The 235,656-nt window shown below is 39.8% G+C and overlaps 9 protein-coding genes across 10 annotated transcripts in view; 4 read left to right on the top strand and 5 right to left on the bottom strand.

Annotated features, from left to right (window-relative positions):
- Nucleotides 1-6,360: 6,360 nt before the first annotated feature.
- LOC134050429 (parvalbumin, thymic CPV3) lies at nt 6,361-9,029 on the bottom strand. Its single transcript, XM_062503493.1, has 4 exons — nt 8,969-9,029; nt 8,469-8,601; nt 7,930-8,039; nt 6,361-6,386 (listed from the first exon to the last, which is right to left on the bottom strand). Exons 1-4 carry the CDS (start codon nt 9,027-9,029, stop codon nt 6,361-6,363), a joined length of 330 nt encoding a protein of 109 aa, XP_062359477.1.
- Nucleotides 9,030-16,854: 7,825 nt separating this feature from the next.
- LOC134050434 (parvalbumin beta-like) lies at nt 16,855-19,029 on the bottom strand. The gene is made up of 4 exons (XM_062503497.1): nt 18,933-19,029; nt 18,192-18,324; nt 17,348-17,457; nt 16,855-16,880 (listed from the first exon to the last, which is right to left on the bottom strand). Exons 1-4 carry the CDS (start codon nt 18,991-18,993, stop codon nt 16,855-16,857), a joined length of 330 nt encoding a protein of 109 aa, XP_062359481.1. The 5' UTR covers nt 18,994-19,029.
- A 6,251-nt stretch (nt 19,030-25,280) lies between these two features.
- LOC134050424 (parvalbumin, thymic-like) lies at nt 25,281-29,724 on the bottom strand. The gene is given in 7 exon segments (XM_062503483.1): nt 25,281-25,306; nt 26,603-26,712; nt 26,931-27,063; nt 27,845-27,912; nt 29,613-29,647; nt 29,649-29,682; nt 29,684-29,724. Coding segments are annotated over 7 exon segments (447 nt in total).
- A 33,295-nt stretch (nt 29,725-63,019) lies between these two features.
- LMTK2 (lemur tyrosine kinase 2) lies at nt 63,020-104,860 on the top strand. The gene is made up of 14 exons (XM_062503884.1): nt 63,020-63,173; nt 77,518-77,642; nt 78,479-78,623; nt 80,353-80,426; nt 80,995-81,113; nt 81,832-81,919; nt 88,634-88,767; nt 91,893-91,977; nt 92,625-92,746; nt 94,198-94,347; nt 94,595-97,499; nt 99,014-99,149; nt 99,554-99,802; nt 100,908-104,860. The coding sequence occupies exons 1-14, from the start codon at nt 63,020-63,022 to the stop codon at nt 100,934-100,936; spliced, it is 4,515 nt and encodes a 1,504-aa protein (XP_062359868.1). The 3' UTR covers nt 100,937-104,860.
- Nucleotides 104,861-108,455: 3,595 nt separating this feature from the next.
- Nucleotides 108,456-109,528, top strand: BHLHA15 (basic helix-loop-helix family member a15). The gene has a single exon (XM_062503780.1). It carries the CDS (start codon nt 108,456-108,458, stop codon nt 108,954-108,956), a length of 501 nt encoding a protein of 166 aa, XP_062359764.1. The 3' UTR covers nt 108,957-109,528.
- Nucleotides 109,529-111,334: 1,806 nt separating this feature from the next.
- Nucleotides 111,335-133,159, bottom strand: TECPR1 (tectonin beta-propeller repeat containing 1). Of its 2 annotated transcripts, XM_062503695.1 has the most exons (24): nt 132,920-133,159; nt 131,072-131,254; nt 130,454-130,576; nt 129,684-129,809; nt 128,016-128,190; nt 127,819-127,919; nt 126,319-126,420; nt 125,768-125,913; nt 124,431-124,948; nt 123,473-123,618; nt 122,383-122,538; nt 121,727-121,876; nt 120,938-121,095; nt 120,156-120,283; nt 119,946-120,048; nt 119,178-119,274; nt 118,726-118,805; nt 118,367-118,423; nt 116,745-116,919; nt 115,744-115,879; nt 115,364-115,456; nt 114,615-114,721; nt 114,017-114,136; nt 111,335-113,324 (listed from the first exon to the last, which is right to left on the bottom strand). In XM_062503695.1, exons 1-24 carry the CDS (start codon nt 133,148-133,150, stop codon nt 113,127-113,129), a joined length of 3,609 nt encoding a protein of 1,202 aa, XP_062359679.1. In that variant the 5' UTR covers nt 133,151-133,159; the 3' UTR covers nt 111,335-113,126. The 2 variants fall into 2 exon arrangements, with proteins under 2 accessions (XP_062359679.1, XP_062359680.1); XM_062503696.1 differs by lacking the exons at nt 111,335-113,324; nt 114,017-114,136; nt 116,745-116,919 and having other exon boundaries at nt 114,625-114,721; nt 132,920-133,144.
- Nucleotides 133,160-139,470: 6,311 nt separating this feature from the next.
- Nucleotides 139,471-150,481, top strand: BRI3 (brain protein I3). Its single transcript, XM_062503514.1, has 3 exons — nt 139,471-139,758; nt 141,273-141,387; nt 150,093-150,481. Exons 1-3 carry the CDS (start codon nt 139,590-139,592, stop codon nt 150,223-150,225), a joined length of 417 nt encoding a protein of 138 aa, XP_062359498.1. The 5' UTR covers nt 139,471-139,589; the 3' UTR covers nt 150,226-150,481.
- A 1,637-nt stretch (nt 150,482-152,118) lies between these two features.
- On the bottom strand, nt 152,119-187,517 carry BAIAP2L1 (BAR/IMD domain containing adaptor protein 2 like 1). Its single transcript, XM_062503709.1, has 14 exons — nt 187,467-187,517; nt 179,441-179,516; nt 176,588-176,674; nt 161,735-161,796; nt 161,568-161,639; nt 161,081-161,218; nt 159,858-160,010; nt 159,237-159,404; nt 158,357-158,507; nt 157,047-157,254; nt 156,690-156,767; nt 156,176-156,341; nt 152,732-152,772; nt 152,119-152,194 (listed from the first exon to the last, which is right to left on the bottom strand). Exons 1-14 carry the CDS (start codon nt 187,515-187,517, stop codon nt 152,119-152,121), a joined length of 1,527 nt encoding a protein of 508 aa, XP_062359693.1.
- A 47,710-nt stretch (nt 187,518-235,227) lies between these two features.
- Nucleotides 235,228-235,656, top strand: part of NPTX2 (neuronal pentraxin 2) — an 8,824-nt gene continuing 8,395 nt past the window's right edge. Inside the window, exon 1 of the mRNA XM_062503660.1 lies at nt 235,228-235,656. This exon is cut by the window's right edge and continues 24 nt beyond it. Within this exon, the coding sequence (XP_062359644.1) occupies nt 235,228-235,656 (429 nt within the window).

Here is a 235,656-nt window from a genome sequence, read left to right as displayed (position 1 = left end):
CTCATCCAGGAGCCGTGCCCGGCGTTCCCTCAACCAGAGCCGTGCCCGGCGTTCCCTCAGCCAGAGCCGTGCCCGGCGTTCCCTCATCCAGGAGCCGTGCCCGGCGTTCCCTCATCCAGGAGCCGTGCCCGGCGTTCCCTCAGCCAGGGGCAAAAAGTAGAAACGCTTTATTTTTAGAGGTCGAATCCGAGGTTTGAAAGACGAAATCAAGATGGAGTAAATTGAAGGAATTGGCATGCAGTGTCACTTAGTGCAGGTAATCCTGTCGCCATAAATAGTTACATTATGTCTATTCCGATTATTTTTCCATTGTCTGTCTGGCACTTTTAAGATAGTGGCATTTAACTAATAAAACAAGCTTTTCTATTACTTTTCAATCCCCGTTATAGTAAAATTAAATGTGAGCTAAACTAGAAGTAGAAATGGCTACATGGTGAGATGTATAATTTTCTTCTCCATAGGAGTGTGAAATTTAGGAATCTGAACAAACTAAGGTTACATAATTGCTTAAATATACGCCTGGATAAGGGAAAAAATATAACTGAGTATCTTATTCCACCAAGTCATTTAAAAGAATGTACTAGTAAACTCTCATAAAGTTGTGCCAAATCAAATCTGAAAAAACACAGTATTTCTTGATGTTTTCAAATTATTTTCCTTTTGTTATTATTTCAGTTTGTGTCATCACTCTTAGTTTATATTTACTTTCATTGCTAGTAGCATCATTCATGTAGTCCTCAGCCTCAGCAGCTGGAGTATTCCTTGAGAATCCAACCCAGTGCAGTAGGAGCACTGTATGGAATAGAGTTGCTCTAAGACTGCAGCAATTTAATATTTATTGTATGTGCTCAAAAAGTGAGAGGTGTAAGCCAGAGAGGGATGGATGGCTGCTGTTTCCCCCTGGGCTGCTGGAGTCAGCTCCATCCCATCCCTATTTCTTGGTGCCACGACTGCAAATCCCACTGGAGTTGGCTCCATCCCATCCCTCCTGCCTTGTGCCGCGGCTCAGCTTGGCGTTTGGATATGGGAGTTCGTGTGGATGTGTGCAGGCTCCTTTCCGTGGGTGCAGAGGTCTCCAGCACCTTGGCTGTCACCTTTCCTGCCCGCACGGGCGGCGCTTAACCCAAACCGCTCAAGAGCGAGCAGCTCCTCCTGTGAGACCTGGACAGGCAGCAGTGACACGACAGACTGAGCCACACCACAGACAGAGCGTTTCCAGACAGCCCAGCCAGGTCTCAGACAGCTGTAGGAAATGTTTCCAAAGCTGCAGAGAGAATCTGCATTATCATTTTGTGTTTTTTTCAGAGAGGTCACAGCAGAAGGTGATTCCTTCTGGCAAGGAAGGATGAGGGAAAGCCCTGCTGGGCTGAGCTCTCCAGCATTTCCCTGAGCAGGGTCTGAGGAAGGGTTAGGCCACATGTGTCAGGATAAGATATGCACAAACAGTAATTCTTGTTTCCTCCCCTACAACTCTGAGTTAAAATTCAGCAGTGTGTGCAGAATGGCCCTTTCATTCTGGTCTGTCCATTTGAAGGGTGCACCACACTTGAGACCAACCATTTCTGGGAACATCCAGTCAGGATTGAATACATCAAACAAAAGGAGCCAAATTCCCTTCCTTGCTTGTGCTCCGTTGAAGGCAGGTGTGAGCTGGGGATTGGGCCAGAGGGGAAGTTACTTTGCTTATACTACTCACTTAAAGCAAAACAAGGAAATTCTTAAAATTGGTAGTATTGGTAGTCAAGTCAAATAATTTCATACCAAAGAAAGTAAAAACCAGAAGTGACTGTAGATTTTTGGTTGTGTTGGTTTAAATGTTGGGATGTGTGTTTGTTCAGGACTTAGCAAGATGGAGATCCTGGGCTGTGCCTGTTTACTGCTGCAATACAAGCACTGGTGCAAGGGATATGTTGTGGATGCACACAGAGTTGGACATTGGGTACTCACTGTAAAGGGGAATTGTTGAGGAAGGTGTTTCCATGCCCAGCTTCCCCTTGGAAGGCAATTAATGTATGTGTAGTGATTGCTAACATAATTCTGCTCAGTGCAACCTTGTCTATAACTTGACACTGCTCTTGGTGAAAGTATTTGTGGGAATCTACAATGAACAAGTGATAACATTCAATTAAATTATTACATTTCTAATGTACACATTAGCAGGGCATGAAGAAACTTCGATTGTGGTTCCAATTTCATCCCATCTTCTTAATTGTATGTACAGTAACACCACACCTTGACATTTGCAAAGTGGCATCAGATCACCCTGAGTTTGAAATGTGATTCCCAGCCCATGATTATGTAAAATTAAACTGCTGCATAAGTACCTTGGGAATTTGCAGGACAACCCCTGCATCAAAGGACAAACAATTAACAACTTTATGAGTGCTTTCCAATTTGTTTGTAAAAATACTTAGAAGTAAGAAATAGTATTGTGTAGACATATGATTTGGTTTGTTGAGCCTATTTCTGGATACTATTTTGAGCACTTCCATCAGCTGCAGTAGCAGACTTCACAAAGAGGTGTACTATAAATCACTCTGAGTGTTAGAGCTGACAGCTTTAAATAAATACAGCTGACAGCTCAAATAGCTGTTCAATTGACAGTATGCAGTCTAAATGTGTTAACAAATGCATAGACTCAGCAGTTTGGGATTAGTTTAGCAAATAAATTACAAAATAATGCTGTGATCCAGCAAAAAGCACAATGCCTGTGTATCCCTGGTCTGTAGGCTTTGTTGACATTGCAACAGGCCCGTGGAGCTGTGTGGGAAAACACAACAGTGCAGCTGGAGCTGGGCTCCTGCTGAGACAGCCTTCACATCCCCCAGACTTCTTCTTCGAGTGATGTCAGGGAATGTGAGCAGCACTGGGGGTGTCGTGGTGAGTAATGGTTTAATAATGGATGCATTTGCAGGACCAGAGATTTCATAAAGGAAGGCAGTAACTTCACACTATGATTAAGAATGCAAAGTTACTGAGTTGCAATTAAAAAACTGCTTTCATGCAAAACTTGAGATATTGAAATGTTTTTGTTTTTTTAATGTTACTAGCTTGCATCTGAAGAAAAACTGGGAAGAGAAGATGAGGAAGGGGCTAGGCAGTTAAAAGAATTTCAGCTCTGAAGATGGATTGTATTAACTTGTTAATTATTTCTATTCTGAACACTGCAAAAAATGAGAATTACATTAAGAACGATGTCACAGTTTGACACATTTAAGGCATGGCATTTTTCTGCTTAGAAGTTGAATAAAGCTGCTGTGGTTTTTTATATCTTAATTTTAACTTTTCACAGACAGAGTAGTCTGGCACAAGGTGTTAGAAAGTACGGTAATTTGAACATGGAATAGCATGGAATAGTCTTGAGACCTATAATTTTAGGGAATCATAAGTATTCTGGTGTTTTCTGAAATTGTATTTTTATAGTAGTTATGTCTAGTGAATAATTGTATGCAATGTGCAACTGGCAATTCTTATAAGTAGTTACAATTTCTATTGCAATCTGTGAGCATGATTGGCAGTGATGGCTGATTTCTGACTGCTGCCTTTCCTGTCAAATTGTGGTGAATGCAGTAGATTGATTATTGTTTCCATCCTATTCATAAATACATATTTACAGTGAGCATCCATATCCATATGTTAAATGAGGGTTAAAAATGGTCAATATGTTAAGTTTTTCCTTCCTTGTTAGTCAATAAAACCCTGGGAGCTCTCTCAATTACAGGGGCCTGCCTGAAGCAGTAGGAATTCTACATACCATGTCTCTAGGAGCTTTACCAGTGGTGTTTTGTTTTAGGCTAGGGAGCAGACAAGTATCTTTATCAGTGAATAAATTCAGTTTGAGTTATCACTATCATATGCTTTACAAGAGCATCCAAAAGTATGATTTAATGTTTCAAGGATCGGGGGAAGTGATAAGATGTTTTGATTTTAAATGTTTCTTCCTACAAGTCAGCAAACTTTCCCTTACTTGAATCCTCTGAGGTCGGTGCTGTACTACTGGGTTTTTAAGGTACCTTTTTTTTTTCCTGATGGAAAGCATGGAAAGATTCTTTAACTGCAATACTTTGGATGTTTGAGAGATCTCAGAATATCTTGAGTGGGGCTGTTTGGTGACCTGTTCCAGCATCCTGTTTCATCCATCTCAGTGGAGAATAACAGATTTTGTACTTTCCCTCTGGGTTTATTTGTTGAGGTCCACAGTGCAAAGGCTGAGACATTGAAAGGAACTAGAGTTCAGAGTGCAACAGCACCTGGAAAATTCTTTATTTTACAGGCATTTGTCTGCCTGATGTAACATGATTAGTCAAGGTCAGGGCACTTAATTGTCAGTGAAATGGAGAGCAGTTTGTTTGTTACTTACATGTGAACTACTCCAAGACCCCTCTGTCATCAGAGTGATTTCATTGCCAAGAACACACTTTATTTCTTGTGACTGTCCTGTGACATCCATCTTATATTCTGAGAATGGCCATGGTCAGTTCCTCATGGGTCAGACCCTTGGCTTGTGTAAATCAGAAGAGCTCTGTTTAAGTCACTGATACTCTAGAGATTTCTATTCTAGAGTACATTTCATAATGTTAAGAAATAGTAACAAAATTCAGTGTTCATTTTTCATCAGTTTATATTATTTTTGTACAATAAAAGAAATATTGTGATGACCATATTAAATGTACTGCGTCTACCAGCTTACAAACAACTTTTATGTCGAATTAATCTGCTTGAAAGCACCTTGAAATTATACAAAAATTCTGTTTTCAACTGTCAACTGTTAAGAATTGTGGATGATTATGTATATTTTTTCTAAAAGGTAATGGGTGTTTCTTGTCTGGCTTGCCATTGCTTGGCTCCCAAAAGAGTAGGCAGCTGCAGAGAGCACAGAGGAAGAATCAGTGAGAAATCATTAGGGAATTTGTTTTGGGTTAAGATGTCTAGGCTGTCTCGGAGGATGGCACTCCATGAACTTTTCTTCACAATGAGTACGGGAGAATTTTAATTTATTGAACTGCTTTGGTGATGAGGATGTTTTAATCAACAGAAATTTTTCAAGTGTTGTTTTGTTTGGTTTGCAACACACATGCTGGGAGAGAGCAAAGGGCCAGTTTATGGAAGCATTAACTGGATGGACTCAGTGCCTGCAGTGTTCTGAAAGATACATGGTCCTTGCCCAGGAACAGCTGGTTATCTCATGAACAGTTCCATTCTGGGTTTGGTGGTTTTGTGCACAATTGCCACTATTCATAGAGACTTTTGATAAGGAAGAAATGCAGTTAATTTTGAATGTATTTGTTTGCAGCAAAGGAAGAAATGCACTGAAACTGCAGTGACAACTGTTCACTTAAAGGCTTCTGTTGTGTTGTGGTGCCTCTGCAAGCTGCATGTGTGACCTGCAACTTGATAATGTTTAGAAAGCAAGTGAAGGTATAAATACTCCATCAGAGCATCTGAATATCTCCTTTTCTAATGAGGGAATGAACTGTTTGCTTATAAAAAGACATTTCTTCAGCATTCCCAGAGACAGATGTATTTGTGAGGGACATTTTTAGTACACCAGTCCAGCCCATCAGGGAGAGTTGGAGTTTTCTCAACATGCATTTGGACAAATTCTTCCTCCACACTTCCAGTCCTCTCTATTGAGAAAATTAGAAAATACCACCAAGAAAATATATTGCTTTCCTTCTGCTTCTTAAAACCTCACAGTTAGCTGAAACCTCAAGTCCTCATAGGCTTGCCTTTGAATTCTCTCTGTAAGAAAGCATATGGTTTTTGCTTTGCTCATTTATTAATTGGCTGATGTAAAAGAGTGGTGTAAAACTGCAACAACCCCATGCAGAAGCCACTTAAGCAAAAATATACGACTGCTTTTCACTTGGAAGTCAGTGAGAAATTTCACCCTCAACTATCTCACAACTGTATCTGAGCTCCTAATCTTTGATGAAGATCTGAGTGTTCTGAGAACTTAAGCTTAATCTAGAAGGGCTATTGTAAACAGAACTCTCACTCATTTCAAAAGATGTTCCTTATACGAAGATCTGATAAGTTCAAGATCTTGGAGCAATTAACACTTTTGGTTTAAGAATTCTCATGTTTCAGTATAGGAGTCAAAAAATTAGACACAGGCTACAGTATATGATTAATTTTTATTGGATATTTTTAAGAGAAGTGTCTGGTAAAGTAGAGGTTAAAACATGGTAAATAGTCCACACAATGAAAAAATCAGTAATCAGTGTTTCATTATGTTGCTAATGCAGTGAGAAATAACAGACACTGTCAAGATAAATAAGGGACTCCTGATTTTCAGGGTTTGGGAGTGTCTCGTGCAGATTCATCTCAATTCTATCTTGCTTGGTTCTTTTGAACCTCTTAAGCCTGCACCATTTCCTGGAATTCTGTGAAAGATAAGAGAATATTTACATGAAAGAAATATTAGCATGAAAGGATTAGGAGTAAAGGTTTAGTGGTTTATCAAGAGATTTAGAATAGGAATGAATGGAAAAAAGTTATCTGATAGATGACCAGAGAAGAAACATGTGGATGAGAAGCAACACTTAAACATCCTATTCTAAACAAGGCATGGAAAGGCAGTGTGTTTTGCTGACTTACAGGGAATAATTAAATATTCAGGGTAGTTTTGGCCTTCTCTCTGCAAAATACTGATCTTAGACAAAAATAATGGAAAGACATATGAATTTAAGTAAGAAGTAGTTAAAAGCTCAGGTAAAAAAAAAAAACGAGTCCATAAAAAATTAAAAATTACTTTTATTCACTGTTTGTAATGCTTCAGACCTTGAGAAGTGTTGATTTAGAGCACAGTCTAAAGCTAAAAACAATGTGCAGTTCCATGAGGTATGATCCTGGGGTGTTGAGATGTGCAATGAGATACTGTTACTTTAAAGATCTTTAAAATGTTTGGCTTCCATGAATTAGAGTATCTGATCAGTCCCAGCCCTGAGTGACTGTATTAATATACAGATTGCTTCATAAATCATGTGTGTTTATTCTGGCATAGTTCCTAAGGAACTGGATTTAATTCCTTCCAAAGAAAGAAACAGAGGGGTTCTGTCCTGCTAGTGCAGTGAGCTGGGGAATCTGCATGCCAGCACATTCCCTGCGTGCTATTCCCTAAGCCCCTTTCATGCTCATCTTAGGCAGCTCACTGCTCTCGTGGGGCGAGTTGCCATTAGCTGCAGGCCTTTTGTGTGTGTGTGCTTTGTCTCCAAAACAGGGCACAGAAATATGGAATTAGGAGATCAGAAGGTGTCTGTGCTGTGCAGTCATTAAATCACACCAGTGTTTCCATGTGGTGAGTGTAGTATGCTGCTTCCTAAAGCAGCTGCTCCTTCCTATCTGGTCTTTAGCAGCCACTGAAGGTAAAGAGCAGCCATCCCTGCACAGATCCTGTTGTGGGATCTCACACTGGAGTAGTGACACTTGATCATTCTGTTATCCTTATCATGCAAAACAGACACAGAACCACATGCTGCATATTGAGAATTATTTCAGTGACCACTGGAATTCCTGTGGGGCAGTAGGTGCTGGAAATGAGCTGATGTGTGAGCTGTTTGTTCTCCTGTGTACAGCTGGTTCCTTTGCCCTTGATTTTACATTTGTGTATTCCAAGTGATGCTAGTGCTTCCTTACATTAAAGTAAGTGGGAGGAGAAATAAGGGGCAGTTCCTTTCAGAGCAACTTGAAATATGGGAGTAACTGGCAACAGGAAAGTTCCTTCGGGTATTTTATTTGCTCATGCAAAAGGAGTTGCAGAGATGAACCTGTAAGATCAGGGACCATTTGCAATCATCAGCAGGTTGCTACTCAAAGGGTTTCAGTAAGAACAATGAGGGTACATTTAGTACCATCAACATAAAAGAGAATCCCACATCACTACAAACATCCTGAGGTGCCTCATTCTGTAGTTAAAATAGACAATACCTTCAGCCCCGATTTTACCATCCCCATCATGATCTGCAGCTGCCAAGAAGGTCTTGGTTTCTGAGGTGGTTAGCACTCTGGCTCCACACTCAAACCTCTGAAGGAAATACCTTGGGAGGAAACAACTTGGATTTAGATTTTCCCACCATAATATTTTTTATGGTTGTTGTATAATCAAACAGATAACTATCTCTAAATAATTTACCACAATAACCAAGTTCTTAAAACACTGCTTTGTTTGACAAGCTAAATCTTACTTGTATGTATTTCTGCTTTATAAGTGCAACCCTGATTGAATTGATTCTGTCCACTATGAAAATCCAGCCCCAGGGTGCTCTTTTTTCTGTCCTGAGCATAAAAGGCAGGTATTACTAATTTGCTTTTGTCTGTAAGGATTATCTATTTAAATATATCTTTCGCAATCTGCTGAAGGTTTCATAAACATTTAGCATAAATTATGTTCGCATTTACTGAAAGTTCTGGAATGGAAAAAGTGCTTATTCTTTTGATATCCTCCAAGTAGTTAAGAAAATCCTTACTTGAGCTCATCTTCCTCAATAAAGCCACTTTGATCATTGTCGAGAATCCGGAAGATCTCCTTGAGCTGGCTGCTACTCTTTTTAGACATCCCACTGATCTGAAAGAATTTTTTGGGACTAAAGGAATCTGGAGCTGAAAATAAATTAATAAAGAAATTAACCCCAGACCACTGTGTTCACTGTCCCTAAAAGGTCTGAGGATGGTAATTTGCTACATTTTAATTGTTCTAAACATGATCAGTAGGTGAAGCCTGTCAAAGAATGAATGAATTTGCAATACTGCCCTGTACCCTCCTAAACATCCAACAAAATCATGTGGGGATAAGCTCCAAATTGACAATATAAACCAGTTATGTAAAAACATACTGTGACAGCTGAGTAAAGAGATTACAGAAATCTGTTTAAAGTATGTATTTGTTCAGTATGCCTTTGGGACCGAGTTAAGCTTGCCATAGGTTACACAAAATAAAAAATTTTGAGACTTTTAATTGTTTTCTCACCTTGGCAGTCCCGCAGAGCAGCAGCAATGTCAGAAGGGCATAGAATGTCTGTAAGGCTCATTTTAAACCTGTGCAAAACAGAATATTGCAAACGGAGTTTTGGAATGCAAATGTATCTTACAACAAATTTGGTTTTTCTGTGTTTTGAAGATTACTATAAGGCCAACATGAGTAGATCAATCTCATTGATCAAAGCGACATCTCTGGTATTCCTTAATGAATTACAAGATTTAGGACATTACTTCCTTAAAAGTAGCAGAGCAGAAATAATGCTTGTTAATGAGATGGATTACATTAACCATTTTGCGAGTCAATGATCAATATTTTATCATTTACCTGCAATCTATATAAATACAGTACATTTTTAAACTCTGTAACCATTCATCTAATAAATAGTCTTACTGGAATGCATGGAATCTGACAATACAAGTAACAATAAATGCAGCTGGAAAAGGAAAGGTAAGAAAGTTTACTTCTATTGTCTCCCCCAACAGCTCTGAAGAATAAAAAGAAAACTGATACTTATCTATGTAAAGTCCATCCATATGAAATTCCAGCAATTAAAATAAAAACCTTAGAACAGTAGTTATTTTACTTCCTACTGGTGCAGCTCTGCACAGTAATTTTATTTAGTTAATCTCAAGTCACCTGCTCACCTTTAGAGTTTTCTCAGCTAGGTAAAGGAAAAGTAGACAAGCAGATACCAGGCAAAATAGTAATGTTGACTCTGGCTTGCCACTCTGTCTTATAAAGGATTCAAAAGGTGACAATAACCACTACTTAGGTTACACTTTCATGGATCAGATGTTTGAATTGAGACCTGGCTCAAATTTCTTCCTTAACTAATTAAACTTTTCTTTCTATTTATATCCTAAGATAATATGGACAAAAAGAACAGTTTTTAAAAAATAAATCCACTAGTGCTTAATTAAGTACAGCTCTGCCACCGAAGCAGCCTTTCAGCTCCAAATGTGTTAACAGGTAACCTCTGCACCTGAAAGTCACTCTTTGGAAGACAACTTCAGCAGTCAAATCCTTATGAAAAGAAATGAATTTGTCTTCCCTGGGTCTGTTGATCCTTTGGAATGTACAAAGGAGGTTGGAGATGACAGATCAGAGGTGACAATGTGTCATTCTGATAAAGATAGCTTGTCACTAGGGTAGAGGAAAACATTTTCTAATTTGGATGATCTTTCTACAGTAAGTTTCATTTTGTATTTCCCAACCATTTTCTGAATTACAGAAACAGAAACCAATGTCTTCAGTGACAGAAAACTATGAACTAGGTAAAGCTGAATAAACGGGTCTTGTTGTCAGTATTCCTTGGAAGATTATGCATAGTCAGTTGGCCTACTTAATAATCCATTTCACATATTTTGAATTACATGGAATCAATAACAGGCTTGCTAATTGTAGCAAGTTCTATGGGTTGCAAGAATCAGACTTTGTTAGTGTGGAAATAGTTTTATATCCATTTTATAACACATTCTCACAATCTATTTCATTAATAATGATTTTTAATTGTAGGTATAAATAAAAGAGGGTTTATTATATATTTCAGGAGTATTACTTTTAGAACAAAAAACCTTAAGAAAATTCATAACAGCAGATTGGAAGTTTTCCTTCTCAGACAAAAATCCGTTTCCATCTTTAAGGGGGTTTATATGGCAAAATTCTAGGATGAATTCCAATAGAAATCACAAATATTTTAGTTAGCACTAACTGTGTAGTAGTCAATTGTGGTATCTAAACTGATGTTCTCTTAATCCATGAGTATTGTTTTATTTTTAAACAAAAGGAAAACATGGTATGCCAAAGAGGAAGTATTTTTATAGTAACAATGGTCAAAATTACACTGTGGAGCAGAGTAATAAATATATCTAAGCCTTGATGTAAGCCTTGATGTTAGTTAATGGACTGCTGTGGGTTTACTCCTGCTTGGTTTAATGACAGTGAGAAAAGTGTCCATCACAGCAAATATTCCATAGCACTGTTTTGAATTTGGATAGAGTAATACAATAAGTGACACAAAAAGCAGGCATAATTTAATGATACTTTTAACTTTCTTGCTACCTATTTTGTAAGTGAAGGAACATGGCATAAATCACAAATATTCAGTCTTGCCTTTGGTCCCAAATACTGGCTGTCCATGAGCAAACAAATGCTCCTTCTATTGCTTCCAGCAGGAAAAGTGGTTATAGTGACCTAGAAGAACACTTTACTGGTAAACCTAAGAACCCTGGGCTGTTGTAAATTGATATTTCATGATTAAAACAACTTAAACCATGCTGATTTCTATAAGATGAAGGTCTGATCACAGATCTTTTGGTGTTCTTTCCATTTATCTTATTCACTCAGTGCTATATATTCATGTTGCTTTCTGCCTGAGATTTCCATGGTATTATGATCTGTTGGGCAGTGGCTGTGGGGATGAAGTTCTTTCTGTGCTTTCTCCAGAATTATCCTGAAATATCTTTCATTCTTTTAGGTGCCTTTTTACACTCTGTTGTAGTTTCTCCTTTATTATCATCTGAAGTTGATATGAGTTTGAACAGAAGGGTTCTTTTTTTACTGCCAAGATGTTTCTGGAGAAAAATATTTTTTCCAGTCTTCTGTGACAGTGCAATAGGTGTTCCTTTACAGGAAACTTCCTTTGTTCCAGCTGGCTCCTACACAGTACTCATGGAACTGCTCTCTTTGTTTAACTTGCATACAGCACTAATTATTGACAGCTAATGAGAATGAGGGAATTGAAATGGAGGAAAATGACAAGATCAAGGTGAGCATATAATGCTCAATCTCAAAATATATCTGGAGCTAATTTGGGCATTGTTTAAAAATAAAAACACCAAATGTTCAAAGAATGACATCTGGTTACCTCATGCACTCTGCCATCGCATAGAGTGCTGAGCTGGTTTAGTGTGTATCCAACAGCTGTAAGATAAACTAAATGAGTTTTATATTACAATATGATCTCAAATAAAAATGAGATAATTGCTATGATTGCTTTTGAAGAGATCTTTTAGTGTTTGAAATCCAACGCTGACAACAAAAGTGATGGTAATCCTGGCTGAAAGATGGTTTACAAAAGCCTAAAAGAGCTGAATTTCAGAATCAAGTTGATGTCACTGGACATTGATACAGGTGGAAATCTAGGGTTACTGGGTTTTATTTATTTATTAATGACACTTCATCTGAAGTGCAGGTTTCCCTCCACTACAATTAGAATGCAATAATCAGGGGTTAGTATATTAAGGGATATTTTAATGAGATAATCTATTTTACATCTAAATTATCTACCTGTTTTCCTTCTTTCTTGTTTATGTGTTAACTTAGGCAGCTGTAATTACTTTATGCATTCAAAAACTGAGATCTATGAAAGTGTTTTTTTAAAAGATGCTATGCAAACAATGTAACACTCTAAAGAAAATCCCTGATAATTCAACCAGAACAACAGCTGCTAAATAATGGGCAGTTAACAACAGTGCAAAATCTGACACACAATCTTAGTATTGCACAGTTTCCATGAATGTTTAGCATGCGTTCTTTTGAAATTAAAAAAAAAATATTTAGTTATTTTGGGGATTTTGTTTTGCTCTACAAGCGACATCTAAATGTTCTGTTTGGTTTGTGATCTGCATATTTATGTACTTGCATACTTAGTGTCATTTTCAGCTGAGGTGTCTTTGCTTAATAATATTAAAGCAATTTTTTTTCAGACTTCCGGAATTAAACTTGAAGGTGTGATTCTGAGAAATGCAGAATATTCACACTGATAAATTCTTGCTAAGGTTCTAGATTCTTTAGGAATCTAAACATATGAAACAATTGTCTTTGAATCAAGTGCTATTTGCTTCTCTCTAAGTATCAGAGGAAAGCTGTGTTTTGGTGAAATATTGACATGTTGTGGACTAGTCTTGCACCCTTTGTGCTCTGTTTGGCATGAAGCACAGAGTTAATTAGCAGTGGCAATCAACCAAAGCCATGACTTCAAGCAGATGCAAAAGAAACATCAGCAGTTGTCTCAGGTGAGATCAGAGGAGAGGTGTTAACCTGAGACCAACTACAACAGTGTAAAGAGATGCTGCAGCAGCTGTTCTCAAACCCACACAACTCCATCTTTCAGCCCTGGTTGTGTCAGGGCCAATGGTATCATGATCCTGGATAACAGCTTCTGCCTTTGTAATGAGTTTGGAAGTAACTAAAATAGATACTCAGTAACCTCTGTGGTTGATAGTAGTGTTGATATCTCAGTGGTGACAGCAGAGAATCTTTGTGTTTGCAGCAATAATCATTGAAAAGGACCTTGATGACAAAATCAATTATATCCTGCCACTTCAAGTTGTCTCTTAGGGCAAATGCTTTGATCATATAGAAATAAATAATTGCAGCATTTAATTTGAATTGTTGCTTGGCCCATAGTATTTTGCCATATATAACAGAGAAGTCTGAGCACATGCTGTAGTATTTGACTTTTTTACTACGATGAAGGAGGAAAAGCCCCAGTGACAAAGCTTTCTTTCCCTGCAGCAGGTAGAGGATATTAGTCAGAGAACTGAGTGGAGATCTGGACAAGAGAGCCCAAGACACAAGATAGATTCTGCAGCACTGTGGGTCTGGAGTTAAAGGAAAACAGGTACTGCTCTCACGTTAGGGGAAATACCATGTGAACTTTGCTCAGTTCAAATTATGTTCTTATCATTCTGTGGGAATGAATTTGATTTCTGTTTGAAAATGACAGCAGAATAAACTAACATAGCTGAATAACAGTGTCACTAATTCATAGAGTCTGGTCTGATAAACATTTTTTTCACTTAAAAAGCTGTCCTGGAAGATCTCTGACAGCATTTGATACATGTTTGTCTTTAAAAGTTCTTGGAAGATATTCTGAGACTCAGTAATGCAATTTTCTGTCTCTGACCCTAAATGTAATTGTCTAACATGTTTCTGTCTGCTGTCACCATCATAGACAGTGTTGGATCTTTAAAAATCTACATTGTTCGGGGTTTCTGTCTATTTTAGGAGTAACTGTGCCCTAATGTTGGAGGCTGTGAAATAATCTGGATGCTGCCTATAGTGCCATGTAAAACATAAGTACAGTTCCTACTCTACTGTTACCAAAGGCTCTTAGCACATGGCTGCATTCCACTGTGCCCCATGGTGTAAGGAACCATGGCAAAATAAACCAAATAGCACTGAAGTGCTACTGCTTCTATATTCACTGCCTGCCCTCATTGATTTCACTGGGAGTTTGGCCATTAACTCCACCAGTAGAAGGATGTGTAACCCTTAATGAGGTTTGAAGTAAAATTACTCTGTAATTAGAGCTAATTTTATCTCAAAAAAATGTCAAAACTCACTTGTTTAGCAGAAATGGCTCAGAGAAAAGAGATTCAGACAAACTGTTAAAAACACATGCACCAAGCATGTGACAAAATTCCATTGACAAGAGGCAATCCCAAATTTAGGGCCTCAGACCTCCAAATGTCTGATTCCAGCACAATGCTCTTTAAGGGAGCTGTTTGGGAATGTATGTTTGTGATCAGGCAGTATTTCCAGCTGAGGCACAATTTGAAGAGTATTCTTAAATCCCATGGTAAGTAGTTACAGAAATTTCACAGTACCTGACAGCCCATGTGAATGAAAGGCAGAGAGGAAAAGAAGATGAATGAGTGTGTTCTTGTGCAAAGAAAACAGCATTTTCTCCTCTGATCTGCTTAGTGGTAATACTGGAAGAAGGAAAGGTCTAAAAACCTTTCTAGTCACAAGCTCTTCTTAACTTTCTGGAGTGATCACTGAAGCTGATACCAGACTTACCTTGTCATTCATCATTAATTTTTTACTGTTCTTAATGGAATGGTAAGTGGTGAAATTGTCTTAGATTTGTAGGCCTAGCAGGATAATCAGGGTGGAAGTAAGTGTACTTAAATAAAGGAGCTGCCTGCTATCTCAGAAGTTACCTGAGCTGTGTGTGCCTTTCTTATTTAGCCATTAATGTTGGTACAATGCTTGAAAATGTCTGAGTCACCCATATTGCATGATGAAAACATAAAATATAATATCAGCTGAGAAACAAAGCATTTTCTAAAAATAATGAGAGGTTTTTGCCCTGCAGTTAGGCTTCAGTTATTAATTCTGCAAAATTTCCTTTTTTAATTGCACTCTTGAGATGACATTGAAATAATGAATGTCAATTTGCTTGATGGATAATTCTTTTCTCACTCTTATAGAAAATTCTACAATATTCGGATCTGATTAATTTATTAGAGTTAATGGAAACGCAGTTTTGGCTAATGTATAGAGCATGAACATATTATTGAGTCATTGAAGTCTTGTAGATTGCTTTAACTTTGTGTAATATGATGATTTCCCCAACAATGTATTGATATTTCCTTCCTTCTCCGTAATGTCTCATCATAAATATGTTGTGCATCAGAACCACAATAACACCAGCAGGCAATTTTGAAATTAAGATTTTTTTGATCTGCAGATATTGAACCATCTTCTTAAATAACTTCAACAAGTACAGTATGAGACACTCACACCAGTTTTTGCAATATTATTGTCCAAGAAAAGACTTTTCAAGAGCTCCAAGTTTATTTCAAAGAGTATGTAGGAGCAGTGTAATGTTGGAAGTACAATGTTTTGGATGGTTAGATCCATCTAGATTTTTTAAAAGGCTGTTTGGCTGTGTGTTTATTATGGTCACATAGCTAAGACAAAGTCCTGATACACTGCAGTGCTTCATTAGGTACTATTAGCAATGAGTTCATTTTTGTAGCCCTGTTTGATTGCTCTGTATGTTTATACTATGGCAAAATCGTGGTGACACCATCACACCCACACTTTTCAAACATAATCCTAACCTAGTGCACAAAATTTACTTCAATTAATGAGAAACTACTCAGAATTTTGCATTCCCCCCATTCCTTATGTCTGTCTTGCTATTTCAATGTGTCTGTAAAGAAAAAAGATTAATTTCTTAGCAGGTATTTTTTGGCACTCTTCATTTTATTATACTTTCCTCACAAACATTGATGCGTTTTACAACCCTGTGAGATGTGGGCATCGTGTAATTCTCAGTGCTGAGGAGAAAAGCAGCAGAATGTTGATTATTTAGGCAATATTCCCCTATTTGCTCTTATGGAGCAGTGGGGACTTTTTTTTTGAAGGGCTTTTTGCAGAACTTGTGGTGAGACACGAGGAGTTTCTGGAAGCCGTTTGAGCACACAGAACATTGTTTTAGCTTCTCAGCAGTGGAACAATAGTGCCATCGGGTGGGCATGAAGGTGAGGGATTCCTTGGGGAATTTTGAATGTGTTGCTATTTCAGTAATCTAAATCCATCCTGGATCCAGTTGATCTTAAATGGATTACTTAATTAGTGCAAGGTTCTGCAATACATTTAGTCTCTGAAACACAACCTCTTGCATAAAGAATGACAGAAAAGCATATGGAATATTAAAATGCCTTTTGATTAAATACCACTTCTACCAGTTACCATAAACATTTTACACCTGGACATTTTATTAATTCTGGGTTTTACAGTGTATGCTAGCTATTTATGCAAATATTGAAAATTCAATGGCCCACAGAGATGCTTTCAATTTCTCCTCTTAATATTTATGTTTGTATCTTTACTGCCCTAAATTCAGATGTGAGAAGTGAATTCAGTTCAGTCCCTCAGTGGCATAAATCTTTTGCTTAAAACACCTGGCAGTGTGACTTAAGTATTGCTTGTACCACTTCAGATGTTTTCCAGCAGTAAGAAACCACTTGCCAACAATTGTTCATGACCTTTCAGGGTACAAAATGTGTAAATAAATGGTTTGCAATAGGAAAGATTGTTTGTGGCACGTACATCTTGGTCTTTATCATGACTGCTGGTTACGATTTGACCAGTGCTTGAAACTCTGAAAAAGAATAAGAAAGAATAATAAAATGGGACCTCTGTTTGTAGTCACACAGTCAAAAATTTCTCTCCTGATATTTAGAGTTAAAATGGGAAACCAGTGCTACTTCCTCAGATAATCATTCCTTAAAGGCAGCCCATTGTGTATTCATAACAATAGATACTTAAGGCAAAGGAAGTGTTGCATTTAAGTGTCACGTTGGATCACAGTTCTCTAGCAAAAGGCAGTGAAATTATAGACTGAATGGAATATTCCTGAAAAAATCTCCATGGATGAGAACAGGGACTGACCACTTTAGGCAGGGGCAGAATAAAGACCTGTTCCTATGTTAGATCCTCTGTAACACAGCAGATCTGAGCACGTCAGCATCAGATCCATAACATCAAGTACATGAAGCAGGGCTGCCTAGAGCTGCCTTTAGGAAGTCTCAAAGGCAGGTATTATAATTTTAACAAGGGCAGTCTTACCATCCACTCCAATTTTACCATCTCCATCACTGTCCCCTGCTGCCAGGAACGCCTTGGTCTCAGCATCAGTCAGAGCTCTGGCACTGGCTGAGAAATTCTTCAGGAAAAGTCTGGTAAAGGTGAGAGAACAAATGAGCGACACATAGTACTGAAAGTGTTCAGGGTTTGGATTGGTAATAGCTGCAAAATTTCAATCATGATTCAGTTCTTGAGTACTATTTCAATGGTAAAACTTCCTCTAACTTCATTGAGAATGAGGGTAAGGAAGTAAGAGGTGCTGCTTCACAGCCTATAAAAATCCTTGATGACATCTTGATTTCATTGAATTAAAAAGGCAGAATTAACACTGACTCTGTAGTGGCAGGATTCATCTTCCCTCCCTTATTATCCTCCTTCTTTCTCCTAAGATGCAGAGTCTCAGCAGCAAGAATTTCTCTAACCTTACTTTTGACTTCAAAGTCAGATGAATGTGATCTGGAAGGTAGAATTCATGTGACAGGAAGAAAGATGAGAGAAAACGGCCCTTTGAATTCAGTCTGGTAAAAAAACCTTACAAGAATAAAAAGCAGCTATAGCAGGACTGCTATTTTTATCTTCACAGTCTGTCAGTTATTGCTACATGAAACAAGTATTTTCAGTGCTGTCAGAGTTTCCCCATTGTGATCCAGCCTTGCCTTTGTTATTTGACTTGAAGCTCCTCCAGCACCAGCACTCACATACAGGTGCACAAACACACGATTGTCTCCCATCCAAAGGGACAGGAGGAAGGGCAATATTTCTGATCTTATCATGCATTTTTAGATTATAAACCACAACCCTGTTGATAACTTTTTAATGTACTTACTTCAGTTCCTCTTCCTCAATAAAGCCACTCCTGTCCTGGTCAAGAATTCCAAAGACTTTGGCAACTTGGTCATTGGATTTGGAGTTGAGACCCACTTTGATAAAAAAGGTTTTGTAATCAAATGAATCAGCGTCTGAAATAAGCAGATGGAAACAAAGAGAGATGAAGAAAAGTAGTCAAAACTCTGGAATAAAAAACTAGCTTTTTCATCAAAAAGCAGCAAACTATTCTGCAGTACAATGAGGGTAATTACAAATCCCAAGTAACAGTCTTTGATTTTCCTGAGTTTATATCAGAAAAATGGGATTTTTCTGTCAACTATGTCTCACAGCTAGGAAGGTAATGAAATAATGACTGTGGTCTTCAGCACGAAGAACATACCCTTGTAAATAGATACTTCACTGAAAGACATATTTGTAGAACTTGATGATCAATATTGTGCTTGTATTGAAGTCAGCAGTAGTTTTATTATTATTCTCTGAAAAAACAGGATTTCTGATGCAGGATTCAGCCTTTGGATTTTTTCATCCTTAAAATTGCTGCAGTGTACAAAAGATGGTGGGTACCTGTAGCTTGGTTGGCCAAGATTAAAACTTGCATCTGTTCCAATACCTTGTGTCCTTTTTCTGTTTTTAGTAAGTGAGAGTTTTCTGTTTCCATTGAAATTGTGATTTTGGGATAGCAAGGACAAAGGAATTTGATAGATAAATTGCAAAGCCGAATTTAAAAGTGAACTGTTACCTTGACAGCTCTGTAGACCAGCAGCAATTTCAGCTTCTGTCAGGATACTGGAAAGAGCCATGTCAAGAATACTGCAAAATGAAAAATACTGTTGGGTAGAGCTGCCACTGCTCTTGCTCTCTCAGCTGTGGAGGTGGCCCTGAGCTGAGCCCTGGTCCCAAGGCAGGGCAGGCATGCTGCCCTGCAGGAGGCAACTGCTCCATCCTTTATTCAGATACACATCGTGCATCTGAATCTCCAGTTAAGTCTTCAGGTGTGCAAGCTGAATGTATTAATAGACATGCCTGGCATTTGGTTACTTCCATGCATTTTTTTTTTTTGTGAATTATTGTCATGTCTTCTAAAGCTCCAGAGGAAAGATTGAACTCACCTGGCCACTTAGTTTTCCCCAATCCAAGAACAGAAAATATTGTCAGGTAGAAGATCTGCAAAGTCCTCTTGACTTAATTATTTTTCAAATGACATAGAGAAGGACTTATATAGACCTTGGTTAAGTCCTCTTGACCTTTTAAAGAAGTCCTAGAGGCACGTGATGGCTCAGATACCCTAGGGGATAAGTTACTGTGGCTGACAAGACTTGCTTGCTAAACAGATTGATATTTATATCCCAAAGGAATGTGCATGGTGTTTTAGACAATATGTAAGATTTAGAGCCAAATGAAGTAAATCCTCTCAGCTTGCACCTATTTTAGTGAAATGAATCTTTTAATGTATGAATTAAAAAAATACATATATTTTACTTGCTTAATAATAAAAGAAATTGACATCTTCAAAGTAAACTTTTAAGGGCCCAATCCTGATATTAATTACCCTTGGAACACTACTCCTGCAGTTGCCCTAGTACTCTTCAAAACATACTAATACTGATGTATTTGTAAGAGATATATCTGATATACAAGTACAAGCCCAAAGACAAAACTTCTTCAGCCCAAATTACTTTTAATAAGTTGTTATATAAGCTTTGGTTAGCTATAAAAGTCTAATCTTGACAGCATTTGCTCAGCAGCAATTAATTGCATGGCGGACATTTAAAAATCATCCTAGTAAATGTGTCCCTTTACAGAATGAAAGTTGTCACTTGCTCAGCAGGACACAGGAGGGTGAATCAGTTATGGCCAGGAGGAAAACAGAGTAGTGAAATTTGGTTCTTCCTTGCTGTGCTAAGAAAATAAACTTCTGTAAAGTCTCAAACAGCAGCCAAGCTCAAACTGCAGCTTTTCTCTTACTGGATATTAATAGGAACCCCCAGTCAGTTATCTCATGAAATTTGTTGGAACTTAATGGCTTTGAGAATAGTTGAAATTGGCCAGTGGTGTAAAAAGCCATTGGGAGACATTTCACACTGACACAAATGCAAACATGGCTGGAGTATTGCTTAGGTTTAAATAACGTTTGAGTGTTGAGAACATTTAAAATAAAGCCTGTCCTCTAAACACTATAGCATAAAGCTGCTGTCTTTCAAAAATTATATATTTGAAAATACAGACAAAACCTCATCTATCTCAGTTCCGCTTGATTTCTTCCAGAAAAGAATTTTTAAGAGAAGTACTGACCATGTTATTCTAAACCCATACTGTGTAGTAAATTGAAAATGGTGAAAACTAACTTTTCTGGATAAGATCAACTGAACAAGTTACTTTTAAAGGCATTTTATCCCAAACAGGTGGAAACCTAAATTAAATTACTCAGTTTTTCCATTGGGAATCTAGCTGAGCCTTTGTCTTGGGTCTCTAGGAAATAATCAAGAGTATTGTCTGGTATCAGAGACAATCTGGTAATTGTAAGGGAATTACTCAGCATTCAAGAAGTAATCCTTGTGAGGAGCCCACACGGAGATTACAAAGCATTTCTACCGAAGGGTTTTCGAGTATTTCTGTGGCAAACCACCACTTGCCCGAAGGTGGCACCAAAGACAGGCGAGTCCAGCCGTGACAGCTCTGCAGAACTACGGGTGAGGGAAAACCGAGGACCAGGATGAGAACAGGATAACGGGAGGGTGTTCATCAGAGGGGGGGAGAGGAAGGAACAGGTATTTAAAAGAAAAAAAGTCTAGCCTAGCAAATCACTTGAAAGAACAGGAATATAAACAGAGTAAACTGAAAAATCTGAGGTAATTCCTGAGGACTTTCTTTTCACGATGATTTAGAGGAACAGGTTACTTCATCTGCCTAACAAAACCGGGCTTTACTTTGTTTATTTTTATGTTGGCTGAATTTTACAGTCCATTATGGAGATCATTGTAAATATAAAATCAATTTGTTCTGGAAGCCTGGGAGTTAAAGCAGGAAGTCAGAATCTAGAAAATACAACTGATCACTATGTCAATGTGATGGAACTCATATGATTCCCTTTGAGTCAAGTATTTGCATATTCTAATTAGACAGAAGTTCCTCTTTGAATTTAGGGTCAATAATACCTTAGTAACTGCAGGGAAAGGCATTGTCTAAGGGTACCTTATTTTTCTATTGGAACTGGAGTGGTGGTCTGTTTTTCTCTCTTGAATCTTGATATAAAAAACTGATTGTCTTGTTTTCATAAGTGTAGGACATGCTGACAAACAAATCAAAAGTTCTGGAGCAGCCATATCTCAGCTGCTGATGTACTCTGTAGATCTTTGGTGTACAAAGTGTACCAGAAAGTGCAGACCTATTAATGGTACATTTCTGTGCTTGCCATCAAACTAATGTGGAAATTAGGTTTTGCAAAATGTGAACACTTTAGTCCATTCTCCACAGTATTCTCTCACTAAAATACATGAAAAATAGAGCATGAAAATATTAGGTATGTGTCTGTTCAGGGATTTAATCAAGATATATCTATTTCAGTAACCCATTCCAGGAAATTAATCTGGCCTTGGCCCCCTCTGCCCACACTGTTTGTGTGAAGAGCTCCAGGCACCTCTGATGATGCTGCATGAAAGATTTTCCACATGGGCTGGCTGCTAACTCAAAGAAGAAACTGTACCAGCCTATGTGTGCAATGAATGTTCTGACATCCCCTTGCCCTTTCTGTGCTCTCTACTTGTTAGAAGATGACTGAGATTTCAAACAGTTGGAGAGCTGAAATTGAATCTCAAGTTTACAAATGGCTTTTGGATTGGGATATCCAAAGGGTTATGAAGTTAGGGGGCAGCCAGCTTCCACTAAATACCAGGAGGTTTTATCTCATGTATGGTTCTAGACCTCTTTCAGGGCTACCCAGAATTTTGGTTTAAGAGAGATGGTGAATTCAGTGGCTAGGGCACTAGGGTGGGTTTGTGATATTGACCCTGGCCCTCTGTATCCTTTTTCTAGAAGCTCGTGTAGGACAATAGATTTCTTTGTGTTTTGTTACTGCTTAAAGGGATCATAGTGCATCTTTATTTCATGAGAAGTATGGGGAGGATTAGAGATTAAACTGCTCACACAGGGTGATCAAGGGACTGAGATGTCTGAGTACTCATAGTCTTTGGGCCTAGTGGAACTCACAGCTACCATTCACAATTTGGATTGCTCTTTAATTGTCTTAAGTGAAGGTAAAACACAAAATCACATCTCCTTTATGCTGGGAGTTATAAAGCAGTTTTATACTGAGTATTATAGTGAATAGGATAGTCTTACTCTAAACCTGAGAGCAGATGATCGATGTCAAAATACCAGGGGTTGTTAGATTCTTTCTGATTTGATGGAGCATAAACAATTTCTAACCAAATTTTCAATTTTTAACTGTGTACTCAGCAGTGTTTTATTTATTTAATTCATTCATAGCAGCTTGATGCAGAGGATTTAATCCTTACTTATCAGATTGCCCAGGGAGGTATTAGAACCTCTGTTTTTGAAGATACTTGAACTCATCTTAGAGCAATGTACCCTTCTGAGGGAGTGACTAGACCAGAGACCTCAAGAGAACCATTCCATCAGGAATTACTCTCTGGTTCTGTACCTTAATATGGTAACATTGTGATACCAACCATGTGTCTCTTTGGTACTTCAGTTGGCATTCACATAGACATCCTGCAATTGAAGCTTTTCTCTAGCATGATGGCATTGTCAAGTTCAGACAATATTCCATGATATCCCCTAAAAATCTGAAAGCTGCCACTGACTCAATTAAAATTATGCTTGCCAGATAACATCACATTTCTTGAAGTTGTCTCCTTTAGTTAAAAAATACTGTTTTCTAGTTTGGTTAGAATGTGGATCCTAATGCCAACAGAAACTTTAATAGAGTAGGTGGTATTTTTGCTGAAGCCTGTGGACTTTTTTTTTTTTAACTGGGGATTTGGAGTTTTATTATAATTCCTTCAAATGAAATGGCTGGATGATTTTAGTGAGATTTAAAACACATCTTCTTGCCACTATTTAAGAAGAACAGATTTTCTTATAAGCATAAGTGAAGTTGCTGCACACATGAGGATTTCCTGATTCTTGGGAGTGCTTCATCCCCCTGTGGCAGCACAAGGCAGCGATGTGCAGTTCAGCATCTTTGAAATACAGGATGGGCCACTGTGCAGTTTTGCATTTCTTGTACTTCACATGAGAGTCTCAGAGGTGCAAGGAATGTGGTGACAGGTCTGTCACTTCTGGTACTGTGTGTGCCATCTGCTTGTGAGCCAGTGACAGGATAGTTCAATGATCAGCAGTGTGAAGAGCTAAGGTATATATTACATCTGTATATTGTGTGGATATGGGTTGCCCCTGGTTTTTTCTTCAGCAGGGAAATAATTAAGGTAAAAGGAACCAGAGTCTCATCATTATGCAAAATATTTCAGTGCTGCAATTAACAGCAGCTATAATACAAGCCCAGATTTAACATCAAAGGCAGTGGGGATAGAATTAGGATTTATATTCATTATAATTCTATCAAGGCTTCAGTGAATCTGATTGCTAGAATTCCTCTTTTGCATTAGCTATCTTAAATCTGTCGACCGGCTCTCTTACATGCCTGGGAATGAGGGAGCTATGCTTGCCTCACATAATCATCTTGCAATTCATGGAAATGCCAACACTGGCTGTTACATAAAAGCTCCAGAAGGCTTTGTTTCTGCTCTTCTTCAAAAAAGCTGCCAAATCATAATTATCAACCAGTTTCAGCAGAGAGTATTAAAATGGCAGCCTGCTTGTGAGCTGGAGCCACAGCATGGGACAGCATGGGGAAGGAAACAGCTAAACTGGGGTGGGGAAATTTCTGATGCTCAGCCAGAGACGCACAGATCTACTCAGTCTGCTGACATCTGCATTTAGCCATGAACAGTATTTACTTTGTCCATTAATGAAGACAATGCTATAACCAACTCTAAATCCTGCAAGACACTTATCAAAGGGAAGACTAATTCTTAGTTGTCAGACTGAAGAAAACTGCTGACATTATGGAACATATAGATAATTATTCATATAATAAATGAAAGACTTGAGTAATGCTATTATTTAAAAATGTAAGAGCTTTAGGGTAATCGAACACCAAGATAGGCTGTAGTTTCATCTGTAGAAAACACAGTTGTTCACAGATGTGGCAAATATTATTGTTTTGTACATGTTCAGAGACAATAAGCAACAGGCTCATGATTCATGGAAAAACTTCCCAGTCTGTGGCCCAGGTTGTCAGGGGACTGTGACTTGTGACAGTGTCAGAGTAGGATTAGACCCTTCTCCTCTATCTCACAGCTGCCTTAGATTTCATGAAGATAAATCTTCTTAAGGGAGAGTCACATTTTAGGCCATAAACACTTTCTGACGATACGATTACGGTGTAATCTACTAATTTATTTTGTAAAATTACCCACAAATTTATTATTTTGAGCTATGAGTGAACTCCTCTTAAATGTTTAATTTTTTTTTCTCATATTTGCAGGGTTGGAACTTAATATTAATTATTTTTAGCTATCTTTTCAGCAGCGCTTTTCCTTAAGTATCAGAGAATTAATCAGAAATAAACCTCAATTAAATCAGTACAATTAAGCCTGAGAAGATATTATATGGTTTAAGATCATCAAAACTGTGTCTGGCGAGTCAGCATGCTCACATATGAGGATGGAGAACCTAAACAAAAATTTTAAAAGCAGCTTTTTCCCCCAGGGGTCTTTTTGTTTAGTTGATTTTTTAGTTGTTTTCTCCCCTCTCACAGCCACCATATCAACATTATCAGTAGTGGCAAATCACAAAGTGCCTTCTTTACAATGGAAACGTAACAATGCCATGTGACCAAAACATTGCAAGATTTGTCAGCAATCAGGTGTGTGAACTTTATGTGTGGGGAACTGTTAATGCCTGAAACAATATAAAAATGTACAAACACATGCTGAGTGCGAAGTGCTTGCTGGACGAGGTAATTGGCAGAGTCAGTCCAAGGTTGCCTTTGGTCTAATGCTGTTTATGCTTTCACCAGAGATTGGAATTCTGTCAAGGAAGAAAGTGAGAAAAGCAGGGAATAAAACTTGTTGAAAGTAGTTTTTTGGCATCTTTAAGAAGATAGATAAAAATGACTGAAACTCCTAGGCATGGAGGACTCCCAAAGTTATTATAACACTGCACAAGCTACTGCTAAACTGAGATTCTGGGGGTGTAACAGATTTTTCACTCCTTAAAAAGAGTAAGTGCAGAGAGGAGGAGTGTCTGTAAATTTGTATTTGTGGGAAATCCTGCCTTAAAGGTAAACTATCTTTACCCCATTACAAACTCTGATAATAGCCAAGGAAGACGAGCCTGTAGCTCTCAGTGAGAAGATTTTTTTTTTTATTTTTGTTATTCCAAATTAAAAAAAAAAAAAAGTGAAATAATTTCAGAATGGGAGATTCAATGGTTAAGGGCCAAGATCTGCATAATATAATGCCCTATTTGGGGCTCATAAACAGAAGCTGCAAAAGCTGCTGCTAAAGCAAATTCCTCCAACAGTGTATCTCTCTCTCTCTCCTCCCAAATCTGGCTAAGATTAGCACGTGTGTCTGTTGGAGTTATTGCCACCTGTCCTAGTTCAGCTGACACAGCCCTGTTTTCAGTGACTGCATCTCTAATACATGATGCATAATGTCCTATTTTTCTGTGCTGCAGTTTCTAAAAGAATATCCTGGCTAGTTCACATCATCCCTGTGAGGTTTTCTTCAGGAATTTGATTGAGTTTTTCAAAGGACTTCCTGGTGAAATGTGCACTTATCAGGTAATTTTCCAGCACAAAATTCTGTACTGCACTGCTGCAGGTGCAGCCTTGAGAAACAATACCAGTCGTATTTTATATCAGTAAATTAAGCATCCAGTAATAGAGGCCAATGTTTGATAGTGGAAGATGAAGGAATAAGTTTCTTTTGGTAGAGATATGTTTAAAAATGTAAGTGTTGTATAGCCAGAAGTGCAGAGCATCTATTGTTGAAATGGAAATTCTGAGAAATTCAGGTGTTCTGAATGTTTTAAAAATCTGGCACATTGAGTCTATGATCAGACACACAGCAGGATTAATCCCAAAGCTGTTGTCATTTATTGGAAGACCAGACTCTACACTGGGCCTAAATATTCTGTTGCTGCAACAGAGATCAAATGGAAATAAAGCTATGAAAATAAAAGAGTATTTGCTTATATAAAAATTGTGGCAGAAAGTATCAGGCCAAAGTACTCATGTGTGTTCTTCAAGCCCCAGTTTAAAAGCAGCCTGAAATGTGTGCATTTTAAACCACAAATTTTATCAATTTTCCAAAGTCTTACCTTCCACTCCAATTTTGCCATCACCATCAGTGTCTCCTGCAGCCAGAAAAGCCTTGGTCTCTGCTGAAGTGAGGGCTCTGGCATTTGAAGAGAAATTCTTCAGGAACAGCCTGAAATAGAACAGGGTTCTGTGCTTGAGTTTTGCTCTCTGAAATGTCCCATAAGGTAATGTATTCTCTTATTATCTCAGGGAATCCACACAGATTCAAGTAAAGGCAAGGATTTGTGTTTTATCTTTAAAATAACATCAAGGGTTTCTTCAACCCTGCCAAGCAAGTTCAAAGTTTTTTTGTTGTTTAAAGAAATAGAGCAGCTGAACAGTACTTACTGCAGCTCCTCTTCTTCGATGAAACCACTCTTGTCCTGATCAAGGATTCCAAAAACTTTCTTTATCTGATCAGGTGTTTTGCTGGATAAACCAACCATGGAGAAGAAAGACTTGTAGTTGAAGGAATCATCAGCTGGAAGAAACAGAAGTTGTTAAATATTCTCCCTTGAAGTCACTATTACTGTGTGTATTCCTTGTGAATATGTATGTCTTTTCTTAAGCATCAGCCTGCTTCTCTCTCTCTTGTTCCCTGGTGTAGCAAAAGAACAGATACACTGGAAAATAATTTCCCTTTTTAATCACTCTGTTCCTGTGGTCATATTTCCTTTCAGACAGTTTGAAATCTTCTGCTACAATGCACGTTCTGCTAAACCAGGACTTATGCAATGTGTCACATGCAATTAATAATAAATATTGGGAGGGTGCTACTGTGACTTGCAGACAATTCCTGTAATTCTTAATTCATTTTCATGAAGTCTTTACTTAGGTGAAGAATTTGATAGAAGAGTAAATAATTCACAGGCAAACCAGATCTTTGAGTATTTGGAAAATTGGCTTGATCTTACTGGCCAACTCTTAAGAGAAGGGGGTCTGTTCATTGCTTCACAAATGACACTCTCATTCTGCAAGCTGAGGCTTTTTCTGAAATTCTGAAGGACAAGGCTCACTTTAAATTTAAGTCCTTAACAGGTGTAGACACTGACAGCTTAGTGTTAAGCCAGCACTAACTGAAACTGTGGCCCTTAAATTGCTGCTCACCCCTTGTGAAACATTTTGAATTTAAGGGGCTATACTGTAATGTAGCTTAGAAATAGATCTCACAGGGAAGGAATCTAAGGGGAAAGTGATAGGCATGTCATCTTAAGACATGAAAATGATATGCATCATCTGTCTGCAGAGCAACCATTCCTTACCCTGGCAGCTGGAGAGAGCAGATTCAATATCTTTAGCTGAGAGGATGTCAGTGATGGCCATTGTTGAACTGTAAAATAAATTAAATGTGAGCTACTTAGTCATTAAAATGACTTCTTTCCTACTTGCATGGCTCTATTTGAAGTTGCTGCAGTGACAGTGTGTGATAGGGGAGACATTATTCATCTGATGGCAAGTGGAGCATGCTGTAACAGATGTCTGCAGCAGGTGCTTCCACTGAAAGCTGGGAATGAGGGAGGAATTCTGCACGCGGGAGCGTGGGGCTTCAGCAAGATCTGATGCCTTTGCTAGGGGGAGCAAATCCAAGGTGTCCAGCACCACAGAACTTCATGACTTCTGTGTGGGTTTTCCTGGAGGTGGATTATTACTCAGTAAAACCCAGAGTGTATTTACAGCACACATAATAGATAAGTCTGGTATGTCCCCTAGAACTATATCTGGAGTAAATGTAATTGGCATGTGAAAAATCTAATATTATTATCAATAGATGCAGTGACCTTCACAAAGAATGGAAGTATTAGTGTAGAATTAGTAATAGTAATTTCACTCATGTAAGTTTGGAGGGTAAGTTCCTCCCCTGTTTAATTGCAACAATAAATGTGTCCTGCTGGGCTACTGCATCACTGAAAGAGTATGTTTCATGATAGCTTTGTAAAAAAGTTTTTGGCAGTATTTTCTGGGGCTCTTTTCTTTTTGCATTCCATATATCTTATAGCGAATAATATTTTTTACCGGATTTTGGCATTTCAGTAGATTGTTGTCTTTAGAACAGAAGCATCATGACTTAATATTCATTCTCAGAGTGGAGGAGGTGTTCTCTTCTGACACAGCAGCATATCATTTGAGAAAAATACTCTGTCTCATTCAGCCAGCAACAGCTGCAAGTTTGCAGTGCAATGTGTATCACTTAAGAAAATGCTATAATGCCTAAATTTCTAATAAATTTTTAGTTCACTGATGCAGTCACAGTTAGGTAAACTGCACACAACAGTGCAGACAGGTTGCAGTTCAAAACTTGCTACTTTACTCTTAATTCATATTAGTGAAAGAAGGGGTCTAAGGCAGAGAAAAGTTATTCTTAAAAGCCACAAGAGAATAGAAATATCTTTACATTAATCCCTAACTGGTCTTCAGCAACATCATTCTTCCTGTCTAAGCATGGACTGAGAAAGAATCAACTGGTGGCACCCATTTATAGTCTGCACACTGGTTTGAGATCTAAATGCAGGTTTAAACTTCCTCTACAATATTAAATGGCTGCCTCTGTACCTGTTGGTTTGCAGCAGAAAAAATTGTCAATCATTTTAGGCCCTTTCTAAGTATCTCAGAGATGGTTAAGAAAGTGATGGCACACGTTCCCACTGATGGCAATGGATCCTTCCCTGGCTCAAGCAGCTGGATTACTTTTACCAGCAATTATTTTGTCCCAGTGGGTTCTTGTGCAAAATACTTCTCCCTCTCAGCATTAGGCAAAATAACTTCAAGCTCAGCCATTCACCTAATTCACTGCCAACAGGATTAAAGAGGGGAAGAGTTCAAGGAAAACCTAAAAGTTGCAGAATTTTTTACAAGGGATATTGTTCCTGTCTTGTTCCATCCTATGATCCAAATGCTGATTCTATTCTATATTAGCTTGTAAAGATACAACATACTGAAAACTGAGATAAGAATAGATACTTCCATTGCTTTCCATTTAGGGAGCATTTTCCTTTTGTGTTTCTTTGAAAGCAGAAGATCTAATCAGCTTACCTTTGTGGTCTTCTTGACTGGATAAGAAAGCAGTCAGGTTGGGAGGAAGGTATTTGCTGTGTGTCTCCAGCAAAGCTAAGCTTGCATATATATACTTTAAGTTGTATACCATATACAGATTTTAGATTTCAGCGTCACGAAGGGGGAATGGTGTCAAATGAACTTGCCTAACTAATCATCTTGCACTATTTTTGTCTCAAGAGAATACACATGATATTTGCAAATGAAACAAGATAAGTGGCCAGATAGGCAAAAAGAACAGAGTCATGTCAAATTTCCTCTGATTTAAGCAGAAAACACCAGCTTCTCCATGTGATGTAGGGCAAGACAAAAACTCCCACTATCTGATATGCTTGATCTGAGGAGTCAGATGAAATGAAGCACAATAACTTCTGAAGAGCTGTCTTTAATGACTGTTTAAATATGGTAACTTGTTATCTGTAGACACTCTGTGTGATAGTTTCATCATTGCAGCACTAAACAAAACCAAAAAATTAAAAGTATCCTGTTTGGGTATTGTTTGCATAGCAAACCAATCAGGGGAAATAATAGCCATGTTGTCAGAGAATGTCTGATCTGTTGTTTTTTGGAAAAAAATACCACACAGTGAATTTGTTGCTATAGGAAGTAAAATAATACTATGTCAATCCATCAGAACAGTTGGTAGGGGGAGGGTATTTCATCTGCTCTTTTTCCAGAGAAAATCTTACAATTCTGCAAGATTCTGACAACCTGTTTAGTCGGCTGTGCATGAAGCAAAGGGGTTGTGATTTGCCCAGCTGTCTCTGAGACAAAAGTCCCTGAGCCCTACATGAAAGATCTTTGCTTTCAGAATAGAGAGAAAAATTTCAATAGCAACATCATCGCTATAACAATATCTGAAGAGTGTCTTTTCAGTTTTCAGCCTGTCTTCAATCTTTTTCAGAGAAGTGATTATTTTCTAGAATTGTTTTGCCAGTGCTGTTTCCCAGTGTCCCTTTGTGCTAGTTACTTTTTTCATGGATATAATTTGATCATCTCAATTTTCCTTCACAAATGTTGTAGCCTAACTGGGTGAGGAGCCTGTCAGCTTGGATCTCACTTGTGCCTTGAGGTAACAGAACAGTGAAAGACAAGTCACATGGATGACAGCACAAGGTATCATTATGGCCAGGATTAAGGGATGGCAAGGATTAAGGGATGGCAAGGGATGACAGTGCAATTGGCATCACAGCTTGAGGTGTGGCGCAGTAAGAAGTGACAGTGCAGAGACTGTCTTAATGTCAGAGAGAATATGAAGGCATCTTTTTTCCAAAGCATTTTCCTCTAAGATGGAAGACAGACCTAGCCAGTCACTGAAGCCAGCCACTAATAAATCAGGGTGCCAGACAGAAAAGTTACAAATGGGGGGTGCCTACAAGACCTTAGTGCATCCAGCACTGACAGCAGCTGATCAAAAGGCAACAAAAGACCATTGCAAAAGATTCTCTCTGTGGAGGAGGTGCTATTTCATTTGCAGTCTATAAACATAAGAAAAATTTTTGCTACAAGGTTTTTTCCTAATTAAAAATTCTGTGAGTCTGTCCTCCATGAAACCGTTTCAGACACAGATAATTCTTTTGTAGAGAAGAACCATTGGTTAAGAATGGCTGTGGAAGATTTCAGTTCTCCCTGTTTTCTGAACAGGTTCTTAACCAGCTGACTCTGAAAAATTTCAAGAAGAATTTGATGGGGAGATATTTAATACCAGCTCTTGTTGTCACTGGTGACATATGGTAGAAGGGGTGCAAATACCACTTTCCCCCCTCAAACTCTTCTCAGAAATGACTTTTATTCTAAATGGGAAAAAATTCCTCTGCCTTTTACACATACTACCCTTTTCTCCCTCTCCAATTTGGAAAATTGTCTACATAGTGCCAACAACTGATGTGCAGTACGTAGGGTGTCCAACATAAAAACTGATGGCATGATATGACTTCATGAAGCTAAGTTAAGAGGAAGGCCAAATTCTGCTGAAACTCTTGGACTGTAGGAATCTGCATGGGAATTTGGTCCCTGGTGTCTATTTCAGAGAATGCATTTGATTTTAGATGCAATGGCTTCTCATTTTGCCCAGAGCTAATTCCACATATGTTAACCCCTCGCCCCCACTCTTCCCTTTAAAAATAGCATTGATTGTTGTTATTTCCCTTAATGCCTGTGGGCTGTTGTCATTAGTTTGAACTTTATGTGAAGCACATAAGGATGCAGTCTTTAAAATGTGCTTTGTTTTCTAAGAGGCTTTGACAAGGTAATTCCTTTTCTGCCCTGAGATTTTAAGGGTAAAGCATGTAGTCAAATTATTTATGGCTGTAGTCTGCACAGCTGTATTCAGACTCCAGCAAATTTTGGAGTCTCTTTTGCAGTAAGATTGGAGGCACTAGAAATCCAGAACACGTGCACTGATGAAATGCAAGGGGATCATGTAACTATTTACAACCAGCCTCCCTCCAAAAACCATTTTCTTTTCAAACTCTATATTAGAGATTGCATAAACATCTGTCTGGTCACTTTTGCTTTCTTAAATCAAATACTGTTAGGAACTTTGCGGCTGCCATCCCACTTGGCAGGGGAAGAACTGGGGAAGTATGAAAAAGTAAGGGAAATGTATCCCTTTCAGCCAGTCAGGTTACCACTAAAAGCAGTTTTAAACCTTGGGCTTGAACATTTGTCCTTGCTCAAGGCTCTTTGCCTTCTGGAGGCATGGAGTTGTTTTATTCTTCCCATTTTTTACCTTATTTCTTTTAACATCTGAAGCTACCTCCCCGGGTTGAAAAACTGTATTTTTGTCATCATAAATTCTGTGATTGTTCTATAATCTATTCTTATCATTCTTCGAGTGCCAATGTGAATCATGTGCAAGAGAGTAATAAAAGTGCATCGAAGAGTTGTATGAGTGCTTGCTTTAATTTAAATAAGTGTGATTTAGTGCCTCATACATGCCTGAGATAATTTTCAGATGAATGAGATGAATGCTTGGGCATGAGTCAGGGAACAGAATCACCTGACAAACTGTGTTTAACCTATTGTTAAATGGCATGTGAGTAGTGAGAGTGGGATATTCATTCAACTTGTAATTTGCTTTGGGAATATATGAGATGAAAAAAATTGTATAGATGTAATTTAGTGTAATTGCATTAATGCATCATGTACCAGACATTTGAGGAATGTAACTCCTGGTGAGATCTGGGAATATTTGTGAGTGGTTATAGGCTTATATTACTTAATCTACTATCTGTAGGCACCTCATAACTCCCCAGTAAAATGCTGAATAAGGAAAAATGCTGGAAGGGTTGCTATGGGGGGAGGAGGCTGTGTGTGGGAAATACACCAAATAACATCTGGTTTATTTTTGCAAACTTGAACGAATCACAGTATTTAAGCAATTTACTTTTCTCCAGCTATCATTCTGATGTCACGTGGCCTCAACCTCTGAGGTAGATTTTCAGAGATTCTAAAAATTTAAAATGCAGTTCTTCAGTTCCTAGTGCCCAATAAAATGTTAATGTACAAAACTTTTTCAGTCATATTTTTCTTACATGCATGAAACATAATTTTTAAGCCAAGTAGATTGTTTATATAAATCAGAAAATTTCTGGTCCTGCATATCTGAAATGGGAATTTCAATCCTCATTCCAAAATTTGGAAGGAATATGGGCCAGATGTAACTTCTATGTGATTTCTGAAGCTGTAGCTCAAAACCTTTATTCCTGAATTCAGCCTTTCCAGTTCGCTTCCATTTCTGTTTCTTTCTAAAAATGTTCATCCAGTGATGCAGAAAGAAAAAGCCTTTTTTTTTAAAAGAAAGAAACTCTCATAGACTGATTTCTGAAATGGTAGATTCTTGGGTCTGTTAAATCTGATACAATCATTCATAAACAGACGAGATACTTCAGCCTCCAGATGACTCCTTCCATAGGTCTAAAAATGTTTGCAGTAAGTGTCAGAAAACCTATAGAATCAATTTTCTTGACTTAATTCTGAAGCTAAACGCTTACAATTTTTGAAAGTGTCCAAATAAAAATGGCAATAACAAGGTATATGTAGGATTATTATGATTTTTGAGTAGAAAATAAAATCAATTCTGCCAAGGCAATCTACTCTAGCTAAGCTGGAAGCAAAGACACATGCTGAAAACAAAACTTCTATCTAATATTTGATCTATCATATTCTGTTCTTGAGCTGTGTTCCTCAAATCCTGTATGGTAAAATCCCTCAAGGGGATCCTTGTTACAGGAATTGTAACCTTAGTCCGTGTGTTTACACTACGTAGCCTGGTGCAGTCCTGCTCCATGACTGTGGTTTATAAACACTACAAATAATCCTCAGTTGCAGCAAGCTTTCAAATATAGATGTGTTTGAAATGAACTCAGATGTTTTTCAGCCTCTCTGTAGGTTCCTGTATAGTCATTATCCCACTGTGTAAACAGTGGTTCTCACTATAAACAGAAACAGCTCCTTGAGTTGTATAATTGCAGGAGCATGAAGTAAGAACTGGGTCATTATCTGTGCTTATGTTGATACTTCTGGATAAAGCAGGGCCTTTGATTCTCCTGGCAGAGTTGCTTTTCTGGAGGAGGTGTATATATACATATATATATATATATTTTCCCAGGATATACAGGTTTCAAAAATCCCAGTTGTTGACTCTGAGTGACATTTTCTCTGTACGTGCACAAAGCCTGGACCCAATCTGATTTACAGGTGCCCAGTGAGGTGTGACTTAATTCCCTGCTCTTCCATTTGATGAGACTGGGAAACGGTCAGGACTTGTCCCAGCTCCTTCCAGCCTGGGGTGCTGGGCTTCTTTTCTATGCAAACTAGAGCGTGATAAGGGGCTGATGTGTGTTTGGGTATTGTCCAAATGTGGAGTCTCCAGGGCACAACACCCAGAACTCAGAAGCATTCCTTCCTCCCTCATTAGGCATTGCCAACACCACTGACAATAATTAGAATGAAGACTATAGAAAAGTAAGCTGAATGAATATGGAAATTGGTACTAGAGACATAACAGCATCAGATATGAAAGCATTAAGTCTTTACAAACAAGAATCCATTAAGCATTTGAGAGCTGAGCCTGGTTTAATCAAAGGGTGCATCAATGAAATTATTCCACTGTTCAAATATTTGAAGGATCAGTGGGATGAAAAGACAGAAGCAGGCATTGTTCTTCCTATGCAGTGCTGGATTTGTGCTGTAGCTCCTGAGTGATATCAGTGTCCAGATAGTCCAGTGATTTCAGGCTTTACTGTATAGCATAGCAAAACCCAGACAGCAAATCCAAGTTCTTCTTTTCCATTTATGGACAAACCACATTATATTCTCTGCGGATTTTATTGGCAAATTGCTGCAGTCAGGTGTCAAGTAAATTACTTGAAGTCTGCTGCTCTGAATGAAAAATTAAATTTATTGTATTCAAGTCATAAATTTACGTAACAGTATTTCCTTGAATTGTAATGGCCTCCATCTGAGCTGAATTATAGCAGTGACTGCACATTACTAAAAAGGATATATTTAAAATGGAATTTTACTAAACAGGAAGCTTAAGGAGAAGAAGGCTAGAAAAGGCCAGGTGAATCTCTAGAGCAGGAGGCCTGTCTCCTATGGAACAGGAATTCCAGCCTGGCTGGGGCTGATTCATTGTTAGAGCAAAATTATCCTTGAACTGCATAGGAATTGAACTTGAGCTCCTGCTTACACAGGAGGAGGTAAATGAGGAGGTGCTTGATGCTCTTTTGATTCTCTGAGACAACACACAATTTTTGAAGGATTTCACATATTTTATTTGACTTTTGCATTTGAATATACCACGCAGTAACATCCAGATTTGAAGATCCAGATGGTGAGAGCAGAAGGTGTCTTGCTAGTTCCCAAATTCTCTCTATTGGCTTGTCCCTTTCTGAGTAGAGGTAGATGAAAGCAGGTGATAAGGAGAATAAACTTTGAATAAGTACTTTGCTGAATTTGACAAGTAAGATACATTTAATAATACATTTATAAATGTATTCTATGTCTTACACTATGCTGAGCTGGGCTGTACAAGCTGTAGTTCTGGGCAAAATTAGTCACACTGAATTTTTTCTGGAAAGTTAATTACTTCTCTAGTCAATGTGATGTTACTGAAATTTGATTATTAGATGAAATGTGAAGCCTTTACTAAGAAATGCTCCAAAGCTGTTATCTCAGAATACCATGACACGGTAATTTCAGAATACCAGATCCCAGCTACTTCCTGAAAATTGCAGCTATATAAAACCTTACTGAAGAGTGATGTTGAAAAATGCATGTTAATCAGTGCAGATCTTCCTCATCACCTAACGCTGTAATTGATGGTGCCATCAACAGCAGAGACAGTCATCTAAATTATGAATATTTCTGGTTACAAATGATAGATTATTTTTTGACATAGGAATTAAAGAGTATGCATTATTAGAACTAGTAGAAGAATTCAAGTCATGCTTTGGAGAAAAGTACAAAGTTAGGCATGGTTTAACATTCACGAATAGTTGGCTAACAAGCTGATCTTTTCTATTAAATATGTAGGTATTACAAAACAGATAAAGAAGCATCCATTGAATAAGGTTTGAAAGTTGTTGCCATCCTTGTTGAAGCTGATGCGTAAGGCCAGCATTCTTAAATGAAAATCTCTATAAGCAGTTATGTCAGTGTCTTTATGGATGCAAGCAACTGAAATGATCATCCTGGTCTTTGTCAATTTGTTCCATTTTGATGGAGGCAGTCCTGGGAGGTTTCTGGGCAGTGACTCTGCTGAGTCTGGGTCTGAGGGACAGTGACTCACTAACCAGTGTGACCCACTGCTCTGGGGCATTTGCTTGGACATCTTCTATAATCACCTTTATTTGCAGAATGCATTTCTATTTAGACCCTGAGTATATGGACAGCTCAGTGTTATTAACAAAAGGAAAACATGGAAACTTCTGCTGATATGGCCAGCAGGTCATCTTCCAAGAGGAGGAGTTCCTTTGAGTGGAACTGAATTCCAACCAGTTTTAAAACTAGAAGTATGAAAAACATGATCTGATAATCAGGCAGCACTTGTGTCTTGGTGTCCTAATTCTGCCAGTTCTTTAGCAACCCCCTAGAGTTTTCCAAAGAAGACTGCATAAACAACAACAGTGGTAAAAATAGCAAGGCTGCTCTTAGAGAGATAAACACAATCAATAAAATGGAAAATAAAGGTGCAATCTTTAGAGGTTAAAGTGCTGTTACAACGTTCCCACAAAAGGAAGATCCATAAACCTTGTGGAGGCTGCCAGCTGTGGGGTGTCACCCGTGTAAGGATATTGCCAGAGAGGTGGGATTTGAGAGTACAGACTTGGGAAGGAGGCCATGGTGCTTTGGCTCTTGTAATCTCAGGCTCACCAGTAAGCCCAGCTGAAGCCCATGGCTCAGGAAGGTCGCAGCTGTCCCTGGGCAGTGTGGAGCCAGCACTGCACAGCCTGCTCAGCTGTGATTCTGGGGAGGAAAACAGCCAGAAATTCAGCGTTCCCAAAAGAGCAAAACCTGTTTGGAGACACTGTCTCATGACTGGGCAAAATTTGAGATTTTTCTGTTTTGTTTAAAATAATCTGGGTAAGCTCCCCTGAAATAGAGCAGCCATTTGTTCCCCTGAGGAGATCTGACATTGCCCAAAGTGTGAGCAGTGCCTGTGGACCAGTTCCTACAACAGATTTACAACCATGCCATAAACAGCAGGAGTAAGGCTGAGTATCCCAACCTGCTTGCTTGGCATGACATGGCATTGATGTAAGAAATACAAAATTGAGCTAATATAGTTACTAAATGGTCTGTTTGTATCCAGGGAATGCTGAACACATGCAGAGCAGATGGAAGAGATTAAAAAAACATAGAATTATAGATGAGAAAGGTTTACAGTTAAAGCAACAAACATGAGATTTCTCTGTAGTCTCTTTCCTGATTATTTTGAAACATGTTCAGGTGAAAAAGGCTTGACATGCAAAAACTATTGTCAGCTCAATTTACAGTCAAATTAATTTGACTCAAACAATACTTTTCAAAATTATTTTTGCTTCCGTTCACTCCAGCCTAGCAAAGGAAAATCAACGTGTTTAACACCACCACTTAATTTAGAACATTTTAAGTTGTCTGATGAATCTGATAATTCAGCTTGCCCTCTACTGTTTCAGCTACTAAGGAAATTCCAACTAAGGAACTGCTAGATCAGATATCCTGTGTCTCAGCTGACCCAAAATCCCCATGATGGTTTTAGCACCATTCTTAAGAGAACCATGCAGACTTAGTGAATAACAGACTTGTTTACCTGAATATGGCAGAACATTTAGTTTAAAGGATATTGGCATCCGTATTAAAAAACCCAGAATTAAAGGATGATGTATCAAATACCTTTATTTTTGCTGCTAGTATCACAATTCATTAATGACAATTCAGTAGAGAACAAAAGAAGTTAATAGTTCCTTCTTGTTGGTGGCAAAGTCTCTCCATCAAAATCATGAAGTAAATATCTTTCTATGACCCTAAAATGCTTTTTTCCTAAATTATAATTTCTAAGGTTCATATATGTTCCTCCCACTGTGCTCATAACTGAGCAAAGCTGAATAATCCTGCAGCAAGAACCTGTGCTTGTGCTGCTGCTCACAAGCCTCGTGGTGTGATGTTGGTGCAAAGGCAACAGTACAAAATTGACAAGGACCAAGAATTTTACTCCAGCCCCAGGGTTTTCTTAAAAGCACAGGCTCTCAGCCTGGTTTGTGTTAAGACTGTTTTTTCAGATCCCTGACAGGGTGTAAAATTACAGACTGGTCAATACAGATAAAGCTGACACATATTTTCAAGCACAGTGAGAGTTTAGGGCTATATTTAACAAAATCACCGAGTTCTGTGTTTGGGGAATACACTCTGCCTCCGTACCCAAAAGAGTCACCAGAATCCAAGTTCTCTTTAGCTTCTTCTGTTGATTGCATCCCACACACTGGTTTCAGATTTTATCAGATTGTGCCTGTTTAGGGAAAGAGGTATGTTTTGAGGTAAATACATGTAAGATAGACTTTAAAAATGCATCCACTTTTTTAACTCTCAAGGACTTAGTGTCTTTTCTCCATAGTGCTGCTAAAATGCAGCCTTGGATTTCCTTTTCATGCAAGGGAAAACGTGCAGCCTTGACAAGCTTGGGAGAAAGGACATATTTTCTGATGTTGCCTAGAGCACATCTGTGCACAGAGCTATTTCTGCCTTTATCTCACAGCTGATACCAGTAGACTTGCAGAGTTAGGTTTTTGAAGGAGCTGCAGACGAAATGCCGAGTTTTACTATCCTGTCTGTAAATATCATAGCAGAACTCCTGGTATAGTGAAAAACCTGGGCAAAGTGACTCTTCTTAACCCTGAAAATTAGGTTTCCTCCCCAAACAAATGTACTGCCTGTATTTTATCAAGTTCTAAATATTTGCAATTAATATTATAAAGTCCATTTCTTTGAATCATATGTGACAGGAATCTTTCCCTGGTGGTAATGGCTATTTCTGTTCTGGGCAGCATGGAGCACTTTCCAGATCATTCTGAGATAGTTTGTATTATCTGACATTTCTGCAGGCAACATTTGCTTAGTGGTGAATTGGATTGTAAATTCTACAGCTGTGAAGTTGTAGGAAACAGGAGTCTTGGCAAATTTCTAAATAAAGCTCTGGTAAGGAGTGAGTTGCAATTTAATGAATACAGATTGTGGAATCAATCTCTCAGTGTGTTTTGATTAGGGTAAAGTAACTATATAATAGGGATTTTATTGCACCACTAAATATGAGAACACTGAAATTTATTATGTGCTCCTATTTATATTATTTTCCTTTGCTTTTCATTATTATAAAACCTTCCAAATACAAAAGATTGTTTCTCTCTAAATTCTTCAGCTGGGAGTATTTAAATACAAATAAAAAAGTTAAGAGGCCACAATCCCAATGCTGAGAAGCTCAAAGATCTTTAAAAAAAAAAATTTCCCTGTGCCTGGAAAGACAGGCCCTATATGTGTGTGGTATGTCAGACTTTACTTTATTATTTTTGTATTTATAGCTTTATAAGAATAGGATGCTCAGAGAATTTCTCTGGTTGTTTTACTCTGCATTGAGGAGTCTCTCTGACCAAAAGGAAATTTTCTGGGCAAATGAACCAGTCCATCTCACCCGGGGTACCCCCATAGTCTGTCTGGGTCCAGTCATGTCCCTGTGTCCTTCTCCTCACACAGCACAACAGTCCCTGTGGCTGATGAGGGCTGAACACAGCTCCTTCAGAGGCTGCTGCTGCCATTCCTCTGTTGTCTGGAGAACAGATTGCAGAATGAAATTAACTTTCCCTGACAGGAATAAATACAATGCACACACCACACAGTGTTCTGGGTCCAAAAGAAAGAAATTCCATGGATTTCTACTGGGACTGGAGTAAGATTTAGTCTTGCAAGCAACACCATCATTTATAAATGACAGGGAGAAATATCTGAAATTTATAAATGCCTACTATATGAGACTTCTTGTTTCAATTGAAATCAGTGGCAAAATTCCCATTGACTTGAGTGCCAACAGGATCTGGACCACAATAAGACATGTTTCCCATCAAAATTATGTTATAATTAACATTTGGAATTTGCTTAACAAGGTGGATCTGATAGCTACAGAAGCTGTGGGTAATTAGAATGAATTGAATCTTTCTTTGTTTCTCTACTACTTTAATTGAAATTTAAGTAATGTCCTTGTTTTTAACAAGATCTGTAAATTTTTCATCCTGTCCCTCATCATGGTTAAAGCCTTCTTAGCATGGCTTTGTGACCATTGTCAAAACACATGGAAGTTTCTCTTAAGGTGATGTGGTTATTCTCAGCCATAATCTCAAATTTTCTTCCCAGTCAAAAGAGGAACATTTCAACACGTGGTGGAAAAAGTACGGTAATTGTCAGTAGAAAGAGGAAACAGACATTCTTCAGGCAGAAATGGTTGCAGGATGCTCTGGCATGGCAGCAGGTATTTGGCTGAATAGTTCATATGGCTGAGTTTAGGAGTAGGGACCTACCCTGGTAGGGATCAAGAGGAAGCACAGGACTGGACCCCACCCCTGTACCTCTGTAGTTCTGCCTCCAGGGAACACCTGTCTTTGTATACAAATTGTTTATGCTTATCAGAGAGACAAATGCAAAACCCTGGATGGACTATCTGAATTCTAATTCTGATGTTGGTATTGAACCTCCCTGTGGTCCTGAAGAGTTGATATTTATTGTGTGCTCTGTGCCAATACCTCCCTGTGCAGTTTGCCACAGCCATTTAAGTGATAGGCTTTGTACTTAAAAAAGGGTGAAAGAAAGAGGTCAAAGCCAAAAGGGAAAATTGCTGATATTGTCTCAGTGTGTGTTGAACAGATTCTTGTGCTACAAACTGCTTCTTTGCAAGAGAGATGATTCTAGGAATCAGATTCTACTCAGTGTAAATGTATCACAAAGGGTTCCTATATGTCACTTAAGATGCTGTTTATCTATAAGCAAAACTTGGCTAATCTCTTTAATGGCTGCAAGGTTTGTATGAATTCCACAGTTACTATTAATTATTTCCGGAGGTGAAAAATTTTACTGGAATTGGCCAGTTGGTTTTGTTGTCAGGGTGTTTTTGTTTTGGATTGGTTTGGTTTTGTTTAGCTTTTAGCTTTTCTGTATGTTCCTCAGTTTGCTAAAAACAGAGTTTGAGTTACACTGGTCATGAGTTTTTGCTTATCCCTGTGTTGACAAAGTTTCAGCTTTTGCCTGATTAAGGGCTGCCTTATGGTAGATTTTGTCCATACATGAATTTTCCCATCTATCAAGATGGTAGTTTTATTTTAAACTGAAATAGTCCCATCTGATCTGCTATGCAAGCCAATAATAAATGGCAAAGTATTCAATTCAGAAAAATAAAATTATGGGGATTTTTTCTGTACTTCATTTTGTTCTGTGCAGCTCATCTTGGGCTGGGAAGAGAAACAAATATTGTTATGGACAGGAAAGAAACAGTGCAAATATGTTTATGTATTTCTAAATTTGTCTTGAGTGTTGAATTGCCCTGGCTCCAGTTGCATAATGATAAGTAAAGGAACTGGACACAATCCAGGGCAAAGTGATGCATGAAACCAGCACTTTTCCCCCCTAGCGTGTGAAAATTTGTATCAGCAAGAAACAGATAGTCTAACTTGTATGTAGCTGGAGAACTGCCTGCATTTTGATACCTAACATTCTTTTAAAATGACTCGTTCTTCAGTGAAGACACCAGATCCCCAGTGCTGACACTGGGCTTCATTAACCCTCCATCCTCCCTCGCCGTGCACTGACCTGACCCCAGCAGGGGGACCCGAGAAACTGTGGGCAAGGCTGGGGGGAAGGTGCTTGTTGGGTGGGGCTGAAGTCCAATGTTCCACCTTACAAATCCGTACTGGAGCCAGGGTTAGAGCCAGGGTTAGGTCTGAACTTTGCTACCTTCTTGTCACAACCCTGCACTCCAGGTCCTCAAGACTGGAACTTCATGTGTGACTGCCTGGGGTGGCTTGGCTGCAACCCAACATCCTGGTCAGCCACCTTCTGTCCAGGAGATGGGTCAAGGAGCTGCCTTTTAAAGGAAAAGGCCAGTCATTGTTTTTCTGCTGCTAATCAAATATATTAGTTGTTACTAATACTCAACAATGACTTAAAAAATCCCCACCTATGGTAATGATTTTGTTCTTTAAGCCTGTTTCACTGGGAAAACCTGATATGTGACTTTCTGTGAACTATGTAACAGGAAAGACTAATATGAAAAGGTCTTTGGTGTTTAAATGAAATTGTATTTTTTAATAAATAAATTACCCTTAAAACAACCCTTGAGCATAAGATAGCAAGTAATCAAAGAATATCTCCATTTTGCCTTTTTTTTTTTTTTTGAGAAAAGTAAGAAATATAAAGCTTTCTGTTTTTTTATACAACCCCCCAACAGCTACTTTTATATGGCATAGAATAACAGTATTTGTGTGAAAGAAGGAGGGGGAGGTTCAATTCTACAATGAATCTCCTATTTGGTTCTGGTTTTATATTGTTTTTTCCAAATCCACATCCAATCTCTGGGATGTAGATCTTGTAGTAGGATTTGAAGCAGTGCAAGAATAAGTAAGTAAATAAGTCAGATTAGTGTCAGGAGTGGGGAATGTTTCAAATAATGTTACAGACTGAGGCAGTGTAAAAATATGGGTAAAGATCATACAGATTTGGGCTGTTGCTAATCATCCAGTCAGCAACTCTGCACTTTGGTTTTTCACACTGTGACTCTTTTAAATAAGACACAAACATTGCAGATTTATCTTTGGTAGGTGAAGATCTGGAGCCTTATTGTAATTAGTAGTATCTGTTTATGGCTGGCTTACAGACCTCCCAAAGCTGAACTTGCAATGGCAAAGTGAGCACATCTTCCCCCACTGTGAGAGACAGCACTGACCTTTGAGTGTTCAGCAGGCCTTTTTGAAACTGCTGGGATTTATTATTCACTTGGATTGTTTGGATTGACAAAAGGAAACTCAAAAGAAGGTAAGTCATCATGAATGTGGGAGTTCATCTCTGTGATCTCTGAGTGGTGTCTAAAGGTTCATAATTTGTTCCCAAGTGACTGAGCAGCAGGGTGGGAACAGAGGTGTTTCTTTTTTTTTTTCTTTCTTTTTTTTTTTTATGTACAGTGTTTAACTGGATGAGGTGTAACTTAAACTGTGCTCTTGGAGCAGTCAGCTGTGGAGTATTCTGCTCTTATAATGGTCCAAGGAGTGCTGTATGTTGGAAGTCATTGATAGAGCAGTAGAGAGATCAAGCTGGAAAAATTGCTCTAACTAAAACCAAAGCAGAAAGGTAAGCACTGTCTTCTCCATCTCAGTTGAGCTATTCAGTGACTAAAAGTTGTAACCAAGGCTGAGGCACAGTGTCATCTGAGGCTTTGTAATGGCTTTGGTGCTGCTGTGATGCTCCTGGAGGGTGATGCAGAGCAGTGACAGTGGACTTTTATTAATCCCAAATATGCACCTTGCACTCCATTATACATTCTTGGTGTGCAACAGTCAACAACCATGGAACTCGTCTGTGCTGTGTGCAAACTCATTGAATTCTGCACCTACTTGACAGCCAGTCCTTGCAGATTAAATTATTTTTCTTGGAGCAGGCAAGATTTGCCTAAGAGGAAATGCAATAAGAATAGGATGGAAGAGTGAATTCTGTTGCTTAAAGGCAGGTCCTGCTAGAATAGAAGGGATAATACACTAATCAAATTCTGACAAGGTATTAAGGAGAAAAGATGGGAAACATTTTTCAACTGCCTGCACTAAAGCTGGATGCCTGAAAAATAAAGCAGTTTTTATGCATAAACATAATTTTGATTTAGTTGGCATTACCCAGGGATAAGTCATACATCTATAGCAGCCATAAACGTCAGCACATGAAAGAATGGGCCTCACACATGCTGGTGATGCCAAGAAATCAGAGAGACCACCTGTTCCAAGATGAAATAAATATAAATAAATACAGATACCTCATCTTGCCCAGCTGGTACCAGCACAGGTAGCACGTGTTCCATGTGAAGCATGTGGACATGACTGTGTGACTGAAGCATACATGATCTGCTTGTACAGGACAAAGAGAAGTAGCAGATGGAGTGACCATAATAAATAACTGTCTTGGGAGAATGTTTCACTGTGATCAGTCTTCTTCAAGAAAAGGCTGTTTTTCAGGCTGCAGGGAAGGATGGGTGACCCATGAATTGCACTCTGCAGTGGGGATCTGCTGCAGTCATGGTGGCAAAGATGGGCAGATGAAAATAGTGGACTTGTCAGTCAGGGCTGGGAATGCCCATCCCCACATCCCGGTACTGGGGATGCGCATCCCCACATCCCGACGCTGGGAATGCCCAATTCCATATCCCGGTACTGGGAATACCCATCCCCACATGCCGGTACTGGGGATGCCCATCCCCACATCCCGGTACTGGGAATGCCCATCCCCACATGCCGGTACTGGGGATGCCCATCCCCACATCCCGACGCTGGGAATGGGCAGCCCCGCACGCCGCGTTGGGAACGCGCAGCTCCCGCTGTTGGAATGCCCCGCTCCCTGCGCAGGGAGGCTGCTGAGCGCCACCTCGTGTGTGCCGTGTTGGGGCCGCGGGCTTCTCGGGAAGGGAGGATGGCTGAGTCGTCCCTCGGGGCCGGGAAGCAGCGGGATCAGGCGGCGGGATCAGGTGTTGAGCTCTGCCTTCCCGCAGAACACTCGCAGCCGCCGGGCTCTGCGTGCGAGCGGCACAGACAAGCTGAGGTCGTAAGCAGGTAAAGAAATCGAGCCTCTAAAGGCATTTGTAAATCGTATTTTATGGAAAAGCTGCCCCTCTTACAATGCTGAGTTAGTCAGTAGGATGGATATGAGGATTTGTTGATAGGACATTAAATTTTGCTCTGTAGTGCAAAAATCGAGGGACTAAATATCAGCAGCAAGGTCAAGGAAGCGTCCAGGGCTGCCCCTTCCAGCTGCTCTGTTGTTTTGTGTCACCTCAGCCTGTGACTCCTCTGGCTCCCTCAGGTGAGCACAGAGACGCTCTGACATAGCCCAGACCCCTTCCATTCTGCCAGGGTATCTTGTACGTGATCCTTCATCCCCCTGCCGTCTTTCCTACTGCATTTCTCTGCAGTGGAGGTTGTTTTCCAGAAAGATATTTCCCTATAGTCTTGGTTCTCTCATCAAGCTGTGAGAAGTCCCATTTACATCAGTACCTGGATCATATCACTCATGCTAAACCTTATGTAGATACTTTCTATTACGTAGACAAACATCGGATCCTCAAATGAATGAAGAATCCAATTTCAAACAGAGCAGGTTTTTGGGATTTGAAATATCCTTCAGTGCCATATCCACTGGGATGCAGGAGTGTCTAAGTGCACAGGCAGGCACTATTGGAATTATGCTTATTCTAAGACAAAAAACTCATCCTGACAGGCCACAAGTTATACAGGATTTTGTGATTAAATAAGAATTATCCATACCAATTTCATGTTCAAAACTCCAGAAAAATAAGAAAATACTTCACGTGGTGGAAAACTCAAGTAGGCTGTGTGAGAGCCCAGAGTCAAATTATGATATCAGATTATGATATCATTGGGAAAGGGCTGAAAAGCAACATAACAGAGTGAGATCAACCATGACACGTGTGTTGTTGCTACTGTTACCAGTACTGTTTCCACAGATGTTTGAGATGTTGTAGATATTTCTCAGACATGAAATAAAGAATTACATTTGGCCAGGTAGTTCACAGTGGGATATGAGTTTTTATTTTTCTTTTTCAGTTTGACATGGAAACAAATAAAACAAAAACAACATTAGCAATTATTTGGCTTCCTGTTGAGAATAGGTTATGTAACTACTCTGGCTTTCTTTGGTCGTAACATGGGGTGGGAAAGATGATAACTGTAGAGAAAGGAATAATACAGACATTCAGCCACCCTGCAGTATTTCAGAGAATCACCCTTGGCAGGTGCAGGAAAGGTGTCCTTGAGCTTCCACAGCGTCACAGCTTTATTGCATTCCATACTGTGATAAAAGAGCAGAATCAATAACTCAGCTGATGCTGAATAGAAGTCTTAGGTGGTAAAAGGTATTTGAGAAGAACATAACAAGCAATCCAAGTTTCTCCAGTCCTCTGTAACCCATGTTTAATTTCAGTTAGCAAGGGCCAGCCTACAGGATAGTTACTCCAGATTTATACCAATACAAGCAAGAATGGAAGAATCAAGCACTTGAGAAATGAAAATTCAGCCATAAGATTATAGAGAATAAAATGTCACCCAATGATTAGTTTGGGCAATGGAACAGAGTGCATAATGTCTGAAACAAGACAGCCACAGTACTCTATTAGGTGCTCCAGTGGCATGGAAGGGGCCTGGTGAAGAGGAGAAGGTCCATCTACACACCTATACAAATCCTTCACATCAAATCCCAGCTGCCTGGGAGCAGAAATACAACATTCAGCTATGTCTCATCCAATGTACTATGCACTTCCCAGGCAGATTTAATTTTTTGGAGGTGAAATTGAATAACTGGCAAAGGCCTGGTGTTTCAGAGAAATGTGAAAAAAAACTCAGAAACTAACTTGTGCAGCAATGAGGATGTGCTGGGAGGAGCCTGCTGGTTCCTTGCTGGTAACATTTTGGCAATCAGAAAACTGTGAAGCATGGGATCACACACAGGAAATACAGAACGAGAGAGATCTAGTCTTGTTTCAAGCTTTTGTTGGTATACTCCAAACACTGACTGCCCTCAGACTCACTTTCTTAGTTATGCATCTCTTCTGTGGGAATATCAAGTTCCATATTAAGACTTGGGTTTGGGTTCTTTGCCCTTACTGCTCCCTTTGAAAGACCATGCAGGCATGTGATCTCCTTCAATAGCTAGAAGTGTTTTCTATACTTTTCAGTCTAAACATGCTGTTGATCAGATTATAAAAATTTTATCTCACAGTTATGTTAACATTTAACTTAGTCATGTCATGTTAACTTTTAACTATTTATCATAAGATCTATTTATAAAGGACTTGCATAGATCTATTTATAAAGGACTCGCATATTGTTCCCCCCCGTCACACTGAAGAAGTCATGTTCTTTTCATCTCTCCCCAAGACTGCTAATTTTGTAATTGCTCTAATAGCCAGTCTGCACTGATTCCAGTTTAAGCTAATCTTTTCCAACACTGTTGACAGGAACTGTATAAATATTTCACACAAAATCTTACCAGTGCCTTGTCTAAAAGTGCCAATATTTCCTTCTCTGCTAAAAATCTCACCTAACCCATCAGAACACCACATTATCTGTTTCCACAGCTGTGTTGTACTGGCAGATTTGGCACACTGTCAGTCTATCAGAGCACTCGGATCTTTTTCCTTCTCTGTTGCTTTCAGCTGATGAATCCCAAGAACATGACTTTGCAGTTCGCATTATTAAATTTCTATCACTGCAGGCAAGAAGGTCATCTCATTCCAGTGTGGTGATGTGGGCCTCCTCAGGATTGGAAGTACCCTCCAGCTTTTTGTCACATGCACAATTTTTGAGGCTGGGCCTGATTATGCTCCTAGTTCATAGAAATGTGGATTATACAGTATTGCTCCAAAGAATGATCTCTGAGGAACACTGTTGGGTAATTTGCTCCATTCTTGTAACTTCTTTTTTATTATAACCTCTTGCTCCTTCTTCAACTTGTTTTTATATTAATTCCTATCACCTCCACTTTCAGTAATTTCAGATTTCAGATTAAATTAAGTAATTTAATTAAGTAATTCCAGATAAAATTCAGATTTCCTGCAGAGCACTGTATCAAATGATCTGTTTGAACTTCAATAGACTGAATTATCACTGCATTATTTCATTCTGGAGAGACAATTATCTTGCTCAAGATGCACCAACTCAGTTTAATATCCTCTGCTCCAGTAAACCATGTATGTTTTCTCACATTCTGCTTGCCTCCCTACAATTAATTTGTTTTAAGACTTGGCATTATACTGAATTTTTAACATACATTTTAGAATATGTATACTTTCTAAAAATACATTTCAGAATATAAACATTGTGTTTGCTATGCTGAAGTCCTAGGCAAGCTTTCATTGAAATTCATTAAACACTGACTACTTTTACTTGTAAATTCATATACCAGTTATCTCAGTATGCTAGGGAGGAGATTGTTTGTATCCCTCAATAGTTTTTTGCATGAAGAAATATACTCTATTTCTCCTAAGACTTGTAATTTCTGTTTTACTACCTTTTTTTAAATATATCGTTCCCATCTGTTTTTAGCCTAATGTCAAAGCAAAGGATCATTGCTTACTCTCAAGCAACACCATCTCTTGTTAGCTAATTTATTACTAAAGAAAACCACCTTGTACCATCCTTCTGTCTTTGATGGAGCTCTGCTATCACTGGTGGCATTAATTTTCTGCTTTTGGTCTGGGAAGTTAAAGTCTTCCTTAAACAAGGAACTGCAGTTATTACTTTCCTGTAATTTTACATCTCTTATAATTTATATTCAAGTTTGAATAGAGGAGGGAGGCTGTAAAAGATCCCCAGTGCAGTCCTGCTGGGGCAGTTTTTGTCATCTCTAGTCCAAGTAATTTCTACCCAAACAGAATTTGATGGGTCAGTGTGATCACAGATTTTGATACACTCAACCATTTCCTCAACATTCAGTGACACCCTCCTTCTCCTCTAATTTCTGTCTTCCCTAACTCCCTACATACTGCATTAGTGGGGATATTCTGTTCTCAGCAGAAATGCAGAAGACCTCTCCATAGCCCAGCAGAGTTGCTGATAAGCTTCTGATATCTCACCTTGCCTTTGACATTGCTGTTCTGTCTGTGCAAGACAACTTCCAAGGGTCTGAGACAGGGCATGTCCTGTGTGAGGCCCTGAGGGAGGCTGTGCCCTGCCATGTCCAGATGGTAACCAAACACTTTTCACAATCAAAGATGACCTGAAAATAGACATTTGGTAGCTTAGCTGCCTGTGTGAACACCCTGACTCCACAGGTCCTCAGGCCCTGATACCCTCTCAGGATTGTCATAGGAAAGTATTAATATGAAGAAAGAGTACAGAAACACTGATTCTTGTGCTTATTGATTTGTTCCCCTGTGGATGTCATATTTCCAGTATTTTTCTGGCGTTCACAGCCAATGAAAATAGTCAGAACACTTCCTATGGAGAGATCTACTTGAGCTAATCTACATGTCTTACTTGTTTTTCAGAGAAATTATTTTAGCCACATCACAAAGTCATTCACTAAAGTTATACATTTCAGCAGAGCCAGAGCAGAAATATGCTCCTACATACCTGATCCCCTGAATCCATCAGAGATTTGCTTCTTGTCACTGACTGCAACATCAAACAAGAAATAAAGGATTTGTTGAGAAATGACATTACTGGAGTACTTTTGGCCCCAGTCACTCGTGTCTGCACACACTCAGTTGCTGTGGCTGGGAGTGCCTCCAGACAGAGCTGGATGATGCAAAGCATTTTCCAAATGTTTGCACAATGGAGAATTGCCATCATAGGCTCAGGAGCAACTGTTTTCAGAAAGTAAATATTGTGCATTTCTAGATTAGATAATAGCTAAGGGCAGCACTCATTGTGGCCAGAGCCTGAAGGCAAAGCATAGCAGCAAGTCTGAAGAGTGGTTCTTGTCTCCTACATGAGGATGAGACTTAGACTGTGCAGCTCAAGGAATGCTCTCCCTTTCACCCATTTACCACTGGCTGCAATGCATCATGCTTAATTTTTCAGAGATATAAAATTGAATGAGATAGGAGGACAGTAGCAAAAGCCTTGATGAATTGGAGAAAGAGTAATAAGTTTATATCTGATTCCTCTTCAAACCTTTCCATCAGATCAAAAGTAGCCCAGCTCTCTTCAAAGTGCCAGCAGTTTCACAGCGTTTACAGTTTAGCAGTTCTGGTCAGAACTTCTGCATTTCTCCATGTAGCAAGAACCTCTTTTAACTGCAACATTTTAATCCAGACACAATAGCTCTCCTGTTACCTGGTAACATTTTTTGATTTTGATTCCTTATTGCTGTTCTTATGCCTTTCCATTGTAGTACGTTACATAAAAATTTGGATTTACCTGGTATATTGTATCTGCAAAATGTATCTGCTTTAGTAGGTATTAATTAGTAGTTCTCAGAGGGTATTAGGAGATAATTTCTCAACAGAGAGAATAGGAACAACAATGCCAGTATTGAAAAGTCCCACTTGTATTTCTGTGGGCTGTTTGATTCTCAGAATATTTTTTTAAGAGATAGTTGGTCAGAGGGACATCTTTAGAGGAGTTTGGGGATTGATTACTGCAAAAGGATAATGCAGTATTTTCTAAAAAGATAGAATGGTTTTTAAAGAATTTTTGGCCTACTGGTAACAAAGTGTACAGGCATTCTCCCCACCAGCAGAATGTCAGGAAACGCTGAAATTCCTTGTCGTCATGGCAAGGCACCTGCATCTCCAAGAGTTCTTGCTTTCCTGTGCTGAAAGGTGGCTGAGACAGGAGGTTGTTTCACCTGGGGGAGGAATTACCCGTGGGAAGTGGCTGCTGAAATAAACACTTGATCTTGCGTCTACAGTTTTAGGATGGAGAGTGAACAGGAGTCTTACCTAAAACTGGTGAAACAGTCCAGTTTGTGTGTTTCACAGCAGTAATTCAGGCAGGAATTCTGTGCAATCTGTGGAATGCTACTTGGGCTGGAAGCCCCATTGAGTAGATAGGATTTTGTCCATGATTTCAGCTCACAGGCAGAGTGTCACTGCAAATAGTACCGTAATTAAACACTGATGAAGAAAATTGGGCAAATGTGTGCTCTGTTTCTGAACATCATCTTTCAGCTCCAGCTCAGGAGGAGTTTTGCACACGCAGCAGTATGTGTGACAGCTTAATAGAGATGGCAAGGATACAACAGTATTAATGATACTGTAATTAATACCAGCAGTATTTTAATAGTATCTAACTGCCAATATATGTCCCAGGTCCAATTCAGGATGACTGATTGGTTTAGAAAAGCATGTTGTTTTGTTGCCTCTGCAGTCAAGGCAATTATTATTTCAGCTTGTTGTAGTCTGCAGCATCAATCCATCTCTTTTCAAAGCATTATATCCACACTGGGTTTTGGATAAAATGAACTTCGCAATGGAAACTCTTGTTCTGACTGCCAGGCAGTATTACCAAATCAAGGCTGTGACCCTGTAAGATGCACATGAGTCAGCGTTGAGTTGAAGCTCTGACTGCAGAATCAAAGTGCAAAGACTTATCTGGCTTATGGGATAGAGAAGTCTTATTCAATATTTCACATCTTTTTCTGTAATGTGAAGATGCAAATGTGAGTTTCCAGGGGATGATTGCTTGAGGGTTAAGTAGAAAGGAAGGTCCCAGCATCTTCGCCTGTTTTTTAGTTTACCCTAGACTCATTAACATTTAGGGAAAATGCTTTATGAGTGATCACACATTTCTTTGTTCTAAACCATACTGTAATGTGAACTACATGTCACTGAAAATACAGAACAATCTTTCCTGTTTACAGAACTAGACAGTCTAGACTTCAATTTATTTATGGTGTTTATTTAAAGCTTCAGTTTTGACCTAAATCCAGTTCTCATTTCTGAAAGCTACATAAATCTCTGACTTGCAGCAATTTTCTTCTTAAAGCTGTTAATGTATATTTATATAAAATCAAGATTTCCAACATATTATTACATGAGCCATGTAGTATTTTTAACAAGAGTCAACTGATTCTATGTAAAATTATTCACAGGATACTGCAGGCAGGGGCAAAAAACCTTGTGGTCCACACACATTTGTTATTAACTGCTTTAACTTGACCTACCTGGTTTTATAAGCAGAAATGTCAGGGGAATTAATTGCATCAGAGTCTGTGAAGAGAAAAATCAAGGGAGAGTTCTATTCACCCCAAATTAAGGTTTAATACTGCAAAGCTGTCATTATGTGTATCAAAGGCTGTTGAAAGTCATGTTGCTGGGAATAACTAGGGGGCTTGTTAATGCAGTCATGATCATCTTTCTGACAGAAGCTCACTTTCAGGAAATGTGATATGAAATTTTCCTTAGGTTCTCATCTCATTCCCATACTGTGTTTATTTCACTCTCAGTGTGCCTCATCTTTAATTTCTCAGTTAGGAATAATTATGTACAAAACTGTATAATGAAAGATAAGCAAGTCTTAAGACTTTCAGTGAATGCAAGTTACGTTTTCTTTTCCTAATTCTGGGAATGGGAATTTCCTCAACTTATTTGGGTTGAGGCCCCTGTGTAAATAGGATCATATTGTGCTTCTAAACATAGCCAGAGATTCTGATTTCTACTTCTTGTAATTCCATTTGAAAGGCACTGCTTTCTTCCATGTTCTTTTTAAGTGGGTGTATTTCTTCCTTTCTAGTACTCTCTGCAATATCTTATCAGCCTCCAAGGGGCTGACCCTTCCCTCTGTGAATGGGCAGAACTGCTGCTGAAGTCTGGAGCCTTAAACAAAGGGCAGAATCAATGAGGGATTCTTCTGGCAGCTTAAAGGCTTACAGAATTTGTAGCACTAATGTAGACATTGTTTCATTGGGATTTTATATGCATTCTTACACATGTATGTCTATCATTTGCAAATCTATCTGTGAGATTCTGTTCCATCCTTCCTCAGTAATTTTTTTTTTTTAAGATCAGGCAGGAGCCTGAGTTCTGTCAAATATAGTTCCATGAAGCAAAAAGCAAAAGTGTATCAATAATAATGCAGTAGACAGAGAACACAGGAATGACTGTTCTACTTCAAATCCATTTGGCTATGTCTCCTTTATACTGAAATCACTGCACAAAACAATCACTTGCAGTGTAAGTATCTCTTTCTGTAAATAAACGTGGCTATATATGATAGCTGTTCTAGGGCCAGATGATGAATTTAACTCAAAATTACATACAAAAATGCATGACCAATTGCATATTTTAATTTGTAGTCATCACAAGTGCTTATGCTAATTGCTTGTTGTGCAGTAGCAATAAAACAAAACATAACTGGTTTAGTGTTTGTTGTTAATTAATTTTCAGTGTACAACAACTGATTTATTGGTCCTCTGAACCAATGAATATTCTTTCTCTATGTGAATGATCTACATATACCTAGAAATCATTAAATGCAAGATTTCCTTCATCCTAGGATTAGAAAATCCATGAATTATTATGTACATGCTGTGTTCCAAATGCTGACCCTCATATCTATGTCTTATTTAGATTTTTGCCTATAACAGTGGGCTGAGCATTGTGTTTCCATTGTACAGCACAAAATATACTTTCTCTCCTATTCTGTAATGTCATGCAGCTCTATACAGCAGCACAAAACTCTGCTTAAGGGAAGAAAATAGCCAGAGCCATCTGGAGAGGCACTGAATTTCTCAGTAGTTGACAAAGTGTATTCCAGACAAGGACAGGAAAGAGAGAGCAGAAAATAAGTTAGAGCACATATGGAAAACAATATCCCTTGGTGAGCTCTTTGGACATTAAACCAATCTGTGGAAGAGCTCCTGTGTGTTTCTTAGAGTTTGCTCTACAGGGAGAACTGTGTGCATTAATTGAGCCACCTGCAAAAGTGCCACAGCACCAGAGCATACAGAGGTGAGGGTGGAACTGGTGCTGTTCAGATCTCCAGGGGAGTCGTTGGCAGGTGATGGTGGGGCACTTACAGGATCTCCTGCCTTGCAGTGATCAGCTTGATGTTCTAGAGACCTTCCTTCTTGTTGTGGTTTAACCCCAGATGGAAACTCAACCCCATGCAGGCACTTGCTCACACCTGCCTGGTGGGATGGGGAGAGAATTGAAAGAGTAAAAGTGAGGAAACTACTGAATTGAGATAAAGGCTGTTTAATGGGTAAAGAAAATCCACACACAAAAGCAAAGCATAACAAGGAATTAGTTCACCACTTCCCATGGGCAGTCAGGTTCAGCCATCCCAGAAAAGCAGAGCTCCATCACATGTAACAGTGACTCGGGAAAGCAAATGTCACCAGTCTGAAAATTCCCCCTTCTCTATTCTTCCACCAGCTTTAAACAGGGAGCATGAAGCCTTGTGGTCTGGGATATCCCTTGGGTCAGTGGGGCTCAGCTCTCCTGGCTGTGTCCTTTCCCACCTCCTTGTGCACCCCCATCCTCCTGGCTGGTTTGTGGGGTGAGGAGCAGGAATGGCATTGACTCTGTGTGAGCTCTGCTCTACAACAACTAAAACATCTCGTGTTACCAACACTGTTTCCAGCACAAATACAAAACACAGCCCCATACCAGCTACTGTGATGAAAATTAACTCTATCCCAGCCAAATTAGCACCTCATCTACAAGATAAGGCTCGTGGTACATGAGACCAGGAATCCTCAGAGTGGATATTTCCTCTGCAGTGGGTCTACCCAGGCAGGGAATCTAGATCAGCATGGAGAATGTTAACAGATGGCTGCCAGGCTCCTGTTTGCCAGCTGGAGAAAAGCACAATGCAGCAGGGATGTGTGTCCAAACCCTTTGCCAGTGGTGGGACCAGTCAGTGAAGAGGAAAGCTCTCGTAACTCTCCTGATCTCCAGCTATAGGCAAATCTAGGCAGAGAAAAAAAATCAGGTATCACACATTGATGTTACTGCTTATGCACAGAGAGCATTCCAATATTTTCTTGTATGACAGGAGTATTTAATGGGTAGGAATGTGATGTGACTTGTGTTAATTTGATTGATAAAAATAACATTTTCTGTACTTACATTCAAAGAATCAGCATTTTGAGACATGTCTTCAAGAAAAATAAATTTATCTAGTGGTTTGTGTGGAAAGAAGATTATATTTGGGTCAAATTAAAAAGCGGTCTGTACTTTGGGGGATAGTTAAGCTGTAAAGTTTAACCAATGAAAGGCTAACAGTGATAATCTTGCTTTTACCAGCTCAGCAGTAAGCAGAGCAGGTGCAAGCCATGTTTAATCCATGACCCCTGAGAAATGGTAATGCTCATTTCTGTTGTCTTCCTGTGCCAGATGCCAGGCTCTCCAAATTTCTAATTGAGAACACTGACTAGAAAGAATGATAAGGCACAACTGAGCACCTGGGTCACATCAAAATGAGAACAGCTCTTTAACTGCTGCTTCTTGTAATATCCCACTGTAGACAACACCTGTGGTATGACTTTATAAATAGATAACCTGCGCTGAGCTCACACAAGGGTAATTCAGAAGCTGTCAGCTTGTTAGGCAGTTTTCCAGCAGTGTGCTGATGGCACATGCCCATAACCCAGGAGGAAATAATTCTTCATGTTTATATAGTACATTATGACATAAAGTTATGGGGGGTTTGTTGTCTTTAAAATTCCTAGTCTGGTTCTGCATTAAAGGAAGTTCCAAGCATTTTTTAATGTCTTGGAGCAGGTTTGTCACCTACCATGTTCTAAAAATATTTGCACGGTCAGAATGACTTAGCCCTGGTAGCACACACTTGCAGAGGAATTAAACTTTTGACAAGGGTGCAGATAACTGTTTTCACATCCAGTTTAATCTCTTACAATGTTTTTTCTCAATTTGTAGTGGTAGTCACTGTACCCCCTGGAGTTCACAGCACTGAAACACCACATCCCTTTTGTATTGTCTACAGATATGAAAGAGATCCTCTTGCTGAACATACTACTGCCCATGCGTTTTGATTGGCTTTGGACCTTTAGACTGAATTTTCTTCATGTTCAAATAATTTACATTTGAAAATATGAAGAATAAAAGGCATTTTTCAGCTACCATTGATTCCTGATTTCTCGGTATATAGAGGTAGATTCATATTTAGTCAGAAAATTGTCGTCAAACCCCTTTCTACTCTTCAGAAGTCATTTAGATTCTGTATTGTCTGATATACCATAAACGTCCCACTGAAGTATATTTGTTACATTGCTTTGGTATCGAAAGAAAATACCAGTTCTCCATGAATATAAATGCATTTTTCTATCTGGAACATTTTTTCTTTTCTGGGACTGGAAAGGAATTTTGTAACTATTGATATTTAATGAATGAGATTAGACCTTTTCACTTTGGTCAAAGCTTTGGAAAGCAGCAAGGAGATGAGCATTTTGAAAAATATCTTTTGTTCTCAGGTACTTCATGCTTATATATAAGGTGGGCTCATTCCCTGGATTTTCCTAAAGTTCACCAGTAAAAATATGAGATGTATTTTCCCATATCCCGGCACACATGAACAATGCCAATCACAAAAGCAGCTCTACTCCCTTGTAGGATATGGCCAAAACAATATAGCTCAGAATGAAGGATATATAATGCTCCTATAATCTTGTAACAAGGGGTAGGAAAAAAATATCCACATGGTGAGTTGAGCTCAGTAAATTGTTAATGTTGGGGTTGGAAAACCAGTTAGAGGGAGTATGAGCCTTGCTTAAATTCTCAGCATCTTTATCTGTCTGTATTTTATAATCCTACAAGACTGTAGGACCTGTAAGACTACAAACGTAAATAATTTTGTAAACCTGTTTCTGTGGAATTAGCTTTATTAAAAAGATAAAGGGATTGTGGGAGATAGAAGGGCTTTGATTCTCAGATGATCTTTGGACTCTCAGACTGCAAGGATATGGAAAATGAGCTACCTATTTCAGGTCTGTTTTTGTAAGTAACCAGTTAATTAGTAAACTTTTAAAAGAATGTGCTGTCATTAAGAGGGACAAGGTTTTTTAAAATGCATCTGATATTTGTTTTTAGTGAGTTGTTCCTTGTCTGTGGCAAAGCTTTGCTTATTAGTTTTTATTTCTTACTCTGTAATAAATTTTCACTGAAGTGAAAATTGTATCTCTTTCTCTTCCAATTACCAAATAGTACAGAATTTTATAACCGGTTGTTACCTTCTGTAAATGGTTTATATTCTGAATGTGATCTCTTGAACCAATAATTATCAAAAATAAGAAAATATCAAAAATTTTGTTTTCTAGTTTACATGGGCAGGATATATTGGTTTTCGCTCCTTCCTCAGTTGACAAGATCCTTCCTGATCCTACTTACATTGTCTTGATTCACCCAATTCTCTGAGTAATTGTTCATGTTGAATGTCAGTGCTCCAGAAGACAATATTCATTAATGTAAGAAAAATACATAAGAAAGCATAAAATTTTCATTACAAGGTACATCCTTCCCTTGCAGTGCTGCAATGAACTGCCCCTTCCTCTAAATCTTGGATCCTTGTTCTTTTCTTCCCAGTGTGCACTTCAGCTGAAGTCATCGAGAGCCAATTGTCTCTGTGTTAGCAACTTCCTTACTCTGTTCTTTTATCCTTTTCTGGATCTGCCCTCCAGATCTAAGTGCTTCTTTTAAAAATTCCTTCTGTCAGTATTACAAATTATTTCCAAATTGGCATGAGCGTCCCCGCCATACACAGAGGGTCCTTAGCCTGAACCTTTGCTAATGCTTTCACTAAAACTAAGTGTGGAAGCCAGTGAGAGACTGTTGAAAGGGAATACAAGTGGTCTAAGATAAGTTCTGGTTTAATTTCAGATCACTTGCATGGGATTGGGTTATTAAAGATATTTAAAATGAAAGGTGAGTGCCTGCATATGTAAAAAAATTGTCCTTTAATCTTCTGTGAGTTTCAGATTGCTCCATGTTAATGAGAACTAATACTTGTATGAGACTTTTTCTTGACTGTTTTCCATAGTTAGGTATAAAGTGGTATGGAAATGGAAAATACTGCCTTAATAGACAGGTTGATCAAGAATTCCCTGTTTGATAGGACTCCAAACAATTTCAGCAGGTGACACATTCAAGTGGTTACATATAACACTCATCAAAATTCAGTATTAGAATTCCTATTTAAAGAGACATGCAAATAATATTTTATCTTGTGCTTAAAAGTTCACCTTCCTTTATTGAAAGGATTTATGGTGAAGAGATTCCTGCTGTTGAAGAGGTCTAGAAGCAGATAATGCTTTTTTGGCATTGTGTAAGCAGAGTAAATTGAGTAAGCATCAGCAAATACTTAATTAAACATGGCTAATTACAGGAGCATTCTGCAGCCTGGAGATGGTTTGTTTCTCAGAGGCACTGGCTCGTTCTGTACCTTGTAGGTAGCTTTACTAAACCCTTACACTTATGCAGAAGTGGTGCTGAGCTGTTCCCTTGCACAAGTGCTGTTGTTGTCACCTACACCTCCAGTGTAAAAACACCCGCAGCCTCACATGGTGACATTTGCTTTTTTTGAGCGGCCTCAGGACAAGTTGTTGAGAATTGCTGAGCAGATTCCACAACTGCTGCCTTACTGAAAGTATTGCACGAGGAGAGGCTGAACTGCAAGCTCGTTTGATCTCCTGCTTCTCACTTGGTCTGTTTGTGAGAATATTCTTTCTGGTTTGCTTTTTTTTCCCTTGACACACATACAGTGTATATTTAGATCAGGACCGCATTAGACATTCATTTGGTTAAATGGTTTCTCACTCTCTTCAGTCCTGCTTTGCTGCTTCTGGAGCAAAATTTAATAGTTCACACAGTTTAATGTTTGCTAAAAATAAGTAGGAGAGGGTGGAAGGAATTTCTAATGTAGCTGAGAAAGTTTTACAACAGCTTCTTTACATAAAAAACATAACTTTACATTTCCTTTTTGTGTTAATGGAAATTAATTAAATCTCCTATACCTGCGGAGGGAATAGACACATATAATTTCTCCCTTGTGATTTTGGTGGAAGGTTCTATAGGAAGCTTTAAAGTAGAGATTTATCAACACAGATATATCTTTTATTTCAGCATTAGATAGTTGTCAGTGTCATAAAATCTAGCTTCAAAATTGGCATGAATTGGCAATTTGGATGAAACATCATTGGAGTAACAGGTGAGAAAAGAAATTTACCCACTTGTGACTCTGTTTTTTGTAAACCAGGATGGAATTCTGATGAGAATAAATTTAGAACTAATGTTGGCACTTATACTTCTTTGAGGGAGTACTTAAGTTCTCTTTCACAAAAATTTATTCTTTTGAGTAATTACATTGCATAGAATGGTTTTGTGGACTAAAGTGAAATGAATTTAATTTAATAAAGTAAATAAAGTAAATTTAAATTCATTGGATAAGATACATTTACAATTATAATCCATTTTTCTATCTTAATGCTTATTGAAAGTCCACCTGTTTGAAGCCAAAGTAAGCAGAACCTTCCCAGTCAGGCTCACCAAAATCCAGTAGGTATTCCTGAGTCAACAGAAATGAAACCTGCACTAAATTTTGCAGGATGTTAGTGGCAGATGCAAATCTAAATATTAAATATTTCCCAAGAAGAATATAATTGCTTAATGATTTACAAGGAATGGATGAAAAAAAGCGCCGTTTGATCTCTATTTAACACATTTTTAAATTGATGCAAACTAAATTTCCTAGCAGCAATTGAAAATATGTAGCACCATATATTCCAGAGGTCTGTTTCTACATGTGAAAGCTTAATCAATTGTGGGAAGAAATCAGAGCTCTGAGCTAAACCCATTTTCAGAATGATAGATACGAAGAGGAAACAATTGACACAAATGAGAAAATTTCTTTTACTGATTGTTTAAATGCAGTTTTCTTCAGCCAGTTTTCCTTGAAATGTGAAATTCTGGATGCTGGACTTTGGAATGGAGAAAGAAGCCTCCAGTTATAGAAAAACATGATTAGGTCACTGATGACTGAAGGTGGAGGTTAAAACCAGTGATATTTATTTTGTCTCTGTCAGGTGAAGAAGAAAATCACTTTGTTTAATACAAAAAGACAACACTGACAGGGAAAGAAAGGTTATATTTGAAAGCATGAGATATGATTCTTTTGGGGGGAGGGAGAACAGAGTGTGTGTCTCAACATTCATAAATAGAGAAGCCAATCTTCATGCTTATAACAGTGCTCTGGAATAAAGAATTGGGTCCTGTGATCAGTTTGGTTTCTGGTGCTTGGTGATGCTGCCATGTAGTAAATGAATTGTGAATATTTTGGGGCTTTATTCACAGTTACATTGAGGACCTTTAACACCCCTCTGGCAACTTGCTCTGCCTGCTAGACAAATATTCCTTCCACACCAATAATTTTATCAAAAATATTGAAATAAACCAACTGAAAATAAAACAATCAACATCCTCTAGCTGATCCAATTATCTATCTCTAAAAAAAGGTTTCAACACCTCCCATGCAGAACAGCAGCTTCAGTAATTTGGCCATTATAACAGTGCATAATCAAGAAACACAAGGCTGTGATACATGGTAACATGTCCCCTTTTGTGTAGAGTTTTGTTTAAGTAAATGTACTTTCTTTTTAAGTACCTTTCAGATTACTCACTATTATGTTGCTTATCCCATTAGTCTTGTGTAGTTACCACAGATGTTTAATTGCAGAAATTGTAAATGGGTGAATCTAGCATTCCTGAGGATGGAGATAGGAGATGAGGCTTTGCATCCTTGGTTTTCTTTTTATGTTCATGGTGTATTTCAAGATAGGGAGTAAACCGTGACTAACATGTAGAACAAAGGATTGCAAGGTTTCGTTATTTAGCTTCTACCAGTGACTAATTCACAGCAAACCTTAAGTGTCCTGTCATTATAAAATAGTGCTCTAACAAGTCCTTGTAATGATATGCTGCCATAATGTCCCAGATGATATTACAACATGGTGTTTATCAGAAAATTACATCAAAGCAAGCCCAGCATTCAAATATGATAGGGTGGGTTGGGAAATCAAGCAGCCTGCTGCGTGGAGATGCAATGAATTGTTTTCAGCAGTGAAAAGAGAACACCCTTGCATTGTAGACCTGCTGGAAGGCTACAAAGGAAGGTTTAACTTCATGTCTGCAGCTGCTATCAATCTCAACATTTTTTCTGTGTGGAATTTGCGTGAGGTCAGTGACAGAGCTCAGAAGTACCTCAGACCCAAGGCATTTCAGGGATTAGGACACCGGATCTGCCCATGTTACACCACAGAACCATGGTGTTGTTTGAATAACCATCATTACAAAGTGTGGCTCTAATGTCAGCCAGAAGGAACCACACTCATGTCCAGGGGCCGCAGCTTTGATGTCCATGCTCATGGGAGGGAGATGGGATAGAATGAAGGATAAAGGACTAACCTTGATGTTTCCACTGGATAGTTACAGGACGTATAGAAAAAAACCCAGTTTTGTCATTACCAGCCTCAGTATTACAACAGCAAAAAGCTATTAAAACGGAGATGGTGGTTGTTTGTACATGAAAAAAATTTATGCCATATATATTACATATTGTATATAACATATCAATAATTTTAGAGGGAAGGGATTCCCATGCATGAAATCCACAGACAGCTAGACAAACAATATTCTGGGACTACTTTAAAAAACTAATTAATTATAAACAGCATAATGAATTAGTAATAATTTACTAGAGCAACAGAAGAGAGGATTGTATTCAATTTTATTATTCAAGTAAAATATTTCCTTTGGAAGGAGCACTAATTAGAACATTTCAAAAAATATGGGTCATTTGGTAACACAATTAATGTCTTCAACCAGACGGAGGATAGCAGACTGGGGTTAGACACACACTTGGTACAAGTAGTTTGATTCAAGCATATCCCCATAGCAGAAAAAATTCAGAGGGACAGAGGAGATTTAGGTTTGTTTTGTCGTCCTGGACACTATGTTCCAAATACTACTTTGAACACAAAACTTTCTGTTCATGTATTACCAGGGGTGCACTCATTGTACATTTCTTTGGACAAACGGTGCTCCCAAAGTCATTATATAATCTTGACATAATTAGCCTTTTGGTTAAATTATTTGGAAAACGGAAATCTAGTTTGTTAGTCATACAGCATTTCCCTGTTTCCTCACTGCAGAGAGCCCCTGATTCCTTAGGATTAACAATTCCATTTATGCTGCTTAGAGTTGACACCTCGTTTTCGTGTACTCAAAGTTCAGCAGAATCACAGATCTAAAGGAGAATAATCTTTATTTCTAAATCCTGCTGGTATCAATAATTTAACAAGGTCACCTCCATCCTTGGAAGCTCTCGGGCTGCAGAAGGAGGGTGGGGTGCCCATCCCAGGGTCTAACCTGGGGCTCATCACGCTCCGCTGAGCAGCAGGAACAGGCCACGCTAATCCCAAAGAACAGCCGGGACTCTGGGATCCCGCCGGGCCGATCCCAAAGAACAGCCGGGGCTCTGGGATCCCGCCGGGCCGATCCCCAGGGCTGCCCGGGGCTGCCCGGGGCTCTGGGATCCCGCCGGGCGGGGCGGTCCCGGGGCCGCTCTGAGGGTGCTCTGTGATCCCGCACCGACCCTTAGGAGACACTGAGCCGCCAGGGGGCGCTGCTCCCCTCGCGCCCTCGATTGCTGCGTGCGGCCTCAGCCAAGCTCCGCCTCCACCTCCGCGCCCCTACAGCCGGTTGGTGCAGGGAGCCGTCAATCCTAGCGGCGCCCCGCCCTCCTCCAACCGTTCGGAGCGCGGCTTGATCGGCAACCGCGCGCCGCTGCTCACGCGCCGCAGCCTTCCCTCGCCCTAGCTCTCATCTGCTGAGCGATTGGCTGATAAAGCTGTCAATCACGGATTAGCTCCACCCCAACCAGTGGAGCCGCCTCCTGAGCTCGAGGCTCGGTTTAATTGGTGCATCGCGCTGTCGATCAGCGGCGCGCCCCGCCCCGTCGCGGTCAGGTAGCCCGGAAGATGGCGGCGGCGGGGGCCGGTGGGGCTCTGTGAGAGGAGCGGCGGCGGGGCCGATGCCGCGGAGCCGGGGGGCGGCGGCTGCCGCAGGGGCTATTAGGAATCGCTGAGAACCTCGAGCCCCTCGTTCGGCGCCGGGCATCGGCCCGGGAGCGGACGGCATGCGGCAGCGCGGGGGGCTCGGCGGGAGCGCCGGGCGGCGGGGGGGCGGTGGCCCACGGCTCCTCGGCCCGCGACACCTGCTCGGGCTCGTACTTCTGCTGTGGCCGCTCGTGGGGAGCGGCGAGGCGGCTCCGCTGCCGCCAGCAGGTGCAGGTGAGCGCGGGGAAGCGGGGCCGGGGGTGCGGCTCCGCGGCGGGCCCGGGAGCGGCGGCACTGCGGGTTTCCGAGCCCCCGTCCCTCCCCTGTGCTGCGGGCAGGGCTCCGCCGAAGCGTCGGGAAGGGCACGGCGGGCGGATGGGGCTCCCCGGCTGTAGGTCACGGCTCCGGCGGTGGCAGTGAGCGATATCCCGATCGGTCCCCTGGCACTGACCTACGGGCTCGTTCTGTCTGTTTACCGCAGACCTTCTTCCTATAGCGCTGCTGATTTCGCCTGTGCAGAGCTCGGCGGGATTTTTCTTTTTCTGGTTTTTCCTGTGAATCACCGGGACTCCCGTTCCTGGGTGGAGGCTCTTCAGGGCAGACGGCGCTTCCCTGTTTTCCGGTCAGATTAGTCGGATTCTACCCCCCGGCCCCCCCCCCCCCCCCCCCCCCCCCCCGGTCCGGGCTCTCTAAATAGTCATGTCGTTCACATTTATTTCTCTGGTATGTTAGGTAACGCTAACTTCCTTCGATTTCCCTGCTTACTTTCCTGTTTGTCTTAAAAGCACAAACTAAACAATATGTCCTCGCAGTCGTAGGAGTGACTGATGAGAGGTTTATTAGGACTCACAGGTACAGCTATGACTTTGATTCATTTGTATTGTTGCTGTTTCACTGGGACTTGCAAAAATAACACTGTATTGAGACTGAATTTTGTTAGGGTTGGGTGGTTGGAATGTGTGCTAAGATGCGCTGCTAGCCTTGAGGAGTTGTACAGCTTAAGTAGACAAGATGTTGAGGGAAGAGTAGGAGCAGTGGGGAGGGAAAGATATGAAGCACAAAGATTAGGTAATTGGCTGCTTTTCCATACGAATATCAAAACTGGGAGTGGAACCCATACTTCATTTTTGGTCCTGTGTCTCTTTCCCAGTTTTTCCTTCCTAGAACATTTATGAATTTTTCATAAGTCTCTCACTCTATCAGCCTGCTTTAAGGTCTTTCATACTTCATATAAACTTCTGAAAAAGAGAAAACTGTCAGTCAAATTTGTATTTCCTTGGATGCTAAATGATAATTTTTTTTTTCACTTATAAAATACTTGAGGTTTGTCCAAATAATATTAATTTCTCATTGAGCTATAAGGTAACACAGCAGAATCAGTTCTCTATGAAGAATTTTATAATGCCTTTCCTGGGTCTACTTTCCTTTAAATGCAGTTAGTTTTCCTATTTAAAGGGAAATGTCAAAATATACCTTTTTTTTTTTAAATACAATTTCCTTTTTCTTAAGAGGACTATGCATGTACCTCACAAAGATGGGAGAACGAAGCATAACTTCCTTGGCACTGGTAAAAGTCTTTATTCTCAAAATTAATAGCTGATTGGGCAAATTGCAGGACATAGTATTAAAGTGTTGGGGTTTTTTGTTGTTTTTTTTTTTAACTCTGTATTCTTAACAGATTGAATCAGGTGTGCCAACTGCAGTACTGCTAAGAGAAATATTTATGATGTGATACTGGGCTCATACAGCATGAATGAGATATTGTAATTTTATATGTAGGTTTTCGTTATATTTAGGCCAAAGTTTGTATACATGGGATGTTTTCTTAAGCTTAGCCAGCTGTCCAGATGCTGTCATGGAAAACCCAGTGAACTCCAGGAAATGAAGCTGCTGCTTTCTCCTGTGTCTTTGCCTGTGTAAGAGACAATGTATTTGGATTACTTTATTGATGGATATTTAGCATGGAAGCTTTAGGGCCTCATTAGGAACCTTTTGCAGTTTCACTGGCATCACTTTTGCTGGGAGGACTTCTTTCTGACTGAAATAATGTGTGCCTGGTGGGTTTGAGTGCAACAGGTTCTTAGGCTGCAACATCCTGCATCATCACCTGAGCAGCAGGAATCAGGGGAAAGCAATCAGGCCTTTGTTTTTTTTCCTTCCTTTGAATATCTTCCCAGTGGATGACTATGAGACTGGTTCTGCTTTAACCTTCTCTGTCATTCTAGGCAGTTTTATAACCTGTTTGAAGACAAACCTGTGATGTAATTTTGCAGGGTTAAGAGTCATGTTGTGTTTAAAAAATATTCAGCCATATTGTGAATATCCCTCTTGTGTCCCATGCCAGGTTGCTTTGATTTCCTCTGATGGGGCTGGCAGGTGGTCGTGGGCTCCATTCTGGACCTTGGCAATTTTTGCAGTTGACTGTAACACTTGGGCTGGTACATATGGCTTGAAAACTTGAGAAGAATTTAATGGGTTTTTTCATAGAGTGATTAGTAACTGATTTCAAAAATACTTTAGAATCCTACAGTTCTTCACCTAGCAAGAATGGTTGCTACTTTGACAATGGAGAAACATTTTTATGTGTGTTATGTGTAATAGGAAAGATGGAATCCACAGAAAAAGGAGGAAAGTGCCTGTAGCTATTGTAAGGAATTTTATGGAGTATTTAATGGAGTATACCTATTATAAGTTAACTTCTCCTTTGGGGAGGAAGCTGCGATGCTGGAAGTGGTGATGGGCAGGTTCTAGCAAGACTAGATTGGATTCCTTGTGCAAAAGTGCTCCAATTTGTGGAAGTTTGCCAGACTGGAAGGCTGGGGAGCTGTCAGGTTCTCAGGGCCCTGATCGAGAGGAATGATGCTGCTCTTTTCAAGTGTGGCTTCAGAGTGCTTGCAGATGAAGGCATGCATTGATGAGGTGTTCTATATTTATCTTGCATTTTTGATGTTATATTTCTAAACTAATTTAATGTTTTTTATCCAACAGTAAGGAGAGGAGGTAAAGGAAATTGAACTGTTTCCTTGGTAAGGTTCATAGCAATTATTATAGGAAATACGAGAAACAAGCTGTTGAGGATGCTACTGCCTAAGAATACTTAAACCAACTTAGATTTAATTTATTCTGTAAGAGGAGAAGAAGGATACTGAGATGTACTGTGATAGTTCTGAATTTAAGGTTTGACTCTATACTGGGGGTAAGAGCTGGGGCAGTTGTGCTGGAAAGAAGTTTCTAGACTGAAGTGTTGAAGTTGTCTTGAGCCTGCAAAGTGCTGGTGATTTTCCCCAAGTACATCAGCCTGTTGTGACTTCCACTCTCAGCTATGTGGCTGAAGGAAGGACATTTGGACACTGCTTTTCTGCAGCAATGTTTAGGAGCCAAACAGTGCATCACAAACTGCCATGGCTGCTTTGTTGTGCTGAAGCTGTACATGTACATTCAGGCTCTCAGTTCTGACTTGGATTTCCATACTTGACCTTAATTCCACCAAGCATCTGAATCAAGTGTGTGTAATGTCAGACAAAGTGTTTTCATCATCTTTGTGCTCTATGAAGTCTTTGCAAATACAAAGAAGAGGGACTCAAAAATACTTTTATTATCCTGTAGAACTTGAATAGGTGGTAGCATTTTTAGCAGGTGTGTTCAATTTCATACTTATGACTGCACAGTCTGATCAGTTGAAGTGAGGCAGCTGGACTTGGTGCCTACATGATTGCTTTTTGAGAACCTTGGCCTTGGAACTGAGTGGCCCAGTAGGGTGTCAGTGACAGGGAGTCTCTGCTGAAGGACTTGGTTATGTAGGATCCAGGAAGAGAGAACTAGATGTTTGTATGCAGTATCCAGAGGTGTTCATGTGGAGTATCTAAATATTCATGCAGCTGTATGAATCTGAAGTATCTAAATATTCAGTCAGCTGGTCTCAGATGACAAATTAAAACTTTGAGATTAAGTCACTTTTTTGTGTGTGTATGTTAAGATGAGCTCTGTAGTACATAAATACTCCTGGGAAAATTGTTGCTTTTGGGTTGCTTTGGCTTGGTGCTTTACTTGGGGTTCTGTCAGAGTGGGGCCAAATTGCAGTTGTGGCCTGTGGTTTGGTACTTGGATCACTGGAAGTTAAGAAAAATCTTGCTTTTACAGTGGGAATTGTAATTGTGGTATATGCCTTTCATGGGAGTGGTCTATCCTTCCTCTCCTTTCAAGCATGGAATTTGTGTACTTCTCCCTGTATTTTTTTTTTCTAGCTTCTGTGCCAGGCACTTAATAATCATAGAACTAGAGCTGGAAATTTGTCTTTTATATTTTGTTTCTGTCTGTGAGTTTGACTCTGAGGTAAGAAGCCAACCCTGACTTTTGCCTGCAGGGATGTTCCACACAAAGCTTTGTTCACAGGCTTGGTTTGCTTTCTCTGCCTGTGGCTGTGAAGTGTCTGGACTTTGCTATGAATAAAGGAGTCCTCATAGGCCAAGGTCACTTTGTGAAGCAGTTTCTCATGTCTTGAATGCTTGGGTGTATTTAATAATTCCTCAGGTATCATTGCAGTACTGATAACGTAGCACTGATCACAGACTGCTTGAAGGTTTGTTGTCACAGCATCAGTCGCTGGGCATTGGTTTGAAAGGTCCCAGTGCTGGGTGCTGCTGGTGCCCCTGTAAAAAAAAAAAAAAACAAAAAGCCAAACAAGAAAACCAAAAAAACCGATTTTGTGAGCTCCAACATTCTGGATAGGTAAATATGGTTGGGAGTAATTTTCTGGGTACTTGCTGTAGTCTGGTTTCAGTCACTATTCACACATGGTTTATCTGCGTGGGATGAAGGGACCTCAGGCAGTGTAATGCCAGAGCTGCAAAAATCACAGTTCTGTTTCAGTACTAACACTGCAGTTCTGCACCAGAAGGACAGCACATGGAGTACTAGAGTGTTCCTTAGGTTTTATTTTGGGTCTGCCTTTTCTGTTTGGTCTGGGCTTTTAGTGTCTGGAGCTTGATATAGTTCTGGATGCAATTTGCAAAAGCTTGCAAAATGCTTTTGTTGCTCTGTATGAGCTCTTTGTTTTTATTGTACTGCTGTTATGAAAGGTCTTGAGCAACGTCTAGATACTAGAAACATTTTGTCAACTTTTATAAGCAGAAATGTACAAAATGTGTCGGGATAGCCCTTCCAATGTGCACATGTGCTTTAAGCACTGTCTATAGCAAGACATGCCATACTTACATGGCTTAGGCAGGGTAGTGGTGGGAAGCACGGTGTCTGTGAATTGTCTTCTCAGTGACTTTCAGTATGAAATGCTGTACACAGTAACACCTTGTCCAACACTGCTTCATTTACAAAAGTTTCCTTCCTGGTAGGAAAATATTGTTGTAGTGATTTAACAGTGACATGACTCTTTTGGGACTACCACTACTTCCTGAGATTCTTTGCTATGAAAGACATGTAGAAAATAGCACCAGTATATTTTTTTTTTTAGTGCTGACTTTTAAGCTTTCAACTTGTAGAACCAGATCCAGTTCTCCAAAATCAGTCACTTACTCAGTGGCCTGTTCTTCCCAGGGATCCTTTAGCTATGAATAGGGATGAGAAACAGATCTAATAAGCTCTTTTTACAAAATGCTGCTACTTCCTTGCCTTTCTTAAGCTGCTTTTCTTAACCAAGCTGTACATTGGAGTTGGAAAGGCATCTACTATAAAATCAAGATTCCAGAAAATCCCATCACATGAAGGTTGCATTTATGGATTTCTTTCCTGTGAACTGAAATTAGTCTCTTCAAAGGCATTGTATCTTAATGGCTTGTGTTGCTATCAAATGGTAGGAGAAAGAGATACTGTCGTTTTGGTTTCCATGCTGCAGATAGTGCTTTTCTGGTGATTGGAGATACCATGATGTGTGATCATCTCATGCTACTTTGAATTATTGTGGTCCATCCTGTGTTTAAAAAAAACTAACAAAACGACAAACTACAACTCCCGTGCCTCACTGTTGGAGAAACAGTATAGCAGATGGAAAAAAAAAATGTACTTGAGCAGGAATTAACTGTCAAAACCAACATCTAGCAGCACAGAATAAAATGTGCTCAGCAGAATTTTGTGAGTGTATGTACATATATGCACACACATATATACATGCAATTAAAGAGTCAGTGATACATTTGCAAGATGATAATGCTACCCAGATTTTCCAGAAACACTGCCATGAAGTCATAAGACACGTAATTACTTAACATAGATATTTTTTACCTTGTCTTAAGATGCCTTTGTGCAAACATGAGATCCTAGCACTGAAACTTCAAACACATCTCACTCTCTAAACACTTGAAGTACCAGCCTATATTTAGTCCTTATTAAAATTGAGCAGTATGCTGTTCTGTGAGTAATTCTCTGACATTACTGGGAAGACTCGTAGGATAATAGAATAAGGTCAGTAATATAAAACTAATCCCAGTTCAGAGTTTTGCTGTTGCTAACTGTTCAGCTAATATGCAGGCCAGGACAAGTGGTCAGAAAACAGGAGGATCAGAGAAGTGTTGATTTGAGATGCTCTGCTCTGGGGGAGTCCAGCATTGTCCTGGATATTCTTGCCTTAGGATACATAACGTGTGCCACCCTAACACACAAAGTGGATTTAAGCTCATGTAGAAACTCAATTGAAGCACATTGTTAAAACATTTAGGGGGAACATGGGATAAAGTAGTTTGAAAAAATGTTGGCGTACTGCAGGATAGACTCCCGTTCTTTTTAAGGACAAATGGGAGGACAGAGATAATTTACCAAGAATTGTTGATGTAGAATTACACATCCAGTAGTGATATGAAGTTGCTAAGATTTCTTCTTGAAAATATTGTAACTTATTGCATAGGATGGTGATATTTCAGGGCCATGTGTCCACAAAACACGCGTTTAACTGTGCAACTGACTTTTGACACTGTGGAAATATATCCAGAACTCAGGATCAGTTGGAGGAGTGTCAAAGGGGTTTTTAAGTGTTTCATGGGGAAAATTCCGTAAGAAATGGTCATGTTGCTGTCTTTGTTACCCTTACTTCTCGTGGTTAATTGTTGTAAAGAAGAAAGAAAAGCTATTGGCTTTTTGGAAGAACTGTCTGTGCATGTGCCTTGGCCTTTTATCCCACCCACCTGGCCCGTGAGGGACCTAATGGGGTTCTAGGTTAAGGCAGGGATTCTAATGGACAAGTCGAGTAAAGGGATGAAATGTCTCAATTTCTGTCTGGAAGAATATGGGAACAGACTTGTTTTTGACTTTTGATTATTTTTCCCCACACTACTGCTGAAAAGTCTTGTAATTTTACTTGTGTCTTTCCAAGTGCCAGATTTTGATTTAGGCCATGTGACACAATTCAGATTTAGCCAGGAAATTATTTTATTGACAAGCTGTTAGTTACTGCTTCTTGTTTTCAGAAAGATTAAGTGCAATTGTGCACAAGTAACTTGGATAGTTGTAGCTTTAAGTCCCTAAGAGTTTTTTTTCTCCTAAGACTATAGCTAGAAAGCAGGATTTTCCACAGAAGGAAAAATAAAATCAGGTGATAAAGTGCTTTTGCAAAAGGGTACATAATAGTGAAGGTTTCTTTTATTAGTAATGCATTAAACATTTGCATTATCCAATGTAAGGGTAGCAATAATATGAGAAGACAGATTTTGGAAATAAGTCTTAAGTTAATAACATTTTCAACAGTTTGTTCCAGGTTATTGTTTTAAGATGGTAAGCATTTGTGCTTCAGCTGTGTGTCTTAAGTACTAAAAATCTGAATGCTGAAAAGTTCAAGTATAAACTGAGAAGCATAAAAGTTCCTTAAGCAGTGCTTTGTATCTCTTCTTAGGGATTTGCTTAATGAATGAACATTTGCACTCTCTGCTTGTAATACTTTGGGCATTTGGAGCCATTTTAGATTTCACTAAAGTGCTGCCATTGTGTTGAGGATAGCAAATCAATGAAAGTCTCTGAGATCTTGGGAATGTTTCTTCCTGAAGTACTGGTGCTGTACTGGTAATGGCCATTCAAAGCAAAGGGCTAATTGGAATTTGGAGTGTCTCTCTCGCACTAAAATTCTCTTCATTTTATTTTCAAAAGAATGTCTGAAATGCAAATAGCACTCCTTCAAAACTTCTGTTTTGTTTGTTTTATCTCAGTTGAAGATTGGTGATTTTTATGTCCTTCTAATGTAGCATTTTAAAGCACATTGTGCAACTAAATAATGGTACTGCACCCATTTCTCCTGAAACTTAATCTTGAAAATGATGCTTTTTTTGACTCAGTTGCTAAATGGAGCATAGCAGAATAAAATTGAGATTACAGCAATGTGGTAGCAAATGGAATGTGCTTGAGTTTGGTTGGGTTTTTTTTTGTTGTGAAATGGAGGAGTTGGTGTGTCTGTTGTGCTTTACCTTGTTATACAAATCAGGCATTACACAATAGATATGTCTAAAATAATTTTGAATAGGGATATGGCTTAGTATTGTGCCTGTTACCTGCAGGCCATCTGGATTTGTAGGCCTGATTCTGTCTGTATGGTATTGTGCTTATTAGCAGCAAACCTCTGAAGATTTCAGGGAGTAAATAAATGCAGGAGGAACTCTTTATGAGAGAAAGATAATGATCTGAGTATGACTTGTGAAGAACTGGGTAGGAATTGATAGCACTTTCCCACTTAATTGCTGGCATAGAAGAAAATGATAGCATTATTTAGGAAGGTTGGGATAGCTTTTGAAATCATATTTGTCAAAACCACTATAAATTAGGGTGATATTTTAAATGTGGTTGCTTTAATACTTGTTAAAAGCAGAATAAGTAAACTGACAAAGGTTATGAAAGATACCCTGGGTATAGGGAACAAAATTGGATTTGGTCATTCATTAGTATTTTAAAGACTGTGCTATTCTGACTTGGTGTCATAAAGTAGCATCTTAGTTCATGATCATATAATCTGAGTGTGTCCAAGAGACAGTTTAAGTGATTGCTGTCATGCTAGATTTGTGCTGGAAATAGTTATAGCTATTAGTGCCAGTTATATAGCTGCTCTTGAAAGGAAATGGGCTCTTGCTTATGCAGTGGGACTGTTGTTGCATAGCAACTACTGTGCTGAAAGCTTAAAATCAGATGCTCCCTTGAAGTTCACTGTGCCCTAATAATGCTTAATTTATCTGTGCTTTACGCTGCCTTTATCACAGTAGTGAATGTCTTTTATGAGTGCAGTGTGCTCGGCAATGTCTGGAATATAATTTACTTTTCTCTTTCTCTGGGTTTAGAACTGCGTGGTATCGTGAATGTTTTAGCCCAGTTTTCTGAAGGTGGAAACCTTAATAATGTGATTACTCACATTGAACCACAATCAAGAGTTCAAGCATCCTGGCCTTTCATAATCTACTTTCTTATTCTTCTCATCCTGACCTTTGATAATCTTCTACTACCTGTAGAAGAAGGTAGTAGAAGAAAGGTGAGCCCAGCATCCCTCATGTATGGGCATCTAAACTTGGTCCTGTGTTGTCCTGAGTTGAGGAGGCAGTTGCTTGACCAGGAAACATAGATGGAATATTTGGCTAGTTGGCATGCTCACTACTTGTATTTAATGATAGTGAAGGATGCTGCACGTGGATGACATGAGGGTATTTTGGGCAGACTGGGAAACAGGATAGAGAAGGGAAAAAATAACTTGTGTTTGCTTAGGTGTGACATTTAATGGTTGGAGAACTGTCTTATGAAGAAAGGAGATTTAAAAGAAACTTAGGAAGGTATAGGGAATCCTGGCTTATAGAAGTTGCTTTGAAATATGCTTTGTATGAAAATAACATTTTCCAGCCCTTGGAACATTGCAATAAATACTGAGGTGTGTGTTCTCAGGTCTGAACTTGATCCTGAGAATGCCAACACACTTCATCATCATTGTTTCTCCTCAGTGAGCCAGCCTGTTCATTTACTTGCCTGTGTACAGCCTTTGGCTTCACATGTGCTATGCTCAAATTTAGGCTTTAGTGAAGGACTTGCTTAGGAAATGGTATCTTCAGAGGTACTGAGGAATCTGCTTCCTCAGTAGCTGCTAATTAAATATCTGCCTCAGCCAGGGCTTTGAATTGTTTATATGGTGTACTTAGAAAAAGTGGGTAAATAGCATAGATGTATTTAATCCTGTGATGCTCTGGAAGAATACCTGATTTTCTGTGTTGATAATTTAGGACCATCTAGATGCCATTTTGGGATGGAACATGTCCTAGCACAGAGCTTTGTTCAGCATTATGTTGTGTTAACCTTGCAGTAACACATAGAGTGACGCAGCTGCGCTTCATCTCCTGCTTATTTTAATACAGGACTGGTATAATCCAGGCCCCTTCCTCTGCCTTAAGTAGTTTGGATATACCAAAGCAAGGTAGCCTAGACTGTTTGTATGAGCTGACAGGAAGCCTTTTACTGTTGGCATCTTAGAGAGAGTATTTTTTTAATCTGTTTGGTGGTTCCTTTCCTAAAGAACAGATTCTGACTTCTGGGTAGATATTACGATGCCTTAGGTTGTTACTGCATAGGGTTACAGTAAATATGGCAGGGTTTTAAGCTGATATGCTAAGTAAATCTGTTAACTTTTCCAGAATGTATGATATTAAGAATCTTAACTTCTGCAGTAATTATGACATTCTGTTTATTGGATTGTATCCAGGTTTATATTAAAATTATTTCAATTTACAGTGTTTTTTAACACATTTTTTAATTTAGGAAAATTCTTGTATGATGAGTTTTTAAAATGGTCCTTTGCAATAATTAGAATGGATTTCTTGCTGGTTGCTTTTTTCAGTCAGGGCCATAAAATAACTGTCATGCCTTCATATTTCTACAATTTACAAACAAAAGAGTGTATTAAACAGCTTCTAGTTCCAAGTCATTTTACTAAGCTCCAGTGAATTAATCATTGGATGGAAATAGTTGAAAAATGCAAACAAGGTTATACTGCAGCAGATTTTCAACACTTTGTCACAAAGACCAGTTCCAGTACTTAATCAGTAACTTCTGTCACTGAGTATGTATTCATGCAAGCTATTAAAATAACTTTACTTACAATAAATTTTAGCCCAGTTATACGTTGCCATAATTCAATACTTAATTTTGCATTCATTTTTTAAAAAACCCTCAAATTAAAAATATTACTTATTAGTTACTATGTAAGAAACTTCAAAGTTTATCCAAACAGAGATGAATTCTGTAATTCTTAGTAAGTGGCCCTTACTTGTGTGAGTCATCTGGAATGCTGTTCTGTAACTATTGTAGAAACTTGCCCAGAGTAATTGGCATATTTTTTGAATTAAAGCTTCTGTTCATAATTTTCTATGTGAAAATTGCCTTGTGCTTTTGGAAGTGTAGATAACTTGTATCTTAGCAGACCATTAATGATTAGCTGCCTTTTCAAAGGTGATCTTTGCTTTTTAAAAAATAAATCATTACTTTCTCCAATTAATTGCTGCTCATTCACGTGGTTTAATTTCTAGGGAATTAGAAAAGGTTTTAAAGGTTAGGAAGTAACATAATGAACAGCAGCAATATTTTTCTGTTCTGTATTCTTTCCAGGACACCTAAAAGAGATGGTTACCTTATGGGGAACAGTGTAATTTGCATAAAAGGCTTAGACTTTAGGCTTGATAAATGTGTTCTTTACAGAAAGAATTCCAGCAAAAATGTTATCTTTTTCATATAAAGTGGCTGAATACATATGCACTGTATCTAACATGTACAGTAAATGCATCTTATGATTGATAGTGCTCATTGTGTCTCACTTTGAGCTAAATAAACCACTTTGAGTAAAATAAATGTCTGACGTGTTAATAAATTGTGCATAAGTTCATCAGGAGTTTGAATCCTCCTAGCTGGGTTTGCTGTGGTAACTTGTAACTGCTGGAAGTAAAAAGTTGGAGGATCCTGAGTTGGAGTGAGCGTGGCAATGTTTGTGTAAATCCAAATTGTGGTTGTGCTGCTGTAGCTGGGGTAGTGCAGGGCTGAGGGTTTATAGGGAGAGGTACCATCATGACCAGCTGATGTACTTGCAGTAGGTGTACTTCTGGGGGCACAAACCCCTGGCCAGGTCTTGAAGAGAAACAGTCAGATTGAAGGAAGTAAATCTGAAAAATCTCTGAAGAGCTGCTTCAAGTTTTGGCAGAGGCTGGTCAGAAAGGCCACCTGGAAGGTGACATGGTGTTTGGAGTAGAAGGTTCTGGTGAGGAGGCACAATGCTCAGTTTTCTTGGGGAATGGGAAGTCATTGCAACATTTGTTAGCCAAAAGAGACCTTAGAGTATACCAGAACCCCAAAATAAAGTTTGATAACATTTTTTTTATTATACATGTGGCAGTTGAGGTGCTTTACACCTTGCTCTCAAGGACCTGAAGTCCTCAAAGAACAGGAATGGTTTCTGTGAGTAATGACAATGCTCTTGGTGCCTAAGCTCAGCGTGCAGGGATTTGCTTGGTGAACTTTCCCAAATGCTGGAAACATTTGAGGGGGGTTCAGGAGTCTTGATCTTTTACTGGGAGGAGTATATTGTGACTGGGGTGATGTGTTCCTGGGTGTTAGGGAAAATCTGCATCTGTTCAATAGATAGTCTGAGGTGAGTTGACTTCTTGTTTCAGTGAAGTTGTAGGTGAAGGTGGGGAAGTTGTTTGGAAATCAAGTGTGATGGGTTTGGAAAAATGTCTGAAATAATAATTTTCATTTGTAATACCCGGTAATCTAATTTTTTTTTAGTAAAGCTACATTTTATTTGGTTTCAATTAGTTAGAAGGAATTTTTCATATTTTATCTACAGCTGTATTACCTGTGTTTGTTACAGTAATTTAGCTAATTAATGATTTCACAGAATGTTTATATTTGCAGTTCAGGTAATTTTCAGTCTCCTAAATAAGACTACTGAACATCTGGAGGAAGTAAACAAAAGTCAGCTGTTATCTTCCCCTTTTTTCTTGTTGATACTTGGAAATGGAAAAATATCCATTGTGTTACATAGAAGATTTAATTTAAATGAATATAAATTGTTCTATTGAGACCCCTCTTCAGAGATACTTTGTCCTCTGCAGAATTATGACCAAAAGCTGGTGAGTGGCCTCACACTGTTGTTGATCTGTGTTTGAACAATGCTCAGTATCTGCAGTGGAGTATTCCCAGTCCCTAATGAGGTTAGAATGTGAAAGCTATTGTGGAAACTAGAAACAGAATCACTTGTTTGAAAACCTTCCTTTTTTGCTAACTTTTATTTGTTACATTGATAATATTCCTAATTGTGCAGAAAATGTGACCCTCTGGAAGTGTGCTGACACTTCAAAGCAGGATTTTCATTATGTCAGTTTAGTCTTTTCATGTAATTAAAATAAGTAAATATTTTGTAAGTGTTCAGTTGCACATGGTGAGAAACTTTTTCTGCAAATCTCTCAATTTTTGCAGTTTTTTATGGTTTAAGAGATAGGTGGGCAAGTTTTGTGTGTCCTTTAACTAGTGATAAACTTCTGCTTTTCTTACTTTTTAAGGTGTCATTTATACTGTGTCCTGTTGCCAGACGTTCCCATTGATAATTCAGATGCTCTGGTAAAATCCAGTCAGACCAGGTCACCTGACATTGTTAAACTGTGACAGTGATGTAATAGCTAAATATATTTTAATCAGATGTGGTCCAGCTACTCCTCTGATCCCTGTGCCAGTACCTGTTTGAAGAGAAACAGCAAAAACCAAAACGATTCCTCAAGATATGTGCTCTGGTCTCCTAGGGAACCACATGTCTTTGTTCTCTGCTGAAGATGAAAATAGGGATGAAAATATGTTTAATACCCCTGGCAGTAACTTAAGGTTTTTCTAAAATGCCATTTAAGGCTTTTGATCCTGTGAGTAATAACTCAACTTAGTCCCAGGAAATGTGCTATGGAATGTTTATATATAAAATTTTGGAAAATTATTTGGAAGTTTTTGTAAAACACCTAGAAATCTAAAGGTCTTGAAATGAAGACAAATCACCTAGTGAATCACAAGGAACAGGAATGGTGTGGAGCTGATTTACATCCATTACACTTGTGACAGCAGCCTGTGTGTTTGGCAGACTGTCACAAACATATTTATTGCAAGAGGGTACTGTCCTATAGTGAAATTTTACGTTTGTGTGCAGTTTAGGTGAGGATTTCTTCTAGCAGCCTGTTCTTGTAAGTCAGGTGTTTTTGCTCATGGGAAATGTCTTCCAAATGAGCAGAATTCTACTCTCTGTATTTGGATATTTGTATAAATTTATTGACTTACTGATTGGGAACAGGATTCCAAGGCTTGGCGTTATCACTGTTCATCCTCAACTTCAATAAATCACATTGGCTGTGGCCTCTCTTAGCTGGAACCAGCTAAGTCCAGAATGGTGCAGACAGCTGGTGAAGCATTGATCTATTTTGCCAGTTTGTCCTCTCTGTTCAGTTTCTTCTTAGGTTTGATCTCATCCATGGGATTAAATATTTAGACTCCCATTTTAAAATGAATGCAGGTGGATAATATGTTTTGAAGGAACTTCTTCTTATATACATTATATAAATGTATATAATCCTGCATCCATGTTTATTTCTAGGAGAAGGAGCTTCAGCTGAAGTTCCCTCATCTTTTGTGATTCTGTCTCTGTGCACTCTGGTAGTCCTGGTCATTCTGCTGGCAAACTGTGTCTCCTGCTGTAAAGACCCTGAGATAGATTTCAAGGTAAGACCTGAAGTTATCAGTGTGTGTACAAGTGGTATTCTCAGCTGCATCCTGATATCCAGAACATTTGATTAGTTGTGCTAATGCTCTGCAGTGTCACTGTACATCCTCTCTTCTGAAACAGCCAGTGACTGTATTCCTACAGGCTGTGGAGTCCTGATGCAGCTGTTTATTTTAACTAATTGCTTCCTGCTGCAGTAAGGATCTTTAATGCCTTTGCAAAATAACTACCTATCAGGACCAGTAGTAAAAGTTACACCTTTGAGACAATTCTTCTGTCAATAATCTTTTTGTTGTTTTTCTGTGTTTTCTTTTGTTTTTTCTTGGTCTGCAGGTGGGGTTTAGGACACTCCTGTCAAATAAGAATACTGAAGATGCAAATCCACTGTAGCAAAACACTTGAGAAATTGTCATCATAGAATTATTACTCTTGGAACATCTGTAGTCAGTGTTCCTAAAACTGAATTTTGCTCTCATTTTTAAATGGACAATATTTGGCCTCAGCAGTTCATGGTAATTCATTCAAAGCCAGGGCTAGCATTTAAAGTAAAAACATAACAAAGCCAAAAAAAAACCCCAACAACACCAACAAAACCCAAACCACCAAACCCACAAAAACCCAGCTAAACAAAAACCCCTTGATTATTAAAAGAAGTACTTTAATCTCTTGTAAGACAGCAATTAATGGAGAATAAGGAATAGAACACTTAAGGTCTGTCACTATCCTTGAAAAAAAGCTAAGCGTCCTTAGCAGTGCTTATTCAAACTGAAAGAAATGTATTAGTGCTTATTTAAAGGCAAGGATGAGCTTGTTTACTAAGACTTCTTTTGTTCAGGAATTTGAAGACAACTTTGATGATGAAATAGATTTTACACCTCCAGCAGAAGATACTCCATCTGTTCAGTCTCCAGCAGAAGTGTTTACTCTTTCAGTTCCCAATATTTCTTTACCAACTCCTTCCCAGTTTCCATCTCGTACAGGTAAAATACTGGTTTTCAATGCAAAAATAAAAGTAGGCATTTTCAGTGTCTAAAATGGAGTGTGGCAGATTGTTTGACTGTACTGTAAGAAATAACTTATTCCAATTTTCATAAACTGAGCCAGTATATTTTGTAGGGTAAAGGATAAAAGGGGAAATACTACTTCTAAGATGTTAACCTCTGGCAGGGTGAGAGAGCAGAACTGCCTTAAAGCCACTTCTCTAGATTGCTGTCATGGTATCTTTGTATACTTAAAGGATTTGAAGTACCCTGGCACCTTTGTGACTTCTGCTCTTTAGTGGTTTTCTTCATGGTTAAGTTGTCACTGGATTTTAACCACCACCCTTAAATAGAAATAAGAGTGAATCCTTTGCTTGACAGCAGTGCTACTGCTCAGGTGCATCATTTTCTTGATGGCACTGTAGACTATTTGTGCAGTAAATGTGATCTTGGTAAGACACAGCATTAGGTTTCATCTCCCTGTGTGATAGGGGTTTTGGAATGTGTTCTTTAAAATACAGTTTTTGTAAAAGGAAACTTAAGTGTCTTATCATATTATAAGCAGAGTTTAGCCTAAAGTAGTAACTCTCATATTGTGCTATTTCCCATAATTTTGCATACTACTTGTGTTGCTTGATCATTAGATGTTCAGGGAAGCTTCTAGTAAAATTCCTGTACAAATTTCAAGAAACTGTCAGTGTGCCTTTAATACAAATGACACAGTTGTACAAATGGCTCAGTATTTTAAAGAGCTGGGAAAAACTGAGTGAAAAAATTTATGTCAGCTCTTCTGTGTAGCCATAATTGTTAAAATGAAGCTGTCACAAGAAGTGTTTTACCAGAAGTAAGACAATGTGCCTGAGTACTTGGATAAAATGTGGTTGCACTGCTGTGGCCTTCACCATGCTTAGGAGCACACCAACAGTGAATTATACAGCTCTGTCTCATCCAGTACAATAATATTATTCTAAATGTAGTTTATGGAAATAAATTGTGGGCTAGAAGTCTCAGACAAGAAAAGGCTTTGTTTATATCAATTAGTGTTCCTGACCAGCTGGGCAGCAGAGGGATCAACACTGCTGAATCTCTTCTGGTGAATGAGGTCTGCCATTGTTACTGCCCATCCTCTGCCAAGATCTGGGTTTTCTCTTCTGTCTTTCTCTCTGGGCCCTTATGTGAAGTATTTTTAGTTGAAAAATGTCCTCCTTCCAGATGGTAGCTGCAAGTAGGGCAATTGGGCTGAAGAACAAAGCAGTCAAAACCTTTTCTCTTAGAATGATAACTCTGTATAACTGTAAATGTTAAGTTGTACAAACAGTGAGTTTTGTCTTGGGTTTTCTATTTTATTTACATAGGAGACTTTTTAAAGCAGGTTATTTTCTCTACACAGCTACAGGCTGTAGTACACTTTTATATTGGAAGCAGAACTTAGCCTCTTTGCTTTCTTGCTGAGTGTGTTAAAAACCTGTGAGTTTGCATTTCACCAGGACAGTTGCTGTGGTTTTGTTGGGAGTGTGTTCTGGTGTAGTTTAGAAAAGTTTCACTTGAGTGGTGTTGTCACAACATTACCTTCCCACTTTATGTACATCTCAGTAAGGTTTGATGCTTGGAATGTGTGCACCCAATTGGGAATAAATCTTGTAGAAGCTTGCATTATTTCCTCAGCAGTTGCTAACTTTGGCCATCTGAGTGGTTTGATATGTGTTATGTTTGTTTCATTGTGTGACAGATGGATCAAAGTCTCAAGTTGCACGTCAGAGTCTAAACTACATCCAGGAAATTGGAAATGGCTGGTTTGGAAAGGTGAGGAGTTATCTCTTCATATTGCATAGATTGAGACTTATTCCCAGTTGACTGGGCGTCTGTATTTACATTAAAATGCTACTAAAAAACCCAACACTCAAAAAACAAAACAAACAAAAAACCCCAAAAAACCAAAAACAACAACAACAACAACAAAAAAAAACCACACAAAGAAACATTTTAGTTGAAATTAGATATTTCCTTGCATGCATTTTTTTTAGCTGTAATCATGGCAGTAACCTGTGCTTTTAACATTTACCTGTAGATCCTTACTAGAGACTAGTTAGACATTTCACTTCCATGGATTTAATACATTTCTGGTTTTACTGATTGTTTTTAGAAAAAAAATTAAGTAAATAAGTGGTCTTCACTAGAAGACATGTTTTCTGAAAGCTGACATGTAGATCAGTTGTCGAGATTTAAGTATGTGTATTTAATTATCAAAACTATGTGTTTATAAAAAAGCCAGAAAATCTTTCCTGCAACATGTTTTTAGCTCTTGTTTTACTTTTGAGGAAGATTACAAATGTTTTTTCCCCTCTGATTAAAGGCACCATCTCTCTTTCAGGTTCTCCTTGGAGAGATTTACACAGGCACTAGTGTAGCAAGGGTAATAGTGAAGGAGTTAAAGGCAAGTGCAGGTCCCAAGGAGCAAGAGCAATTCTTAAGAAATGGAGAACCATATTAGTAAGTAATGTTTCACAGCTTCATTCTGCTGCAGATCAATTGTGGCTATTGCTTTTGTTTAGTGTTATTTTCTCTACTTGCCATGCTATATAACTGTAATGTTTGTCTTTAAAATGTGAAGTACACTCAACCCACAGTGAGCAAAAGTTGTGTTCACATAACTTAGTGTGCTTTACCTTGCATGGATGTGCTGTAAAAGATTGGTCAGTGAAGAGCTTTCTCTCCTTGGTGCTTTTTAATGTGCTGGCTATATTTGCATTCAGGCTTATGTTGTTGGCAGTTGTCAGAAGAAATTTCATGCCTTCTGTTGCATTGGCACAAGTGGTTTTGGAGCAATTTAGGAAAAGTAACTAATCTGGCTGGGAACTAACCTGGCTAAAAAAAGATTTCTCTTTTAGCCAGCTCTGTACCTTGATGTAGTTCATGAGTTGAATGCTTTTATTTTTGGTATGAGAGGTGGTGGGAGGGTGGGTGTGACTCTCATGTGGCAATCCTGGCTTTTGTGGGTTTGAGATCCTCTGAGTTTTGGTTGCTGTCAGTGATGCACTTCAGCAATACAAAGGAGTTACAAAGGTACAAATGCAATCTGTGGCTTTGGTACTTGCACCTTCTGTTTCTGCCACCCCCTCCAATGTTGTGTTGAAACTTCTGGTAGGGATTTCAGTGTGTTGCATTCTACTGTGATCTTCCTGGCTTTAACTGTATTTTTTCACTCCAGCATTCTTCAGCATCCAAATGTTCTCCAGTGTATTGGGCAATGTGTGGAAGCCATTCCTTATCTCCTAGTTTTTGAGTTCTGTGACTTGGTAAGTGCACTTACATGAGATGCTGCAGTTGTTTTTCCACTGGTGTAAATTGTGTGTGGTGTATTTACTGCACTTTGCTCATGAAATTATTATTTTGCTTTCTGGGAAGCTTTTTGATTAACCAGAATTTTAGAAGGCTTTTGTTTATTTATTTTTTAGAGGAACCACAATTACAGCTTTTTGTTTGTACTCTTTTCAGTTTGTCATGTATATTCTAAGTGCTTGTAGAGTGTTCTGAAGGGGCAAATACCTGTTCCTTGATAATGGAATTACCAGTTTCTTTCAGTCTGCCTTCAGCAAGGAGCTTGGAGGGCAGAGGGTGTCATAACAGGGAGCTTTTTATCACAGTCTAGTATCACATGCACACACCAACATTACATCCAAGATATTTGTGTCTGCAGTCTTAATGTGCTTTTATTACCATTTATGTGAAAATGTTGATTGAGTAAAATGGAAGAATTTCTGCCCTTCTGCCTTCTCCCCCACCTCCAGAGTGCCCAAATTTTACCCATGCAGTGGTGCTTTGTGCTAAAATGCAATGGTGAACTCACTTCTGCTATCATTCATGTCTGTTCTAATAGCTGGAATTTTCAATTTCAGTCTTCGTTCTCTTCCCAATCCTTTCTCTTCCATATGTACTCTTCCCTACATTCTTATCCTTTCCTTTCTTATGGTCTTTCTATCCCCCAAGTAACTGGCTTGTGCTTCCTGGGCACAAAAAGAAAAGCTAGGAACACTAAAGGGTGTTCCCACTGCTTTCAGTGCCACATGGTCCCTGGAATGAGAGGAACAGCACAAAGCCTTGCTTCAGCCACTGCATTCCTTGGAATGTTTGTGAATGTTGTGAGGAAAGGAGGGCTTTTGGACTGTGCCCAGCATGCAGAGCCATGAGAGACAAAAATTTGGATCCACGGTCTGGAAAGACTTTGTTTTATTGTAGCATAACACATTACTAAAACCAAACAATCCCCAAAGTCCAAGTGGCTGTCTAAACATTAGTTCAGTAGCTGCTTTTAAGGTTTGTTGTGTAGATGTCACCCAAAGCAGAGTTTCTTGAGAGATGCCAAGACAGAAATGAAGTCAGAACTGCACAGATGTCACTATGGAATAAGTATTTCAGAAATAAGATAGGTTTTTGCATTTATAATTTTCAGCAAGATATTTTTTACTAGTTTCAGTACTGCAGAATTTTCCTTTAGGCACAGGTGCAAAAATTTGCTTCTGGTTGCTTCAGGCAATTTAAATTAGTTAGCATGAACTTGAGTTTTTGGAGGAATATCACTTGATCTGTGACCTTAAATAACTGTATTTTTCCATGCTGCTCTTTTGCTCAATTGTATTAGCTGTGGTAAATTAATGAGGCAGAAGTGCTGATAAAATCCTTCTTTTCTGAATGGAAGAAATGCCTGAACTTTAAGTGACTGATCAAAGTGAAATGTTCTGGGTTTAACAATTAAAAACTTTATGCCTAAGGTTAACAGATAAGGTTTTTCATGGTTTTTCATAGTTCTTCAAGTGGAAATAGAATACTACTTGCTGGTTTTTAAACCTGCTATTCAAATTGGAGTTTCTTTAAGAGGCTTCTGGAAAGAGTTGCATTTTATAGAGTCTATCAGATGCACATCCAAATCAGATTTAATTGCTGCCATGTTTTCAGATAGTTATGTGATTTAATCCAACTTTAAATTTGAAGATGGAGTAGCTTTTAAAGATTGCCCTACTTTAGGTATACAGGAAAAATAATACCCTTGTTTGATGCCTGATTATTTATGCCAGAAGTTGTCATGATCCTGCAGAGTAATCTGGAAAGGATTTTACTTAAGGGGATAGAATAGATTTTCACTTTAACTGGGGGCAGTAAGCTTGACAGTTAAAGTGTTATCTTTACAAATTTGAGTGTAGTTAGGTAATTTCTTTGGAATGGAAAATAAATGTTTGTGCTCATGATTTTATTCCAAGTGAACTAAAACTTGGTTTTAGAAAACTATATATTACAGTCAGTTAAACATAACTTTCATATTAAAGTCTGGCTCACTTGAAGAGTTCTTACTTGGTAGAGCTGAATATCTCTTAGATGTGATGGTGTTTTTTTCTTTGTGCACACAAATACTGAGGGGCTGGGCAGACTGGGTAATGTTCCCCTTGCAGTTTGATGCAGAGATTGGGCCAAGTGAGCAGCTCAGTATCTCTGTACATCAATAATTTTTGTTGTGGTCCAGGGCCTGGAGTGGGAGGTGGCACTGTTGGGGTAAATGCAGAGAAGAGACAGGAAGGAAGGAGTGTGAAGGAAGCATGATGGAATAGATGATGTGGCTAAATAGGTTTTTTAGTAAAAAGGTTTTTAAGGGAGTGTCAGGAAGCTTTTTATTATTGCTGTTTGAATGGCACTTACTTGGATTTTTTAGATTTCTAGTAATCAATATCAAAGCTCCTTTTGTACCTTTTTCCCCCTGGAATTGGGTGAATTGGGTTGCATGGAGGCGCTTCCAAAAAAAAACAAAACACGGGAGTGATTCTTCAGCAGAAAAAGCATAAGGGCAGGTGGAGCTTCAGTGGTTGAATAAAGGTTCCAGTGTCTGTGGTGACCATTTGCTGAAATGGGGAGGATGAGAACATGGTCCTGTTCAGCTGCCAGTGGTTTAGTACCGAGCTAAAGCTCTCTCCCTTAGGATGTGGTGGTGTCTATATCCAGCAAAATGAACTTGTTTTAATCCCTTGTACTTGTGTTTAAGAATTCAATAGTTCTGAAAAAACATGGTGAGAAAATGAACTGTGTTGGATAGGAAGTTTTAGTATCTTCAGGTGACAAGTTCTTTTGATGCTCATGTGGCAGTGCTGACCTTGTTTAGCAAATTTGGCATACTAAGTAACAAAAAAATGTGGCTATTCTGCTGACCAGCACAGTCTGGAGGGTACAGAGGTTGTTTTAGTCACACTCCTTCAAACTCATAGCCTATCACAGTGTGTCCTCCTTTTGCTACTTCTCTTGCTTGGATTTGTAGCCTTTTTTGGGGCCAGTTGACCTTGTCTTGGCTGCTCAGGCAGCCCTGTTGGATTATCAGTTCCCAGGCTTCTTGGCATTGAAAGGTCTTGATCTGAGGCACTGGAAACTAGTGCAGAGAAACCAGAGCTGTCAGGGTGGCAATGCTGAATGTCAGGCAGGCTGGCTGACTTGTTTTTTTGGCCACAGAAACTTCTGCTACATTTGTTACACAAGATTGCTGTTTGCACATGCTAGAGCTGTTTTGGCTAACATTTAGTCTATTTTGTAATGTAATCCAAGTTGGTTTGTATCCTTTGCTTTGCAGAGCTGGGAAAGAAGTCATCTGTTGGACATAAGTGATTTAAGGCATTAAATTCTATGCTTTGCCTGTGTTAAAATTATTTAGAAAATAGTAAATATAACAAGAAATGCTCAAAAATGCCTCAGCCCCTTTCCCTATATTAGTTGCATTGTATGTTGGTGCAGTCTGCTAATGAATAGTTAACAGTTCACTGTTAAACATTGCAGAATGATGCCAGGTTAAAAATAGTGGTAGCTGTCTTATTAACTTTAATATATTGCTCAGCCCTGTGCGTGGCCAGCATTTTGTCAGCACAGCAAATCCTCTAATGGATTGACATAATTTATGAGTAAAAGGAAAGTTATTCAAAAGTGGAAGTTGCATGTATATTGTGAGGCTGATTTGCCTATCAAATTCTTACAGAAATTCTTCAAGTCTTGTAATTCCCTGGGCAGATGAGATCAGCAGGATGCAGTATTTGCCTGGAGTGCTCTGTAGCTTACTTTAGGGATGTTGCTTTTAGGGGAAGGTGTCTGCTTGCAGTGATTGGTTCTTTTTTTAAATTACTGCCGCTAGAAAGCATGTTCTCATCAAAAAAGAATCTTTGCAATGAAAACTTCATAATCAAAGAGTTCAGTGAGTCTATTTAATGATCATGGTCCATATGGGTATGAGCCAAAGAGCAGATTTATCAGTGGTATGTGGTTTAACAAAAAAGGGGACATTTGTCAGTTTGTGACATCTTGGTAGAATGTGTTCAGTAGATGTAATTTGGTAACTGCTTCACATTTTTAAAACCATCATCAGTTTTAAAACCATCAGAGCATTCTGGTCAGAAGGTCATGTCAACCATTTGGGTGTTCAGATGAACACAATATGGAACTTGCACAAACAAAAGGCTGCCAAAGAGTACTGACTGTAAGTATGCCCCCAGGTTCTGGCTGTTACAGAGAAAAGGTGTATTAAAACTTACACAAAAATGGCTGTAGTGAGAAGTATGGGAAGAAAGGCAAAATTTAGTTCTTCATGGAGTCTCAGGAGAGGAGGGGCAAGGCAGAGTGGCAGAGGAGGTTGGAGAGAAAGTAGAGCCTTCCTCAAGCATGATTGAGCTTTTTATATTTAGATGTCTCTGCAGTGAATTTTGCAGAACTGCATTTATTCTGATACATATAACCTTTGATATTTACTGTGTTAAAAAGTCTGTCAATAAAAGGCCATTTTGTGGCTCTCAGAATAGTTCAGGGATAATGTTGCTGTGTTGCTACTGTCTGCTTTTAGGCAGGGAAGCATCATAGGATAATTCAGGCTTGCAAGGAACTCAGGAGGTCTCCAGCCTCCTGCTCAAAGCAGTATCATCCTGAGGTCAGACTGGATTTCTCAGGACTTTGTCCAGCTGAATCCTGGAAACATCCAGGGAGTGAAACTGTGTGTTCTTTCTGGGCAGCCTGTGCTTCTGTTCGTGTCCTTATGTGAAAAACTGTTTTCCTTACACTCAGTCTGAGCTTTCCATGTTTCAGCTCATGCCTGTTCTCTCTTATCCTCCATCCATTGCTCCACAGGGAGGAGCCTGGCTTAGTCTTTAATAACTTATGCTGGACAATCCTTATGCTGAAGTCTTTCTTTCTCCAGGCTACATGAGCCCAGTTCCCTCAGCCTCTCCTCATGGTGAAATGCTCTGACCCCTGACTGTCATGGTGGCTCTTTCCTGAACTTGCTCCAGTTTTGTCTTGTTCTGAGCACAGGATCTGTGTGGTCTGACAAGTGCTGAGAAGGTGTTGAGACCTCCCCTGGGCTTGGCCCTGTTTGTGCAGCCCAGGAGCTGCTGCCAGTCTGCAGGCAGGGCATACAGGGCTCATGTAGAGCCCACCAGGATGCCCAGGTCCCTTCCTGCAGAGCTGGCCGCTGCTCCCTTTGTGCTGTTGCAAGGGATTTTTCCTTCCCAGCTGTGAGAGTTTGCATTTGTCTTTGTGGAGTTTCATATGGTCCCTGTTGAAACATTCTTCAGCATTCTTCAGGATCTTCTGAAGGGCAGTTCAACACCTGAGTGTGACCATTGGTTCACGTCAGTTCAATATAAGCAATATCCTTATAAAGCAATAGCAAAAAATATTTTATATTTTAACCCTGATTGTAGCCTTAATTAGACCAGAATGGGAACATAGAACCAGTATGTTTCAAGGTGCTGGATTTAATAGAAGTTGGTTTTCCTACAAAAATATGTGCCTACATGAATAATTTACTAAATAAGGGATGCCACACAGCACTGCTGTTATGAATGCACTTAAAAATTATCAAGTAATTCCTGTGTGCATTTCAGGCATCCTAAGAACTTAATCCACCTGGGACAAGCCCCAAGCAAGCAGTTGCTGTTTGAATTACAGTGTTAGAGTTCGACTTTCTTCGAGCTCTTGCTGCCACCTACAGTCAGCTCAGCTGGGTTTTCAAGGCTCGAATTCCTTGGGCTCTGCCATTTGGAACCTGCGTGTGTTACAAATGCTGTTCCTTTCCCAATTGTTTGGAACTCTGCTGTGGCAAGAGCTTCCTAGCCCAGGATTTGGGAAGACAGTGGACATAGACAGAGCCCAGGATGTTATGCTGGTGAAACAAGTTGTGATATATGTTGTGCAGTCCCAATACAGAAATGTCTTTAAAATAATTAGCTAATCTTTCAGAAAGTCTATATTATAAATAACAAAAATACGGGACTGCTGTGTTAAAAGTCAAACTGTAAGAAAATGAACAACAATGGCATGAGAAACTTGCTATTTTTCCCTTGCTTGGATTTTCTTGCTATATAAGTCTTCATTTTCCTGAATGTTTGGACAGTATTCAGTTATTTTCCTCTATTTCAAAACTTTTTTTTTTTAGTAGTTTATGGAGTGCTTCTATGGGCTCCTTAATTACGTGTCTGTTGCTCAGCAATGCCTGGGTTCAGTAAAACTGTTGCCATCATCAGAATTCTCTGACTGGAATGGGCTGTATTACCATGCTTTTTATATAGAAAGCTCTGGTGAACTGGCAGTGTCTGGGACTCTCTTCTCTAGTCTCTCCATTCCAGCCCCTTACAAGTTCCAGACAGACAGCTTTGCTGATTTGGAACTCTTGGAAACTCATTTCATTTAAAAGCAGAGGCTCATCAAGCTGTTTTTTTTTTTTTAATGGAAGTTATTAATGCGTGACAGATTTTATGTGGCAATCTGATCCAGGATGTTAATTACTAAGCAATTAGATTAAAAACCCTTAAGAATAATTCCATGTGACTTAGATGACTTTTTAAAGATCCTTTATGTAGACTGGAAACTTGAGCTTTATTTTATTGAGCATAAATATGGTAAATAAGTAATGTGGTCAGTTGGATCTTTATTAAAAATATTTTTTTCAGATTCAGCCAACATATAAGGCTAATAAATATCTTCAACTTCTTTTACAGGGTGACCTGAAAACTTATATCTGCAATGAGCAGGAGCACATTAAAGGAGAGTCTCAGATAATGCTGCTCCAGAGAATGGCGTGCGAGATCGCCGCTGGCCTCGCTGTAATGCACAAACACAACTTTGTGCACAGGTAGGCTCCAGAGAAATGCCACTCAGTCAAGGTGCACTCTGAAATTCAGCTGGGCATTTTCATTAAAATTCTGGGTTGTTGAAGATTGTTTCCACATGTGAAATAGCCTGAGGCATGAAGGAGTGATGGTAATGAAGGTGCTAATTGAGCTGCAGTGGTGTGGTATTCCAGCTTCACCTGCCTGAAAGCTGATCACCTGCTCTGTGGGTTTGCAGCCCATAGAACACAACCTGCTGCCAAGCCACTTCACAGGTAGTTGTTTGATTAATTCATTGCCAAGTCAAATGAATTTTGTTGATTGTGAAGGGAGGGATGTTAAAATTCAGTTAGAATGAATCTTACTTGCTGTGAATTTTTATTAGATTGTAGGAATTCAGAACTTCTCTTTGGTAATGTAACCTGTGTTACTAAAAATGGAAAAAGACCCCTGTTCTAATGCAATAAGGATGAAGCTGAGTTTAGAGAGAAAATCTGACTGAAAGGGGTATTCTCTCACTGAATTGTTATTCATGTAACCTTTAAATCTTCACTAAAGGGGGTAGTCAGATTTCAAAGTAATCATGCTAGGAGAAGAATCTTATTTCCACTGGGGGAAATGCTAGCTTTATTTTTAATTAATATAATTATTTTTAAGTAAAGTTAATGTAGCCAATACTGAAAGAATAGATTTTTCCTGCCTTTTGCAGCTACTATCATTCATGAAACAAGTTGACCAGAAAAATACCTTTTTTTTTTTTTTTTTTTTTTTGCTGTAAATGTAAAGGTGCTAAGGAGCTGGAAGTCATTAACCTCTAAAATGACTTAAATATTAAAGAATACTTGTTCTTCAAATGTGGCTTACCTGGTGAAACCTTGGGTACAGTTGCTTAGTCTATTCTCTGCTATAGGATCAGCACTTGCATCACTCTTTCAGCAAGTCAGGAGCTTCTGTTGGAGCTTATCAACGCACATCTTGCTTCTTAGGGAAGGCAGAGACCTTGTGTTCAGGGAGAAATGAACTCTCACACCTAAGTCTTAGAAGGTGCAGGGTTTAAAACAGCAGCAAAGCCCTGAAAAAAACCCCAAAGCCCAGACTCAGCTGGTGGCTGATGAACAAAGCTCTTTTAACCCATGTAACAATTTCAAATGACTTGAAGGTAATACCAGTTGTACCTGTCTAATGCAGGGATGAGTTTCTTGTCTTGCAGCAGCATGGCTCTGTAGATATTAAATTTAACAGTACATTTTGAGTGAAATAGAGATAAACTTGTTAAATAATTAATCTGTGGATCTGCAAGATTCTCGTTGTAATGTTTACTTCTAGCAACACTATCCTGATGCTGTCAGAGTAAGTGGTAAAGCTCCAGCATCAGTGATTTTGTTGTTAGTGGTAAATTCAAGCAGCCAACAGGTTTTCTCTTCCAGGATATTTATTTAAGTAGTATAAAACAATCTGGCAAGCTCTGGGACATATTTGAAGGTTATAGATGTGTTTCTGACCTGTGTAGTTCAATGACTCTGGGAAGGAAAACATCATCATCTTTCTTTGTAGCAGACAAGCTGTGGCTTTCAGACCATTTGTACTTCAGAGACTTTTTATAAGCCAACAGAAGTGAAGGTGGAGTTCTTCCAGGGCACTTAATTTCCTGGTCCCCTCTGTGAAACTGAGAAGTGAAATATTTGAGCAATTAGTCTGCTGAGCTCTTTACTGTCGCAGCCACAGTTCCAGGTTCATTAAACTTGCATAAATTTGAGTTTGCACAATGGGTTTCCTAAAACTACTTCTTTGTATTGTTACAGCAGCCCTGCTATTTTGTGAGTATTTATGGTCATGTTTATGGTAGAAACTAGAAACAAATACTGTGTCTGTTGAAGAGCTTTGTGATTTGTTTATTGGAGGACTTCTATGAAATACATTACTTTTTCTGTAGGTCTTTTTCAAAGACTGTCTGTAGTTCTGGTTCATGTGTAATGTATGGGTTTGTTACTTAAGGAACTTACTGTAGATGTAAGATATTACTGGTTGCTCAGTATCATATTATAAATTATTATTGAAACCTAGTCTGAATTGCTGATAGATTTTGCTTATGACAATTAACGTGCAAGCCATGCAGTGATAGGTGTGAAGAGGGGTGACATCACTGTAGCATGTGAACAGCACACATAATCTCCATGAGGATTGAGAGCAGAATGAAATAACTGCATGTAGATGCTCTGTGTAGTTTGAGTGCTTAAGAGTCTACACCACTTCTCTAGAGAAGTGACTGCAGCTTGAACATTTTATACAGGGCAGCATAGTAGTCTAGGGGTTTTGTATGAAATCTTTAAATGTGATTGCCTTGTCACTGTGTTTAGTTTTCTTTGGATTCCAGATTGCAGAGTCTGCTTAGCTCTGTGGCTCTAAACTGGTCCTCCTTTGAAACGGTGGGAGTGCCCAAGGGAAATCACAACCTTTTGGCCACAAAAGAAATCTTGTCCAATAAGTCCTCTCTAAGGAGAAACCCTATCAGTGTTTGTTTTTTCTGGTAGTGATGAGTGTTTGTATAGAACTGTAGTGGCCACAGTATTCCAGTGAGATATGGAATCAATTGCTGGCATGTTTCGGTTCTAAAACTTAATAAAAACATAAGCAACAAGAAAACTATCTTATTGTTTGGTTTAGATCACAACTGCACTTTAGAAATTACTCTCCTTGTGCTGGGTTTGCACTGCATATGAGTTGGTCATTCAGAGTGCATGGACTGGTTTAATTTCCTCAGAAGAGGATCGGGAAGGGAGATCCAGGAGCACAAGTTTATTGCACCCAGCTTGCCTCAGCCTTCAGCAGGATTGAGGTCTATGGGATCAGCCTACAGCTCATGCACAGAGGATTGCTGAAGTGTATCTAGAGTAGATGCTGAATCCTTAGAACTGGATTTTTGTGTTACTGGTCTGCTCCTGTTACTTGCAACTGTAACCTGTAACTCTGCATAGGTCCTTGATTTTTAGATTCTAAGTTATTTAAAAATAGTTTTCTTGGTTTTTCATTTGATGCTTTGAACTGTGACCTGACTGTTGAAGAGTTGTCACTTCTGTTAACCCTTTTGTCTGAATCTGCATTGAAGACATCCTGGTTTGTCTCACTGTTTATTTGTTTGCATTTGCAGTGACTTGGCCTTACGGAATTGCTTCCTGACATCCGATTTAAATGTCAAAGTAGGAGATTATGGTATAGGATTCAGTAGGTACAAGGTAAGTTAATCTTGCCATGGACCGCTTTTTTAATGGATTCAGGAGCCAAGTTATAACAAGGGTGCTTGATAGTTGGAAACTGATACTAGATTGTTCTTTATTTGAATAATGAACTTTTGAAGTATTACTGGCAAATAACTATAGGAAATACATGTACCAGTATAGGTACCTTTATAAAGATGAGTATAGTTTATGCTTTGGGAATGTTCTGCTAAATCTGCTCTTTTTTGGTCCTATTTACAGTAGTCTTGCAACATGAACAAACTAGTTTTAATGTGTTTTAAGGACACATTTGAAAGAAGAGTTCGGATTTCTTAATGAAAATATTCAAAATACAAAATATTAAAGTATATCAAGAAAGTGAAAAGTTAAAGACATTAATTAGAACATTTTGTAAGTACCAAACCTTAAACAAGAAATCAGCATTCAAGTTTATGCTATGCAGTGACCAGTGACTAACTTTCCTCCATAGCATTATTCTCTGCTACTTGGGGAAAATAGGACTTTTTTTTTTTTTTAATTCTAATTTTTTACATAGGCATCACATAAAAATATATTAAGGAAAGGACTGTCATTGTCTGGAAGTTGATCCAGTGTATGTTCAGCCTTTTTGTTTTATTTTTTCTTCCTTTTGATCAATAATTTAGGAAGATTATATTGAAACAGATGAGAAGAAACTCGTTCCTCTACGATGGACTGCACCTGAGTTAGTAACAAGCTTTCAAGACAGACTGTTATCAGCAGAGCAAAATAAACACAGTAACATATGGTATGTAGAAGATTTTAAAAAATTTCAGTGAGTGTTTTCAAATTTTACATAAAGGAGTAAATTATATTTAAATTAGCCTGATACATCAGATGTGTAGTGGGCAATCTCTGTAAACCTGAAACTATATCCTGCTTTGGAAAGATGCTTAGAAATCTGTTGAGAGAAAGTCAGAGCAAACAAAAATGTTCAACAGAATAATAGGTGTTTATATTAATAAAAAATACCTTCAGATGTTTACAAAGGAAAGAAATGGTAAGTGATTTTTCCCAGATTAAGTAGCTGTGACATAAAAAGTTGATCCCACTAGAGCCTGATGAAGTTCAATTGGTAGAACAATGACATTTTAATTAAAATGCTGTGTTCTTGCTGCAGCATTTGAGAGCTGCAATTAACTGATGGTTTCTGCTGCCAAAGAGCTGGTAGACAATGGCTGGTAAACTCTTGAAGATGAACATTTTTGAAACTGCCAAGTTCCACTTCGGTTCTCAAGCCCAAAGAAATTTGGATAATGGAAATTGTGGATTAGGCTGACATTTCTGAAAACATTGTGGTTAATTCCTGCTTTATATTTGAAGGATATTAAATAGTAAACTAGGCTTTGTTTGGTGTTTTAAAAGTAAGGTTGCAGAAAGCAAGTGGGGTATATATAGAAAGTGTAAATTTCTGTAAAATCTGAAGGTAAAATGTAAAAACTGCCTTGCTTCCATCCTCCAAGGAGGCTTCCTCAGCTCATACTGTTCATCTGGACTACAAGCAGCCAGGGTCTTAAGGTTTTCACTTATATTTCAGTACCTCTTATGCAGAACTGCTTTGAACAGGTTTGGACTAGATGATTCCAGACACCCCTTCCAATCTAAATTATTCTATGTGAGGAGTCAGTTACTTTGCATTTTGAGGACAGAAAGATTCCCTGAAGATTAGCATTGACTGTAATCAGTGAAAATGTGATTAGTGTTGGATACAGTACAGACACAGCACTGAGCAGAGGCAGCTTTTGACCACTGCAGCTTGACAATAAGGAATTCTATGAACTCTGGAACAAAGATGACTTTTCTAACAGTTTGACCTATAAATGCAATTTCTCATGAAAGCTTTTTCTCTTCTGTTGGACTGACTGTAAGGTTTTTAAATCTCATTTCCATACGCCATATTAAAAAAACCCAGTATTTTTTAATTTTTAAATTGTTGAAAATATTGTATATGTGGAGGTTTCCCATGATCAAATAATTGGAGACCTGTATTTTGCCCTCATTGTTACTGCCTTCAAGCAACTTTATTCTTCAGGCTTTTAGCATTCTGTCAATATGAATTAACAAGTTCTGAAGTTATTCTAGAGACAATGGGGAAGAGTATTTATTTCTTCTTGCCAGTTATGCTTTGCTTATCCTTTCTTAGAAAAGCCACTCTAAAATAGTTCTGAGAATGCTCTGTCATTTCCTGCTCTTCTGCAGGTCGCTGGGTGTGACGCTGTGGGAGCTGTTTGAGAACGGTGCTCGGCCTTACTCAGACTTCTCTGACAGGGAAGTCCTAACCCATGTCATCAAGGAGAAACAGGTTAAACCCTTCAAGCCACGTCTGGAGCAGCCATACTCTGATAGATGGTAAACTTTGAATGTTTCTATTTATTCTTAAAGCTGCTGAAGATGTTTCTCAAATGAGTTCTCTTGAATGCTTTGAAATTGCTACATGAAAACTCAGCAAGCAAGCCCTAGATAAAGGGAGTAAAAGGACTTGCTAGAGATGGAAGTTCCTACCAGTGATGCTGCTACTCTGAGGCTTGTTAGGTGTCTGAATTTTTAAATTCCTTTTCACTGTGACACCTATTGAAGCATGTTTTTATTTGTATAGGTATGAAGTTCTGCAGTTCTGTTGGCTGCCTCCAGAAAAGAGACCGACAGCAGAAGAAGTGCACAGACTTTTAACTTACCTCCGCATGCAAAGCCAAAGGGACTCAGAGATTGATTTTGAACAGCAGTGGAATGCTCTGAAACCAAACACCTCAAATAGAGAAGCAAGTAATTCTGCATTCCCAATCTTGGATCACTTCACAGGAGATAGACTTGGCCATGAGCTGGAGGAAGTTCTGACTGTAACTGAAACGAGCCATGGTCTGAGCTTTGAATACATCTGGGAGGCAGCTAAACATGATCACTTTGATGAATGTGGACATGTGAATCCTGATGAAGCCATGACCTACACAAGTATTTTCTATCCAGTGGAGGTTTTTGAGAGGTCACTTTCAGAACAAGGACCAGGAGCACAGGATGGAAGTGGTCAAGAGGCATCACTTGCTGTCCCTGGGGTGTTGCCTGTGTTTGATGCACACAAACTTTCTGTTGGAAATGACTACTATATCCAGTTAGAGGAAAAAGGAAGTGGCTGCAACATGAATTTTGATAACCAGTCAGTTGTATTAACAACAGAAGTTGATCATCAAGAAGCTGTGCAAGAAAAAAGTTCTCATTTCACAGTTCTCAGGGATCTTGATGTTGAAGAGTCTAGTACTGATGGGGACTTCTTCCACTACAATACAGATCCTAAAGAGAAATATTTGCCTGCTACTAGTAGTCCAGAAAGTCCTTTCCACAGTATATTTAATGACATTGATAGATCAGAAGAATTGACAAACAGAAAAATACTTGGGTTTGCTGATGATTCTCCTAAAGACTTTAAACCAGCTGTTTTGAACTCAAACACAGATGTTAGAAAGACAGTAGGCTGTTCTGAGAAGGAGCATTCTAGTCATGCTTCTGAAAATGAAACAGTTTCCTTATCTGAAAACATCTCTAACCAGTCAGATCTGGTAACTTTAGAAGAACTTTCTGATAACTTCTTATTTCTTCAAGAGAAAAACTTATTAACAGGGTTACTGCCTAACAAAACCAGCAGTGATTTTGGGCAAAACTCAGATTATGTTCTGAAAAGTATATTAGAAACCTCAAAAAGAAACTCTATAGAGCCTGAGCCTGTGCTGGCTGAAAATGCACAGGTCTTTTCTTTAGTACAGGAAAGTCTTAGAACAGTGAAAGATGAAAATTTTAACCCAGTGACAATGAATAAAGATCCCAGTTCCCAGTCTCAGACTCCTGTAGAGATGCAGGCATCCTCTAGTCCACCCACAGCACATAATTCATGTGATAACTGTGCAAATCTTCCTATTTTGAATGATGAGGGGAAATTTCTAAATGTAGAAGTGAATGAAGTCATGTCCTGTAACACCGATGTTCTCTGTCAAGAAGAGCTATCTTATAATGCCAAAAATAATGTTGGAAACAGTCCATGTTACAGTGTTGCTGTTGAAACAGATGAGTGTGAGGCACAGATGAAACAGGGAATGCTTTTTAAGTCTGATGAAATAACTTTTAATAGAGAAAAATGTAGTGATCAGGAAGATAGGAAAAGAAACTTGAAAGACAGTTCTCCTATATTGAAAAAAAAAGAATGTTTGTTGGAGGAAATACAAGAAACACCAAATCATTTTGAGAACTGTAAAAATGTTCCAGAAGAGGTGACCTCAATTTCTGTTGCTGCTTCAGATTGTACAAGTCAGGATAGTCTTTTGGAAGACAGCGCGTCTCCTATACAAGCTGTAGAACAAGCCTTAGAGACACCTGATTCTTTGGATTCTTTAGATGTAAATGAGGTTTTAGAATCCTTACAGACTCAAAGTTCTCAGAAACTTTTGCCACCAGATAAACCTGCTGACAGTGGCTATGAAACAGAAAACCTGGAATCTCCAGAATGGACTTCCCATGTCCCTGTTGAGGATGCTTCCAGTGTGGATACTGCTCTGTGTGTTGTGAGTGAGAACAGTGTCAGCACTTTGCCTTCTAATCCAGTCATCATTGTGTCAGAAGCAGCAGCTTGTTTGGATGCAGTGAACAGCAATTTTGAAATAACCCCAGTAGTTTTTCTGGGTGGAAATCAAAACTCTTACAGAGACTCAGCCTATTTCTCTGATAATGATTCTGAGCCAGATAAAAAAACAGAAGAGTCTGTAAATCTGTCCAGAGAGGCTGTGTGTGTTGTTTCCTCCAACAGAGGAGAGAATCACACTGAAGAGGTTTGTGGTTTTGAAGAGAGACAGCAAACCTGTGATGTGAGGAATTACCAGGGTGAGGATAATCAAAACTCAAAACTGCAACTAAACCACAATTTAGAGATGGAAGAGATGGATGAAAGGATGCAGGGGTGTCCTGATGAGTGGGCTGAGGCAACTCTGACTTCCCTGGAAATAGTCATGGAAGGGAACCTGAGGGATGAAATAAAACTATCTGAGACTTCCCATAAAAGTGTCTCTTGTGTTGGCACTAACACTTCAGAACTCCTTTCACACAGAGACTTAAAGCCTGTGCACAACATGGCTTTAGATCTGAGTAACAGTGAGAAGTCTTTCTATCACACGGAAGGACAAAAACTGAAAGAACCAGATATTGAAGGAAAATACCTTGGCAAACTCAGCGTGTCTGGAATGCTTGATTTAGAAGATGGCGATGATGCAGATGAGGAAGATGAAAACAGTGATTCTGAGGATGACATGAGGACTTTTCATATGCATAGTCTGAGTTCTGACAGTGAAGATGAAACTGTGCATCAAATACCTGAGATAGTTACTGACAAAGATGATGGAAAACATTTGAGAAGCTTGTTGAAACTTCCAAAACCTCTTAATGAAAGGCACCCTGAACTTTGGAAAGATGAGAAAAAGGCTGTAACGTTCTTTGATGATGTGACAGTCTATTTGTTTGATCAGGTACCCTTTTTAATTACTAAGTAAAGGTTTTATTGGCTTGCTTTTTTTTTCTTCTTCCTTTAAACAAGGAGTAATTGAATAAATTGCTTAATGTTTGGGAAAACCTGATTACAAAAGTACCTTTCTTGTTTTGGCAGGGTTACAGCTTGTTCATGATGTGGTTTATTTTTTCTTTATATATTAAGGCTATAAAAGAATAAATATATGTAAAGGAATAATATTTATATATAAATAAAAAATTCCTTTGTGACTTGGGTAGATGCAATTTTGTGCTGCTGTTAGAATAGCAGCACTAATCTGAAGTGCAGGAGGGTTTTGCTTTGGTTGCCAGATGCTGAATCTCTATTGACTGCATGTGCTGAATGCAACATGATTTTAGTGATGTTTTTCTGCTGTTTAAATGTATTTAGCTTGAATATGTGAGACAGCATTGCTATGAACAAGATTTAATTATTTTGACAGAATATTGTTGTAACTTTATAGAAGTAGCTTATCTGTTTTATGAGTTTGAAGTCTTTAAGATACTTTTATAAAAGAAAGGAAGAAAGCAAAAAAACCCAATAACTAAACAAAAAAAAAGCCCCAAAATTCAAACTGAACTCTGAATCTTATGTTAGTTAGCACTAAGGTAAATTTGTCTGAGATCAAAGGTAAGAGCAGTATTTAGATGGTAATGCTAATTTTTATTAATTCTGTGGGGTTCGTGTTCAGTGACACAGTGATCTGCTTATAAAATTCAAGGTTAGTTTTGTTTCGCTATCAGCTTTATCAATTTTTAACTTCTGTAACTGGATACAGAGGGGATTGTATTTTAGCATTATGGCAACTAAACTAGTCCAGTGAGTTTAAAAGAACAGTAACATTGTCAAACTTTGGAAATGTTGCTTATGATGACGCACATACATATTAGAGTTAACTGTGTTTTGGAATAGAAACATAGGTGATTTATTTGTGTTTAGTCAGCCTGTAGAATAGTAATCCTTTTGTCAGAGGGGAAGTAAAAAATCAGCTGTGTTTAAACTGCTCTTAGTTGTTGAACTCTTTACTTTTTATTACAATAACTGATAAAATGTTAGCTGCTTCCAACACCGGCTGTACAAAGTCTGTCTTTTATCCTGAACGTGATTAGGGGATTAGAAAGAAATAAAATGTTGGGATAAGGCTTTATTAAGGAGGGGGGGAAAAAACCCTACCCCTGTTAAGCTGATATGGGAACTGTTTTTAATTGGAAGGTATTTTAGTTTTGTTCCTAGAAATATGAAACTATTTTATATCGTAAATAATATTTAAATAGTAATTTCCTGCGTGCACTTTTGGCATAGATTTCTTCAGAAGTACGTACACATGCTAATCTGTAGCTCAGTCTTGTTGTGTTGTTGTAACAGTTTACAGACCTTTTAATTCCACATTTGACTTGATGGCAGGATGGGGGAGTGTATTTGTGGGTGCTGGCATTGGAAGTCACAGAGACATTGTGTGTAAAAAAAGTTTAAAAATGACTTTGTTTGCCTTAGGAAACACCAACGAAGGAGCTGGGGAGTCGTGGGATAGATGTGAATGGGGAAGGTGCTGGCAGCTCTCCTGTTCCATCTTCCAGTCCTGGTTACTTAAACAGATTTGCAAATTCAGAAAGTTCAACAGATGAAGAAGGTACATGAATATATTTATACACAGCAGGGGCTGAGACTCTTTTATGCAGAGCCTTTTATGAGAAGTCATTAAACTATATGTGATCTGTAAACTCACTGGACCATGTTGGCTTCAATTTTGCATCCTACACGCTGCAGCTGGGCTCAGGCTGCCTTGTTCCTGAGCAGCAAAGCTGGATGTGATACTGGTTGTTTATATATTGATGTGTCTAGGGTTGCCTTAGAGGCAGACAAATGGGTGACAAATCTTTGTGACTCCCTGGGCTAGAGCCCTGCTTAGGGCTACAGGTTTTGTTTGGGGTTAATGCAAACCTCCAGTCTACTTGTACAACTCTGGGTGACCTTATATGACATTGCTGTGATGCTGCTTTTTCCTTCTTTCTTATTTTTTTTTTCTTCCCCAAGGTGGGGGTTTTGAGTGGGATGATGACTTCTCTTCTCCAGAGCCATCCTTTATATCCAAGGCAGCTAATAGTCTCATTGGTTCTAAAGCACCCCTTCAGCCATCAAAGTACTTCTCTCCACCTCCACCTTCCCGGACTCTTGATCAGAACTGGTCACACTCATCCCCTTATTCCAGATTCTCCATCTCTCCTGCAAACATGGCAAGCTTTTCTCTTACACACCTTACAGATTCAGATATAGAGCAAGGAGGTAAGTGATTTAGTTATAATAATTACTTTAAAGATACAAATTAAAAGTTATGTAAATATAAAAGTAACAGGTAAAACAGCTCTTGCTCTATTTAAATATTAAATGTAGAAGTACTTTTTAACACTATAAAAGTTTGTCTGGTCTTGTGTTTCATTTAAGACATTGTTTTCCATGGAGATTGAGATTATTTGTGTCCAAGTTGATACAAAGTTGTGGTTGAACAGCCTATGGAACATTTACAGGACAAGCTCTCAGTTTTTGTGTTTAAAAACCCTAGTGCTGTATTTGTAGAAACGAAACTTCTGCATCCCTGAAGCACTGCTATGGCAGTTGTTAATTCTGGTTATTGTACTGTCTTAAGTCACATCATTGCACAGGATGAGGATGCCAGGAACATAATGTTTCTGCTGTTATTGTGTCAGCTTATTTTACAGTTTAGTTTTGTTTCATACTGCTTTTTAGACATTGCATTCTTGACATTTTCTCGAATTGCAGCATATTTTCTAGAGCTGTGAATAGGATAGTTTTTGTTAGGAGAGCCAAACAATCCATTCAGAGCAAAATTGAGTACTAGCAGTGTTTATTAAAGAGCCTTCTTGTCAGAAAGCAAAAGCTTTTTTAACCTTTGATACATTCTTGAGGGTTAAGAGGAGCAAAAATAAGCACACTTGAATCAGTTTGGCATATTATTAATCTTGATAACACATTGCATTATTAAAAATAAATATTACTGATTGCAGAGCCTTGCTAATGGTCAATGTCTATAAACAGGTAATCAGTGTTATATAGAGTTGTATTGTTCTTGTATTGTGCTTATTGATTAGATAATCTTTGCTCCTTAGTAACTTAGAGATAAGAGAGAATATTTTGGAGATCCTGTGTTGCTTTATGTGTCCTAAGAAGTGACATTGAACTGTGTGATTGAAGCAGATGTCTATGAATAAATGAACCAAATGTTTGCAGTAGTTGAAAGCGTAGGAAAAAATTAACCAAAACTTGGAATGGCAAAACAGCAGAGTGCCAAGTTCTAGCAAGAGTCTTAAAAAGAAATCAGTGTTGTGCAGAAGAATCTCACTGTATCTTATGACCTTTCCTCTACTAACAGGAAGCAGTGAAGATGGAGAAAAAGATTAAATGAATTTAAACTTGCTCAGACTCCATACATAAAACACATAGGCGTTGTGTTTGAAACTTCTTTATCTAAACTCTGGATCCTCCTGGAGTAACACAGGTAATCAAGAAGTACTGAGAAATGGAAGTAAACACTGAAAGCAATGTTAAATCAGGACATTAATTTGAATGTGTATTTAACTTTGTAATGTATTTTTAAATCAGTGCAATTTTGCTTTTCATTGAAAGACGATTCTGCCGCTGTTTTCAAGTACTTGAAGTATTTTTCAGATAACTTAAACAAGTAAAGCAATTACACTACAGTCTGGTTTATGTATGAGATTGTATAATATTCTTTTTATATTTTTCCATGTAGTTCATTATCTTTGGACATACACCTGTTGTAGAATTGTGTAGAACTGTCCTGTGCAACAGGTGGCTGTGTTGATGGAACTGTATGAATGATAGTTGATCAGTAGTGAGCCATATTTATTCAAAAAGATATCACTACATATTACTTTGCTTATTACAATTGCACTATGGATTCTTCTTCCTTTATTTCCTGATGATGTACAGAATCAAAATCTTAAGTCTTTCAAGGAAAATAAGACAAGTTGAATTGGCCCAGTTATCCAGTTTAATTTGTCCTTTTTGTAGCCTTTGCTATGCACGGTACTTGTAAAACATACATAAATTCTGAGTATTATGTTAGACTTGCTGAAATCTTATATTCAGTACCATTTCTAAAATGATAATGGTTATAGAATGGTTGTTAGTGTTCATGTTTTATAAGAAACTGGAAAAGAATATGATATACTCTGGAATTTTTAGATGAAAGAGATGCTGTCTCAATTCCTACATATGATCCTACTGACTGCTTAAACTGTAATAGCATCTGACTATATCACAATTAAGGGCCTTCCAGTTCTACTACAATTTCTGCCTTGGAGAAGGAAGAAAAATTGGCTGTACAAAACTCTGGAATTTGTGAACCTTATAAAAAGACTAATTTCAATAGACTGGATTTGGGTATACTTGGCCCTTCAGTTGCACATTCTGTGAATTTTGAAGCTCACTCTGCTGCTGGCTGCAGATTGGGGCTCCATTCAGAGGCCTGTGGTAAATCTACCTCTTAGTGATGTTATGACAGTTAAGGTTTTGATTAATGGTTAATGCCCAGTTTTGCACCCATTATAGGGCCAGATCAATTTTAAGATGTCTGCAGAGCTCCATGGTCCATCTTGAAATGCATCTTGGACAAAGGCTGCAGTACAATAGGTTTGCTCTGAAGCCTGTAGAGAAGGGAAGACAGTATGAGAGCTTTACCTTCCTGCTCTACCATGCATTTACCTGATTTAATCCTCTAGACTGCTCAGAAAATGATACCCTTAATTATTACTCCGAAGTGAGTTCAGTTGAGAAACAAATCCCTGACTTCTTGGGATGCCTTACGCAGTTCTGATCTGTAGGAAACACTGATAGGAACAGTTTACCTGGCTTTGTATTTGTTTACCTATACTAAAATACAAATGCACTGAAATATGAAGTACTTTGTATTTTAGTGGCTGTTGTGGCAGGGCTTGCGATAATGGTGGTCCAAGTGCTCTGTGTCCAGATCCAGTCACCAGAGAGTTTTCATCATATGGAGATGGGAGGACTAGATATTTTCAGATGTGTTATTTTTTTTTTTGTATACCTCTATGTTAATTTTGATTTTTAAGTATATTTTAAAAATTACAGGAATATGTTAACTGCTTTTTTCCAACATTATTTAGCCCTTAAACCAGAATGGCTTCCATATTGATTAAAAGGGAATGATTTAGTTATCATGTTGTTTGAAGTTGCCAATGAATTGAGATATCTTTTTGATGAGGCACTCAGGTTCAGAGTTAGTCAGAACTGTTCTTCAGTACGAAGTGAAGAACTGAATTTTCTTATGGACCTTTCCCAAAATATTATTTAGAAGGCAGAGTCAAGTAGTTCTTAATACAGGCTTACAGTATATACTGTAGAGGGTTTAAGGAAGCTGTGCGCTACTGAAAATACCTTAAAATGTTGGTAATAGACCTTGTGCACAAACTATTGCTTAGAAATTCCATCATTCTAACATGAAACTCCTTGATACAGCTAGATTTAGGGTATCTCATCTGTCTTCAATTCTCACCACAGTAAGAATGAAATTCCATAATGGTCTGCAAAGAACATGTGGGCTTGTCTGCCTTGCGTGGTGAAAAACCTGTCAGACCTGGAGTTCAGCCTTAATTCTGAATAATTTGATTTTAAAAATAGTCCTGGGTTGAATAAAAGCTTATGCCCTGTAATGTTGTAATTTGGTTGTGCATTTTGTTTCTTGTAATTCTGGAAAATCAGATGTTTGTATCTTGCACATCATGAATTTCCTTTGTTTGATGGAAATTTAAGATTTTTATTCTTTACCCGGGTTTAAAGAAAATCTCACACAGGAAGTGAAAGTTTACTCCTTTGTCCAAATGGACACAATGCTAATGAATTGCCAAAGGAGCATTTTTTCCAAAACTAGATGTGTATGATATTAAGCAAGGTAATGTCCTTTTTAGCTGTACAATTAAGAGAAAAAAATATTTAAAGTTAACTCAGATAACATAAACATAATTTTTAATTTTTGTAATCCAGTAGACTGGATTGCATTAATATAAACTCTCTTTTGGGGTAAAAAATGATACTTAAAGATCTGATCAACTACTAGCAATACTTAAATATTTGCCTGGCAGTCAAGTGGCACAATGAAGGTGAATCAGTAATTCCAACATGTTACATTATAATGAGGGGATTTGTTCCAAATAATTCATTACACTCTATGTAATTTCTTGCACTAGCTACTTAAGCCTGGTCTCAGTTTTAGAAGTACATGTATCTATTTTCAATAGTTTATTATGAGGGCTGATTACAGCTTAATTCCTTCTCTAGTAGAATACGTGGATTGTTTGAATGATGAAAGCATTGTCTCAATTTGATTACTAAAGGTATTTAAAAGGTCTGATTTTTCCCACCTAAAGAAGTTTGTTTGAACATTAGGATCTGTAATGAGAAGCCAAGAGAGCAACAAGTGTCCAGTTTCAGTGGGAGCACCTGTACTCTCCCAAATGCCCCAGCTGCAGATACACTGTGTATAACTGCATTTATGGAAATGAGCAGATTTAACTGGTTTTTTTTCATATCCTTGTTGATGCACTAATGAAAGCCATTTAAGCCTCATTCTTTTTATCAGTATTTTTAGCAGATTTTTATGTAATATTCAATCTTTCATGAGGAGGCTGGTTGGTAGACTTTTTTTTAATGATTAAGCACTATCCTAAAATGTCAGCATTGTTAGGTGTCAGTGACTTGGCTATTTGTGTTGGAGTTGGTGAAAGGTGGAATCCAAGTACATTAGCCTTATAAGAAATAGCCTTAAATAAGAATGGAGTTACTTCAAAAAATTACTTCAGCTTTAAGTCATACGTGTTAAGGGTTTTGGTACAAAATGGGAAGAAATCTAGAGGAGAGTCAAACATCATATAAACTTATTGAAAATAAGTATTTGTAATACCAGCAGCCTGTTTTTCAGAAACTTGAATATGACTTACAGTTAGTTTTGTTTATGAAATTGTTTGAACTTGCACAGATGTAGGTGTAACTTAAATGATAAATGGTACTGATGTGTGTGTATATATAATGTTCAATTCTATTTGTAAATGAGAAACTATGTAACAAAATCATAGGTATGAGGTTTTCCTATTGTAATTTAATACAGGTATGAGGTTTATGGCAATATATCATAGTTAATGAAATTTCAGGTCAAAATGTCTTTAAATTGTGTACATTTTTAAATTGTAATTTCTACTGTATATTGATTATCATGCATAGTGTGATTCAAGAAACTGCTTGTAATTTAAAAATATTTAATATTAAAAATAAAATACAGTTATATATTTATAATCTCTTTGTCTGTTTGTTCATTTTTAAACAGATGGCAGCAGTGTAGTTCTACTGTAAGACATATTTATTAGTCTCCTGAGGTTGAGAATGTTCCAAAAGCTCAAAGCTACAGTCCCAGCAGATGAGTCTTTGCTAAATAGTGTAGTCACCTTTAAATTCTTCCAGTATCATCACCCTTATGGAAATCTCAGGTAAAGTGTGTACATAGTCAGTAGAGAAGCAATCATTAAAACAGAAACAGTGTAATTTTGAATACTGAATTTTGCTTTTAATCACAGAATTAAAGATCTGTAGAAAGAATGGGGATTTTGAAATTTATAAATTCAGAAAACAGGTTAATAATGTTTTCTCAGTGTTCACTGAATTTCTTCCTAGAAGGCTTGCTTGGGGTTTTTCAGTCTGTGTGCTAAAAGGACCAAGAATCACCAGGTAAATAAAAGTAGTACTGGTGTGTACTGGGAGCTCCTTTGATGAGCTGCTGAGGCTGTTGCAGGCTGGGCACTCGGTGAGGCAGGAGGAGAGTGCTGGCTTTCCCTGCTCCCCGGGAGGGGTGGGATGGCCCAGGGCAGCCCTGGCAGAATTGATGGAGGATCTCGTGGAAGCCCCCACCTCACACTGCAGCCCTTGAGTGCTGGCACCTGTTGTGACCTGGGAATGAGAAACTGGTATCAAGATGACTTAACTTCATTAGGTAAAATATAACTACAGGGCTGAAATTTGACCAAGGCAGTGGTCATTAATGAGAACAGATGCAAAAGATCCCATGGCACTAAATTGGTCACCTTATATAGAACGTATTATCAAAGAATTTGAGAACTTGCAAACTTTATGAGCAGCAGGCTCTCAAAGAGAGGGCCTGCGTCACACGGGCGCTGTGACAGCTTGCAGAACAGAGCTGAGTCAGCCTTTGTCCCCCTCCAGCTGGGGACACTCTGCTGTCCTGCTGAAGGAGACCCTGGGGACACTCTGCTGTCCTGCTGAAGGAGGCCCTGGGGACACTGTGCTTCCCCTGCTGAAGGAGGACCGGGGGACACTCTGCTGTCCTGCTGAAGGAGGCCCTGGGGACACTGTGCTTCCCCTGCTGAAGGAGGCCCTGGGGACACTGTGCTCCCCCTGCGGAAGGAGGCCCGGGGGACACCGCGCCTCCTGTGGTTTGTGACCTCCAGAGCTGTGCCTGGTTCAGTGCGCTGCTGCAGTGCCGCCGGTTCCGCCGTGCCGGTGTCCCCTGTGTCACCGCGAGCCCTGCCACCACCCCGAACGCGGCTCGGAGCCTCGAGCGGGGCGCTGCGGCCGTGCCCGGCCCCTCGGTGGGTGTGCAGGGGCCCGTGGGTGCCCGCCCGCCCGCTGGGCCCGGGCCCGCCCCCGCCGCTAAAGCGACGTGTCCGGGGCAGCGCCGGCCCTTGCAGCTGCCTCTGCCTGCGGGGCTCGGGCAGCGCCTGCTCGGGGTAGGGCAGGCCCTGGGCCCCTCGCAGGCTCCTGCTGACGCCCCCTGGCTCGCTCAGAGGACACGTAGCTCTTGCCCCCACGGCCCTTGCTGTTATTCCGGGCTTCCCCTGGGTCTCTGCCGCGTTGTCCCTTGGGCCCCAGACACCTCGTCAGCTGGTGGAGTGGTAAGTCACAGAAGAGGGATGCCAGCCCTGGTAGATGGCTACAGACTATGTTAAATACATTGGTATTTGGCTGCTCTCTCTCTTCAGTTTCTCTTGACCACTCCAGTCTGTTGCTTCTGATCTCCCCACAATCTGTTTGCTCCTTGTACACTTTCGTAACCACCTTCCTGGGAATCCCAGCAGCTGAGATGGGGCTCTCTAAGGTTGTTTCTCTGGGTTACAGCAGTAGCAGTTTGAGAGCAAACCTGCCAGCGAGGCACCTTGTTATCCCATGATACTCCATTTGCTTTTGCTCAGCCTGCAGTTCTAAAGACTACTTTGCTCTCACAGTTTGCTGAAGCTTGCTTTCTCTTGGATCTTCTTCCAACTTTCTCTCCTGGCTGCCTCCATGAACCCCCTCTTCACCAAGTCCTGTGGGCTGTTTTCTTCCAAACAGCAGCACTCCCCAGTGGTGCTTCTTGTGGGACAGGGAAGCTCCCTCTCCTCTGTGCTGCCCTGTAGCTGTGCCTTTTCTGCCAGTTGAGTTGCACAAAGGGTCCAGATCAAATACAGTGCTTTTCTTTGGACCTGTTTTCTCTCTGAAGATACCTGTGTATCTCAAACATTTTTTAGGCTCCTACAACACAAGCTGCTTGGTGCTGTCTTTCAGCTGTCATCACCTGGATGCTACCCTAACCCAGCTGCTTTGTGAATTCCTGTCCTGTTAGGCAAAGTTGCCTCTTTGGTAGTAAGGAACCTGGGGATGGCCAGGATGTCCTCACAGGTAGAGAACTGAGTCACTGTGCAAGCCCAGCAGCTGAACATGGCTTTAAAGAAATGAGAAATGAGACAGGAGGTGGTGTTTACCCAAACCACAGCCAGGACCTGCCACCACCTGCTCCAGCTAAGGTTGATGTCTTGTATTGGGCCAGTCTCACGTTTGGGGCTAGTTTTTTGGTTTTTTTTTTTCTTCTTCTTTTTCCTTAACTTTTTATTGGCTTACCAAGTCTCAAACTGCTCCTACATAATAATATCAGCATAAAATATATTTTGTTTAGACCAAACCTCTTTATGACTACATGAACTGGAAGACTGGAAAGAACATATTTTAGGAATGTCTCTTAGTAACACTGATCGTTGGTGTTAGAGGCATGGTTGCTGTGGTGCTGTTGTCTTAAGATGTAGTGTGGGCTCAGCATATGGGCTGAGGGGGGGGTAAAATACCAGTGCTGTCATCTAATGCAGAGGAAGGAACATTGCTGTGTCTTTTGGGGTAACTCAGGAAATAGCCTGCCCTGCTGCTGTTGAATTAATTGCAGTTAACATCTGCAATTACTGGATTGTTGTTGAAAGAGGGAAGTGCTTTTTTTGGGGGGGTGTGTGTTTGGTGGGGACTAGCCCAGAACAGATGCTTCAGCTGAAAACACATGTCTGGGTCACAGCTTCTCCCTAAGAGTGTGCCATGTTTCCCTCTAGTGGACTCCTCTCACAGTGGAAACCTGTGCCTACAAAAACCAATTACCAGAAGCTCAAGGAGAAATTACTTTGAGTAAGAGCCCGAGGGTCTGTCTAATACCCCCTTAAGCCAACATATGTACATTGAAGTGTTGCATGGTTTTATTATAACATGGGGTAGTGAGGAGCTGGGAGACAACAGCAGCATAACAGATCAGAGGTGATGTGTTAGCAGACCTGACTGACTGCTGTGTTCTGCATATTTTTTGAGTTGTGGTTCACTTTTCTACAGAAAGACTGAATCAACTTGGAGACCATTTTCTCTTATGTAGAACGATAAAGGAAAAATCTCTCTGCTTCGAGGCCTGTTTCTAAGAAAGTAGAGGCATCTGTTTTTCACCAGGACGTGATTCACTGCATCTTTGTTTCACTGGTTCCATTCACTTGCCCTCTGCTCCCTCTGTAAGCTCTCCTTCCAGCTGAATATTGGTGTTATATTTTTACTGCACATTGATAATTAATACCAGTCCATCCAACAAAACATGAAGACTAGAACCAAAGGAAAGAAACAAAGGCAAACTGTTGACAAAGAAGCATTTTCCCAAGAGCCAGCAGTGAGAAAAAAGGAACTGGCAAAATGTTTGCGACGCAAAGAAAGGAGGAACGGGGGAAACAAGGAGAGCAGCAAGATGGCCACAGCCAGAGCCAAGTGTCCTTGGAGCAGTAAGGACAGGCTCTTGAGGAGACTGGAAAGCAACGAGCGCGAGAGGCAGAGAATGCACAAGCTCAACAACGCCTTCCAGGCCTTGCGGGAGGTGATCCCTCACGTGAGAGCCGAGAACAAACTTTCCAAAATAGAGACTCTCACGCTGGCCAAAAATTACATTAAATCCTTGACCTCCATTATACTCAGTATGTCCAATGGACACATTCCAGCAGTAGAAGGGATGGGGGGAGCCTGGGGATCCAAATTGTACCAGCATTGTCAACAGCAGCAGGGTGAGGATGACCATGAGGAACATCTACAGAAATATTCCACATAGATTCATAACTTCAGCCAAAACACCAACTGCCAGCTACTACTGTCGTTGTTTTTCTTTCTTGCATCATAATACATGTCGTTGCCCAGAGGTTTAAGGGGATTATTCTTGCCTCTAGTCTCTCCTTTTTTTTTTTTCCCTTAAACAAACAGGTAACACTCATGGCTATGGTTTATATGGCACATTTAAAAATTACCTTTAAACCCTCAGAATTTTTCAGAGCATTCATTGTGTGGTGTGCCAGGGTCTGGAAACCAATCCTGTAACACTGGAGTTGACTTGAAAATACTGATTTAGTAACTTCTGAAAATTATCCTATCTGGACTAGAGTGAGTTGAGCCTTTAAAGTCTGTGTCACCTGAGTTCCTTGGAGTTTGTTGAGAATCTTGGTCGTAGCTCTGTTCACCAGCCTTTCAATGACTCATTTACCATGCTAAAAAGAAGATTAAAAATTGATGACAGCATTTGACTGACTTGGTGACTGAAGTGGCACATATGGAAAATTGGTCACCAAGTCTGAGTATTTATCTTGATATTCAGCTTCTGTGGATCTGCCCTGGTAATTTTGAACCTTGCAAGGCATAAAAACATCTGTTGATGTAAACATCAGCAAAGCTTTCTTAGATTGTAAGCTCTCTAGAGTAAGGACAGTTCTGATCTGTTTCTAGAGCATCTGGCCTCACAGATTTTCTTTAGTGGGTGTCTGGGTGCCATTGTAATACAAATAATAAGTACGGGACAAATTACTTACTTTTGCCAAGACAATGATAAAAAAAGCTTTAGTATAGCCTTAAATTAGACAATGCTCTGGCCAATTTGAATTATTTGCTAATGAAGCCTGTGATCTGATCAGGTTATTTCTGGGTTAGTGTTAGATTCTGATACTATAAAACAATAAATGAAGCAGAAACTCTTCAAAAAGGAAAATGAGCTCTTTTTTTCACCTTCCCCATGCCTTCTGTGGTAAGTTTTATGTTGGTGAGGAACTCTGATTTCTTCTTATACTCTCATACCTGGGGCATCTGAAGCTGGAGTGGCCTCAGCTGAAAGTGTGGTGCCCATGGAGCCCCTGTGTCACAGCTCCCCCTCCCCACACGTTCCTACATGGAACAGGAGGCTGCTGCTCTGTGCTGTGATGGCACAGGAAATATTTGGCCCTCATGCATCACTAGGATTGATAATGGTTTGTGTCGTGGTCCTTTTCCTGCAGAGGAGGGCTGCCCAAGGAGGAATGGGGGCTGAGGAAGGATTTGTGATTATCAGATCCATCACAAAAGGACTGTGCTGCACTGTGCAGTTTGGAATGTGTTTGTAGTTTGCTGCAGCACAGCGGAGAGGATGACAGTGTAATTCAGAGTGAAAGGTGACATTTCCCACAGAGGCTGGTAAGGGATGTGAATTTTCTTTCTCCACCGTAGCAATATATAGCTATGATGTAGCACAACACAATAATTTATACATGTGCTTGCCTTACTGGAGGAGACATGTGGGTCCTGCCTCCACCAAAATTTCCTTAGTTGTTGAGCTGTTAGCACATTAAAATAAATGTGATTAAGCCCTTCTTGTTCTCAAGTGTTAATGAAAGAATTGCAGAGTCTCTTAGAGATTTAACTTGTCATTACAGTGTTGGATCTTGCTCCATTCACCAGCTGCCCCATGTGGGTGAATTAATCCTCACTGTATTTATACACTGATTACAATGGTCAGTTGGTAACACCAAGGCCTTTTCTTCCAGTAATTTCACTCAGCACCTCCTCAGGTAAGAGATGTTGATATTATTTGGTTATTTCTCACCCTCTAGGTCAGTGCAAACTGGCTCTGTGTAAGGTCACGCAGTAGGTGATGACCAAGCACTTGTAGATTATGGTAATTTTTTTGACAGGATTCTTTAAAGGTCATTATCTGAGAGCTTCCAGCTGGTAAACATCCCTGGAATGCTTTTGTGGGATAGTTATGTTTGAATTGCTGTTTGGTTGCATTGGTGGCAAGAGGGAACCAGGAAGTTTAAAATCCAGTATTTTAACAGTGCTGTTGATGAAGAATTGCACTTCAAGAACCAAGTATGCTGGTATTGTTCCTAAACATAGAGAGCTTAATGCTTGGGTAGTGTATTTTTGACTTTCTGCAACCAGAGGCATTTCAAATGTTAAGCCCAAAATGGCACATCATATCTAGCTATAAATATAGTAACCAAGGAGGCAGGTGGAAGTTACCCCTGCTCTGAACTCTGCCATCCCCAAGGGACAGTCAGTCTCTGGACACAGGCATTATTATGGAATTACAGCTGCTAGTTCCACAGTGGTACTGTGCTACTAAGTGCTGTGTTCTTGGACAGGTCAAAAGGGATTTTGTAAGAAGCATTTTTTTTTTTGATAAATTACTTTTATTTTTCAAAATTGCTTCAGTTTAAAGTCACTTTTCTGTATTTTAACTAGCCACAACAATGACATTATACTTTTAAATTAAATAATTTTCTAAATAATATTTTAGAAGGCAAATACTTAGTACTCAAACAACTTACAACGTTTTTTTTTCACTTAAACCCAGCTTTTTACAGTAAAGTAAGTGAAACTTGGCAATGTAGGGAAAAATGCAAAAATACATTATAAAGCTTATTGTATGCAATCAGGTTGATTATTGGAGATGTAAACACTGACTATTAAAAGGAAACATTTTGAAACAATGCAGAGAAAAATACAACCATAATAATTCTCTAAAAATACATGTAGTAAAGTTATTTATTTGGACAAGATACTGTGCAAGTTATGCAAAATCTATTATGGTAATTAATGCAACACATTATTTATGTTTCTCCCACAATGTATGTATAAACCAGAAATCTCTAATCACATACTGGAAAGATCAACAGGTTATTTTTTTAACAGTAAAGCATCTTCAATCTTCATTCACATTTAGACTTGGAAACAGTGCTTTCCTTGGCATTGAATACCAAATATATTCCTTAAATACGTGCAAACATTTAGTTTTACTTCTATAAATACAGTACTGAGACCACACCAAACTCTTCATCATATAAAAATAGCTTCATATACAGTCACACACAGATAGGAGAAATTAATGTAAACTGTCGAATTATAATAAATAAGTCAGGGAAAAAAGCTTTTTTGAGAATAGAAAGTGGTTTCATGTTGGGAAAAAGGGATTAATAAATCACTTATTCAAAATGAACAGCAGAGCTTCATTCTGAACTGCCATCAGTGTACACTGGCAAACTCCACTGCTATCAGTAGTTTTGCATTCCTACCACTGTAAAGTCAGAGTTTAAGACTTTCCCTTGATTTCTACAGTATGAAAGCATAATTTGCAATGATCTGGAACACAGCCTCCAGAGTCTGGTTCCTCCAGAGCCTTCCAGCCTCCTTAGGTAGGCATCTGTGTACCTCAATTATCCCAGTTTCAGTTCAGCTGAAGACAGAACACGACTTCCCAGCACTTGCAGTGACAGTTCAGAGTGAGACATTGCTGAACCCAACTGAGCAAGACTGGGCTCTCCAATGGCTCCCTGAAACCAGGGGTTCTGCTGCCTCATTAACACATTGCTCACTGTGAGCAAAGACAGCAAAAATTGGCCCTTCCTGGTAACTGCAGCCTAAGTAGAGATGTACAGAATTTGATTTTGCTAATGGGTACAAGAACAGCCTGACCCAAGTCCATCCTTACACACAGAGCTCTCCCATGAGCAGAGCTCTGTGCATGTGTAAGGGCCTCTACAAACAGGACCAGCTGTGTTTGCCTACAATTCATTCAAATTGAAACAACATCTGTGCTCAAAGATGAATGTCAAGGACAGTGTGCAAGATGTGCGACTATGAGAGAAATGCAGGGAGCGTAGAAAAAAAGAAGTAAATGCAGTGATCATTGGCGCAGATACTCACATTTGTATGGTGTGTAGCAGCTATGGTAAAGGGGCAGAAATACACTGTGGTTAAAAACCTTGCCTGCTTTGACAAAACTATGAACTCTATCAAGTCACATTTTACACAAGATGCATTAGAAGGATTCAGTACTTAAAATACTCCATTGCAAAGTCCAGTTCAGTCAAACATATTAGTAGCACAAAAATGTCATGTTTTTCTCTCCACACAGTAGACATTTATATTTCTTTTTAAATTATTGCCTACTGCTTGTTAGCAATACGTAGATGACAACAATTTAACAGCCAACAGAATTTCTGTCCAATTCTTGACTTTCACTGACCATCAGAGGGGTCTTAGAGTGTTCTGTTTTCCCTTTGCTCTCCTCATCTTCTCCTTCCTTTGATGCTGCTGGGTTTTCCTCGGTGGTGTCAGGCAGAGCACCCCGAGATGCTTCTGTTGCATTTCCTCTGACTGTAATGTGCTCCCACCCGCCCTGTGAAAAAGGGATACAGAAATTCAAAACAAGAAATATCACCCTGCCAGTGCTGTATGTGATGTGATGCTTTATGTGCACTGCTTATAAACAGTTTATACAGTTTGTTCATGAAGAAAGTAATCCTGCTCTGGGATGAATCAGAAAAAAGGCTCCTTGTAAAATGAAACAAAATGCAGCAGACCTCCCTGAAAGGGAGTTACAGAGGTGGTAAACCTGAGGATTGTTTTTTATCATGGGGAATTGAGATTAGTAGGGTCAGGCATTCATAACAGAGCCACTGCAGATGTTCCATCAACTTAAAAGGTGGCAGAACCTTGAAATAGGCTTTCTCAAAACACTGAGAATATTACAGGGTAGAACAGTGGGGAATATTCATGTGCAGATAGGAAGGAATCCACTTTATTAAAAATGGCTCTTACTCCACTAGTTTTTCCATTGTAACTTTTAAATTACCTATTTAAAATGAATACTTATCAAATGCAAATAAACAACTTCCCAGCTATGATTGCAGAGCCCATGATAATAACTTCAAAAAGGAACCTAAACCTGAAGGAAAATGTCTGTTTCCTGCAGATATATCAAAGCTTTCCCAAGCTGGCCAGCTGGGCAGGATGGCACTTCCCTTTCTCTGTGAGCCCATAGGCATTGGGATGATCAACTTGAGGCAGTTCTGTGCCCCCAGCACTTACCCCAATACCATAATCCCAGGAGAGGCCTTTAGGTTCCATTGGCTGGACACCAGTCCGGTGGCAGACGGTCCCACAGCTCAGACTGTGGCTGCCCTGCACTTTGTCAGCTATCACCCACACCTCAAGGAAGCAGAGAGAGGCAGTAAAACGTGCTGCTCTTCCCAGATGTGAAATCTGTCTGACCCCTTTCAAAAATCAAAACTCTGTCTTGTTCTTCAATAGGCTGAAAATGCTCTAATTTAGGCAGAGAGACACCCAAACAAACAATAGAGTAGTGTTATAACTAGAACATTGCCAGATAAGACTTGGCAGGAAAGAGATTAAATATATAAAAAGCCTTGTTAAAAGAAATGGGAAAAATGAGGCTTCTTACAGCAGAGGGCTTGACTCTATCACTATTTCATTGGTATGTTGTTTTTTTTCTTCCTATCAGATTCCAGCATTTAGACCAATATTGTGTGGAATAAAATTAAACAAAACTAATACTGAAGAACTAAATTATTTAATTACTAAAGTATGTTCTACATATTTCTTAATAAAAGAATTCTACATAATTCTTAATAAAGACTAATGAGATACAAGAAATCTTAATACACACCTGGTCCAGGGGCCCTACAGACATTTTACGGATATTATTTGAAACATGATCCCAGGTAGATCCCTGAGGGTAGCTGGGTGTGATACCCTGCCGGTACCAAAGATTGCCTGTAAAACAAAGAGTGCTGGTTACAGCCCAGCATTGCTGCCTGTCTGAAGTGCTGTAAGCAACATAAATCAGGAATTAATTCTTCCTGCATTCTGGAGAAATGCAGTTTTGGCTGATGCGTTACAGAGATGGACAAAATGAAATTCCCACTTTGGAATTGTATTTCTGTAGTTGCTGTTTATAAAAAAAATCAAATACTCTGTTTTGTAAAACTGCTTGGGGAAAAATGTTCATATAAGGAACTATGCACTGGAAAGCAAAATGAAATGAGATTAAGGTTTTTGAATCTGGTGTTAAAGGCTCGTTTCTTGTACAAAAAGTGCTTCATGATTTATCTGTTTTGAAGCAGGATTCCAGACAAAATCTGGTCATGCAATTCTCTGACATTCATCTGTGTCTTCCCCCCAGAGCACAGATGCTGGATTGCTGTTACCCAGGGCACTATCAGATATAACAACAACCAAGCCTTCAGAAGCAGTACTTAAGTCCCCTGCTACTCCAAATCCTTCAATATGAAATATTACTCCCTTTGGAGCACCAGTAATCATCTGTCCAGGTCTAACTTAGCCTCTCCTTTTAAAATCAGTCTGGTATAAACTGATGTACTTTTTGTAGCACTATTAGTTTTTTTTAATCCTTACCATTTTTATCCAAGACAAACACAGATGTTCGTCCTACTGAGACTTGCTTTAACTTCTGTTTTTGAGGTGAAGGGATATGGTACCAACAGTCACCTAAAAGTCACAAATCTTGAGTTAAGCATTGAAAAAACAGGATTAGGCATGGAATGTCTGCAGTTGAAATACACTGCTGTGCAGGAAAGCTGTGAATGACATCATATATTTTGAAAAGATTTATTTTACAAATGAACACTTTAAATTACTCAAGTGAACAGCAAATTAACTGCTATAATTATTGTATTATTTGAATGTGCTGCCATAGGAAAGGCCTCTTGGAAACAGACTGGAGTTTTTCAGACATGGCAATGGAGTAGAGCAAAAGATAAAGTACAAGTTCTTACCTGCAGGTTTGCTTGGAGACACTGAACCCCGGTAGAAGGCAGAACCATCTCTAGCAATAGCCCACACTTGGTAAAATGCTCCAATGGAGATGGAAATGAAGGGCTGATCTGTTCCCACATGCAGCCAGGATGTTCCCTAACAAATCATGGGAGATGAATTGTGAAGCAGTGGTTAAAACCTCCATGACAAAATACTATTGATTACTACCAAATGAGAAAAAGCCATCATAGTGAAAAGTAATTTGGAGGATAAATCTTACATAACTTTACAACTGAACAGAAATGAGGTTGCTGATCCTCAAAGATAATTGTATATACAACTCTTTGAAAATAACTAAGTTACACAATTAAGGGCCTTTTCTATTAAAATCACTGCATTTTAGGCATCTACATGTCTCTGAACAGCTGGACTAGAGCCTTCTCTTTTTTTAATTCCTCACAAAAATCAACTGATAGGGTATTTCAGATTCCAGACAAAATCTTAAATATTTTTCAATTTCTTGTAGTTTTTCTCCAAATTTTACTAAAGTATTTTCTTAGATTTTTTTTTCTGGTTTTTATCCTACTGGCATCAAGAGGCACTAGACTGTGACCATGGTTCATAGAGTCTGTTCCTCAGCAATTCCTTTAAGTGGGATACACCTGGTATCAACAATTTAAAAAAAAAAACCCAAAAGATCTAAGCTGCCAGTGCAGAAAGTAGAAGTAAAATGCTTCATGAGAGGATGGCCAGGAGCTGAGAGAGGCTCCTGCAGGTGATGTGGCACAAGATCAAGCTCAGGCTGATGTGGCACAAGCTCAGGCAGATTATGCAAGAGAAGCATTATAAGGAATGTGGGCAGCAAACTGTGCTACAGCTGATGGACAGGGACTTCCAAATCTGGGACACAAAGGGATGAAAAATAACAAGGTGCTTTGAGAGAGGGCCCTGTGTGATTGCATGTACTTGCATATTACATTAAATACATCCATAAGCAGTAAGAACAAACAGGGAGCCTTACAGCTGGATTTTGCTGTGTCACTCCAAGCCTGCAGAGCACGTCTCCTTTGTCACTGATTGCCCACAGAGCTACTGCTTCTTCATCATCTGCATCTGAGCTGGGAATTATGGAGATGTCCCACAGAGTAACAGGAGGCACTTCCAGCCATGGCCCGTTGGTGACTATCTTACATTTTCTGAAGCAGAAAAAACCCAAACCTGTCAGAAGTATTTACTTTCTATAAGTGAATTGGTTTCCCAGTCTATTGTTGACTTCCAGTCCTAAAGTCTTTTTATTAGGCAGTGATTTTCGTTAAATGTTAATATTTTTAATTTGAAAGAGGTTTTTAACAGTGATGTTTTGCATCAGGTTTTGAAATTTGAACTAATACTGATTTCTCAAAGCTTCTGTTTGGGTTTTTTTAAAGTTACTTCATAAAACAAAGACCACCCAAGAAGATTGCAACTGGTGCTACACTGCTCCATAGCTCTCTCAGACTCACTGTGCAACAGCAGGATAATAAACTGCAGAGAGAACTCCACACCCAGCTCATTCCTTCCTCTGTACTGGTTAAAGGAATAACTTTACAATTCTTTTTTTGGTTGGTCTGTTACAAAGGTTATGTAGCATCTTGAGGTAGGCAGAGGTAAAGCAGCTCTAAATGACAGACTTGATAAGTCATTCTGGGACTTTGTGTGCTTTTTCTATGGAAATTGCACCAAGGTAGTGCTGTTGATTAGGGAAATTATGTTAGATTCTACTATCACCACAATAATTTTGTGTATGAAGAATGTCGTAAAAAAAATTAGGACATTCCTTTGTTTTCCAGTTCTGATAAACCAGATCCAACCCTAAGTGGTTCCCTATTTGTTCTCAATTTTCAACTGATAGCTAAAACAAGAGGAAGTGTTTAGACTAGAGGGTATTTCTCAAGTTGCTTATTTTATTTCAAGTCACCATTTTGATTTACTGGGTTTGTTTTGCTGCATATCATGAAATAACACTTTTGATGCTTCAGAACCTCACTTCAAAGCTTTTTGTACACGGGGCAAAACACTTTGTAGCATCAACACCAAACCCAGCAGTGTGTAAGTTCACAGCAGTTAATTAGCACAACTATTAGATGCTCTAGTATAGGAAGCATAGAAAAGTTGGAAAAACAGGGAATGCACACACTTCCCCAGCTTTAGAATACAGTGGCAGTTTGCTGTTTTCCGGGTTCCACCTGGACATTTCCTCTGACTGAAATGGACTATCTGTGGCCCAGCACCAAACATGTGGAATTCCTAAGTTGAAACTATTAATATAAAAGGCCTATTACGAGCAGTTACATGTGACCTAAAATGTACTGATATACCCAGCGTTTACTGTTCCTTAATCACTTACCATAAGGAAAATTGATACAGAGAAGAACTGTCTGACTTTTATCTACAGATCCCACAAAATTCAATAGGGCAACTACCCACAGAGACTTACAATTAGAGACATAATGCTAAAGGTCATCAGTTTCTCTGCTGGGTTATTTATTTCAGGTTTCTTTACTTTTGTTGATTGGGTGACAAGACTCTTCACCTCATATTAAAGTAGACTTAGTGAGCAATTAGCATTCAAGTTCAAAACTTATTTATATTGAGGTTCCTCACCTTGCCCAGCGCCTCCGTCGGACAAAGTCTTTCATTGTCTTGTGGCCATGGTAGGACCTACCAAAACAGATTTAAACAATGTTCATGAGGATGTCAGAGCATCTCCAGTGTCAATGTCAACCTGACAGCACTACTTCCATCTGCCCACCAGGCACCCCTGCTGATTTTAAAATTCTTTAAGTGACAGTTTGCCAAGTTCATCTTGCTGCCCTCCCTCCCTGCAAATATCAGTGTGCCCACAAAAAGGGGGGAAATGAGGCAGTGTTGTGTCCCTGCCAAAGGGCAGTTAATGTGCAAACCAGAAGCGAGGAGGAGTGAGGACTGGAGTATGGGATTTGGTAGAAGAGGAGTTTCCTTACGCTGGGAAGTCAGCTGCATACTGCCAGCCCTCCCGGTCCGTGCCACCCGCCGGGCTGAAGTCAATGTACCAGTCTGAGACCTGTGGGCAAATGGGGACACTGGGAATAACAGTCAACACCTCATGTCTCATAAACACCTCTTGTCTATTTACCTCCACCTTTTGGAGAACAATGACTTGCTAGAAATCTTCTAATACTTGAAATACATACAGAAGTTCCTAAATCTTTTTAATTCAGCTGAAAAGTATCTAAGTCATGTTAAACAAAAAAGAAACACTCAGTGTTTAATATTCCTTTGACTATGGAAGATTATTGCTACTTATGAATTGGGAAAATAAGGTTTAATGTTACAACAAATCCCAGAAGAAAATCTGTGCCCCTTGAACTCAAGTCTTGTATCCTACTTGCTAAGGCTGGACTTCTTTTTAAAAATTTTGTAAGATATAACTCACCCAAGACCACTGTGGAGAAGGAGGCTTGGTGTTGGTCTTTGTACATTCCTGCAGGCCAGAGGCATCACTCCACATGTACCTGTCTGTGGGCAGACCTCTGTGGTGATGGAACAGTACACAAGGAATGCAAGGTCATTTTTAACAGGGAATTTAAAAGGCAAGGGAAGAAAAGCGTTTTTGTAGCACTTCCTGCTTTCACACACAAGACACTGCCATCGTTAATCTCTGTATTTAAAAACATCATGTGAGTGATGAACATGGTGGGAATGAATCTGTACAACTGCTTCCAGTTATACCAAATGTGAGGGCCATGTAAATGTTTCTCTGTAGAGTGATATTCCTCACTACCGTTTAAAACCAGAACATCAATCCCATATATGTGGATATGTATTTTTCAATACTTTTGCTCAAATATACTATTCAAGGACCCAGTGTATTTAGCAAAATATGTATAGGAATATATATACTAGTAACTTTCTTTCTGGCCTTAAATAGTGAAAGATACTGTAAAGCACACTTTGTGCAAACACAAAGCACAAATCACAAATCACAAAATGGTAGCGTTTTGCCATAATGACATTTTGAATGGATAATTACAAATTAGGAAATTGAGAAACACTGCTCCTTCCACCACGGGTTAACTATGAATGTTAGAGGAGACGGAAGACAGAGTAAGTGTAATAACTCTTCCAAGCTAGAAAAAAGCCCTTGTTTCATTTGACTGTAGTAGTATTAAAGTAAATAAATGCAATAAATTGAGTAAATAACCTGCTGCTGTATCCAGTGACTGGGTTCCACCGTTGATTCTCATAGATGTAAACACATTTCACATCTGACTGTGTATAAATGTTATCAGCACTACAGGGCAGTCCTGTGAGGAATAAACAATGTGGGTTAGAGTAAAGCTAAAGCTTGGAGTCATTACATTTTAAATTCCAACAGCCACTGATGATTCTGTTTCTCAACCCCAAGCTGTACCTTGGATGAAGCCACCTCCATATCCACCAGTGTAAGCCCAGGCTGTGTGGTCGTAGCCGATGCCCCACACCACGCCCCGGCTGTTGCTCTCTATCAGCCGGAGGTGGCCTCCCACCTGCCGCCAGAACCTGCCAGGAAAAGGAGCTGTACTCAGCACCACATCCTTCAGGAATGTGTGCTTTCCCCACCAACAACCCAACGCTCTTCAGGCAACCTTCTCTGCTCACTTGTCCAACCACTGTGCAACCTGTAAGTGAAAGCAGTTGCCAGTTGAGAGCATTTCCCTCTCAACAGCTACCAAAAAGCAGATGGTGTTGTTCTGCTTGAGGGGTGCCATACTGCAGTGCCATATTGCCACAGTTTCATAAAAACTGTTGAGAAACTGCTCCTGGACTGCAGTGTCTATGGGGAATTGGGAATTTCAGATTTCTTGACTCAGATAAAACTGAAAGCTCAAATTATGTTCCAATTGCAGCGATTTCATTTATTTTCAGTTTAGGCTATCTCTTATGGCATTAAAGGTGCAATTACAAAAAAAGGGATCTCGGTGAGAAAGGCTTTTGAAATCACAAGGATATCTCCAAGCATCTAAGAATTCAGATAAGATTTGGTGAATTTCTTTATGTGCAATCATGGATAGGAAGGCAGCCATTAACCCTGTTAGTGAGAGACATCTGCAGTGTACTACACACTCCAAGAGCCCATCAAAGCCACTGAACTGACAGGACATTCTTTGCTGGAAGGCATCCCATACAGAAAGAACAGCTTCAGAAGCCTCTTACATTTGATCACACGGCATCAGCTGGGGTCCGGCCTCCAGCTCAGGACTTGGCTCACTAACAAAGATGTCTCCTTTACAAGTAACTGACCAAATGGCATGGTGAGAAGGAGGGCCTTGAATCCGTCTGCTTTCACAGCAAGACATGTTCAGCAAAGACAGCTACAAAACAAGAAGCAAAAAGAGCTCCCATTTACAGTGAGATCAAAAATTCCCATTGAGATGCTCAGTACTGTAAAACAAAATTTTACCTCTGCACATTCTTGCAAATCAGCAAAGTGAATTTGCAGCTTTCTCTCAAAAGGCACTAGAATTCAGTGGTTCAGAAATTATTATACAACCACTGGAACCGCTGTGGTTTGCAGCAGCTGATCAGGATGAAGCATCTCTCAGGTTTGCCCCTGGTCCAGTGTATCTATGCCTGTCTGCCTGTACAAAAGACTCTCTGCAAGTGACAACAGAGAATGGTTCTTCTACCATTAGTACAGAAGAACACAATAACTTAATTCAGCTCCTAACTCATTCCTACCCTAATCTATATCCAGAGATAGGAAGAGAATGAAAAGCAATATTGGTGTTGCTGTGGATAACTGCAGCACTAGAAAGCAAGCAGACCTCAGAAGAGATAACAAGCCTCAACTTCTAAATAAGTTTGATCACGTTTTAAATACCTAAACTTAAAAAACAGATTAATCCCCTCAAGAGTTTAGATGCAGTGCTGACATTTCAGAGACTGGCTTCTATGTTTTATTGCAGATATTACCATCTTGAAATGGGAGATGCCCAGAATTACCCAGTCATGCATTTCTTGCTCTGTTGTGGCTGCCAGGCGGATTGGCCATCGCTGCTTCGTCCTCTCAGGCGTGTACAGTGCAAAGGAGTGCTTGGCTTCATTCAGCACTTCAACTATAATGGTCACTTCATTCAGGAATACATGGATGTACTAAGGCCAGAGGAAAAAAAAACATGACTAAGGCAAACCTTCCACAGATCCAGTAATTTTGCACTTCAGGTCTACAAAGAAGGCATTTCTGCCAAGGATAGCAAAGAATCAATTCTTGCTGCAAAGGGAATGGGACTCAGTTTCCAGCCTTGCCCTACCTCTGATTCCTATTGCCTGCAGACATTAACCCTACTTGGGAAGACCCTGTCCAACCAAGCCAGGCTCTTCACAACCAAGAACATCCTGAACTTCCAGAAGAATTCCTAATTAATGCAGACCTGATGGTTTAAGCAACATGAGTGTTTTGTGATTCGGTGTTTCTGACACAGAATTAACACAGCTCAGAAAAGCCTGTGGTTTGCTGGTACCTGGGGTTACCTTGGAATTAGTTCCCAAACCTCAGAACAGTAGCATGCCATAAGTTGCCTCCTTTAAAGAAACTGTTTCCCTTTCAGAGGCTTCCCTTTGTCAAGAGCAGCTCTCGCAGGATCTGCAGCTGAACACACCTTTTTCTCCTCATGGTACATGTAATAGATGAACAGGATGCTGTCACGCATCCCATCACTCCCAGTGAACTGCTCCAGTGCAACTCGAACGTCCATCCACTTATGAGGCTTCCAGTTCCTCCACCACTGCAAGGCTCCAGTTTTAACCCACACTGACTGCAAGGCAAACACAAAATTACAGGAATAAAGAAACTACACAACTCTTTTTCTCTCTCCCAAATACTGTTTTTGTGCCCATAAGTTGTGTCTGCTGCAGGTTAGTCTGTATCACACCTCATCATACATTGATACACCTGTATCACACATTCCCATACAGAGTGTACTGGAGTATGAAAACCCATAAAAGTGGATAAAAAGATACTGAAGTGGCACATGTACAACAGTAGTAACATTTTTACCCCACAAGAATACAGTAGCACACAAGTTGTAATTGACTCAAGTTTGCTCTTGTTATAACCCAACCTCTTTGGAGTTTAAAGGCTCTTAAACTTGATTAAACCCCTGGACTCCAAGTTTTTTTTAATCAAACAATTCCAGATGTCATTTGGTAATTAGCAATGAAGGGACCAAAAATATGAATGAATCTGAAAAGAGCCAAGGAGTCATAACAAAGGGAACATCAAACAAAACTGCTGCTATTTATGTGCTGCAGTTGACGTTTGCATCATTTATTTACGCAAGTGAAATTAGTTCTAATGGCCACAGAGAGGGAAGCTCACCTACTTGAGTCACTGCTTCAATTAAGATGCCTCATCTTGTGGTGGAGTAATTCATACAATGTTCCACTGTTGCAACCATTTCTCTGAGGATTTGAGGTCTCACAGTACCCAAATAATGCTGACCAACGCTTTGTTTCCTCCTAAATAAAACTATCTGATAATGCTTTTAGATGAATACTGCTGTTCCATGTTTGACAAGCTGTTAATTTCCCACAGGGAGCTCAGACATTAATAATCCAGGAAAGTTGTCATAGACAAAAATAAGGGCAAGAATACAAAGCTGACAGTAAGCTGAAATGAGTATGTCAGAAATGTATTACTGATTCCCAGATGCATTCAGAAGATAAGAGGTGAATGTCCTCACTGCTTACCTGCTCAATAGCCTGCTCATAGTGCCTGAAATTCTCCAGTTCCCGCTTTGTTCTTTCACTAAGCTGCTGAAAAATCTGCTTCCTCCATGCTGCTGTCTGTGCAGGAGTGATGGACAGGGACAGAGACTGCACAGACGATGATAAACCTGGGACAGAACCAAAGCCAATAAGCTCCAGTGAGCTCTGAGTACAGTTCTGTGAAAGGTAAAACACTGCTCTCCTTTGAACACCAGACTGGATCAACCCAGTCTAACACCATTTTTATAATGATTATAATTTGGAATCAATGTATTACAGCCAAACTTTGTAAATGTTGCATAGAAGTAGAATCACTAGGTGATTATATAGAAGCTTGTAAAGCCATAACCTTGTAAAAATGAGTTTTGTCACTGAATTAGATAATATACTATTTTATATATATAACATATTTAATATATATTATATATATATACTAATACAATATAATATTAGATAATATGATATATAATATCACGAGTTAGACTGTTAAATACTGGGATGCCACAGTTCGTGGTTTATTTTCCCATTTCAGTAGGAATGGCAGAGTGAGGCAGTTATTGCTGGCACCTGCATCTCCCAAGAGAGCCCTTTTCACTCCTTCCTTTTACTGCCCAGTGATATTATGTGTTTTGCTCTGAGCTGCAGTTTCAGTACAATTTAAAATGACATGCAGATCAAGCACAGATTACAAAATTGCTACAGGAACTCAGGAGAAAATATCAGTTTTGTATTTATTTATCTCAAGCCCAAAGTGCTCTACAGCTAGATACTGCAGCACTATGCCCAGACATGAACCTATTAACAAACTGCAGTAAGAGAAAGTGGGCTGGCACAAGTTTTGCACCATGGTTTTGCTCAGGAAGAACAAACCAACGTTTTTCTTAAAGAGCATACTGAGCTGTGACTGGAACTGGGGTGTGCTGTGGTGACTGGCCAGTACCTGATGGAGCAGTGAACCACTTCAGTGGGCTGTGCAGATCTACCAGACAGCCTCCCCCAGACACCCAGGCCCACAGCGGGTGCTCATCGGCTCCGTACTGGTCTTCAGCTCCCACCGAGAACACGCCCAGGGAAGAGAGGCTGGAGGTGTCTGCAAAGCTGCTGACAGAGAGCACTGGATGCTTCTGAGCCTCCTTCAAGTCAATGTTTATCCACTGCAGCTCTGCAGAAGGATTTGGGTTTCCAGGAGATTTATTCATTTCAAGGTTATCTTTCTCACTACTAGCTGAAGCAGCAGTGGCTTCTCCTTGCTCAGAGTGCAGAGGATCCACAGTCAGCTGTGCAGATGTTTCAGCCTGGCTGGCTGGGCCACTCCCAGCAGCTGCAGCTCCCAGCAGGGCAGTGCTGGCAGGGCTCATGGGCACGCCGGGGAGCTCTGTATCAGAGGAAGGATCTGCATCACCCTGAATGACCGCGCTTGTTTGGTTCTGAATATCATCAGTAAAGAAACAGCCAGCACTGAAGGACAAATAGATAATTAATTATCATCCAAAGCATTGTAAATCAGCACAGGCCTTAGATCGCAGACACACAGAAACTGACTTAGTGTTTCACTGCAGGAAACAGCAGACTTCTCTTTTAAATGTCAAATTCTATCATCAGAGGAAAGAGTCCAACAAACCAGTGTGCCATCTGGCAAACTGGTCTAGTAAATCTGAAACACAGGAAGGAATTTTATTGATCTTTTCAAACAACTGGCGGTGTTGGCTGCCTACAACTCTCAGGAAAACATATCCCATGTTCTGAATACAAAATAATGAATAGGATTTTTTAAAGCCCATTCTTAACCTTATGACTTGTCTTTGCTAAAGGGAGCTTCTCAGGACACACTCTGGCTCAAACAAGTCAGATCCATTGGCATGTGTGGTACAGCCCAGAGGTCAGCAAGCAGGGGGAATAATTGATTTAACCTCCCTAGGAAAAGAAACGTGCAGTGACACTCAGGAAGAAAAATTCCTTAGTGGAGTTGACACTCCTTCATGGTATTTCATAATTTCATAATTATTAGAGACTAGTTCCAGATACTGATAGTAAAGCCCAGAGGAACATCCTTTACTGCAGGCATGCAGTGAATTCCACTGTGGGAGTTTCAGATTCTTCTCTGAGTGCAACAATGGCTGCTTACTGTTAATTTGGCAAAAATGCAAATGCCTTTTGGCATACATAATGATTAGAGATGTCTTCTCGACTCCTCTGTATGCCTTGAATGTAAAGAAGTATCTCCTAGCATTGAAACCCTTGCTGTACAAAGTCTTGAGCAGGTATTTCATGAAGTACCTGAGCAGACTTGTTGAGCTCCCAGTCTGAGATCTGTCACTCTCTCTGCCAGACACAACTGCCTTCCATGTCTTCCCACTGAGCTCATTTGGTGTGACACCTTGACGGAAATAAATCGCTCTGTCATCGCAGCCGATTCCCCACACCTAGGGAGGGAAAGGGTTTGGTGAAGGAAGTGGCTTGGAACGCAGTAGGTATCAGATACAAAAAAAGGTGCAGAACACAGGTGCTGGACACAGCATTTTCCTTTCATGTTCTTCCTTAATGCTGACACTGTAGATGCAAAACAAAATTCTGTACCAGAACCAGTCTGCACCTCCCTGTGCCATACAAGACACGTGCTTCAGGTGCAGAATTGCAGAATTCAGCCACTTTCCCTCCCAGCAGTCTAAGCCAAGGGCCCCTTTGTCCAGCCAGCCCTATTGGTACTGCTGAGAGTCCTCACCATGTGTGAACAGCTCCTGCACTAGAAGGAACATACACCTCAGAGGTAACATTCCCCTTTAGGGGAGAATGTAAATGCCCTCTCAGCTGCTCCCCAGCTCTCTTACCTGGTTGTTTAAGCCTACAGTTACCATCATCATTTCTCCAACCATTTCAATCCAACTTGTCCCACAAGGATTATGTGAGTTCACTCCTCTTCTAAACCACACCTACAACAACAACAACAACAACAACAACAACAACAGAAAGTTTAAATTTTTCTCCTTCTGCTCTAGCAGGAATTTAGTTTCTTTAGTGGATTAGTCTTAATCTCTAATACTGATTTGCCACATTGTCTTAAGAAGTCAATTACTTCCTTGATTCTTTTTCTTTATCAAATAAAGATAAAACAATTCTCCCAATAGTAACCACTCTGTGTGGCCACCTGCAGCCTAAAGGAAAGCCGAAAAAAGGAGACTTTTTGTAGGACTTTCTGTGAAAGAGTTAGTTTTTGTGCTGTTGGAAAAATACTTTCTATTACTACCAACATGTAGGCTATTTTTGATCACTCTGAATGGGCTTCTAAATAGTGTTCTTACATTCAAACCCTAGAAACAGGACTGCCAGAGGGAACTGTCAGAGGAATGTCTCTAGCAGTACAGCTCTTTAAATTGTCTCCCTTCAGATCTGACTTTACCAATCTGGAAGTGTCTGTGGGCTGTGCACCTGGAAGAAGTTCCCTCTGTATGTAGAACATATCCAGACAGTCATAGCAGCAAGCAGCTCCCTTAGAGGCTGTTGGTTGAATACCATAACATCAGAATGCTTGACTGCCCTTTGGCAGATCTGAAGGGAAATGCACCAGCTTATCTCCATTTATTACAGTGGATTTATCTGGCAGATGGACCAGGCTGGGCACAGCCTGTTACCATGGCTCAGCTGACAAGTAGTGACTCACTACAGCAGAGAAACTCAACAGAACTGCTGCATATGCACAGAGTTCAGCCTGGCTTTGAGTTCAGTGTGAAGGAGCAGGGAGTGGGACACCATGATCTTCATGGGTCCCTTCCAACTTAAGACATTCCATCATTCTAAGTTAAAAGACCAGTGAGAAAGTAATCACACATCCACGTAAGAGATATCTCACCTAATTAAATACCAAAATCCCCGTATTAAAAGGCTGAAGAAGAGGGAACAGCTGCAGTAGGAAGATAAAAAAAAATAGCAGCATGCAGGAAAGTGTAGATGATAATACTCCCCCTGCTGCTTTTGATGTAAAATTCAGTCCTTGTGGAAACAGGAGTCACTTCAATTTTGATGCTTAACATCCCTTAGAAGAGGCTCCTCATCCAATCTCCACCAACATCCCCATCCACCTGCCAAATCTTTCTGACTTGTGTTTAGAAAACTCCTTCCAACAGAAAAGTAAAAAGTCTTCCTTAAATTCAATTCAACTATCACAAACCACAGAGCATTCCCACAACAGCAAGGGGAACTAGAGTTCCCCAAACCATGGCCATAGAGAATTCAAATCACCAATGCTTCCTGTGCAAGTTACACTCCTGTTTGAGAACAGCAGACAGAGAAAGGGAAGATAAAAAGCAAAAACAGAACATGAGCCCTCTTACTTTTCTATCCTTTGTAACACACCACACCACATCAACACCCACGGAGACGTGCATAATCCCATTTTCAGAGCTTGGAGACTCCACAATACTCCAGGAAATTCCTGCAAAAGACAGAACCCAGAAGGCACTGTAGGTTAGTTTCTTATTCAACACTATACAAATCAAAGGGGTTTCCAGCCAGAATTAACAAACTTTACCTTGAGGGTTATTCCTATCAATTCCTTCTCTCACAATAGCTTGCCCTTCCCAGAGAGCTGCCCAAAGGAGGTCATAGGGTCCACAGCTGATCTGTACAACTTCACCAGGAGTGGTGACTAAGGACCACGTGGAACCTTCTGGATTGTGATGGCAGACATTTTCTCTGTACCATACCTAAACAAGTTTAAAAAAACAAAAACAAATGAAATAAGAAAAAAAAATACTAAAACAATGAAACCATTGAGACAAGAGTAAAGAAACGGGAAAGAACAGCTGTCCTTTAACAACAGGAATGTTTTATGTAATGTACGGCACTCTGACCTTTAAAGGTACTTTTTTTTGTGTTGATTATGCAGTTGAAGCTATTTCCTTATGTACTAAGGGAGGAGGCTGCTCTACAGAGCAGCTTTTGTCATGGAACTGCATCTGGATTGGGTACAGTAACCTATTGCTACAAGTTCTGTGTATATTTCAACATTTAAACCACTTCAGTGTATTTCAGGGCATGTTATATAAACCAAGAGTGAACAAATACATAACACAAAAATGTTACTGTTAGCTGACAGCCTGACCTCACATTCACTGAACAGAGCTTGCCACAATATGGGGGGAAAATTCCATTCTCTGTGCTGTCTTTGGTGACATCCAACCATTTGCTAGTCTTGGACTGTGCAATTTTCTGTAGATCACAGTCAAAATAGGAAGGTCAGAGATAGAGAGCATCCATACGAATGCTCCACAGCATGACTTGACTGCTGAGTGCTATATTTTCATTTTTAGGAATACTTTACTTCCCCAGGGACTTTCACTTGGGAAATCAAAGCATTTTACAATGGCAATCAAGTAAGCCATTAGACTGGGATGCTTGTCATGTATTACTAGAAAGTATAAGGAATAGGGAGTTTTATTTTAAACAATTTAACCAAGATTGCTTGCCTCTCCAGGCAGTGCCAAATGTGACTGAAAGCTCAGTCACATTACATTCTGCCCTGTGAGAACACAAGTTAGACACTGTCTAGACACAAAGGAATATTAGATACAAGCTGTAAGGATGAAGGAAGAAAAGCAAGAATCAAATCTTCACAGGACTGAGTAAAAGAGGAGACTCCATGGGAGGCCTAAAACCAACAGCAACAGCAACAGAAAGAGATGTATAGTTTTCAATAGAAAATAAAATGAAAACATTTCAGAGCTGGGTGCCACATTGCCAGGTCAGGAGATGACCACTTTCCAGTCACCAGTCTTAGAATTTCATTTTGTAAACTCTTGAATCATCGCTGTCTCTCCACCCAAAAGGTACAGCACAATGCTTCACCAGAACCTTTGTCAGGTTTTAGGGCTCCTTCTCCTGATTCCCAGCACCAGTCAGCATTCTGGGCGTTTTTCAAGATATAAGATACTACTCAGTCCCAGTTTTTAAGATTCACCTGTTCATAGAGGTTAAAGGATTCCATAAAACAACAACCCTAGAAGTACTAAGCTTTTCCATTTACAACACAAGTTGTTACATAATGTAGTCCCAAAGCAGCTTTTCATCCTCTGCCAGATGCACAAGCACTGCATTTCCTTACCAATGTAAGACAATAACAACCCTGCCTTGCTTTACAAGTATTTAACTGCTTTTAACTAGTAATTTTTATTAGAAAACTTAGGGAACACACACATACCCTTCCTTGCAAAGAAACTGCCCACACTGACAGGCGGCCAAGAGGCTCATCTGTGATCTCCCATCCTCCAATGGAGATGTCATTGAAAGGGTCTGGCAGCTGGTTTGGTTCATCATGGGACACAATCTGGAGCAAAGGGAAGGAAGGTTGAGGAGACACTGCAAACAGGTGACTTGGGTGGTGGCATAACTTGTGTTTATCACTTCCTACAGTGGCTAAGCATGGAGATTCTCCCTCTCATTCAAGGCCTCCATATGCACAGAGGGGAAATGCTGCCAAGGCAGCATGGAGAGGTCTGTGTTTTGCACCCTAACTACAGGAAATTTTTACTCACAGAACAGCGCATACAGAATTGGAAAGCTGAAAGATCACAAATTACAAATTTTGAATGTTCTTAAAATGGAACAACAATTATTAAAGAACAGCTATTCACATGGATAAAGGACCTAGCTTGTGAATGATGCAAGGCAGGTGCCACCTCAAGTGAGAGTGCTTTGTCACACAACCAAAGAAGTTAAAAAGTAGATCTGAAATTCACAAAGGAGTTGAGCATCCACCTCTAATTACATCACCATGAGATCTGGCACCTTATTACCACAGGTTTCTATGAGAAATCCCAGCCTTCCATTTATGCTTATAATAATAGCAAGTTGGAAGTGAAGGAATCCAAGTCCAGCCTACAGAGAAGTCATAAAAAATTAACTTCCCTGCACTTAAAATTGATTATTTCAGCCAATCAGTTTATTTCATATTTAAAAGAGATCCAGAACCTTGGCCCAAACGTCCCGTGATTTGTATCTCCTGTATCTGATCCATCTCCTGCGTCTGACACAAGAATTCCATCTCTTATCCTTTGTGTAGGTGCTGGGGAAGTCTATGGCATAAGTCCAGCCCTGCAAACAGAGGTTTTCTTGTAAGAAAAACAGGATCAAGGGAAAGCTTAAAGTCATAATTCAGAACAATTTTGCACAAGAGTCACAGCACAAGTCACTCTGTGTGTCTCTAGAGCCCTGATTAACAGGTCAGCTAATTCCAGGAATGATTTATGAATCATGCCCAAATTCCTCTGGATGATATATACAGAACAAACAAGACACAGCAAAACATTTTACTTTCTTCATAGTAAAGACTTTAAATAACAATGGCATTCAGTTGCCAGGATTTTGTGGCCTGATCAAAAGAAAAAAGCTTCTATAGAAGCTCCTATAGACTTCAAAAGCCTAGAAACAAGATCCTTCTTTCTGCTGTATTAGAGTTGAGCTATTTCCCAGAAAGAAGCATCTATAGCAAGTTTCTTACAGACTTTTTTTACACTTCTATAAAAGTTCCTTCCATTTTACCGAGTAAGAATTCCCAGAATAGAGCTCTTTTTGGTATTGTTCACCTACCCCTTTCTCTGTTGGTTCCCCTCCAATATTTTCATCCACATACCAGTCAGACTCCCACTCCCAGTGTGGTGAAGGCAGTGTGAAACTATCAAGCTGCTGGTGTTTTAGCCCGCTCACATCACTCCACTGCCAGCGGTCACTGGGCAGTAATTTCTCACAAAAGCCACCAACTGGATTCCAGCGCTGCCAGAAATAATAAATAAAGTATTTTGTTTGAGATCACATTACCTCATTGGACATTTACAGGGAGTCATGATACATTTCTTATTTTCTGCCATAAAAAAATTCCTGTGAATGAGAAAGTGTTAACTCCATGAGCCCCTCCCTGACATAGCCTTTGGAGGAAGTTTTTTTAAGTATCAAAGAAGGGCTGACTGCAGAGCTTGTCCCAACCAAGTCATTTTCAGCTACATAAACAGGACCATCTGATGCTATATTTTACCAGACACAGGGCTTTTTTCTTTAGTGATATATGGCCCCATGACACTGCAGCTTTAGGCTAATGCTGGGTGGATGTCCTTGGTATCTCTAATCTACTCCCAGAGAAAGATGATTCACATCTTGTCTGCACTAGGAAAACAGCACTGCCTCTGCCAGGAACGGTGTCGAGAGAACTGTATCAGCAAATTTCCCCTGGATTTTATATTATATTTTTCCCTAATCTGCCTTGAATCAGTTAGAGAACCAGCAACACAAGGATTTTCACCAATACTGTCATTTCCTCCCCCCCACTCTCCTACATACTATAGAAATACTGGCAAAATCTGTCCTGTAATACTGTCTTACATTTTAGGGTACGTGGAAAATGAGTGGTTCAAAATCTGCTATAATTTTTACACAAAATATTATTTGCTGTTACTAGAAATCTGGCTAAATTGCCTTGCACATTATCTGCAAACTACTTCAGTTTAATTTTGTCGTTGTTAGGTCTTGTAGAGTATTTCTTTTTGTGCTTTATAGTATTTTGTTTTCCATTTTTTATTACCTAGAAGAAACAAAATGAAAGTTTTAAAGTAACAAATAAAATTTTAAATTTTAAATTTTTAAAGAACATGTTTAAACAATAAAAAGGAACATTCTTAAATGGCTGAAAAGCTGTATCAATATTAAATAATGTAAAAAAACTATTTCTTGTACTTTTGCTAATGCAGGTAAGTTAATGTCTCTTCCCAATTTATATTCATTCCATTGCCCATTAGAAATCAGAGACATGTGCTCAAGAAAATCCATCAATTTTCTCTCTCAATTAACTGTTGGTTAACTTAAAACCAAATTTGATAAATTTCCTTTAAAATACTGTTTTAAAGACATTATTTTGAAGTGCATCCGATAGAAAGGATCACCTTAACACTTTTATGCAAAAAAGTTGGAAACATTGTATTTTGATGAAAAGTTATGCCTTTATCAGAGAAGTCTTTGTAACACTAAGAAGTAGCATTTTTAAAAGAATAATATATTTCTGATAATGCATCTTTGTTGCCTGGAAGTTACATAGGACAATTTCTTAAGGGGATGGTGTATTTGTCACTAAGGAAAGGAGAAATGGAAACTACTCAGTGAATAGGGTGAATGCTCCAGTCTGAAATGGCTCACACAGAACAGGGCTGGAGTCCACACTGGCATTGCTTTTGCTAGGAGCAGGGAAGTGAAACTCCTTTAGGAATTTAAATACTACAAGAATAACCTGGTATTTGGCACATATATGTACTTTTCAGAAGCTTCTGGTAAAAAATGAAAACAAGTAAAACTGCTCAATCCTCCTGTGAAAAAAGCACACCAAGACAGCCGATGTAGGATGTGCTGTCAGTCCAAGCAGTGGCCCTGTGAGAGGTACTGTACCTGTCATACCTGGTTCTCATAGGTTTCCTCCTGGTATCTGATGGGAACATCTCCTGAGAATACGTAGGTGTACACTTGATGGTCACAGGCTATTCCCCAGCAGCACTGTTTGACAGCAGAGACCCGTTTGAATTCCAGCTGTGTGTCCTTACAGAGCTCCCAGTACTGGCCAACAGTAGAAAGAGTGTAAACCCTCCCAAAAATGTCAACAGCCCACAGTAGGGATCTGGGCATGGCCATATCTGAAAGGCAGAAATGAAGTTATTACTGGAAATGATGGGTACAGAAATGGATCCTGAGCCTACTGCAGATCAGTCATGCTCTGAGCCATCATCAGTCTAATTAAATAAAGATGTAAGGGATGATTTTTTTAAAACAAGTCTGTGCAAAGCTGGCAGCCAGACCTCTTTGTCAGAGCTGTGCAGCCAACACCTCTCAGATGTCCCTGAAAATCCATTAGAGAGACCATTCTACCAGCCCACTACTGTCCATCCTACAGGAGCTTAGAAATAAACAGGACAGCTCTGGCAGGCTGGGGACAGACCTCAGTTCTAAACTGGATGCAGAAAACCATAAAGTCCAGAGGGGAACACAGGACTGCCACAACAGGGCTCCCTCCAGACCTTTCTGCTTTGCAGTAGCCTCAGCCCAAGGCTGCTCTTACTGCTCAGCCTAGGGTTAGGGTTCTGCCTGGGGTTAGGGTTCAGAAAAGCACAAAGCCCAGAGCTCCAGATGAAAGAGGAATTCTTGCTCGGAGTCAGTGTAGAACACTGCTTCTTTGTTGTCAAATGGCAACTCTGCTTTTAAAGCAAGAGCATAAGGAGAGCTGCCTGCCTGCTTTTCCATAAAAGTGGATGCACACAGTGAGTGAGTTGCACTGCGTATGTATGTGAATAGCAGTGGTGAAAAACTGGAGAATCTCACACATCTGGGTCAATGTTAAAGAATAGCACGAGAAGTTCCGATGGAATCCGAGGGAGAATATATCAGGAGTCTTTGTTTCTTAGAATTGCTGGTGCTAAGTAATGAAAATCCTGGATCCAACAGGTGAATAACAGGTAACAGTAATAAGAAAACACATAACAGCAGAGAATGAGTGATACCAGGGGAAGAGCAAAATTCTCCTATTGGTTGTAGCATAACTAAAACAAATTGTCTGGTTTTGACTGTTTCCCTCTCATTGTTGCTGGGACTTTGAATGCATATATGTTTGTCTGCTCTTGGATCAGCCGTTTACCTTCTTTATATCCTCCTATAGTGGAGTACAGAAGGACATAACATGGAATAATGGAACGGAACAAAGTGAAGGTGAGGTGAAAATTAGTGTGTGTAGCACTGGGAAAATAAAGGCAGTGAAAATAACCCTTTGGTATTAGCACTTAAAATTCTTCAAAGCAGTATTTATAACAGAAGAAAACATTATGCACTTAAGCAACCAGAATTCCAGAAGAGTCTGGAATAAAGAAAGCATTATGGTTAATGCAATGACAGCTACCTAGCCGGATAACAAAGAAGTGATCCTTGGGTCTCTTGAGGAGGGGCAAAGATATAAATGAAGGCCTGTATATGGAATGACAGTCCAGGCAGGCAGAAACATACCTGGAACAGTTTGGGAAAAGGTGAGGAAAGTTCCAAAGATTATGAAGTTAAGAAAAACATAGATGGGACAATTAAAATAACCCAGGCTAATGCAACTGGTTTAAAATACTCAAGGTAGCCAAGACAAGTGAGAGTTTCTACATACTTTTTCATCTGAACTTTCTCAAAAGTGTTTGGGGAATCATGGGAAAATCTCAAATGAATTTGGTATTATGAACTGTTAAGACTTCACTTTAAGCCCCTTTGCACTGGCTGTGCTACAGATGAAGACAAATATTGCCCAATTTTGAAGGATGCTCAGTGCTGCTGGTTTATGTGCTTTTCAGTGAAGACAGAAGTTGTCAGGTATTGTCAAGGGCCTGGGAAATATCCAATCTACTGAATTATTCCTCACCCTGCAGCTCAGCCAGGTAATTTGGGATAGAACTAAAATGCTTAAATGAAGACAACTATTGTTAATCAAATTTTCAGCGGCCTAGCATAATTCTGATTACTACAGAATACAAGAAAAATACCCCAACTCCTTGCACATAATAAAAGCAATGACGTTCCTCGGGAGAGTAGGGCCCTGTCCCCGAATTCAGGCCGTGGAAGGACGTGAACCACCCCAGGACTCGACGTCTTCCAAGGCACACCTCGCACATATTTCTCCTCCGTGTCACACGAACCGAGCGGGGACTCCTCCGGTACCCCCGTCCCGACACGGACGCGCCTTTCGGAGCCCGCGGGGATCCCAGAGCGCTCCACAAACGCGCCAAGGCCAGCACCGCGCCCGGCCGGGCGTTAAGGCCGGATCGGCTCAGGGGCCGTGCGGGGCTGCGGCGCCGCCGGCCTTGGGGCGGCCCGGGCCGGGCACGGCCCCGCTCCCCGCGGGCTGCGGCAGGAGGCGGGCGCGGGGCTCCGGAGCGACCCGAAACGCCCCCCGCGCCTTCCCGGCCGGGGCTGCGCGGAGGTGCCGCCAGCTGCCCACGGCTCCGCCGCTGCTCCCGACAGCGCCGGAGCCGCCGGGAAGGGCGACGGGGGCCCGACCTCCACCCACCCACCCACCCTGCCCTGCACGGCGCGGCCCGACCCGGCCCGCGGGCAGCGAGCGGCACCGCCCCGGGCTCGCCCCTCACCTGCCTCCCGCCGCCCGGTGCCGCTCCCGGCGGAAGGAGCCGCCGCGCCCCGGCAAGGCGGCCCCGCGGAGCCGCGGCCGGGGGGAGCGCCGCGCCCACAGCGGCTCCGAGCGCCGCCGCCATTGGCGCGGGCCGCGAGCGTCACGGGCGGGCGGCGGGGCCCGGCTGGGGGAACGGCGGGGACGGCGGCAGAGCTGAGCAAGGGTCTGGAGCGGATCTTGTGAGGGAAGGCTGAGGGAGCCGGGCCTGGTCGGCCTCGAGAAGAGACGGCAGAGAGGAGACCTCATCCAGAGGTAGAAGTATCGCAGGGGAGGTGTCAAGAGGATGGAGCCAGGCTCTGCTCGGTGGTGCCGAGCAATAGAACAAGAGACAACGGGTAGACATTGATTCAGGGCGTTCCACCTCAACACGAGGAAGAGCAACTTAGCTGTGCAGTGACCGAGTACTGGCACAGATTGCCCAGAGAGAGCGTGGAGTTTCCCGCATGAAGATATTCAAGGACTGTCTGGATGCCATCCTGCGCCATGCACTCTAGAATGACCCTGCTTGAAGGGTCAAGAAAGTTGAACAGATGAGGCACTGTGGTCCCTTCCAGCCTGACCCATTCTGTGATGCTGTGATTCTGTGGAAGGGGATCGTGCAGGCAGAGCCCATCCGTCTGTCCAGCTTGGAGTGAGCAGTGGCTGCAGCCAGAATGAGGGAAGCCAGCCTGAAGTTGAGATGTGTCAGTAAATGTCCTGCCTGAGGTGTCAGGGAGGAGGTGGCCTTTCCTGTTACAATCTGTGGCAGTGCAGTAGGAGCACAGTAACAATCCTCCTTCCCTGGGTGACACCAAAGGTGCTGCTTAACATTTATTGCAGGATACCACTCACTTGCCCTGCTACAAATAACCTTCCTTTGAAACTGCTCGCTTGTATATCTCAGCTTTAGAAGGATGTTCAGTGCTACGCATCACATTCCAGTTCATTTTGAAGTGAGACAGAAAATTAACAAGATAGGCAAGGACTCCCACGCCTGTCCATTCCAATATCTGAACCAAAAGTATCCCAGATCTTCATATATCTTGCAGGCCAGTACAGGAGTTAAGAAGCACTGCAGACCTCTTTCAAAGGGAACTGGCTGATCTGTTGTCAGTCTTGCCTGAGGCGTTTCTAGTTACTGCTTAAGAAGAATACATCTGCCTTGCTCTTGTCCTGTGGGCTGTGGGTACAGATGGTTTTGGTGTGCAGAGGGTTGTGGTTTGGAGGGTTGATGCACACATGAAATTCTCTGGAATGATTCCTGTGTGAGGCAAAGCCATCCCGTCTGGGTCGTTTCCTGCTGAGCCCCAGGACACTTGACTCACTGCAGTGGTTTGGTCCCTTGCACAGACTAGGACCTGTTCAACACAGGATTTTTGCTCTCTTAGTAGCGTTTTGATGATTTGATCATTGTAGCAAAACATATTTATAAGACAAAGTACAGTGTAGATCTTAGAAAATTCTTTTTGCTGGATTTTCTGTGGTTTTGACTGATACAATTGATGTGTACTCAATCTTGTGGCCACTATTAGCAGGTAGAGATAAGATTTTAATTGTTTTCCATGGGAAACATGGAAGAATTTATGTTGCATTTCCTGTTTTGTTTTTTTTTCCATGGTTTGGATTTTGAACCTGTAATCTTACAGGATGGTAACATAAATGACTGGATAATGCATAAATGACTGGCTATGCAAGGGGTTTGCACAATAAGTCATTTACAACCAGTACAGTTTCTCCCTGGTTATTTTAAGGAGGACATTACATGTGAAACCAAACAAATGCTCTCGATAACACTGGTGGCTCTTTGCCTTCTCTGTGGTCAGTGGCTCTGCTACACCTGTACTTTGATGTAGAAGTTAGGATTGAACTGATGCCTTACAAGAACTTCCTCTGCTCTGGGTGTCCAATGCTGAGCCCTTCTTTGTTCAATTGCTGGTGTTGCAATAGAGCTGCAATTCTGTAAGGAGCTAACAAGGAAGCTTTTGCAGACAGCTGAATGTAAATGGATTTGCACAGGGTTAATGGGAACCTCCCTCCCAGTGTGTGGCCTATGAAAGCTGCATCCTGGGTCTTCTCTAAATGGCTGAAGCCTTGCAAAAGAGAAAGAAAATATGCAGATATCCTTCCTCACTTCTGTCCTTCAGTTCTGTGCTTACTGCATGACTCAGGAAGAAAGTTTTCTCCAGTGAACCAAAACCTTGTCCAGATAGCTTCAATCCTATTTTACTGCTTTGCAGCCTTTGTCCTATTGCAGTCAGAGGGGTTTGTATAGAGAGGTTTCCTACTGTGCTTTCCGACTCATCTGTGCTTTCTGACACCTTACTTCTTTAAAAGAGGGATTTTTCCTTGTTACTTCATTTTAAGGAAGTATCTTTTCCCTAATGAGGAAGTGCTGCATTGGATTTGTGTCTTATGATTTTTCATTCAAAAGCCTCAGGCAATATTTATACCGCTACAGTTAAAGTAAGCAAGAGAGCCCTCAGACGAGATGCCCCTTCCAAATGGGTTACCTGCAAACCAGAGGAATGAGACAGAAGGCAGGAGGGCAGGGACCCCCTCACCATCGTGTGATGATGGCACTGGCTTCAGTTTGGGGTGGTGTGATCTGTGTCCCCATCTGTTTCAAAAATTTGTGTCCTTTTGAGGCAAATTGTTTAGAGACTTCTTTTTTTAATGTTTTTTTTTCTCTCTTCCTATGAAATGGGGCTAACCCTTCCCTACTGCACAGGACCTGTCATGGGATGGAGTCACAGTGTTTGCCATGGTGATAAAGCTGTGCTGGGACCTGTAGCGAAGGACAAACCAGGGATTTCCAAACCAAGAGATTTGGTGAGTCAGACAGCTCAAGGGATAAAGGTGTGGAGGGAAGAGGCAAGAGTTCTAGTTGGAGTAAAAGACATTTACGATCTTCACAGCAGCTGGCCTGGGCAATCATCAAGAATGTGGGTTTCAGAAGCAGCTGAATCTGGTTAAAGTGTTGTTCAACTCGTTCCTGTACAGGAGGCAGCAGCATCACCTTTGCTTTCCTCTTCCTTCCTGTAGTGTTTGTTTCTTAACTTCAGTGTTTCTTTCAACCATGAGAATTTTCTCCTGCTTTTTTTTTTTCTCAATTTCTTTTCGACAGCATTCCCTCTCTTTACAACATTCTTACCCTGTGCCACCATCCCAGAGCTCTTTTTCCCTTAAGCACTCAGGTGCAGCTCTTGGCAGTGGGAATGTAGGACTTTGCAGAAGTCACTGCGAGTAACCAATCTCATCCTCACCTCCCCCAGCCCACCGGCTTCCAGCAGGGATTGCATTTCACAGAACGGCTCAGGTTGGAAGGGACCACATCCGTTCCAAGCTCCCTGCGCAAGCAGGGGCACGGCACAGGATCGCAGTCTGGGGAGAGCGCACGGGCAGGAGCGAGCACCTTAAAAATCCTTCCCCAGCCTAGTGACAGAGCAGCGGCTGCTCCGGTGTCCGAGCGAGAGAACCCGGTACCCCCAGATAGGGCAGCGTGCTCGCGGTCCCGCTGACCGGGGCACCAGGGTGCGGGGCAGTCGGTGCCGGTGCAGGTGTCAGTGCCGGTGCGGGGCAGTCGGTGCCGGTGCAGGTGTCAGTGCCGGTGCGGGGCAGTCGGTGCCGGTGCGGGCCCCGGCGGGCGCGGCCCCTTTAAGGCCGAGCGTTCCCTGCGCCCCCCGGTGGAGTCGCCGCGCGCCGCTCCGGGAGCGGCGTCACGTGGGGAGCGGCGGCCTCGTGACCGGCCGCGAGCGCAGCCCCGGGGCCGCCGCTGCCCCGTCCGGTCCGGTCCGGTCCCGTCCCGGTCCCGCCGCGGGCCCCTCGCGCCGCCGCCGCCCCCGAGCTCCGGCGCCCCCGGGCGGGGCGGGGCGGGCGGCGCGCGCGCCGGGCCGGGCGCCGCTTCCTGGTCGGCCCCGCGGGACGAGGCAGCGCCGGCCCAGCATGGACAGCAAACCGCTGCTGCAGGAGCGGCCCCCCGCCTACAGCCCCGCCGCACCGGGCGCGCCGGGCTACGACTACGGGCACGGCAACTACGGCGCCATCCCCGCCCCGCAGCCCGGCTTCCAGCCTCCCCCGCCGTACTCCTACCCGGGCGCCGCGGCCGCCCCAGGTGGGTCACGGGCGGCGCCGACCCGGGGTGGGCGGTGTGGGGTTCCCGGTGTGCGGAGCGGGCGCCTCGCCGTCCCTTCGCTGGGGCGGGGGGCGGCTGCGGGGAGCCCCCTGCCCCCACCGCTCCCGGGGCCGGGCGGCTGTGCCCCGGGGCCGCGGGCTCGGGAACCGGGCCGGGGATGGCCGGCAGGAGCGGGGAGCTCCCCCGGCACGGCGGGGCCCTGCGGGCGTCGCGGCTCCCCCGCTCGAAGGCAGTGCGGGGAGGCGGCGGCGCCGGGATCCCGGTGTTCCAAAGCGCCATCTCCCTTTCCCCTCCTTCTCTCGGGGGCCCCTGAGGTGTTCGTTTTGCGCTCTCCCCAAAATCCCGGCTGGGGTCGAGGGCATTCCTGACCCGGCCAGGTTTTCTGCCTCCGAACAGCGGCAGAGCCACAGTTGCGCTTGGCACTAAAACAGACCCCAGACTTGTTCTTTGCCTGCGCTCCGCTGTACTCTGGTTAATGTTCGTTTCTTCGGCTACGCTTCAGTGGTCTGGGAGAGACTTGGGCAGGTAAGCAGATGCAATGTTTTTGCTAACTGAGTTAATGCTAACATCTGCCGAAGAAAGAAGTGGCCTCTCAGCAAAGAGAAATGCTTCAAAAGCTCTAAAAGTTGCACAGCAGACACAGACTCCTGTCTTTGAGTTGAACCATAAGGCTATACATTGATTTTCCTGTGAAAACTTGAAGCTCGTTTTCCTGCGATACAAGTATTAGTGGTTATTTTCAGTTTGAATAATGAGGTTGCCTGACTTCACAGATGGATAACTTGATTGAAGAAAGTCTGAGAACTTGGGAAATAAGCTCAAAATGGATTATAACTGGGCAAACTGTGCCTTTATTACACTGCGTACATCTAACTGTACCTTTCAAAATCTTTTTTAAAATAATTTGAAGTTTTTAATGTTAATAGAGCATTTAAAGGCTTCTGTCTTCTATCTACAGCTGTTAAAACTGCTTTTCTTTTGCGAACAACATGGACTTTCTAAAAGTTGGGTTTTTTTCCTAGGCTATCTCTTTCTACTTGCATCCTATCACTCCTACCTTGCTCTCCAGTTAGAAACTTAGTATATGGAATTTAAGCTTGAAACTAGAGGAAGATTTATTCTGCTTCAAATAATTTGTCTGCTGGAGTGGGACGTTCTTGATACATAACATTGAGAAGTGAAAGCTATGGTGAAAGCCATGGTGATTGTTTAAACAGTTTTTCCCTGGTGCTCAACGGCATTGAATCAAAATTTCAAAGTTAATTATTAGCTCCGTGTCCTTTTGGGATGGTTAAACTGATACCTGGGTTTATGGAGTGGCTTTGCCAGTAGATGTGCCAGTTGTTCCAGTTTTGATTTTGATAGAGCTTAAAGTGTTTAATCAAGACTGCAGTCCTATTTATTATTTTCCATGTTTTGATGTCATACCTGTAAATTATCCTTACTCTTTGTGCCTTACATGTGGTGATTGAGGGTTTTTTGCTTTATTTTAGGGTATGCTGTTCCTCCACCGACATCACAGCCAAACTACTCGAGCACGTACACCATCATTCAACAGCCTGCCACCACCACTTCTGTAGTAGTAGTTGGTGGCTGTCCTGCCTGCAGGTAAAATGACTCTTGAGGAATTAAACTCAGTCTTGGGTTTTGTTATTTAAGATAGAGGTATCCATATGGTTCCTTGGTTTTCAATAGCTTTTCTTTGTGTATGTGTTAAATTAGCTGGAAAGGCACTAAGATCTAGCAGTGGAATGCTTTGGTTTGTGTGGTGCAAGCTTGTCCTGGTGGGTTCATGACACCTGCTGTAAATAATGCAAGGCACTTCAAACATGAATCTGTTCTTTAAGATGGAGGAAGATTGGCAAGCCATAATTTTAATGAAATTCAGTAACAGAACTTCAGTAACAAATGTATCTGGTCAGTTCTTGGCGAAGAGCATGACAGGAAGTCCTTTTTGATGTGTTTATGCCTGGTGATGGTGAGTAGCATGACTTTATTGTGAAACTGTGATCTTTGACCATTGTCACTTCTGGTTTACTGGCAGTACTGTGGAAGGACTTCTGCAGCTGTGGTGTGTGTTCCCATTCCCAATCCAAACCATGCAAAACCAGGTAGAGGGTGATTGTCAGTATTGGCTAAAAACATTAGTGGCTTAAAACATCTCTAAAAGTCCTTGAACTACAGCAGAACAGAGAAATTGATAGACCAGACCAAAAATGTTAGTCTGCTGCAGTGGTGAAAAGCAGAAAAAGTGGTCAGCTGTTACATGGAGTTGCAGCAAGAGAATAACTTCCCCCTTGGAGATCACAGTCATAAAAAAGGAAGGAGACACTCAGTTTCCTCACTAGTGCTGTAAGTCAGCTGAATTCCCTTTCACTTCTCAGTTCTTCTCTTCCCAGGATATTAGGCCATGGCTGAGGGCAGAGGGATAGCTGCTGGTGCAGTTCAGGCACTGCTCTGCTTGGCCAGCTGTGACTCAAATGCAGGCTCATTCCCCTCTGTTAAAGTGTACAGGAGTTACCCTTGGGCTGTCTTGCAAGGAGGCACTTGATTTCCTGCAGGTCTGAGCCTTTCCTTGCCTTTCAGAATGTGTAGGAAACCGACCTGCCTGAGGAGTTCAAGTGATACCAGTTTGGTGTTGATGAATGTGACAGAGGATGTCATGTGGCAGAGGCTGTAGCCCAAGTGTTGAAGTTGGTGTTTGTCTGAGAGTCCATACCTGCCTTCAGATGTAGATTCAAATAAGAAGTATCCTTAGTGGTGTTATGTAAAATCCAGTGCCTGTTGAAGTGCCACTAGTTAAGGCTGAAAAACCTGTACCAGCTAGAGCTATTGATCTAGAAGGTGTGTTTTAAACAGTGGGGGAAAGCAGGTGCTGAGCTGTTCAGAGGATGTGGTAGTTCCTGAGTGACTACATCAACATGCTGATGCTGTAGCTCAACCAGAAGACAGGGCAGATGTTGTGCATGCCTTGGAGAGAGGCAGGCAGTGTGCTTATACAGTCAGGTCTTCTGGCCCTGACTCCAGGACAGCTCAAAGCATTTCACTAGGGAAGTGCTCTTGGAAATAGCTGAAAATGGTTAGGCTCCTGTTGCTATTATTTTTTTTCTTTTTCTGGTAGTTCATAGAATATGCTGAGTTGGAAGGGACCCATCAGAATCATCTAGTCCAACTCCTGGGCCTGTACAGGACATTCCAAGAATCCCACCGTGTGCCTGAGACTGTTGTCCAAACTCTTCTTGAACAGGCTTGAGACTTCTGGGATGGTCTGGGAAAGACTTGAAACAATCATTTGCACATATAACTTTATATAACTTTAGCCAATTTTTTGAAAATGGGCAGTCTTGTTAGTTGTTTTAAAGTGATCTCACTTGAATAGCTTTCTTAAGTCATTAGGTATGCCCAGCTGGAAGTAAACATTGTGGACTCTTTCCTGAAGCAAAATACTCTCCACGAAATCCTAGTTTACTCTTGGATCCTCAGTTTCTGTTTTAGGCTTTGAAAAAAATAAACTGTGAAATATTCTGGGTCAGGGAACCTCCAGGATGAGTAATTGTATCTAGTAATGGTGTGTAAATCTCCTTTGTCCTATTACCTTGTTAGTTCCTAATTGTCCTTAGAATGGGAGTCAAGTGTCAAGGTAGGAGGGAAAAAGCTCAGATTGCTGGTTTTCTTTGGTTTTGTTTTTTTTTTTTTTTGAGTAGTCATGGAATTGATAGTGTATTACTTCAGGAAAAAGGACAGGGAGGCTGGGTGAAAAGCATAATATTGGAAATATTCATGGGAGGTTGAAGGGGCAGGGTTCATATTCTGGAAGGTTACACTGACTGCTACTTTTAGGGAAAACACTCAATCCTCCTTGACTTCTCAAGACCTTACATACAGTTCTAGTTTACTTCCATGCCCTGGAAACCTATTTTATGACTAATGCAATGTGCAGCTATGCTCTGAATACTGCCCTGAGCAGAAAAGTTGTTGAAGGGGCATTGAAAAATATTAAAAGCTATTAATGGTGCATAAAAAACTTTGTTATCAAACTACCACATTAGTTGTCCTGTTACTTTCCTGTTCTGATGGTGCATGATTGTTAGAGAAGTCTGCTTCTCTTCTCATCTGCTTTCCATCACCAGGAACAGCTTTGTGAGTGGCTGTGGAGTGGTGTAACTGATGGAGTAACCTAAAGGCCATCAAGAGGATTTCTGCCATTAGAAATACAAAGCACTCTGTTGCACTATGGCATGTGTTCATGTTGCTGATTGAAATCAAAACCATTTCCAACCTAAAATATATGGTGATGAGGAGAAATACACAGTAGTAGTCTGTTATTTGAACTGGTGTCTATTTTACTGCAGTCATGAGTGATCTTGGGGTTAATAAGCTGTCTCGAGTACAGTCGATCTTTTTTCTTTTAATGGTATTTAGTCATAAAAAGTACAAAGTATCTCCAGCAGTAGCCTCTCTGAAGTTGGTAATATGCCTGTGGTGACTGGTAATTGCATCCCTGCCCTTCTCCCTCTGAAGCACTGCTGCCATCTGAGGGATGACTCTCCTGTCTCACAAGCTGTGCCTCTTGCTTAGAGCTATTCCTTACATCGAGCTCATTCATCACTGGTCAGTGTTGCTTTCTAGTTACAGACCTCAGTATTAATGTGTGTTCCATCCTTGCACTCTGAGTGTCCTTGGTGGCTGTAATCCTGTTGTCTCGGTGTGTGTTCTTCTCTCAGCCCTGATGTACACAGAATTAAACTGAGTTGCACAGTCTTGTCAGCTTTATGGCTTCTTCTAGTTGACATTTCAGGTTTGGCCAGGTCTTGCTTTTAAACTGTTTTATGCTCCCAACTACACATTGAGTCATTACAGCACTGACTTGTGATATCCTGCTGTGGAATTATTTTTTTAGCTTGGAACATGCAGCCTGGCTGATTTACTTGTGGTCACTTTCATTTTCTTTTTCTCTGTCTTTTGTTTTTGGCGATAACTAACTGCTCAGGAATGTTTGCTTTCCTGTTATTTAACAGAAGAAAGTTCTGTTTAAAAACGGTACAAACATTCTCTTGATCTGATGATTGCAAAAGCCAGTTCCTTCAAAATCTGGGAGAGAGCCTGTGATAGGCCCTGTTGGGTTTTTATTTCCCTGTTCAACCTTATTCAGTTGTTGGGGAGAAAGAGCAAGGGAAAGGACCTCACACTGCTGCAACTTTCACTTCTGACAGCTGCAGTGCATCTGCTGGACCAGCATTGTAGTGGGTCTCAAGTTATGCCAACACTGAGGCTTTTTCCCAAACTGGAAGATGAGACAAGTTTAAAACTGTATTTATTCTGAGATGTCTTACAGCATTCTCCCTGTCACAAGTGTGATTTTGGTTTGTTGTTGTGGTGGGGTTTTTTAATTTACTGGGGTTTTGTTTGACTTGACAAAATTATGACTTCTCAGGTTTTGGTTGAAATTTTGTTTTTGTCAATTACACACATGTCTCCTGAGGGAACAGACTCTAGAAAAATTGCACTTAGGTGATCAAGTGCTTCCAAATTTCAGTCTTCTATTATTTCAGTCACAAATGCTGTGTGGGCTTTGATAAAAGGCTGCTCAGGATACAGGCTTTCTATAGTTATTCATAACTATATTTAAACTTTATGTAAATATTCTGAAAACAATTGAATTATATTCATTGGTTAAATATGTGAGGAATTTTAAAAAGGTAACAGCAAGAAACCACCTGTTTAGAGAGCATGTCTGATAGTGTGAGCAAACCTGAGGATTTTTGGTTTCCAGCAGCAAGCTGGAGATCCTTTTGAACTTTGAGAGTGAATCAAACTTTGCAGTACCTTTTTGAGAGTGCTGTGAAGAGGATGGGGGAGAAGACAGCCTTGATCCAGGAGGCTTGGGCAGATGCCACGAGTGCCCTTTGGAATTCCTGACTGGGAGAGCTGGGACTTTTCCCAGCTCAAGAGTAGCTGCTGAGCAGGAAGTTGAGCCCTGCAGAGAGGAGGGATAAACCTGTAGCAGGGTCCCAGATGAAAACAGTGCAGCTCTGGCTGCTTCTGAGGGGTTTTGTTCCATTGCTCTGACCTGATTGGCAGACAATAATCAAAACACACTAATCTCATGTAGTCTAATTTCTTAGAAAAATAAGGCACAACAGGAATGTATTCCCTAATGGGACTATATAAAAATGATAATCTGGTCTCGAATGCCTAGTCTGTCACTGGTCCTAAATTACAGCATTTTTTTTTTCTTAGAGTCACCATTTGTCTTGAAGAATACTTGAAGGATTTCGTAGCAATGAGTTGTTCTGGGAGAGAGGAGGGAGCTGCCCTTGTTTTTGGTCACCACAGTGGTACTGATTGGGCTGTGTGTGCAGACCAGGGAGGAAAAACCCCAGCAGGGCTCAGTGTGGTTCACCCTGCTGGATGTGCACCCCACAGGGACCCCACAAGGGAGCACTTGTGTGCTCTGCCTTGTTTGCCAGGCTGGGCTGTTGGTGTGAAGCCTTGAGGCTCTTTGATTGGAACTGGAATTAAAGCAGTGGTGCTCCTGCAGCAGAGAATGGTGGTGGTTTGGAGGCATTTCAACAAACAGATGCAGGCTGCTCCCATTGCCAGGATTCCTCTGCTTCTGCAGCAAGCCTCTGTATAAGAAATGAGGCCTCAAGCATAAGGAAATACAGATAAATCTGTAAATACTGTTGTGCCTCTTACTTGGAAGTGGTTTTTAAGGATACTTGCATTTACATATATGTACATCTTGTGCTGAGGAGGGCAAGCCAGTGGCTACTTAGAGATTTGGGCTGCTTCTTGTCAATGTGGATCAATAACCATTCAAGGTGCCCTCAAGCTGAGGCTGGAGGAGCTGATACCCCTCTTCATAGAAATTAAAACTGTAAACATCCAGTGCTTACTCAGCAGTTCCATATATAATTGTCAATTCTTTTTCTTCTGCAGCTGCAGGTGAGATTTGAACATTCTCAACATAGCTGCTGCTGTTGCATTAGCCAGGTGGTGATAAAGAAACTCTGGCTGTTTTTGTTTGTATGCTCAAAATTAAAGAGTTAGCATGTAGATGCCATAGTCCATGCTTGTCCCTGGTCTGATGTTTCCATTCAAATTTAAATTTTGAAACTCAACCAAACTCTGTGGCAGAAGATGGGATATGTTGGGAAAATTCCAGGTGATCAGTGCTCTGTGTGGAGGATAGCAGTTTTCTCAAGTGCAGTTTCTTTTCATGTCTTGCAGAGCTTGTGGTACAGTCAGTCTGTCTCTGATTACCTGGGGTGACCCTTTGAATGTATTTGTAATGTCTAAAAAATGCTGATAAACCCACATTTAAATACTGTGATGTAGTGGTAAGTCTAAAAATGCACGTGCTAGATTGTACCAATGCTGTGCTCACAGATCTCTTTATCAGCCCTCTCATCCTGAGGTTTGACTTAAGGTCTTAATGTTTTAAGAGTTACTTTGATAAAGGGGGTTATCTGAAAAACAGTTTGGTTTTAAGTACTTGTCAGTAGGCATAATTGACCTTACTGTATGGCGTTGGCAGCTGCATTTATAGCTTAAATGCAAGATGCTGCTTGCAGTATAAATAAACCTTTCCACTTTATTTTTAGAGTGGGAGTGGTGCAGTTATAATCAGCTTTCATGTGGTTTATGCTGTAGAAGAAAATTTATGTTTGGTTAACTTTAGTGAATCCACAGTTTGAATATGGAGTCTCTAATTACTCCACATCTCAGGTAAGATATACAAGCAAAAAAAATATTCATAGTCTCCCTTATAAAAAGGGTTTTTTTTGCTTCTTAAACTTAGTAACTGGCTAAGCAGTGGTTGGGTAAGTGCTCATCTAAAATTAGGTGCTGACATAAATCAGCAGAAGCCAAGAAGTGTTTGTGTGGCTAATGCTGTAATCACTCAGTTAGACGTGATAGGAGCTCTGAAACAACAGGTATGGTGTGGAGGTCATGCAGGCACAGCTCAGGTGAATGTCCCCTGGAGCTGCCTTGCTCTGCTGCTGGCCTGGGCTGTCCCTGTTCTTCTCCAGTGCTGACCCAGAAGTGCTCCCTGTGCCTTACTTTGTCCCTCTCTGGGCCTTTTCCCTTATTCTGACATTGAGTATGGATGGCAATTTTTTAATTTTTAGTTTTAGTTTAACTTGGCATTTTGCACTACCACAAAACACTTCTGAGTAACTCTGTTTAGGGGGAAGGGAATTTAAAAGAAATTCTATTTAAAGTGTCAGAGACATGTGCTTACCAATGGACTGGGGCCCTGCAAGGTGATTAAGAGGGTTGATTGGAGTGGGTTGGGCTGTGCTCATCACTGTTGGGCCTGAACAGCAGTACCCTGATTGATCCCTCTGTTTGATTAATGTGTTTATTCTTTTAAGGCCACATCAACAGGCTGTTTATACTCTTAACTAAGCACACTGGCTTACTTGTAACAAATGTAGGTTTCAGGGCAGGAACTCAATATGGAATTATTAAGAGACAAGGAGAATATTTCAAAACAGTAATGAACAGGAGTTGGATGCCTGCAAGAGGGAACTGCTCAGTGTGTGCAAAAGGAAAAGAAGGCATTAGTGTAGCAGCAGAGCAGGCAGGAAATACAACAGCTGTAATGTGCTGTGTACTCTACTTAGTGTGCATTTTCCACATTGTGTTATTTGTGATGTCACTGAAATGCCTGGAAAAGAGGCTTTGCCTGCCTTGGGTGAATCTGCAGTGTGAAAACTGAATCTTGAATTACTCAGAAACCTCAAGAGTGTGCTTGAGCCTCTTCATCCAGTGTGTTACTGTGTTAACCTGTGGACAGGGGAAAAGGAGAGGCCTCACCTCCTGAACTTGTGCTGCTGGTTTCTGTTTGGTCTGAGGGTGGTCAGCATTTTGTGCATTTCTCAAGTGCAAATTGTCAAATTCAGCTGCTTCATCCAGACCTGATGGCTCTGGCTGAACACTGCAGTGTCTTTTTGGCCCCTGTATCTGTAACTGGTCTGGTCCCAACAGTCCTGAATTTCTTTGCATTCCAGCTCTAGTAGCAGAGTGTTCCAAGGAGGTGGCAGGTCTCTGAGCTCCAGCTCTCAGGGCAGGCACTTCGTTTTGCCACAACAGTGTAAGATTACTCTTGAATATCTGTGTGCCCAGAGAGAACAGTGAGAGATGAGCTCTGCAGCAGCGTTCTGCTTCAAGACACTCCTCAGGACTTCAGATCTGACCCTTTTCCCCACATTTTGCAGGGTGAGTTTCAGTAGTGCAGGTACTACTGTTCTCTCCCCATGACTCCAGAGCACTTGAGGAGAGCTTCCTGTTCTCTCCCCATGGCTCATGTTATGCTGAGTTTGTGGGAGTAGCCACAACGTCCAGCACAGGCTGCACAAGTCTGAGCTGTGGGACTCCTGTGTGCTGAGACTCTCATCTCTGTGGTGATATGACCTTTGTCTACATTTTTTAGTTGCCTTCAAAGAGCATTATCTGAGGACATGAAATGATAAAAGTTACTGCTGGGATCAGTGGTAACCTGACAGTTCCTTTATTTTATACCAGATACAGAGTTAACGTCTATCTCTGCAAACAGAAATGAAGTGCATTAAAGTGAGGGAAAGCTTAAGGGGAACGTGAACTTGAATAAGCAGCAAAATATCAAGAACATTTGGAAAAAACCTTTGGCTTCTGATGAAAGTTGAGGGGAAGGGAAATTGTTCCCAAGTTGAATCAAGTTGCTGTAAGAAATTGTCTCTTGAGCCTCCACTTTCCTTCCTTTGCTCTCTTTACACATCCAAGAGCTTGTCCCTGACTGCTGACAGGGAAGCTGCAGCTTGTTGGCCCTGCTGACTGCCTGCACCTCAGGGTCACTCAGCTCTGTTTGCGTTGACTTTCACTGTACCAGGAGGATACATCTTGTTTGAGTGTTTTGCTAAACTCCAAATCTTGACTATTTAATGTAACTGCACAAATTTCTAAAATCTGAATTCTCTGGTTTACTGTCTTTATTTTGGGGGATGCTCAGATACAGCACTTCAGAAAGGAGTCAGGGACTGAAATGAAGATAAATTGCTGCTGTCATAAGAATGTGCTGAAAGAAAATTTCCGTGTGGTTATGGAGTTGGGAGTCAGCTGGAGCCATGTGACATCAATAATTAGTTCCTCTACAATTGTAAAGGGAAATCAATTTTGAGAAGTAGGACCCAGGAACAAATCCCAAACCTTGTACTTTATCTTGCTCTATAAAATGGTGTTGTTTCTTGTGACTGCCAAAGCAGAATGGTGACCTGGGGGCAAACCTGGTGAGTGTCCTTGACTGAGTCTGTTTTCCCTTTTTGCAGGGTTGGCGTGTTGGAGGACACCTTCACCTGTCTTGGTGTTCTGTGTGCCATTGTGTTCTTTCCAATTGGGATTCTGTTCTGCCTTGCACTGAGGCAGAGAAGATGCCCTAACTGTGGGGCAGCTTTTGGCTGAGGGGCTGAACGTGGACGTGCTTACGGAAGCTACAACTGTTAGCATACTCTTTCTAATGTAAATGTCATGTACAATCATTTTATTTGCTTCAGACCTGTTTTGTAAAGTGTGAAGGAATTTAGTCTCTTGCATGTAATTTAAACTTAATCTTTTATGAGCATGTGCATTGCAAAACATGAAAACCTGACTTGTTTTCCATGTTTAGTGGCACCTGTTGAAAACTAAATAAAACTGCTTTTCCTTTTGCAATCCTCAACTTGTGGCTGGATTATTAAGTATGTTACTGGCATGTCTGATACTGTGTAGTCTGAAAGCAGAGTAGTGATCCTAGCTACAGTGAGGGGTAAATATGTGCCAGAATCCTTACGATGATGATAAATGATGTTTAAGACTCTACATCTTCTGGGCATCAGGTATTTGAGGGAAGTCTTGTAAGTGCTGTGTGTGCTACTTCTGGCAACAGCTCCTCTCCCTCACTGCAGACACAAGTAATAACACACAATCAGAGCCCTGTTTTATTTGGTGAGGGTTTTGCATCATGCAGGGGCTGGTGTTGGTTCACAGACAGCAGAACTTTTTGACTGCAGCAGGAAGATGTTGGGGCACGGCCAACTGTGAGCTGCCCTGAGTAAAGGGCTTTTGCATCTTGGATTGTTTAATTCTGATACTGAATTATTGAAAGCTCAGACAGGCTAGGTTGAGTTGCCTCTACTGTGCTTTAGAAGATGGGCTCAGGTGTAAGTTACCCCTCTGAAAAGCTGGTGTTTTCAGGTGGGGATGTTTATGCAGGGCTCTCTGGCAAATGTGTCCTCGGCCTTGAACTTGAAAGGCAGGGTGAGAGGAGCCAGCACATGCTCACATGTTATTTTTTGATATTAAGTAACTGAAAGGCATTTCACATGACTTGAATTCGTTGTTTATAGTAGTACAAGTAGGCACCACTACAGGAATGAGCCGGGGATGCTGCAGGAAATGTGCGTGTGTAAAACAGAATGATTTTGAGTAAGGATTAATCACAGCTCAGCTCTGCTGTGGCTGAAGTTAAAAGCTCAGTTTCACTTAACTCAGCTACTGCACTGTGCCAGCACTTGGGTCTTTGTTCAGCTCCTTAACCAAAAATTTTCAACTTTAGGATGTTTTCCTTTTTGGGTAGGCTACAGTAATGGAGGAACTTCAAAGGTAGCTTTTTATATTGGCATTTGAGAAAAAAATCATAGCACTGCTTTATTATGACCTTTTATCAGACTAAAGTTTGACAACAGTTTTTAATGACAAAATTATCACTGAAGAATGTGTTGACAGTATAACACAGACTGAAAATGAGTTTCTGTTGACACCTGGAATTTGTGTGTGAACATTAAGCAAGGCATAACAAGTTGTCTTTTCTTAAGGGGATAAATATTTATTTATAACCTATTACTCAAAATAACATATGATCATTTATACAGGCAATTCTCTATTCTGGAATAAGGCAGTTGTTATATTGTTCTGTTTGGGAAAAAAAAAAAATCACTGTTATCTTCTTTAGTAGGTGGCATATGCAGACATATTCTAGAACTTACCATTGCAGATTCCAAGTAATGAATGCCAAAGATTCTGTGAGCTATTACTTACTCTATTCACTAGAGTATCCAAACTATCTCTAGTATTTTCACAATTCCTACGGCAAAAAAAGGCATACTGTAAAGTCAAGCCCAGATGCTCAAACACTAGCCCAAAGCAATTACCTCATTAGAAATTATAGGTTTAAAAAACATCGGAGCTCCATTCCAGTATGTGTCTATTGTACAGTAATTACATTTAAATAAATTTTTGGGACAAGTTGAGAAAGTAATTGTCATTGCTGGAACTGGGTGTTGATAAGGAGGAAGCACACGTGTCTGACCCGTGTATTCATCGGATAATCGGTGCTGATCTGTCATTTGTTACTGTGGGTCTGAGTTTCACTGTTGCAAAGGGGTTTTCTCCACTGAAAAGAAATGCATCAAGTTACTTGAAGGCTTTCTGCAATTCAACCCCAAATTTATTCATTCAGGTCCTCCATCCAGGCTGTTGTCAAACAGTGAGTTACGGTTCTGAGACTCAGGGATTCTGTGCAACTCTTAGTTTAACTTGAATTTTTAAAATGAGGTTACACATGAAGAATCACCTTTCTGTGAGCCAAAAATTTAAGAAGTTAATGACCCAGTTACATCTGGACTTTTTAAAATAGCTCCCAGTCTTCAAAGATTTTTGCTTTTAACTCGCAAAGTCAGTTAAAGAAAGGTTTTAAGTCCTGCTCCCTGTCAAGCTACTGGAAAAACATGTTTTTCTGAGAAAGGCCTGTGTATTGTACTGCACTTGATGCCCCTCTTGAGGAAAGTGCAACTAACTTTAGCATATTGTTCTAGCAGGGCCTGGGAAAGGTCATGGAGAAATTAATGATAAATATTATTATTTCCCCTTATAATCAATAAAATAAGCCAATATAAAAACACAACACAGTCAGTGTAAAAAAGTATTTTACCTTAGAAAAGGTGGTTTTATAATGCCATTCATGTCAGGTTTCTGTTGAAAAAAAAAAAGGTATTAAATAATATTTACATATATTTACATATATGTATATACTTACATGTAGAAATATGCTACAGGTGATCTTGCTGCCTGCTATGGCAAAGAGACCCTGTAATTAATCTGTATGGCCAGTTTGGTTTTATTACTTCAAATTTCATTGCTGAACCAAAGCCTGTCAGGCTTTCCACTCCAGGCACGTTCTGTTTCAGGATCTCATTCAGCAGGTTCTTAAATCACTCAAGTACATCAGTTGTAAATAGACTTAGACCTTAGAATTAGGCCTAGTTAGCCCTTAAAATAATGAAAAATGAACAAATGCCTGAATTAAATCTTACTGAACACCAACCCTCCTCAAAGAGCTATGTCAACTATTAAGTCTTTTTTTTTATAGTTGATACTGTTGTGCATATTACTGTCTTGTGTAGCACAGCATGAACAGTTTAACTGGCCAGAACCATTCCTCATCTTTCCTTCTTGAAATCCTGAGCTATTTTTTCTGTGTATTCTGAAACAAAAATAAGATGCCTTGAATCATTTCCTGCTTCTGCATAGGAGGCCCAGTGAACAGACTGTCTTACACGTCTGTAAATCCTGTATAAGTGTACAAGCCAGCCCAGTATAATGTTGGGCTTATTTCCAAAGTCTGTGGAGGTGTGGGGGTTGGGGACTTGCAGGGAAGCAGGAAAGACAAGGAAGTTCTGCAAGAATGAAAATAAATAGTGATTTTGGAACAAAACACTTGGTTGCAAGTACAGCAGCTCTCCTTTGCAGTTGTCCTAAGATGGGGTCACAGCAGTTGCTGGGAGTTAGGAGGTGCCTCAACAAAAGTGGTCATTGTTCCATACTCCACAATTTCTAATTTGTTTTAGCCTTGCTTTCGCTGTGGAAATTTAGATTATCAAAAAAGATGTATTTGTTTTCCACTCCTAGGAGCTATCAGTTTCCATTCTGGCCTTCAAAGAGATTGTACTGCTCTAATTGAGGCTCTGCCAACTGAGTTGATCTGCCATTTCTCTTGGGTTTCTGGTTCAACAGGAATGTTAATCCATGAAACCTCCTGACCCGAAGCCACAAACCAAAACAAGCCTTAAGGTGACTGTTTCTGAGAATGGAGTGACCACAGCAGAACAGTGCAGGGATCCTGAGACCATTTCACACATTCTGTAATTCTTTTAAGCTCTTTAGTCAGCCACCTGATCCCAGGGCATAGAGCACTCCCTACTGGATTGGCACCTTCAGAGGGCTTTGGACATAATCACACCTGAAAGCCATGTTGATCCTGCAGGCCTGAACAGCAAGAAACAGGCTAAGGGAGCCACGGTATAAATTCTGACATTACACCATTCCTGGGGCTCATGGCTTCTTCATTCAAAAATGAAAACCACAAATATGCCAAAATACAGATGCTGGTCTTCAGAATAATTTTAGAAGTTCCCAGATATTTGTTTTGAAAGTAACTGAACACTGAGATTTAGGTCCTATTTCTTGATAATCATTTCATGCAGCAAAAAAACTTCATTCCTCACAGAAAACACACTCCCAAAAACATCACTGCACAAACGACACACTTCCTACACCACGAGGGTCATTACTGTGAAATAAACCCACTTACTTGAATGTGCATTCAAATATATATGCTAATATTAAACTGCTATGGCTCCCCCAAAAAATGCAACTCTTTTCTGTAGGAATATTTAGATGGGAAAAAAAAAAGGGTATCCCAAAACATGAGTCATCATGAAATGGAGTAATGTCTCTAGCTGAGAGTAGCTTCACAAATCTCCAGCAACAACTTTCACACTTTCTTTCATGCTTTTTATATCTGTAAAGCAAGGTAACCTGTTAAGAACTAGATACAAGTCTGTGATTTGATTACAAGCAATTGCTTTGAATACACTCTATTCACAAGAAACTAAATTAATATAATTCCTTTCCTCCTGTTTGTTAAAATTCTGTATTTCTCCATACTTCTGAAATGCAAATAATAGCTTAAAAATGCACATGTTACTGTCAATTTATATAATTTATGCCATACTTTTCTTTCCCATGTTTTGTATTTTTTTTCTGGAGTTCTAGATTGATGTATTTGAAGTGATTATTAATGATTATTAAGTGAATGCTTCTATTCTTACTTATTTTAAATACAGTTCATTTTCTTTGCTAGCCAGTATAGCAAAAAAACCCTTATAATGCCCAACACCTCTAGGTAAGAAATGCTGTTCATGTACCCAACATCCAAAAAGTAGACTTAAAAGGACCAGGAGAGGAGTTTCATTAAAGAGAGCCTTTGTTTCCTGATGCCTTTCTATTTCACAGAATACCTGTATAAATTGTCATCCTTTGGACTCTTTCACCACTAATCAAGATGTGGTGTAACAAGCTTCCAGTTTCTGCTTTTAAAATTTCTTAGTTTTACTTCCACAAAGCACAAATTTACAAAAGCCACTTCAATTTCTACTGTAGGATTCACCAGATTTCACTTAGAAAGCAGAAACATCTGTCAGCAGGTCAACCCACAATTTGTTTAGATGCTATATTGAGAGATATATTAATATTTTAGTCATACCAATAAATAATACAACTTTTTAGCTACTGGCAGCCAATTGTATTATTCTTTGATTCCTGAAGTTTCCCATGGCACCGACTAATTGAACTTTGCATCTCACTTTGGTACAGTGTCTTATATTTTAGCAATGCTAACCTTATTTTATTTAATTAGGTTTTTTTGCCATCAAAATGTAATGTCTGCTTTAAGAGGCTTTTTGGAGAAAGTCTCAAAAACACCACCCTTACCTACACATCAGCAAAATACTTAAATAAGCAGCAGGAAAAAAGCTAGCAATTGCCTAATTTGATTATTTTTCATTTTGAATCAGTTTGACTGCTGCCTAAATAGCAGAAATAATAGCATTGTAATACATTATCTGTTCATAAAGAATACATTTTCACTTAGCTGTAGCTTTGCTGAATACAGCCAGGAGTCAGTACAGCTCTCCCCCAGCAATAGCTGCAAACCCAACACTCCCTTTCATGGGGTTCTTGAACAGAGTTTATGCTGCTCTAAGTCCCCTGTGCCCCACAGCTCTAACATCACTGGAGGTGATGGATTTGTACAGCTTTCTGTGAGAATTTCTTTTCATGTTTGACAAATTCATTGCTGAGAAGTTCTGCTGTGCAGGGTAAGTGTCCTGCTGCTGGCAGTTATATCCCTAACAATTCTCCTCCCTTCCTGTTAGGATGGATGGACTGAAATGCCAAAGCCCCCGATATTGCTGGTGACAGCTGGGTCAGAGGGCTGAAGTCAAGCACGGGTAGGTGAGGTAGGAGATCCCAGGGTCCCATTAAGAGCCCATCCAAGCAGGGTGGAATATTTGGATTCCCTGGCCCGGGCACTCACCGGGCCTGCCTGCTCCGCTCTGTCGGTCGGAGTTTTCACAGCAGCACCTCTGGCAGGCTCCATCCGTCTGTCTGGCTGTGCAGCCCCCAGGTAGTCTGGTGGTGGGAGGACAACTTCCCCTTTCTCCACAAGGTTCACAGAACTAACACTTCGGACTGGTGCAGGGCTGCAAGACAGAACCCAACAAATCCTGTTCTCAGGTGCCAGAATCCATCTCACACTTCTCTTTAGCACCAGGAAAGCACAAAGTGCAAGAGCTGGAAGTGAATAATAGGGTGCAATGTCCTGGAGCCAGTGGGACTCTGAGTTAAGGGTGTTCTAAAGCTACTCCTTGGGTCTGTGTGCAACCATTAAAACACATTATTAATGTAATTAAGGCATTGTACTACAGACTGTTAGAGAGTATTTACTTCACATGTTACTGAACTTCAAAGAACATGAGCACAAAAATAACATTTAAAATTAATGTTAGTGAAGATCTGGGTAGTTCTGCAAGTACCACCCAAAATGTTACCTTGGCACTGGGGCAAAGGCTTTTTCTTCTGCTGATTCATCCAGTGGTCTGGTGTATGATGATGGAAACCATCCTTTTCTGTAAAGGGAAAGGTCTTTTGTATTATATAACATTGGAAAGATCTTTCAAAATACAACACTAGATGCAGCAAACAGATTTAACTTTTGAAGATACCAAATTCTGATGATGGCAAAACAAAATACGTGCAGAGATTTTCCTTAGAGGGAGACCCCAAGTCCCTAGTCAGTGACAGCCAGTAAAAAAGGTGGAAAATAATTTACTAATGTCTGCTAACATAATCTGGTGAGAAATACTTTTACTTCATGTTCAAGGTGGGTAATATATTGATTATCTTACAGTCTGGTTGTGTCATGCTCCCCATAAAGCCAGCCATCCTTTTCCTCAGCCACCAGCAGGGTGATGATATCCCCCTGGGCAAAGCTGAGCAACGTCTTGTTACTTCCAGCAGTATGTGGGAAGATTGTCTTCACTTTCTGCCTTTTCATTATATTTAATCCCGTGGCAACAGAAGTTGAACGTGGTAAATTGGAATAATCTGAATTCTCTGTCAAAAAAAGGAAAAAAAAACCCAAAAATTAGATATGCAGAAATAAATGCAATTAGCAATCTGAGAGAAAAAAAAATAATAAAAGAAAACTCGAGTGCAAATGGAGTTCTGAGACTTTGTACTTAGACACCTCTCACTGCCAGTGTTTCTTATCACCATGAAGTTCTTAACTGCATGTGCCTTTATAAGCACACACCAAGCATAATAAAATGGAATCAACAGGCAGAAAAGGTTCTGTAAGTTTTAACTGGCTACTTCTTTCCTCTTTCAGCATGAAAAGTACTGAATAATCACAGCTGTAAAAAGCCTTCGAAAATTTTCCCTTCTGAAAAAATGGAACTGTGTATAAAATTCAACTTTCACTTTCAAATGTGCCTCGGCACTCAGCCTCAGCATTGAGGAGACTTGCAGACACTTGGCAATTTCTGGACACGAGATGTTTATCAGAAAAAAAATGAAGAAGGGCTTAAAATTATATAGTACACTATATTGTAAATGTATTTTTAAGGAAGAAATGCTGGAATTTCTGTTACACATTGAAGAGTTCTGCATTTCTTATGCTGTGGTCTAGGCCTACCTCTTCCCTATATAACAGAGAGTATAAAAATCAATACATTAGACACTTGGGAAGCAAATCATATTAGGATTTTCAATTTCAGGAAAAGAACTACAACACTGTGGGCATTTTGTCCCATGTGCATTTCTCCCTTACTGCTACATGCCCTTAAAGTAAACCAGAGTGAGACTGTCTGTTTGTGTGCACTGAAACATTCAGAGGTATCCTGTTCAAAATCACGGAATGCCTTCTGCTGATTAACACTGCAAGCCATGAGAGCAGTTAAGCTGGGTTAATCAGTGACACACAGAAAGTGATTAAAATAGAAACTACCTATCCTAACCTGCATTTTAGTGCAAATATTTCTCTTATAACACATCTCTCTCCTGCTAGGTCAATTGTATGAATCCTTTGTAAAGACCATTTCCTACTCCTCTATACATCCTGACATTCACATCGTAGTAGCAGAGAAGCCCTGAAGTAATTTTGAACACTGCAGGATGTCATTCACACTTCCCCAGTTTGCAGGGAAGGGACACTCACCTGCTGAGTGATTCAGGTTTTCATAAGGTGCTTTGGGAGCTGTTGCAGGATTGTTGAACATATCCACAAGTGGGCTCGTGTATGCCTTGCCTGTGGGAGCTGGGGGCACTTTGGATGCATTTTCTTGGTGAGGATAAAAATCATTTCCAACCTGCAGCCACAAAAACAACAGTATCACAATATGAGGGAACAGCAATAACTTTTTTCCAAGATTAAATTCTAGAGAGCAATGCTTAAGTATTCCTAAAGGATACACATTTAAACATGACATAAAGCCCACATGTTCCTATGGATTGCTGATGGAAGGTTTGTAAGAGGCTTGAAAAAACACTTGCTAGTAGGAAGGCTACAATAGCCTTTTTTCTGCAAATAGCATGTTGAGCTCCAGATTTTTCTTGTTTAGTTGTTTACTGTAATCATTTAGAAATTCAACAACTAATGATGACGCAATGTGCAAACCAGCAGAAATGAGAATTTCACCTGTACTCCGATAAGCTAATAATCATGAAGGGAAGAAGGAAAGAAAAGAGAAAACAACATTTTCCTTAAGTTCATATTGAACTACTGAGTATGTAATTACTATTACTTACAGACAAGAATGTAGGAAATGGAATAGCTGGAACCAAAGTAGCCCTGAGGCTGAGCTCTGCAGGAGAAGCCACGGGCACCCAGCTGCGAGCTGAGCCTTGTTTGGACCTGTGCTCCTCTCTTCTCTGCTGTGTATTTTTCCCATAGCAGAGCTTCAGCCTAATGGTTTTGGTTCCATACCCAAGCCCAGTATATTCCAGCTGAGGTACACTATGGAGTCCATCCCAAATGCTGAGGTCCAACAGAACCTCTTGAAGCCAGTCCCCACCCACAGCCATGAGGAACAACATACCAGGGTGTTCCTCTTTACCATCGGTGAAGGCTGCGGCGTTCCCGAAACTGGGGTGGAACCAGGGGTCCTGATTTCATCTATCATCATTCTGACTTTTTCAGGCACTTTGGTGGCATCACTGCAGATTTCCTCCCAGCCAGGCAGCTTGGATTTTAGGAAGTCCGCACACTGGATCCAAATTAAAAGATACTTGTAAAAGATGGGCTTTTTCATCAAATTGCACAAACCTACTGATTAGCTTCCATTATACCAAAATGTTTACACCAGCAAAATAGAAGTATTTTCTAAGATTCTTCTAAGGAATACCTCTTTGGAACAAATAAGATACTGTAAAAACAACTCTTTTGCAGCATCAGATATTGGAAGTACCTGATCAGTCCATGTATTTTTTTTCTAAATACATAATTTAAAAAAATTCACAGTAACCCTTGATTTTTGCCATGGTACATTTCATAGAATAGTGTATTTTAAACATTTTCTATGAACTGGGCACAACATTTGTCTGGCACTTCAACTCTTCTGTTTCTGGCAGTCTGGTCTCTATGCTGCAGGAAACACTCAACATCTCCTCTGTGCCTGGATTTCAGGAGTTAAATTTCTCTTTACGCTCACAGCACTGACCTGAACGTGGTAGAAGTGCATGTGCTGGGTAAAGCTGCAGTGCTTGTCAACCAGAAAACAGAACCTTCTTTTCTCTTCAAGGAGAGCTTCTCTGCAGCCTTCTGCAATAAATCTCTGAATATCACTTTGTCGAGAGCTCACAGTTTCCAAATACTGAAGGAAAAAGGGGGGAAAAAAAGAATCACATAGAGCCTCTGAGTTTTAATTGATGCTATATCCAATTAGTTAAGTAAACTCTACCTTAGAAAAAGCTTTTGAAAAGGCAAAGTGGGATAGGGTGGCTCTACTTCTAAGTCTCTCTCTTTTCCTGCAGAAGTCTGACTTCCCTGATCTCATCAGGTGAATGTATATTGTCCCTACAGGCAATTAACAGCCTGTTTAGGGGTTGTGAGGGGGTGTGTGTGGTGTGTGTTCAAATTAGACTAATGACCTTTGTCTGCACCACTGCAGATGCATTTACTCACACAAGGCTGTGATGAATCTCTGCTTCGTTTAGGATTGGGGGGGGTCGGGCAAAATGAGTTACTAAAAAGACTAAACTATATTTATCTGAGATTATGAGGATTCATTAAATGCTAATCCTTGAGCTCAGACCCAGAACCTTAAAAAACCCTTCAACCCCTATGAATGCAGGTTAAAAGACAGCAAGTAAGAAATAGGAGCTGATGTTACCTACACTTACTGCACTGTGTTATACACAAAGATTTCTTTGAAAATTAAAATTGATATGGAGAAAAAAAACTAGCACGAACTACAAGTGTTGTGGATATAAAATACCAATGGCAAGTATTTTCAGAGACACGACAATGAGAATCTGATTTACTAATTTTAACAGTTTCTCTTCAGTGTCTTGCCATTTCGGATTTCACCTCGAGATGGCAATGCTGGATTAAGGGCAGTAGGAAAGGCAGTAACACAAGTTGGCACTGCCTACTCAGGGAAATTAGTCTATAGCAAATTACTACTGGATTTGCATAGTTTAGCTGGCTCCCTGTGTAAAGCTTTGCATAAGGTGCAGCAACAGATCAATAATTGTTCAAGGAATGAAATCTAGGAGCCAGAAGTCTCTGAATATGTACACTGGAGCAGTGAGAGCTCAATTGCAGCTGCAGTACAAACTCTAGGAGTGCCTTTAACACACACCAACTTGGAAGAACCATTAACTTTTTCTGATGACCAGTCCTCATACAGAGAAAGAAACAAATAAGAGACAATGCACTGACCTCCATTTCTTTGTGTTCATACTTGGTTACATTTCGTGCTCCTTGGCTTTTCCTTCTGATTTTTTTCAGCTCAGCCTGAGACTTCTCTAAAGAATCCAGTTTGCTTCTGTGTTCAGTTTGGTACCTTTTTAAAGTTGCCTGCAATCAAAGCATTTACATAATCTCATAAAGCACTATATATCCAGCTATCCAGCCATATATATGGGTAAGGAACTAAAAAGCAGTAATGTGATCTCTGAAATACTACTCACACACCCCAAATGAGTTCAGCAACTGTAGCTGTAGTTTTAAGGAGCTGTGAAGTCATACAGGGGTTCCCTTTTAAACTTAAATTAGGCATGAAAATCTTGGCCATCTTCATATAACTAAAGAACATTTCTATTAAAGTTCGTACCAATTAATTAAATTTTGGGAAACAACATCTAAAAACATTCTTTGACTAGCAATAGACAAATAAAATAGGAGTTTTAAAATTCAATGTACTTACAGTCATATATTTTACATCCAGGTCTGTTTTCTTCTCCAGTTCAGATATAATTTCTTTATGAAACTTTTTGAACTTTAAAAACAAATGAATTAAGGGTCATTAAAAATTGGCAAAAGTAATTTATAATTTCACAAGCAAAATTAATTAGAAGAAAATATTTAACTTACACTCTCCTCTAGACTGTCATTAAGTTTCTTGTGTGTTCTTGAGATTTCTACCAGAACTTGGCCTGTTGATAAACATACAACTATATTGGTTTCATACAACTATATTGGTTTCTTTCTTAGACTTCTGAAGTTTAAGTTAACAAAGAGCGGTGATAAAATACATTTAACTAATATACTCATTAATTGATATATTTTAGAGGGATAGGAAATTTCTTGCTGTTGCTCATCACAGCAGCTGGAATGAATAATTCACTCTGGCCATAGACAAACCAAGCATTCATAAGTGATAGAAGAATAACTAATCATGCATTGTTATGCAAAAGGGACATGGAGTGCCAGACAAAATAAATACTTCCTTCTCTCCAGAATAGCTCCTGTTGGTTTAGTAACAGCCTCTTTTTGTGCCAAGTCAGAGAATAGCACATAAGTTGTTACTATCCAAATGGCTGCTATCCATTTCTTAGTCTGAATACTAAACTTCAATGTTTATTAAGTTACTGGACCTTCAGAGTCAACAAAGCAACCTTTCAGCTGCCCTGCTGCACAGCTGCTAAAACAGACCTGGTCCACACAGGAATTCCTCCCTGTGCAGCATTAACAACAGCCAAGGCAAAGCAGATTCCTCAGCATCCTCACAACAGACCTTGAATATCCCATTCCACTCTATTGTCTTCCAGCACAAACTTACTCAGCCCAGTCAGAACTGTGAGCAGCTGAAAGCTGAATTCAGGAGGATATAAAGAAAACATCCCTCAATCTTTTGGGTGTGGTTGTATGTGCAAAGTAGTGTAAACTGTGGGCTGGTGCTGCCCTGCCTGCTGCTCATGGCCACATCACCCTGTCTGCTGCTCATGGCCACATCATCCCCACTCCCTTCCGTGCCCTGGCACAGGCACAGCGAGAGAGTGCCAGCTCTGTCTGGGAGATTGCAACACTGCTGAGGAGAGCAGCTGGAAGGGCTCAGTTTGACAGCACCCAAATCAGACCAGCCCACTGTTACCAGCTCCTGACCAGGAGCCGCTACCAAAACTGGAAGTGCCAGGACCATGATCAGATCCACAAACTGGGTTGTATGTGGAAGCCTTGACTAGAGATGTGTTTCCCTGGCACTCCATTTGCATGGCAGGACTGGCAGGTTCAGTTTGGCAGCTGGTTCCCTGGCACACTTCTCCAGTGATCCTTGTATCCCTCAATTACCCTTGCAGCTGTCCCACCTGGATTTGCCACAGGTACCTGCAGTTGTGCTGTCCTTGTGGACAGGCAGGACTGCAGAGTGACCACAGTTCTGTAATTCCTGCACATCACTGGCAGCCACTTCATGGGACTGTGTGTCCCTCCTATTTGCCATTTTATGCAATTCTAGTTTCCTTTTCTGGAGTTAAAATAGAAAGGATGCATTAAGTGCTCAACATGCCGCTGTATGAATTTTGTTTTCTACTATCCATGTACTTTGAGAACCCCTGAGCAAAAACTTATCAACCTATAATGCTTCAGATCATTCAGCTGTTCAGAAAAGCTCCCAAAAGATGCCAATAATTAAAAATTTGTCTCAATAAATGAATGACAGAACTCTTCATGAGAAACTTCTCATCATCTCTTTCTCATCTGCACAGATATGCAAGCCTGTGTCCCCATAGGGCAGGTTGGTGACTTGGTAACCTTCTCACATCAGGCAGAAGCATCCCCATGTCCATGGATTTGTAACCACCTTTCTCCCTTCCGATTTTGTCATTCTCCAGTTACATCATCTCAAAATCTGAGCTTCTTTGAAATGAGAGCCACATCTCTTGTGAAGCAGTATGACAGTGGATTTTCAACTAAATCTTATAAATGTGGGTCTGCATTGTTGTTTATGGGGAAACATCAGGTGGTACAGGAAGAAATACATGTGTCTCTCCTGGCTTTTCAGGAATCCCTTTTCCTGGTCCAGGGCCCACCCTTACCTCTCTTTGCACAACAGACTGCAGGACACTTAGAGGAAAGAATCAGAACGCAGTGAGAACAGACAACCCCTTGACTAGCAACAAAAGGAATTCACAGTCACAGAGACTGAAGAGTGTTGTTTTTTTTTTTCAATATATATATTTTTTTTTCTGGGTTCTGTGCAGCCCACAGAGTGCTGTGGGTTTTTGTTTATATTTAAAGTTACTGGTGACTACAGCAATATAAATACTATGAGAAGTGAGAGGTGCTATAGTTATTAGTTGCTCACGTGCAATAGAAAAGTAAATACAATTAGTTACACAATCACTTAAAGTAATGGAGGAAAGCAGTATTATTTTAAGGCTCCAGAAGTGAATGCACTTTAATTCCTACTGTTTCTGTTTCACTGGCTCAACTAAAAAGATACATTTTAGACTGTAATAGGCTTTTAAAGTTAGAGAAATTTCATAAATACTTATCTACAACTTAAAAAGGAAAATGTTGATAAAAGAAAGCAGGAAAATTATCAAGAAATACAAATATAATTACAATGTTTGCTTGGTTTTACATGCACAGACTAGAAAGCTGTTTGGGAAGTTACAGAAATTCAGGGCGAGAACCGGAATGGCCCTCAAAATAATTACCCTTACAGATTTCTGTGCTTTTAAAACAAACTTATTCTCCCTCTGTGTAAAAGCCCCGCTCTGAGCAGCGGCTGCCAAGGCGGAGCACTGAGCTAATCCTTGGCAACGCCGGCGTTCCGAGCACAGCACGGACAGACATCCAACAACGCAGGGCATTGACTCAGCTCCTGGGGCTCACACCCTGCCTTGTCCCAGCCCTGCCTGCTCCATAAAACTCCCATTCACCTGGGGCGCTGTGCGTGGAAAAGCTGACGTGCACACGCGGTTATTTCTGTCTCTGCAGCCTCCCAGCCTTTCGGCTTGGAGAGCTCGCTTGGAAACGGGTTTTTTCATCTCTGTCACAAATAAAATACTGCCAAAACATGTCCTGAAGAGAACTCTGAAAGCCACGCTTCCTTCTAAATGGTTTGTGCTGGGTTATTTAATGGGTTTATTTTAGAGTGTTCCGGAACACTTTTAAACGGTGTGTGTTTAGTTGTCAGTGACTCTGTCCTTAATTGCATTTTCTTTTGCTCTCAATGTGCATCAGGCAAAAGTCATATTTATACTTAATGCATATATATATATATATATATATATATATATATATATATATATATATATATATACTTTATCCTGGGATCTCCTCCCTGTCACCAGGAATCCACAGGCACTGCATGTACCAGCTCACCCCATTCATTTCCTCTTTCAAAATGTTGATTCAAAACATGAAAAGAACCCATCTACAATAACCACACTGTGATCAATTAAGATTTAAATTACAGATCAGATTCTGCACTTTGAATAACTACAGAGCATTTTTGCAGTGAACATATATCAGGTTTCTTTATTGCCAGTTTAAGATAATGGGTTACTCACATTTAGATTGTGTTCTCCTGAATTAATTTATACAAGGAGACAAGAGTTTGTAGAAGACTAATTCATGAAAGACAAAACAACCCCTAGCGTACACAGAGCAGTGTCCAAGTAGAATGGAAATGGAACTACTTTAATATGACATTTGAATTCTAATAATCATGGTGAATTATACAATAGCTCTAAGAAAGACAGTGGATTACTCTGGATTAATGGCTGCATAACCTAAGGCCAGACTAAAAAGGTACAGAAAACTACTTAAGGTGAAGGCAAACATGTATTTCTCACATAAATTAAAATATTCTGCTCTATATTGAAGCTGCTTATGATTAGGCTTTATATACAAGAGCTCATAACACCTGATAATCAAATATTAACCTCGTCATCATTTACTGGCAAACCCCAAACCTATCAAACACAACAACATGACCAGAGCACATGATACCAGGCCACAAAAGTCAAATTTTGGCAGCCATCCTGTAAACTTGAAACAATTTCAGGCATCATATTATGCAATGAATTAAGAAACCCAAAACAGTGGTATTGATGATAAATGTAACTATTAGAATACTTGTCTTTCAACGATACTTTTTCTTTGCTTTCCATCTCCCCACACCCTGAACCTGAAATCTTTGTGATTGAATAAAGCAGGTGTTCATTAAATATCCCCACTTTGTTTTGGAAAACAAAAAAGTAGTTGTGTATGTTCACAGATACTTGCTCTGATATTTTGGTATTACTTAGAGGCGCACTGTAGGGAAGGGAAACATCAATCTCTCTCAGAAAAGATTTTGAGGGAACATCACAAATATCTTAAAAAACTTAAAAAATAAACAAATATTCCTCATATACTGTTCTTGAAATCAAGTGTCATAATACAGCGATAATCTGATATAGGACCATGAACAGTAATGGTTCCAAGGTAAATTTATTTCAGTTTCAATTATATTCAGTGCATCCATAGAAAGATCTTTTAAGCTGAAACTCCAGGAATTTCGGAAATATTTTTAGGCTTAACCAAGGCTGTTTGGTGTATCTATATTTTCTGTTGAGAAATAATACAAACTTGAATTTCATTAATGATGTTCGGTTTTTTAGAAAAATAAAATTATGAACCCAAAGGGTACAACAGTCATTTCTCTATATACAGCATCCCCTGAGCAAGAAAACATCCTTGACAGTCTCGCTCAGGAGATGAAAACCAAGGAAAGTAATTTCTCTCAGAAATAATCACTGTAAGGCCAGAACTTCTGCAGAAGTTACACTTCAACCTCACTGTTTGCACTGGCTGATTGTTCAGGTTATTTACCTTTTCACCTTGTGTTGACTGTTCTTGCAAAGTCTAAAAGAATTTGTACAAGTTCGAAACAAATACGGAACTCAATCAATAGAGTTCTGTCATAGAAACAAGTATCAACAGCTACCTACAAAATCACTCATACTTTTAAAATACCAAATAGCTACATTAGAATCAATAAAACTATTAATTGCATCAGCTTACTTGAAATATACTTCAATTTTGCTTTATTTAGAGGAGGCTGCTCTTGAAAAATGTCAAGTCTTTTAATAGTGAGACTTTTTTAGATGTCTGGTAACAGGCAAAATGCTTAATTATATCACTCATTTACCTCCTGTTGTCCTGTTTTGTATTCAGGGCAGGTTGATTAACTTTGTGTCTAAAAGATGAAGTCACATAATTATTTCTATTAAGCAAGAGAATGAAAGGCTGAGTCAAAGCTGCACATGGAGACAGCACAGTCCAAGTGTGTTATTAGATGTTATTGCTGGCAAGATGCTCTTTTCTCCAGGTCACCCTCGGCCCAGAAAAAAAGCATTTATGACATGGGAAGGTTAGAAACAAAGTCCTTTGAAAACAGTAGCCCTCAGGAGGTAGTAAAATAGGAAGTTTCAAAGGAAAACAGTGCCACAAATAAATATGATTGAACAAAACATCTGCTAAGCTTCAAAGGTCTTAAATTTATCATTCTGTGATATGAAGGATTTAACTATGCAACAGATGCTTTAATGAAACCAAAAAGCTTTAATTGAATTTCAGATATGAAGGAAGAAAATCATAAAGAAGAAAAAAAATCATGTAAAACTTGCCCAGCTCTAACTGCACTTTTCTTCTGATACAATTTGTCCAGAATGCTTTAACACACTCCCCCATCTGTAGAATTAATAGTAATGTGCACATAAATCAATAGGACTAGGTCAAGTCTGCCTTTCCTTACTGCATGAGCGAACGTGGAATAGGAATTCAGGAGTAAATCTCCCTGTAATTCATTTTACAGAATGGCATTGACACATGACCATTCACTGATACTTTGTGAAGGTGACTGCAGAAGGTGAAGGGGAGGAGAAAAACAAGAATAAAGCCTACAATCAAGAAAAGGGGAAGAGATTGTAAAGTATAGTGAAGTATTTTAAGTCTACTCTGCATGCTAGATATAGTACCCTGAGGCAGCTAGAACCATACATAAATAAAATCTGTAAATAAAATAAAAATTGAAGCAAGGAGAACTTTTCATTCTAAATGGCATTCTGAGATTAATTTTAAAATATGCAGAGTTCTCATTAAGGCTGTGAACAGAAATGTTTATGCAATACAACAAGCAAATAAGTTAGTTAATTTAAAACAAATTAAGGGTTAAGGGAAATGAATAATTACTTTACAGTCTCATTGATACAGAAGAGATAAACAGTCCTGCAAGATGCCCAACTCTAAGTATCTTGCCTCCACGTCCAGACAAAACCAGTATGCAATAAAGAGGATTGTGCAGGACACTGTTGCTAATTTTGTGGATTGGACACTGCTGGTGTTTGAACTGATAAACTCCCAGTGCTCCACTTGCTCCTTCCCATAGGACTTCACTGGTGTGCTCCTCATATGGCTCCAGAGGGAAAAATGTATTCTAGCCCATGCTGGCTTTTTAAGTATCTTGGACCACAATCAAATTTTCATGGGATTCAAGTGAAAAAAACCCAAACAACCCAACCCAAAAAAGCCTAAAACTTTGGCCTTTGTTTTTATCCAGTCAAATTAATTCTTTCCAGCTATATCACAGCCAACACATTTGACCAGGAATCCACAGCTGCTTCACCCAGCCCAGAGAACTTTCTAGGCACAAGATGCAACTGTTGGACCAAAGGGGACTTATAGCATTTTACTTTTACAGCGAATGCTGTCCACTAAGTTCTGTCTTTCCCAAATATTAGCTTTATTTTGCAATGTACACATTTGCCTATGCATATATAACCCACCCATACAAGTGCCTGTCTGTATCTCACTGACACATACTTGGCAATACTCTCTTGAACACCTCCCTGTCTTTAGGTTACACATTGCTCTCAGCATGGGAAACAGAATCAAAGAATCCTCTTATTCAAAGATCCTTTTCCTATTTCTTAATTAGGCAAACAAAAAAGGGATAGAGCACAGTTCACTTCTAGTAGCCTAGCACCTCTTATGATACAATTTCCTTTTGTAGCCCAGGATCAAAACTATATATAGTCACCATTTTCTTGTCCTAAAACTTCACTGATGATCATGAGAAATAGGTTAGGACCACACAACAAAGGACTTTCCCAGTACAGGGGACAGAATTTTAATTACTTCAATTAAAATTATTATTTTTCTTTAAAACTTTGGGATATTTAAATACTAAAAGGGACAGAATACTGCTCAGCTCTTTATACCTTAGAAAGTCTATGCCTGTTGATAAACCATATTCAGTTAAACCCAAGGATTAACTTGCTTTTAAAATATACTTTACTAAGACTAAAATTAATGCCAAATTCTTTCAGCTGGACACAGGTTATTTTAGGAATTTTACACAATTTGTATCATGCTATAAAGTTGGTAATGAACTGCTAATCCATTACTTATTCCCACATAAGGCTAAAAAAGAGTGAATACTTAGGAGATTAACAAGATTTCCAGACTCTGAGTTTGTTCTTGGGGTGATGCTCCTACTTTCCTGTTTTAAGTGGAACAAAAACATTAGCTCACATTGTATTCTAAAGAGGAAAGTGACTTTATTGCATATTCAGCAAAGTTCAGTCTAGTTCTCCCATTTCTCACAAGATGCTTTGATCTCTTAAGGCAAAAAAAAAAGAAACAGAGATTAGAATTTTTTAAAACATGCTATATCATTGAACAGATGTTAATCAACATGAAATATTCAGATTGTCTCAGATGATTGGTAAGCACAGAAACTAAATTTTAATGTTAAAAAAGGAAAGGAAAAGCATATGCCATGTAAATAATGCATGAAAAATTACAAACTTGTTTTCCCACCTGTTACTCCATTACTAATATATATGAAGTCTGCTGCAGGCATTTTTGTTATTCTTTTTTTCCCCCCCAAACATATAAACCCACAATATATTAAGGTTTGTATGTCAGAGACTCATCTTTCATAGGGCCTTGGAAGCCCTCTGTGCCACAGCTTTTCATACCTGAGCTGCAGTGGTGTGCAGTGACTCGGAATCTTCACACAGGTCAGGTGAAAAGAAAATAAGTTACAATACAGCCACAAGCCTGAACTTGCCTGGATGAAACCCTGCTGGTTTGAGGCAGACTAGTTAAGGAAGATCATACAAGAGAGCTAATCTCTGTTTTGCAGCAGGAATGGAACAAACAAATCATGCTAGCCAGCAAAAACTGCAGTTTTTATGGGTTTCCAGTACCAGAGAGGGTAAATATTTAAGTCATCATTATAAATGTTACATGAAATGCAATAAATCGTAAGGAATCACTGCAACTTTCATTACAGCATTTTGGAACTGCTACTGACTTTCACAGTCTTAGCAGTCTCCAAAAAAACTCCAAACCAAAAATCCCCACACCTAAAGTGAGTCAAAATTTTGATAAAATTCTCTTTCTCAGAAGTCCAAAACAATTGGTTTTGGTTCCCTGCCCTGCCCCCTGGGACTGTAAGTGGCATCTACAATGGATACTGGATTATTATTTTTTTTGTTGAGAAATAATTCAGCAGGAAGAGCTGACTGTACAGACTAAATATAGTTAGACTTTCACTAAAGGATTTACAAGCTAGCTACAAATATGATGTTATTTTCCTCACAAAATTGTCATTTACTTTCCATTTTTTCTCTCACTGAGAGCACAATAAGTACATTTTCTGGACACAGGCTTATTTCACCTGGGGCTAGTGAGGAAAGGCTGTGATTGCTCAGCATCCCTAGCTTAGAGATGTGAGAGAGAACAACCTCCTGCCCTGAGAGAGCCCCTGGTGATGGTGCTGTGTTTGGGTGGGCTCAGGGCTGGGGGAGCACACACCTGTGTGCACACAGAGGGACAGAAATCACTCTTGCCAAGCCAGACCTGGCCACAGCCTAGGAAACATTGCATGGACACACAGGTGAGGTCCAGGACATGCTTCCCAGGGTTCCCACTGCAGGATGAAAGATGTGTGTGAGGCTCATGTGAAATTTCTGTGCTCCAGTACAGTGAGGAATTCTTTAAGGAGTCCCTTCACTATTTTCTCAGGCCTTTGAGGCATAGCACAAAGAGATCAAATCTCACTCGTTGCAGGTGTTTTGAATATGCATTTTTCCCTAGAGGGTGTGTGCTCAGGAGTATCATTAGGGGTTTCTGTGCTGAAGCCCAGAGTCAGGGCAGGTGCTCCTACAGCTGCAGGTGCCCAGACACCTGTGCTGGTGCCATCACCACCACACTGCATCACACAACCACCCTGAGCAGCTCAGGGCTACAGACTGCAGGAGTGTTACCCCATCTTTCACTGACTAAAACCAGGAGAATCAGCTTCAGTTTATAGGGTACAGTAAGACTGGGGCAGGTGGGGAATAAAATATTAAAATTGACTGAAAAATGTAACCTATTATCTAACTTAACATAAAAAAATAGCCAGAAAAATGTCACTGAACTCCCATCAGCCACTTCCAGAACCTGAAAATTTGTAACTTATCTGGAAGTCTTCATAACAAAATTGACAATGATACAATTGTATACAGAACAAACTTTTTTGGGGTAGTTCAGTAAGAACTGTATCCATGCACTATCTATTACTAGACACGTTCTTTATGTTCAGTAACAAACCCACCCCTTGTTTAATGTGCTTCTTGAAAGTATCATTTCTGGTTTATATTCTATCAGGGAAATATTACAGAACTTCCACCTTTCTTTTAGCAGACTGGAGGTCTATATAGCACAAGCCCAGAACGTTACTGCATAACTGGAAGATACAAAACCTTATTCCTGCAAAATCCCACAAATACTTTGTATTTCCCTTTCCAGACAGCTCTCTGTGTAGTTTGCTTTTATAGCACAGGAATGGAGTGGTTTCTTCAAATGAAATTCCATTATAAATATAGCAGAAGACTCTTTTATTAATGCTCCATAGGAAAAGCTAGCCTGATTCTAACTACTTAAACTGCAGCCTCTAAGCTGCTTTCCCAGAAGTTTCTACCAGATGAGGTGCTAAAGGTTCTGCAGTTGCTGGCACCTTCACTTTCCTTTCTATCCAACACAATCTTTTCCAAAGGTGTTGATTCCCTAGGGATGGCAGGGATGCAGTGAGGTGGACAAGATGTCAGATCTCTCCTCTTCAGCTGAAATGAGCTGGAGAAAGGAACAGTGCACGGTGTCACCTTTCTAAGTGAAACAGGATTCCAGCTGACAGGGTCAGTGTATATGTGTTAAAGTAAGCCAACCACTCTCCTCTCTCCCCTTTTTATTTTAAGGGAAGTAGAGTTAGCTACATTCACCCAAAACCATAGCATTTTCTCTTTTTCTGCTTGGTTTTCTCACTAGTGAGAGTGACACAAGTGCTGTATCCCAGAATTAACAACAGAGCTACAGCTCTGAAAAATACCCATTCAAGTGGCAATTTTGTTTATTAAACAGGAAGAAAATAGACAGTTTTGAATAATACTCACTAGATAATTTTTTTTTAAAGTACTGCTTTACATTATGGTCTGGTTAGAAACTTTTCAGCAAGTAGATATGTGTGTTTTAGCAAAACTAGAATTTTCCATTTTAGTTTAGAGAATTTTTTCTCTATGACTTGACCATTTCAAGCTCATGATTTCTGACACAGAAATTCTCTCATATCTGAAAGTAATGAGGAGGGAGAAAAGCCCATAGAGTTTCCCTTAGTTGCAAAGCTGGAATAAAATGGTTATCATTAAAACTAAATCACAAGTCTCTACAGACTGACCCTCACACTACTGGTTCTATTAGTATTAAATGTACATGATTATCAAATGGCTAATTGTTAGTTCGCTCTGCATAAAGCTAGAAAACAGTTACTAAAGGATCTTTGTGAAATTATTAGATGTTACTTAAGAAGTGTAACTTACAAACTTGATAGTCATAAGAAATGACAAATTTTGGATAAATGGCAGGTGTATTCACCAACAACCACTAGTTTCTTCTGACTGAAGGTTTATCAGCCTTGACTCTCACACTAACATGCAGTTGCCCCAATAGCTGGAGGCATAAAGGCTCTCAATAAAACCAAAACATGGATATAGAGAAACCCTGCCCCATTATTCATGTCACAGAATTCCTGCAATCATTCTATTACTATGTAAAATAAAGTGGTATTACTACACCATTAGGTTTTGTATTTGACAGAACACGACAAAGTTGTGGAGACCTTTAAAATTACACCACTTGACAGGTCAAAGTGTTTTGTGAATGCATTCAAATCCTGTCTTTTAACCTGAAGAACAGTCTGTTCTTTTGTGCATGAGAGGAACACCAAGTTCAGGGCTCACCCTCTGTCAGGAAAGAATTCCACTTCTGCTGTGCACCTCGAGAAGTTTTGGGGTTTTCTCCACTCCTCTATCTTGTGACCGCCACAACAAAGAGCAATCTTTTACTTCAATATTTGTTTTTCTAGACCATTTGTAGTGGTTTTTAACCAAAAAAATTCTTCTGAAAGGAATCCAAATTTTCCCATTTTAGACTGCGGAAGAGCATAAGCTCTTGCATACATATTTCCAATTAAGTTTTAACACAATGCAGCTATAAAAAACCAAGCCTGTAAACCAGAGCAATCTTTAAATAAATTATCAGTCTTGGTAAGATTAGGGAAGAGACCTTTGTCTCCTCTGATCGTCCTATTAACATACTGATCTTCTTAGTTCCACTGATCAAAACCATGTAATGTAATATTTTTGCTTTTTCTATTTGGACAAGCAATTAATAGTTTACACTCCTTAGTTCTTGAGCAATAAGCTCTGGGTACAGACCCATAATATAATTGTGGGTGACTGTTGTAGATACTGTTGCTACACAACAAAGTAAGTGGGACTTTACACCCACAATATAAAATGAGATGTAGCTACAATAACTAGCAGGTGCTGGAGAAGATATAAAAAAGCAGAATTCCATAAGCAAGTAGGAAATAATTTCCCAATTCCTTGTGCAAGTGAAGCCTACAGAGACAGCCTGTGTTACTAAAGGAGATTTTACTTACGCTATAAGCACTAAAAATCAATGTGACAAAGCCTCATAAGCCTTTGTGTTTTGGGAAGGACAGAAACAATTTGCAACACATGAAAGTTACTTTTTTAACACCGTGGTGAAGCGAATGTGTGAAATTGGTCTTACTGAGTTACTGAAAACACAGCATTTTGTGCTGGTGTGGTATGCAGAAACTTGAAAAGTATAAAATCTTAACTTTCTGAAACATGCAGTTTCTTGTCTTCTAGATTTTTTTCCTAGAGGGATTTCCAAAAGATGCCTAGGAAAAAAAGTATGCAAATTCCATCCTGCAGAATAGCTTGAAGCAGATAAATTCATATTCTGTTCTTTAAAAGCTCACAGCCAAGTCTGAGAAACTCAGAAATTTAGGGAAATACAAAATTAGAAAGAATGTTGACTCGATCAACTCATGCCTTATTCATAAAGATTATGTTATGACTGCAGTACATTCTTCTACTTCCTCAATTTGCTTAAATTATGCTGTATTAAAATAATTCAGAGACCTTCAACCAGACTTGAAAGATAGAGATACTTAGTACAAAAGCTGTGAATCAGCTGGAATATCCAGATTTCCTTTTCATTCTCGTTTCCCTCTTTTGCTCCAATCTCATTCAACAGAAGAAAGGATTTCTGGCATTTTTACTTGATTTTTTCCCCCATGACTTCTCCTGCCTCTCTGCTTTGTACCCTCTACTTAAAAAAAAAAATAAAAATCTCCTTTATTTCTATTGCATTTCTGTTTCTACCCTCCTGTGGAGCTGGTGTCCATTTTACTGTCTCTTCTGAGGAGCCCACATTCTGTGTTTCCTTGTGAGGAGGAAGAGTTGGCTGTGGGTTTGATACCAATCTCTACATCGAATTGGCAGTGAATATGCTCTAGGTCACCCAGCAGGTTTGGGTTTGAACTGTGAAACCACCTCTAAGTTGGCAGAGATAACAGAAGTATTTTGCATGACAGAGCTAGTGGTCAACCATTTGTGTTTCTGCAAGTCTAAAGGAACTCATGGATGAGATTTGCATAGGGGGCTGCAGCAGCTCCCCTGGAGTTAAAGGGCCCAAAGTTTGATCTGTACTTATGCACCTCATTCTGCTCAGCATGCACTGCAATATTATTAAAACACAAAAGTGTCCAGTAAATACTTTTCTTTTCAAGAAGATCCTTTTAGAGACACCTGGGTGTATAATATTTCTTTGGTAGATAGTCTAATACTATAGCCCAGCTTCAGAGCCTGTAAGACTTTTTCTTGAAATTGCAAATCATCTGTCACAGACTCCTAACCACATTATTCTGCCTTTTCCAGCATTCATTGACTATCCTTATCTCTAAATTAAGTATTCCATCAGAGAGCATGTTGGAAGAAATCCAGGTTTTCTGTTTGCCTTAAGATGAATAGTTTTTTCTGCAGTAACAGTTAAAGCAGAAGGAGAACAGAAAGCAGCAAAGAAGGCCATGTTTTCTCATTATGGTATATCTTGAAAAAGATTTGTAATTGCAGGATGGAATTCATAGTTAAACAAAGATATGTTTTCAATCACAATTCTATATTGCCCCAAATAATAGGGAAAACCAGCTATTTTCAGAAGTCAGCAGAAGATTACCCAATAATAATAATAATAATAATATTTCTAAATAAGCAATGTCCCATGGTGACAAGTCATAAATCAATTGCTTCAATGCATCTGACCAACAGCTTGATTGCAAAAACTGTAATTGTGCATTTTCTGCTATTTCCTAAGACTCTGCATAGCCACTTCTTTTAACTGTTCTATGGTTTGACAGCAGCAGCTCTGCTCTCTGTAAACAGCCTGCAAAGCAAACAGAGGAGCTGCTCGTTGGGACTGTTTGCTCTGCCCTGTTTGCTGTTCCACCACTCCCAGCCCTCGGCACAGACCTCAACACTCACCCACAAGTGCTTTCAGAACAAACCATAAAAATGCAGGCAGCCCCACAGAAAACAGTGGCCACCTTCCAAGAGGAGTCTGCCCCCTCAATTCTACTCCAGAGCTATTAAAAAAATTGTTAAACCCATCCATTGTAATCAGCTGAATTAACAGCTGTGAGTTACAGGAGGAGATGCAAGGTACATTGCTGGAAGGGTCCTACATGGCCCAAAATCAAAAGTTCAGAGGCAAGACACCTCATTAAGTTATTTTTGTCAAAAAGCAAATGAAGACATTAAGCAAATGTTTCCTCTTTGCAGTGCAGGTCCCAGTTCTTTGCTTTGCAGTGACATGAGAATCTTTTGTCAGAAATATTACAAATACTTTGTACTCCTTTGCCCAGTGTTGCAATTATGCTGCTCAGCCTACAGAAATGGTCAAGGTCAAGTACTGCTGATCTTTCAAATATTCAGAAATTATTTTCAGGAGAGTACAGAACTTGAAGTGGACTTATATTAATGTAAAAGTAATCTATCTTTGAGTCTACAGTTTCTCTTTCAAAAGCTCAAGTAGAAAATAAATATAAATGCACCTGAGAACTTTTAGTGATACACTTGATCAAAAGTAGTGAAGAAAAACTGAACCCTTCACAATGACTCTCAACCAGAAAATTGTTTTAGTTTAGAACTGCTGTTGTACATGAGGACTCCTCATACCAATATTCTGTTGCAAAAGTATTTCAACCTTCACTTCTGTGTTAAAAATCAAGATACATGTCTTTTTCATGTTTACTTTAGAATTATATGAGCTTAAAAATACATGCTTTTGAATGCATAGGAAGATATATATTCACAAAAGGAGAGGGAAAAAAAGGTAATTTTGTCAAAAGATTGTAAACATCTTGAGAAATAATATGCCTTAAAGGCATCTAATCCCCTCCATCTGTGTTATATAAGAGTAGAACATACTTTTACTGATCCTTATCTACTTCATGTTTGTTCTCTGAACTGCCAGCAGGAAAGCAAAAATAAACGTTATGCTTTGGAGTAATTTAAAAAATGGGTTTTCACTTACCTAATTCTTTAGAAACTGGAGAATCTGCTGATATGTCCCCAATCTTTGCAAGGCTATCATAATATGCTCTTCCAGCCACTACCATAACTGGGGGTGAGTGAAAAAAACATAACTGTTAAAAAAATCAAAATACCTTCAATTTTTATTAATGTATGATCCTATGAAGTATTGTCATCCAGAGCACAGAGTAAGAGAGGGGTATATGGCAACAAGGAAATCCTGTCAGAGAAAGTTATGGAAGTCCCTGTGCTCCCTGCTGATCTGTGAAACCAGGAAACAAAGACAGAACTATATTAATGAAGTTTCAGCCTGTTATTTAGCTCCAACTCCCTTGCATACCTCGAGGCAATCAGCATCTCATGGGAAGGCCAATGCCATTGGTCAGGACATAGCAAAGTTCCTTGGTACACAGAAAACTGTTGGAAAAACCCAAACTGCAATCCCAAATTTACTAAAAGTGCTGAGGTCTCTTGTGGTGACCAACCAGACCAGGGACCTGGGAACCAGCCACAACACCACAGACCTCCAGCTGTCCCAGGGAGATGTGGAGCCCCTCAAAAACAAATCATCATTTCCCTCTAAAGTTGGTTGTTACAGGAACCAATAAGCTCTTAATATATAGCACGGAGTTTCAGTTAATAATTTCCTGGTTAGGGCTGATTTAAACAGCAAAGCCAGTTTCACTGGCATGAACACAGAAATGTTGGGATTGGAACTGCAGGGAGCCCAGTGGGGAGAAACATCTTACACAGGGAATAGATCTACAGTGGCTGCCTTGCATCTTCAGTATCTAGAACTGAACTGCACACCACAAACAAAAAAAATAACAAGGACAAACTGGCAAGCTTTGATGTGAAAAATAACTTATTGAAGTTATTTGTCATAACTTTTTTGTAGTAATACATTCTTGACCTAAAATAAAAGTCAAGCAGAGCCTCGCTGTTGACTTTAGAATATTTTCTTTGTTCTGAGAAGGATATAATTGCCAATTACAGGTCTATATTTTATAGCTTTTACTAGTAAGGGGACATCTTTCGTTGCATAACAGTATATTCACCGAGAAGCCTGAATTTTTTCCAAATCAAACAAAGATTCTCTTTGAGGCTCTGTTGCATTAGGAAAGGGTGATTTTTGTCTAAGCTCTGCCTCATAGGTGATCTGTACTTAAACTTTCTGAGCAGAATTATACTGCTGATGGAGCAAAGTGCCACCTGTACAAGAGGATTTGATGTCAGTCCAACTCTTCCTATCTGTGTTTTCTCAAGACAGCCCCAAGTCACTCTTTTCTCCTAATACAAGCACTAAAAAAGGAAGGAAATGTGTGATTTTCCCTGTGCTAACCAAGCTAAATCAAGAACCCTGGGTGTATAGTCCCTTCACCAGTACTATGGCATATAAATTATTTCTGCAGAAAGGGAGGTTTTCTGACCTTTTGTCCTCAAAGTGTAGAAAAATACATTATAAACATATCTGGAGTTCTTGTAAGTTTTATGTTCTCTGTCAGCATACTCCAACTTTTTTTGGAAAGCTGCAAAGTATTTGATTAGCAACAGAGTATTTACTCCTTGTTACAGATCTATGTACACCACTCAGAACTGATGGTGAAAAGATTACCAATTTATGAGAGTCCAAAGATGACTTTGCAACAGTTGTTGCAACACAGTAAATATTCATTTGAAATTAAGAATTCATGCTAGATATGCCTTGTCACCTAGGCTTAAAGACAAAGGTAACAAAAGCCAAAAATGTAACATAACAACAGCAAAGTGTGTGAAAAGCAGAACCCTCAGAAACCAGTATAGAAGTATTTCAAATGAATATGAAAACACTTGTTATTCCTTCTGGTACTACCTGTAGTTCCTAAGGTAAGGTACTAGGTAACCACATGTTAATCCATCAAGTTAGGCACTGCCACAAGTAAGTCAACATTTCCCTATTTTCATCTCCAGAAGGCTTTGGTTTTATCTTTTTCTCAAGCCAGGTCTAAAATTTACATGAAGAGAGATTTCAATGTCTGTTTGGCTATGCACTACTTCTGCAGGATCCCATTTCTCAGAGGACTGCATTACACGGAGGGGAAAGATGTGCCATAGGCTTGAGTGAGGTAAAATGAGAGAGATTTTACATGGCTTTAATATGGTATCAAGCAGTTTGACAGGTCTGCATGGGAAAAGGGAGCAGGCTCTGACAGGTCCCACAATGCAGGCTCTGGCAGTCTGGAGCCCAGTCCTGGAAAGACCTACTTAGATTGCTTCTGTGAAGTCAATAATGGAAACAGGCAATTATACTCTAAAATGTTTGTCATTAGATTCAAATTCAAATTCATTCTGATTTTTACTCAATGAAAAAGATAACATCAGGATTAGCAGGGACAACTATGACAAAAATCAATCCACTCCTGCAACTGGAACTAATTCATATTGTTCTGTACTCAGGGTTACTTAAGTAGTGACATGTGCAGGTGAGCAGGAACACATCTAAGAATGTGAAATATCTCTGCAAGATATTTTCAGAGAGAGAAAAAAATAACACCTAATTTACATAACTCTGTTTTTTTTCACTTATTAGTCCTATGTGGATTACTTAAACCCACTTTCAGTTTATTTTGCAGGAGCTCTGTGCCTAAGTGTTTGTGATGCAACTTCTCCAGGACAGTGGAAAAACCCCAAAAGACTGGAGGGAAGGTACATATATTTGTATATCTGTGCTTGTTAGTTGGAGTGTTTTCCCTCTTAATTAAACACATCCAAAGTCCAGCTAGGGAATTAAGCCTATATACACAACCCTCATATCCAATATGTATATTTAAATGAAAATGAAAAATTCTCTCTAAATAGCACCTGGAAAACTTACCATTAACAGCTCTTTCATAATTCTTCCCCAGATTTATTAAATTCCTCAGTCCGGGATTGAACTGTTCCATAACATTCTAGTGAAAGAAAACAAAATTTGTTTTATAACCAAGGCAATTCCACAGTGGGTGTATTAATCTCAGTGTCACTCAGGCCTCGTTTACAACTGAGAACTCCATGTATGGATGAAAATTGGAGGATTTGAGAGACACAGGAAAACAAAGGATGGAAAGGAGAAGAAACTGAGCATTTAAGATTAATATATGGGGGAAAAAAAAGTTCTTGCAACAGGGGTTAGAAAGGAGTCTGGCTGTCTATAATACAAAAGGATATAAAGTATGTGATCAAAGTTTGTGCAAGACCACCTTTTATGGTAGGTGATGTTCACCAAATCTCTGGCTCATATTCTTTGTGGTTTCTGTGTTACACACACATTTAGGGAAATTAACTCTCTATTTTGGGGTTTTTGCTGTGTTTTTTGTTTGTTTGAAATTTATGCAAAGCCATGTTTTTTTCAGAAAGAAAATGAAAATGATGACGATGATGATGATTTAAATAGAAGGGGGTGGGGGGGTGGAAATCCACTGCAGCTGCTTTCACTGTTAAATAAAATTACTGGTTGGAACAACCAGAATCTGAAATCCAGCAGCTCCAGGCAGCACTGCTCTTGTTCCTAGCAAACTCTAGATCCCCTTTCCCCAGAATATTTCCAACAAAACTATGGCTGTGACATTACTCTGTGAAATTATATTGTCATGAAAAGAAGATCATGAGATACCATTCTGTTATTCTTACTGTTTTTATGGCAATACTTTTATGACACCACTCATTACTGTTCACACAGCAGAACTGTCAAGTTCAAGGAATTCAAAACAGATGCTTTCTGTTTACAAGAAATACAAGACTCAAGACAAGCGAAACACTATCAAGCTTTTGTCTGTTGTACTACTAACAGAATGAAAATATTTATGTTTAGTACACAGGTGGACCCAAAAAGAACAGCCATACTGTCACATCTGATTTTCAGGCAAGGCCATGCAGACAGAATTTTACTATTTTTCAAAGACAGCACTATACCTGAATTCTGATGAACAAAAAAAGTGAAGGATTAACTCCAATAATACTTTGTCATATTGAGTAAAAATATATTTTTAAAAATATATAAACTATTATATTCCAATTCTAGTATATCATAAATTACATCAAAAGTAGCCACAACACCTGGCCTCACTGCCTTTGTGTACAAATTAAATGCAACTGGGATTGTTTTCTGGTCTGTCCCATTAAACTCTCACCCACCCAAATGCAATCACTGCAAACAAACCAGCTATTGTCCCCAGGCTCTTGATTTGTGTTAACTCACAAACCACATCCAGAAATCATTTGGGAAAGCATGTTTCAGGTTGAGCCAACAATGCCAAGGGCTATTCTAACAACTTAACATGATGGATATTCAGGCTCTGGTGTCTGGGAACATCCCTCCTCCTGCCCCAGCTCCTGAATTTGCTGCTGCCAGTGTTGCTGCTGTGGCTGCTCTCTCCTCCTTGCTGATGCACTGACTGTGAGACACTTGTTCCAAGGAGCAAGTCGTTTCTTCCTATTCCAACTTTTTGCTATTTCTTCCCAGCAATGTACTAAAGACGATGTCTGTTGACTTACATGGAGTCAGTGAATCACAAGGAAAAAAAAATAAAGATGAATTAGGGGATTGTTTCAGGATAAAGAGTCCTGTATTTTCAAGGGTATGGGGAAAAAAAGATGTACCATGATGGTGTGTGTCCATGGCAAGTAAGAATCCCAGCACCACCTTGAATTGCCACTCTATACTGAAAATAATCTTGAAATATTCTGCCTATGCTAATCCTGTTCCTCACAACAAAAATTTACAGAGTAAAACTCCTTATTGCCACCTACCCCAGAATTCTAAGAATAACATGATAATTATTGGCCTTGAAGTCTGATTTTTGGAATGACTGTCTTAAGCATTCAGGGGTAAAGATTCCAGTTTTCCTGACATCTTCAAATTCAGATTTCAAACCGGTGATTGCACCTGTGTCAGTTCTTTTCGTTCAGGAGGAAGTGAAAAAACCCCAATAAATTACCCTTAACAGCTCCCCTCTCTGAAGCCAGCCCCCACAGCTCTTGTTTTTCACTAGGTCTCTTGATCCAGAGCAGGTATTTGTGTACAGCAGACACAGACAACACTCTGGAGATACAGCAGGTCCAGTGGAACACAGGGAACCCAGAGGAAGAGCTCCAGGACATCACATCTGCTCAAGGTCCGGGTAAGACCCTTGATAAAGGTGAAGAAACAACTTACAGCAGCAGCAGGAGCACAACTAATGGATCTCTTCTCCATCAGCCCAGGCAGTCTCTGGAAGTGTTTCAGGCTTTGCACTGCCACAGGGGTTCATTGTCAGCAGAACCAGGCCCTGGACATGAATGCTTGAGAAACGGCGAAAACCTCTGCAATGGAAATGCCCCTTTGGAATCTGCTTGGTTTAACAGTTTGGTTTATGGGTTCAGCTGATCCTCACAGCACTGGGCAAGGCTCATCTCAATCAGGGCTTTCTGTTCAATAGAAAAACTTAACTCTCCCTGATCCCCCTGCCATGTCTCCAAGATGGCCTGATGAAATAATTTTCAGATTATTTCCCTTTCATACATTTGAAAAAAAATATAATACCTGATATTTTTCCTTTCTACTGAAGACTAGATTCTCAAAGCAAACTAAAATCCTGGCCAGGCTTCTAGTGGTCTTTCTATACAATTAACCACAAGTAGCCACTGTCTGTCTTTGAAGTCCAGGAGAAGTATCTAGAGCACTTCATCAAACAGGGAAACTGTCACAGGCAACTCCCTCTTCAGAATGAGCTATAGATTTGATATTACCAAGACATTTCAGATAAATTAAAATTACTGTAGTATTTTATTCATCTTCAGAAGTTAGAGGAGACAAGAGCAACTCCAATCAATTTGTACAGGTACTTTTTCTTACCCTGTCTTAAAGCTTTATAGCTTCTCTTACTTTTATTCCAAAGAAAAGGTCACAAAAATGAGTGAGGCTGAACACCAGTGCAAAATTTCAAGTCATACAATAAAGTCAGATATCAGAACTTCTCAAAAAGGAGAACAGAGGAACAAAAAAAAGTTCTGATCAGGAGAACCATGAATTTATAATTGTCAAAAGTCTCAGAAAATAACAGTATTTTTATCTGCCTTGGTGTACAAGGACATGGAAATAAAACCTTTGTTTTAATCCAAATAAACATCATAAAGTGAGAAAGAGCTTGGGAGAGATAAAGTGGTTCACAACACATCATTTGCCTGTAGAGTAAGGCAGACAAACAGGGCCTCCTAATTGTCAATCGTGTGTCCTATATTCTAGTGACACACTACCTCTCATGAACAGAATAATTAACGAGAAGAGGAGGCACATGATCACATCCTACAGCTTTCTATTATTTAGGATGAATGGAAATAAAGGGAAACATTTTCAAAACAGGCAACTGGAAACATCTTTTATGCAGAGACATTTGGAGCAGGCAAAAGTGACCTTCCAAGGGAAAAAAGCATAAGAGCAACCTATTCTGGTCGTCTGAGTCATTAAATCCTCATAGAATCTGTTATAAGAGTTGCTGTGTTCCTTTCAGCACATGAAACCAGTGTGAGTTATCCAGCCTGGTAGCATGGAGCTGGCTGAAGAGGAAGAAGCCCTGAATTTCCACTTGTTGTGTGTGGGTATTACATCTTCCCCAGTTCCTGATAGTCATATAAACAACGCTAATCTTCAAAACAAATGACAAGCATTGTAAAAGTGCCTTCCTGTAAACGCTCAGCTTTGCTTTTTACTTAAAGACACACCTCACTGAACAATAGCTCAGCAGGTATGAACACAACTAAACAATGCAAAGACTCCCTGCAGTTTCAAGTTTACATCCTGCAGCCACTCAGAGCAAATAACAAAGTATTTTGGGTGGAATTCTGAAATCAGAAAACTACCAGAGAGAGAAAAGTAGATCTTGATGTCTACCATCACTCCTATTACCATCACTACAGCTATTCATAGCTAAGCTCTGTATAGCTACTAACGATTTAGTTTAAATTGTTATTTCTCAATTTGAAAATGAGTAAATTTTTAAAGAAGTCTCTAGTGTTGCCACACTTGTCTGTGACCCCCCTTGAGAAGATTCAAAAGCTGTATAAAAAGGAAATAACACTATGCTTTACTGTACTTGAAGTGTTCTGTATATTAGTGCATTTCATCTCCTCCTTTAGCTCCTGAAATCCATGATACAGTTTTCAGAAGGGCACAGCTGAGCCCTCAGCACATCTCATGTTAAGATATCTCATTTGTATGTTAGCTTAATATTATTTTAAAACAGGTTTAACAGAATAGAAAAGACTAAATCAAGATGCCAGTGTTTATTCAAAAAGACTAATTCTTATGACTAATTCTTAGTTGTCTTGATGGAACATTTCTTGTTTAAGAGAAATATTTATCCATCATCCATCAATGTGTTTCAAATACAAACCTTTTCAGGTTATGAACAAACGCCCAAGGACAGACCTCAAGTAGACATAACTCTAAGTAAGGGCATAACTCTAAATAATTTGTACTGAGGAAGAACTGGCTTTTATACAAACTCCCAAAGGCTCCTTTTCCCTCAAGTTAGATTTATAATGCGGGGATGCAAAGCAACAGCCTGACTTAAGCTTAAGCTGGGACCATAGGTGAATTTGAAGTTTGATACATAAGTCCAGTAGTTTGATATAGTTGTGAGCCTTTTTAAAATACAGAAACATTGAATTTAGGACTTTAAACTCAATTTTTTAGATATATTTCTGTGATAAAACAATATAGCCTACCAAAATAATTCTCAATGCCTCTGGGGAGAACAAAGGGTTTTTTCTGGGGGGAGGTGTTCTGGGTTTTTTTAAAGTGTGCTGTGGTTGATAATCAAAATTTCTGGGTAAGATTCACTTGAATACAGAGAGATATATCTTTTAAATCCTAGATGAGTAACACCAATCATGCCATTACCAAGAGCTCTGGAAACCTCACCCCACAGGAGCACTGTGAGCTGCCTGCCCAGCCCTTGGCCCATCCAGGCAGAAGGACAGGTCTGTCCCTCAGCACTTTCCTGTCCTGTCCCCTTTCCCCTGCACTCTGTGTAGCACAGCCGGATGCCAAGAAGTTTCCCCCACTTACAGCAGAAAACCTGTACAGGCTGCAGGGACACGACAACACACGGCCACTTTTCTGGGGTGACCAAGTGACCACCTGTGCATCAAGGGGTGCCACAGTGTCCCCCCACGTCCCCACAGGAGCTGCCAGGGCAGGGCACTATCATACCAGGGAAGCTCTCAGCAGTTCCTTGGCAGAAGGGAGGCTCTGGCCCTCTATAGTCATAGGCTCCCACACCCCTGGGCTCCATTGTGCACGTGCCATTCCTATCATGCATTAAAGTGATTCTTCAGGTCTTACATAAAGGGTAAATGTCAGCCTTGGTTTTTGTGCATGCACACATATTTGTGAATTATGCTGTTTATTTAGTCAGGTTAGCTGAAAAACACTGAGGTATTCACTTTCTGGTGTTGTTGCCAGAAGAAGGGAAGAACAAGATAAAAATAAAACGGCATTACTCAGCCACCTGATGACTTCTGTAAATATATTTTGAAGCTCTGTATAACACAGGTTACTATGTATTTAATAAATCAAATGGATTAGCACTGTAAGAAAGAAAAAAAAAACAAACCACAAAACACTCCCCTACCCCCCCTGAAAATAGCAGGCCAGCAAGGTATTCAATTTAATTTTCTATTTTTTTCCAGATCATCAAAATTATTTTTTTTTTTCTGAGAAGTCTTAAGCCTTCTTAAGTATTTGGTCCTGCAGCACAGATGCCATCACTGCACTGATTTGGTTTTTCCTCAGACCAAGCCTTTCTTCTTACAGGTGGGAGAAGCAGAAGCTCTGCTCTGGATTTTGCCCATCCCAGCACAGTGTTTCAGGCAGTGCACTGCTAGGATGGCCCAGGAAGGAGCAGAAGTGCCATGAGCACTGCTGAACAAAGGAGAGCACTCTCCACACAGGCTGGAGCACGGCACAAAGAGGTGTTCATTTGTTTTAGATGGGGGAGCTGTGATTACAGTCCCAGCCAGTGCTGAATACACAGGCTCCTGCTCTCTGCCCCTAAAGGATAACCAACTGCTTTCAAGATTTCAACTTTGATATAGAAATAACTGCTTTAAAGTGGACCCCAAATCCATTCTCTATCTGAAGCAGCCTTTATTCCTTATCTGGATAAAGTTTCAATTTTTAATGAGGGAAGGGCAGGAGGGTTTCCAGGCCTGTGAGTACGAGCTATGTGATGCAACATGCCAGACCTCTCAAAATACCTACAGAGGAGACATTTCATCACACTGTCAACATCAACTTTGTATTCCTTTGTGGTTTTCCTGGTTATTTCCATCTTAAAGATCCCTTTGAGTTAGTCGAGAAAACAAAACTAAAACTTTAACTTTCCCAGGAAATAAGTACTGAATAACAGGGAAGGTTTCGCTATTTAAAGGTCTCTCATTCCTTTAAAGCCTATTTTAAATTATATCCATTAAAACACACAGGAGATTTTCTCCCCTCTCCTCTATAAAACTGTTTTGACTACATTCTAGAAGTCAATAGACAGAGTAGAGCACTCCTTTGTTGGCAGAGCCCTGAACAATCAGCTTCCCAGGTTTCTCCTCTGTGAGCCTGTATTTACAGGGTGCTCTTCTGAGAGGGGAATTTATGTTTGCTTATGGCCTTGCCACAAACGTAACTGATACCAAAAAGCACCAGACTGTTTAAGATTTTCTGCCCTGGCTCTGGAGGACAAAATTTATAGCCAGATAATCTCATTTATTTTAATAGTTTTGCATTAATTTGATATCTAAGTCCAAAGAAAGTAAACAGCAAATACAACCTGACCCCAATATAACTGGATTACTTAAAGGGAGGGGTAAAGTTGACTTAAATGTGTGTCGAAGAACAACAAAAGTAACAGAAAAATTTACTCCAAGTAAATGTTGTCAGAAAACTTTAAATGCTGATGACAACATCTTCAGAAATATGAAAACATTTGATAATAAACCAGAAAAAAATAGTAAATAGTGAAATGGAACAATGCATCAGAAAGCTTTCCTTAGGGCTGAAAGCTGCAAGTGCAGTGCAGCTGTAAGTTAAATTTGCAAATGCATTCAATCATGCAAATTTGAGTGTTTTCTCTGGTACAACACACTGTACAGAATGAGGATTACAGATACAACTATGGATTACTTCAGTACCCAACCAAAAGTATGATTCTCAAGGGAATTTTTCCAAATTAGAATTGCCGTGTTTTGGAAGGAGTGTGTTTATAAGGAGAGAGAGTTCAGAGCAAGTGTCTGGTGCCCATAAACAAAATATTTTTAATTCTACAAATAGCGAGGCATTTTGGAAAGTTTTGAAGCCTCCCAACATGAACTGAACTACCCACAGCAGTCGGTACTTTGAGGCAGTGCTCGGTGCACCATCATAAATCTGATTATCAGCTCGGGACGCTGACAAGCAACTTGATTCTGCGCTGAGCCATTTTTGGGCTCTGGCCCGTACGAAGAAACTGTTCAAGGAGAGGACCACAAGCACCAGGATCTCCAAAGCACCTTATCACCAAAACGCAGCGAGGGAATTAGGGCTGGCTGTCGGACCGAGCCTGCCGCAGAGGCAGGAACCGGTCTGGAAGCCGCCTGGTCCCGGCGGAGCCCCGGCCACGGGGAAGGGGAGCGGCCGGACGGGATCCGTGCGGCGGGCAAACGGGGATGGGGGGGAAAAAAAAGAGAAGGGGAAAATAAACAACCCACACATACACACACAGAGTAAAAGAAGGAAAAAGTAAAGAGGAAAAGAAGAGTAAAAAAAAGATAAAAGTTTGCTGCGTTTCCGCGTGAGGAGCCGCGGGTGCCGGGGCAAAGGTGGCCGCGGGCAGCCCCTCCCGTTCCGCACTCACTTTATACGTGTTCTCCGTCAGCTTGTTCACCTCCTCGGGGTCCCGGGACATGGTGCCGGCGGGGAGAGAGAGACCTCGCTCCTGCGGAACGCCCCAGCCCAGCGCAGCGCCGCTTCAGCCCCCGTGCACCGACTGTCAAAAACTGGCGGAACCAGCCGGGCAGCGCCGCCGGGGCCGGGCCGGGCCGGGCCGGGGCGGGCCCTGCGCGCCGCTCCCGACGCGGCAGGACTGGCTCGGCGGGCGGGGAGGGCCGGGCCCGGCTGGGCCGGGCTCGCTTCACCGCGCTCGGCTCGGCTCGGACCGCCCCTACCTGAGCCGCCGCCACCACCTCCTTCCTCATCCTCCGTCCTCCGCCCAGCTTCCCCCGCTGGGAGCTCCCAGCCCGCTGCCGAAGCGCTGTCCGGGCCGTGTGGGAGCCCTGTCAGGGGGCAGCTCTGCTGGAAGTGCCCCGCCAAGTCGGAGGTAAACTTTTCCTCCCAGCAATTAAGTGAGGGTTCAGTAGGGATGGATTAAAGTAAATTAGCGTGGCCCCTGCGATGGTGGTGCGGGGCGGTCTCCCTGCTTCCTTCTGCAGCAACCCCCCGTGAGGGAGAGCAGAGAGGGCGAGACTCCCGCTCCTGAGACCCCCGCAGGAATGCACACGAATGTTTTTCTCCCGAATCCTGATCTAGAGCACTGCCCGAGCTTCCTGCTACACGCTGAAGTTTTCTATTTGTTTTAAATACACACCCAATAAAACACCCCAGTCATCTTTCCTCTGTGAACTGGCTTAGGAGTCCTTCGTGGAGTGGGGTAGTGATGAAGGCTGTAAATTTTTGTGGGCCATAAATTGTCCAGAGATTGTGAGATTAAAGTATACCAATTGGAATACCTTTCTGATAAAGTAATAGTGGCACTATCTTGAAGAGCTTTGTGGGAATTTTCATAACTGTGAGTATTAAAACTAGGTTATGGTGCTGGGTATCGAGTGTGTGAGGTGTAATCGCCCTCCTCACACGCTGGCTGTCCTCTTGTTCTCTGTCTTTCTCTGTTTCCATCACTTTATTGCAGCAATAAAAACTGGACTTGGATCAGAATCCTAGATATTGGACTCTGCTGAGGGAGGAAGTTGTTATGGGATTCGGAGAGCTGCAAAAATGTTTTTGAAAACGTGGAGGTGCCTTTAGAATTCCAATTATAATTTACCATCTGAGGATACACCTTGCACTTAAAGTGTTATCTTGAACACAGCTAAAATGCAGGGCAGAAAGGGGGTTTTAGGAGACTCCATACTCCCAGGTGAGGTCTTCACAGACTTCTGGTATGTATGGTGTTAATTGCTTTGTAGTTTAAGTTTAATTCATAATGTTGTCCTATGGCCATAATGGATTGTTTTGGGCCCAAGTCTACAGTTGGTGTTCCCTCTAAGCAGTGTTTGCTTGTACAAACAATCTGTCAGATGTGATGTGGCTGCTTGCCCTGAGCATGGCAGGAAGAGTCACATTGTTTTTTTCCCCAAGTCTTTTGTCTGCAGGGTTTGTTACAACTCTGAAAACAGACTGGATGCTACCAACTTTTGTGTTACCATATGCCAGTGCCTGAAAAGGATGTTACTCTCTGATAGAGTGATGTTCAAATTTGAGGGAGCAGGTACCCAAAAGAAGACACAGAAAAGAACTTTTCCTTCCCTGACTCCTGCTAAAGGAACTGGGAGTGTAGTGTATAGCAGGGGCATATCATTTCTCTTTCCTCTGAACTCTGTGGAGCTCTGGGATCTCACCCAGGATTCAGGGTGTTTGTTTCCAGTTGGCTTGCTAAATTCACTCTTAGTAAATTACAATGTGAGTGTAAATGGAGTATGCATAGAGACAGAAACAATATGGATAGTTTATATAAACAGGAGCATTTGTTACAGCACTTAACATGTTTTGGAAACCCCCAGCATTTCAAAATATACGGTTGTAAAGGTCTTTCTTTTTACCTTGTAAGCAGATGTAAATATTTCAAAGTTCTACTGAATTTCCTACTTCTGTGTATGACCTTTGGTATTTGTTTCTGTAGTCTTTCTGAGCGTACGTTTTTTTGGAGTTTTAGGTATTTTTTTGTGTTTTTAGTGTTGTTGGTTATTTGAAAAAAAAGGAAAACAAAGATGGACGTAAATAATACGGTATTATACCAATTGTAAAACAATGGAGAAAAGAAAAAGAAACTTAGAAAAGACAGTTTTTAAGGAATACCTAAGTGGGAAATGAAGCTAGCAGGGCAGAATCCTTAATTTGGGGTAATGATTGCATCTATTATTTAATCTAACTCCAGATTAAAATAAAAATAACTACAAAGAGTTCAGATATTTAACTTTACTCTGTGACTGCAAAACTTGAAACTTTACAGCCAAATCCAGTCCTTTGAGTATCCAGGCCTTTGCTATAAACCATAAATTTTCAAATTCACTAGGAAAAAATAGTGCTTGAGCTTCTAATACAAATGCAAAGGCTTTGTTCTCTTAATAGGGGATTTTTATCTTACATTGTGTAGAGATTAGTGTTACATTACTGACTTAGCTGAAGTCAATCCTGATGTGTCCAAACAACAGGAATTTGGAATGATTGAATGAGGTTTCATTTTTGCAAGTTGCTTAAGGATGCTCTTACATTTAAACATGCGTGTGGTGGTCCTCTAGTAACAGCCAAAGTGTTTGGTGTGATCAGGACAGAATGTTTAATAGCTTACCAAGCTGAAATGTATTAAATATCTCTTCATGCTCCATTGCCTACATACTCCTGCAGGCATCTGTAATAAACATACTATTGTGAGATGTATTGTTTTATGTAGACATTTCTGGTTTATCATATTCATCAACTACACTGAAGTTTGGGTGTTTGAGTTCTCAGGTTATACATTTTGGTATTGTTTCCTAAGGATTCTGAAGAACACTTGCTAACTTTGCTCTGGAGAGGAGTTCAGAGCAGGAGTCTAGTTCTGATCATTAATCATATCTGCTCTCTGAACTGATTGGAATTAAAATTAATCTGACTACCTTTTTTTGATGCTTACTTTTAACAGGTATGGATTTGTTGGCCAAAAGAGAAGAAGGAAATAGTCTTTCTTTGGTGGTAAACCCATCCTGTAGTATAACTACATCTGTTCTGTGTACTTTGTCTCAAGCAATAACTGCACCTCAAGAATAGTTCAGGGAACTTGCCAGGTTAGTAGCTTAGCTGGTCCAGTCCCCATCAGAGTAGGGCTAATTTCAGCATTAGATTGCTCAGGGCTTCATCCAGTTGAATTTTGAAGGAAAAGTTGAGGAACAGAACTGAAAGTTTTATTTGAAAGAGCCTCTAACTTGACAAGTAAAGAAAATCCTCCACACTGTTATAGGAGATAATGTTTAATATTTTGTGTTGGTCTATCCCCTGTGTCATATCACCTTCCAACTGAGTTTCCCGTGCTCAACAGGCATCCTCTGGCTTGTAAGGAGAGCTCTGACTATAATGTTGCCTATTGAGAAAACAAAACTCCTTCCTCATTACCTGTCGTTCTGCCTCACTTTACACTTCCCTGATGATAAACTGAAATGTTTGAAGGACTGTAATTATGCATAATTCCAACAGTTTCCCTTGTTTATAAATGTTTATAAATGATGGCTTGGATTTCAGCATGTCCTGGTCTCACCCCTGCAGTGGTTAAAGTGCTCCTGCCCCTGGCAGGCAGGCACTGAACAGGAGCAGCCAGGCTGAGGCTGCCCTGGGGCTGAGGCTGCCAGCATCTGAACCTGGCTTTCTGCAGGTATTGCTGGGAAGTGCCTCTCTGGGCCCTAGTCCAGCAGCTCATTCCATGTTGGCCAAAGGCAAAATCACATAGATATAGCAAAACTGCTGTCGAGGGACTCACTCAAAACAAGTGCTTATATTTATTCCCTCCAGAAGGTCAGTTCTCCCTTGTTGGGTTTAAACTTTGGAACATGAATAGCTACAGTAAAAATTTCCCCATATGTTTCCAGTGCTGTATAACAGATTGTGATGAGAAAAGGGTGATCCATCTTCTAGGTTGATACATCTTTTGAAAGCATGCATACTCAGAAATATTCCCTTGACTAAACACATGTGTTTTTTTAAAAGCAGTATTTTTTTTTGATGTACAGTCATTTTCTGCATGTGTCCTGTTTGCATGTCAGAGACATATTCCAACATTCTTTGGGAAGTATTTAAGCATGCTGTGAAGACCCATTAATATCAGCTCATCATTAGATCTTTAACATGTGTTTTAAGTAGCTTAGTAGGACTGTAACTAATTACATAAATTGTGGCTAAGCAGTAATCACATGTGCATGATCTAGCCAGCTGTGGCCTATTTCATCCCCTGTGATCATTAGCAGATGTTTAACTTGATTAAGGGAAAAAAAAACGTACACAGTGTGTTATTTGATGATTTCAAACTACAGAGGCAGAATACAATTTTCTGAACAGGAAATTAGAGGGACTCTACAAGCTGTCAATTCTTATTGATAGATATTTTTTGCCCTCTCTTGACTCTTAGAAGAAATTTTTCAAGTATTTAATCCCCTTAAAATTGACAATGCAAAAGCATACTAAAACTTATACAAAGTATCCTTTGAAAGAATTATACAAAACTTTGAAGGGTTACTGACCCTTTCAGTCTGTTTCAACTCTGGATCATTTAAAGCATTTACTCCATTTTTAAATTGATGCAAGCAAGCACAAAATCATTTTGTTCTGTGCTGTTCATTGTCCTGGGCTGGTTTCAAAGCAAATGAGCTGTAACTCAGACTCATAGGTCAATGAGATACTGAGCTCTCTGGACAGGGAAGACACTTAATCAAATTCTTAATTTAAACATGTAATTAATTGACTGTGCTTTGGGGGGGGTTGAATCAAGGAAGTGCAAGATACCTCTTATAAACTCTTTTTTTTCCAGACTAAAAATGAGATTGTTTTTGTCTTGAAGAAGAAGGCTTTGGATGCTTGTATTTTGTGTCTCAATAGTCTCGTGTTGCAAATTATCTTGGCAGTATTATAAGATGAACTATTATTTAATTTCATCACTGTGGTTCATTTTTTGAGACTAAAAACAATGTATGGTACGGAAGAAAGTGGTTTTTAAAAGGTTTCTTTAATGAGATTTCCTAGGACTTGGACAAAATTTAGCATTCAAGGGAATCCAACAGGCAGTCCTGCTAGCTATGCTAGTAATTTTCTGTTGCTAGTTGAAATATTTAATTCAAAGCTGTTATACCCACACGTTTTGTGACTGCTCATTTCTTGCCGAGAGTAGCTGTGCTTTAATTCACGTGCTGTGCCCACTAGATGGCAAGCGAGCTATGCACTATGGGGGAAAAGAAATACACATTATCTGTATGCATAAGGCTTTCTTCAAGTGCTTTATAATGAAACAAGATAGATATTAGTGGTAAGCGAATGAAACAGCCTTTATATTGCTCAGACGCAGCCTTGGAATTTTTTCTCAAGAGTGTAAGTGCAGTTAGTATGTTCACGTTATTGAAATGTAAATATGCCTTGGGATCTGTAACTTTATTTTGGAAGCCAGCCCTAGTAGCAAGCCAACATCCTGGTGAAATTCCTGTTATAAACTTCTAATCCATTTAGGTTCCAGGGGTTTATGAGGTGAGTCATGCTGAAAACACATTATTTTAAATACCTACGTATTTGTTATTCTCCCTTTTGTAATTTGCCAGCTGGGGATTAACTAACAACAGGTGTGCACTGTCCCAAATGGATAAACTGGTTTTCCCTGGGGCTGAGTGTAGAGCTGTGCAGCTAAACAGAGATCTGCTCACCGCTGGTCTTAGTGGTGTCAAGAGATTCTGTGCTAGAACCAGAGTAGGAATTGTCAGTGCTTATTATGGGGTAGAGCAAAAAAATCTCAATTGTGATACTATTGCTGGGGTAGGAACAAAATGTACACCAGGTGTAAAGTAGCACTGCTGTGAGGATTTTCAGAGAATTTTGGTACTGTTCTTACTTCTTCCTTTTCACAGCAAGGAAAGGAAAAATCAAGTACATAATACTGGTAATTTGTACTTAAAATTGGCAAAACTCCTAGAACTGCATTTTTATATTACAAAGAAACGTGTAGCTCATGAACCCCTCTCTTTTGTGCAACCTTGCTGTCATAGAGAATTATTAGAAATATATTCAGGATAGAATGTATTAATAAACTATTAAAAAATTACAATTACCTTCTTCCCGTATTGCCATTTAATTGTGAACACTTTTTAGAAGTGGTAGTGATACCAAAAAAAGCAATCCATTTCTATTTGTTGGTAATAAAAATAGGATTCAAACACATACATGGATATTCTTGGATTAAGCATACTGAAGTTTCTTTGTATGGACACGTTATGAGCCTGCCTTCTCCTCTTATGTTCAGTTGCTGTTCCAGGAATCGAGCACTGCTGTGCCTGCCCACTCCTCGTTTCCAGACACCCACTGGCCAGTGAAAATACTCAGTGCTTTCCAGAAAATGCAGGGGCAGCGATGGTTGATGTCGAGCAGCGCAGATCTTGGGAGCACGTGGTGGGTGTTTATAATCCTGTCTGTGCAGCTGCTGCTGTGTTCTGAGGTGTCCCCACAGCAGACCCAAAGCAGCTGCTGACAGTCACTGTCCCCCTGGGGGTCCCACCCCTGGCTTGCGTAAACGCCTGAGGAAGGAGGTTCTTGGAGGCTGTGACTGTTCTGCAAGGGGTGATGATTAGATTAGATTGGCAAAAGGCAGTCTGGGAGGTTTGGATGAAAAGGATGATTGATTAATCACCGGTTGTGTGAAAGGTGATAGCTCTAGGGTCAAAATACCTCCCAGTGCCATTGAGATTGGGAAAAGAGCATGCTTAGGGAAATTGGAGTGATTTACAAGTGGTTCTCAGCTCCTAATTAACTGGCCTCGTTGTAGTCAGTTCAGTTCCTATGGATTTCCTGAAAGTTTGGCTTGCCGTTCCTCATTTCTGCTCAGCTTTCTCATTTGCAAATCAAATGTATGGGCTGTATCATAAGGAGCGGTCCCTAGCTTCAGGGCAAAGAGGTGTGAGATGGCTCAAATCTACCCGGTTTTGGGCGGGTTTGCTCTGGGACTTTCTGGTTGCATCCACGCTGGCCCGGCCCTTGGTTTGAATCACTGGGCACCACCCGTGGGGCTCTAAACCCTTAACCATCACTAGATTTCGTGTTTTTTCGGTTCCAAGTGTCCGAACTAGGCGGAGGGCTGTGCTGTAGATTGCCTGAGCATTAGCATGGGATGGGAGCGCAGGCGGCCGTCGGTGCCCTGGGGCTGGGCAGGAGGATGGGAGCAGAGGGCAGGTGGGCTCGGCAGGGTAACAACCCTGGCTGTTGGATTCAGGGGTGATGGACATGTCTGGCCTTTGAGGTGGGTCCTTGCAATGAACTTTTCCCGGAGTACAGCTCCACTTTCTGTTGAAAGGTAAGGTGGCAGCAGAGAGGATCCCACATGTGAAGTGTTAGGTGTTACGTAGGTGATGGAGAGCACGGGGATCCAGGAGTGACCCAAGGAGCTTAATTGTCATGCTTACCTGACATGTGAGGAGAAGGCACTTGGCTTCTGAGAACAGCGCCGTGGGCACTGGCTTTCCGTAGGGTTCTAGGGCATAATCCTTCCATGTTATTGAACCAGTGAATTACTAGAGTTACAGAAAATTTAGAAGGTAAGAATTGTTTGGGTTGTGATTCAATACAGACATTGAAGGTGCTCAGTTGTTTGGCTTCTGAAGAAAAAGCACTTTACTGTTTCTTTTGTCCTTTTCACATAAGGGCTCTACTTTCATCTGTTCCTGGGGATATTTTGAAACTAACTGTTCTGTAACCAAAGAATCCAGTTTCTGTATACAGGAGATAAGTTGCTTCTGTGATGCACATTACTGCTGGTCCACCCTAGAATTCATTGAATTAGATCTAGAATTTAATTAATTTCAGGGTTTCTAAATGTGTTCTAAATATGTTAAATTTTGAAGCTCTTGTTTGTATGGAAAACCTGTATATTACTGCTGCTCCAAACTAGGAGAAAAGGGGTGTAGTGGACCTTCTTTTGACCATGAGATTCATGTCTTAGTCTTAAATTTAGGGTAAAATTTTGGTTGAACAAGAATTGATGGGAGCTTTTGATTTAATTTGGAAAACCCAGCTTTCTTTTTTTTAATGCTCTTCATTCTTTGTTAAATGTCGAGAAATGTGAACTTTTAAGAGAGAAATTATTTACTCAGAAAACTTTTACACTGATAGGATTTGTGTAACAATTTGCTAATCCTTTCCCCTTCTTTGACTGCTAAAATACCAGGAGCTTGTTGTACATACCACGGTATCATTACCTGCTCTTCATCAGTTGGTTGTTGTGTTGTCATTAGTATCATGGAATACACATGCTTACAGCTAAGCCTTACAAAAAGTTTCATATCTCTACCCACATTTGTTACTCTTGTAATGGTACTTAGCAGCTAAAAGAGAATCAAAAGACCAGTAATGAAAAAAACCTCTTCCCCCCCTCCCTCTTTACAATGCAGAGGAGAGTCTAAGCTGCAGAATTCAGATGTGACTTTAGCTCTGAAATTTTCAGAAAATCAGGGATCTGACACTGGTCTTATAGATGTGAAAAGTCATTAGAATTAACTGGTTCTGTTTTTGGGTCTTGTGTATCTAGTATTTAGAGACCAAGACAGAAGGCTAAACTAAATGTATTACCATACATAGTAATGAATTAAAGAAAAAGACAATTATGATTGTTTCCTTTTTTAGAATAACCAGAAAAGATGTAATATTGTACTGTGAGTTTATTCTAGATCAGTATCCTAAGTCCCCTTCCTCCCCCAGATGACAGAACAGATGGTTCATCTCTCTCCTACAATTTCTGAATCCTTCAAAATCCCACTGTGAGGAGCTGGGGATAGGTCTTTCTTTAAGAAGTCCTGTCCCTCTAGTGCACTTTAATTCTTAATTCCATGGCTAACTCTTCAAATAACCCTTTAAGTATCACCCTGTTATGCTGATTTTTCTGGAAATTGCTAAGGGCTGAGATGGTATGTAGAATTAATACTGCTGATGAAAATATCAATACAAGTAGTACTTGTAAATGTAAAGGGAGAATGTCTACAACCTTTTCCCCAAACTTTTTTATATAAGCCTGTGGTCTTTGAGCAGTCTGTGAGAGCTATGGGCAGTGTATGAAGTTTAGGTCTGTTATACCCATGAGTGGCACTTCAGGCAAAAAAAGCATTTGCAAATTATACAGGTGAGATAAGAGTTGTGACAATGTCACAATAACAGCACTACCAGCACTGCTGAGGGGAAGGCTGAAATCTTGGTTCTGAGTGACTCTGTATTCATAGTGGAATAATGCCTATAAAAACAGTAAAAACATCCTTGACAGTCAAGGACCAAAATCTGCACTCATGAGAAATGGAAAGGTGAAAGATAGGCAGAATTGTAGCAAATGGACAAGGAGATCTTGAACCAGTTCATGAGCAGCAGAAATTAAATCAGTTACTGCAATAACTGCAGGCAAGGGGAGGGAGGGCAGAAAGGCAGCAAATTTATTTTGATTTTCTTTTATTGTGGGGAACTTTCCGTTACTTCAAGAGAACTATGGCAATTATGTAGCACCAAGTCAGGAATGACATCAAGGTGACCAAGTCAAGCAGGCTGTGTAACTGGGAATTTAAACTCATGCATTACTTACATTGATGGATAGCTCTTGAGAGGAATGAGAATTTTGTTGTGGTGACTCACCAGCTAGCAGCTGGATGCTTTTCCCAAAATACTCAGAAATATTTGTCTTGCTAAGTGCAGCTGACAGTTTATGCTGTTAGGGTGATATTAATGAGTTAATGTAAAAGTGTCTTATATTTTCTTAGTTTCTAGACAATATGGGCCAAAGTCACATACCTTTTTCAGCAACACAAAGAAGTTGAAAAGGCAGAGAGTGGCCAGGTAGGAATGTCACTTACACAGGAGGAATCCCTTGGTAACAGACAACTGCCACAGCAGCTCGATTTCAACTTTTCTCCAGTGCCAAATCAGTTGAAATTTCTGAGCAAAACACGAGTTGAAACTTGGTTTTTGCTTCTGAGTTAGTCTCAGCTGTCAACAGTCCACCAAGAAAGTGGATAGCAGCATATGAATTAGGGCAGTGCTGCAGCTTGAATTCTGTTTGATGTTGGTGTTGCTCTGACTCATTGTGATCTGGATTTCACCACAGCTGTGGTGGAGTTTGAGACCTGAAGATGGGGCTCCCTGTGGCAGCAGCTACAGCTGGGATCAGGTACAAATTAAATTCAGACCTTTGTCATTGCCAATTGTATGTCAGTCTCTTATTCTATTTCTTTGATTCGCAGTTCTTCCTGCCCCACCTATGGGTATTATTTGCCAATACAATAAAAAGAATATACTGTATAAAACAAAGCACATATACACAAAGTAACAGAAGTTCTGATTCCCATTTTCAGATCTCTAACATAATGTTCCTTTTTTCCTTGCTTTTCTTGCTCATTTTATGACTCTTTCCCATCTCAATTTCTCTCTACAGTCATTGATTACTGATGTAATATTTCCCATATCAAATTCAGAGCTATAAAAATAGGCTACAATGTAGAAAATATTTTAGAGGCTGGTTTAGTTGAGTTAGTGAGGTTGTGTGTTGGAGAGTATTGACACACTCATTTATTTATCTTCAGGGAATTGTTAGTGAAGTTTCTTGTTTATGCCCTCTCAGTCTTTCTACTGATTCATTCTCACCTGTTTTCTGAGACTGCCATGACTGTGTAGAAATATAATGTGACCTAAACAGCTCAAATTCATTAGAACATGATTTCCATGAAGCAAGAGGTCTAGCAGAGACATTTTAAATGAGGATGTAATATAGGTAGCTTTTTACTTTTATGAAAGTGTGAAAGTATGAGTTACATTTTCATTAAGTTAAGGCAGCAAGGTCTTCAGCATGATTGGTGTACCTGCTGTACAGACAGAGCAGTGAAATAAGCCAGAAGCAACATTCTTCCCACTACTTCCTCCTGCTTTTATTGATTTAAGTGAGACTCCAGGGTATCTGATCCTATCCGGATGCCTGAAATTTATTCATAAAACTCCCCATGTATCAGCATGATATTATACCACTCATTTTTCTGGAGAAAATAATTAAGTGAATTACTAACGCATAAAATGCCCAAGTTAAAATGCTTAAATATTCCATTTGATGCAGTTATATATAGCTTAATGTAATAAGTGCAGTATCCTCTTAGAGTGCCACAGCTTTCATCCCCATTAAACGGAATATTAATTACCAGTTGATTCCAATTTCATCAAGGTTGCTTTGTTGTTACATTCTTCAACAAGATGCGAAAAAGAACTAACCTGTATATAAATTAAAAGTAATCAACAGAGGTCAGACCAATTGTGTCATTACTTTGGTTGCAGTTATAAATACTTTGCTATCACAGAGTTTTTAAAATGAGACAGAAGTGTAATCTGTTGACTGACTTGTAAGAGAAGTTACTCATGGGGATGGCACGGTAGTTCATCCTATGTGCAGGTGTTGCAAAGAAAGGGAGAGTAATAACAAAATAAACCAAATACACCAAATACAGCCAGTGTTGGAACAGGTGATGGAGTTCAGCCTTTCACTGGAAGAACTGGTGTGAAAATGCAATTCCACAGCAGCTCCATGGAACACTCAGCAATGAGTGGATGCACATGAAGTTCCCAGTATCCTGCTCAAAAAGCCATCAAATAGCTTCCAACTGTGTATAAGCTACTGAGAGCTGGAACTGTTAATTATTTTCCTGATTGCCTTTTTTTTCCTTTTTTCTTTATGAGTTAGAAAGCCTAATCCATTGACCTTGAACATGAAAGATTGCTTAACTTTTTTGGGGAAAAAAAATGAAAGTATTTTTTAGTTGTAAAGTTGCTTAGATTTCACTTATAGTGAAGCAATGTGTGAGTTTCTCTATATTGTTTAAAAGAAAAGAGAAATCTGTAAGATTTTGCATCATTTTATCTTATTTACAACAAATGTTTTCTTTAGATGCAGTTTTGTTTGCCCCATAATAAAACTATCAGTCTTGGATTTAAATTTTTTTTTTAATCCCTTTTTGTCTTGTTTCACTATGGAAGCAAGCACTTTAGCCCAACAAATTCATAGTGAAAATACAGCTGAAATTCACCTTTTTTTTTTGCAAACCATATAAATGTGTGTTTGTGTATTCTGGTTGTATTGAAATCAGCTGCCTCTGAACACAAAATCCACTTCAAGGGCCAGATCCTAATATTCATCCATCTTTGTGATTCCTGCTATATCCTTTTCCCTTGATCCAGCTGTTATAGAAATGTCTGTGTATTGTACTGGAAACTGGACACTGACAGTGCAGGAGAGGCACATGAAGAGGAGGAGGAAGAATCATTTCAGCAGAGTGGTGTGGGTGTGTGTGTGTGTGTGTGTGTGTGTGTGTGTGTGTGTGTGTGTGTGTGTGTTTGGATGGTGCAGGTGCCCACTTCATTCTCTTCATGGATAGCACCAAGAGTTCAACTCAGTGCTGGCTAATTCCAGGAACTGAAACTGTATCTAAAGGAAAATCTCATCCTTTGGAGTCAACTTTCCTTTGGGTCCTGCTAAGAAAGTTCAGGGTATGCAGGCTCCGTTTCTGTTTATTGTTTGCTGGGAGCTCACCCATCCATAGCTGTCAATACCTGGGCACTCACTCCAACATCTCACATTTTTATGCTTTGGCTCAGAGTGCAAGATGAAAAATAGATTAAGTTCTGCTATTGTTGATTCATGCTTCCACTTTACCTGGTCACCATGTAACAGACGTTTTAGAACAGGATCTGTGTCATAGCAGTTTTACAGCCCAACTCAATTTAGCAATTCTGCACCAAGTACAAGAAACTATGGAGTTTGGTTCATCTTTCAGGTAGCTTTTCCATCATTCTGCCTGTCCCCCTCCCTGATATTTTTCTCACTTTGATGCTAATGAGGGGCCAGAGAATTCAAAAGCTAATTAACATTTCTGGTCATAGATGTGTAAACGTAAGAAGAAAATTGATCTGCCAGTGTTGATCTAAAGTGTAGAAAGCAGAGATGCATTGCTAAGATATCTTTCATCTGAATAAAATGGAGGACTTTTTTTCAGGAGCTGCTACTGCTTTTTCCTGCACAATTTCTCATCAGCATATTAAACCTCTTCTTCACAGGCTTTGTTCAGCTGTTGTTGAATAGCGTTCTAGGTTGTATAAATTCAGGGGAGTGTGGTTTGCGGAAAAGTTGGCAAAATGAAGCTGTAAATTGTTGGGAAGTGTTTAAATTGAGAACAGTCTTGCAAGTTTCCCATGGACATTTAAGTCTGATTAACTTAACTGAAATATATTTTTCCATTTATATTCAAATAATGTTCATTGTTATTTTCTTTAATATGAATTTTTAAGATCTCCAAGGGGAACATTTCTCCACAGATAGCTGTCTTCTTTACAATAAGCCCCAGTGTTGCCATTGACCTTGAGTATTTTCAAGAGAGAAGGGAAGGCAAATAAGTGCAATTTCAGCCCTTGTTTACCAGTCATCTCTGAATGTGCCAAGTGCCACAGCTGCCACTGGCTTCGAGGAACCCTAGTATTTGAATGGTATGAACTCCAGATATAACATTTATTCTGATGGTATTAGGAAATGACAGTTAATGCATTTCAGTTATTCAGGTATACAACGTAATAGCACAAAAATTATTCTGGGGGGAGTAAGTTTAGCTGTAGTGTAGGTTCTTCTGTCTAGAATCCTGATCTTAAAACTTTCCAGGGCCTCAGCTTTGAGGTACTTCAAGTAGCAGTCATTGTGGTCAAAAATGTGTTGCTACGCATGAAAAATATTTCATAGAATCATAGAATATCTTGAATTGGAAGGGGCCCACCAGGATTATCAAAGTCCAACATTTTTGGAAGAGTGTATGTAGCTGTTTTCTCTAATTTTTGTTGAAAGGAAACTAGCAGGATTTAGGAGATGGAAAATCAGGGCGGTCATGCTTGTTCATGAATTGGTGGGGAACTTAAATAACAAGTCCTGTGACTGGGAAGGACTAGAAAGAAGTCAAATACAGGGGTTATTTGAGGCTTTGTACACTGATTGATACATTTTTATATGAGCTACCTAGAGTAATGGTGAAAAGAAGGGTGTCAATACTTGGTAATGCCATAAATTTATATAAATGAAGCAAATTTAGAAAACACTACTAAGAGGTCTAGGAGAATGTAATAGGACTTGGTAATAAGATGTCAGATTAAATTCAATTTAGATAAGTGCATGGGAATTAAAGTATAAATCACTTCAGTGTGTGCAGTTCTAAATCAGTCCTTAAGAAAATTGCTTGATATTTTATTGGAATATTTGAAAAACACTACTTTGATTATGTAAGTAAAGGCATAGATATTTTAAAATGGTATGGGCTCTTTTGTTGCACTTCTTGATTCTTGATTATAGTGGTTCTATGAAGTGTTCCAGGTGCATGAGGTTGTGCCAGGTTCCAGTGGCTTGATAAAAACACACAAATCCCATTCACAGTGGGTGGTTCTGGTATCTGGCTTGTAGATTTAAAACTAAAACTTTAGATAGCAATTTCAGTTTCCTTTTTTTTCCCCAAAAGAAGAAGGTTCTTGTATTTTTAAAGTTCTGCTGTAGACCAGGTTTTCAAGTTGTATTGGATCTAACCAAGCTTGGGAGGTTATTTCCATAAAGATGTGCAAGATCCAAAGTGTCAAATTCCACGAGAAGGGTGTACTCTTACAAGTAAATGGTAACCCTGTGAGCATAATTTTTCACCTTCCATAATGAAATGATGGCTGAATTAATATCTCTGCTTAAAAATAACAGCCCTAAACTGAAACCTAGACTGGGAAATCTGGTGGAAATCAGCATTTTTCAGCCTTGTTTAATTCTGCTATTTTCCTGAAAGAACTAGAAGCTCTGGTGCAGATGGTGAGAGCAGGATATCACCTGCAAGATGGAGACCTGTATGTTTGAGTAATGAAAATTCTGATGAAAACTGCTTATTGTGGCTGCAATCTGCAGTAAGACCATTTATGACTAAATAATTGCAGATTTGACCTTAAGTCTTTTCTGAATTCTCTACTGATCTATAGCAGAGCTGACTGCATGTTGAATTTTTGCTGACACTTTTTCCATTGTTTTATCAATCCCTGTCTACAAGTCTTGAAGAGAGCTTGTGCTCTCTGTAACTTTGCAGCAGTCTTTGTGTTGTCCTTGTACTTCTTATTCAGTGTGAAATATTTCCTTTCAGAATTGGTTTATAATTGAGCTCCAATAAGACTGCTCACCTTGTCACCTGTTAATATGAAAAGTTCTGTATTTTTAGAGAGGGCATTGATCACTTAATTTCTGTGTTAATAATAACAACTACTGTCAAATTATCATGGATAAAGGATGTCTCTTCCTTTTTTTCTTTTTTTTTTTTTTTTTTCATTACTGGCAAGAGAAGTGTGCTTAGTCACTGCAGTTAATTTTGGTTATGGTTCCACAGCCTTATAGTGAGTAATTTCAGTCTCTATTTTTGGTTGTCTCTGGAGATTTGAAAAAATTTAGAACAGTTTTAAAAAGCAAGGTTTTGATGTCATCTTAAATTACATTGGTTGCTTTTTCACATAATTTTGATAAAATCCTTTGCTTTTGTACTTTATTTCACCAGTACAGCTAAATCTGTCATTCACTCCCAAATACTCCAAGCCCAACTTGCTTTGCAGCTCAGAGGATTAATTTAGACTGCTCAGTGTTACATGCTTTAATACTATCTGGGGAAAAAAACCCGTTTCCTCACTATCTGTTTTCAGAAGCATTAAAATGTTTTACAATTTCAGTCCTTATACTTTGTCTTCGATAGCTGTGTTCTAAAACTGTGGAAGCAATAAATCCTTTCTATCTTTAATTGAGTCCTTTGATATCACTCTTTAGGGCAGTCTGGGCTTTGCAGTTATTTGCACATATTCAGTAGGAAACATCTGTTCTTGTAGTTTTTACTCCTTGTCCTTCAACATTGTGAATCTTATAGCCATAAATGTTTTCTGTTTTGTGTCCCTCTCTATGCCCTTTCTATTTGCTGCACAGGCTCATGTTGGATCCCTTCTGCCTTTAGACTCTGTGGAAATCATTTTGGGAATGTTCAAACCAGTTCAGTTCCTCTCCTTGCCAGCTCTAGCATTTAGCTCTAGCTCTGTGCAAATTAAGCCAGTGTTTGATTTGCCCTGAGTGCTGTTCTGGCTGTGCAGTCCCACCAGAGAGGCTGGGCAGGGTGCAACAAGCTCCAGGGAGGCTGCAGAAGGACCAGAGCCTGGTACAGAGCTGGTCCCAGTGACTGCACCTTCATCTTTGCAATGTGCTGCTTCCATTGTTGATTCCATTGTTGATCCTCCACACTCACAGTCTGGCTGTGGGTCAAGGAATTTTCTTTTCTTTTTTTTTTCCCACATTCAGACAGATTCAGAGTTTTTCTGTAAGGAAATATTGTCAGTTCAGTGTCTAGAAAAAAATATGCATTTTTCTGAGTGTCTTAGGAAAACCTTGATTTTTAGACATAAGAATAGAGATAGGAGATTCAACTTTTGCACCCAAAAAGCATTTGCAAATGGCAACAGTTGTCTGAAACATGAGGCTTAAGAAGTGCTTTCTTTTTTTTTTTTTTTTTTTTTTTAAATGAAGCTAGGGCTGCTACACAAGATATGGCACGTGCATGATATCCTGCTTTGGAAACTTTATAACACTACTGTGTAGGCAGGAAAGGATTTTCTTTCTCTTTTCAGTCTCTTTTAGTTTTTTTAGGTAGCAGAGAAATGTAGATCTATTCCTAACCAAAACACTCTGTTGTACCAATGTTGTTCATACAGTTATTGAATTTTTTATATTGCATAAAAACATGGGCAATATCTTTGCTATTCACATGCTGCTTATTCTTTGCAAATTTTTTCCTTGTAACAAACAAAAGCCCAACGCAAAAACCTCCTCTAGAACACTAAGAAATAAAGTATAGTAAAGTAAAGTAGCTAGTAACTGGGATGGATATAACTGCACTGAGAGAAGGATGCCATGCTCCTTTAGGAATTACCTTGTTTATATTGCTTTTAAGTCACTGAACATGTCCATGGTGAAATATAGACTTATATTTACAGAACTCTGAACAGTGTCTAACTGAGTTTCAGACTTATGTAGTTAATAAAAGAGCCTATTCTCTTCAGACAGCCTTGAATTCTTATTAAATGTATAAGTTTCATTTTAGACAGCAGGTTTCTACATACTGGAAGCCTCAGGCTAAAGTGAAAAACAAGGGAACTTGTATATGTTTGTAAGTACAGAGCAGAATGGAAAATTCCTGTTTCTGCTGCCAGGGCTCTGACTAGTTTATTTGTAAGGTGGGTCTTTTTCTCTTTAAGAAGCGCAGGTAAAAAATACAACTTGTAGAGAAAGTAGTTTTATTTCTGTTGCTCTCAAGGAGCTAATGTACTTTTAATTAGAAAAAGGCATTGAAGGCAAGTGGGAAAGGGGAGTTTTTTCTTAATGAAAACTTTTCTTCATCCTGCTGAAAGAGCAATAGATATCCTCCTGAGAATTTTTACTAGAATTAATGGAACTAGTGGTAGAAATGATGCTATAAGGAATGAGAAAACAAGACTTGAATTAATAAAGCCTTACAGTACAGTACCATGTAGTAAGTGCAGAAAACTTCCTGTTTTTCACAGTCTGAAATCAAAGAGAAGTCATACAACTTGAATATAGCCTACTTTTTCTGTTACAGCAAGAAAGTGAATCCAAACTCTTAATTCTTGATGCTGTCTTCCACCCCAAGTAGAAAACAGCTCTTTTAAGGCTTAGAGGTAGTAAAGGTATTGACATATTTGGATAAAAGGCCATGTGGACAACATTGTCGGATTTGAAAAGCAGACCTGAATCAAATGAAGTAGCACAATAAAAAGCTGCATTTTAAGTATGGTGATCTTTACAGCCATGCCACTGTACTTGTAAAACCTACAAAAATCTGACTTTTTTTCTTTAAGTTGCTTTTAGTGTTTCACTGAAAGGATATTCTCATAACTGAATAGCTGCTGTGAGCTTCGCCATCCAACTTAATTGCTTCCATTTCCAGGCAAAAAGGCTCTCATGAATTCTGGTTTGTTTTTTTCTTTGTGCTTAGTGTAAGGCTAAAAATGCACCTTCATGGAGGCAATCCCATATAGCAGAAGGTGAGAGGGCATTTGGAAATGGATGTTTTAAAACTGCTGATCTCACTTGATGGGTGGTAGAAGTGAGAGCAAATTCCACATCAAGTAGGAAATGCTTATGTTTCACTGGCACTTCTGTCTGAGGCTGGATCTTTCCAGGTGCCCAACACAACATGGATTCTTGAAGCTGCTGCTGCTGTGAATAAACGTGTGAGAGTATTTATCTAGAATGCAAAGGTCAAAAAGTGTTTTGGAACCACATCACTGACATATGGCACAGCAGTGAAATAAGTGGAATCATTGTTCTGGTGCAGACTTTACAGATAACAGTAGGAGAAGCAAAACTTGGGAAAGGTGCAGTGCCTTATGCGGTGGTTTACAGAGGAACTGGATGTGACAACGCGAGTCAGTCTAAAAAAATAACAGCCCACAAGTTAAAACAGTGGAACAGCTTTTCCTTAGAGTGAAATGATGAAGACAAACAGACGAATGTAGGAGGAATAAAATAAATCAGCTGTTAACACTCTATTTGAAAGCACTTTCAAAACGGAATAAAATTGCTTTTTAGGGTTTTTTTAGATTTTTTTCTTCTTTCAAAGAAGAAATTAAGGTGTCTCTTGATTCTGTACTTATAAAAAATGAAGTGTTGCCTGATTCTGTGAGCATCTTCACATTGTGAAAATTGTTATGTGAAGATGACAATTGATAGTTGGGAGAACAGGTGTCCTTCAACCCTATTTTTAATAAGTGCAACAAGATAACTGCCATCAGCCCTCATGGCTTTGGCCTCCATTCCAAATTAATTTAATGCAAAATTCTGGGGGTGGGAAATGGGCTTCATGCTGGGAACAGAAAATTCAGAAATATGAGTTAGAGTGCTCCAGTGTGATGGTTTTGTGTCAAAAACAGTCTGCAGCTTTCTGCCTAGAATTTACAAATTGAAAGCAGCCTCTGTATTTGGATTCTGAAGCAAAAAAGAGCACAGCATAGTCCTGATAGAAGATGCTTAATATGTCAGTTCACCTAAGCAAATGATCCCATTATCTCTTCCAAATCCTCGCAGAATATTTCTGAGCTTGTCTCCTCCCCACTTCTACAAAAACTAGTGTTCTTTTTGGTTCTGAGTTGCTAACCTGATTTCCTGGGTGTTAAGCAATTGCAGCAAGCGTGAAGTTTTCTTGTCTGCCTTGCCATGAAGAGACTGTTTGCAGGATTTGAATTTATAATCATGCAACTGAAATTATGATCTAGACTGTGTAGGTCTGGATAAATGTAGAACAAATGAAGTACCTGCAGTGGCTCAAAGCAGACTCAAGATTCCCCAAGCCTTCAGAATGAGTTTACTGCTAAGGTCTCATTTACTTCAGGAGTAATGAGAGTACAGTTCTAGTTTTAAAACAGAAAATGCCATCATGTATGTCCTGAAACAAAGCTCTGAAAATTGAGTGTTGAGCAGTCATCTGCTTTTTTGTTCTATCTCCTAATCTCACAAGCTGATAAAGACTTTGTAATAGCTGCCAAATCATTGAGTGGAATCATCTACCTGTGCTGATAAAAGGGATAATATCTTTATTTTCAGTTTTTATCCATCTCAGCAGATGTATAACTGCATAAAAGATTTTGTTGCTATAGCCTACTGAATACTTTAAAAACTTGTGCAGATTAAAATTAATTTTTATATCTTATTCATGTGTGGGTCTTTTTTTTGTGGGGGGTAATTGTCTCTTGTTTCAGTTTGTTTTCAGTGCAGTGTAAGACATCTTGCAGAATTATTTTACAGTCTTGGGTGTTTTAGAGAGTATTACTTTCTGCATCCATTTTGTTTTCATAATAATTAAAGGAGGGAAGAGATGCCAATATTAAGAATAGATGCCTTTTGAATGACATTGTAGACTTAAGTTTTCAAACTAAAATAAGATTTTAATGCATACATGAACAAAATTAGATATTTAGCATCAGAAACACTGTGGAAATGGCAGTGGATATTGCATAGGATGGCCCTCACATGCTCAGCTCCCTTAGTATGAACAATTTAAGAGGATCCCAGCTGGGTTTCCTGGCCACAGGTAAGAGCAGAACTGCTTCTACAGCCACTTCTTAGCAGTCATTCCCTTCTGAATCTGCCTGCTTGGAGACCTCAGTAAAACTTGGCAGTACTGTGCTCTCAATCTCCAATATTTGTTTATTCTATTTAAACATCCACATCTAAAAATTATGTTCTGCACTTTGTTTTTTTTTTTTGGTGTTTTTTTTCCTGCAATTTTCCATTTTAAAGTAGACTTTCAAATCTATGGGTAAATTCTGGTAATTTCAGCAAAATGTATTGCTTACTAGTTACAATGATGTATTTTTGATCATTGCATGGTGGATGAGGTAAAATAAAATGCTGTTGTGGTATAGAATCTAACTATTTGTGTAGATGTTTTATTTGATAACTGCTATTCTGCTTCAGGTGTTTATGGGGCTTTATTGCTTGCTTTGCAATCCAATACAGGGACCAGGCATACCAGGGGAGGCTGAGTTATGCTGCATGTGGTTTTACAGAACCATATTGGTGTTCCTTAATCTTTAAAGCAACATGAATTGTGGTCATATATCTTTCAAAACAGCACATGATTATAGCCCAGGAATGCATTAAGAAACTTTAATGTGAATTAAGTACATGAAAAGATTGCTCAGATCTTGCAGAATCCATTGCATTGTGAATGCTTAGTGGTGGAAAGGATAATTCTTACAATGCTTTCTGTCTGTGGGTTTTAAAAAGGCTTTATAGGAGGTTATTATATCTGTCTGCAGGTGAGAAGATTGAAACAAAGAGAAAAGAAAAATTTTTCCAAGGTCTTCTGGAAAGCAAGCAGCTGGAGGGGAAACCAATCAGTTGAGAGGTCTGGGCTAGTTCTCTGTTCAAGGGTTCTACTGCCTCCTTTGCTTCCGATGGTTCCTGTTTCCCAAGAAAACAAACATCTCCACTACAGCTTCCAAGTAGAATGTGGTAAGTATTCTGAGAAACCTCTGCTAGGAATTTCTACTTTTATTATTTGCTTCTAGCAGCATTACACTTGTAACCACAAACCTAATTTTTAAAAATAGTTTAATAATAGTTGATGCTACTGTAGTTCCAATGTTCCTTCTTTTGAAATTGAGTTATTCTGTATTTTTGTGCGCAAAAATGAAAGCAGTTTACCCCAATTTTCTACATTATAATTCCTAGTGTTCTGCTTTTAAAGAGAGAGATCATCCTGCTGCAATTTAGCTCATAATCTGTTAATATGAAACAGATTTTTTTTTAATAGAAATTGCATCAAGTGCAACATTAGAGGAATGGCATTAGCTTTACATTAAGTGAAGTCCTTATTCAGATACAAGTTATTAAAAAAGGAAGAAAAAGCAAAAGGGATTTATTTTTCTTTTATTTCTGGACTGTACATGAAACTGTTTGGTTTATTTCTGTGAATCTTACTCTTTGGCCAGTTCCTAGAAGTGCCATCATACAAATCTTAGCTTCACCAGGCCTGTCTCCTCATGACCATGCTGCTCTTACTCTGACATTAACAAAGCCTGAATTTATATCTGAGCTTTCTCATGGACACATTGCTAAAAATCTTTAGACAAAAGATTTCCACCTATCTGGTGGAGCTGGTTATCTCTTTTATTTGAGCTGGTTTCAGTCTGCTGAGGCTCTTTGAGTGTGTCACTGTGAGACTGGAGCAGTCCCACACATCAGTGGGCTTGCAGATGGCTTTCCTAGGAATAAGGGAAGTTTGTCCCTCTGCACCAAGCCCTCTGCTGTTGTAAGCAGTATTAGTAAGCCACAAAGATCTGTAGAATTTCAAGCAGGATTTAATATGACTAATCATCATCCCACAGGATTTGACTGACATTTTGGTACTGGCTTCTGTGCCACAGAAATAAGCCTTTAAGAATAAAACATTTTCTGTATTAAAAGGATACCCTTTGTATAACTGCAGCAAGCCTAACATGAGGAATGACTTGTGCACTAAAATTAGAGATCATGTGAAAGACAAGGTAAGAGCCCAGGGTTCCAGCATGCACACAAGGATTTACTAAATTGAATAAACACAAGCAGATCTAATTCTGATGCTTTCTAACTTGTGCATGCTTGACTTTAGAAGTCAATAACACTTTTCAAGACAGACTATGTAAGCATTATCTGAAATTGAATAGGTGTCTTTGTCTGCTTAGAAGTTTGTTGTTTTTGTTGGTTTTTTTTTTTCTTTTTTGGTGAGACAATGCCATAATATACAGAGTATCTGGACTTGTTAAAATGTATACTCTTCCCTGAAAATGGCAAATTAAGTATCACATATACTTTAAAAATACTAATGCTATATTTTTCTATGAAAACATAATATTATTTTTACTGACATTCAGATGTGACCTTTACAGTCTTTGAAAAACAGATTTTCAGTGCCAGGGCTCTGATGTAATGGGTCCTGCTTGTTAGTTGAGGGCACCTTACTCTGTTTTTATTTCTGAAATCCAGCTATTTGCATATAAATTTAAATCTATAAAATTGATGTAAGAATAACTTTGATTCCAAGATCACAGTTAGTTACATGTGCATAGACTTGTAACGTTTTTTTTCATATTTTTGTGGTTATCCTGTTCCTTGTAATTCCTGGCTTAGTCTGTCATACCACATCATTTTTGTGTGGCCTTTTCAGGGCTGCTGGTTGCTCTGTCTTGAAGTTTCCTTTCCTTTTTATTCAGTGCTGTATATTATCCTGAGACCTGTTCTCTACAGCAAATTTAATTTTTAACATTCTGGTGCAATAAGCAGCAATGAAATGGGGTGAGTTTTCTAACTGTGTGAGAAAACCATGACATTGATGTTTTTTATTGAAGAAAACATTTAAATATTTTTTAAAGGTGTTTTAGTCATCTTGGCAATGTGTAATGTGTAGAAGCTAAGGATATGTGACTCAAGAGAAAATGTGTTGGTACTCATTTAGGGAAAAAACTCTGTTTGTATTCATACTGAGCCCGAGCTGAGACCCAAGGGAGGAAACAGAACACTCTTCATCACATACGGGAGGAAATCTGCAGCTGATGTAAATTTTTATAACTCAGTTGACTTCAGAAGAGTGACGCTGATTTTATAGGAGATGAAGTTTTTGCACAGTGGTGGTATTTTCTTTGTTTACTTAAAAACCAACTGTGCTTAGTATAAGGCAGAGAAGCAAAATCAAGTTCCCGGACTGCATCCCTGTCCTCAGCTCTTCTGAATTTACATTAACCAGACTGGGATCAGTATCTGCTTCAATACATGTAAAATACCAAGAAACATTTCTATATTTTTTGCTCTCTTACTGCTTTGAACCACTTTGTTGGATCAAAGCTAGTTGGAAGCTGGGCTAACCAGGTGATTTGGGGTTTCCATGGGGAAGACTATCCTGAGGAGACAGAACCAGAGCAAGGGATTGCTTGCTTGGAGAGTTAGTGAGCAGCACTTGGTTTGATTTTCGTTGGGCACAGGTGACTGTAAACTGGAAGAAAGTTTGGCGTAATGTAGAGAAGCCCTAAATCTGCCCTTCACTGCACCTGGTCTGAGATGGCTGTGGGAGAGGGGATAGAAGAAGGACTGTGTTCCCTCTTCTCCCAGCTGTGCACGGTGCTTCTGGTCTTCAATGAAAAATTCAGTCTGAGTTACAATGTTTGCTCAAGGAGCCAGTTTTTTGTTTCCATTTGAGGAATTTTGTATGCAAACCTTCCCAAGCATCAGGATGAGAGTATTCTCGAGGGTGTATTCCTGCTGCTGCAGGTACATGGGTTTGCAATTCCTAAAACTCTGCTGTGTTGTGTGGCAATATTAGTTCTTACCAAACCCAGCAATGATCATTTACAAAATGGCAAGTGTAGCCATGTGGCAGACCAGCTCCATGAACTATATCTCAGTTACTCTGCAATTTGCAAACTTTGCAAGTGTTACACAATGAACAGTGTCCTTTGAGTGGAAGGTCCCTGCTCGTGGAAGGGGGGCTTGGAACTCCACGATCACTAATGCCTCTTCAACCCAAACCATCCTGTAATTGTATGGTTCTATGAATACCAGTTAAGAATTTTTAGGAGTTCTTCATAGTATCTTTCATTGGTAAAACTGGTTTACCTGTTGAAACTGTAAGTCACAGCATGAATTTAGTTTATAATGACCCAAGATTCTTGACTGTATCTAACCCAGACACTACCTTGCTCTCCAGGGAACATCATGGCAGCTGAAATTTGTTAAGAGTTTGGGCAAGTAGTTACCATGTGCAAATGCCTGGCAGGCAGTTTTTCAGTCAGAATCCCATCACAGCTGAATGGGTGATGTGTGTCATATTGGGGGATGATATAGGAAAATATATCAAATACAAATTTGACATATTTGCAATTTTTTTTCCTCGTGTAGTTTGTATTGTTAAAAACTGTCTCAATTTAGATGCGCTCAGCCTGTACTTCTGTTGTTTATATGGGTGTGAATTGGCACAGTTGGGATAGCTCTACCCCATGTACAATTAACAGAAGAAGGAACTGGGTGCTTTGCAATTTGGCTAAATTAACCCATGAAAGTTGTACAGAAAGGTGAGTCCTTTGGCTGCTGCAAATATTTAGAGACAATTCTGGCCAAGCAGCTTCCTTGGTGGTGGAAGATCACCCTTAGAATAAGGATTAAGCTACATTTCAATATTTATTCATATGGGGTTTTAAATTTTAGTTTCAGCACACATCCATAGTTGCTCTCAGTTGAAACATCTGTCTTAATATTAACTCAGAGTACTTCTGATTGTTAAAAAAAAACAGTGTTATGAGATGTGGAGGTAGAATAATGATCTCTCTAATACAGCATTAAAAAATTCCCTTCATGGAGAAAGACAGATTTACAGTTGCTTTGTCTTATGTGGGTGTAAGAGATAATGGGAGTATAAATCTCTGTAGGATAATAAAATGTATAATTTAGAATCTCTGCATAAGATTAATGCCACACAGTTTTTTCTTCTTCTCCCCTCTTCCCCTTTTCTAGCTAATGAGATTAGTATTTTCACAGGTTACAGTTTCATTGTCAACCAAAAAAATCAACTGACAATAACATATTTACAGGATTTTGGATTTTAAAAAAAACCCAACAATTTAAAGTCATTGTTTTTAGGAATAAATTTGTTTCTTACTAATTTTAATGTAGACTTTTAAAACTCAGTTTTTATTTGGTTGTCAGGATTTTTTATTTTGTTTTATGGTAGTGTTTTTAATTTAGGAATTGATTTTTTTTTTTACAATATGGTACCTTGTGATAATGAAGAAGGGGATATACAAGAAGAAAAAGTAATATATAAAAAGGAAATAGCTTTTTTCTATCAATGTTAGAACTGGTTCCCACCATGTAATAAAATACAATAATTTTGTGAGATACTTTGTATCATAAGGTGTTCATGCTTCTAAAAATAGAAGTTATTGTGTTAGTGAACTCTGTCCTGAGAGGCTGAACATCAGAAGCCTCTTAGAGTCCTTTGTTTCTGCTTTGTAAGAAATGTTGGAAGGCAGTGGAATTTAGGGGGTGCCTCCTAGTCCTGGTCATCTTGAGTGCTTTGGCATTTCACCTCATTTTCTGTATTTTAGTTTACCCAGTGAACACAAGGGTCACGGTGCAAAGCTGCTTGAGATCCCAGGTGATTTGGCAAAAATGTGTGTCATAGGATGCTGTTCTCTAATTTTGCTGCTAGGAGCTCATGTTCAGCATACTTTTTCCAGTAAAACCTCATTCTGTTCTTATTTATCAGCTTCAGAACATCACTTCTCATTGCATGAGACTTCCTGAGACAAACGGCTCCTGTGAACATTTTGTCTTTTGAAACTTTGGATTGCTTGCTGTCTGATTTCATTTTAATGCTTAGCAGTTGGATTGGATCCTTTTTTTTTTTTTTCTCTGTGAGGCTAAACTTTCGCATTCAATCTATATTTAAACCTAATCTGGAATTTTTGGAGGTTTTTTTGGAGTTGAAGATAATTTCCTTTGCCAGGAAACCATTTAAGGATACCCCCTATATGCTTCTTACCTATCTTTTATGTTCATTTAAGCTACTCATATGAAAGAAATACTTCAGTATTCTCTGGAATTCAATGGAATCGAAACATTTCTTGTTGATACCATGTGATGTGTACTGTAGTACCCTTCCCTTAAAATCTTTTGCCATAAATTCAGACTTCATGTTGTTTATTTTTAGAACTTATTAGAGAACTGCTTCTTAAATATCCTTCAGCAGAGGTGGGTGTGTGAAACATGCTGCAAAACTTTAGTGATTCCAGCAGTTGGGAAACACATTTTGCTCTGTCCAAGAAAGAATTACTCAATTATCTTTCATGTTTCCAAGCTGTGCAGAGTGCACTGAGACTCACTGCGTGTCCTCTCCCTTCACTCTGCCCTCTGTCTTCTTTGTTGTATGACAGTGATAATGCCACTATTTTAGGAATCAGTTCTTAACAAAGTTAGCCATTTTAATCCAGTTACAGGGAAAAGAAATGCTTTGAAGATACCTGGTGTGCTGTGTTTGCTGAATTATTGTGAAGACAAATGTTTGCACCTCACAAGTGAGTTTATGAGTATATAATTTCTGGCAGAGCTCAGTTAATAGAATTAGAAAAAGTGGAGATGCCATCAGAGGCAAACAAATTACTTTATCTTTTTCCTAAAATGGAAACGGAGAGTACTCTGATCTGCTTTTTAAACATTTTTACTGCATGTTGTATCCTGCTTCCAGGAAAAAGAACAGACTCATTTTGTTCCAAATATCTACCATAATAAGAAACATTACCACAAATATGCTTCCAAACAACAGTATTCAAGGTTTGAAAGTGCTTTTTTTCTTTTTTTTCCCCCTAATTCTTCAATCCATCTCTGTTTTAAGATTCCAAATTACAGAGCTTGGTCTTTTAATCTATGTTTCTTTCTATTTATGCCATAAGTGTGCCAGAAAATAGCTGTACATACTTTCTTTAATTTGTTTCAAATTCTGCAGCATTTTCTACTTTGATAAACTTAAAATTTAATAATAATAATTTTACTTAGCTTTTAGGTTGTGGTTTACTGGGTTAAAAAAGACTGTGTAAAAAATCAATTAGGAAAGGTTTAATGAATAGCATTGTTTTTCCTTACTTATGCCTCTCATTGTGATAATTAGAAATGCTTTTGTTTTTCTACTGTGAGAAGCTGCACTGCATCAAGGCCAGCAGAGTGTTTACAAAGAAGTGATGTATGAGCTCTGCATAGCCGTAAAATAAAGTGCAGCAAGCTGACATTGGGTTGGCTTCTCTAAATTTCAATTATTGTAGGTTTTTAATTTTACTTGGGACATGGTGAAAGTTTATTTATGTAAATGCTAGTGATGTTGTTAATAATTGAGTCCAGGATCAGCATAGAACATAATTGATCAAACCCATTGAGGCTTTGTTTTAAATCAAGTGTGAGAAATTTGACAAGTCCGTAGTTGTCTAATATAGATTTTTTTTTCTAATATGCTTCAGGTATCGAAGTTAGAATTGCAGAAACATCAAAGAATGAGCTCCAATTTACAGATCTGTCCATATAGGCAGCCAGCAGCATTATGATTGATGTAATTTATTATAAGATTACGTGGGGGAAGCTCAACACAAATGATCTCTGCAGCACTTGTTACTTATAGATTTTACAAGCAGTAACATTTAGAATAATGACCATCTAATATACTTCTCTGCAAACCACAGATAATAAATTTCAGTTATTGGTTCAATTTGTGAATTGGTAGCTCATATTGAAATAGTTACTGTGGACAGTTCTTTTGGTCCCTTAGTCAGAGATTACAATGTTTAATTGTGACATCACACACCTTGTATTTAGCTGTTCAGAAGAACCCTGTGAATTCAGTTTACCAAGCAAACTTTATTGTTATTGTTCACTGTCTTCCATTCAATCCACCCATACCCTTTTGGAAACATTATCAGTGTTAAAAAATACATCATGTCATGGCTGAGAATCAGTCTCTAGGTAGCTTTTCACCCTAAGTAATTGATAATGACTTACTAAGAAGTGTAGTATCAAGGAAGTATTTTCCAGTTTGATGTTGCCCTGTAGCTTCTGGGTATTCCTGTCTCTTAGAATCAGCAACTTGTGTAGTATTGAGTTCAAAGCTTAAAACACGCTCAGAAATATGTTGTTAACAATTTCTGCCACTCTGTTAGTGGGAGTATTTGATCTGACAAGACTTATGTTCTCCCAAAAGCTGTTGAGTACTATAAAAAAGAATTAATCCTCTAAGAGTAATTAATAATCTTTAATCAGATATTGTATGATTTTCCCTGAAATCAATATCCAGGTGGATGACTCAGAGCAGTATGACTCACACTATTTACTCTTTTGAAATATTGACAGAACAATTTGTTTTAGGGGAAGTATATAATTTTTCTGAAATAGAATATACATGAAAAAATGGTATCTTGAGACCTGTCTAAGATGCTGTTTGTCTCCTGTTGGCATTCTGCAGGAGTAAAGAGGATTGAATTAGGTTTGACATCAGTAAGTTTGACTCAGAAAGGGTTATTTGTGGAGGTTTGCTTTAGGACTCAGAACTTGTTGCTCCCTTGGAGGTGCCATAACAACCTTCTGGCTTCCCTGACATGCAGCAAAGCACACCCATTCAATTGGTGCCTCAGAGTGCTGCTTTCCCTTGGGAATAGATTTGAATATCAGTAGATTTACAGATTTTTAATTCTGATGTTGGAGGTTTGTGTTGCTATAATCTTAACAGTCAGGATGTTTTTTCATTAGCAATGAAAAAAAAATCTGGAGAAGAAGGGGAAGAAACCTGGCATTAAATACTTGTGCTTCTGGATTGTCAGCAGTGGTTGAAGCTGAAGTGTGAAACAGACAGTGGCACAGACCCCCCAACACATGTCAGACATTTCTTATTTCCTACAGATGAGTAAAAACGTCCTTGAGCAGGAAAATAAACCACTTTCCTTTGATGTGAGAGAGATTCTACACAGATCCAAGAGCTTGGCACGTGCTATCATGGCAGAATGGAGCATGGCAGCAGTGGGACCTCCAGCAGCTGAGCTGTGACCTCTGCTCCTCACTCCTGAGAGAGCACACAAGGAAGTCTTAAATTTCAGTGACAGCCCATGATCCTGCAGCAATTCTAGTCCTGACCCTTTTATCCCCTGACAAGAAGATTTGTTCTAACTTGCAGTAGTGTCAGAAGTACCATAGAAGGGTTGCAGGTTTTAAGAATACTTTTCACAGCTCTGTTCCACGCCTAATATTGAAGAGATCTTCCTCTGCATGGGGACAGTTTTGGTTTTATATCATAGCAGTTTTTACTATGTTTGGAAACAGGGTATTTTCTGTGAAGATATAATTGGATTATTGAAAACCTATGATCAGCATCTCTCAGAAATATTTTGATTTAATGTCAGTGAATACATTTCCTTGTTCATAGCCACACTACATTGCTTCAAATTATTTTAATGCAACAGTCATTTGAATAGTAGAAAATAATCTTTTGAATTACCTCAATTTCATCTTGGGGAGTGCTTAGAAATATTTAATCAGATTTGTCAGACCAATGGAAAGAAGTTTGCATAATGAAGAATAAAGGACTTACAGTAGTATTACTTAAATCAGATAGGGGAGTTTAAATTGATTCTTATTTGTTGTTTACTCTTTCAGCTTTGTTAAGCTATAATCTCATTTTTAACATTATTCATAGAAGCCAGTGTTCTGGCTTGTCCTGTTTTTATGCAGTTATTTCCAATTTTAAACATTACTTTAGCATGTCTATAGTCTTCTAGCTTGGGTGTTTCCCTTCACTGATTATATTTTAGAAAACTCTGGCTCATAATTTGTTCCCCAAGTTCAAAGTTGACTCCTAACAGCCTCCATCAGCCAAGCAGACCCTGTCTCCTTCCTCCCCCTCAGGACTCCCCTACAATGATGTGCATTAATCATCCAGCATCTGTCACAGCTCTTACATCACCTGATGTGAACATTCCTCTTATACTCAAGAATATTTAGAACATTTTTGTCCTCATGCTCCTCGGCTGGAGATCAGGGAACAAACTTCAGTGAATTTTAGTGAAATTTGTGATTGTACATCCACAGACAGGGCATGAGGAAGGAAGTCCATGTGCAGGGATGGGAACAGGTGCCCCAGTGAGAGCATTCCAGGTACCACTGGCCCACCCAGCTCTGCTGGGAGCTGTCACACAGGTTTGCTGTGCCAGAGCAGTCTGGGGCTGCCAGCTTGTCTCTTCCACTTTCAGTTCTCTAGCTCACTGCTTCCTGCAGAGCAAACCTGTGTGCCCTGGGTCAATGTGAGCTCCAAATCACTTTTGAGACCATCTTATATAGTATATACAGTATATAAATACATTATATTTGGAAGCAGAATTTTTCATTCACTCTGTGTGATGGAGGGTTAAAACGGGTAATTCTTTCTGAGCACAAATTAAACCAGACATAGAGCGTTCTGTCTTTATAATGCATCTTTCCTTTTTTCCTTCTTCTCTTTTTCCTAAGTTAGTCCCAGATGCCCAGTGTAAATTTGCTTTCCACCAAAGTGTAATTTGGTATTTTTCCAAAAGCACAGTTATCTGTAAAGTACAGGCTCTGACTTTTTAAAGAGATGCTTTGGGATTGTGTTTATCAGATTTGGGGAAATCACATCTTATTAAGTGTTCTTTTTTTCCCCTGCCTAAAGGTTGAAATTTTTTTTCTGAAGTACATCAAAGCTAGAAAATGACAGTGCAATTACTCCTTTTAAAATTTATTCAATAGTAATCAGTAAACAGATACTGTCTCATACCCACTCAGCATGTTTGGTGTATGCAGTTTGGTTTTGTGGAGGCAGATGGCTGTCAAGTTAGAAGCTTCAGCACCATGAGATTCTATTGACAGGAATCTGATCCCATAGTATTAGCTGAATCTGGGACCAAGTTTTGACTCTGGCAATGTTATTAGCTGTGAAATAGTAGCTTTTTCCTTCAGCTGATACCAACTGGCATATAGTTTGTGCGTGATAAATAGCCAAGGGTAAAATAGTTTTAGATTTTGATTTCCTAATTTGTATGAGTAATAGTATTATGTTTGTTTTTCCCCTTTTATCTGTGAATCCCGTGTCCTTTCTGTGCTGCAGGGCAGTTCCTGTACAGGAAAGGAGGCAGCTGCCTGCCCTCCAGAACAGGCACAGGCTGGTGGCTCACCTGGGATGGTGGGAGATGAGGTTTGCAGCCTTCCAGGATAATGAGGAAATGGAATCTGGGTCTCCCACTGCTGGGAAGAGTTTTCTGATCTCCAGGCTGTTATTCAAATACACACATCAACATAAGCACCCCCATCTTGGAAACAAACCCTTAGCAATTCCATGTTACTCTGGCTGCTGGATGTCTTGAACATGCCCTGAGAATAAACCCCTCAGCAATCCAGATTTTAGGTGGGCTCAGAGTGAGGAAATTGGAGCCATGCACAGAGGAGAAGCTCTCAGCATTCGGGGAGCTTTAAGAGCAAAAGTGAAATACCTGGGAAGCAGAGGCTCATCATGGTTTGGGAGGCAACTGTGTATATACTGATATATACACAGAAATTGTTCCAAAGAGTATATAACCTTCTTTTATAGAAGTGTGGGTATTCCACTGTTGTCTTAAGGGTCACAGCACAATTTGCATTTTTACAGTGGGAAGTAAGTGAAGGCTGGCTAGTTGAGATGACAAATGCTTTCAGCAGTTTTCTCCACTGGCAGAGAGCTGAATGGTTCTCAACAGTGACTTGAAATGTATTTTTCTGTGCATCTGAGTCCATCCATAACTGCAGTGCAGGTATTTTACTACTGTGACTGATAAAAGCATAACATAACACAAATTAAGCAGGCAGATTTGAAAATGACTGTGTGGTTTCATGCAAGTTTGTTAACTTTTTATACTGTTGGCTTAGGATGATGCCCTGAACAGTCACTTGTCATCTACCCACAGCCCAAAAACCCCAGACAGGTTTTTGTGTGAAAAATTCATGCTCTGTATGTTGGACCAGCAGTTAAATGGATAGCTATAAAAGCCTCTATGGTGAGTTCTCTGTTGTAGGATGCAATACATTATTCATGACCCCAACCTGCCTTGGAAAGCTTAAATGTATTTCTAGAATTAACTCAGATATGTATCCAAATCCAGAAACTATATGTGACATAGCATCTACCACTTTGATCCAAGCATATCTTACTCAGCCCCTCACATCTCTGCCAGTCACCTGGGAGGAAGGGTGTGAATGGTTCACCTGAACGTTGCTGGATTTGAAATTTATTGTGGAAAAAAAATTGTCTTTGGCTGTTGCCTTGCTAATTTAACTTCATTCCAAATGGTAAACATGTTGGTAAATGTGAATGAAAAGCCTCCAGAGTATAAATAATAAATGCTTATTCCAGCTGTACTGAGTGCTTTAAGTTTCTGAAATGATGCCAGTATTTTTTGTTTTGCTTTTAAATGAATTACATTGTTGCACAATACTGTGCTCTGTGCTAGGCTCTGTGAAGGCCTTTATCTGTGTTCCTAAGTGTTGATTTTATATAATTACTAGCATAAAACATCATATGCTGCAAATTAAACACAAACAAATGAAATGAATATTCAGGGAAGCCTTAGCAATTTGTAGTATTTTGTACAAGCTCAGTGCAGATGTTTAGGAGCTTCTCAGTTCTTGACAAGTAATATATTATTTTGTTTAAGATGTCTGAATTATGAATATATTTATGTGTTTTCTTACTATGATAATGTTTGTGAATATATCTTACCTGAATTATAATTATTACATTAAATCTTCACTAATTATCATAGTAAGTGAAATGAAAATGTGCCATTCCCTGCTCTCCATTTCTAACCATAAAATTGAAGGCACTGGCATAGATTCCTTCAGGAGTCCTTTACCCCTTCCAGTTTGGCTTCCTGGATGTCTAAGATTCATGTAAGTGTATGTTAGGCACAAAACAGAGGTATAAATTAGCTATCCTTCATAATTCCTTTGGAAATCACAGTATGAATATAAGGTTCCAGTGATCACTCAGAGGACAGACACTGGGTTTTCTAACAGTGAAGAAGGTAATGTCTATCAGAAAAAAACACTCAGTGAAATCTTAGGAGCAAAGATTGAGTTAACCTTGGGTTTTCTTGGCAGATGCTGTCATGTATTTGCTTTGTGTAGATCTGAGAGTTGGTCAGCAGCAGAAATAGCTACTGTTAACACTGAACTTACAGAGCATTCAGGTACATGGTATGGTGGGTCTGCAGTGTATCAAAATAAAATTGTGGGCAATATTTTAACAAATATTAATAATAATTTTAATAAAGGGGAAATAATTCTGTGAAAACAGAATTATTTTCCCAAAGTAGTCAATTTATAAGATTCCTCTTTTTAGAAGTAACTTTCAGTTGAGGACTAGAAAATAGGTTTTATTGTCTGCCAGCATCCTGTTGAGATAGAGTTCAAAGCAAAGTATATAAAACCAGTGATAGGTTTCTCTGCTGAAATGGTGTTTATTCTTTGGACGAAGTGAAAAGGCACAAGAGAAATGTGCTGCTTTGGAGAATATTTTGTGGGAGTCACAAAGAAATCAAGCCATAGCAGTCTTTAGCTTTTGCATGGTTTTCCTTTTATTAATGTGAATAAATCTATCGCTAAACTACTGTCCACAATTTCTTCCCTGAATTGTCTCTGCTTTAGCATGGATGAAATTCCAGTCAGTCACCTTCCTTTCCTGAATGCATGATCATACAATATGGCTCTGCCTTAAATAGTATCTGCAGATAGAAATTTGATAATGGCGTGTTAAAGATTATTATCCCATGGAAGTAAATGAGTATTTGAGCCGTCTGTATCATGGGAAGCATGATTAGGGCAAAAGTGCATGAAGTTTTTCAAAGAAGGCAAGGCTTCAGTGATGAGTGGAGAATCTTAGCTGTCAGAAGGAATTTGATATGGAACCGTACAGTGAATTTAGAGCAGAGATTTGATCAAATTCCCTTTAAAAGAAATTTTTTCTCTCTTTTTTAGGTATAGGAAAATCTCATGGGGAATTGGTCATACTCAGACTGCAGAATGAGGTACTTAGCTGCTGTTTTGCTGTATTTGCTGCTCTCTGGACATGTATTGCCTCAGGCTGTTCATTCTCAGTTTGCCGAGGCGTTGAAGCTCACAATTTCTTATGCTTCTTTTGAGGGCAAATGTATTTGATCTCTGCTTTGTGCAGCGCAGTGTTCTGGCCCTGTTTCATCATCATGAGTTAAATCCTCTTCAGAATCCTTCAAAACCTCCAAGTGTCTTGACACAGCAGAACTTTCGGAGCTGAACTCTGTTGTGCACCAGGAGCGAGTCCCTGGCTCTCCACAGCAGTTTTCTGTTTTCCAGCATGGGGAAGGCTGAAGAGCAGGCAGCTCCTGAAGAGACCTCAAGAGTAAGCGCAGGAATTACTAGAACCCAGTGGTAATTATGGAATAAAACCACACAGTCGATAGACACAGACAAGAAACAAATAGTCACCAAATCTGTGAGCTCATTTAGGGTTTGGCTGAACAACAGCAGTAAATGGGAGCAGATGATAATCAGCTTCTGCACTGTTTGTGCAGAGGGTGATGAATGAACACTCACTGCTGCTGCTCTGAGGAGCCCTGCTGAGGGAGAAGCAGCATTTGGCCAGTTTGGCTTTGATTTCATTACAAGTGTCAGGGCTTGTGTCTAGACTGGTGCTTTGGCAGCTAATTGATCTCTAGCATTTGATATGCTAATTATTTCTTTCATAATATGCTAATATGTGTACAGTGGAAAAAACAGCTTTTAAATGCTACAAGGATCTCAGAGGCATATTTGGAACTGGAAAGTAAGAGTTGGAAATCTTGATTTGTCTTAGTACAATATACAAATGAAGGTTTCTAGTTGTGGGAATTTAGCCGGAAAATGAAACTATTAAGACAGAAATTGTTTAGTCATGTAGTGACTATACAGGGCGTGTAGCAGGCTATCCTGCACAGCCCAAACAGAGAAAATTGGTGTGGATTAGGGAATATACTCCACTGTGCAACACTTTTTTGCTGATGCTATATGGATAGTCTTTTTTTGTCAGTGATTTGGATGTCATAGTTTTTTTGTATTTTCTGCAGTGAGAGAAGGAAAAACAAATAGTAAAGAAGTGTAGTTGAGTCACCTCCCAGTTCTCCTCCAGGGTAGTACCTCTCTACATTATGACTGCTTCTCCAAGCAACTGTTACTTGCTGTCTCTCTGAATTCCTACCATTTGACCATTCAAAATCTGATGTTAATTGACTGTTTTATGTTAATTCTCAATATTTTTTTGTACTTTTCCTCTTTGGATTTGCTTCACCCTCTGGGTACTTTCAAATACAGTCTGATGAGTCTCAGTCATTAGCTCTCTGAAGCTCCATGTAGAATTTTAATTGTATGTGTTCTTCAGACTGTGACAGAAAGGAGCCATCAGGGAGAGTTTTCATACACATTTTCTTTTGTCCATCTCCACTCAGATATTCTGAAAAATAATTTTATTAAATATGTATTTGATAGGTTTGAAAGCTATCAAAGTAAGTTTGCTGAAAGATAACTACTGAGGAACCCTCCAAGGAACTAGGATAGAGCTGGAAGCACACATTATTTATGTAGGACAGAGCCAGAGGCAGAGCCAGGATCCTTACTGACCCTTGGAGGGCAGCCATGTTTGGCAATTAAACAGTTTAATTTCATTAAATACTTTTGAATGAAAGCTGCTAGGTTTTCTTCCATGCAGGCAGCTTTTGCATAGACTAATAGTCTGTCCCAGTGCCACTGAGTAGATAGTAATTAGATTGCTAATATGTACTTAAGATTTTAAATAATAAGAAAATATCTGTTCTATGTTTGGCTCCAGTACCTGACAGCAGATGAGATGAACACCTATCAAGTGTTGTAAGTGGATGGGCAGACTGTGCAACCATTACTGGGAGCAGATTCCTGTTGTAATAAGCTTATCTCTATGCTCAAAGCCCTCATCGCCTTCTTGTTGACAAGAGAGAATTTCAATTTTATTCACAGGGGTATAAGAAACTGATTACTTAGCTCTGCAGACCAAACCAACACAAATAAAACCACCCATTCATTTTAGAGAGCAAAGTGAGTGAACTGATTGATTAAAAAGTCAGTGGAGCTGTGTTTACTGAAGTCCAAAGCAGTAAATCCAAATGCTTTCTTATGTCAAGAGATACTATGTACAGTTAAATTCAACTAACAAAATTCTGCAAATGATGTGGAATCACAGTAGTGTTTTAGGCAAAGACAGATACATTTTTATAATGGAATTTTGTGTGTTATTCTTAGTTTCACTTTGAGCTTCTTCAGAACTGGTATGAAGCTGGTGACAAAGGAGAATTTCTCACCCTGATACAAGTGTAGGTGATAAAAGGATCTGGTCCACCATCAAGGACATACATTCCTTCTTTTTTCAAAAATTTAAATTTCTTCACTTGCAAATCTGATTTTTGAGGGCAACAAGTATCTGATGTCCTGAATCTGCCCCCTTAGCTGGATTTCTTTAGGCGGTAGTTTTAATTTAAATAGGCAAAATGTAATTTTACATTAAAAGAAGCACTCCTTAATAAATCTTATTTGTGGCCCTTTACTTTTGCTTCAGAAAATTATTTCCAGGATCCACTCAAACCCTGCAGCAATAGACTTGAGAAATAATGCTTGGAATAAATTGTGGACTTTTTCATCTTTTAGCTCAAAGAATTCCGTCTGGTTGAGACCATGTAGTTATACCATAACTGCCCCCTTGAGGCTCCATTGATGAGGCTAAAAACTTTGCCACTTTCATCTATGTGCATAATGTATTACAAAAGCCATAGAAAGTAATGCCTTGATATGCTTGCAGCTTATTCAGACATAGGACCCAGAGGTGTTATTGGTGCAATTTTAACCAGGGACCTACTAGGACTGGTTGGATTATTGAAATATGCCTTAAATAAGGAAAGTAATTAAAAATGTTAGGTGATTTGAACAATTAAATGAAGTGACTTCACTATGAAGAAACTTAACTGCTTCAGAAATATCATGTGCAGCTAAATTGACTTTAAGTGTATTTAAGTGTTGAGTTTACATTTACAAGTGTAAAGCCAACACACCCTATTAAAATGGTACTGGGTATCTCACAGCCCCACACCACTGTGCTCAGATGCAAGGTGCTGTTTGTGATGCCAGGAACACCCCCCTCAGCAGCTGGATTAATAGCACCCAGTGGATTAATTAGGGGCTGCTCTGCGGTGTGTGTAGAACATTCTGGCAGCTCAGTGATGCACCTTGGAAGCATCAGCTTGTATTCTGAAAAGGACAGTATTCCAAAATAATTTCTCATGTGTGATTTTTAAGTAGTGCTTAAATTTTTAGACTTCTTTCAACAAAAGCTTTCAGATAGTCCAGGCTAGCTTCAAATAAATCAGAGACCTTTTCTCTAGCCCAGCCGAGCTTGGAGCTACCCTGCTTTTCTTAGGATGTGTGTTTAGGTTCATTAAACATCTGCTGAGAAATGTATATAATATATGGAGTTACTTTTAGAAAACTGGAGTGCTTCTGAATGAATAGCGGTAGGTAAATAAACCATGTTATGAACTCTCGGCAAGAGACATAAACCATGATTTTAGCTTGGGCACAAGGATTGCTGACTGGCCTTAGGAGGCAGCTCTGTCCTGCAGATGGTGACTTAGGACATGCTAACTCAGGGGTTCCCCTGACTGTTGAATGAGTAGAATTCAGAGATAAATACACCTCTCATTTTTACACAGTTCCTCTGGACTTAAGTATCCTATTTGGCCCTATCCATGATTTTTGTACAAATTGAAAAGAAACACCTGCAATAATGAAAACTATGTCTTGGGAGAAGTGTTGATGTGAGAATGTACACACTCTGAATTTTAATCTGTAATATTTCCTCTATGTTGCTAAGTATCTTATAAAATCTGCCCAACCTTCTAAGCTACAAAGAGCAATGCTGTAGATAAAAGGTCTTGATGGTGGTGGCTTTTTAAGTGGTTCTTACTGGGATAATCTACTTGTTATAATCTGGAGCCCTCTGGTTGCTGCTCAACAATCCTTTTGTATCCAAGTTCCACTTACTGAAAGGATCAATCCTTTTATTGAAGAGTCCCAGAGCTGCAGTCAGCAATGGTATTTTTATGCAAGTTTTACCTTTACTGAAAGTGGAGGGAAACTGTGGAGTAAATCTGATTTGTAATGAACCTCATTCACATGAACACCGTGCCTTCTCCACAGCAATGCTTCCACTTGTTCTCATTTGGTTTTACTATATCTTTATAGATCCCAGGCATTAAGAGCTTGTATCAAATCTCTCCAGGGAAAAAAGAAAAAATCAGTTACTGATAACTAATTCCGCACTTGAACTTAAAAGAAATATTACAACCTTTAACAATAGTTGGTTTTTTAATCATGAGAAGATCTTTAGTTTTCCCAGCAATAGGTTTCATCATTGTAGCATTGACTGTACCTTGTAGCATGGTAAATGGAGAACACGTCTGGTGACTGAGCCCAAAGCAGTTTTATAAAGCACAATTCTGGGTGGGGCTTGTACAATGGCAACTGAGTCAGACATGTTTTTAAAAATACTCCCTTTACTTTTCCCTTTATTTTTAGACTCTTCCCTTCAGGGGCTTTCATTCATATAGTGTTTTGTGTAAGCCTAACACAGCAATATTAAAAATTAAATGTGGATGCAAATTAGTAATAATATTTTGCAGAAAAAATATTTTTCATTTATTCATACATCGGGGATGAGATTCCAAAATCTCCTGGTTTTGAGAATCTTGCTCATCTCTCCACAGCGTGGTGATGGGAGATCAAGCCTGGACCATCTGTAACTCGTGGCACACTCCTGTACCTGGTGCCTTTGTCTTCCCAGCTCAAACAGCCACCTACTCTTTTACCAGTGCTCTGACTGAGCGTGGGCTTTGGCACAATACCCAGCATCAGGATTTCAACTTACACTTTTGGATTTGTAGCATTTCCTTGAGCAGCTCTGACACTAAGCCTGTTATCAGATCAAACAACAGAAAAGAAATTCCTTGGCTTATTTGGCTGTGGTGGCTCAGTGGCTCTGTACTGAATTATTTGCCATTGGTCTAGACTTAAACAGAACCGTACACCAGCTCCTGTGTGCTGAATGGCCTTAAGCCATAATTTTTGGAAGGTGTCTGGGTGAACTCATGTTACAAGCTAAGGTGATTCTCTCGCATTTATCCTTACAATTTTCGCAGTCTGTGAAATAATATTGTATTCCCGTAATCAAAAAATAAAAATTATTTTGGTGTATGATTAATAATTTTCAGAGTTAGGAAAAAATAGCTTACTAAGGCCCTTAGCATTGTACAGCCTGATTGGATTTTGAGGTACAGACATCTAATTATTTTGAAATATAAGTGCTCTATTTATCTATTATTATTGTTACTGCTAACATTTTGGATAGTTTAATGAGAGCTTCAGTTTCTCTAATCCTCAGTTGTTTTCTAATAATTTCATTTAGAAGGGCTTTAGCTTCATGAAAACTGCTGCAAAAATGATCTTTAGTTAAACCTGTGAAGTGCAAAAATCATCTGTCAAAGCAGATGTACATTTCCACTGCTAATATCTCTTTGGCCTTTAATCCTATTTTTCCAGTTTGTGTGGGCACTGACAGTTAACTCAAGTTTCAATCAAACCTAGACAAATAGGATTTTTTTCTGGCCTACAGTCGGCTAGTCAGGCAGCCAGTGATTTTTTTCACACTGTTCAGAGACTCATTAGACCTTTGTTCAGACTGGCTAAGGCACAGCAAGGCTGTAGAAGTTGCTCTTTCATAGTCCACAGCATTTTTCACAGGCTGGAGATTAAGGTTTTATAGGGAAAATATTTTCCACTTTATTTGAAAATTAAATTATGTAATTTGCAACTGCAAAATTTTGACATGCCTTAGAGAATGAAAACATTGGAGTGGGATCTGTTTCACAAATGAATTAATTTAATGCTGTTCAGTTAATGGTACCTGAAATGTTGCTAACCACATAAATGCAAAGGATTGAAAATTTTAATACTGCATTATTATAATTCAGTGTATGTTTTCTAATGAATACCCACTGGTCTGCAAAGAAAGAATTTTTGTTTGTGACATCATTTAATGATGGCATACTGTGTAAAAGATACGGAGAAAACCAATTAAATGTAAGATTACCAGTGAATTTAGATATTAGAAATATAGATAGGAATAACATCATTACAATACTCAGTACTTGTATTTAATGTCAGTGGGGAGTTAGTTGGGTACTGTAAAACACATAGAAAATGGCCAGTCAATTCCTCAAAGGTCTTGTCATCTTAAATGATGAAAAGGTAACAGATTAAACCAAAGTGGAACTTGGCAAGTGGCAGGAGGGGAAAGGTAGGTCTGTTATTAGCATTAAAATATAATAAAATTATTAAGATCTGCCTCACTTAAGGTATGGTTGCAGTCTTGCCAAATAGAGTTAGTACAATGATAGGTAAATGAATTGTTGCCAATGAAAATCTAAAATTTTTTGGGCTGGTTAACTCTTCTAACACTCAAGTACCTGTTAGTGCAAATAACCTTACCTGAGCCAGGGGAATGAAATACCCTGCATGGGTCAATAGTGGAGCTGCTCTTGAAGCCCAAATACTTCACAATCTCATTGCTGGTGTAAATAAACTAATAAACTAATTTCCAGATTCACTATCAAATCTGGCCCCAGGTGTGTAGTCTGAAGCATGGTGCAGCATCCTTAGCTAAAGTAAACCCTTTTATTTTTTAATCTTCCTGTGTCAGTCTTCTTCCATCTGTGCACATTCTAGTTTCTTGCAAAATCTACCTCCATGGACAATGACTTTTTTTTTCCCCTTGGCCTACCAGAACTCCATAGATCCTCTCCATGCATCATTACTTTGTCACACTCATTAGGACTTGAAATGAAACCCATTGAGGTGACTTTACATCATCTCAGAACACCTGGTGCTTTGGCATTTCACATGTCGTATGGGTCATGACATAATAGCATTTCTAATTGTCACTCACAGTGCGAGATACAAAAATAGTGAGTGGAGAAGGGAAATCCCTGGTGGGAGAACTCAAGGTTATCACTCTGCTCCTGGCAGAACTGAGAAACGAACTCACCCACATTCAAGACTGGGCTGCTTCTATAGTAATGTTCTGTAATGGAAAGGCACAGAAAGATGTTCTGCCTTTTGTCCTGGATTTCTGATCTCTCATGTATTTTTTTCTCTCTTCCTTTGTCATAAGGTGGGTACATCACATTCTATTCTATGGATTCCAGCTCTAAATCCAGGGGTGTATTTCTGTATTAAAAAATAGAGTTAATGTAACATCTGATATGAATGATTGATACAAACATATATTTTTGGTTTAAGTAACTGTGTCATGGAAAGAAAAAAGACATTTCTAATATCACAGTGACAGTAGTTAATCAAGGGAAAATTTCCCAGCTAGCCACAGGGAAAATATTCACCTGTACTGGACTTGAAACTTTGGAGAACTGGAAAGTTTTCAAGAGACTGACATAATCTTATTGCCTCTAGAAACCCCCCCAGAGCATGGACTGTAGTAATTATCCACATCAGTATCTGGAGATGTAAGAGGAGGCACTTTCTCCTGCTCCTGTGCAAAGCACTGAGACACCTGCAATGGGGTTTAATAGTTTCAGCTCCTGCTCTGAGAGCAATAGTCCATGTGGGAAGTGGTGCTAATGGAGTCTGCAGAGAGGAAACGCCTCTCACGTGCTGCAGAAAGAAGTGTGAGATGAGGTCTTTTCACAGTAGCATCTTGCTCTTCAAAAAGATCTAAGTGGACTTAGAATTTTGAAAAGAAACTTGAGCAAAAAATATCCAGATCTGAACAAGTAAAAGCATTTGATACATTGCAATATATTTTGTATGTATGCAGACTTTAGCCAAATTCTGTGCTTTGTCTTGCTCTTGGAATTGGACAAAATTCACATAATTTCAGGTGCATTAATAATAGTCAAGTAATAAAGGTGAAGCTCTCAGGGTTTGTTCTCCATATAACTAACCTATTCCACTTCTCAGATGTATTTTTGAGCCTGACATTTTGGGCTAAATGTCTGTAGAGTACGGGAGGGGAATAGGTCCTGCAGTGGCTGCCCCGCTGTCCTGCTGGTTGGTGAGCAGTGTCAGGGTGACAGGCAGCTTGTGAGTATTCCCACAAAGTCTCCTGTTCCTGTCCTTTAGCCACCAGCAGCACAGGGAATGCTGGAGGCAGGAAGCTCTCTTTTAAGTACCTGATGTGCTTTCAAAGTTGCTGCAGCGAATTTCTCTGACAAAGTTTTTACTGTGAGTTTCGCTGTCCTTCTGCTAGGAGGAAGATCATCCAAGTTAATGTTTCTCAGAAAAGTGATGTATCATTTAAATGATCTACAGAAATCCTGAATTTATTCAGATCAATGGAAAAAATCCCATTGGCTTAAAAGGAAATACATTTTTCATTTATGATTTTCATCGACCAGCCTAGGATATGGAAAGAAAAAGGGACAATGTCTCATAATGGTTGGTTTGTTCTAATATTCTATTTTATCCATAAAAACTTTGTAAAATGGGAATATAAAGGACTCCTAAAATATGTTGAAAAAATCCTCATGCTGCAATATCCCTGGATGCTGTGACTTTTAGCTTCTGCAGGCAAACCAGAGTTTCATGGATTTTACTGTAACTGGTTTGGTTAATTGCCTCTCTTCCTCCTAAATTTCCTGCTAGTAACATTTGCCAGATACCAAGTTTCTTGGAATATGCTTAAAAATACTGGAGTTCAGTTTTGTGGCACCTCTCTATTCAGTAGCCAGGGCACTTTTATGCAGTCAGAAGCAGATATTAAACGATAAATGCAGTCAGATCATATCTGATTACTTCAGCAAACATATTAAGAAAATACTGAAAAAATTGCATAATTTCAGGCTTCATTGCTGGTGGATAGTACTATAGGTAATAGAGTAAGTAGCTAAACTTGTGATGGAAGAAGTGGATTGATATATTTTGACAGTGATACGTACTTAAGGACTTACACAAATGTAATTTTTTTTTTCACCTTCTGGAAGATATAAATTGCAGCCCAAGTAGCATTTTCTTAGTAAAAAAAAAAGAATAAATAAATTAATATAATCTAGTTAATTTAAACACTGCTCTGATACAGATAATAAGCATCAAGTCCCATCATGATCCACAGATGTACAGGAATAGAAAAATTTTGCCTGGTGTGAGTTTGTAATTTGGAAATGTTAAGGAGATGTGGAGAAATTAGACTTTTTTTTTCAAATATCACTTCTTACTGACAAAGTTGAACAGCAGGCACTTTTGAAAATTTCTTTAGCCAGTTAAATGCTTAGCCCCCATTACAGTAAGGCTTGAATTTCTAAGTCACCTATAGAAAGGACCTAAACCTGGATCTGTTGGTTCAGCTTAAGTCAGTCCTTTCAGATATTTTAGGCCAATATTTCACTAAATATCTGGATAATAATGAGTGGAACAAACCTGAAGTATCAAAAAATTAAGAAGCCAATCTTTCATCTAAAGTCACTTGTACACTGCCTTTCTTGTACTTTAGCTACACCTTAAAAATGAAGCACAGTCTCCTAATCTATTTAGAAGTTTTTGCAAAACTCTGTTAGTGATAGTGGCCAGACAGATGTGTGTTAACAAAGATCTATGTGAGATCCCCTGAATTCCAGACCTTCATCCTAAACACAAGCCCTTTTTATTATTGAGAATCCCAATGCATTTTACACAGATACTGAACTTCTGGTGTTAGACACTCCAGTTAGGCATCAAAGACAGATAGCAGCTAGCATGCAAGTGCTGCTTCCAAAGAGAATAAAGCTCTTTTGAAGGCAATAGAAACTGTCAAAGTTAAATTAAAAATTAAAAATCCATTCTGTGGGCTGCTGACACACTAGGCTGCCTGACAGCCACAGAGCCAGAAGTTTCAAAACCCTCTCAAATGCAACTGTAAGTTAACTGTAAGGCTTTCTGTGCTCCCCCCTCTAACCCAATCAACTTTTATCCTACAGTGAAATATCATCACTGTGCCTATGAACTGATCCTCTTGGTTGTAAGGAAAAAAACCTCACTCTTTTTAAAATATCTTGAGTGATCAAGTATTCAGCTAGCTGGTGCTTTAGCTGATGCATGTGATGCATTGATCTAAAAATTATAGACTTCTCAGAATTTTAATGATTTATTATTTATGATAATGTACTGCTGCATGCCAGTCTCTCAAAATGAAGATTTATATGGCCTTCAATATGAAAAAAACACTGCCTACAGTCACTATACGTGTTTCAATAGATTATTACATATGTTCAATTTAGGTCTTAGAATGTGCAAGTAGGGTAAAGTGAGGTAATTAATGTTGTTTGGGTTCATAGAGTCACCGAGTCATAGAATATCCTGAGTTGGAAAGGACCCACAGGGATGATCAAAATCCTGGCCTGCACAGGACAGCCCTTACAATCCCCTACAATCCCATCCTGTGCCTGAGAGCATTGTCCAAATGCCTCTTGAGCTCTGTCAGGCTGGTGCTGTGACCACTGCCCTGGGGAGCCTGTTCCAGTGCCAAATACCCTCTGCGTGAATTTTCTTTTCCTGATAGCCAGCCTAACCCTCCCCTGATACAGCTCCAGCCATTCCCTTGGGTCCTGTCCCTGATCATAGGGAGCTGCCCCTCCTCTGCCCCTCTGGAGGGTGTTGAAGACCTCACTGAGGTATCCCCTGAGTCTCCTCCAGGCTGGACAGACCAAGTGTCCTCAGCTGCTCCTCATATGGCCTCCCCTGCAGACCCTTCCCATCCTCGTGCCCTTCTTTAGACACTCGCTATTAGTTTAATTAGTCTTTTTTATATTGTGGTGCCCAAAAATACACACAGGACTCGAGGTGGGGCTGCAGCAGCACAAAGCAGGGCCATCACCTCCGTTTTATTCTGAAAGCACTGAAAGTACCATAGCAAAATATTAAGGATATTAAGAAGCACAATGGATAATACCTGTCTTTCCCTGTGTCCTCCACATTTATACCCCACTGTGTGATAACTGACATTTCTGAGTGTCTTTGTTTGGATTCTTTCCTGTTTTACTGACCTCCCCTGTCAAGAAGAAACAGTAGAGTAATAACGGACAATGCTTTTGTTGTCATGAGCAATTCACCATCATATATCTTACAGAACTCTGAAAGTCAGATGTTTATTGCTTGCTGCTGCTTGTGTTACTCCTTAGCTTGTCTGAATAAGAGATCATGACAAAAATCTATCTATAATTAAGCAAAACCTTCAAACTATACATTACTTGAATTTAAAAGGATGCAATGCCTTTATCACTGTCATGCATTCAGTCAAAACCTGTTTGGGATCAGCTCTGAATTGTAAAGTGGGCTTTAAAATCAAGATCAGGAGTTTGAAGTTTATTTTGAAGTAATGTGAGGTTATTTGCACAGGATGCCATCATAATTCATATTATAAATGGTAGACTCAAGCTGTATAAAAGCAATTGACTACTGTTTTCCTACAGGCTAAATCCAATATTTTACTATTATTTTAGTACTTTTTTCATACACCTTCACATGAAATTTGGGAGAAATTAGCTTCAATGCAATACAGAAGGGACTGATTAATCTTACATGTAGAGCAGTAATTCTTGTACGTACATTATTCTGTATAAGCTTTAGTATTTCTTTGACTTAGGTAGACTGGAAAGACCCCATGTTGGCAGGTGAGATGTTCCTGGTGTGCTTGCATGGTCCTCCTCACTGCAGCATCCAGAATTTTAATCAGCCAGGTGATGAAGACACGATACGCTGTTGATTTTGATGGGAATTAAATGTCTCACCAGGCATTAGTCAGAGCCTCTGCACTTGAGTGGATATGTTTTCATTCATCCAGGAAGCAGCACAGCCTCCTGAGACCTGGTTTCCAGACAAAGGGAGTTCAGACAGAAATCGGAGCTTCTGGTTGCATTTTGAACTCTGCCTGCCCCCGGTGTTCTCTCCCCTTGAATAAGCAAGAGGAGCTGGATCTCACTCATCTGGCTGAACAGCAGCTGCAGTTGCCTTTGACTCGTGTAACTTTAAACAGGACATTGCTAGAAGACTTGACCAAATAAACTGGACTCCATGAAACCATCAGATTTAACTGTCCTTGTTGTACACACTCCTGGAAACTTGTTAGTTCATTATGTAACAAAGCAATTCTCATGCTGAATGGAAAAAAAAAAGTTTAAATTATTTTCTATTACATATTATTTATTATTTATTTTATTCATCATCATCATCATTATTATATTTGCTCATTATTATTATCATTATTATTATTGTTATTATTATTAGTAGTAAATTATAATGAATAATTATAATACATAATGTATTTCATAGTAAGAACTACTCACACTATTATAAAATGTCTTTCCATACATAAACTTCCTAAAAATCTGAAGTTCTACTCAAAGATTTGGGAGTCCTAAGAGCAGCCTCTGCTGATGCAAAAGGAAATTGTTTCTCAGTTTTTCCAGTAGAGGTAAGAGTGTTTATTGCCTATCCATAAGAAGTTTCTAAGAACTATTAGCTGTTTGTATGTCACTTGGAAAATCTAAAAGCCTTCATGGATCATAAATTTAAAGTAGCTCAAGTAAATAAGAGGATCATCATTAAAAATATTGGATGCCACAAACAATATAGCTGAAACCACAATGGTCTTATGGTCCAACAATAGAATTATGGTACTCTAATGAGTAAGACGTCCCTGTCCCTTTCCCCTCCATAGTAAATGTGAATACTGATGCACAGTTTGAACCGTTGCCGTTTTTCTGACGGCATTATCCTGTAGCTCCAGGCCGGCCGAATCCCAGGCTGCGCTAGCAGCAGTGTAGGCAGCGAGTCCGGGGGAAGGGATAATCTCTGCTCCGCACTGCTTGGATCACTTCGACACGCTGGGTCCAGTTCCGGCCCGCTCAGTAGCAGAAATACACGGACAGGCCGGAGCGGGCTCGGCTGAGACCATCGTGGGGGACGGAGCCGCGCTCTTCACCGCGGAGCGTGGTGCGCGGACACGGGACAAGGGGTGTCAGCAGACACACGAGAGGGTCGGGCCGGGCACGGGTAGAGGGGGCAGCCCCGCCGATGCCGATCCCGATCCCGGTGCTTTTGCCGGTGCCGGACCCGGTCCCGGGGCGCTCCCGACCGCGCGCCCGCCCGGCCCCGCTCCCGTCCGGGCTGACGTCACACAGCCCGCAGCCAAGCAGCGCGCGCGGCGCGAGCCGGGCCCCGCCCCCCGCTCCCTCGCTGCCTATAAAAGCCGCGGCCGGCGGCGAGCGTGGGAGCGGCGTGAGGGGAACCGGACGGGACGGGCCCGACGGAGCGGCGGGACCCGCTCCTGGCACCGCGGCTCGGCCCCGGCCGCCCCGCCGAGCGGGCGCTCCGCTCGCCAGCCGGGATGCTGCTCGTGGCCGCCGGGCTCCTGCTCGCCGTAGCTGCGGGCGGGCGGGGGTCGCCGGCCGGGGAGCAGGAGAGCCCGCCGGGCAGCCGCTTCGTTTGCACCTCGCTGCCGCTGGACGCCGCCGGCGCGGGCTGCCCGCTGCCCCCCGTGCCCATGCAGGGCGGCGCGCTGCCCCCCGAGGAGGAGCTCAAAGCCACGGTGCTGCAGCTGCGGGAGACCGTCCTGCAGCAGAAGGAGACCATCGGGAGCCAGCGGGAGGCCATCCGGGAGCTCACCGGGAAGCTCAGCCGCTGCGAGGGCACCGACGGCAAGTCCGCCGCGGGGGCGTGGAAGAACGAGGTGGGCAAGGGCAAGGACACGATGGGCGACCTGCCGCGTGACCCGGCGCAGGTGATCGACCAGCTGAGCCGCACCATGCAGACCCTG

The sequence above is a fragment of the Cinclus cinclus genome, chromosome 16 (genome assembly GCF_963662255.1).
Source record: "Cinclus cinclus chromosome 16, bCinCin1.1, whole genome shotgun sequence".
NCBI classification, from domain to species: domain Eukaryota; kingdom Metazoa; phylum Chordata; class Aves; order Passeriformes; family Cinclidae; genus Cinclus; species Cinclus cinclus.
Note: the sequence above shows the minus strand (reverse complement) of the source record. Positions and strands in the feature narration are given on the sequence as shown.

What these genes read in the sequence shown, in the direction of transcription:
- LOC134050429 (XM_062503493.1), bottom strand. Translation starts at nt 9,029, where the DNA reads ATGAGCCTTACAGACATTCTATGCCCTTCTGACATTGCTGCTGCTCTG. An exon ending in TGCTCTGCGGGACTGCCAAG is followed by an intron (nt 8,602 to 8,968) that starts GTGAGAAAACAA and finishes ATTTATTTTCAG; the next exon opens with CTCCAGATTCCTTTAGTCCC. An exon ending in TGGTAAAATCGGGGCTGAAG is followed by an intron (nt 6,387 to 7,929) that starts GTATTGTCTATT and finishes TATCTTTCACAG; the next exon opens with AATTCCAGGAAATGGTGCAG.
- LOC134050434 (XM_062503497.1), bottom strand. Translation starts at nt 18,993, where the DNA reads ATGGCTCTTTCCAGTATCCTGACAGAAGCTGAAATTGCTGCTGGTCTA. An exon ending in ATTGAGGAAGAGGAACTGAA is followed by an intron (nt 17,458 to 18,191) that starts GTAAGTACATTA and finishes CACCTTTACCAG; the next exon opens with ACTTTTCCTGAAGAATTTCT. An exon ending in TGGTAAAATTGGAGTGGATG is followed by an intron (nt 16,881 to 17,347) that starts GTAAGACTGCCC and finishes ATTCTTTTTCAG; the next exon opens with AGTTTCAAGCACTGGTCAAA.
- LMTK2 (XM_062503884.1), top strand. Translation starts at nt 63,020, where the DNA reads ATGCGGCAGCGCGGGGGGCTCGGCGGGAGCGCCGGGCGGCGGGGGGGC. An exon ending in ACCCTGAGATAGATTTCAAG is followed by an intron (nt 77,643 to 78,478) that starts GTAAGACCTGAA and finishes TCTTTTGTTCAG; the next exon opens with GAATTTGAAGACAACTTTGA. An exon ending in AAGTTCAACAGATGAAGAAG is followed by an intron (nt 99,150 to 99,553) that starts GTACATGAATAT and finishes TTCTTCCCCAAG; the next exon opens with GTGGGGGTTTTGAGTGGGAT.
- BHLHA15 (XM_062503780.1), top strand. Translation starts at nt 108,456, where the DNA reads ATGAAGACTAGAACCAAAGGAAAGAAACAAAGGCAAACTGTTGACAAA.
- TECPR1 (XM_062503695.1), bottom strand. Translation starts at nt 133,150, where the DNA reads ATGGCCATGCCCAGATCCCTACTGTGGGCTGTTGACATTTTTGGGAGG. An exon ending in CTGATGCCGTGTGATCAAAT is followed by an intron (nt 120,284 to 120,937) that starts GTAAGAGGCTTC and finishes TTTTCCTGGCAG; the next exon opens with GTTCTGGCGGCAGGTGGGAG. An exon ending in CCTGGGATTATGGTATTGGG is followed by an intron (nt 113,325 to 114,016) that starts GTAAGTGCTGGG and finishes CCTTTTTCACAG; the next exon opens with GGCGGGTGGGAGCACATTAC.
- BRI3 (XM_062503514.1), top strand. Translation starts at nt 139,590, where the DNA reads ATGGACAGCAAACCGCTGCTGCAGGAGCGGCCCCCCGCCTACAGCCCC. An exon ending in GGGCGCCGCGGCCGCCCCAG is followed by an intron (nt 139,759 to 141,272) that starts GTGGGTCACGGG and finishes GCTTTATTTTAG; the next exon opens with GGTATGCTGTTCCTCCACCG. An exon ending in GGTGGCTGTCCTGCCTGCAG is followed by an intron (nt 141,388 to 150,092) that starts GTAAAATGACTC and finishes CCCTTTTTGCAG; the next exon opens with GGTTGGCGTGTTGGAGGACA.
- BAIAP2L1 (XM_062503709.1), bottom strand. Translation starts at nt 187,517, where the DNA reads ATGTCCCGGGACCCCGAGGAGGTGAACAAGCTGACGGAGAACACGTAT. An exon ending in TGACGGAGAACACGTATAAA is followed by an intron (nt 179,517 to 187,466) that starts GTGAGTGCGGAA and finishes TTCTTTCACTAG; the next exon opens with AATGTTATGGAACAGTTCAA. An exon ending in TGGTAAAGAGGAACACCCTG is followed by an intron (nt 158,508 to 159,236) that starts GTATGTTGTTCC and finishes TTGTGGCTGCAG; the next exon opens with GTTGGAAATGATTTTTATCC.